General features: G+C 42.6%; 1 protein-coding gene and 1 pseudogene across 2 annotated transcripts; one reads left to right on the top strand and one right to left on the bottom strand.

Moving 5' to 3' along the window:
• Window positions 1-75919: 75919 nt before the first annotated feature.
• On the bottom strand, window positions 75920-217759 carry LOC124551545. 2 transcript variants are annotated; one of them, XM_047126450.1, is made up of 8 exons: window positions 217643-217759; window positions 182909-183183; window positions 181808-182158; window positions 168454-168669; window positions 162972-163238; window positions 144524-144703; window positions 126367-126544; window positions 75920-77213 (listed from the first exon to the last, which is right to left on the bottom strand). In XM_047126450.1, exons 2-8 carry the CDS (start codon window positions 183164-183166, stop codon window positions 77071-77073), a joined length of 1593 nt encoding a protein of 530 aa, XP_046982406.1. In that variant the 5' UTR covers window positions 183167-183183; window positions 217643-217759; the 3' UTR covers window positions 75920-77070. The 2 variants fall into 2 exon arrangements, with proteins under 2 accessions (XP_046982406.1, XP_046982407.1); XM_047126451.1 differs by lacking the exon at window positions 168454-168669.
• Window positions 217760-265946: 48187 nt separating this feature from the next.
• LOC124557912 lies at window positions 265947-266064 on the top strand (annotated as a pseudogene).
• The last annotated feature ends 22294 nt before the right edge of the window (window positions 266065-288358 follow it).

Genomic DNA, 288358 nt, shown 5'->3' with positions numbered 1-288358 from the left:
GTAGTTTGAATCTTTTATTTAGCTGGCAGTAGTGGCGCTTGCTGTATTGCAGTAGCTTGAGCAGCGAAGATTTTTGTGAGGTAAGTGATTTGTGAAAGGTATAGTTTAATGTTAGTCAGGGCCATTCTTTTGTAGAGAATTCTGAAAGTCAGATTGCGTTGCGCTAAAAATATTGTGTGTCAGGTTAAGGACAGTCGTGTATAATTGTTCAAAGGGGACGTTTCATATGGCGACCCTGCCAGGATACCTCACTGGAATCTTCTGATTTTTTGTTGTAGTTTGTGTAATTAGTGTAGATTTTGTTTATTGCTAGCGCGTAATTGTAGAGAAAATCTCCTTTGTAGTTGCAGACTTTCATTGAGTACAGTAAAACAGTTGTGGCATGCATGTAGATTTGCACCAAGTATTTCGCAGCTGCAATTAACTAGATATTATTTTCAGTGCTATGTTAATGTGTTCTCTTATTTTGATCTTCAAATTGTGTTTTTCTGTGTTGTCGTGTGAAATACTGTGACAATAATGGCGTGTGAAAAACGTAATACTAGGCTCCAAAGTAAACTGAGAAATGACAGTGAAAATGAAAGCAGTGTGTTAGCGCCGCAGAGTAATGAATTAACTAATGTTCAAAGTAGTAATTTGGTAATTGCGCATAGGGAAATGGAGCGGGCGGCAAACAATGGTGTAGACAGTGAAACAGGTAGTGAACAGGGAAGCGTTATCGATCGATTGGTCGGCAACAGCTCGCCTCAGGAATCGCGAATGACAGAACACAATATCGCAAATACTGTAGATTCAGGTTTTGGGTCATCACCGTTTTCTCAAATAAGTCAAGACACATTTTCTGCTTGTCAAAATGTGAATGTTGCCGGTGCAAATGCACTGCCGAAAAGCGTAGAGAAACAGATTCCAGACACTAATACATTATTATTGCAATTAATTCAACAAATGGAACAAAATCAGAGACAAATGGGACAAAATCTTAAAAAGTTAGACACAATGGAACAACACCAGAGACAAACACAGCAACAGTTAGACACAATGGAACAACACCAGAGACAAACACAGCAACAGTTAGACGCAATGGAACAAAATCTTCACACCACGCTTGAACAAACACGTGAAGATTTAACTACTGAGTTACATAACATTGAATCGAAATGTCAAAAAGTCTGTAATGACGTAAAAACACAAATTTGTGAGCATTTTCAACCTATTTTTTCGCGGCATGAAAATGTATTACAGAATCACGAAGCAGCCATAAAAGAACTGCAAACCATTGTTCATGAAAATCACGACACCTTGCAAGCTAAAATTGACTCAGTTGCATCTACCGATTCGGTTACGCAACTTGCAAAAACTCAGGAAAACTTAAAGGACACAGTAGATACTCTGAAACTTGGTTCAGAAAAACATAGAGAGGAAATGATTTCACTATCGGATAAAGTAGCCGAACTTTCAGATCAGTTCACTAACTTATCTACAAAGGTAGATGATGATCTGAATGACACAACACCTGTAGCTTTCATGGACACTGAAGAGTATGAACAAATTAGAAAATTCAAACAAAATCAAAATCAAATCAATACACAGTACAAAAGAGAAATCCGGGAAGTGCAAGATCAGTTGGCACAAGTAGTACAAGAATTACGTATTTCTGAGGACACTCGCGCCCCAATACGGGAAGAGGGACGTACAAATACGGAACAGACACAAAATAATAACACAGGGCATTTCGGAAGTTATGAAAGAAATTGGCAATGTGCACCGAATTTTGAGATGGAACGGCCGACACGACCTAACAATGACCGATATGCGACTCGCCGACATGATGATTTTGACTATAAGCTGTTCATTACTACACGTAAATTCAAAACATTTAAGAATTCTGGCAACGACATTCATCCACAAGCATGGCTCCATCAATTCTCTCATTGTTTTCCTCCCAACTGGTCGTTAGAACACAGATTAGAATTTATGTGTGGCTACTTAGAGAATGAACCAGCTGTAAGAATGCGATCGGTCATTCACGATTGCCACAGTGAGGGAGAATTTTACCATGCCTTCCTCTCAGCATATTGGTCTCAAGCTACACAAGACCGTGTAAAACATAACATCATAATGATGAAACACTTCGAACAATCTGAATTTTCCAGTCTTGTGAAATATTTTGAAGACATGTTGCACAAGAATCAATACCTGTCAAACCCATACAGCCCCTCAGAACTCATCCGCATTTGCTTAATCAAACTGCCTAAACATTTACGACATATTATTTTAGCAGGACGTTGCAAAGACGACATTGAAGCTTTTCAGGGACTGTTACAAGAATTAGAAATTGACACTGACAATCGCGGAACGCGAAACCAGGAACACAACAATTACAGGTCACATCCGTCACAATTCCGTGACGACAGAAACAATAACCGGACACGACTGGTCTATTCTTACAACGCAAATCGTGACCAAAATAGACACCACCCGTACGACAACCGTTGGCAGAGTAATAATAGTTACAGAGAAAGATCGCATTTCCGTAGTAATGACTATCACAGAGACAATCAGAGAAACAGACAATATGGGAACCAAAACAATTATTATTACGGGAGACAGAATAACTTTAGACGCAACGGTCCAACGCGCAGTTACGATTCAGGGAGAAATTCTCCACCACTTAACCGACAAGAAAGGAACTACAGGAACTACCGACATGACGACAGACGATGTGATCGTAACGACAGACCTGAATTGCATCAGAACTGGCGGGATTTAAACAGGGCAGGGCCCTCTCGTCACGGTGAATTTGTAGAAGTTAGGTCTCCAAACCCCAATAACGACGCGCGCCAACAAAGACACAGACAATGACTCGCACAGCAGGCAGCCGCTTGCGCCCGCTGGCTCCGAGAAAAATAACATAAGACGCTAGCCTTGAGAAAAATTTTAGCATTCTTTACCGACGTATACCACATGATAATTGCGTTGAAGTTGAAACTCTGCGTACTAGGAAGAGTAAAGGTTTACACCACATTTCACATGTGAAACCATTTATTGAAAGATAATCTGCTTTTTAACTTTGTCTTTGCCATCAAACTTTTCACTTCACATTTCTAGTATGCTTTGTCAGATTTAGAATCTGTTAACATGTAACAATGTTTGAAGTGAAATATCCAGTCAAGAACCAAGAGAACTTATTTAAACAGAAATTACGAATGCATTGTTATAGTGAACAGACGACACAGTGTTGTATTTGTACATTCTTGCTTGTTTGTTGCACGATTACGTAACGACTATAAGGCTCACATACTTAGAACATTTACCAGTACTGCTAATGAGATTTTAATGCAACATTTTGGTTTATTTGAAAATAAATTCTGAATTTAAAGTGCTTTCTGAGAGATACCAGATGACACAGAGGTTAGTGTATGTGACAGCTACACGATTTTTATCACGACACTACTAATGAGTGACAATTCACAATGTTGCTTTTGCAGTGTATCTGTTTTATATCTGCACAGTTTTCTGAATTCTTCTAGGAAGAAAAACATGTTTTAGTAGTAACTTTTGTGGTATAGCAACAATGAGACAGCCTTTTTCGTGGCATAACAATACGTTACTGTACAGTACTTTCTTCATTACAACAATAAGCGTAATAACTACGATATCTATACGCAAAGCATTTCACTTTTGTGTATTTTGAGGTAAGTACATTGACTTATGCAGAACTTAGCTTTCGGAGGACGATAACTACGACACTTCCACACAGATTATGTTGCAACAAGACGCACATTTAGCGCTACAGTACACGTATTTGAGTGATTAATTTTGTACTTAAAACATTTATTTTTAAAGATTTTTGAATTACAAAGAAAGTTTTCCGTGATACATTTCATTGCATTGCTGTAATCTGTAACACCTGAGGGTATAATTACATTAATCCTCAGGGGGGTACACGCTTGCTTTGTGTACCATGTGTTTGGCAAGCACAAGGAGCCCTAGCTAATATGGTATTTGCTTATACAACTTTACACATCGGTACCATATTTCTCTAACACAGAATTACACAGCTATCTGATTATTTGACAGAGAAACAAACATTCTTTTTACTATGTCAGTGACACATGTTTACGCAATTACACAGTTGGATAACTTCACACTTATGAAACTGTATTTTGTCTGTACTTTGTAAACTGTTCATATTTTTTCGGAACCATTGTGATACTATGAGAGATTTGAATGATATATTTGGTAAGGGAGCATGATTTTAAAGTACGTTTGAGGTAGATGACACTATTGAAATGAGCAGAGAATTTTTTTTACGTTTTGAAATTATTGGAGGAAGTTACGACGATTTTAAGATTTGACTGAAGTGTTATGATGTTATTATTACGACGACGATGTGTACTATGCTGTTGAGGTATGTTTATGATAAATAAGCTGATGCTATATGAGGAATCTGATTATGCTATGTAGCTATTATGATGAAATATTGAAGACATGTTGATGAATATGAATATGTATATGTGTAATAAGGTAAGGAGTAATGAATAGTGGGTAGGGACTCTTGACTTGTGAAAAAGGATGTTGGAAACCAAGAATCGTACTTTAAGAGTTATGACATGTGTGAATCATGTGTGAATGTATCACAATGCCACTGAACATTTTTTGGACACTGTTATATTCATAGGATTTTGTTTCTACAGATTTGCAACGCTAATTCTTGACCTGTGAAGTATTTTTATGTGAGACTGTCACTTTAGCGAAAATTGCTGTCGTAAATATTTCCGTACGAAAGTTAAGTGACCACCTGCACGTAATGCGTCGCGGGCACCCAGCTGTGTCAGACGCCTGGAGAAAAAGTCATTAGCGCGTGCCTTTCAGAGCACAGGAAGAAAGAAAAAAAAAGAAAGGGAAGGCCATTATCCTGGCCATTGTCATTCCTTTAGAGAAAGCATCGCAAAAAACGACACGGTCGAACTTGAAAACATATGATTACACTAGCTCTTAATTTACGATATTTACTGAAATGCCTAATAAAATGACAAGAAATATTTTTACATCTGCACACCTGATTATGACAAGCGTCTTTCTATGAGAGTTGAGAGAATTTCTACTAACTTACGAAATGCCACATGACTATTGAATGATATTTTTATGCTTTGCTTTTCATAGTTGCTTATTTCACTTGACATCTGTTTTCCAGCTGTGTTGCAGCATTGGTTTCATAAAATAAAATTAAATGCATTTGCTAATGTGAACACTTTCTGTCAACAGATTTATTAAATAATTATTTTCTGATCCACATTCTTCGAAAAAGGAGCTCTTGGAATGGAGAGAACAATAAGAAGGGACTAATACCAGTAACTGCATCTATAATTTTCTTTTCAAGTACTTGGTAATTTCTTTTGTAGAATAATTTGTGGTGCACCACTTTAATTACATAGACATTAAGATGTGAATATACATTTCCCTTATCTGCATTGTTATCTTTAGTGTACTATTTTTTCTGCTTGAGCTATGTCATGTTTTGATATAAGTTATTACATTTGCTGCTGCTAGCTTTGCCAATCTGTATTTTTTGTCATTGCTGCTTGTGTTAATTGTTTTGTGCTGCTGCATTGCCTCGTTCCTTAGTTTAGCATCTGAGCTCAGTAGATTTAAGTTAGCTTAAGAGGGGGTAGCCTCTAAGAGAATGAGTTGCGATGAATTGGAAGAAATGCATTTAGAAAACAGGTTTAGGTAGGATTTTCTTGGAAATAAATGATGAGGTAAGATAATGGAAAATAAAAATGAGGTAAGAAATGTGTGAACATATGAACACAGAAAGCATGCTTAGTTAGAATTTTTTTTGGTGGAAACAAAGGATGAAATAAGAGGAAAGATATATGAAGTTTTGGGTTGGACTGCAGTACGAAATGTTACACTGAAAACGAACCCTGTCCTTTCCTATTGGTGTTATCCCAGTACGTGTTTGTGTACCCTTGTGTATTTGTTTTCTTCCTGTCTCTGTGTAGTTTCATAGAATTTTTTCTTCTTTTAATATTAAGCTACATTCACTATGATGAGGAATCCTGTTATCCTCAAATATAATTGGCATTAATAATATGTTATTTACTTTGTAAAGATGTTAGACATTATTCATTCTGTTTAAATGCTCATGTGTGAAGTTGATGTTTCAAAAGTTATTGTGATCTTTTATGTATGTACTCATGTCATAATTCCTGTAACACTGACGTATATGTCTATTTCTATTCTTTTGTAACGCCTGTTTTACTACAAATGTTATCTGTATTGTTATGTTCTTTAATGATGTATTTTGTACCTTCGTTATTGTATTCTTCTGTTATAAAATTGTAATTGTCACCAGTTCATGATATTATTAACTTGTAAGTTCCATTTCACTGCACACGTTTCTGTTGGTCATAGTATATGGACAATATGTGAGAAGTAGGGACTGATAGTGTTTGCACGTGTGTTGGTAATTCAGCAAGGGACTGGATAACAGCATTGCTGGTTCTAAGGACAATTAAAAGAAAAACTTTCTGAGTGCACAAGTGGTGGTTTATGGACTTGCTATATTCTCTGCAAGAATCTTCGATGGTGATTGTGCACCTGCACAGTCGCAACGGATGGCTGCTGGCCGTCTCTACCAGGACTACAGTGGGTCTGCACCTCTGGTGGCCCACCAATACCATTATCTCTACAAGGACTACAGTGGGTCTGCATCTATGATGACCTACCAACGCCATTATTTCTACAAGGACTGCAGTGGGTCTGCACCTCTGGTGGCCCACCAATACCACAATCTCTACCAGGACTCCAGTGGGTCTGCTCTGTGATGACCTACCTACCAATATTCTTCCAAACTTCGAATGACTCTGCTGTGGGTTTGCTCTGTTGTGGCCCATTACCTGTCTGCATGTCGAGAGTCAGCACTGTCTTTCCGTTGGAAGGTCAACACTACTTCTTCAAGACTGCATGGAAATCCACTACTTCTATGTGCATTTTCTTTTACTGCTTGGACTTTGAGAAAAACTCTGCATTTTTACTGTGATGAACAATGTGGACTGTCTTTATGGACTGTGAGAAATTTTGATCTTTTGACCAACATAATATTAATAAGTGTGTGCATTTTATATCTTTGTTACTGTAATTGTGAAAAATTTTTGTCAAATCTGTATTGGCCAGTGCCCAACACCATTTGTAAAAATTTTTGTGGGGAGCATGGGGGCTATGTAAGTAGGCTGTTTATGTTTTCTCTATGTAAGTAGGCTGTTTATGTTTTCTCTATGTAAGTAGGCTGTTTATGTTTTCTCTATGTAAGTAGGCTGTTTAGGTTTTTTATTGGTAACGCCACCTCTGTATGACAATCACTGGCTGTGCTGTGGGCAGTCTGTGTCTGCTTTGCATTGTTGTAATACTCGCCATTGTAGTGTTAGGCAGCTGGCTGTGAACAGCGCGTAGCGTTGCGCAGTTGGAGGTGAGCCGCCAGCAGTGGTGGATGTGGGGAGAGAGATGGCGGAGGTTTGCAATTTGTCATGAACTGATATATATATTATGACTTGTGATGATATTAAGGTAAATACATTGTTTGTTCTCTATTAATATCTTTCATTTGCTAACTATCCCTATCAGTAGTTAGTGCCTTTAGTAGTTTGAATCTTTTATTTAGCTGGCAGTAGTGGCGCTTGCTGTATTGCAGTAGCTTGAGCAGCGAAGATTTTTGTGAGGTAAGTGATTTGTGAAAGGTATAGTTTAATGTTAGTCAGGGCCATTCTTTTGTAGAGAATTCTGAAAGTCAGATTGCGTTGCGCTAAAAATATTGTGTGTCAGGTTAAGGACAGTTGTGTATAATTGTTCAAAGGGGACGTTTCAATCTGTCCCCCTCTCCTCCCACACATCGGCAGAGTTCTCTCTTTACAATCTGTTCTCTCCTACCAGCCACACTCACTTCCATTTCAGTCTTCTCCTCTTCCTTTATCCATTGCGCTTCCGGTAATACTAAACGTGGCTTCAAATGTGCTAAGCTAATCTATATCGTTCTAAATGCCCTTTACTATTATTATTGGTAGTGTCAATTACTATTACCATCATCACCATTATCAGTATTGATATTATTGTTACTGAGAAGTTTTTGGTATGCTTTGCTGCTGGACCTTAAGGTCAAGCTGAATACGCAATAAATAAATAAAGCAACTAAACTCTCTGTCAGGGACGCAATCATAAATGGATCATGGTGAGACAAGTATATTAGCGCAAACGCAAAATTTCTGGGAGTTCGTAATGCAAGTTTCTATGTCTGGGTCGTCTGTCGACATATTATATGAAAATGGAAATGCAAACCCGTCTGAACATCCAGACGGTGTGTGGCGGAGGGTACCCTAAGTACCTCTATCGGTTCTCCCTTCTATTCCAGTCTCGTATTGTTCGTGGAAAGAAGGATTGTGGGGGCTCTAATCTCTCTGATTTTATGCTCATGGTCTCTTCGCGAGATATACGTAGGAGGGAGCAATATACTGCTGGACTCTTCGGTGAAGGTATGTTCTCGAAACTTTAACAAAAGCCCGTACCGAGCTACTGAGCGTCTCTCCTGCAGAGTCTTCCACTGGAGTTTATCTATCATCTCCGTAACGCTTTGGCGGTTACTAAATGATCCTGTAACGAAGCGCGCTGCTCTCCGTTGGATCTTCTCTATCTCTTCTATCAACCCTATCTGGTACGGATCCCACACCGCTGAGCAGTATTCAAGCAATGGGCGAACAAGCGTACTGTAACATACTTCCTTTGTTTTCGGATTGCATTTCCTTAGGATTCTTCCAATGAATCTCAGTCTGGCATCTGCTTTACCGACGATCAACTTTATATGATCATTCCATTTCAAGTCACTCCTAATGCGTCCTCCCAGATAATTTATGGAATTAACTGCTTCCAGTTGCTGACTTGCTATTTTGTAGCTAAATGATGAGGGATCTATCTTTCTGTGTATTCGCAGCACATTACACTTGTCTACATTGAGATTCAATTGCCATTCCCTGCACCATGCGTCAATTCGCTGCAGATCCTCCTGCATTTCAGTACAATTTTCCATTGTTACAACCTCTCGATACACCACAGCATCATCTGCAAAAAGCCTCAGTGAACTTCCGATGTCATCCACAAGGTCATTCATGTATATTGTGAACAGCAACGGTCCCATGACACTCCTATGTGGCACACCTGAAATCACTCTTACTTCGGAAGGCTTCTCTCCATTGAGAATGACATGCTGCGTTCTGCTATCTAGGAACTCCTCAATCTAATCACACAATTGGTCTGATAGTCCATATGCTCTTACTTTGTTCATTAAACGACTGTGGGGAACTGTATCGAACGCCTTGCGGAAGTAAGAAACACGGCATCTATCTGGGAACCCGTGTCTATGGCCCTCTGAGTCTCGTGGACGAATAGCGCGAGCTGGGTTTCACACGACCGTCTTTTTCGAAACCCATGCTGATTCCTACAGAGTAAATTTCTAGTCTCAAGGAAAGTCATTATACTCGAACATAATACGTGTTCCAAAATTCTACAACTGATCGACGTTAGAGATATAGGTCTATAGTTCTGCACATCTCTTCGACGTCCCTTCTTGAAAACGGGTATGACCTGTGCCCTTTTCCAATCCTTTGGAACGCTACGCTCTTCTAGAGACCTTCGGTACACCGCTGCAAGAAGGGGGGCAAGTTTCTTCACGTACTCTGTGTAAAATAGAACTGGTATCCCATCAGGTCCAGCGGCCTTTCCTCTTTTGAGCGATTTTAATTGTTTCTCTATCCCTCTGTCGTCTATTTCGATATCTACCATTTTGTCATCTGTGCGACAATCTAGAGACGGAACTACAGTGCAGTCTTCCTCTGTGAAACAGCTTTGGAAAAAGACATTTAGTATTTCGGCCTTTAGTCTGTCATCCTCTGTTTCAGTACCATTTTGGTCACAGAGTGTCTGGACATTTTGTTTTGATCCACCTACCGCTTTGACATAAGACCAGAATATCTTAAGATTTTCTGCCAAGTCAGTACATAGAACTTTACTTTCGAATTCATTGAACGCCTCTCGCATAGCCCTCCTCACACTACATTTCGCTTCGCGTAATTTTTGTTTGTCTGCAAGGCTTTGGCTATGTTTATGTTTGCTGTGACGTTCCCTTTCCTTCCGCAGCAGTTTTCTAACTCGGTTGTTGTACCACGGTAGCTCATTTCCATCTCTTACGGTCTTGCTTGGCACATACTCATCTAACGCATATTGTACGATGGTTTTGAACTTTGTCCACCGTGGTGACTACAGAGCAGGTAATCAGCGATCATAAAGCGGTTACGGCATCGATGATTTTAGCCATAAATAGAAATATTAAAAAAGGTAGGAAGATTTTTCTGTTTAGCAAAAGTGACAAAAAGCAGATTACAGAGTACCTGATGTCTCAACACAAAAGTGTTGTCTCAAGTACAGATAGTGTTGAGGATCAGTGGACAAAGTTCAAAACCACCGTACAATATGCGTTAGATGAGTATGTGCCAAGCAAGACCGTAAGAGATGGAAATGAGCCACCGTGGTGACTGCTGTGTGCGGACGCAGGAGGAGCTGGCCACCATTCGCGAACAGCTGAACGTGTTGATGGCCGCGGTCAGCCGTCTTCAGGCTGCTGCCTCGGAGTGTAGCGGCAGTGGGGAGTCTGGTGCGTCGCAAGGTACACCCCAGGTGTTACATGCTTCACCCACTGTCCCTGCTGTCGAGACATCTTCACGGGTACCGGGCGCGGTTGGGCCACCCTCTCCCCAAGGGGAGTGGCGGGTTCAGCGGCGTTCGCGGCGCACGAGGCGGAGGGTAAATGTGGAGGCTGGCCGTGTGGCATCGCCCGCTCTGCTTGTGAGTGGACATGCGGCTGCTCCTTCAGCAAGGTCCGAGCAGGCACACAGGGGGAGGGGTTTATTAGTTATTGGGAGCTCCAACGTTAGGCGGGTGATGGAGCCCCTTAGGGAAATAGCGAAAAGGTCGGGGAAGAAGGCCAGTGTTCACTCTGTCTGCTTGCCGGGGGGTCTCATCCGAGATGTGTGAGGAGGCCCTACCGGCGGCGATAGAGAGCACTGGGTGCACCCGACTGCAAATTGTTGCTCATGCCGGCACCAATGACTCCTGCCTCCACAGTGTCTCAATGCTGATATCGCTCCAAAGTAGCAGGAGATGGCATCCTTGTGTTTTTCGATAAGAGCAGCTGGGTCAACTCCACAGGGTGTTCATAAAGTCTGGGTACATAGGAAAGTATAATAAATAATAATAAAGCACTTATTAGTCACTTGAATGTTGTTGTTGTTGTTGTGGTCTTCAGACCAAAGAATGGTTCATCTCCGAGTAACTACTGCAATCTTCTTCCTTCTGAATCTGCCTACTGCTTCATCTCTGGGCCTCCGTCAGTGATTTTTATCCCCCCCCCCCCCCCCATACCGCTTCCTACCAGTATAAACTGGTGATCCCTTGATGCCTCAGAATGTGTCCTACCATCCTTGTACCACACATCTGTCTTTTCCACAATTCTGTTCATTATCTCCTCGTTATTTAAGTCATCTACCCATCTAGTCTTCAGCATTCTTCTCTAGCACTGCATCTCAAAAGCTTCTATTCTCTTCTTATCCAAATTGTTTGTCGCCCATGTTTCACTTCCATACATGGCTACACTCCATACAAATACTTACAGAAAGGACTTCCTGACACACAAATCTATACTCGAAGTTAACAAATTTCTCTTCTTCAAAAACGCTTTCCTTACCATTGCCAGTCTTCATTTTATATCCTCTCTACTCCGGCCATCATCAGTTATTTGGTGCCCCAAATAGCAAAACTCATTTACTACTTTAACCATCTCATTTCCTAATCTAATTCCCTCAGCATCACCTGACTTAAATCTATTACATCTCATTATCCTCGTTTTGCTTTTGTTGATGTTCATCTTACATGCTCCTTTCAAGACACGTCCATTTCATTCAACTATACCTGCAACTCCTTTGCTGTCTCTGACAGAATTACCATCTCGTCCTCAAACCTCAAAGATTTTATTTGTTCTTCCTGAACTTTGACTCCTGCTCCAAATTTTTCTTTTGTTTCCTTTACTGCTTGCTCAATATACAGACTGAATAACATCAGGGATAGGCTATAACTCTGTCTCACTCCCATCTCAACCACTGCTTCCCTTTCGTACCCCTCGACTCTTACAATTGTCATCTGATTCCTGTAGACATTGTAAATAGCCCTTCGCACCCTGCATTTTACCCCTGCCGCCTTCAAAGTTTGAAAGAGAGTATTCCAGTCAACATTGTCAAAAGCTTTCTCAAAGTCTACAAAAGCTATAAACATTGCATTGCCTTCCCTTAACTTATCTTCTATGAGAAGTCGTAGGGTCAGTACTGCTTCGCGTATTGCAACAGTTCTACGGAATCCAAACTGATCTTCCCAGAGGTCAGCTTCTACCAGTTTTTCCATTCTTCTGTAAAGGATGCATGTCAATATTTTGCAACTGTGACTTATTGAACTGCTAGTAAGGGTAATTTTCACAACCGTCAGCACCTGCTTTGTTTGGAATAGGAATTTTCACCTGCCTCGTACATCTTACTCACCAGATGGAAAAGTTTTTTTTTTTAAGTTTTGTCATTGCTGGCGCTCCTAAGGCTATCAATAGACCTAACGAAATTTTCTCTACTCCGGGATCCTTATTTCGGCGTAAGTCTTTTAGTACTTTGCCAAATTCTTCATGCAGTACCATATCTCCCTTCTCATCTTCATCTACGTTCTCTTCCATTTCTGTATATTGCCCTGTAGTACATCTCCCTTGTATAGACATTACATGTACTCCTTCCACCTTTCTGCTTTCCCTTCTTTGCTTAGGAATGGTTTGCTATCTGAGTTCGTGATATTCATACAGCTACTTTCTTTTTCTCAAAGGCCTCTTTAATTTTCCTGTAGGCAGTATGTATCTTACCCCTAGTGGTATATATTTCTACATCTACATCTATCTACATCTACATGGATACTCTGCAAATCACATTTAAGTACCTGGCAGAGCGTTCATCGAACCATCTTCACAATTCTCTATTATTCTAATCTCGTATAGCGCGCGGAAAGAACGAACACCTATATCTTTCCGTACCAGCTCTGATTTCACTTATTTTATCATGGTGATCGTTTCTCCTTATTTAGGTCGGCGTCAACAAAATATTTTCGCATTCGGAGGAGAAAGTTGTTGATCGAAATTTCGTGAGAAGATTCTCCGCAACGAAAAACGCCTTTGTTTTAATAATGTCCACCGTAAATCCTGTATCATTTCAGTGACACTCTCTCCTATATTTCGCGATAATACACGACGTGCTGCCCTTCTTTGAACTTTCTCGATGTACTCCGTCAAGCCCATCTGGTAAGGATCCCACACCGCGCAGCAGTATTCTAAAAGAGGACGGACAAGCGTAGTGTAGGCAGTCTCCTTAGTAGATGTGTTACACTGTGTCCTGCCAATATAATGCAGTCTCTGGTTAGCATTCCCCACAATATATATGAATGACCTAGTAGATGGTGTCGGGAGTTCCATGCGGATGATGCTGCAGTATACAGAGAAGTTGCAGCATTAGAAAATTGCACCGAAATGCAGGAAGATCTGCAGCGGATAGGCACTTGGTGCAAGGAGTGGCAACTGGCCCTTAACATAGACAAATGTAATGTATTGCGAATACATAGAAAGAAGGATCCTTCATTGTGTGATTATATGATAGCGGAACAAACACTGGTAGCAGTTACTTCTGTAAAATGTCAGGGAGTATGCGTATGGAACGATTTGAAGTGGAATGGTCATATAAAATTAATTGTTGGTAAGGCGGGTACCAGGTTGAGATTCATTGGGAGAGTCCTTAGAAAATGTAGTCCATCAACAATGGAGGTGGCTTACAAAACACTCTTTCGACCTATGCTTGAGTATTGCTCATCAGTGTGGGATCCGGACCACGTCGGGTCGACAGAGGAGATAGAGAAGATCCAAAGAGCGGCACGTTTCGTCACAGGGTTATTTGGTAAGCGTGATAGCGTTACGGAGATGTTTAGCAAACTCAAGTGGCAGACTCTGCAAGAGAGGCGCTCTGCATCGTGGTGTAGCTTGCTGTCCAGGTTTAGAGAGGGTGCGTTTCTGGATGAGAGGTATCGAATATATTGCTTCCCTCTACTTATACCTCCCGAGGAGATCACGAATGTAAAATTAGAGAGATTAGAGCGCGCACGGAGGCTTTCCGGCAGTCTTTCTTCCCACGAACCATACGCGACTGGAACAGGAAAGGGAGGTAATGACAGTGGCACGTAAAGTGCCCTCCGCCACACACCGTCGGGTGGCTTGCGGAGTATGAATGTAGACGTAGATGTAAAATTTTCTGTGTGTTCCTTCCAATTAAGTTGTTCGTAGTTGTAATTCCTAGGTATTTAGTTGAATTTACGGCCTTTAAATTTGACTGATTTTCGTGTAACCGAAGTTTTAGCACTCATGTGAATGACCTCACACTTTTCGTTATTTAGGGTCAATTGTCAGTTTTAGCACCATACCGAAATCTTTTCTAAACCGTTTTGCGATTTGTTTTGATCTTCTAATGACTTTACTAATCGATAAACGACAGTGTCATCTGCAAACAACCTAAGGAGGGTGCTCAGACTGTCTCCTAAATCATTTATGTAGATAAGGAACAGCAAAGGGCCTATAACACTGCCTTGGGGAACGCTAGAAATCACTTCTGTTTTACTCGATGACTTTCCGTCAATGACCACGAACTGTGACCTCTCTGACAAGAAATCACGAATCCAATTATATAACTGAGAAGATATTCCATAAGCACGCAATTTCACTACAAGCCGCTTGTGTGGTACAGTGTCAAAAGGCTTCCCGGAATCCAGAAATGCGGAATCGATCTGAAATCCCTTGTATTAGCACCACTCAACACTTCATACGAGTAAAGGGCTAGTTGTGTTTCACAAGAACCATGTTTCCTAAATCCATGTTGAATCTGTGTCAATAGACCGTTTTCTTAGAGGTAATTCATAATGTTCGAACACAATGTATGTTCCAAAATCCAGCTGCATATCGATATTAATGTTATGGGCCTGAAATTTAGAGGATAACTCCTACTAGCTTTCTTGAATGTTGGTGTGACCTGTGCAACTTTCCAGTCTTTGGGTACGGATATTTCGTCGAACGAACTGTTGTAAATGATTGTTAAGTATGGAGCTATTGCATCTGTATACTCTGAAAGGAAGGTAACTGGTATACAGCCTGGACCAGAAGGCTTGCTTTTATTAGTTATTTAAGTTGCTTCACTACTCCGAGGATATTTACTTCTACGTCACCCTTGTTGGCAGCTGTTGTTGATTCAAATTATGGCATATTTACTTCGTCTTCTTTTGTGAAGGCATTTCGGAAAGCTGTGTTTAGTAACTCTGCTTTGGCAGCACTGTCTTCCATAGTATCTTCATTGTTATCGCGCAGAGAAGACATTAATTATGTCTTGCCGCTAGCACATTTCACATACTACCAGGATCTCTTTGGATTTTCTGGCAGGTTTCGAGAGAAGTTTCATTGTGGGAACTATTATAAGCATCTCGCATTAGAGGCCGCACTAACTTTATAGCTTCTGTAAAATATCGCTTATCTTGGGGACTTTGCTTCTGTTTCAATTTGGCATGTTTGTTTCTGCAACAGTGTTCTGACCCTTTTGTGTACCAAGGAGGATCAGCTCCGTCGTTCGTTAATTTATTTGGTATAAATCTCTCATTTGCTGCCGATACTATTTATTTGATTTCAAGTCACATCTGGTCTACAATGATACTGTTAATTTGGAAGGAGTGGATAGTGTTTCTCAGGAAGGCGCCAAGTGAATTTTTATCTGCTTTTTTGAATGGGTATTTTTTCGTTTATTTTTGGAGCATTTAGGGGTTACAATATAATGTCTCGTTACGACAACCCTGTGTTCACTAATCCTTGTATCCGTTTTGATGCTCGTTATTAACTGAAGATTATTTGTTGCTGAGCGGTCATGTGTATTTTCACAACCGTTTATTATTCGCGTGAGCTCGTGAACTAACTGCTCATAATAATTTTCAGAGAATGCGTTTAGCACAATTTCGGATGATGTTTTATGCGTACCTCCGGAATTAAACTTGCCTTTTCACCAACATATCGAGGGTACATTAAAGTCACGACCATCTATAATCGTATGAGTAGGGCACGAGTTTCAAACTCCAGTTTTCTTTGAACCTTTCAACAATTGTATTACCATACTAGCCGGCCGGTGTGGCCGTGCGGTTCTGGGCGCTTCAGTCTGGAACCGCGTGACCGCTACGGTCGCAGGTTCGAATCATGCCTCGGGCATGGATGTCCTTAGGTTAGTTAGGTTTAAGTAGTTCTAAGTTCTAGGGGACTGATGACCACAGATGTGAAGTCCCATGGTGCTTAGAGCCATTTGAACCATTTTTTGCCCATACTAGCTCACAGCAACTATGTACTTCAACTTCGGCCGCCTGCTGTGGCTGAGCGGTTGTAGCTGCTTCTGTCCGGAACTGGGCTGCTGCTACGGTCGCAGTTTCGAATCCTGACTCTGGCATGGATGTGTGTGATGTCCTCAGGGTAGTTAGGTTTCAAGTACTTTTAAGTCTAGGGGACTGATGACCTCAGATGTTAAGTTCCATAGTGCTTAGAGCCATTGGACCATTGGACCATCAATTTCGCGCCAAGGTAAGCTACTTCCAACGGCAAAAAATACGCCACCGCCAACCATGTTTAGCCTATCCTTTTGGAACACCGTTCTACATCTACATTTATACTCCGCAAGCCACCCGACGGTGTGTGGCGGAGGGCACTTAACGTGCCACTGTCATTACCTCCCTTTCCTGTTCCAGTCGCGTATGGTTCGCGGGAAGAAAGACTGCCGGAAAGCCTCCGTGCGCGCTCTAATCTCTCTAATTTTACATTCGTGATCTCCTCGGGAGGTATAAGTAGGGGGAAGCAATATATTCGATACCTCATCCAGAAACGCACCCTCTCGAAACCTGGCGAGCAAGCTACACCGCGATGCAGAGCGCCTCTCTTGCAGAGTCTGCCACTTGATTTATTAAACATCTCCGTAACGCTATCACGCTTACCAAATAACCCTGTGACGAAACGCGCCGCTCTTCTTTGGATCTTCTCTATCTCTTCCGTCAACCCGATCTGGTACGGATCCCACACTGATGAGCAATACTCAAGTATAGGTCGAACGAGTGTTTTGTAAGCCACCTCCTTTGATGATGAACTACATTTTCTAAGCACTCTCCCAATGAATCTCAACCTGGTACCCGCTTTACCAACAATTAATTTTATATGATCGTTCCACTTCAAATCGTTCCGCACGCATACTCCCAGATATTTTAAAGAAGTAACTGCTACCATTGTTTGTTCCGCTATCATATAATCATACAATAAAGGATCCTTCTTTCTACGTATTCGCAATACATTACATTTGTCTATGTTAAGGGACAGTTGCCACTCCCTGCACCAAGTGTCTATCCGCTGCAGATCTTCCTGCATTTCGCTACAATTTTCTAATGCTGCAACTTCTCTGTATACTACAGCATCATCCTCAAAAAGCCGCATGGAACTTCCGACACTATCTACTAGGTCATTTATATGTATTGTGAAAAGCAATGGCCCCATAACACCCCCCTGTGGCACGCCAGAGGTTACTTTAACGTCTGTAGACGTCTCTCCATTGATGACAACATGCTGTGTTCTGTTTGCTAAAAACTCTTCAATCCAGCCACACAGCTGGTCTGATATTCCGTAGGCTCTTTTGTTTATCAGGCGACAGTGCGGAACTGTATCGAACGCCTTCCGGAAGTCAAGAAAAATAGCATCTACCTGGGAGCCTGTATCTAATATTTTCTGGGTCTCATGAGCAAATAAAGCGAGTTTGGCCTCACACGATCGCTGTTTCCGGAATCCATGTTGATTCCTACATAGTAGATTCTGGGTTTCCAAAAACGACATGATACTCGAGCAAAAAACATGTTCTAAAATTCTACAACAGATCGACGTCAGAGATATAGGCCTATAGTTTTGCGCATCTGCTCGACGACCTTTCTTGAAGACTGGGACTACCTGTGCTCTTTTCCAATCATTTGGAACCTTCCGTTCCTCTAGAGACAGGCGGTACACGGCTGTTAGAAGGGGGGCAAGTTCTTTCGCGTACTCTGTGTAGAATCGAATTGGTATCCCGTCAGGTCCAGTGGACTTTCCTCTGTTGAGTGATTCCAGTTGCTTTTCTATTCCTTGGACACTTATTTCGATGTCAGCCATTTTTTCGTTTGTGCGAGGATTTAGAGAAGGAACTGCAGTGCGGTCTTCCTCTGTGAAACAGCTTTGGAAAAAGGTGTTTAGTATTTCAGCTTTACGCGTGTCATCCTCTGTTTCAATGCCATTATCATCCCGGAGTGTCTGGATATGCTGTTTCGAGCCACTTACTGATTTAACGTAAGACCATAACTTCCTAGGATTTTCTGTCAAGTCGGTACATAGAATTTTACTTTCGAATTCATTGAACGCTTCACGCATAGCCCTCCTTACGCTAACTTTGACATCGTTTAGCTTCTGTTTGTCTGAGAGGTTTTGGGTGCGTTTAAACTTGGAGTGAAGCTCTCTTTGCTTTCGCAGTATTTTCCTAACTTTGTTGTTGTACCACGGTGGGTTTTTCCCGTCCCTCACAGTTTTACTCGGCACGTACCTGTCTAAAACGCATTTTACGATTGCCTTGAACTTTTTCCATAAACACTCAACATTGTCAGTGTCGGAACAGAAATTTTCGTTTTGATCTGTTAGGTAGTCTGAAATCTGCCTTCTATTACTCTTGCTAAACAGATAAACCTTCCTCCCTTTTTTTATATTCCTATTAACTTCCATATTCAGGGATGCTGCAACGGCCTTATGATCACTGATTCCCTGTTCTGCACATACAGAGTCGAAAAGTTCGGGTCTGTTTGTTATCAGTAGGTCCAAGATGTTATCTCCACGAGTCGGTTCTCTGTTTAATTGCTCGAGGTAATTTTCGGATAATGCACTCAGTATAATGTCACTCGATGCTCTGTCCCTACCACCCGTCCTAAACATCTGAGTGTCCCAGTCTATATCTGGTAAATTGAAATCTCCACCTAAGGCTATAACATGCAGAGAAAATTTATGTGAAATGTATTCCAAATTTTCTCTCAGTTGTTCTGCCACTAATGCTGCTGAGTCTGGAGGTCGGTAAAAGGAGCCAATTATATTTTAATAATTCACAGGAACTATCCACTTCTACTTCACTACAGGATAAACTACTACTAACAGCGACGAACACTCCACCAACGGTTGCATGCAATCTATCCTTTCTAAACACCGTCTGTACCTTTGTAAAAATTTCGGCAGAATTTATCTCTGGCTTCAGCCAGCTTTCTGTACCTATAACGATTTCAGATTCGGTGCTTTCTATCAGCGCTTGAAGTTCCGGTACTTTACCAACGCAGCTTCGACAGTTGACAATTACAATACCGATTGCCGCTTGGCCCCCGCATGTCCTGACTTTGCCCCGCACCCGTTGAAGCTGTTGCCCTTTCTGTACTTGCCCAAGACCATCCAACCAAAAAAACCGCCCAGCCCACGTCACACAACCCCTGCTACCCGTGTAGCCGCTTGTTGCGTGTAGTGGACTCCTGAGCTATCCAGCGGAACCCGAAAAATTACGGCTGAGCTTATCTCCGGTTTTAGCTAGCTTTCAGTGCCCACAACGATTTGAGCGTCGGTGCTTTCAATTAGCGCTTGGAGTTCTGGTACCTTCACAACACAGCTACGACAATTTACAACTGTTATACCGATGATTTCTGTATCTACGTTCTTACTGTATTCGGCCTGCACCATTTTTGACTGAACACATTTTTGTGTTTTCCCGAGATCCTCTATCCTAGAAAACCTTACATTTGTCCTCTAGACAACCGTTCTTAGCCATTTTGCAGTTCCTGTCTACATCTACATCTACATTTATACTCCGCAAGCCACCCAAAGGTGTGTGGCGGAGGGCATTTTACGTGCCACTGTCATTACCTCCCTTTCCTGTTCCAGTCGCGTATGGTTCGCGGGAAGAACGACTGTCTGAAACCCTCCGTGCGCGCTCGAATCTCTCTAATTTTACATTCGTGATCTCCTCGGGAGGTATAAGTAGGGGGAAGCAATATATTCGATACCTCATCCAGAAACGCACCCTCTCGAAACCTGGTGAGCAATCTGCACCGCGATGCAGAGCGCCTCTCTTGCAGAGTCTGCCACTTGAGTTTATTAAACATCTCCGTAACGCTATCACGGTTACCAAATAACCCTGTGACGAAACGCGCCGCTCTTCTTTGGATCTTCTCTATCTCCTCCGTCAAACCGATCTGGTACGGATCCCACACTGATGAGCAATACTCAAGTATAGGTCGAACGAGAGTTTTGTAAGCCACCTCCTTTGTTGATGGACTACATTTTCTGAGCACTCTCCCAATGAATCTCAACCTGGTACCCGCCTTACCAACAATTAATTTTATATTATCATTCCACTTCAAATCGTTCCGCACGCATACTCCCAGATATTTTACAGAAGTAACTGCTACCAGTGTTTGTTCCGCTATCATATAATCATACAATAAAGGATCCTTCTTTCTATGTATTCGCAATACATTACATTTGTCTATGTTAAGGGACAGTTGCCACTCCCTGCACCAAGTACCTATCCGCTGCAGATCTTCCTGCATTCCGCTACAATTTTCTAATGCTGCAACTTCTCTGTATACTACAGCATCATCCGCGAAAAGCCGCATGGAACTTCCGACACTATCTACTAGGTCATTTATATATATTGTGAAAAGCAATGGTCCCATAACGCTCCCCTGTGGCACGCCAGAGGTTACTTTAACGTCTGTAGACGTCTTTCCATTGATAACAACATGCTGTGTTCTGTTTGCTAAAAACTCTTCAATCCAGCCACACAGCTGGTCAGATATTCCGTAGGCTCTTACTTTGTTTATCAGGCTACAGTGCGGAACTGTATCGAACGCCTTCCGGAAGTCAAGAAAAATAGCATCTACCTGGGAGCCTGTATCTAATATTTTCTGGGTCTCATAAACAAACAAAGCGAGTTGGGTCTCACACGATCGCTGTTTCCGGAATCCATGTTGATTCCTACATAGTAGATTCTGGGTTTCCAGAAACGACATGATCCTCGAGCATGTCTTTGGTGTTTGCATTTCCTTTCGCCTGCCTCATTTATTAAATTTTTTATATTTTCTCCTTTCATCGATTAAATTCAATATCTCTTGTGTTATCCAAGGATTTGTACTAGCCTTCGTCTTTTTACTTACTTTGTCCTTCGTGGCCTTCACTATTTCGTCTCTCAAAGCTACTCATTCTTCTTTTACTGTATACCTTTCCTCTGTTCTTGTCACTCGTTCTGCTCTCTCTGAAACTCTCTAAAATCTCTGGTTCTTTCAGTTTATCCACGTCCCATCTCCTTAAATTTCTACGTTTTTGCAGTTTCTTCAGTTTTAATCTCCTGTTCATAACCAATAAATTGTGGCCAGAGTCCACATCTGTTTAAAACCTTGTTCCGAAATCTCTGTCTTACCATTATATAATCAACCTGAAACATTCAAGTGTCTCCAAGTATCTTCCACGTACACAAGCTTCTTTCATGATTCCTAAACCAAGTGTTAGCGATGATTAAATTATGTTTTGTGCAAAATTCTATCAGAGGCTTCCTCTTTCGTTCCTTTGCGGCAGTCCATATTCAGCTCCTATTTTTTCCTCGCTTCCTTTTCCTACTATCGAATTCCAGTTTCCCATAACTATTACATTTTCGTCTCCCTTAACTATCTGAATAATTACTTTCATCTTATCAAGTATTTCCTCTATCTCCTTCTCATCTGTTGAGCTACTTCGAATATAAAGTTGCACTGCTGTGGTGGGTGTGGGCTTCGTGTCTACCTTCGATACAATAATGTGTTCACTAAGCTGTTCACAGTAGCTTACCCGCACTGCTATTTTGTTATTTGTTATTAAACCTACACCTGCATTAGGCCTATTTGATTTTGTATTTATATACTCTGTATTCACCTGACCAGAAATCCTTTTCCTTCTGCCACCGAACTTCACTGATTCCCACTATATCTAACTTTAACCTATCCATTTCCCTTTCTAAATTTTCTAACCTACCTGCCCGACTAAGGGATCTGACATTCCATGCTCCGATCCGTAGAACGCCAGTTTTACTTTTCTTGATAACGACGTCCTCCTGAGTAGTCCCCGTCTGAATGGGGGACTATTTTACCCAAGAGGATATCATCATCATTTAACCATACAGTAGAGCTGCATGCCCTAGGGAAAAATTACGGCTGTAGTTTCCCCTTGCTTTCAGCCGTTCGCGGTACCAGCACAGCAAGGCCGTTTTGGTTGGTGCTACAGGGCCAGATCAGTCAATCATCCAGAGTGTTGCCCTTAGAATTGCTGAAAAGGCTGCTGCCCCTCTTCAGGAACGACATGTTTGTCTGGCTTTTCAACAGACACGCCTCCGTTGTGGTTGCACCTAGGCTACGGCTATCTATATCGCTGAGGCACACAAGCCTCCCCGCCAGTGGCAAGATCCATGGTTCATGGGGGAGGACTTGAATGTTGAATGTTAATAAATAATATTTTCGACATGATCTCTGTGCTTTTCAATGCATAATTTGGTGCGCTTTGCAAGATTAAAGTGAACTCGATGGAATAGATCTGAATTGCAGTAGATTTTAGCACACTGACTGGTGACGTATTCTGTCAGGTGGTTTAAATTTGTAATCTTCACCGAGAAAAGTTTTTCTTTCAGCATACTGCAGAAAAAGAAATCAAGGGCAGAAAGGTCTAGCGAACCAGGGGACCACTCCACATGACCTCTTCTCCCAGTCCAGTGAGATAAATTGCATTCAACCAATTTCTAACAGCTGCAGTAAAATGGGTGGGGGCACCATCCCCTTGAAACCAGTCTGGAAGTCCCTCACGCAAACACTGAATTTGAGGCATCAATTGCTCTCTCAGCATGTTCAGAGAAGTCTAACTCTTTACATGTTCACCAGAGAAGCAAGGTTCTAGCACATGAACTATCCACAAATCACACCTTCTGATAGCCGTGCTGTTTGGATGGACTCACCCAGTATGGAGTACCTCGAGACCAGTGTAAAATATTTTGACTGTTCACTTCACCATTGACATAAAAACCAGATTCATCACAGTCTTTAGTAAAATTGATATATTCATCCACCTTATCTGTAAACCATTCACACATCTGCATGCATCTATCGGGGTCATCTTCCTTTAAGTGATGCAATATCTGTAACTTGTACAGATGAAACGTCTCCTCTGCCAGGATTTTATGGAGGGTTGACCTTGGATTTCCGACGAAGCAATTTCTTTGGGTTAGCATAAACCTTCACCAAGACATGCTCTTTCGTTTCGTCTGAAGTCTTTGGTCGACCAGAACGCTTCTTGTCCAACATACTGCCTGTTTCTTTAAACTTGGTGATTAATTTCCCGACGGCAGGAAAACAAACAGGTTGACAATGAGAGTGTCGAAGGTTAAATTCTTCCGAAATTCTGCGATACGACCATCCTTCTCTTCCACTTAGGAGTATGAACGCCATTTGTTCTTCTTTTCACAGAGCCATCATTCAATCTGAAAAGAACAAAATTTATTAACATTATTAGAATTTATTTTATTATTATTTATTTATAAATATTTATGGAATATAGAATATTTATTAGATTTCCCTATGTACCCAGACTGTGTGCATGTTTTTCTGAAGTTGGTCTTCACAGAAGGCAGACCGGGCGGCAGTAGAGATGCCACGTCGTGCAAACTCTAGCATCCCAAGAAATGCAAACCATTCCTAATTATCTGTTTTTGATTAGTTACATTATGACGCCTGTTGCAATTTTAAATTGATATCTTCGTGGAGCAACCAGTTTTGGGCTAAGTGGAAACGGGGAGGCATTTTGTGAGTAGCTTTCGTTATCGAAAATGGCAGAGCCGACCAAGAAAACTTAGGGCCGACATGAGTTTGGTGTCCCCAAGTCTTTTTCTGAAGGTCCACGTGGGGAAGACAAGAAAACGATACTGCATAACCAAAACATCATCAGAAGAAGAAATAGGATACTTCCAAGAAAATAAAGAAACCATTGGTAACAACAAAGTGATAAAGAAAATGGAAAAAAGAAGAAAATATTAATTCGAAGGAGATGTGAATAGTCAGACAATGCAAAAAAGACTACATGCAGGGTGGTCCACTGATCATGACCGGGCTAAATATCTCACGAAATAAGCGTCAAACGCAAGATGGCGCTATGGTTGGCCCGCTAGATGGTGCTGCCATAGGTCAAACGGATGTCAACTGCGATTTTTAAAATAAGAATCCCCATCTTTATTACATATTCGTGTAGTACGTAAGGAAATATGAATGTTTTACTTCGACCACTTTTTTAGGTTTGTTACAGATGGCGCTGTGATAGTTAGAAACACATGGCTCACAATTTTAGACGAACGGTTGGTAACAGGTAGCTTTTTTAAATTAAAATACAGAACGTAGGTACGTTTGAACATTTTATTTCGGTTGTTCAAATGTGATACATGTACCTTTGTGAGCTTATCATTTCTGAGAACGCATGCTGTTACAGCGTCATTACCTCTAAATACCACATTAATGCAATACATGATCAAAATGATGTTCGTCAACCTCACTGCATTTAGCAATGCGTGTAACGACATTCCTCTCAACAGCGAGTAGTTCGCCTTCCGTAATGTTCGCACATGCATTGACAATGCGATGACGCATGTTATCAGGCGTTGTCGCTGGATCACGATAGCGAATATCCTTCAACTTTCCCCACAGAAGGAAATCTGGGGACGTCAGATCCGGTGCACGTGCTGGCCATGGTATGGTGCTTCGACGACCAATCCACCTGTCATGAAATACGCTATTCAATACCGCTTCAGCCGCAAGCGAGCTATGTGCCGGATATCCATCATGTCGGGAGTACATCGCCATTGTGTCATGCAGTGAAACATGTTGTAGTAACATCGGTAGAACATTACGTAGGAAATCAGCATACATTGCACCATTTAGATTGCCATCCATAAAATGGAGGCCAATTATCCTTCCTCCCATAATGCTGCACCATAATTAACCCACCAAGGTCGCTGATGTTCCACTTGTCGCAGCCATCGTGGATTTTCCGTAGCTCAATAGTGCATATTATACCGCTGTTGGTGAATGACGCTTCGTCGCTAAATAGAACGCGTGCAAAAAATCTGTCATCGTCCAGTAATTTCTCTTGTGCCCAGTAGGAGAACTGTACACGACGTTCAGAGCCGTCGCAATGCATTTCCTGGTGCATAGAAATATGGTACGGGTGCAATCGATGTTGATGTAGAATTTTCAGCATCGATGTTTTCGAGATATCCGATTCTCGCGCAATTTGTCTGCTACTGATGTGCGGATTAGCCGCGACAGCAGCTAAAACACCTACTTGGGCATCATCTTTTGTTGCAGGTCGTGGTTGACGTTTCACATGTCTCTGAACACTTCCTGTTTCCTTGAATAATGTAACTATCCGACGAACGGTCCGGACACTTGGATGATGTCGTCCAGGATACCAAGCAGCATGCATAGCACACGCCCGTTGGGCATTTAGGTCACAATAGCCGTACATCAACACGATATTGACCCCTTTCCGCAATTGGTAAACGGTCAATTTTAACATGGGTAATGTATCACGAAGCAAATACCGTCCGCACTGGCGGAATGCTACGTGATACCACGTACTTACATGTTTGTGACTATTACAGCACCATCTATCACAAAGCGAAAAAAGTGGTCCAACAAAACATTCATATTTATTTACGTACTACACGAATATGTAATAAAAATGGAGGTTCCTATTTTAAAAAAACGCAGTTGATATCCGTTTGACCTATGGCAGCGCCATCTAGTGGGCCAACCACAGCACCATCGGGTTTCCCCTTTCAAGCTAGACAAGTTTTGTTCTTTGTAGTTTTTTCGTTTGACGCTTATTTCGTGAGATATTTGGCCCGCTCACTATCAATGGACCACCCTGTATACATTTAGAAAGGACGCAGAAAAGTGAACAGTGTGATGATTGGAGGACCTAGTGACTAAAGGGCAATTTTACAGGATATTGCAGAGGGTTAGTTTTGTCCGTATATACCACCTGTGGACGTGACTATATTTAATGCCGGGGCGTTAAACACTAATATTCCTTGCCTTCTTTCTTTGTATTCATTACACACGAAGTATGAGTAATAACGCCTCCAACCATAATCTTTTTCGTATTTTATTGAATTCCGAACGTGTGCGTCTGTCACTGGTGCAAATCGTTTTCATACGTCATTCATCCCTTGAGTGAGGTGATGCGAACTGTATGTTCCAGTTCTGAGCAGGTAAGATGTTCAGTTTCGAAATTCGAGAATCATATAACGGAAAATATGATAAACAATGAAAAACATACCGAGAAATCCTGGAAGAACCTTTTTAACGTTTTATTGTCAGCAAACGTTGCTTTATCCGTTATGTGATTATAGACATCACTACACTAAAGTGGCACATTTATTTATACATGTCAAAACACTCCACAGATGTAGTAGTTCAATATGAGATGACCGAAAATGATGTTTATTATGTAGCGTCAGAGGTACCAGCAGAATTTTAAATAAATTGACATGTGCAAGGAAATAAATTTAAAATTAGTCTTTAAAATTACAATGAGGATGACACGGCAGTCGGATGGTCCCGATGGGCCACTTGTGGCCTGAAGGCGGAGTGCTTTAAAATTGCTATAAAACGTAAAGCTAGCGAAATCTATCTTTTCATTTAAGATAGATTCAGGCTTTGTGGCTTTATGGAGTTGTCCTAACAAATCTAGGTTCTTATCACTGGCTTCATTGTGTAGTGTTAGCAAATTGTTTTCTTTCTTACCGCTAATGTGTTTATTTTCCAGCATATGCTACACAATGATTTTTCATAGTGGTAATATCTGAAGGCATTCATGTGACCTTGGAAATGGATTTTGATACTTCTGCCTGTTTTCCCTGGATATTAGACAGGACAACAGCGGCTTGATACTTTACACACCCCTCTATTGTTGAATTTTTTTGAATCTGTTTTTATTTTGTGGACCAATGAATGTCCTATCTTATTATTAGAGGAGAATGCAATTGTTATATACATTTTTAAAATACATTTGCAATTTTTTTGTAAAACGGGGCCTAGGTATGGGATACTAGCAAATATTTTTTCTTCTTTCTTAGTAAGGCAATTTTGTCGTATAGTTGTTTTGGCAGTGTAGCCATTGTTTATAGTAATACCTTCTATTGTGTCCAACTCTGCCTTAAAGCTGTTTGTTCTACTTTAAATAAATGTGTTCTGTGTAGCATTACTGTGTTTGTGTGCTTTGGCATAGCATAATGAATGCTGAACTTACGTTTTTGTTGGACGTTAGTGAATGTAAGATCCACGAAGTTTATGCTTTCGTTGTCCTCATGTTATTCAGTGAATGTTATGTTTTTGTAGAAACAGTTGAATAATGTAAGCAATTCTTTAATCTCCTCTTTTCCACCATCATATTAGCAGCAGGCTGTCAACATATCACCAGTAAAATAGTAATGATTATAAAGAATCCGCCTCGACTGCAAATTGAAACCTAGGTCAACATCCGGTTTCAATTTGCAATCGAAGCGGATTCTTTATAATCATTAAATTATTCACGATTGCTCACGCGCTGCGATGTTAAAAGTTCTCAGTAATATAGTACTTCACTTTTAGGCTTATTGTTTTCTTTACAAAAATTATTTTCCAAATAACTGAGAAATTTATCTGTCTGGAATCTTCATATACTACTGTCCACGGTAAGATCGTCTTTCTCTTCCCAAACTTTCCCATTATAGTTAAATTAATTAGTTGATATTTTTAGTTGCAACTTATCAGTGGCTTCTGATATTGCTGAAATGGACAACATTTTATGTTTTACTAAGTTAAACAGGTTAACTACGTCAACAGAAGCAAAACCCAGAATCTACAGAAATTTTTGTATCTTTAATTTTAGTTCCTAAATCATTTGTGTTCTTTACTCAGTATGACTTATCGGAAGTGTAGAAATTTTTCCGAATTTTATTCAGTAGATGGAAATTTTGTGCTTCATAGATCCAGACTGGTTTCAAATTGGACATTTGTGTTCTTTACTCTATATGACTTATCGGAAGTGTAGAACTTTTTCCGAATTTTATTCAGTAGATGGAAATTTTGTGCTTCATAGATCCAGACTGGTTTCAAATTGGAAGAGGTGTAAAACGGGGTTGTTGTCTTTCACAAATTTGTTAATCATATACTGGGTAATTCAACTGCTCTTACTAATGGGTTTTATGCAACTTACAATGCCTTCTAATACCACATGCGAGATTTTTCATATTCCCTAGCTCGCTACGAACAAACTATTAGTCCTACAGAAAAAAGTACATTTTTGTAGTACAATGAATGAGGTTGAATTTTGTACTGGGATACATTCTCTCTAGACACAGTACTTTTTGAGCTATTAAAAAAAAACATACAAAATTCACCTTGAAGCTCACCATCACTGCCACACCCAGGCCCCACCAGTCAGGGTTTGTAGTATGTTGCTCACGGCATCCTCCTACCGCTGCACAAAAATTTGCGACTACGCGAATTAATTCACACATTCGACCTTTTTTGGTTTCGTTAACCGACCGTATTACGCTACCGGCTTTTTAGACCACTTACAAATGGTAAATTTGACGTTTGTGTAAATTTTACATAACAATTTTGTGTATTTTAGTGGTATAAAATAAACAGTTACATCGTTCTATTCGTCATGTCTTCTCACTACGAAACTACTGTGCTTGTGAGGTTATGTTTGTATCGAATTGTCAGCGTGATTAGTTTTAGTGTAACGTTAATAAATGCAGTTTTTCGTTCATTATCTTCACAGGCACATTTAAATTAATAATGTTAACGAAATAGCCGACTATGTTGGTGGCGTAACAGGCCAATCAATAGGTATCAAAATAGGACGAGTATCAGAAATAAGTCGTGTATCGGAAATTTTTGTACAGTGACAGGAGGGAATGCCACGAACAACATATTAAAAATCCTAACTGGTGAGGGATGAGTGTTTTAGTGAGAAAAAAAATATTTATTACGTAAAAATGAATGGATGAAAATGGGGAAGAAATGGCTTTAAATATTTTTGCTATTTACTCTTTCAGTACGAACTTTGTTGTAGAACCCCTTTTTTTTTACGTGTGGTAATAAAAATTCATTTAGACAGACTTAAGCACATTTAAAATTACGTGAACTTTAGCAACCCTCTCATGCTGATAAATTCAAACTAACTGATTAATAACATTTATGACTTTGAAAATTATTTAAATTAAATTTTTCACATATTTCGGTCTTGGCACATATTTTCTAGATGCAGTGGGTTTTTTAAATATTTACTGAATTCTTCTCGGCGTTAGCTATGGAACACAAGACTGTCTCTGTTAGCATAAAATGGTTAAATATTGCCAAGATGACCTGAACGTTTAATTATCATTGACAAAACACACTTCACTATACGTTTAAGTTATTTGCTTTAGAAATTGAAAGAACCAACAGATTAACAACTTCAACGTTAATTATCCGCCTATGAATGCACAAATGTAAAACCAGTAATAAATTCAGTCAGCCTCAGGATCGCTGTAAAAGAAAAATATTTCGTAATTCACTGCTAATTTTACCTGCTCCCGATTTACGGGTTTGGTTAATTTTATAGCGGAACAATTTTTTAAATGTGCCGCTTCTCCAAATCTTTCGGTCGCGGCACAGCCCAGCAACACCAACGATAATCGCTAAAAGTGCTGAAAATTCTTTAAAGAAATATTATAGATGACATGGGCAAGCTAATTTACATCAGTAATACACAATTTTGATAAATTATAATGTATTAGACCATAACAATAATTAAAATTACACACCTTTATAATTTCTCCTCTAATGGTACTAAAGATAGATACAGACAAAAGAAGTCTACTCATTCATATAATGCTAAGTCACAGGTTCCTCTCTCTCTCAGCTCTCGAGGAAGACGACAAAGAATGCACATTATGTAGTGCTTTTTATAGTATTGCTGATAATAAATATCTCTTTGTAATCTTACAACATTATTTTCCTCTGTGGCTATATTTTACATTTTTTCATCGCAGATATTAACATATTTCGTAATTACATTATGAGTAAAGAAATATTACAATCATAAATACATCGAGAATATTATTACAGAAAATATTACAATAATAACCAACGTCCTTTATACAAAATTAAATAATATTTTTTGTTGAACAATTACAGTACATACGAATTGATTTTTGTTGGTATGAACTGTACGTAGTGTTCTCATTACCGTACACGTTCCTAACAGTCATGCCACAGTTGTTGTTAAGCATTTGCAAATGTGCACGCTCGAGTTCAGCAATTCTGTGTGTCATTTCATTTTATTAATAGTGTGTGTGCTGCCAGGGAACGTTACAGCGTGGGGGTAGAGATGTATTTGAAGATCCCTTTTGTGTGTGTTTCTTAAATAATTCGAAAACCGTGACGGCCAACGTAAACGTATCCCAGTACAAAATTTAATTAAATTAAATTTTCTAGTAAAAGGTCCTGTCCTTCTTTCTATAGGACTAAAAGTTTTGTGTAGAGAGCGACAGAATATGAAAATCTAGCGCATAGTTTTGTAGACGTTGCCGGTTGCACAAAACCCCTTTCGGTAAGGGCAGCTGAATCAACCTGTGTGTAGAAGACCTCATAATGAAGAGTCTAAAAGTGTAAAAGGACGGAGTAGGAATAGGAGGCCAGACAATCAGCTGCAGATTTGCTGATGACATGGAACTGGTCGTAGATAAAACATATCTTCAAATAAGATTACTGACACTTGAAGGAGGACTGCAAGGGCACAGAATGAAACTAAACAAAAAAATATATCTAATATGATGAGAGTACATGAGAAAGAAGAGATGATAAAGAAAACTACGAAATGTCAAACTGAACACTTTATTATAGCACAGACTTTTCGGGAGTATGATAATCATAACTAGAAAGGTGAAAGAGAAATAAGCAAGAACTGCATTCACAAAACAAGCTTTAAATAAGCAAGAACTGCATTCACAGAGCAAGCTTTCCAAAATAGAAACGCTTTTTATGCAGCACATTGGGGTAGGACTCAAGAGAATGGTTGGTTAAAGTTTCATTTGGAGTCTTTTCTGTACAGCTGTGAAAGTTGGACGCTGAAGAACGGAGAACGTGACAGAACTGAAGCATGTATGATGTGGGTTTGAAGGAGAATGGAGAAAATAAAATGGGTGGATAAAGTGAAGAACTGTGAATTAGTGGAAGGATAAAGGAACAAACTGGTTAGGAAAAGGTTAGCAGGCGAGGAAAGGGTATTCTGACGGCAGCTACTGAATGTACAGTAGAACGATAGGAGAAAATAGAAAGAAAAAGAATAAAAATTCTGGATGGATTGAAAAGAGGAAGATACCAGACAACGAAGCTCTTGGCCTCGGACAGCGGCAGATGGAGACAGCAAACGTGTCAGGAATCTGCCAATAGGCAGTCTGATTTACAAAATAGCTTTTTAGATACAGGGTAATAAGATATTCAGTTTTCTTAGACGTCATCAAAAACAACGAACTAATAGGAAGCAACTGTGCCGGTTATCTGCCTCCTGATGAAGTAATTATCAGGGCGAAACGTGTACTACAACGCTTCTCATTTCACCACACGACGTGACATGCTGATCAACGTGCACAGTGTATTTTTCTAAAACGGCGAATGAGGATGCATTGTACCTGCAAGTGGCGCTGACTTGGAGACCTTGCGAATAACCAGGACAGCAGCCCATTTTCCAGAGACCCTGGCGGGCAGACCAGGAAATGAACAGCTGCAGCTGCCGCTCCAGCAGCTGTCTTGCACCTGCAATTACGTGCCAGCTGCGAGGAGAGACAGTGTTCCTGTCTCGCCGTTTGCCACTTGTAAATACACTACTGGCCATTAAAATTGCTACACCACGAAGATGAGGTGCTACATACGCAAAATTTAACAGACAGGAAGAAGATGCTATGATATGCAAATGATTAGCTTTTCAGAGCATTCACAAAAGGTTGGCGCCGATGGCGACACCTACAACGTGCTGACATGAGGAAAGTTTCCAACCGATTTATCATACACAAACAGCAGTTGACAGGCGTTGCCTGGTGAAACGTTGTTGTGATGCCTCGTGTAAGGATAGAAAATGCGTACCATCACCTTTCCGACTTTGATAAAGGTCGGATTGTAGCCTGTCGCGATTGTGGTTTATCGTATCGCGACATTGCTGCTCGCGTTGGTCGAGATCCAATGACTGTTAGCAGAATATGGAATCGGTGAGTTCAGGAGGGTAATACGGAACTCCTTGGTGGATCCCAACGGCCTCGTATCACTAGCAGTCGAGATGACAGGCATCTTAACCACATGGCTGTAACGGATCGTACAGCCACGTCTCGATCTCTGAGTCAACAGATGGAGACGTTTGCAAGACAACAACCATCTGCACGAACAGTTCGACGACGTTTACAGCCGCATGGACTATCAGCTCGGAGACTATGGCTGCGGTTGCCCTTAACACTGCTTCACAGACAGGAGCGCCGGCGATGGCGTACTCAACGACGAACCTGGGTGCACGAATCGCAAAATGTCATTTTTTCGGATGAATCCAGGTTCTGTTTACAGCATCATGATGGTCGCATCCGTGTTTGGCGACATCGCTGTGAACGCACATTGGAAGCGCGTATTCGTCATCGCCATACTGGCGTATCACCCGGCGTGATGGTATGGGGTGCCATTGGTTACACCTCTCGGTCACCTCTTGTTCGCATTGACGACACTTTGAACAATGGACGTTACATTTCAGATGTGTTACGACACGTGGCTCTACCCTTCATTCGATCCCTGCGAAACCCGACATTTGAGCAGGATAATGCACGACCGCATGTTGCAGGTCCTGTACGGGCCTTTCTGGATAGAGAAAATGTTCGACTGCTGCCCTGGGCAGCACATTCTCCAGATCTCTCACCAATTGAAAACGTCTGGCCAATGGTGGCCGAGCAACTGGCTCGTCACAATACGCCAGTCACTACTCTTGATGAAGTGTGGTATCGTATTGAAGCTACGTGGGCAGCTGTACCTGTGCACGCCATCCAAGCTCTGTTTGACTCAATGCCCAGGCGTATCAAGGCCGTTATTACGGCCAGAGGTGGTTGTTCAGGGTACTGATTTCTCAGGATCTATGCACCCAAATTGCGCGAAAATGCAATCACATGTCAGTTCTAGTATAATATATTTGTCCAATGAATACCCGTTTATCATCTGCATTTGTTCTTGGTGTAGCAATTTTAATGGCCAGTAGTGTAGGTGGAGACGGGATACCAGAAAAAAGTGCAGTCTGAGGCACCAGATGGACAAGGCGCAACATGATTATGTGCGTGCTTAGATACGTTTCACATACATTATGCTAAAAACGACGATGTCCCATCTCACGCTCGTCAAGTTGTAAGTAGCAGGTGCTGCAATTGAAGGATGAGGAATGGCGGGAATTCTTAGGCTACAGTTATTCTTGATGTCTGACAGTGAAACAGACTGACAGGAATTGCGTACTTTCTGCATCACTCTCTTTGAAAGAGCTTCATCGGTCGCTTGAGAAGAATGATGTGAGCCGCCCGTTCAACGTACTCCTCATGCACGGTCAGTTTGTACACATCAAAATAAGTGAGAAAGGCATCCTAGTCAACTAGCGTCCGACATCTTTACTTAATAGTTTTCAAAGGTATTTGAGGAGAACATTAAGAAAATACTGCTAACACTTCGCAGAGTTTCAGTTTTGGAGTGCTCATTTTGCGCAAGTTTTGGATTTTGTGGTCAATTACCTGCTAGCCTAAGATAGTATCTGCATGCAGTAATTCAGGGTTCCGTGCTGCTCGCCAGCATAGAAGGGGAAAAATTTGTGCTTCGAGACGGTTGAAAAAGATTGACTTCATGGCTACCTTTGGATCTCAATTCTGATCGGACAATAGCCGACATCTGATAAGTCTGCACATTTCTCTTGAAAAGTATTTGTGTTGGTATTTGTCGCCAGGCGAACTGTAAAACGTATATTCAATGAGTAATAAATGTAGAGCAAAAGTAATTCCTCACGTATGTGTACCTGATTGCATAAAATTCTGATACCTCATTTCAAACCACATCATGTTTTCATATTTAACGGAATATTGATTTACATATCCTTAAAAGCTTTAACGGCAGATTTTATAATGAGCTACGCTGTCAGTGCTATCGGGTGAAATTAATTTTCAGAAAAATTTTCGGTTATTAGCTTCTCTTACACTATGGAACCTGCACTTTGTCGACGAAACCTTATTTTCAAAGATTAAATTTATCGGCCATATCAGTATAAATGAAATTTTTTTTTAAATTGTTACCATCTAAAAATTCAAGAAGTGTTAATCGTACTAGAGTATCCTGCTGAATAAATGAGTGATCTATTACAACTTCTCAATACACAGAACTCATTGTTACCATTTGACTTCAAGGAACGAACATGGACGTGAAATACAGTTTATTCTTTTGTTTGTGAGGGACTTACAGAACTAAATGAGATGTTTGGAGCAGTAGGTGTGGTCTTGAACAACACGAATGTGGCTGTTTGGATCCTACTGCAGCCTTGTGTTAGATGTGTAATGCATTCATTCGATCTAATTTTTTTTATCTAAAATGCACATAAATCGTTTTATACTTTTCGTTACTTACAGTGGAACAGGTTCTGTCAAAGTGGCAAACTGTGTGTAGTTACCGCTGGTAGAATCATTTTTCAGCTGTTAATCAATGTGAACTGTAGTGAAGGTAGAAAATCGTCTTTTGCTGTAGAACACAACACAATTTCATACGAAGAAGGGGGATATCAGGAGATTCGCTTGCAAAAATTGTCGCACAAGAGTAGTGTATCGCCGCGCGGGATTAGCCGAGCGGTCGCAGGCGCTGCAGTCATGGACTGTGCGGCTGGTCCTGACGGAGGTTTGAGTCCCCCCTCGGGCATGGGTGTGTGTGTTTGTCCTTAGGATAATTTAGGTTAAGTAGTGTGTAAGCTTAGGGACTGATGACCTTAGCAGTTAAGTCCCATAAGATTTCACACGCATTTGAACAATAGTATCTCATATTACCACACATATAATTCTCTAACTTTTGTGCATCTCTTATCGTCAGCGTTCTGGTAAATAAAATTAAACTGGTGAATTTTGGTTCTGTTTGGATACATATTTTGAAAGAAGCTGTCCGCAGCTCTTGGTCGTACGGTAGCGTTCTCGCTTCCCGCGCCCGGGTTCCCGGGTTCGATTCCAGGCGGGGTCAGGGATTTTCTCTGCCTCGTGATGACTGGGTGTTGTGTGATGTCCTTAGGTTAGTTAGGTTTAAGTAGTTCTAAGTTCTAGGGGACTGATGACCATAGATGTTAAGTCTCATAGTGCTCAGAGCCATTTGAACCATTCTGAAAGAAGCTAACAGCGCATCTGAAATGATGGTAAACAGAAATGTCGAAAAATTTAGAAATACTTGATCTCACCATCTAAATAATTTTGTTGAAAGTCGTGTAACGTCATTTTGTTAACCTAGTTACAAAACAAGAAGTGGATGATTTTTACACCTAAAAGTGGCGTAGTCTGATCAGTATTATGACACAAAAAATTTTGGAATTTGTGGTAAGGTCTTATGGGACCAAACTGCTGAGGTCATCGGTCCCTAAGCCTACACGCTACGTAATCTAAATTAAACTAACTTACACTAAGGACATCACACACACCCATGGCGGAGGGAGGACTCGAACCTCGGACGGAGGGAGCCGCCTGAACCTTGGCAAGATGCCTTGGACCGCACGGCTACTCCGCGCAGCCTGACACACTATGGAGTCAAATAACACAATAAAAGAAAATATAAACCAAATAACAGCTGGTAATACACTTCACAGATGTTTAGAACAAACTTTACAAGGCTGTCCCATGCCAGCAGTGATATTGAAAATATACATAAATATTAGTCTGAGAAAATTGTCTCATAAATCTAAGAGAGTGGCGTTAGAGCTTGCAGGTGCAACATATCTGCACCACTTACTATTTGCTGAATACCAAGTCATCATAGAACAACATCTGAAGGACGTAACTATCAATGCAATATAAAAACTGGTGATTTTAGATCAATTATCAAACATTAGAGTATCTTACTACTGATCTCGATGATCTGTACATGTAGGGGGAAAATTCAAAAAGGGCAACAATTTTTAATGCCTGAGGTTCATTTTGGGAAAAGAGAGAAATTCAAATTTAGAAAGTAATAAAACTCATTAGGCTGCTCAGTTCACTCTTATGGGACAGAAATGAGATGAGTAGAACAAAAAGACTCAGATTCAAGTCGAGACTAAAGAGTATAGTCCTGTATGGAGCAGAGTCCCGGACAACTAATCAGACATACTGGGTGGTTACAATTAAATTGTTGGTGATCTGAATGCAGCCGTGCGGGCTGTATACATCGCAGGATGCTGAAGTATCGTTTAAGTATGTTCATTAATCGGCGCGCTCGTGGAGTGAGCTTAAGTCCAGGGAGTATGGTGGATGGTACAGTACTTCCTAGTCCCATCGACCGAACAGAGCAGCCGCAGCTTGCGCCGTATGCGCCCGCGCATTGTCGTGCACAATGATGGGTGGGTTGCGCAGAAGTGTCGCCGCTTCTTACGCAAAGCTGGTGGCAGGTGATGCTCCAAAAACGAACAATAGTATGACTTAAGTCCTTGTGACTTTGATTTGATGCCGAAGATGAAGGAACCACTTCGTCACATTCGCTTCAGAACTGTTCCAGAGATTCGACAGGCAGTAGACCACTCCATTCGCACCATCAACAGAACAGGCTCTGCTAACGGTATACGACGCCTTCCACATCGCTGGCAACGGGTTCTACACAACGCTGGTGACTACTTTGAAGTACAGTAACAGGTGCAGACATGTAACTCTTTTGTATCGGTTGTGAATAAATAGTTGCCACTATTTAAGTTCCATCCCTCGTAATTAAAATTCTTCAGACTGAGAGCCTTATGTCCATGTATCAGGATGGTTTTAAAGAGCATCGCCATTGCGGAATACAGCTTCCCTTTTCTCACGTGTTCTACTGCGAACTACTGATGAAGGGCAACGGGCAGATGTCATATTTCCAGATTTCCGGAAGGTGTTTGACGCGGTGCCCCATTGTAGGATGTTAACGAAGGTGCGAGCGTATGGAACAAATTCGCAGATATGTGAGCGGCTCGAAGACTTCTTAAGTAATGCAGTGCATTGCCCTCGACGGCGAGCGTTTATCAGAGACAAGAGAATCGCCAGGAGTGTCCCAGAGAAGTGTGATACGATCGCTATTACTTCCTATATACATACATGATTTGGCAGGCAGGATGGGCAGGAATCTACTGTTGTTTACTGATGATGTTGTGGTATATGGTAAGGTGTCGAAACTGAGTGACTGTAGGAAGATACAAGACGATTTAGACAAAATTTCTAGTTGGTGAGGTGAATGGCAGTTAGCCCTAAACGTGGAAAAATACAGGGTGATTCAAAAAGAATACCACAACTTTAGGAATTTAAAACTCTGCAACGACAAAAGGCAGAGCTAAGCACTATCTGTCGGCGAATTAAGGGAGCTATAAAGTTTCATTTAGTTGTACATTTGTTCGCTTGAGGCGCTGTTGACTAGGCGTCAGCGTCAGTTGATGCTAAGATGGCGACCCCTCATCAGAAAGCTTTTTGTGTTATTGAGTACGGCAGAAGTGAATCGACGACAGTTGTTCAGCGTGCATTTCGAACGAAGTATGGTGTTAAACCTCCTGATAGGTGGTGTATTAAACGTTGGTATAAACAGTTTACAGAAATGGGTGTTTGTGCAAAGGGAAAAGTTCTGGACGGCCGAGAACAAGTGATGAAAATGTAGCACGCATCCAGCAAGCATTTGTTCGCAGCCCAGGAAAATCGACTCGCAGAGCTAGCAGAGAGCTGCAAATTCCACAATCAACTGTATGGAGAGTCCACATTGGCACTTATCTGTCCGTAACTACCTGAACGTCAACTACCCGAGGCGATGGATCGGCCGCCAGGCAGCCCGTGACAGAGCACTTCATCACTGGCCTCCAAGAAGCCCTGATCTTACCCCCTGCGATTTTTTCTTATGGGGGTATGTTAAGGATATGGTGTTTCGGCCACCTCTCCCAGCCACCATTGATGATTTGAAACGAGAAATAACAGCAGCTATCCAAACTGTTACGCCTGATATGCTACAGAGAGTGTGGAACGAGTTGGAGTATCGGGTTGATATTGCTCGAGTGTCTGGAGGGGGCCATATTGAACATCTCTGAACTTGTTTTTGAGTGAAAAAAAACCTTTTTAAATACTCTTTGTAATGATGTATAACAGAAGGTTATATTATGTTTCTTTCATCAAATACACATTTTTAAAGTTGTGGTATTCTTTTTGAATCACCCTGTATAAGTTAATATGGATGAGTGAGAAGAACAAACCCGTAACATTCGGATACAGTGTTACTAGTGTCGTTTAAACATCTGGTCACAACGTTGCAAAGCGATATGAAATAGACCGAACACGTGAGAGTTGTGGTGGGAAAGGCGGATGATCGACCTCGGTTTATTGGGAAAATTTTACGAAAGAATAGTTCGCCTGTAAAGGAGACCGTTTACGGGACGCAGGTGCGACCTATTCTTGATTGCTGGTCGAGTGTTTGCGATCCGTACCAGGTCGGACTGAAAGAATACATTGAAGCAATTCAGAGGTGGGCTGCTAGATTTGTTACCGGTAGGTTCGAACAACACGTAAGTACTGTGGAGATGCTTCGGGAACTCAAATGAGAATCCTTGGGAAACACTATTGAGAAAATTCAGAGAAAACGCATTTGAAGCTGACTCCCGTACGACTGATTCTACTGCTGCAAACATAAATTGCGCATAAGGACCAAGAAGGTAAGATACGAAAAATTAGGGCTCATACGACCATAGAGGCTGTTCTTTTCCCTCCCTCTATTTGCGAGTGGAACATGAAAGGAAATGACTAACAGTGGTACGCACCGTGCGGTGGCTGACGGAGTATCTATGTACATGTAGATGTAGATCTCGCGGCGCATTTTACACAGATATACCTACAATGTTCAGAATTTGCACCAAATGAAGCCCAAAGATATGCTACAACGCCGGTTTTTTTTTTTTTTTTTTTTTTTTTTTTTTTTTTTTTTTTTTTTTTTTTTTTTTTTTTTTCACGCGTGATGGAAATGGATGCCATGTGGACGGGGAATATTTTTCGGCTGGATGAGACACATTTTACTCTGCACCATACCGTGAACCCACAGAACTGTCTTATATGGGGTTCTGTTTCACCACACGTTGTGCAGGAACATCTACTGTCCTCAGCTTATGTGACTGTGTGGTGTGGTTTCACAAGCTCCTTCATTCCCTGTCCGTTTTTCTTCAAGGAGATGGCGCCTAGCGGGCCTGTTGGGTGTACGGTAGCACCTACACGTTATAAGGGTCTGCTTGTGCGACACGTGATACCAGCTTTGCAAGAACTCAACTGTGTGCACGCCACGATTTTCATTCATTTTGGAACATATACTGTTTCAACATTATGGAATACCTCGACGGAAACGGTCTACTGACGCACAGTCAGCTCGGATTCAGAAAACATCATTATAGTGAAACCGCAACTGGCGCTTTATTCGCACGAAATATTGACTACTGTCGAGAGGGGATGTGAAGGTGATTCAATTTTTCTAGGTATTCAAGGCTATCAACACAGTTCCTCAAAAGAGACTTCTAATGAAATTAAGTGACTATGGAGTACCGTCTCAAATGTGCGACTGGATTTGTTATTTCCTGTCAGAAAGGTCACAGTTCGCAGCAATTGGCGAAAAGTTGTCGAGTGAAACAGAAGTGACATCTGACGTTCCTAATCTATGTAAACGGTTTAAGAGATAATCTGAGCAGCTCTCTTCGATTGTTTGCAGATGATGCTGTCGTTTAACGTCTAGTAAAGGCATCTTAATATCAAAATAAATTGCAAAATAATTTAGACAAGATATTTGTATGTTGGCGATGGTGGCAATTGACTGTAAATAACGAAAAGTGTGTGGTGCTCCGCAAGAGTACTAAAGGGAATCTGTGAAATTTCGGTTACACAGTAAATTATACAAATTTAAAGGTTGTCGGTTGTGGAAGAACCTATCGCTGGATACCTAAAATCAATCAAAATCTGAGTCCCTATAATGTAACGACACAACAAATGGATCTTATCGGTTAAAACGATGATTTATGTTGGCTGCAGTCCAGTCTAGGAGATTGATTCCTGGGTTCAGTTGTGCCAAAGGTGCTATGTTTTACATATTAATAAATTCAGAGCATGTGCTTTATTAATAAACACAATTCACATAAATCACAATTCACAATATCCGCAATAACAAGCTTTGGTCATTTAGTTTTACTGTTGCCAACTTAATTTTGATAGTCACGAAAAATACACGAATTTTAGATCACAGGACCCACCCCAATGGTATCTGCTCTGCAAGCGCATTTGGAATCTTTGAAAAATAAGGGTGTTAGGAGAATAAGTGCAGATATGTTTACTGGTGACTAAGGACAGTGTACTGAACAATATTATATATGAATTTGCCTCATTTGCAGACTGGTAATTTGTAACTGTTAGGAGTAGTATGTCTTTCTTTAGGCTAGTTAACACCTCCGCATACATGTGGCGAGAGCAAGCCATTAATGTTGATTTTCCCCTGGGCAGCAGATCAGGTATTGAAATGTGGACACATGAACGCAAAGTGGTTAGTCTATACTGACACGTGTAGACCACTTAGCGATGCGGTTACGACTGTGCAGAAAACATCAGGTAGTAAATTATGTGACTTGTTTGCCAGAAGACTGTTAGGTGGAGAGAAAACGCAACTAACATACTGAAGTGTGTACATGTTATGGCACCAATTATCACAATATCTGCACCTATACCCTAACATTCTGTGTATTTACAGAGCTGCCTCTCCCCACCAGGTGAGAGGACATGAAACCACAAGAATAAAGTAAAAATACTACTTTGTAGTAGAAGTTAGCTGTCTGGTGGCAAGCAATATGTCGATTTATTATACTTTTAGCACAAAACAGGCTGTCACTTACATATTAAACGAGGTAACACATACAAATGTGGTAGCATTTATCCTCTTGTCAAATCTTTCTGCCATTGCAGCAAAATAAAATAAATGTAATTTTTATGAAATATAAAAGACTGCAAAATGCTGCTTGAAATGTCTCGTTTTAAAGCTTTTCTTATGCTGATTTCGAAACTAGTCTTAGATTTTGCCTGACAGCCATATTTTAAAAGTTATGGTAATTTAATATTGAGGTTAATATTTTGTTAATATTAATTCACCTGGTGTGTTTGGGATCAAGTCGCATTATCCTTTGCCCTCTAAGATTAGTTGAATGATCTACACTTTTGAAAACATCGTTTAATTAGATTTCGGTGTCACATCGCGGATTCCTTTGTCGCTACGTGATACAATTTTGTAATTAGACAAATAATAGGTCCCCCATGTAACCTGTAACCCTGTCGTGGTCTTTAGTTGTTATAAATCCTTAATTTAGGCTAGCAAAATATGAGGTAATGCATTTAACTGATTTCAACATTCGAGCATGGATTTCTTACAGGGGTCAGAAAGTACAATTTCGGAAGGTTTGTTCGATATCTACAGAATCAGCAAGCAATCAGCGATGATGTGTTGCCGTCAAAATCATGTCCTGTGTATAACAAAAATATAATTTACCCAATATCAAGTTAAGTTAGCATCAAAGAGTCTTTTGCAAGGTCTTGCTATCGTCTTTACTACTACAATCGGTAATCAGTTACATAATTATATCTCTAAATACCTAGGGGTCACAATTACAAACAACTTAAACTGAAACAGCTACAATGAAACTGTTTTAGGGAATGCGAACCAAAGACTGCCTTCTTGTGGCAGAACACTTACAAGATGCAACAAGTCTGCTAATGAGACTGCGTACACTATGCTTGCCCAGCCTGTTCTGGAGTACTGGTGCACGTTATAGGTTCCTTGCCAGATACGATTGTCGGAGGACATCCAAAAGTTCAAGAAGTGGGGCTCGTTTCATATTAAACTGAAAAAGGGCAGAGAATTCACGTATGTGCTACCTAGTTGGCGTGGCAATGAAAAAAGCAAAGGCGTTTTTCGACGCGGCGAGATCATTTACGAAATTTCAAATACCAACACTCATCTTTTGTATTTTCAGCTCTTGTATTTTTTCCGTGTTTGCAGGTAAAATTATTGTATGTAGGTTCCACCTTTTACGCAAAACACTGTTTTTTCTTGTTACCCAAACACGTTATGGTACCTCTGGCGCGTCATCAGTGTGGTTAGGATGCACAACAACAACATGCACACTGCGTTTGGCGAGGCGAAAAAGCGTCTGTAAAAGCGAAATTACACAACGTACATAAAAATGTGTGTGTGCCCCCTCAGACACTATAGAAGAAGGATCAAACATACACAACAAATTTGATAGCTAACAGTAAAGGACACTAAACAGATGGTCCTGCAAAGCCATGTAATGTAAAAGCAAGTTTTTCAATAAACAAAACCTACTGATGATGGCCCAGAGGTGCCGGAACATGTTTGGGTAAGAAGAAAAAACAGTGCTTTGCATAACAGGCGGAACATTTGTCCAATAATTCAAATACCAAGTTCCTTCTCCGAAAGTGAAACCATTTTGTTGAATCCCACGTATATAGGTAGTAATGACAATCGTAATAAAATAAGAGAAATGAGAGCTCGCGCGGAAAGATTTAGGTGTTCGTTTTGCCACGTGCTATTCCATAGTGGAGAAATAGTCCAGAAGTGGTTCGATGAAATCTCTGCCAAGCACTTCAGTGTGAGTTGCGAAGTAGTCGTGTAGATGCAGATGTAGGTATTAATCAAAGCCGAGTGCTCTCTGAAAAATTTTAAACGAGTGGTCGTAGACATCTACTTCCTGAATATCTCAGATTTAACACGAGACAGCTATTGTTTACCTCTTTTCGCAGAAATTAGCATAGTCAGATGATTACTTTCCGATACGTCTTGTGATCCTAGTACTAGCCTACTGAGGGAGAAAAGGTTCCAAAAGACGCAAGCAACGAAAGAAAATTTTAGACGTTTCTATACACAACCACAGATCGCTAAATCTAATAGAGAAGATATTGTGACGTACTCGGTGGCTGACGTCGCTCAATCCGCAAACGGCTGTCGCTGTTCCCTCGTACCTGACCAGAACATCTGCTTTGAACAGATGGCATCGATGCTTCTATCCAGTTGTGACCTGTTTGTCACGCAGCTGCGCCACACCTGTGTCGCAGATGTCGACAAAGTAATGCTGCGCATCACGGAACAGACAACAGAAATCTAGAACTGCGCAACTGGTAAGCTCTACTTGAGGAAACGGTGTCACCGTAAATCCTCCATAATCACTCCTGGACTCCTACATCTAATTATGTACCTCATGCTTAAAACTATTTCAACAAATCAATATTTTCGTGTGTTTTTCTCATATTAAAGTTGACATTCATATCGAAGCGATATCATTAAAACAACCCTCACTGTCTGACAGTGACACCTACAGAATTTTTTAGTTAGCTTGATTCTATCAATGTGTTACGTCCCTGATTTTGTGATTCAATTTATGTGCGGATACAAACATATAGCATTGTAATAAAATAGGACCCATATCTTTGGTAAAGCGTCATTTCTGATCGTAATGTAATTTCATTAAATGTGTAAAGGAAAAAAAAATCCTTCTCTAATCTGTTTTCACATGCTACGTATCTTTAGGTCTCCCATTAACTTATCCAGACACAGATGTATCAAATTTATCTGGGAAAGAGTTTTAATGTGCAAGAACAAATGACACGCTGCTGAATTACAATCATGAAAAGCTCATGCTAAACAGCGTTTTCGGAAAAAATTGCAGTTATTTGTGGCACAGCTATTGCGTGGAGAATAACTCGCCGACTTTACTCTCCTATACACACGTACAGATGTATCCAAACATGCACCTAACTTTCATATTTTTAGCGGAGGCTTGTTGTCAGGAATAAATTCAACATAGCTTACATTACCCGTTCAGAGCAATGCTTTCAGGAGGTTTTCGTTGGTCGTAAGGCAAATGCGGAAACTGGGAAGTTCCTCACGGACAGTCGCAAAGGGATTCACACTGCGGGCATGTCTGATATTTGCCTGAGGAGAACAGAACCCTGTAACGAACCGAATCTCAAACAAATAGAAAAACGATATATTATTATGTCCATTGTGAAAACGGAATATTTTCAGTCATAAAAAAACCTTGGACACTCGTACCACCTCACCGTGGCGTTAAGAGTGGTTTTTTTGCTACGCAGTTGTTTTCATAAAGCACAGTGGTTGGTTCAGCAACGTGTTGCTGGCAGGTTGCCGTGTAGAGGTTGGGCCTAGTGAGTGAGCGGCCGTTGACCAGCGTTCAGAACCAGTGCAGCGAGCTGTGGCAAGAGATGGACCAGCTGTTTGGCTGGCCACAGTCCGCTCGCTACTCGTAAATCCAGTGGCGGTTGCGTTAAACTGTGCCGCCGCACTCAAAGAAAGTTGACGTGGATCTGACTGCTCTAGAATTGAAACTTCAAATATTCGGTATGAGGCATGGCGCCTTGGAACGAGTCTATGTAACGAGAAGACAGCAGCGGGCAGCCACCTTCACACATGAGTCATGTCTCGCATGACAGATGCGCTCGAATCAGCATCTGCATCTCCGTAACACTTACGTGTTGTTCGAACCCACCGGTAACAAATCTAGCAGCCCGACTCTGAACTGCTTCGGTGCCTTCCTTCAGTCCGACCGGGTAAGGGTGTAGTATTACTTTTTAATTAGTATTATTTGTTCTGTTTTTAAAATTATTTCCGACGTTTACGGAGTTAGAGATTCCATATTACATCCTGTCTTATAGTTTCATCTGTGTGTACTTATCGATGTATCTGCTGACGTACAACCTCTGTTTAATTTCGTCAGTAATTTTTATGTCTAATTATTTTATCTAGCGTCCGCTGATTTTTGTTCTGTTCTGTTCCTGCTCTGATTAGTACGTTGTACTTCTAACTTCCCACGCCAGATGGTGGGTATTATGTTTTTTAAAAACCTGTGTTATACCTCATTTCATGTTATTCATATATTATTCTTTTTCATTGTCTTTTTCTCTTTTACCTGTCCTGCACTCTGACAACTTATTATCGATCTGTTTTATGTTTTGTAAGTTTGTTTTAAAAACAATACGCCAATGTATTTTAGATGTTTCCTTCCCGTTTCGTCTGCTATGTGTTGTACGTACGTTTTAAATTTGAATTACTTCATGATTCACAAAGGCACATGAGTTATTTTATGTTAATATCTCCCAAACCCAGTAATATTAAGTCTTCACGTGACACATGTCACATAGAGGGCGTTCCAAGCCCTGTCACACCGAGGTCTGCTCAACAGGTGCATGTAAACAGCGGCCTCAGTTTATGTGATCGCTCTAAGCTTGTTGATACCAGTGCCTACCAATTTTAATTGTATATTACAGTTGCCGGCCGGTGTGGCCGTGCGGTTAAAGGCGCTTCAGTCTGGAACCGCGTGACCGCTACGGTCGCAGGTTCGAATCCTGCCTCGGGCATGGATGTGTGTGATGTCCTTAGGTTAGTTAGGTTTAAGTAGTTCTAAGTTCTAGGGGACTGATGACCACAGCAGTTAAGTCCCATAGTGCTCAGAGCCATTTTTTGTATATTACAGTTATGTTCCTACCAACTGTTATGTTCATACGCAGGTGTAGTTGTGATTTTCTGTTTTATACTCTGATCGTTATGTGAAAAAATTTTAACTTCTAGCACTGAGGATGGTCACTAAGTGACCGAAAACCGATTTTGCGGATAATAAAACAAAAAAATACGACCAATGCTGTTTCTCCTTGCAATTATATCCATTATCTGATCGTGGTGCACACAACACTCCATGGAGTCGCCAATCAATAACTTCTCAGTATGTTACAAATGGTTAACAGACCATTCTAAAATAAATCTCTGCATTTTCGGCGAAATTCTTTTTAGATGCTAACCAAAGAAGAGGAGACATATTTTGGAATGGTCACCTTGTAATTGTGGGAGTGAAGGGGCCCTCCTTAATACTTACAGAAAAATGTGAGTGTAGGCTTTATTTTAGACGGCACTTCCCCTCCAGCGCCTCGACACTTCCCCTACAGCGCCTGCCCACAGCCCCCACCAATACTGTTCTCCCCACTCTACCAGCCATGTATTCTGCGAGCACTATAAACGTCCCTTAACATCAAGAGATCTGAATGGCAGGTGAGCTTGTCGAAAACGTATGATACATGTGAGAAATAGCAAGACCACACTACAGCTTGCTAAGAAGTACACGTTATGGACCACTGAAGACTGGTCAAAAACTCTGTGGAATGATGAAAGCAAGTATAAGCTCTTCTGCTCAGTGGGATATTGTACAGTCAATGACCGAAAGAGAAGAGGAATGACAAGAAGTACAAAGTACCCACCAAGAAGCACGTACGAGGAAGTGCCATGGTGGGGGCTATTTCTCACAAAGTGTTATAGGCCCTCTCATCGAAATTAATGTGCTACTGTAGAGTCTGAAGTATGGTGAAACGTTAACAGGCCACATGATACCGCTTGGAAGACGAAATGTGCCTCGTAACTGCCAACAGCAGTATAACAACGATCCAAAGCACACTTCTAGCCACATGTAGACAGTTCTGAAGCAGCGCAAAGTAAAGATATTGGAATGGCCAATCCAAACTCCAAACTTAAACCGCCTAAAACATCTTTAGGGCGAGCTGGGTAGAAGCGATCGACAACAAAACCGGACCAACAAGGAGGCTTTCTACAAAGAATTGTGAGAGCAATGGAAAAAGGTTTCTCAGGTGAGGTTTTTGTATGTCCATCTTTCTGACTGAAGGTTTGTGGGACTTCGGCCGTTTACTTACGTAATAAAATAAAACACCAGCATCCATCCTTTCGATGGTATTTATTACATAGCAACCTATTTCGGTGACTCAATACGCCATCTTCAGCCTTAACTGACGCTGAGGTGTTGAACTACAATCGTACACACGATCACATCGCGTATACGATTGGTGTTCAGCCCTCAGCGTCAGTTAAGGCCTGAGGATGGTGTACTGAGTCACTGAAACTGGTTGCTGTATAATAAATACCATCGAAAGAACGGATGCAAGCGTTTCATTTTATTACTTCAGGCGAGACTGGCCAAACCTGTGGATTCCATGCCATCCAAGTGTGCTACCGTAATAAGCGCAAAGGGCTATGAAAGCAAGTAGTAAGCCAAGAACATCACGGGTCAAGACTTCGTTGTTTGTTTTTAACAAAATTCTTTTGAGTCTATTTAATTTGTTTATTTGTGTTTTACTATTGATGTAAATATTGGAAATGTCTAATATGTGTAAGAAAAGAAAGTACACATTGTAAATCGTTCGTAATTAAGATATTCCATTTGATGTTTCTCCTAAAGAATCACTTTTGAGTGATACTGTATGTAAATGTGCCTGTGTCTACGGCTATCACTTGGCACTTGTCGTGTACTGTCCGTGCATCATTTGTTTACTGTGTCAATTGTTGACTTGGGTGTGTGCATGATAACTGCAGATTGGAACTGTTGCTAACGAACTCATCAGCCAGAAATTCTGCGAAATTGAAACTGCGCGAACGTGTCCGTGCGTCTCCGTTTACCTGCGATCAGTGGAATTATCCCCATCTGCGCTCCACTTTGCGGAAGAGGAATGTAGTCCAGTTGTCAGCGCTCTATGTGGAGGCTGACGTCACTAGCAGCGGACGGATCTGACGCTCTGAAGGACCTGCGGCGGAAGCATAAATTAGTTCCAGTCTGAGGGCGCCATCCGAGTGGCGACAGATCAGGACTCACCGGCACCTGCTGTGAAGAGCGTCATCATGATGACGCCGTCTCGTGATACTCCTGTGTACACAGCAGACACATTGCGACTGCATTTACCCGGTGCATACTCTGATGTCACACAAAAAATAGTCAGTGTAATGTGTTGTGACTGACAATTCGCAATTTTTCACAAAAACAAATTTTATTGATGTAAGTTCACAAGGTTGATGACTGAACAACAAACGAAAGGTAACAATAACGATGCCAGTAAGAGTCACCTAATTGAGGCAAACAAAAGTTCACTTCCAATTTTCCGCTAAGGTTCGTGGTAACACAAACACACACACACACTAGTAACAGTCCAATGCAGAGACGAAGACGTAATCTTCAACGGTTGCAGTACATGGGGTCGGCATCCGGCATGAACTGAACTTCGGGGCTGGTTCTAGCCCCTAAATAGCTGTCTCCAGCCAATCAGGTTTTGGCGTATTGATACTTCCTGCTGGCCGTGGTTCGTGCACCCCCAGCAGGAAGTAGTGCTCAGAATGTCTGTTTCCATTATCTTGTATGTAAATAGCTATTGTTTACCATGGTGCTTTTGGTACACCCTGGGCATAGACAGCCTCGTCCTCTGTGGTGTAATATGGGTTTCTAGCTCTCAGGGGCTACCTTGGCTCCGGTATAACATAGTGTATGATGAATTCTGAACAGAAAATAAATTCCCAACAGACACATCTCCAGAATTTCTGTCTGGGCTGGGTCAATCTTTTCAACCATGCATCTCACAAATAGAGCTTGCCATCATCCTCACTTTTAACATACCGCTTTTCCATAAATTCAATATAATAATAACAATATATGTATGGACAAAAGTTCAGATCCATACATATTATATAAATGAAATTGTGTATGTATGTTCCACATCGCCTCCTAAGCCACTGAACCGCTTTCAACCAATCTCGGTCCACATATTACTTGCTGTCTGGAAGTAATCGCTGCGGAGACAGGACTCAACCTTAGCAAACTTTTTCTCATTGGCAACCGCCACAAGAAAAGGAAAAAATTCATCGTTTACTAAATTTTCACAGTTTGTGCAGAAAAAAATGACTCATCAGGCATGACGATTGCTTCCTGACTACTAACTCTTTGCTATACGTTTTGCAGATAGTATCCACATACAGTACTGAATGTACCTGTAAAATATGCTATCAAACATTGAAATGTGTAAAAATGAAACTATAGGGTGAGATTCGCTAGAGATGAAGTGTCTGTGCAAATATGTGTGAAATAGCATAAACATATGAAGGGCTTATTTCAATAGTGGTACAAGTCCATTATTTATTTATTTATCGTATGGCAATACAGACACATAAGAAAGAAACAGACAAATCACTAATATAACAAACGTTAATAATTGCAAACAAACATTACTAATATCACAAAGTTTAAGGATTACAAACAAACATCAAGTCTATTAATATTACCTATCGACTCTGGAGTTGCGAGCAGGAAGTCGTCGAGGCTCCCATTATAGGCTCTTCTGGAACACTCTTCAACAATGTGGCTGATGGTCTGACTTTCTCCGCAATCACACTGAGGGGATAGTATTTGCCCCATTTATACAGGGAGTCCATTACCTCCACTTTTCTGTCTATAATGCTTCTGAAATTGAGCCAAACAAACAGACAGAAAGATTCATGAATGAGATTTTCACTCTGCAGCGGAGTGTGCGCTGATATGAAACTTCCTGGCAGATTAAAACTGTGTGCCCGACCGAGACTCGAACTCGGGACCTTTGCCTTTCGCGGGCAAGTGCTTTACCAGGAAGTTTCATATCAGCGCACACTCCGCTGCAGAGTGAAAATCTCATTCTGGAAACATCCCCCAGGCTGTGGCTAAGCCATGTCTCCGCAGTATCCTTTCTTTCAGGAGTGCTAGTTCTGCAAGGTTCGCAGGAGAGCTTCTGTAAAGTTTGGAAGGTAGGAGACGAGGTACTGGCAGAAGTAAAGCTGTGAGTACCGGGCGTGAGTCGTGCTTCGGTAGCTCAGTTGGTAGAGCACTTGCCCGCGAAAGGCAAAGGTCCCGAGTTCGAGTCTCGGTCGGGCACACAGTTTTAATCTGCCAGGAAGTTTCAGAAAGGTTCATCTCTAGCAAGAAGCCATATGCGTGAATATTTCTGGTATCTCAACTGCAGATTTTTCAGCGCTCATTTAACTTTAGGACTCTGTATCTCAACATGAACAAAAATGGACTTGTACCACTATTGAAATACGTCCTTCATATGAGAACTATACGTAACCACTGTGTATGTTCGCACAGCTGTGGGTACAAAACTCCGCCTGAACTTCTGGATAGATGTCAGCAAAAATTGGTACAAATATTACTTACTATCTGGAAATAAATATTGTGAGGATAAAAACTGGCAATTTTGTATTAGGGTGGGGGGAGGGGGGAGTGATAAAAGGGAGAGAGGAAAGGAAAGGAAGAAATGAGTTGACAGAGAGAATGAAGGAGGAGATGTGCACAGATATGGTGGCGGAGGAAACTGCCAGAGAGAGAGGTGGGGGGGGGGGGGGAGGAGAAGATGGCGGGCCGCAGTGGCCGAGTGGTTCTAGGCGCTTCAGTCTGGAACCGCGCAACCGCTACGGTCGCAGGTTCGAATCCTGCCTCGGGCATGGGTGTGTGTGATGCCCTTAGTTAGGTTTAAGTAGTTCTAAGTTCTAGAGGACTGATGACCTCAGATGTTATGTCCCATAGTGCTCAGAGCCATTTGAACCATTTTTTAACTGAAATATATTAACGCGCAGATGAATCCGACAGAGTTTGATGGGCTACGAGTTTTTAACAAAAGTCCTGCAGCGATGGAGTACTGACGGTGAGGCAAGAGTCTGGTGTGCCCGAACCTTAGTTGGTGCTCTGTACGTTCGGCGGTCAGACGGTGAGGGTTGTTCTGGAACTCGACAGGGACGGGAGGACTGGTTCGGCAGCTCGTCAGACGATAGAACAACCTTGTTTAGGATCGCTCTGCTTTCTCTAATCCAGGGAGGGGCCTAGAAAAGGTGGCCTAAACATAGCCCAACTCAACTCAGTACCAGTGGTAAACCGCGGTCACTTGTTCACCAAAATCTGCGGTCGAAAAAATAATAAAGGAAATACTCGCATTAAACACTTTATGTCTGGAACATGGAACGTCCGTACTTTACTGGATAGTGATCATAATCAATGTCAAGAGAGAAAGACGGCACTTATTACTAGAGAGTTGGCTAGATATAATATCGACATCGCCGCCCAAAGTGAAACACATCTTGGTGACTCCGGAGAGCTGTGTGAACAGCTCGCAGGTTACACCTACTACTGGAGTGGGAAACCATCTTCCGAAAGGGCGGAAAGTAGCGTAGGCTTTGCCACACGCAGTAAACTGGCGTGTTCATTGACGGAACTTCCAAAAGGCATCAGCGACAGAATCATAACGCTCAGACTTCAACTAACATCTAAGAAATACATTCACCTGATCAGTGTCTACGCACCTATACTGCCATCTCCCGATGAAGAGAAGTACAAGTTCTACCAAGATCTCCGATACGTACTTCAGGGCATTCCTTCTGCGGATAAAGTCCTGTTGCTCGGAGATTTCAATGCTAGGGTTGGGAGTGATTTCAATGTCTGAAATGGAATCATTTGTCGCCATGGAATTGGAAAATGCAACTGAAATGGTCTTGATCTTTTAACTTTAAGTGCCGAATTTGAACTCTGTTTGACAAATACATATTTTCGGATGCCCGATAAATATAAAACGACGTGCATGCACCCAAGATCTAAGCACTGGCACCTTCTAGATTATGTGATAGTACAGAAAAAAATGAGAGGCGCTCATCCGGCCGGGGTGGCCGAGCGGTTCTAGGCGCTTCAGTCTGGAGCCGCGTGACCGCTACGGTCGCAGGTTCGAATCCTGCCTCGGGCATGGATGTGTGTGATGTCCTTAGGTTAGTTAGGTTTAAGTAGTTCTAAGTTCTAGGGGACTGATGATCACAGATGTTAAGTCCCATAGTGCTCAGAGCCATTTGAACCATTTGAACCAATCATTTGAAGAGGCGCTCAGGGTTGGACAAACCATCGACTTGTGAGGCCCAAATTAAACAAAACTTTGAAAGCACTGCGCCGAGTGTCACACAAAATACCATCAAAATTATCCTGCAAAATCTTGGTCCACAATCAGACTATGAGAGCAAAACTGGACGATGCATTCGGTTCTGATGGGCTTTTGATACCCGAGTCTGCCTCTGTAGATGAGCACTGGAATGTATATGCTACCAAACTGCGCAGATGTGCCACAGAAGTTTTGGGAAAACCTCAGAAAAAGAACCAAAATTGGTTTGACGATTCAGATGCAGAGATCAAAAAGCTTGTTAATGATTTCAGAGCACCTCTTCGCAGTCCTTATCTTGACAAGAGTGAAGTAGCACATTACAATCTGAAAGTGAAGGCGCGCGCCGTCAAAGACAAATGGTGGCTGAATAGAGGCAATGAAATGCAATCATACGCTGACACTAACCAAACAGGCAGATTCTTCGAGTGCCTGAAAACTATCTTTGGTCCAAAATCAAGGAAGATAGCACCTGTTTATGACAAAGATAAAACCTGTCGGCTGAGCAACAGATTGATATCCTTGCTCGGTGGGCAGAACATTTTGATGACGTTCTTAATCCCAACCATCAGACGATTTATATTCCATACATAGAATCACTTGAAGGCCTGCCTGTCGCTGAACAACTTGTTGATGCCCCTTCGTTCAGTGAATTCATTTCAGCATTGGCTAAACTGAAAATAACAAATCAGCAGGATTAGACAACTTACCATCAGATCTTTATAAATATGGTGGACCAAACATTACAAACCCACTGTTTGTTCTAATTTCAAAGATTTGGGAGTGCGAAATAATTTCATTAGGTTGGAAAGATGCCTGCATTTGCAAGATTTTCAAAGGCAAAGGCGACATTTCTAACTGTAGTTCTCACAGGGGAATCTCTCTTCTCTCAGCAGCAGGGAAAGTTCTGGCTCACATACTCAACAACCGGCTAGCGCACCTTGCAGAAAAAGTGCTACCAGAGACCCAGTGTCGCTTTCGCCCGAACAGAGGCACAGTGGATGCCATATCTGTGGTCAAACAAATGCTTAGAGCAACATCAGCCTCTGTTCGTGTGCTTTGTAGAGCTGGAAAAGCATTCGACCGAGTCCCACGGGAAGCTCTCTGGATTATAGTAAAGAAAACCGGCTGCCCTGACAAAATTATTAACTTGATTAGACAGTTTCATGACAACATGATGGCAAAAATTCGCTATGAAAACGAGCTTTCAAACCAGTTTCCCGAGACATGCGGTGTAAAACAAGGCTGTGTACTGGCTCCCACACCCTTCTCACTTTGTTTTACAGCTGTTATGAGAGACGCGACCAAAGCCTGCAGTGGTCAAATGGGTCTTGACTCGAGAACAGACGAAAGTGTCTTCAACATCTCTCGCCTCAGAACAAAAAGTCGGGTGAATAAAATATCTATCTTAGAAATTCTCTACGCAGACGACGTATGCATGATGGCTAATTCTCCTGATCTCTCCAAACATACATGAACCTGCTAAATGACTCCTGCAGAAGATTTGGTTTAGTCATAAGCATCACCAAGACGCAAGTCCTTCAACAACCACTTAGGGGTTCCAATACAGACGATTGCAGTACTAAGTTGGACAACAAACATTTGTAAAACGTCATCATATAAATGATCCAGGTGATAATCTGAGCAGCCCCCTTACATTGTTTGTAGATGATGCTGTAATTTACCGTCTAGTAAAATCAACAGATGATCAATTCCAATTACAAAATGATCTAAAGAGTATTTCTGTATGGTGCGAAAAGTGGCAAGTAGCACTAAACAAAGAAAAGTGCGAGGTCATCCACATGGCTACGAAAAGAAATCCGATAAATTTTGGGTATACGATAAATCGAACAAATCTAAGGGCTGTCAGTTCGACTAAATACCTAGGAATTACTATTACGAGCAACTTAAATTGGTAAGACCACATAGATAATATTGTGGGGAAGACGAAACGCCGGCCGGTGTGGCCGAGGGGTTCTAGGTGCTTCAGTCTGGAACCGCGCGACCGCTACGGTCGCAGGTTCTAATCCTGCCTCGGGCATGGATGTGTATGATGTCCTTAGGTTAGATGGGTTTAAGTAGTTCTAGAGGACTGATGACCTCAGGTGTTAAGTCCCATAGTGCTCACAGCCATTTTTTTTTCTTTGAAGGCGAAACAAAGACTGCACTTTGTTGGCAGAACACTTATAAAATGCGACAAACCCACTAAAGAGACATCCTACATTACACTTGTCCGTCCTCTGCTGGAATATTGCAGGTAGGATTGACGGAGGACATCGAAAAAGTGCAAAGAAGGGTAGCTCGTTTCGTGTTATCGCGCAATAGGGATGAGAGTGTCACTGATATGATACGCGAGTTGGGGTGGCAGTCACTGAAACAAAGGCTGTTTTCTTCGCGGCGAAATCTATTACGAAATTTCAATCACCAACTTTCTCTTCCGAATGTGTAAAGATTTTGTTGACACTCACCTACGTAGAGAGAAATGATCATCATAATGAAATGAGTGAAATCAGAAAGGAAAGATTTATGTGTTCCTTTTTCCCACGCGCCATTCGAGAGTGGAATGGCAGAGAAGTAGTATCAAAATGGTTCGATGAACCCTCTGCCAGGCACTTAAGTGTGAATTGCATAGTAACCATGTAGATGTAGATATAGATGTAGAACTACCCAAACTATATTCATCCAGTATTTGAGAGTGCGAGCAGTTAAGACACTTCCAAAAACTTTACACATAATCGCAAACATTTTCGAAACTTTTTGTCGCTGGCAGCCCCGATAAAGTAATGAAATGAAAAAGATTTGTCTCTTACTATAATTTTGCTATTCTTGCAGTGAAACTTAAGTGTAAGGAATGAGCTTTAATTTATTACTGCTTTACTTCTAACTGTATTGGCAAAACATTTTGCAGGCAGTCTCCACATGTACCACTGAATGTACCTGCAAAATTGTATCATTGTATTCGGGGTACATAACTACATAATCTTAAGATATGTGAGAACTGTCTTAACACAGTAACTCGTCTGTGAAATAATCAGTCGTGGTAGTAAACAATTGTGGGCGGAGGGAGTTGGGTACTTGGTTTGGAAAGAATTCGTCAGAAAATTTGAGAAGTATGAGTATGTTATGCAACTGATTTAAGACCCATGACACTCCCCCTACCCCAACCCCTTCGAATCTGCACAAATTTCTAAAAATTTGGTTTTCTAAAAGTGTGTCTGAAATGTTCCATCATACAGCCGAGGAAGTTCCTCAGTATTCCACTGTCTTTCCGTGAACGCCGATGAAATTGTAGCAATTGTAGCAATTGTGGCACTCCGAGCCACAGAAACACACTCTGTGTATAAACTTCTGAACAAGCTTACACAGGCGTCACTCACGTTTAACGAAGCCTTGCGCTATGCAAACTAGCCCAGCCTTTTCTCTTTTCACGTGCAGACATGCCGACAGTCTACATTGTTTGTTGTCACTCTTCCATACCAACTGTCGTCTCAGAGTACGACTACGTGGTCCTCTCAGTTGCCTGACGAATTTTTGAATCCAATGACTCTAAGCACTATGGGACTTAGACATCTGAGGTCAGCCGGCCGAAGTGGCCGTGCGGTTAAAGGCGCTGCAGTCTGGAACCGCAAGACCGCTACGGTCGCAGGTTCGAATCCTGCCTCGGGTATGGATGTTTGTGATGTCCTTAGGTTAGTTAGGTTTAACTAGTTCTAAGTTCTAGGGGACTAATGACCTCAGCAGTTGAGCCCCATAGTGCTCAGAGCCATTTGAACATCTGAGGTCATCAGTCCCCTAGACTTAGAACTGCCTAAACCTAACTAATCTAACGACATCACACACATCCATACCCGAGGCACGATTCGAACCTGCGACCGTAGTAGCAGCGCAGTTCTGGACTGAAGCGCCCAGAACCGACCGGCCACAGCGGCCTGCCGAATCTTTGAATGTAATTTGTTTACATACACTGAGGAACCAAAGAAACTGGTACACCAGGCTAAAATCGTGTACGTCCACCACGAGACGCAGTATGCCCCCAAAACGACGTGACATGGACTCAACTAATGTTTGAAGTAATGCTAGAGGGAACTGACACTATGAATCCTGCAGGGCTGTCCATAAATCCGCCGGAGTACGAGGGAGTGGAGCCCTCTTCTGAACAGCACGTTCCAAGGCATCCCAGCTATGCTCAATAATGTTCATGTCTGGGGAGTTTGATGGCCAGTGGAAGTGTCACTCAGTAGCAATTCTGGACGTGTGGAGTGTCGCATTGTACTGCTGGAATTTCCCAAGTCCGTCGGAATGCACAATGGACATGAATCGATACAGGTGATCAGACATGATGCTTACGTACGTGTCACCTGTCAGAGTAGGGTTTAGATGTACCATAGCTCCTATATCACTCCAAATACCTCTCGGATCAATTTGGAACTAGACTCGTCCGACCAGGCAAAATGTTCCCAGTCATCAACAGCCCAATGTCGGTGTAGGTGGGCCCAGGCGAGGCGTAAAGCTTTGTGTCGTGCAGTCATCAAGGGCACACAAGTGAGTCTTTGGTTCCGAATGCCGATATTGATGATGTTTCGTTGAATGGTTCATACGCTGACACTTGTTGATGGCCCAGCATTGAAATCCGTAGCAATTTTCGGAACGTCTGCACTTCTGTCACGTTGAACGATTCTCTTCAGCCGTTGTTCGTCCCGTTATTGCAGGATCTTTTTCCGGCCGCAGTGATGTCGGAGATTTGATGTTTTACCGGATTCCTGATATTCTCGGTACACTTGTGAAATGGTCATACGGGAAAATCCCCACTTCATCGCTACATCGGAGATGCTGTGTCCCACCTCTCGTGCGCCGACTATTATACCAAGTTCAAACTCATTTAAATCTTGATAACCTGCAATTGTAGCAGCAATAACCGATCTAACAACTGCGCCAGTTACTTGTCTTATATAGAAGTTGCCTAGCGTAGCGCCTGTGGCGCTTCAGTGTATAGTGCCCGTTCAAATTTTTTTGCTTTTCAATATTCCTCATGTAAATAACCTCGACAGTTTATCTGCAACGATTTTATGTATGCTGGATCGTTCGTCCTCCTTGCCGTCCCGTTATCTCCATTCGGTATTGAGCAGTTCATTTCCCTCCTCGCAGTAGAACTCTCTTAACGGCATCTGAGGGACTCATGAATTAGCTACACTACTGCCTCCTCTTGTCAGGGTTAATGCGGACATATCCTCTTCCAACAGACAGCGACTAATGCCGAACCCATGAAGGAAGCATGACTTCTTAAGTGTAGTTAAATTTAACCAGATACTAGGGAAATGAACAATGGAAGGCAGAAGGATGAGATGTAATTTCCATTGAAAATGATCAAGTAATAGATAACAATAACATCAACAGTTATTTTAAGTAACAACATTAATAATGTAAGTGGTATGTTAATTTCACAAGAATGTTATGACTCAGTTCCAAAGAAAAGTATAGCTAAATATATCTTTCAAATGCAGTTCTGTCAATCTGTCACAGCTATCCAGACAGTAGCAACTGTAATGATATAAGAAAAGTATTAAAGTAGTTAATGCAGTTCCATTAGGAAAGTCTTCAAACCTTTGTGTTATACATGTACAGGGTGGTCCATTGATCGTAACTGGCCGGCCGGGGTGGCCGAGCGGTTCTAGGTGCTACAGTCTGGAACCGCGCGACCGCTACGGTCGCAGGTTCGAATCCTGCCTCGGGCATGGATGTGTGTGCCGTCCTTACGTTAGTTAGGTTTAAGTAGTTCTAAGTTCTAGGGGACTAATGACCTCAGCGGTTAAGTCCCATAGTGCTCAGAGCCATTTGATCGTAACTGGGCCAAATATCTCACGAAATAAGCGTCAAACGAAAAAACTACAAGAACAAAACTTGTGTAGCTTGAAGGGGGAAACAAGATGGCGCTATGGTTGGCCCGCTGGATAGCGCTGCCATAGGTCAAATGGATATCAACTGCGTTTTTTTATATAGGAAACCCCATTTTTTATTACATATTCCTTGTAGTACGTAAAGAAATATGAATGTTTTAGTTGGACCACTTTTTTCACTTTGTAATAGATGGCACTGTAATAGTCACAAACATATGGCTCACAATTTTAGACGAACAGTTGGTAACAGGTAGGTTTTTTAAATTAAAATACAGTACGTAGGTACGTTTGGACATTTTATTTCGGTTGTTCCAAAGTGATACATGTGCCTTTGTGAACTTATCATTTCTGAAAACGCATGCTGTTACAGCGTGATTACCTGTAAATACCACATTTATGCAACAAATGCTCAAAATGATGTCTGTCAACCTCAATGCATTTCGCAATACGTGTAACGACATTCCTCTCAACGGCGAGTAGTTCGCCTTCCGTAATGTGCATATAAATATGGTACGGGTGCAATCGATGTTGATGTAGCATTCTCAACACCAACGTTTTTGAGATTCCCGATTCTCGCGCAATTTGTCTGCTACTGATGTGCGGATTAGCTACTTGGGCATCATCATTTGTTCCAGGTCCTGGTTGACGTTTCACATGTGGCTGAATACTTCCTGTTTCCTTAAATAACGTAACTATCCGGCGAACGGTCCAGACACTTGGATGATGTCGTCCAGGATAGCGAACAGCATACATAGCACACGCCCGTTGGGCATTTTGATCACAATAGCCCTACATCAACACGATATCTAGCTTTTCCGCAATTAGTAAACGGTCCATTTTAACACGGGTAATGTATCACAAAGCAAATGCCGTCCGCACTGGCGGAATGTTACGTGATACTACGTACTTATACATTTGTGACTATTACAGCGCCATCTATCACAAAGCGAAAAAAGTGCTCCAACTAAAACATTCATATTTCTTTACGTACTACAAGAGTATGTAATAAAAAATGGGGATTTCTACTTAAAAAAACGCAGTTGATATCTGTTTGACCTATGGCAGCTCCATCTAGCGGGCCAAACATAGCACCATCTGGTTTCCCCCTTAAAGCCAGACAAGCTTCATTGTAAGATGGCAAGAACTATGCCCCTTACATGAAGTCATCAAAGATCACCGAACTCACATTGAGCTAACAGTAGGGCTGAACAAAAATGACTGACAAGGCACAGTGCATCTTGTAGAGCGCATAGTATGAACGTATTGGAATAATTTATGTTTGGAGATGGTTTTAAAGTAATTCAAGCGACGTGAAAACTTTGTGGAAACGCGTCGATTTACTGGAGGCTAGTTTATCCCAGAGAAGTATTCAGAGTTGATTGGCGGCGCGCGGCTGGGGAGCAGCGAAGGGAAGCGACAATAGGCAGCTTAGGGCATTGGTCGGCGCTGGGAAGCGGCGCATAATTAACGCGACTTGCGCTGCAATTGGCGTAAGTGATTTTGCTGGAGGGGAAACCGAGGCGAAGAGCGGACTGGCAGAAGTCTTCGTAGAGGTTTTTTCCGTTCCCAGCTTGCCTAGAGTGCGGACGTGACATTCTTTACTTAGCTTGCCTGAGAGAGAGTGAGCATCTCTGCAGTTTAGGACTTAGCAAACGGAACGATTGAGCTTGGAGATAGAAAGTGTTCGTTCAGCTATGTACTGAGCAAGATAGCTAGGAGTGAATAGACGAGTACAGCCTTGCAGTACCATGAGGCCGGCCGAAGTCCGCACAACGACGCCGCCACGCCATGCTGAATTTGAATTAGGCCACTGATTAATTTGTTGGATCACGTCGGCAAAGTTTCCATAAGGGTTTCATGGGCCGTGTATTGCATAATTCTTCTCGCACTTCGCATTACACCTGGGTTAGTCGATAGGAATTAGTTATGATTTTTCGCGCTTTACTCCACGTAAACGCAATTTATTACCACTGCCTGTTAGGAGAGTCATGTAATGTGATGATTGAAGTTCGTGAGTTAAAATAAATTTGTGCTAATCGACTGCATCTGTTTTCAATCAAGTAGTTGAAATCCCAAATCACTTTCTTAATTAATTTTATGTTCAACATTTGCATCTAGTGTTCAATAGTTGAATATAACATCAATGTGCACCCCTTTTTTGATTAACATAGATCAATTCTGAACCAATTAATGTCAACACTGCCACTGCAGTTCAATTAGGAGTCACAGGGCCTTATTACTTTCTTGCGTTATCCGATATTGCGGCAGTTTTGCACTCACTGTTGATCTGTTAGTCAACTAGCTGGGGTGAACACACACCAAAACCAGATAAGTGACGGGTGGGGTGTTACATATGGCTGACCCATGCCAGGATACGATACTTCGCGATTTGCTAGGAGGTAGTCTTGAAAAAGGAAATGTTTCCATGTGATCCATTGCTTAGCCATTTTTAACTGAAAAACAGGAAGCATTAATTACAGTAAGTTACATTGTCTTCTTCCTGTGCTGTCCTTTCAAACTGACATTTATAGGTGCCTATGCATTGTATTTGTGATTTGTTGGAGTACTTATGATGTGCAGTGCCGTAATCAGCCGATGCTGAACACACAGAACACAATCATTGGTACTAGCCTTTTTGCCTTTTTGGAGGAATTCTTCATGAACTGTTTGTCGGGTCACTGCTCACACCCAGTGTATCAGTTTGTGTCCTGATATATGTTTTGTGTTATCTAATTATTGAGTGTAAGGGGTACCTGGGTTTTGAGTTTTCGTGTAACATAAAAGTGCAAATGATAACAAGGGGAAAAGCCAAGACAGCAGCAGAATATAATCAGATTGTTACTCGGGAGAACATGGGTGACAGTAGGGAAAGCTCTACTGATGAGCGTGACGAACGCGAGTTGCAACTTCCTGAAACTGGGTCTCACGACCGGTTTAGTTCGCTGAATAGCAAGGACGTTGATTCAGGCAGTGATACTGAGGGCTCGGGGGACGCAGGGAGTACAGGATTAATCCATAAGTATGAACGATCCAGCCTAAGAAGCCAGAGTGTGTTGGAACAAAACGGTGTCCGACCATTATCAAACGATTCATTCACAAGTGATCCGACGGGGGCGCAGAGACGGAACTTGTCTAGATATCGAAGGGTTCCTCAGAACAGAGGAGAAGAGTCCCATTTTCAACCACGAAAGAACGAGGATAAAATGCGGCTACTCTCAAAAATATTGCGGACCTGTTGCAACAGATGCAATCGGTGAACTTAGAGCAGAGCGCCAACCTTAATGCCGAAATTCAAAAGGCGAATTCGGAACTGAAAGACAACCTTAATGCCGAAATTAAAAAGGCGAATTCGGAGCTGAACGCCTCACAGAAGTTCAAAGGGAAGTAAAAGAGGAGGTAAAGAATCTCGACGTCAAAATAGAGAAAGAGATTGCCATCATCAAACGAACAGCAATTGAAGCCAAATTAATTGCGAAAGGTGCAAGGAAAATAGCGAGAGGAACTCGGGACTCAACGCAAAGCACGGCAAAGGTAGGAAAGGCTGCAAAGCCGGATAAAACGTGTCGAAGAAAAGCAACAAGAGCAACCGGACATAGGGCCTAACGAGATGTTGAAAGAGGAGGTGGCGATATTAAAAAGAAATTTAGAGGACGAAGTAAAACGTCTCATTACAGAGACATCAGGAAAGGAGAAGGGTGTAATTACTGCGTCGACTGAACCGTCACTTGCCGGAACGCAGATAACTGCTTCACGGTGTGACAAAGTTGACACTATAAGCTACGGGAGCCACGCCTTGATTCACAGCTCTGAGGCAACGACCGAAGTAAACACGAACGGCGTGCAGCAGTCCAGTGAACACAACTGCTGTCGGCTGATTAGATGTACCGAACAACTGTCGAACATACAGAGGGGGAGAGATGACGATAGCGTGTCGGAACGAATTAGTCCACGACCCGCAGTTCATACGAATCGTAAGAACGGTCGTAATGATAACTGGAATGATGACCGGTTTGACTACAAGCATTTTCTATCAGTCCGAAAGTTCCATCACTACAAGGACGAAGGTAATAGCTTGCATCCAAAAGCTTTTATGGGACAATTCGAGTTTTCTTTGTCCCCACACTGGCCATTGATGTAATAGCTGGTTTTTGTGTGCTCCCATATGGAGGGCGCGACCGCTGAGTACATGAGAAATGTAGCGAAGACGAGCGTCTCGTTGGAAGAATTCAAAAATGCCTTCTTGGGCAAATATTGGTCTAAAGAATGTTACGTGATACCACGTACTTATACGCCTCTGACTATTACAGCGCCATCTATCACAAAGCGAAAAAGCGGTCCAACTAAAACATTCATATTTCCTTACGTACTACACGAACATGTAATAAAAAATGGGGGTTCCTACTTTAAAACACGCAGTTGATATCCGTTTGACCTATGGCAGTGCCATCTAGCGGGCTGACCATAGCGCCATCTTGTTTCCCCCTTCAAGCTAGACAAGTTTCGTTCTTTGCAGTTTTTTCGTTTGACGCTTATTTCGTGAGATATTTGGCCCGGTCACGATCAGTGGACCACACTGTAAATATATATATATATATATATATATATATATATATATATATATATATATATATATGTGTGTGTGTGTGTGTGTGTGTGTGTGTGTGTGTGTGTTTTCCACTTCTCTCCATGTGGAAAGAAGTACTGTGGGGGTAATAACCATCTGGCTCCCATAAGTATGAAGAGTGGAGGTAAAAGAGTGCTGGTAATCTCTGAAATCTAGGCTGCCCTGTTTGACAGGCATCTTGTGCAGGTAGAATTGGAATGTGTTCCAGGGCCTATATATGCAGTTAGACGTGGCTGATGAGAGACATGGGGGACAAGGAGATGGACTCTGAGAGGGATGAGTATGAGATCGAAATAGAAAGGAGCATGAGGACACTCAGAGGAGGGAGAAGGAAACAGAAAGAGAGAGATGAAGGAGGAGATGGACAGACGTATAGGGAGGAGAAGGAGCTGAACAGATAGATTTGGGAGGCTGAGATAGGCAACTATAGGGAGGAGGAGTATAAGGACATAGTGAGAGAAAAGGAGGAGGTGACAAAGAGAGGGAGGTGGAAGATGAGATGGACAGAGATGGAATGGATAAGAACATGGACAGAGTGGGGGGGGGGGGGGGAGAACGAAAAGAAAGGGGGAGGGGGAGGTGTTGTGCAATACATGGGACATGCACATCTGAGAGTAAAAGGTTAGTTTATCACATATCTTAGCATATTGACAAGTTCCATACGCTTCAGAATCTGCCACCTGGGAGTTTTGGAACCCAAGACGGAAAGAACTTGTGGTTCCATCATTTTTCAGTCACGATCTCAAACAAAACAAATAGCTGGCTCTGAGCACTCTGCGACTTAAAATCTGAGGTCATCAGTCCCCTAGAACTCAGAACTACTTAAACCTAACTAACCTAAGGACATCACACATATCCATGTCTGAGGCAGGATTCGAACCTGCGACCGTAGCAATCGCGCGGTTCCGGACTGAAGCACCTAGAACCGCTCGGCCACCGCGGCCGGCTCAAGCAAAACACCCCGAACAACCTAAGGGAAGTCGCCCAACAGTTGCGATATCATAAAACTCCGGTTTTTACGGATTTTTTCATAAGCTTTCTGCATCTGTCTCGCTTCTGACTATAAAACCATCACGAAGTTTTTCGCTCTTTTACTCTTAAGCAAACGACAACATAAACGTGCAAGACCTTGATTCAGCACATTCGGTCCATACTTAGCAGAAATTTCGCGATCACTGTCAATAGCTATCCAGCTTCCACCACTAAAAACTGTTACGGAACGGATTTAACGTTCGTCGGGATTTTCATGTGTAACGCCAATTTTGAACAGCTAGTGTAGGCGAATGAGGAGCAATATCGTTTACCGCTATCGCAGCTCTGAGCACGTTGACCTACTGCGTGTGTTTGCCGAGTGACTTTTCGTCCTCTCCAAAACTTCCCATACTACCTGAAAATGGCCGACTTTCCAAATAGCCCTCGTAACAAACGTAAAGCAGTGCTAGGAATCGTCTGTGGACGTATATAGGTAAAATACTGGAAAACAACTGGCGTCATAATAGTTTACATAAAAAAGGCTCATTTTGTTTCCTAAGATGGAGTGCTAAAGCTGAGAAAGTCTTGACTGTGTGAATAATACACTGGAAAGTTATCGATTCCACATGCGCTCTGATTCTTCATCTCATTCAGCCCCGTTTTTAAATCTGTTTCCGAGAAGCTGCACCCCTTTCATCTTCCATGACATATTCCTCTGCAAGCTTGATTTCACTTGGCATTTGAACCATCTTATGTAGACATTCTATGTATTCTTGCCATCTTCTCGAATCCTCCAGTGGTTCTTCAGCTAATATACCGGCTGTTCTTTTTATTTCCATGTTAGATTTCCTTCTTTTACTTTCAACGTCTTTAAATTACTTCATACTTCTCCCCTCTTTCTATATTCTCTATTTCTTCACATTTCTCATTCATGTACCTCTCTCTTGCTTTTCTTGCTTCTCTTCTTAATTCATTGTTCAGTGTCTTGTAGCTCTTTGTGACTTCCTTATTTTTCACACTTCTCCACTTTCTCCACTCTTCCCACTTTGTTTTCGTTACTCATTCTTTCGCGATACTTGTGGATGCTGTAACTCCTAGTATATCTTTGGCGGAATCCATGAGCCCTTCCCTCATGTTTATCCATCTGTCATTTACACCTTCTTTATTTCTGCCTACTTCCCATTTTGATAAAGCTGTATTCCAAATCTAAAGCTTTACCTACCTCCTTGAGTATCTCCATGCTTAATCAGTCTTTTCCTTCACCTCTCCACACTTTCTTCAATTTCACTTGTATTTCCCCAACAATGAGGTTGTGGACTGAATTTATGTCTACTCCTTAACATGCTTTGGTATTCCTCAGACACTGCGCGAGGAGTGGCGGCGCTGTTTGAGATGCCATGTAACGGACTGCGCGGCTTCTCCTGCCGGAGATTCGAGACCACTCCCTCAGGCAGGGGTGTGTGTTGTTCTTAGCATCAGTTAGTTTAAGTTAGTTTAGGTAGTGTGTAAGTCTAGGGACTGATGAGCTCAGCAATTTGGTCCCTTAGGAATTTACACACTTTTTTTTCCCTCAGACAGTTACAGTTTCTTAACCTCTTCTGTAATCCAACTGATAACTTTCTCTATTCCAATTTGGGTTCCATGTGTAAGTCCTTCTTTCAAAAAACGTAGTACCCACTGAAAGTGATATCTAGCTACATAGTTTTGCGTTTACCATCGCCTTAGGGATACTTAGGATAAGTTCCAATCCAACAAATGGACTCTACGAAACTGGACTGGCCTACCTATCAGCTTGTTCATTGCCACTGATTCCTGAGTGAGCAGCGACCCACAGCAGGTTGCTGATGCTGTCCCATAGCCTCAACACGGCTTCAGGACATTCTGCAACGACATCTGACCTTACTGCAGGGGCTGATACAGAGCCACTTGGCTGTCTGATGACTGTAGGTACCACAATCCTTGTAGCACCTACACAGATTGTCTTCCTCACATACTCTGATAGCAGATATTTCCGCTTGAAAGACCACAACCAGCTTCCCTTGAAAAACTGCTCTTTGTATCTATGCTGGACCTCATATGTCCTGGACCTGGCTCCTTCATCTGGTTTTGATCCATCAGTAAACCAGAGCAGTACTGAGGTTCGCTCTTTCACTGCTGCCCACTTTCAATTACACTACTGGCCATTAAAATTGCTACACCAAGAAGAAATGCAGATGATAAATGGGTATTCTTTGGACAAATATATTATACTAGAACTCACATGTGATTACATTTTCACGCAATTTGGGTGCATAGATCCTGAGAAATCAGTACCCAGAACGATCACCTCTGGCCATAATAACGGCCTTGATACGCCTGGCGTGTACAGGTACAGCTGCCCATGCAGCTTCAACACGATACCACAGTTCATCAAGAGTAGTGACTGGCGTATTGTGACGGGCCAGTTGCTCGGCCACCGTTTTCCGTTGGTGAGATATCTGGAGAATGTGCTGACCAGGGCAGGAGTCTGACATTTTCTGTATCCAGAAAGGCCCATACAGGACCTGCAACATGCGGTCATGCATTATCCTGCTGAAATGTAGGGTTTCGAAGATGTCAAATGAAGGGTAGAGCGACCGGCCGCGGTGGCCGTGCGGTTCTAGGCGCTGCAGTCCGGAACCGCGTGACTGCTACGGTCGCAGGTTCGAATCCTGCCTCGGGCATGGATGTGTGTGATGTCCTTAGGTTAGTTAGGTTTAATTAGTTCTCAGTTCTAGGGGACTGATGACCTAAGATGTTAAGTCCCATAGTGCTCAGAGCCATTTGAACCATTTTTGAAGGGTAGAGCCACGGGTCGTAACACATCTGAAATGTAACGTCCACTGTTCGAAGTGCCGTCAATGCGAACAAGAGGTCACCGAGACGTTTAACCAATGGCACACCATACCATCACGCCGGGTTATACGCCAGTATGGCGATGACGAATACACGCTTCCAATGTGCGTTCACCGCGATGTCGCCAAACACGGATGCGACTATCATGATGCTATAAACAGAACCTGGATTCATCCGAAAAAATGAGGTTTGGCCGTTCGTGCACCCAGGTTCGTCGTTGAGTACACCATCGCAGGCAGCGTCAAGGGTAACTGCAGCCATGGTCTCCGAGTTGATAGTCCATGCTGCTTCAAACGTCATGGAACTGTTCGTACAGATGGTTGTTGTCTTGCAAACGTCCCCATCTGTTGCCTCAGGGATCGAGACGTGGCTGCACGATCCGTTGCAGCCATGCGGATAAGATGCTTGTCATCTCGACTGCTAGTGATACGAGGCCGTTGGGATCCAGCACGGCGTTCCGTATTACCCTCCTGAACGCACCGATTCCATATTCTGCTAACAGTCATTGTATCTCGATCAACGCGAGCAGCTATGTCGCGATACGATAAACCGCAATCGCGATAGGCTACAATCCGACCTTTATCAAAGTCGGAGACGTGATGTTACGCATTTCTCCTCCTTACACGAGGCATCATAACAACGTTTCAGCAGGAAACGCCGGTCAACTGCTGTTTGTGTGTGAGAAATCGGTTAGAAACTTTCCTCATGTCAGCACGTTGCAGGTGTCGCCACCGGCGCCAACCTTGTGTGAATGTTCTGCAAAGCTAATCATTTGCATATCACAGCATCTTTTTCCTGTCGGTTAAATTTCGCATCTGTAGCACGTCATCTTCGTGGTGTAGCAATTTTAATGGCCAGTAGTGTAGATATTAGTGCAGTACTGTGTACCCAAATATGCTCCTGGAGCATAGGCCCTCGTTATAACAAAAGGCTCTTCTAGGCAACTCTCGCCTTGGAATATATACTCTATGTGCCGAGTCCAAGATAGTTCCGTATAGAGGAGTACCGCTACAGACTTCGCAACCCCTCTTCCGGTAGAGTTTTATCAAAGAGCTTGAGATTCCAATATGTGTCTTGGACATGCTTCCTCATGAGCGATAATATAACAGTCTTCTTGGGACTGACTCTTAAGAGTCTGTCTCCTGCACCAGTTCTGAACAATGTTCGATTGCATTAGCTGTTGTTAAACGATAATAGCAAGTTTGCCACGTGTTACTATGACTAAGTCATCTCTGTATCCTTGGCAAAAGTAACTTCCAGTACTGAACTGTTCGATAAATTCGTTCCACAGTAGTGGGGACAAAACCCCTACTTGCGGACACGCTCTGGTGGTGTTTATCACCTTTCCTCATTCAAATGGTATCTTTTTCCACCGTCCTAACAAGTTGATGAAGTGTTCTTCCATATGATTTGTCTGGTTTTCATGTAGAGGAACCTCGGTTAACCTCCACTCCCTAGCATGCATATTAAGCAATTTTTCTAATGATTTTAGGAGAAAGGAGAACAGACTGAATAGCTTCAAATCCTTAGCTTTGGTGTGGTCATTTCTCCCTGGCTTTGGAATGATAACAACATTCACTGTCTCCCTAGCGCTGGGAATGACTCTTGATTCTACGCTCGCTCTTAGTAGTCTGCATAGCAATCTAGTTAATCCCTCTCCTGCTTGTTGCAATAGAGGCAAAACATTTCCATCAAGGTCAAGTGACTTAAACACTTGAGACGTTCCCAATGCCCACTACATTTTTTTGAAATCAACACGTTATCTGACAGATTACGAATTCTCCCTTTGATTACCTCTAAATCAGTGCCTCTCAGGGACTGAATCTTGGTCTAAGTTATGTGCCAGAGTGCATTGAGAGAAGTGAGTCTTGAGGGGGCACGTCCAGTGTCTCACATTCTGACCTTATGTATTCACCATCCTTCGACTGCCTCCTGAATTGGATGGTATTCCAGCGAGGATCTAATGAATTATGGGGCATGTGGCTGTACTTTCCACCTTCTCACAGAATACCTTTCAGGATGATAGTTTCGCTTTCGTAATCGTAAGGTTGTGTCTAGCAAAGGTTTCCCGTTTTTCGCCCATTGCCCTTCCCTTCTTAGAGCATTATGCAGTCTTCTTACCTGTTTCCTTTGCAATTCCAGGTTATTGTTCCTCCAAGCTACATTCGTGTTTGTGCACTTATTGGTGACAGGCCAGTTTGCTAATTAAAGGGTCATAATAGCAGACATCACTTCGTTTGACATTTCTCCCATGATCTATTTGATTCCTTATTGATGATCTGCCTTCAGAAATGCATGAGCGTACATCTTCCCTATACCAGCACCAGTCTTTCTTAAGATTCCTATAGGCCATAGCCTGTTTAGCACTCATTTCAACCTCAAACGTGTTATACATGCGGTTAGGTAAGGGTGACTCCACCGCCACTTGCCATTGTTTGACATAACAACCCATTAAGATAGACCCAAAAGTTATGCCGATTACATCTTCCTTTCTTATGTTCCTGAAGGTAGGTTCTTTGCCTCTGTTCACGATCTCCAGGTTACACCTTTTCTCTCTGTCTTCTTTCATCACTGCCTTTCATTGTGAATTGACGTATATAAACATAACAGAAGTTCTGCTGGTGGATTGTGAAAACACACAGTTTAAGTGACACATCGAAATAAAATTTCATCAAAACACGTCCTTCTTTCCTCCCTAAAATAGTGTATCGCCAGGTTGTTTGTCTGTTGTCTATGTTATTATTAGACGCTGGTGTTATTTAGTAGCTGATTATAAAAATACAGCCTTGGTACCATAGTTCATATTGGTAAATATTGCAGCATTCTTCGAACTTGTTTTTGTACATAACCCCCACTAGGCCCAATTAATTCTAATGAAAAGCAGTAACTGCCGATCAGTATCATCAGTTATATTGATCTAGTGCAGAAAACGATATATGATCCACTTCAGCAATAGACTGGTACTTGAGAAGGTGATTCGTTCTATGAACCATCAATAACATACCACACATTGAAAGGACAACACGCGTTACGTATTTTAAGTGTGGACAGACCACTGTACCACTTTGCAAGCATCGCGGAACAGTTTAGAATGGAAATATTTAATTTGAAGGCCCACTGCGGCTTACGCCAAGCGTAGTCATATGTATTACCTGCTTAGGATGTTATTTTGTACCCCCGTGTGTTTCATTACTATTTTAGGCGTGAAAACAGAACTGAGAGTTCATAATCACATTAGCAATTTGACAGGTGTGTGTGTGTGTGTGTGTGTGTGTGTGTGTGTGTGTGTGTGTGTGTTTAGACTTTGAATTAACACTGTAACACTTGACAAGTATCATAGAACAATTTATATGTGGAAATTTTAGGTACAGTTGTATCTTACATCAAGTGTCAGTCTAAAGAATGGGATTAAATACGTTGTTCCACTAGCTGCCAGTAATTCAGATCGTCTATTTGTATGTTTGTCTGCTTAGTATATTATTTTAACCAAAATGTTTTTTCTGTAGTTATAAGACTGGTCAGGTTAGCTTTGCTACATTTTTCTTTTGGGCATAACTTCGAATGTCATCTGCCTGTAACAAGTTATTTCTAACTAAACATGGAAGTATCAATAGTGTGTGTGTGTGTGGGGGGGGGGGGGGGGGGTTGTGTGTGTGTGTGTGTGTTTGTGTTTTGCTGACGTATTTTAGTTGTAGAACAACTACAAGATATATGTTGTTGTTGTTGTGGTCTTCAGTCCTGAGACTGGTTTGATGCAGCTCTCCATGCTACTCTATCCTGTACAAGATATATACTTTTTGTAATTTTTTGTATAAATATTTTTGAACATGGTGCAAAAATTCAGATCATTCAAATACTTTTAACCACAACCATAAAGCCTCCGATAGGACTACATTGTGATTTCATTTTAATTGTCACTAAAATACTGCACTGAGATTGTTCACATTAATACTACACCGTTATTGGGTAAATAGGGTAGGGGAGAGGATGGGGATAACGAGGGGAAGGCTTGCAAACCACAGCTAGCTTAGTTCCGCCATCTTGGATTTCTGAAGTTTTTTCTAACTTTACTTTTTAAATTTGTTTCTCAGTTTACCGCCACCTTGAATTTTCAAATTTCCCTCAAGGCCAACTTGGTGACATTATGCACACAATTTCATTACCACTACCTCTGCATATGGGCAACTGGCGCTAACACTTGCACTATTCAACGACATTGAGTTTAAAATATGTCAGAGTCCTCATACATACACTACTCATAATGCCACTTGATATTATATTCCTTATAAATAAAACCGTTTCGTAACAAATTAAACGCACTCTTTCTTTGTTTAATTCAGTAAATAAATACTGATTTGTTCATCAGACTTGAAATGATGTGCCTTGCGTCGAAACTATTCTTTTCTTCTTACTATATTCAGAAGTCGTAATCACTTCAGTTTTACCCAGACTCGAAGAGAGCTGGAAAACCAAACAATACATAGCTTATCACTATTAGACGGTAATCATAGACTGAAAGCTACTTTGTCAGTATTGTTGTTGTGGTCTTCAGCTCAAAGACTGATCTCATAGTGCTATCCACACCAGTCTATCCTCTGCATGCTTCTTCATATCTGAATATCTACTGCAGACTACAGCCATTTCACACAGCTTACTTTATGCATGCCCAGTCTCAGCCCTCAATATTTACCCCCCACGCCCCCCTCTAACACACACACACACACACACACACACACACACACACACACATTCATACACACGCTTCCTTCGTCGCCAAATTGACTATTCCTTGATATCTCAGGACGTGTTCTATCGATGAATCCCACCTTTCAGTCAAATTGTGCCATAAAATTATCTTTCCAACAATTCGCTTTAGTACTTCCTCATTAGTTAATCTATCTATCCATCTAATCTTCAGCATTCTTATGTAGCGACAAGTGATGTTATTCAGTAGGTGATAAAAATTTTGTGAAAATTGGTCAGTCTAAATATTTGTAAGAAGAAGCAAGTATTTATCAGAGCAACATAACTGTGCTTTTATTCAACAAACACAGTATAATCATTGAAAATGTCATAAATCATTACTAGAAGGAAAAAGTGATTCCTTACGATCATTTTTTGTTACCTTTCCGAAATGGTTCTCTTCTCTTGTTCTGACGAAACGGGTGCGAGCTGTGCAAACCTCTTGATTTGTACGAGAAAACGGAACAGTATTTTGTACAGTTCACATGCAAAATATAAAGTACGAAATATACAACTGTTTGTGAGTTAGTTAGTCGCCGAGTGTTTCAGTCCAAGGCAGTTCCAAACCAAGAAGACTTACCAACATTAATGTCCTACTCTTCTCCATTACGGCTAATACAGGAACCACTATTGAAAGGAATGGCGACATAAGAGACTTCACAGGGATCACAGAAAACCAAAAGGTAAAAAGTCGAGCTTTTAGACTGTGTGAGTGCGTCAACGAATTAATATACAGTGCCTCTCAAAATAGACGATTCATAATAGCTCCGTAGTGTTACGTAAACTTGACACTCCAGTTTTTTTCCTTGTAATGCTGTCCATCAACCTTTTTATTATTTCATTAATTTGTTATAACCACAATTCAAATTTTCTACCCTCTTCTCTTCTGAACTGCTTATCATTTCAGAAGAAACTGCCTTACCCTCAAATTTATAGTAGATGTTAACAAATTCATCTTTTTCAGAAACTCTTTTCTTGCTGTTTTCCGTCTATATTTTGCATCACCTTTACATCGGCCACCATCAGTTATTTTACTGCCCAAATATCAAAACGAATCTACTAGCTTTAGTATTTCTTTTCCTAGTATAATTCCCTCAGCATCGATTGATTTAATTTCATTAAAATAGATGCCCTTTTATTTTTATTGATATTCATCTTACAGTCTCTTTCAAGACAGTATCTATTACATTCAATTGCTGTTTAAAACCGTTTGCTGACTCTAACTGAATTACAATGACATCTGCAAACCTCAATATTTTAATTTATTCATCCTGAACTTTATTTAATTCCCTATACAATTTTTCCTTTGCTGTATTAATGTACAGATTGAATAACATCAAGAAGAAGCTACAACCCTGTCTCACGTCCCTCTCAATCATTGCTTCCCCGTCATGTCCTTCGACTTTTATAACTGCATTCTGGTTTCTGTATATGTTATAAATGACCTTTCGATCCCTGTATTTTACACCGACTTCTTCAAAATTTCTCAGAATGTAGCTGAGTCAACATTATAAAAAACTTTTAGTAAACTAACACATGCTAGAAATGTACTTTTGCCTTCCTTCAACCTCTCTCTAAGATAACACACAGGGGTCAGTATTGTCTCATGTGCTCCTAAATTTCTCCAGTACCCAAATCTCGTCTTCCTCAAGGTCACCTTATACCAGATATTTCCATTCTTCTGTAAGTAACTTGCGTCAGTATTTCGCAAAAATGACTTCTTAAATTGATGGTTCGGTAATATTCACTCCTGTCAGCATCTGTCTTCTTTGTAATTGGAATTATTATATTCTTCTTGATGTCTGAGGGTATTCTCCCTGTCTCATATGTCTTGCACATCATGTGGAATAGTCCTGTTATGATTGACTCTCGCATGGATTCTGTGGGAGTGTCGTCTGCCCCACGGACCTTGTTTCTTCTAAGGTGTTTGAGTACTTTGTCAAAATCTTCTCAGAGCATCAAATCTCCAATCTCATATTTATCTGCTTCCTCTTTTCTGTCGGCACTATTGCCCTGAAATTTGTTTCCCTCATACAGATTTCCCTTACACAGCCTCTTGACAATGGTCGTCAAACTGTGGTCCGTATCAAGTATTTGTGCGGCCCACAGTTCTCAGCCATATTTTATAGCAATAAGCGTCTAGCAATAAAAGCCGAATCCAAAAGGTAAACTAAAATTACGAGATTCTGCTGAGTAGTAAAAAAAAAAAAAAAAAGCACTTACAGAGATAGTTATATTTTCAATATGTGCTTAATTTGACTTCGGCCGCCGGCCGGTGTGGCCGAGTAGTTATAGGCGCTTCAGTCTGGAACTGCGCGACCGCTACGGTTACAGGTTCGAATCCTGCCTCGGGCATGGATGTGTGTGATGTCCTTAGGTTAGTTAGGTTTAAGTAGTTCTAAGTTCTAGGGGACTAATGACCTCAGAAGTTAAGTCCCATAGTGTTCAGAGCCATTTGAACTATTTTTTTTTTTTTTTTACTTCGGCCCTGGGCTAAGGAACACTGACTGCTTCCATCAGGGGCCACTGTGCAGTTTAGCAAGGCCACTGTGTGTTTAGCGGATGTGGGGGGTGGAGGGGATGTTTTAATTTTCTTCTGCTAGTACTAAAAACTCACGGGCGTTTGCGACTCGTGCCTATGAGCTGCTATGGTATAAATTTTGACACGGAAAGAAGACGAATTGCTTGTCCTGGATTTGTCCTCTAGCCATTTTCCATTAACTATATTTTCTGTCACACTCAGTTTTTGGCGATTATATTCGTTTTCGCCTGGTTCATTTGCTTCATTTTTATATTCCCTCTTTTCGTCGGTAAAAATTCAGCATTTCCTGAGTTATCCAAGGATTTCTACTAGACCTTGTCTTTTCGTCTATGTTTTGCTGCCTTCACTATTTCATCTCTCGGAGCTACCCATTCGTCTTTTTATTGTATTCATTTCCCCTGTTTCTGTCCAACGTTGTATAATGCTCGTTCTGAAACTCTCAACAACCACTGATTCCTTTTCTTAGTTTCCAAACTTTGTGCGATTTTTTCAGTTTTAATCTGCAGTTCATAACAAATAAATTATGGTCCGAGTTCGTATCTGCCGTTGGAAATGTCTTACAGCTTAAAATCTTCTTTAGACATCTCTATTTTATCACCATTATACAATCTGCCTGAAACCTTTTGGTTTCCCCGAGTCTCTTCCACATATACAAGCTTCTTTCATGATTCATAACCTAAATGTTGGAGATATTTAAATTATGCTTGTGCAAAATTCCACTAGGTGGCTTCCTCTTTCGTTCCTTTCCCCTCAGCCTATGTTCTACAACTATTTTTCGTTCTCTTCCATTTCCTGCTGTCGAATTCCAGTATCCCTTCACAATCAAATTTTCGTCTCCCTTAACGACCTGAATAACTTCCTTTAACTCATCATATATTTTTTCACTCTCTTCATCACCTTGTGGGACTATAGTGGGTGTAGGATTCCTATCTATCTTGACAACGATGAAGCATTTATTATGCTGTCCATAGTAGTTTACCTGCATTCCTCCGGCCCGTAGAACGGAAGTTTTGTTTTTTCCTTATGAAAACATCGTCCTGGGTAGTCTCGGCGTGGAGGCCTATTTTACCTCGGGAATATTTCACTCAAGAGGATGGCATCATCATTAAGTCATACAGTAGAGCTGCATATCCTCGGGAGGAGAAGCAAAACAGCTGCAGTTTCCCCTTGCTTTCAACTGTTTCCACCACCATCCCAGCAAGATCATGTTGACTAATGATAAAATGTCTGATTACTGAGTTGTCCAGACTGTTGCCCCCGCAAGTACTGAAGAATTTGCAGCCCCTCTGCAGGTTTGGTCAGGCTTCTTCACAGCTACCCCTCCGTTATCTTGCTTCTATGGCATGAAACATCCAAACATTATTTAAGATTGAGAAACCAGACCACTTTATGTTCAAAAGCTATCGAGCATTCAACAGTGAACGAAAATATGAAGAACTAGCGACTTTTACTGAACATGTCGGTGCTTTGCAAATTCAAAGCAGGTCCTATAAGCACCTAGTTTTCCTTTGTTCATAATTTAAAGTTCTTAAACCTTTTGGTTAGACGCAGTTTTGGATTTATGGAAAAATCCTCTGTGTTACATTTTATGATCCTGGAAACTTCTGATGGCCTCAAATGACCTTTATGCAAGCCACATGTGGGCTATGTATTGGACATGCCTGCTGTGCAATGTACAAATCGTTTAGTATGCGATTGAAACATGGTTTATGTGTGATAATGGCTTCAGGGGTTTTCATTTGTGTTCCTTGCATTACTGGTATAAGAGGGGAATGGAAATGGAGTTTGTTTTCTTTTTAATCTCATGTTCTATAAGACACACGGACATACGTACAATAAAAACACAACATTCAAAAATAGTATTTTTTACTTTAAAATATGTTTACGATGACATTTCGCTACTACACTTTGTACAAACACTATTGAAATACAAAGTTTGGCTGCACTGTGACTAAAAGCTCCTAGGACATCATCTTAGGATACAAGAATGTTTACAATCTTTTACTGGTTACTTTAGTGTCTTTTTTGTTACTTTTCCCATATTGAAAATCAACGTGCTTTAATAATTATCTGATTACGGAAGTCTTTGGCACTTAATGGACAAACAGAATGTTGCCTATTCATCTTTAACCATTTTTTTCTTAGTTTTAAGAAGTACCGACACTTTCACCACTTAATCCGAATCAGCTTTACCTTTTCACAATCATTGTCTCAAGTGAGACAAAAACTGATCATACGATTCAACACGGGTAACTACTTCCCCACATCTCCTACATAAAACACACTAAATTATCAGTTATTGTGCGAGGTATGAAGAACGGACGTTCAGATTCTCAGCCACTGCATTCCGTAGTTCACAGTCAATTTCCATGGCACTTTAGCTTTAGCAGCACCAAATGTGACGTAAGACGAATCTCGTCAAAAACTGTCGAATTACGCATGATTACCACTCAGCATAAAAATATATTCCTTTGCGAAAGTTACACGAACAATATGTTCATTATGTCAAATACTGACTTGCTAGAACTCAATATAATTTGGTTCCAAGATATCACATATGTAACAGTCACCTGGTCATTAATCAGGTACAGCGTATAAAAAACTAGCTCTTTGGTATAAGGCACAGTAATGCCAATGTCCTTCGTTGATCGAAGGCAGTCGAGTAACACACGCTATTTGCACAGTCCTCCCACGTTCTGGGGTCAGACGTTCTACTGCTGATGATGACAATGACGTCTCCGGCAGCAGGATACTTTTAAATTTGACAGCAAAAATAACACCGGCGTGAGTGCATCGAAGTGACTGTCCAAACCGAAAAATGTCCACAGGAACGAGCCGATGAACTCGTCGACTCTGTCTGCCTACTTCCAATGGCACGGTAGCGATTCGAGCGATCACAGCAAGAACTGTCCACAAGATCGATCCACTAGACACGCCCTGAAACTGATCGATTGGAGTCGACGGCGAGGATGCCGCCTACGTAGGAGAAACAGCGACAGGTCAGCGAGCGATCACTAGGCTGGTAACGGCGTCAGTGATGGCGGAGAAGGCCGCGGTGGCAGCGGTCGTGACCGCCTCCTCGTGCTCCTCGTCGTGGTCGTGGTCGTGGCCGTGGCTGTGTCCGTGGTCGTGCTCTTCAGAAGCTGCAACACAAGACAGGGAAGAAAGCTATTTAGTCCAAGTCCGTACAAATGGCAACTTCATACATCACACCGCATTCTTCCCAATGTGCAGTTTTTGTCACGAAATTATCATGAATTTACCAAGAGAGAGGCTGTGGCTGTCATGAAAACTCTCCATTTCGTCGGGTCACTACGACTGAACGACGTCTTGGTCGCATCTAACACGGTGCTCAGCGCCTCAGCAACACCGAAAGGCGACAACGTTCGTCTTGTTAACATAAGGCAGAAGTTGGATGAGCAACAGCAGAGTGATTTTCGGTGCTGGCTACTTGCGCACCAAAGTGTTCAACAAAATTAGCATGTGAACCTCCTCACAAATAGTGCATTGTATTATCCACGATTTCACCGCAATTGTCCACATCCCACATATTAAAGTTAAAGCGAGGGCAAATCCACCTTCGCAACTATGCGGTCACCTTATCCTGGCGGTCAGGCAGGGAACCCGGGTTCAAGCCACAGCACCGTCACAAACATTTTAGTTGGTGGAAATAGTATAATGTGGTTCAGTCAGCTTACCGAATCCACCAGAGGAGTTACGTTCCAAGGTATGGAAAGAAGAGAAAGGCCGGAATTGCTCTGTGTTGACACGACGCCCCTCGATACTGCATCCACATTATGCCATATGGCAGGGGATGACACGGCGGCCGGTCGGCCCTGCCTTGTCCTCTGAGTCTCATCTGGCCCAACCAGCCAATCGGGGCCATCAACCGCCATGTTACCCTCTGCCAGTGGCGTTATTCAGATGCAGTATGGAGGGTCGTGGGGTCAGCAAACGGCGCTCCAGCCCGTTGTCTACTTTCACGACGCTGGAGCCACTACTTCTCACTGAAGCGGCTCCTCATTTGGCATCATGAGGCCCAGTGCTCCCCGATCCATTCCTCCCACCTAGGAAAAATCGTTGGCAGTAGCAGGAATCGCTCTCGGGTCCTTCGTATAACAGCCAGACAAGCTGACCACCAACCTCTATCCATCTCCCTTTTCTTCTCCCCTCCCCGTAAACGCCCTCCCCACCACCACCACCACCACCTCTCTTCTCTCCTCACTTATTCATTCGCCAGAAAATCGTGGTTTACTGAGATTTGGTACATGAAACCTGACATCCATCATAATGATGCCCACCCACAACGGCAACTAATAACTGAATCACTTCCACAAGATGTCTCAGATACTTCCCCCCCCCCCCCCGTTTGGACCAGTAAATCACCTTTTGCAAGACACCGAGCATGACGAAACACTAATTTCCCACTAGTGTCACCCCTACCCTCGCAAGGAAATAGACAAGTTACAGAGTCATCATGGACTAAAGATATAAAAAAGGGCACATATAACTGAGTGTCTGTTCCCACAGAGAGCTTCTAATTGTGAGGCGCTAGCGCTATATGAGGGGCTTATTTTAACAGTGGTACAAGTCCAATTATGCTCATTCTGAGATATAGAGTCCTAAAGGTAAATGAGCACTGAAAAATCTGCAGTTGAGATACCAGAAATATTCAATTATATATATACTCAATATTTTTGGTATCTCAACTGCAGATTTTTCAGCGCTCATTTAACTTTAGGACTCTGTATCTCAGAATAAACAAAAATGGACTTGTACCACTATTGAAATAAGCCCTTCATATGCAAGTTGCGGTAATCCTGTCGTCTAGGGCGTAACACGAATCCTCGTATAAAGTCCAGTCATACCATCCGATATCCTCCATTGTCTGTAACATAATATAGATGAAACAGCTACAGGCGGACACAGCTAGTAAATCACAGACGAGTGCTAGCTTCTGATTTTAAACACTCGTTTATTCACATTCAAAAATCATTTTTAATTTATCATCGGTTGGAACATCCCTCAAAGCTTTCAAACTCGTGCAGCCACTACATAACAACAACGCTGAAGTCCACCCGTGTGTTAACAGTTTAAACGACACCTTCCACAAACACTGAGTTATTGAACAAACACTCCATTAAAATGTCAGCCGTTCTAACCGCAAGCATTCACGTCGGAACGTATTCTTTAATCTTTATCTCGAGAAATCCATCGCGCAACCAAAGAATTATATGTTAATATCATATCACTACATATGCATATTTATACTATTCTTCACTTCTTTTCCTCAATAATTAAACACCTGTATTTTTTGCCAGTTACCACCATGTTAGCTGTTTAGCTATTATGTGCTCCGTATGCACACAGTTTCTTTATTCATCCGCATTCGGGAGGACGACGGTTCAATCCCGCGTCCGGCCATCCTGATTTAGGTTTCCCGTGATTTCCCTAAATCACTCCAGGCAAATGCCGGGATGGTTCCTTTGAAAGGGCACGGCCGACTTCCTTCCCCTTCTTTGCCTAATCCAATGAGACCAATGACCTCGCTGTCTAGTCTCCTTCCCCAAACAACCCAACCCAACCCTTTATTCATCAGATGTACCATCTATGTCACAAACTGTAGGCAACACGGTGTATATACCAGCAGCTAATCAACCAAAAAAGTTAAATAACGTTATAACTTGTCATTCTCGGTTGTTACCGACTGATATTTAAGTACGGTACATTCAACAAATCTCGGGAAACCTTAAACCTGTAAGTCGATTAAAATAACTTTCTAACTGGCGTTCCAGCAAGCGCAGTGAAAGGGTCGGACGTCACCCATCCGCAGTTCTTTCTCGAATGCCACGTGCTCGCCGTGTCGGCGCTTCTCCAGGTTCGTGTAGACCACTGGCAGGTGTGGTGGTCTGAATGCCGGCAAAACTGCCAACCACAAAGTGGTTGTATTCGAGCCACTGCGAGGCAGTACTTGCAACAAAAATATAAGTAAGTGAGATACTTCCAAAAGCATACAATTTATCTAACAGATTTGAAAGAAAAGTTACGAAACAAACATATTTTGAAAACCAGAAAAAGTTACTGGGGATTATAAAGATAATGCTATGAATAAAAATGGCCACCATTCTAAATAACTTAATCTGGCACAAGGAGGTTGTGACAGGCCGCAGTCATATTTCTCTCTCTCTCTCTCGGTCTCTCTCTCTCTCTCAATTTTTAGCATTCAGCGGGGCGTACTGCTAAAGGAGTTTCGTCGGAGGATGGGCTGTAAGCTTGAGGCCCTTGGTGGAAGAAGAGTTTACCGGAACTCTTCGGCCTAGCTTGCTCATAATACCATAAAGTGTAGCACCGAACCAAACGGTTACACGTTAAGACAATTCACATTAATTCTTAAACCAAGATGCTAATAAAAATCTGCAGAAGAAGTGGATTGCTGTAATACTTAGCGTAGTACTTAATAGTAGTTAGTGGAAGGCAACCAAAGCTTTAAAGAAACGTGACAGTTCTAACAGGTGGGGATTGCACGTTACATGAATATATACTTTCACTGGGGAAATACATCATTTACGAAAACTGTTTTCCACGTTCCACATCGCAGCGACTTGAACACAATCCATTAACACTATTACAGCTAACTAACTAATATTAACGATCAGTCGACGTCAAGAACGATAGGGACGGAGGATGGTGGGAAAGGTCTTTTATGAGAAACCATGCCGACATACTCTTGCAAATATTTTATGGTGATCATAAAAAACCTATGTGAGAGTGGTCGAATGAGGATATGGATCTTGTCCTGACAAATACGTGTCCTGTGCTTTAAATATTGACCTCTTTCGGCCGACAGTATAGCGGTAAATACTTCAGATTTTTTATTACTTCTCCACGAAGCCCCAATCCAATGAAAACGACGAATTACATTTTCCAGAGTCCAAAAATTATCCCGCTGAACTTACTTGCCGCCAACAAGCACTTTTCTAGTCTTCCAGTGCCGCAGAACTAACAGTAAACTTCCAGTCCTAAAGGTGAACTAAGGTTTCTCATTGAAGCGGCACGGCAGCTCAGCGTGTTCGGTCAGGGGACTGGCCACCTTCTGCAATTAAAATAAATAAATAAAATATAAAAAATCCTGAGTAAAATTCCTCATCGATGTAATTGGAAAGATGTCATGTGACTTCTGTGCACCACAGCTGACTGAAAAAGACAAAAGATAGATAAAATAAATACGCGGGTGATTGCCGATTGGGGGACCAGGGTTCGATTCCTTGTGCTACTAACGATTGTTCCTTCGTAGGAAGATTTGATCGGGGGCGCATTCAGCCTCGTGATGCCAATTTTTGGATCTATATGAGCGAGTCATAGCAGCACCAGGTCTGCTAGACGGACATCGGCTGGGAATGCTGTGGGCTGACCCCCACCGCTCCATTACCCCATCCAAATGAGGCCACTGACGGTGGTCGGTCGGGCCCGATTGGTTCGTCGGTTGCCATTGCTCCAAAGATAGCTAGAAAGGCAATAATATACTTTTTCCTGCAAATATTTTTAGAGATTAAAATAGCCAAGATCTATCTTTTCGCGTTGCTGCCATTTAAAACGGTAACCGACCTTACGATAACGGTTCTTGAATGAACATTAGAAATTATTTACTATCAAAATAACATGCTTCAAAAGGGTTTATAATTTTCCAGTAAATTAGGTGATTTATATCTCGTAACGTATCTTCTAATGTCATAACCAACCTTCCTGGTGAATACGAAACCCATCGAAGCGTCGTAAAATACTGACGAATGTTGCTACTAGATTTGGGAAGGAAGAACATACTGATAGTTCCTCGCAATGTTCAGATGCTTATAGGTTACGCGAAATACACAAACAAGCATTATCAGAAACTTGCTCTCCATTCACCGCCACGATGCTAATCAGTCTCAATCCTCGGCGATAACAAGTACTGAGCCAGAGAGGCTATGACGTAGCAACGACGTCCTGCTCCGTCCGTGGCCAATCCGCAGGAAGGCCCTCCTTGTCCGGAAGAGCTGAGGCAGACCGGTACAAGCGAAGGCACTCCGCTTGCGCCAAGGACCGAGTCGCCCACGAGGATCCTCCAAGTCGTGTTCCGCCGGCTTTGTGTACCTGAGGTGTCTCAAGCACTTGCGAGGACCTGACCTCGGCGGTGATCCTGTACACTCTGCGTTTCGCTTGTACAACTGCTTCTTACCAGCTCACAGAAGAGAGTATGGTGGCACTACGTCCTTTTTCTTTTTTTTTTTTTTTTTGTCATGGCTGACTGGTTTGATGCGGCCCGCCACGAATTCCTTTCCTGTGCCAACCTCTTCATCTCAGAGTAGCACATGCAACCTACGTCCTCAATTATTTGCTTGACCTATTCCAATCTCTGTCTTCCTCTACAGTTTTTGCCCGCTACAGCTCCCTCTAGTACCATGGAAGTCATTCCCTCATGTCTTAGCAGATGTCCTATCATCCTGTCCCTTCTCCTTATCAGTGTTTTCCACATGTTCCTTTCCTCTCCGATTCTGCGTAGAACCTCCTCACTCCTTACCTTATCAGTTCACCTAATTTTCAACATTCGTCTATAGCACCACATCTCAAATGCTTCGATTCTCTTCTGTTCCGGTTTTCCCAAAGTCCATGTTTCACTACCATACAATGCTGTACTCCAGACGTACATCCTCAGAAATTTCTCCCTCAATTTAAGGCCGGTATTTAATATTAGTAGACTTCTCTTGGCCAGAAATGCCTTTTTTGCCATAGCGAGTCTGCTTTTGATGTCCTCCTTGCTCCGTCCGTCATTGGTTATTTTACTGCCTAGGTAGCAGAATTCTTAACTTCATTGACTTCGTGACCATCAATCCTGATGTTATGTTAAGTTTCTCGCTGTTCTCATTTCTACTACTTCTCATTACCTTCGTCTTTCTCCGATTTACTCTCAAACCATACTGTGTACTCATTAGACTGTTCATTCCGTTTAGCAGATCATTTAATTCTTCTTCACTTTCACTCAGGATAGCAATGTCATCAGCGAATCGTATCATTGATATCCTTTCACCTTGTATTTTAATTCCACTCCTGAACCTTTCCTTTATTTCCATCATTGCTTCCTCGATGTACAGATTGAAGAGTAGGGGTGAAAGGCTACAGCCTTGTCTTACACCCTTCTTAATACGAGCACTTCGTTCTTGGTCATCCACTCTTATTATTCCCTCTTGCTTGTTTTACATATTGTATATGACCGGTCTCTCCCTATAGCTTACCCCTACTTTTTTCAGAATCTCGAACAGCTTGCACCATTTTATATTGTCGAACGCTTTCTCCAGGTCGACAAATCCTATGAAAGTGTCTTGATCTTTCTTTAGCCTTGCTTCCATTATTAGCCGTAACGTCAGAATTGCCTCTCTCGTCCCTTTACTTCTCCTAAAGCCAAACTGATCGTCACCTAGCGCATTCTCAATTTTCTTTTCCATTCTTCTGTATATTATTCTTGTAAGCAGCTTCGATGCATGAGCTGTTAAGCTGATTGTGCGATAATTCTCGCACTTGTCAGCTTTTGCCGTCTTCGTAATTGTGTGGATGATGCTTTTCCGAAAGTCAGATGGTATATCGCCAGACTCATATATTCTACACACCAACGTGAATAGTCGTTTTGTTGCCACTTCCCCCAAAGATTTTAGAAATTCTGATGGAATGTTATCTATCCCTTCTGCCTTATTTGACGTCCTCTTGCTTACAGTATAAAAAACTGTTGGCTGTACACCAGAATCTGTTACTACTTAATTTACTGATCTACGAGAGCAAGTAAAACATAATTAAAACACACTTTTTATTGGGAAAATAACATTCTAGTTTACATCATTCCTCTACATAATCCCCCTCAACCCTACGCGCTTAGTCCAACTCTTTTCAAGCTCCCTAATTCCGTACTAGAAGAATCTTTGAGGCACCAGGCGCATCTACTGTTGCACTGCCTCCAGAATCTCGTCATCCGACAAAAACTCGAGTTCACGCAGTGTTCCCGCCTCCGCAACGAAAAGGTAAAAACGATTCGGAGGTAGATCTGTGCTGCGCGGTAGGTGCTTCAGCGGGTCAGAGCCAAGATTTTGAACGCGTTAGATAGCTTTCCCAGCTGCGTGAGAGCGAGCATTATCTGAAGCAAAGTCCCACTTTTCAAAAGTTCCCTTCTATTCTTCATTTATACGAGGGTGTGTCAAATGAAAACCTTATATATTTTTTAAATATTATTTATTGTGCAGAAGTGGTACAAAGCTGTATCACTTTTCAACACAATCTCTCCCACGCTCAATGCAAGTCCTCGAGTGCTTACGAAGTGCATTAATTCCTTTAGAAAAAAATTATTTTGGTAGTCCGCGCAACCACTCATGCACCGCGTGGCGTACCTCTTCATCAGAACGGAATTTCTTTCCTCCCATTGCGTCTTTGAGTGGTCCAAACATATGGAAATCACTTGGGGCAAGGTCTAGTGAGTATGGTGGATGAGGAAGACACTCAAAATGCAGGTCTGTGATTGTTGCACCTGTTGTACGGGCAGTGTGGGGCCTTGCATTGTCATGTTGCAAAAGGACACCTGCTGACAACAATTCACGTCGCTTTGATTTGATTGCAGGCCGCAGACGATTTTTTAGGGGATCTGTGTATGATGCACTGGTGACAGTGGTCCGTCTAGGCATGTAATGCTCCAAAATGACGCCTTTTTCGTCCCAAAAGAGAGTCAGCATAACCTTCCCAGCTGATGGTTCTGTTCGAAACTTCTTTGGTTTTGGTGATGAGGAATGGCGCCATTCCTTACTCGCTCTCTTCGTTTCCGGTTGGTGGAAGTGAACCAAGGTTTCGTCCCCAGTAACGATTCCTGCAAGGAAGCCATCACCTTCTCGTTCAAAGCGCCGAAGAAGTTCTTCACAAGCATCAACACGTCGTTCTCTCATTTCATGAATCAGCTGCCGTGGCACCCATCTTGCAGACACTTTGTGAAACTGGAGCACATCATGCACAATGTGGTGTGCTGACCCATGACTAATCTGTAAACATGCTGCAACGTCATTCAGTGTCACTCGGCGGTTTTCCTTCACTATGGCTTCAACTGCTGCAATGTTCTGTGTAGTCACAACTCGTTGTGCCTGACCTGGACGAGGAGCATCCTCCACTGAAGTCACACCATTTGAGAACTTCCTACTCCACTTGTAGACTTGCTGCTGTGACAAACATGCATCACCGTACTGAACCTTCATTCGTCGTTGAATTTCAATAGGTTTCACACCTTTACAACGTAAAAACCGAATAACAGAACTCTGTTCTTCCCTGGTGCAAGTCGCAAGTGGGACGGCCATCTTTATACTGATGCTGCGAGGCTATGTGTGCATCTGCACTATGCTGCCAGCTACAGGCCATTCTGCACGCTATTTGTAGCACGCTTAACAATTTACAGGATAACGGCACGAAATTTCGATTTGTTATTACAAATTTAAGGTTTTCGTTTGACTCACCCTCGTATTTTGTGTTTCAGCTTCCGCAGCAGCTCCCAGCAGCTGTCACTGTTGGCTTTAGCAGTGTAACAAATCACTAGTGGACTTTCACATCCCGGAATACTGTGATTATCAACAGTCATTCAGCTCAGCGTTCGACCTTTTTGTGCAGTAGGCGCGAATGTATGTTTCCAAACTATGCTCTGTCGTTTACTCTGTGGTGCATAGTGATGGACTCACATCTCATCAACTGTTATGAGACAGAGAAAATATTTTATTCCCTTTGGTCTTCCACACACCTGAAATGTAATTTCGAAATTTCCAAACGTCCTTGTTCTTGTTTGTCAGTCTGCGTTACTTCAGAAATTCGTGGACAACTGCAGATACTTAACTGCTACAATGTCGGGCCCATGAGCATCACGAATCATTCGCTAAGTTGTCTCGCTGTCCCGGTCCGTTTTCGAAATGGATATCCTACTCCAGTGCTCTGCGACACAGACAGACTCCCCTCCTTCTTTTTTAAAGCGATTTGTTCACTCGTAAATATTTCGTTCATTGAGGCAGTTATCACCATTCTGCAGCTGCAGTCTGCGAATAACCTTCGCAGTTTTAGACCATTAAGACACAGAAAATGATTCACCTCTACCGTTTCCTCCTTGGCGCTTACAGAGAGCAGGTCACTCATAGTAAAATGCTATGAAATCACAATGAATAGAGTTGCTCACTGAATCATCACACCTAACGCACAGGAACAACAGTGAGATTAAGTAGTGTCATTGTGCTATAAGTGCTGCTAACCTGTTGAGCAGGAAAAATTCCGTGTACTTATTGCCTTGCCTTCTTACATCTGTACTTTGCTTGTCGTGCTTCCGGTACGACTATCGCTTGTCCCCTTTCCTGTTCGATTCACGAATGGTGCATGGGAAAGCGTCCGTACGAGCTCTATGCTCTCTTATCTTCTCGTCGCAATGATTTATGTGGGAGGAACCGATACGTTGTCCGAATCTTCTTGACACGAACGCCCCCGGGCGCTTTACGCCATGTCTTCCAGTTACAGGGTGCCCCAGGGAAAAGGGAACTGATATTGGGAATGCTGCAGCGACAGCAGAAGAGGAGGAAAATGCGTCAAACTGTGAAGCAGTAGCGAACACGTTGTCTCTGAGCTGTGGACCGCAGCGCAAAATGCTGGTGCAGATCCTGCCCTCCGATGGAACTCCTTCGTTACACGCAGACTAAAAGTGTGTTCAGAATTTCGAAAAAACGCGTTTAGCTTCGAAGAGAAATAATAATGGCCGTGTACGATGTTTAGGTACTCCTGAATACACTAACGCTGCGTGAGCTGCCGTCTTAAGGGAGGCTTCGTCATAAGGTGCAAATAATTTCTGCACCGCTGCAACATCCAATCGCGTCGTTATTAATAAATTTTAATTTTATTGACTAATTATGGAGTGGTTTTTTATTCATTTATGAGGAAACATGTATTAACTCTTTATAATGAACGTCAGAAACTCTGTTGATAGAGTACGTAATTTTCTTATATTGGTGGTACAGATCAGACAATGTTACACAAGAACCTTGGTTCAAGTATTGCAACCTCGAAATTCTGCTGCTAACGGAATTCATCACACTAACGTAACTATCTGTGAGCCGGGGAATGCCACGAAAATATAGATAGAACGAGGTGGTGCAGTGATTCAGCTACCAGACCCGCATAAAAGAGGATCAGGCTTCAAATCAATGTGGTTTCCATAAATCGATGAAATAAAGACTGAGATGTTTTCTTTGTAAAGGACATAGGCCATTTCCTTCCTCAGCTTTGTTCTAGTCGAGCTTGTGCTCCGTCTCTAATTGCCTCGTTGTCATCGAAATGTTAAACCCTGACCTGCCTTCCCTTTGCTTTCAATACTACATTCATATGGAGGGAAACTGGCTATGACTAATATGTGGGTCGCATGACCAATAGACACACGCAGAGTGTGTGATTGCATTCTGTACCCTTTAAGCCATTGCATAAACAAGTGCTTGCTTGAGGGATATTTTCCTGATGAGTTAAAACTGTCTAGGATCGTCCCAGTATACAAAAAGGGAGATAAAGACTCTCCATCTAGTTACAGACCTATTTCAATAGTACCCGCATTCTCCATGGTAATATAATGCATCACATACCAACAATTATCATCTCACTTTGAGAATCTAGGAATAATTAATGCTACACAATACGGGTTTAGGAAGAATCTGTCGACCATTGATGCAATCAACACGGTAGTCAGTTACATCCTCAAAGTTTTTGAGAACAAAGGCTTTGCTCAGGTCTCATTCTGTGACCTAAGCAAGGCCTTCGACTGTGTTGAGCACACGCCACTACTAGAGAAACTAGAATTCAACGGCATCAAAGGAAACAGTCTCAGACTATTAAAAGCTTATCTCAACAACCGTTAACAGGTAGTTTGCGTTGGTAAGGAAATGTCAAACATAGAAAATATTAAAATAGGTGTGCCTCAGGGATCTGTACTGGGCCCCTTCCTGTTTCTCACAATGATCAATGACCTCCCCTCGTTTATTAGATCCACCACTGTACTGTATGCAGATGATACGACTTTTCTTCATAGCACTAACAATCCTAATGATCTTAAAACCTGTGCTGAAAATACACTCAATGGTTCAGAGCTAATGGTTTCCTGCTAAATGAAAATAAAACTCAGCAGATAATCTTCACTCTAAGAGACAAGCCATTATCTGATGACCCTAGTTCTGTTAAATTCCTGGGAGTTTATTTAGACGAAAAGTTGTCCTCGGGCCAACATGTAAATTATATCAGTAGTAAGCTATCTAGAGTAATTTATTTATTAAGACAACTCAGAAATTGTGTATCTGAAACATACATCAGATCATCTTATTTTGCATTTTTCCAAAGTATAATATCCTATGGCATTATCTTGTGGGCTAACTGTAGTCACAAACATGACATCTTATTATTGCAGAAGAAAGCCATTAAGATAATTACAAATCCTTATTTACTAAACCCTTATTTACTAAACAAAAAATTATGACAGTAATAAACCTCTATATACACAATGTCTCAATCTTTACGAAGAAGAACCTACAAGATGTGAAACGTATAGAAAATGTACATTGTTACAACACAAGAAGCATCAAACACATATACACGCCTTACCACAGATTATCAAAATCAATAAATAGCCATGAAGTCACTATTTAATAAGCTGCCACATGCTATACAGGATCTTCCTGAACATACATTCAAAGAAAGACTGCATGAATGGTTTATTGCCCACCCGTTCTATGATATCAATGAATTCTTCAACTGTAAAATGCAGTAATCCAACAGATGACCCACTGTACATTTATTGTAATATAAGCTAAAATATTTCAGTAGTTAGTACCTTATCACACTGTATTACAAATTGTATCTTCATTTGACGTTGTCAATTGCTGTAATGGCCTAAAGACAATAAAATCTTTATTATTATTACCACTTACGCCCACTTCGTATCTGGTACCAGTTATTACTGTGCATGCAAACCTATCATAAATATAATATTGTGAGGTACGGTCAATCGGCGCTATATGCGAGAGGTAAGGTAAGACTAATACAACCTCAATGAGGAACCGTTAAACAATCTGCTTGGGATGGCTTATTCGAACTATACGGCGTGAGTCTCGGCCATTGTTGGTCTCTTGCCATGAGGCTTCCTTGCGAGTGGGCTAATTATTTGTGCCGCCTTTCGAGGATACAGCAAGCATATCACCTGCTGAACTGGGACTGCAGACGCACTGGTGGGAACGCTGCGTCAGCCAACAGGCAGCTCCGCTCCAAGGACGCCCGCACGCATCGAGCGAACATGCGGGTCAGGCGAACGTCACTCTCTCACACACACACGCACTTACACACGTCCTCCAGATATCTCTCGCTACGAGAGGCCACAGGCGTGCGTCACGTGTTTTGTTGTACTCCTGGGAACGGGGGAATGTCCTAGCTTTGTTCCACGCGGTGTCGCAATTCACTTTGTCGGGAGCGTGGAGAAAAATAACTTCAGAGTGAATCCCTCGCCGGTAAAAGGGCATCGCCCCACTTGGCAACTGAGTTTCCTGCAGGCCAGTCTCTACAGCGGATATTACGAGGACGTCAACGGAACTAACAAGGGAACCTCCCCATCGCACCCCCCTCAGATTTAGTTACAAGTTGGCACAGTGGATAGGCCTTGAGAAACTGAACACAGATCAATCGAGAAAACAGGAAGAAGTTGTGTGGAACTATGAAAAAAATAAGCAAAATATACAAACTGAGTAGTCCATGCGCAAGATAGGCAACATCAAGGACAATGTGAGCTCAGGAGCGCCGTGGCCCCGTGGTCAGCGTGAGCAGCTGCCGAACGAGAAGTCTTTGGTTCACGTCTTCCCTCGAGTGAAAAGTTTTATTTTTTATTTTCAGACAATCATCAAAGTTCAGGCACTCACACATAAACAACTTCGCTCTCCAAAATTCCAGAACATGTTCACATTTGCTTGGACATACGCAGGATTTGACGGTCTACACACGGAAAAAATTGAAAACGTTAAAAACATATGTTTTGACAGAGCACAGGGAAAAATGTGCGACTGTGAATCTGTTGCATTCATTTTTTGCAGTTTATGTGACAAACTCTTATGTTTTCATCACATTTTTGGGAGTGATTATCACATCCAAAACAAAACCTAAACCGGGCAAGGTAGAAGAATCTTTTTACCCATTCGCCAAGTGTACAAGTTAGGTGGGTCGACGACATATTCCTGTCATGTGACGCACATGCCGTCACCAGTGTCGTATAGAATATATCAGACGTGTTTTCCTGTGGAGGAATCGGTTGACCTATGACCTTGCGGTCAAATGTTTTCGGTTCCCATTGGAGAGGCACGTCCTTTCGTCTACTAATCGAACGGTTTTGCGGTGCGGTCGCAAAACAGAGACACTAAACTTATTACAGTGAACAGAGACGTCAATGAACGAACGGACAGATTATAACTTTGCGAAAATGAAGAAAGTAAACTTTTCACTCGAGGGAAGACCTCTCGTTCCGCAGCTGCTCACGCTAACCACGAGACCACGGCGCAGCTGAGCGCAGATTGGCCTTGATGTTGCCTATCTTGCGCATGGATTACTCAGTTTGTATATTTTGCTTATTTATTTCATAGTTACACACAACTTCTTCCCGTTTTCTCGATTGATCTGTGTTCAGTTTTTCAAGGCCTGTCCACTGTGCCAACTTATAACTAAATCTGAGGGGGGTGCGATGGGGAGGTTCCCTTGTAAGCAGCACGGAAAACCTTCTTGTCCCTTCCCCCCCTGACCACACCGACACCACTTTCCGCGTTCCCACAGCATCACCGCCCTAGTCCCGCGGTAGCTAATTTCTAATTAAACGCTGGCAAGAACTCATTTCGCAGGGACATATCACGCGGGAGTCGTGAGAGCATTCGAAATGAGAATTTTTTTTTCCTGCGTCAGGTCTCTCAAGCTTCAGATGTAGAAGGTATCCATCACGTTTCTCCAACCTAAATTCTTGCTCTTTTACCACAACTCAGGCGCTGTTTTAGCCCAGGAAGATTTTTCAAAGAAAGGACGCCAGTTTAAAACTTGAAAATCACGCTTCATTTGTGAATTATTTTGCGGCTGTAACACACTTATTTTTACATCAACGTCACCATGCTGCGAACCGGTGCCGACTGCATGCCCGGTCGCACATTTTTACTCTGCTATTAAAGATTCCCTCTATACTTCAATAAAAGTGACTGTTTATGTGCCGTAACGCACTACAGTAATTAATCTTACTTTTGCACACAATGTACCGGGTGACTATAATTAAAGTATAGCGGAGGTGCAGTGTGGACTGTAACAATTGTATGTCAGCGAAACTTGGCAATCATATATAACAGCACTTGACGAAAGGTCTGTTCCTAAAGACTGGAAAGTAGCACAGGTCAAACCAATATTCAAGAAAGGAAATAGGAGCAACCCATTGAATTACAGGCCCATATCACTGACTTCAATTTGCAGTAGGATTTTGGAGCATATACTGTACTCCATTATGAATCACCTTGGAGAAAATGACTTATTCATACATAACCAACACGGATTCAGAAAATATCGTTCTTGTGCAACACAGCTAGCTCCTTATTCGCATGAAGTAATGAGTGCTGTCGACAAGGGATCTCAGATCCATTCTATATTCCTAGATTTCCATAAGGCCTTTCATACCGTTCCTCATAAGCGATTATTAATCAAATTTCGTGCATATGGAGTATCGTCTCAGTTGTGTGGCTGTATTCGTGATTTCATCCCAGAGAGGTCACAGTTCGTAGTGATAGACGGTAAATCATCGAGTAGAACGGAAGTGATATCTATCGTTCCGCAAGGTAGTGTCATAGGCCCTCTGCTGTTCCTGATTTACATAAATGATCTAGGTGATAATCTGAGCAGCCCCCTTGGATTGTTTGCAGATGACGCTGTAATTTACGGTCTAGTAAAATCATCAGACGATCAATTCCAATTATAAAATGATCTAGAAAGAATGTCTGTATGGTGCGAAAAGTGGCAATTAGCGCTAAACAAAGAAAAGTGCGAGGTCATCCACATGGGTACTAAAAGAAGTCCGATAAATTTTGGGTATACAATAAATCGTACAAATCTAAGGGCTGTCAATTCAACTAAATACGTAGGAATTACAATTACGAGCAACTTAACTGGAAAGACCACGTAGATAATATTGTGGGGAAGGCGAAACAAAGACTGCGCTTTGTTGGCAGAACACTTAGAAGACGCGACAAACCCACTAAAGAGACAGCCTACATTACACTTGTCCCTCCTCTGCTGGAATATTGCTGCGCGGTATGGGATCCTTACCAGGTAGGATTGACGGAGGACATCGAAAAAGTGCAAAGAAGGGCAGTCGTTTCGTGTTATCGCGCAATAGGGGTGAGAGTGTCACTGATATGATACGCGAGTTGGGGTGGCAGTCACTGAAACGAAGGCGGCTGTCTTTGCGGCGAGAGCTGTTTACCAAATTTCAATCACCAACTTTCTCTTCCGAATGTGAAAGTATTTTGTTGACACCTGTTGTGGATTGGCAGGAGCCAACCCACGGGGTTTGGAGGAAGCCGAAAGGCACGCGCTTAAGCTCACGCAGACTGGCGTGAGGTCTGGAACAGGACAAGGTATTTAGACTTCAGAAAAATGGTGGTACTTGGTGGAATATTTAACTTTAATCCATTAATGTTGAACGTAGATCTTGTCTGTACATTATTTACAATATCAATAGCAACTGATAATGGCGCCTTGCTAGGTCGTAGCAAATGACGTAGCTGAAGGCTATGCTAACTATCGTCTCGGCAAATGAGAACGTATTTTGTCAGTGAACCATCGCTAGCAAAGTCGGTTGTACAACTGGGGCGAGTGCTAGGAAGTCTCTCTAGACCTGCCGTGTGGGGGCGCTCGGTCTGTAATCACTGATAGTGGCGACACGCGGGTCCGACGTATACTAACGGACCGCGGCCGATTTAAAGGCTACCACCTAGCAAGTGTGGTGTCTGGCGGTGATACCACAACACCCACCTACGTCGGGACAAAAGATCATCATAATAAAATAAGAGAAATCAGAGCTCGAACGGAAAGATTTAGGTGTTTCTTTTTCCCAAGCGCCGTTGGAGAGTGGAATGGTAGAGAAGTAGTAAGAAAATGGTTCGATGAACCCTCTGCCAGGCATTTAAGTGTGAATTGCAGGGTAACCATGTAGACGTACATGTAGAACTGCAAAACCGATTTACGCTGGAAAAATTGGCCCCAATCTGCAAATCTGGCGCTATGCAGCATCTCGTCGATGTCCTCGCTGCTCATATTGAACAAATTGTGTAAGCGGCAGTTAACAATAAACTTTATACTTTTCGCAATTGTTTGATCTTTTCTGCCCACGTCCCGTTCCTAATTCATTACATATGTAAACGTTTCTATACGCCTTTTTTGCATACATAGCGTCACTTTTGCCCTTGATGGCCAAAACTGGAACCAATTGTTTTACATCGCAAACCGGTTCCGCATTAACGCACTATAATATCTACCAAGCTTCGCTGCCATACGAAAATTACAGCCCAACTTGGACCTCTGTGAGAAGCTACACTTAAACTATAACCACCCGCTACAAATGGCATACGGGAATTCGTGATATATAACCAGACAAGTATCTGAAATAGTCTAACTTGACTCATAGCAGATTGGGTAATAGCAGGAGCTTACGCCTTGCTGCTGAATTTATTGCGTGAAACAAAGATTGCTTTCAGCTGTATTCTTTATTTCGTTGTTCAGTATAAAACGACTCTTACCACAGCCTTCTGCCACAATCGTAAAACCGCTTCAACCTATCATGGGTTCAACTGCGCAAGCACAGATAAATATGCCTACAAGAAACTTAAAACTTCAGCCTTGTCGAATCGAACCACCCAAGAGGCTTCTATGCCGTAATAGGCACCTTGTTTCTAGTGCCTATCATTTCAGATTTTTCAACATTTCTGACCACTATACTCTCCAGTTAGTTTTCTTTCATAGTCTCTAAGTCCAGTCAGAGGTCCAGAGGTACACGACGTCACGTCAGCAGTAACCCAGTATCCCAAAAACGAATAGTGACTGCTGCTTCCTTCATCACAACCTACTTGATCGCTCCATTTTGGTTCCACAGTTACTGTAAATTATTATCATAAATTTATATGGTGCCTTGAACTACAAGTACAACGCATTAGACGTGAAGATAAAAGTTACTTCAGTTGGACGATTCGTAGGGGACATAGCGTCCATTAATCTTCTTTTAGGAGAACTGTTGTGACTAGATTGAGAGCCTGTTAGGATGGTTCAAGTGGCTCTGAGCACTATGGGACTCAACATCTGAGGTCATCAGTCCCCTAGAACTTAGAACTACTTAAACCTAACTAACCTACGGACATCACACACATCCATGCCCAAGGCAGGATTCGAACCTGCGACCGTAGTGATCGCGCGGTTCCAAACTAAAGCGCCTAGAACCGCTCGGCCACGCCGGCCGGCGCCTGTTAGCATCTAGTTATATTTTGGAGATGTTTTCCGAATAATACAACCGTGTCAAATATGAACAGGTTGACGTGACATGTAATTTAGACTGCGTCTAAATACAGATCTTCGACCTACGCCGGCCGCGGTGGTCTAGCGGTTCTAGGCGCTCAGTCCGGAACCGCGCGACTGCTACGGTCGCAGGTTCGAATCCTGCCTCGGGCATGGATGTGTGTGATGTCCTTAGGTTAGTTAGGTTTAAGTAGTTCTAAGTTCTAGGGGACTGATGACCACAGCAGTTAAGTCCCATAGTGCTCAGAGCCATTTGAACCATTTGAACCTACGGTCGTTTTGACTTTTTTTCTGACGTTTTGCCAGCACGAGTGCCTAGCACTGTCAAGATTCACACTATCGACTGGTGTCGTGTCGGCGGCCGGGGCTCATATGTAGTCTGACGGCTTTTCACTGCTTATTACCTCGGTAATTTCCCTCTTATTACCTGCGACGGTCGTTTGCTGCTGCGGGGGAATCCAGGTTTCGTTTGTCTTCAGACTTTCCTCTTTCCTGCTTACTCAGTTGTATTTGTGAATTCCGTAGAGTTCCCTGAACAAACGGACGTGGCAGTTCTTTTCCACAGTGAGAACGTGTCTCGGCAAATTTTATAAGGTGGTTGGTCTCACACAGGGCGTGTTACGCCATGGCCGATTTCTTCGTCTGTCCCAGTCTGTAAGGCCGTTTATGTTCAGTGATCCTGGTTTTGATGGGTCGTCCGGTTGTTCCATCATGTACTTATGTGGTTTTACTCGGTATGTGGTACACTCCCAACACTGCGACGTGATGCTCGGCCGGTCAGAGACACACTGTGATCTTCTTGGTCCGTTTGAATACAGTGTTTTCGTCATGTTTGTATGATGTACGCCCGATTCTCTCTATCGCTCTGGGGATATACGCCAGAAACACCGTGCTCGACAGTACTCCTTTTCAAGTGTCTCTTCGCCAGGTCACAGGTTTTTAATACTAGCCGCTCTTGCTGGCAAAGCGTCAGAGAAATCACCAAACGGCTGTCCGCTGAAGATCCCGACACGATCACGAACAGGCAACACGTCAAGAGGACCGTACAATCTTTTGCAACTAAATTGCTTAGTCTCTGAATGGAAACTCATAAAAATCAGCGCCTACGCATAGAGAGACACACAGAGAAGCTCGGTGTAGCCCCGAATACGTGAAGCAGACTTATTTACTGCAGCCATTCGAGAGTAGTGATCGTGAAGGCAAGCCAGTCTCATACTACAACAGACCATATTACGAAAAACGACGAATTAGACCGATGCAGTGTTGGTGCAAATATACTGCCTGACAAAAAACTTGAGTCCCCCAGACGGAGAGGAGAAATGTTTCAATCAGCCAATAAATATTCCAAAGGACGACTGATAGCTGAAACCCATTATTTAGAAAAGATGTTGCTGGTGAAACTAATTCAGTCGCTGCTGACTGCTCCTCCTGGAGACGCAATGCTAGAATGCTGCTTCCTCGCGTGGGTCAGCGGCGTGGCGTGCAGACGCGGGCGGGCGATTGCGACACAAAGGCAGGCGCGTCCTTCACCCGGTGAACCGGCCGCAGGCCGCGGTCCTCTCTGCGCCTCGTATTGTCCTTGGACGCCGATGCCGCCCCCCCTCCCCCCCCCCCCCCCCCCAGGAATGCGGCTCCCGGCAGAATCTCCTCCGCAGACTGGTTCTGCCCCCTCCGCTGCGAGCGCCAGTAGCTCCTTCCACAATATACTGCAGCGCGCCCAATGCGCCAAGAGCGGTACTCCAACCCAATAAAACGTCACCGCAATACAACGACCCCATTTTCTTACAGCGGCAAGTCCATATTTGGACTCTACCCTGAAGCGCCAAAGGCATGCATATTTAAATGCAGAGATATATGAACAAACAGAATACGGTGCAGCGGTCGGCAACACCTCTGTAAGACAAGTGTCTGGCGCAGTTGTTCGATTAGTTACTGCTGCTACAATGACACATTATTAAGATTTAAGTGAGTTTGAACTTTGTGTTATAGTCGGCGCACGAGCTACGGGACGCAGCACCTCAGAGGTAGCGATGAAGTGGCGATTTTCCCGTACGAGTGTACCGTGAATATCAAGAATCCTGTAAAACATCAAATTTTCAACCTCATTGCGGCCCGAAAAAGATCCTGCAAGAACGAGGCAAACGACGACTGAAGAGACGGTTCAAAATGGCTCTGAGCACCAAGGCACTTAACATCTGAGGTCATCAGACCCCTAGAACTTTGACCGTAGCGGTCGCGCGGTTCCTGACTGAAGCGCCTAGAACCGCTCGGCCACTCCGGCCGGCCGACTGAAGAGAATCGTTCAGCGTGACAGAAGTGCAATGCTTACGCAAACTGTTGCAGATTTCAATGCTGGGGTATCAACAAGTGTCAGCGTGCGAACCATTCAACGAAACATCATCAGTATGGGCTTTCGGATCCGAAGGCCTACTCGTGTACCCTTGATGACTGCACGACACAAAGCTTTACGCCTCGCCTGGGCCCGTCAACATAGACACTGGATTGCTGATGGTTGGAAACATGTTGCCTGGTCGGACGAGTCTTATTTCAAATTGCATCGAGCGGATGGACGTGTATGCGTATGTAGACAACCTGATGAATCCATGGACCCTGCATGTCAGCAGGCGACTGTTCAAACTGGTAGAGGCTCTGTAATGGGGTGTATTGATGGTGACGACGAACGGATCGTCGCCAATGTGAATGACTGGTGGCCAATGCTAAATAGAAACATACAAATCTCTTCTTGGCAAATACAGCAGGTTTGTCAGTGAAATCGATAAGGAGCTGGCTGCGTGGTCTGGGTCTGCAACGACTAAAATAATTACAAGTCGTTGGTAAAAAATAATGCATTGTACTTAACTGGTGGTACAGGAGTCATTATAGTCTGGAGGAATATAATTACAAACAGAGAGCTATAGAGGCATCACATAGGCCATAGCAGTGGTTAGCACACTGGACTCGCATTAGGGAGGACGACGGTTCAATTCCGTCTCCAACCATCCTGATTTAGGTTTCCCGTGATTTCCCTAAATCGTTTCAGGCAAATGCCGGGATGGTTCCTTTGAAAGGGCACGGCCGATTTCCTTCCCCATCCTTCCCTCACCAGAGCTTGCGCTCCGTCTCTAATGACCTCGTTGTCGACGGGACGTTAAACTAACCACCACCACATAGGCCATACTTTAACTAAGCGCCTTGTTAGATGTTACTTCCTATCAGCTGAAGGCTATACTACTTTCTTACTTGACGTCCCAAACAAGAGTGGCCGAGCGCACGCTAGAGACTTGTTGCAAGCCGCGGGGCGGCGCTAGGATTGCGGGTCCAGCGATACTAGCACGGACCGCGGTCGATAACTGCAACCTCTAACAAGTGTGGTATCGAACGTTGATACCACATGGGGCATGTGCAGTTGGAGTGATGGGGGACCCCTTAAACGTCTAGATACAACTCTGACGGACGACACGTCGAGACGTACGTAAGCGTCCTGTCTAATCACCTGCATCCATTCATGTCTACTGTGCATTCCGACGGACTTCGGCAATTCCAGCAGGACAATGTAACACCCCACACGCCCTGAATTGCTACAGAGTGGCTCCAGGAACATTCTTCGAGTTTAAACACTTCCACTGACCATCATACTCCCCAGATATGAACATTATTGATCATATCTGGGATGCCTTGCAAGCTATTCAGAAGAGGTATCCACCCTCTCGTACTTTACGGATTTATGGACAGCTCTGCAGGATTCATGGTGTCAGTTCCCTCCAGCGCTACTTCAAGCACTAGTCGAGCCCATGTCGTGTTGTGGCACTTGTGTGTGGTCGCGGGGGCCCTATACGTTATTAGGTAGGTATACTAGTTTCTTTGGCTCTTCAGTGTATACTGTGCAAATTATGACACTGCCAAAGCAGTGAAAGTGTTGTGCTAGTATAGTTACGCGAGAACGACGTCTTTCGTGACGGCACTGTTTTATAAAACATTCTGGGACTTCTTGCCGCGTCAATTCAGGGTGAAACCTCGAGCTTTCGACAATTACTACCATCGTCTTCGTCAGGAGCAACTGACTGTCAAAATCGCTCATGTGGTGGCCTTACGTACCCCATAGACGCCTTCTGATTTGTCGATAATTAAGCAGTGTTGTCGCAGATTGTGCCAACGTCTGCGTTGGTGGTGCCATGGACGTTATGACAAGCGATGGACAGTGTACTAACGTAAAAAATATAATTATATTAAAACATGTATATTCCATTGTAATTATTATTAAAAACGTAGGCACCAGTAACACATTAAAAGTGGGAAACGGTAAGTTACGTCTAGAGGTGGGAGTGAGCGCTGATCAATACACTGTGATCAAGTTACCTTCCATTAGGAACGTGGAATGCACTCAACGACTGTGACATGACTTTCAAAACGATGGAGCAGAGCAATCAGTCGTCCTTTCCTTTCAGGCTTTATTAAAGCAAATCTACATTTCGACTTCTACCTTGCCATTGCCAGTGCACTACTTCGTGTTTTCAATACATGTCCTAGTACTTCAGTCCCCTAGTTTTTGGGCTTCTGTCACAGTTCATTCACGACCACTCTTGGATGAACTTTGACAGAAGCTCGAAAAACAGGGGACTGGCGTACTAGGGCATCATTGAAAACATGTAATAGTGCACTGATAATGGCTAGGCACTAGCCGAAATCTAGATTAGCTTTAATAAAGCCTGAAAGGGAAGGACGACGGATTGCTGTGCTCCATCATCTTGGATTAACTGTGACTTAATTTCAACAAACGCTGTTTTAACTGCCATTGAGACACAGTGCATTCATTCAACTTACGTTGGCGTACTGAAGAGTATATACATCAGTACTATAACTTCCACAAGAAACCAACAAGACAGCAAGATATTCAGAATTGAAGAAGTCAGAGTCGTAATTAGCAGTGCTAGACAAAGTTTTGGTGCCCCTGAAGGGGGAACACGAGGAAAAAATACGTATTAGCTAGCTTGCTCTTGCAGATGACGTTGTAATATCTACGTCTGGTGCTGAAAACTTCGACAACTTAACGGAACACATTTGAAAGTAGTCCTGAAAATCACTTACAACGGGGCTAAAATAATGAACACCCAACATATCAAAAACAAAACAGCACAAATTAACAATGAAAGTGTACAATCTGTTGGGGAGTTTTTAAGTTTTGGATATTTATATACAGTATAAATATAACAGTTTTGAGAATGAGTTTCATAACAGTTTTGACTTACAGCACTGAGATATGGGCTGTTAAAGTGAAATCCTGTGGAAAGCTATGGTTTCTCGGTGAAGAATGCAGAGATGAATATTGAAGATTAGTAGTAGTAGTTTTATTCGATCGCGGATCACTTTTATAAGGATTCTGGGCGTGTCCTGCCATTGCCGGTCTATCCGCCTTTCCGCCTTCCCGGAGACGACCGTTCCAGGGCGGGTTGCAGCCCAGTCATTTGTCAGGGTTAAACAGCTGACGCACGCGTGACGCACACACGGCTCCGTTGCGGCCGGCAGCCGGCGTGTGTCAGGATGGAAATCTCGCTTTCTACCGCGGCCGACTCATTCATAAGGGAGGCCGTTGCTGTGAGCCACGGAGAGACTCATGTCTCCGCCTAGTGAGGCTGCTGTGGTTAGGAAACGTCCAGGTAACGGTGGGAAAGACCAGCCGGTGGAATTCGGATACTTAACACTCGCCAGTTTGGGAATACTTAACTCAAAATTCCGCAAGTAAGTCGTAACAAAGATACAGGCGAGACGAATGCGCCATCAGCTAACCCCTCAGTGCGTATGTGTTTACGATGGTAGGATTTCACAACTACATCTGCTTGCAGCGAGTTTCAAGAGGGAATGGACATACATAACAGTGGATAGTATGAGCAATTTTAAAATTGTCCATACCATCCACTGTTATGTATGTCCGTCAAATACACATTTCCTCTATTCTTTTTATTGTTTTCAAAGATTTCATCATTGAAAATTTCAGGTATAAAGACAGTTCAGGTGTTTTTAAATTAACTGGTTGTTGTTTTTCTTTTTCTTTTGATTTTAAAAATAACGAGCCCGCTATAACCTATTTTGTAGATCGTGGTCAACATATGTTCCTTTTTCCGCTTGTGCAAAAGCATTTTGTATAACGTTTTCCTTTTATAATGTCCTGCACTATTTTCCTATTAAAAGAACCTTTCTACACATTGCAAGCGCTATGGAGTGTGCTCCTTTGCACCATTAATCTCTCCCTTTCCTCTTTCATTCGCGAACAGAGCGAGCAGAAAACCATCTACGTTGCCTTTGTCCGCACTTTAATATCTGTTATCTCGTCCTCATTGCGCGGATGCGAAATAAATGAAGAAAGCTGTTTTGCTATCTACACGAAACAACGGTTCTCTAAATTTATCCAACAGTGTTGCTCGAGAGGACTGTCGCCTTTCACATTGCAATTCTTAGTTATGTTTAGAGCATGTATTAACTTGCCTTGGAATGTAGTGAATTAGCAGCATCTCTCCGCATTTTTCTACCTTTTCTTTCTGTCTCACATGGTGAGGATCTCAAACACTTCAGAAGAACTTAAAAATATGTCAAACGTCTTACACTTTTCTAGAGTTCACCGAACAATCTAAGTCATCATTTCATCTTTCTCATAGTTTTAGTACTTGCTCCACGTAATATCTCCCCCAAATGGTATCTATGTCAAAACACATATTCCGCAAGCCGATACATAGTGCACTGGGGAGGCGCAGTCATTTCATTCACATATGGAACAAGGGAAAATCTACTGTCTGTATGTCTCTGTACTAGCCCTAATCTGTCATTTTTTAATCGTACAATCTCTTCCCAAAATACAAAAACGGAGGCTACGTAATTGATAAATTGTCCACCTCGGAGAGCGGCCCTCTAAATTTACGTAAAAGAGTTTGAGGAGAATAATGTTTTCTTTCCCCCGAAGATACCCATAGCACCATTTTTACAGCGCTGTATGAGTTATGTCGACATAACGATCGCAGGAGCTCGTTATGAATTTCGTCGATGTTTGCTGACATGTGTACAGGATAATGAATCGAAAAGCTAGAGCAAACTCCAGCATCGATTGTATTAGTGTCTCGTAGGCTATTTTCGTAAGTGACACACTGCACTTTTCTAGAATTCTTCCAAATAAAGCTAAGACTTCCATTCGCCTTCCCTAATACCGAATTTACAGATTCGTTCTTTTACTCTGCAGTATTATGCATAAGAGTTTAAACGACAAGACAAACTCCAGAAGTTCATCTCCATTTTTGCCATCAGATACTACTGATTTCATAACTTCACAGCAGAATGTTCACCGAATTCATTTCTCCACCTCGTCGGGGAAAAAACTTAGTGGTACTTCGAGGTGGCATTGGTGTCGTAGCTCCAATAGAGCCATTGCTAGGGAACACTAACGCACTGAGTGCAAAGGACATTTGCAAGTGATTTGTCTGTGGAAAAGAAGTGACACAGTACACTGTTTAAATCTTGGACGCATGCGACATTTTCGCTCAAGTGCTCAGGGAGGAAGGCTATACGCTCTGTTAAAGCACAAGGTCAATGTGATATGTATTTGACTCTGTAGGATCAAGGAAATGTGTGGAAGGAGACATATGACGGCATATTTTGGAACCATTCGCTACTCAGTCAACCAGGTACAAGTTTTCCATGATTTCGGTAAGCACTTGAGGTACTTTGTTCTTTACCGTGGTACAAGGTGCCGCTGCGCCAAGTTCGGGACTGTGCGACAGTTGTTTGGTGAAACGCACAGATAAAGATATCGAACGCATACAACCGTTATAAAATCAAGCTCTTAAACTCGGTTTTCACCCGTCCTCGTTGGAGGAACTTCATCAGGTAGCCGGAATATCTTATCACTGGTTGAGCGATAGGCAATTGATGAATGAATTTTGCGAGAATTATCGAACGTAGCAGAATAGACACATTAGGAACCGGAGCACCAGGGTTCACTAGCATAACGATATTACCCTGGCGCGCCTGCTGGCGAGCTAGACTCATTTTCCACCATACCAATACCAGACTATCTTTCTCTTTGTTTCAAATTAAATATAGAAAGGTTCACTTAGAGAAAACAAGCAGCGACACGTGAACTAGCTGTTCTGAAAAGTAAATACATCGAGTTAAGCCTTCACAGAATAACAAGAGATAGTGATTCTGGCAAACATATATCTCCAAACGCGGACAAGGGGTGGTATCCAGAATGAGATATTCACTCTGCAGCGGAGAGTGCGCCGATATGAAACTTCCTGGCAGATTAAAACTGTGTGCCGGACCGAGACTCGAACTCGGGACCGTTGCCTTTCGCTGGCAAGTGCTCTACCATCTGAGCTACCCAAGCACGACTCACACCCCGTCCTCACAGCCCGCGAAAGGCAAAGGTCCCGAGTTTGAGTCTCGGTCCGGCACACAGTTTTAATCTGCCAGGAAGTTTCAAGGGCTGGTATCATTGCTTGAACAGAACCTCCGCGAACTAGCTCTCCGACTCGAAGGGCTTCTTTTGAATGATTTGATCTCGCCTGCAGCGGTCGTTTTTTTCTTTGTTTGTGTACTACTGCAAAATTCCGGCCTTAGACAGTTTTCCAGTATCCCGATAACGGAAGCACAGGACTTCCGTGTATTAACAACCGGTTAAAAGGTAGTAACAAATAGATGTCAAAATGTGTTAACGCACAGTACAAAAATTCTGGGGCGGCATATTATACCACAATGGTCTCTCCAAATGTTGCTTTTGAATACGGCCCACTGTTATTGTGCTTGTGAGTGCAAACGGCGTCATTGTCATAAAGGCTGGAGCACCGTTAATACAGGTCCACGTCGTACATTTAAAATTATATTTATTTGCAGGTACTATCGCTCTCGACTTTCCCGTTATGACCACTTATTGGCTACGATAGGCATGGCACTATGGAAAATGCTGTTTCAAAGAGCTTATGCTAAACTACACAGCAGACGTGCAGAGATCATGTACTCGATATACAGAGTGGATGTACGTAGGTGTCATATTAGTCTAGTCTATCAACTCCCCTTAATGTAGAGTTAGGAGTGATGGGATACGTTAAAAAAATGGTCAAGGAGTATAATTTACCAGTCGAGTATAGTACACTACTGGCCATTAAAATTGCTACACCACGAAGATGAAGTGCTTCAGACGCGAAATTTAACAGACAGGAAGACGATGCTGTGTTATGCAAATGCTGAGCTTTTCAGACCATTCACACAAGATTGGCGCCGGTGGCGACACTTACAACGTGCTGACATGAGGAAAGTTTCCAACCGATTTCTCATACACAAACAGCAGTTGACCGGCGTTGCCTGGTGAAACGTTGTTGTGATGCCTCATGTAAGGAGGAGAAATGCATACCATCACGTTTTCGACTTTGATAAAGGTCGGATTGTAGCCTATCGCGATTGCGGTTTATCGTATCGCGACATTGCTGCTCCGGTTGGTCGAGATCCAATGACTGTTAGCAGAATATGGAATCGGTGGGTTCAGAAGAGTAATACAGAACGCCATGCTGGATCCCAACGACCTCATATCACAAGCAGTCGAGATGACAGGCGTCTTATCCGCATGGCTGTAACGGATCGTGCAGCCACGTCTCGATCCCTAAAGAGTCAACAGATGGGGACGTTTGCAAGACAACAACCATCTGCACGAACAGTTCGACGACGTTTGCGGCAGCATGGACTATCAGCTAGGAGACCATGGCTGCGGTTACTCTTGACGCTGCATCACAGACAGGAGCGCCTGCGATGGTGTACTCAACGACGATCCTGGGTGCACGAATGGCAAAACGTCATTTTTTCGGATGAATCCAGATTCTGCTTACAGCATCATGATGGTCGCGTCCGTGTTTGGTGACATCGCAGTGAACGCACATTGGAAGCGTGTATTCGTCGTCGCCATACTGGCGTATCACCCGGCATGATGGTATGGAGTGCCATTGGTTACACGTCTCGGTCACCTCTTGTTCGCATTGACGGCACTTTGAACATTGGACGTTACATTTCAGATGTGTTACGACCGGTGGCTCTACCCGTCATTCGATCCCTGCGAAAACCTACATTTCAGCAGGATAACGGACGATCGCATGTTGCAGGTCCTGTGCGGGCCTTTCTGGATATAGAAAAGTACGACTGCTGCCCAGGCCAGCACATTCTCCTGATCTCTCACCAATTGAAAATGTCTGGTCAATGGTGGCCCAGCAACTGGCTCGCCACAATACGCCAGTCACTAACTCTTGATGAACTGTGGTATCGTGTTGAAGCTGCATGGGCTGCTGTACCTGTACACGCCATCCAAGCTCTGTTGGACTCAATGCCCAGGCGTATCAAGGCCGTTATTACGGCCAGAGGTGGTTATTCTGGCTACTGGTTTATCAGGATCTATGCACCCAAATTGCGTGAATCACATGTCAGTTCTAGTATAATATATTTGTCCAATGAATACCCGTTTATCATCTGTATTTCTTCTTGGTGTAGCAATTTTAATGGCCAATAGTGTACAATGCAATTAAGATTACTGTTACAGCTTTACAATAAAATAGAACGCCCGCAACTTATTATTACACAGCTATATCTTTCCCCCGTACTGGGACCGCGTATTTCTGTCGCCATAGCGGTCACTAAGCGCCCTGTGAACCTGCACGGCCACGGCATAGAATACGCGCAAAACTATCGCAACTGTGGACCCGAGCTTAGTGCTAAGGACTTCTTTCTCTCTCTCTCCACCCACAACATATGTGGACTTCTTTCTCTCTCTCTCCACCCACAACATATGTGACATCTTTTAATGTCATTTAACGCAACATGGTGCAATGTAGGTTTTTTCTCAGGTGGCTCATCCAAGCTGACGTATTTTTCTGAGTCATGTACAGCTGACGGTATTCACAAAGCGCAAAGACGCTTCAGCGCAATATGTGACCCGGAGGGGAGTCCCCGAACAGGACTGCACGACGGGTGAGGGAAGTCCCGGCGCGGCGCGACCTCCACGTGCTACGGAAGGTGAGTGCCAAGGCGGCGCGCCGGCGTGGGCGGTGGGCGGCTGCAGCGGCCTGCACTGCACCGGCTGCCAGGAGCACGCGGCCCCGATCCGCGGAGAACGCTGGCGATACCGCGCCCGTTAATCAGGCGGCCATTCCGCTTTCACAGCTTTGTGTCTCGCAGTAAAGACGGTGACCGCAAATACCGAGACGTACTTCTTCCATTTTATGAACTTCTTCCTATCAACAGAGGCATCAAGTCCTCTGGCAATCTTCACGACTATTTTCCGTAGCGCAGCCTTTGAGAAATGAGTGCAGCTATCAAATAAATAGGTAACAAATACCCACAGAGCTTTAAGGGGGGTAGGACGTCAAACGGGCCGACTTGGAGCAGGAGAGGCACCACAGGACATTTTAATTTCCACCCTCTATACTTTTACAAGTAAATTCATAAAACTTTGTCAGCATGACCAGGAAGGATTCAGGATTCACACTCGTAGCAGCGGAAGTTCAAAAACATAACAAAATAATTTTTTTACATGTGAAGTTTCATCACTTTTTCACCTACTTTTGGCTGCATTTGTTGCTATAGGTACACTTTTCTTCGTAAGTAAGAGAGACTGTTCGGTGAATTTTGCACAGCATACGAACCATACTGACAGGTGTCTGAAACTCTAGAATCTATTTAGTTTATGAAAAAATGAATGAGCTGTTACTTTTTAAACTTTATGTTTAGAAAAAAATCAAATTTTGTAGTTCATTATCTCAATTTTTACCACAGTTTTTAATAGATTTGGAAAATTCTAGAGTTTCATACACCTGTAAGTATGGTTTGTATGCTGTGCAAAATTCATCTCTCTTACTTGTGAAGAAAAATGTACCTATAGCAACAAATGCAGCCAACAGTAAGTGAAAAAATGATGAAATTTCATATCTAAAAAAAATTTATTTTGTTATGTTTTTGCATTTCCACTGCTATGAGTGTGAATCCTGAATCCTTCCTGGTCATGCTGACAAAGTTTTGTGAATTTATTTGTAAAAGTATAGACAGTAGAAAATAAAATGTCTTGTGGTGCCTCTCCTGCTCCAAGTCGGCCCGTTTGACGTCCTATACCCCGTAAGAATCATGGAATTAAAGAGATGACTTCATACACAAACAACAACTCTGAGATTTAATATGAGATTGAATTAACAAATGGTTCAAATGGCTCTGAGCACTATGGGACTTAACATCTGAGGTCATCAGTCCACTAGAACTTAGAACTACTTAAACCTAACTAACCTAAGTACATCACACACATCCATGCCCGAGGCAGCATTCGAACCTGCGACCGTAGCGGTCGTGCGGTTCCAGACTGAAGCGCCTTTAACCGCGTGGCCACACTGGCCGGCGATTGAATTAACAAAAAAGGAAATATTTTTAACGTTGTTTATTGAGCATAGGCAGATCATAGCTGTATCGCTTTCCGACATAATCTCTCCTATCCTGAATGAAAATTAGCCATCGTTCACAAAGTTCCTAAATTCTGAGAGAAAAAAATTCGTTTGGGAGCCTCCGTATCCGCTCTTCTGCCCCGGAAGTACCTCTTCCCCATACCGGAACAGCTTGCCATGCAGCTTTCGGTGCCCTAAAGACCTGAAACACTCTCGGGGAAATGTCTGGTGCGTATGATGGATGCGGAAGACAACCAACGCTACTTCTAGCACTCCGTCTTCAGGCCACAATTGGCCCATCGGGCCCATCCGACCGCCGTGTCATTCTCAGCTGAGGATTCGGATAGGAGGGGATTCTGGTCAACACACCGCTCTCCCAGTCGTTTGACCGGAGTCGCTACTATTCGGTCGAGTAGCTCCTCAATTGGCATCACGAGGCTGAGTGCACCCCAAAAACTGGCAACAATGCATGGCGGCTGGATGGTCACCCATACAAGTGCCGGACACGCCCGACAGCGCTTCACTTCGGTGATCTGACGGGAACCGTTGTATGCACTGCGGCAAGACCGTTGCCGCTACTTCTAGGCCATCCTCTTTTTCATGTCTCAACTATTTGCTTTAGGAATCTGTTATTAAGGAGTACATCCTCCAACATTTTTATTGTATGACTAACCTGGCTGAGGCTTCTCTTTCGTAGACCGAGTTCCCACAAGTTTCTGTGAGCCCGTTCACAAATGCTGCTATTCTACATAGAGTGATCGCGACGCTACAGCATCGTGGTGAAATGTAGGAAGACTCGAAAAGGTAGACGCTTGCTGCATAGATTGCCAGTTGACACTCGGCATAAATAAATATAACGTACTGCACATAAATAAGCGGATATATTCGTCATGGTATAATAAGACGATCACCGAACAGTCACTGGAAGCAGTGGAATCCATTAAGCAGACGTACGGACCGATCTGAAGTGGAACGACCACATAAAAATAATCGTAGTAATGGTGGTGGTGGTTAGTGTCTAACGTCCCGTCGACAACTAGGTCATTAGAGATAGGGAAGGATTGGGAAGGAAATCGGCCGTGCCCTTTCAAAGGAACCATCCCGGCTTTTGCCTGAAACGATTTAGGGAAATCACGGAAAACCTAAATCAGGATGGCTGGAGACAGGATTGAACCGTCGTCCTCCCGAATGCGAGTCCAGTGTGAATCGTAGTAGTGGCAGACTGAGATTCATTGGAGCAATTCTCAGGGCGTCTAGTCTGTCTATGAAGGAGGTAGCTTACGAAAACCTCGTTCGTTCCAAAGAAGAGCTGCGCGATTCGTCACACGCTCGTGTAGTTAGCGTGAAAGCGTCAAGATCAGCCGAGTCCAATGGCAGACGCTAAGTCACGCGTACGTCGCTAGAAGACTGAACCGATATATTGATACCCCCTCGGTGTATTCGCGAAAAGACAAGATGAGATCAGAGAGGCTCACCAGTAATCAGTTTTCCTACGCACTCGCGACTGTATGACGTTTAACAGACGGACGAAGGGAAGTGATGACAGTGGTACAGCCACAAGGTGCTTTGCAGAGTATGGATGTAGTCCTATATTTTTAATTTCGAATCCTCCGTTAACTGCTATCTAAGTCTATTACACGTACAAACATTTCTCTTAATATTTTCTTTTGGAATGTTAGTCTTTCCCCATATTCTTTTACTAAATGTTAAAGCTTCACGTCCACAGAATATTTCTAAAATTAGACTAACACTGAGGCAAGGAATGATATTTCCTTTACCATTTAAATATAACAGTAAAGTGTTTCTTTGGCTGCAGCTATATGTAATTAATATCAGTATACATTGAGCTTACATACAGCAGCTCATAGCACATACGTATTACCCCAACAAGACAATACATAACCGACGTACATGAAGTAGGTAGGACCATATTACGTAATTAACTAACACTCAAGGTGAAAGCAGTCAATGGCAATGGCAAACCACCTCCGCTAGAACTTTATTTACACGCAGAGCGGGCTATTACGTTTTCTCAACACTCTCGGTCACTCAGGACTTCAGCCATCTTTTCTATTACTTGAAGATATACTTGACGTAATTCCTACAACCGTTCGGTGAATCAAATGCCTAAACGTGCCTGTTAACTCTGTTCGTGGAGACGCAGAGTGTCAGCGGGAAGTTGGCCCTGCCGGCGGCCGGCATCACGCCCAGCGCTGAGTTAATTGGGACGGGCCCGTTCTTTGTAGTGCCACCCGATCGCGAATGCCCCACAGCGAAAGGCTGAATCCGGATTTCGCCCGTCCTGGCACGAGCTAATTACGATTTTTGTCTTCCGATGGTCTGCCGTGAACACCTGCAGCGCTATACGCAGGCCAGAGCGCCAGGAAATCGCCATCCACAGGAGACCATAAAGTCAGCCGTCTCCATTGCTGCTCGTAGTGCTGTGGCAGTCTATATTATGCAGCAGCGCTAGTCTAAAGGTATTTTTCTATATTCACTTCTGTACCACATTATTCTGTACAATATCGTACAAATCACTGCGAAGTGCTTAAAGCGTAGCGACAAATATTCATTGTCAACCTGGCGCGGCTGTAGTATACCCTTGATTCTCGCTTGTAAAGAGATATCCAAATTCTGTAAATAACTTTTCGTAAGATGCCTGCCGCTTTCTCCTCGACCGAGCGAGGTGGCGCAGTGGTTAGCGCACTGGACTCGCATTCGGGAGGACGACGGTTCAATCCCGCGTCCGGCCATCCTGATTTAGGTTTTCCGTGATTTCCCTAAATCGCTCCAGGCAAATGCCGGGATGGTTCCTTTGAAAGGGCACGGTCGACTTCCTTCCCCGTCCTTCCCTAAACCGATGAGATCGATGACCTCGCAGTTTGGTCTCTTCCCTCAAAACAGCCCAGCCCAGCTTTCTCCTCGTATCTACCAAATTCGATTGATCACTAGTTCGGAAACTCTATCTTCGGATTGTCTCCGTAAGCGAAAAGTTGCCATCTCTGTTTGTTAATCTGATAAGTCTGACCCCAGCCACTATAAAGATTTTGAGTGCCAGTGCCGACACGTATTGCTAAAAAATTATTTGTCATGAACAGTGAGCTCTTTTAACGCAGTAAGTAATATTTAGTCCATTGAGCTTATCTCCTACATAAACAGCCCTTTGCATTGTACCAGTGGGCTTGTACGAGTAAATACAGGGCGGAGAAATGGATGGAAGTTTAGTGCGCTCTCTAGTCCATAGATGAAATAATTCTCGTAAGAATCGAAGAACTAGTACTGGCCAAACCAACGCAAATGGAATTATCAAACCAGTCGTAAGACCGAGAACACCGTCCTTGTACTGGATCGAGAAACACGATCCTCGTACTAAGAATGGTGTAAACTGTTAACGTTCACATCTTGATTTGGTAAGTCTGGAAGGAACAGTAATTAGTTCAATGCTATTGTTTGGTAATTACCCACGTCACTGATGGTAACCTACAATAGACCTGGAGAAAATTAGAGGTGACTGAACCAAACGTCGCAAAAACTTATATCTATGACAACAACTAGAGTTTTGATTCTTCTAACATTATAAAAAAGACAGTACTGATAATAAGAGAGAAATAAGGAAGCATAAGTGAGTAATCAGTTCCCAAACAGGAAGATGCTCTTAGCTCGAATACATTTCATATCTTTGTGTTTAAGAGAACGTGGAGATAACTGAGCTTTTATGTTAAAGCCTATAATGATGCAAGAAATATGGAACATTAAAGTATGAAAAAAGAGCTGCCATACGAAAACAACCCACAAATGCTGTCACTAACACTGATCATGGTGTCTATGTGAGATATATGATAAAACGTTGTGTTGCCGCAGAACGCACTGAAACTTACGAAATATTAGTGGAAATCTGCAAATACGTACTACAGCCGAAACTGAAGTACACAGATGCCATAGACTAACTGCAGGCAAGAACTACCACTGGATTATGGTTAAAGCCTTTAATCGCGTTGCACTATATTATCGAAGCCATTTGTGATTAATTATGAACGACTATTTATTTTGCACAATTATAGGCCAAACCTAAAAATATCTGCTTTCAAAAGTATTCTATAGTTGAAAGATACTAATAAAGTCTTCATAATTTTAGTAGTTCATTGGTATATAAGTCATCATCTGTCAACGGCATAACTAACAAATTTACTGAAGCTAAATGCAGTTTGCGAAGAACTTTGAGTCTATATAACTGCACAGAATAAATACAGGCAGCGAATTAAGTGCCGTATAGTGTTTACGTCGGTGTGGATGCATCAGGAAAGACAAGTAAAGGGAGAAGTGGAATGCGCTGCTGGCATGCGAGCCAACAGCTGAGGGCAGCAACGCGGCTGCTGCCAGGTCTGATATCTTCACTCCACGACGAGACAGTTTGTACTTTTAGTCGCTCCACAGCATTCCTGACCTGATGGTAAAACAGGAATCATGAAAATACTTTTTTACTGCCGGCATTCGAACTGGACTGCTTCATAGTATTAGGTAATTACGAAAGCTTCGTATCAACCGTGAAAACACGCACACGAGCACACCAGAGGTGTACGACCTCCGTTTTGCACATACACTCGCTTGGACGCCGAGAGCGTGGATGTCTAACGCGACGGTGTAGAAAGTAATACGCTTCTCTGTTCGCTACGGGTGTGTGACCTAGAAACAGAAGGCTTTTGATTTTAATGACCTATTGTGATCGACCGCTGCGCGTTCACACGCTTCAGGGAACGGGCTGTCGTGGTCTTCATTCCGATAGCTGAGCAGGTGCTTAAACCCAGGGAAAGTCTTCCATGTAGGTCGTGGCCATCCAGTTCCTTGACTCCTCAGCCGATCCCGGCACCGCTACATTCTTCAACCGGCAACGGAGTTGCCCAACGGCAGGCAGATTTTGCCCGAATGGACTTCGGGCCTCCAGTTAACTAGGAGGACGGCTGCCCGTGCCGTCCCCGGCAGCTGATTCGCTCTTCGGGCGGCTCGGTGGCGCGGTCGCGCTTCACTGGTGTCTGTGAACTTTGCTGTCGCTCAGGATGACCAGAGGAACCAGTCACGACGCAAGGAACTACTGTGCCACATCGCGAGAGGCTATGGGCGACCACTTTTCCTCAGCTGCTCCGCGTTTTTAACGCCTCTGGTCTGTTCTGTCTTCAGTGAGTATCAGGCCTTTTGTCTAAGGCACGTTCTGTGTCTAAAGTTTCGTCTCGTAATGCTGGAGACATCCTCAGAGGCAATAAAAAGTCATCAGCTGATTTCCGAACTCAAACAAGTTCAGCAGCCGAACTATTTACACACTCCTGGAAATTGAAATAAGAACACCGTGAATTCATTGTCCCAGGAATGGGAAACTTTATTGACACATTCCTGGGGTCAGATACAACACATGATCACACTGACAGAACCACAGGCACATAGACACAGGCAACAGAGCATACACAATGTCGGCACTAGTACAGTGTATATCCACCTTTCGCAGCAATGCACGCTGCTATTCTCCCATGGAGACGATCGTAGAGATGCTGGATGTAGTCCTGTGGAACGGCTTGCCATGCCATTTCCTCCTGGCGCCTCAGTTGGACCAGCGTTCGTGCTGGACGTGCAGACCGCGTGAGACGACGCTTCATCCAGTCCCAAACATGCTCAATGGGGGACAGATCCGGAGATCTTGCTGGCCGGGGTAGTTGACATACACCTTCTAGAGCACGTTGGGTGGCACGGGATACATGCGGACGTGCATTGTCCTGTTGGAACAGCAAGTTCCCTTGCCGGTCTAGGAATGGTAGAACGTTGGGTTCGATGACGGTTTGGATGTACCGTGCACTATTCAGTGTCCCCTCGACGATCACCAGTGGTGTACGGCCAGTATAGGAGATCGCTCCCCACACCATGATGCGGGGTGTTGGCCCTGTGTGCCTCGGTCGTATGCAGTCCTGATTGTGGCGCTCACCTGCACGGCGCCAAACACGCATACGACCATCATTGGCACCAAGGCAGAAGCGACTCTCATCGCTGAAGATGACACGTCTCCATTCGTCCCTCCATTCACGCCTGTCGCGACACCACTGGAGGCGGGCTGCACGATGTTGGGGCGTGAGCGGAAGACGGCCTAACGGTGTGCGGGACCGTAGCCCAGCTTCATGGAGACGGTTGCGAATGGTCCTCGCCGATACCCCAGGAGCAACAGTGTCCCTAATTTGCTGGGAAGTGGCGGTGCGGTCCCCTACGTCACTGCGTAGGATCCTACGGTCTTGGCGTGCATCCGTGCGTCGCTGCGGTCCGGTCCCAGGTCGACGGGCACGTGCACCTTCCGCCGACCACTGGCGACAACATCGATGTACTGTGGAGACCTCACGCCCCACGTGTTGAGCAATTCGGCGGTACGTCCATCCGGCCTCCCGCATGCCCACTATACGCCCTCGCTCAAAGTCCGTCAACTGCACATACGGTTCACGTCCACGCTGTCGCGGCATGCTACCAGTGTTAAAGACTGCGATGGAGCTCCGTATGCCACGGCAAACTGGCTGACACTGACGGCGGCGGTGCACAAATGCTGCGCAGCTAGCGCCATTCGACGGCCAACACCGCGGTTCCTGGTGTGTCCGCTGTGCCGTGCGTGTGATCACTGCTTGTACAGCCCTCCCGCAGTGTCCGGAGCAAGTATGGTGGGTCTGACACACCGGTGTCAATGTGTTCTTTTTTCCATTTCCAGGAGTGTATATGATCATGCAACGGTTGGGTCATGACGTCACCCGACGACCGATTACCATTGTGGAGTCGCGCCGGCTTGTTATGGAGCTTGTACAACTCACGAGTTCGTGCTATTTACTTGATTTAGTACTCAGACTCACAACTTGGCTAATTTCACTCCTTCCTCTTTTCTGATATAGTTCATTTTGTGCTTCTGAATTCCTACGGCCTCTTGCACATTCTACCATAGTAATGATTGGACCTTGATAAGACAAGATAGCACATAATCGAACTTGCTGGTTCACTGGACCTAATGTACCTCGTACGATTTGCTGTTACCGAATTATCCGTGTTGCCCAGACGGCAATGTCTCTTATTTAAAAAACGCCATAGTTCAACGACAACTACTGGTAATAAATACCTCTTTGTTATAACCGATTTCAGTCCTGAGACGATCATTAGGTACCTCAAGATATTTAAAACAGCTTTATGGCGGCGATATAAAACTTACGACATCTAATAGCATAAAATCCATTATAACTCACTGTTACCTAGTAGTAAAATACATTACACAGTATATTGATTTAGCCTATCGAGACTATACGTACATAAAACGAAAATTTACAGTGTCTGGTACATTGCATTATTGACCATGTAATATATTTTGCAACTTGAGAACACTGACTTGCGATGAATTTTACGCTATGTTTCATACTGCCTTGCAGGCTGTTGCAAATAATTTAAGATGAGCACTGAAACCGATTAGGATAATGAAGTACTTATCAGCGTCTCTGGCGGTGGAACTATAACGCTTTTCTAAATATTTACGAGCATCATCTCCACAAAATACGACTCCTCGTGTGTTCTTTAAGACGGGTGACACGTTTTAGTAGTTCCTTAATTGTTTTTGTAGACTCCTGCAGTGACAAGCGGTGGACTTAAGTCCTTCGCAGCAGTCAATACCGTAAATTCTTAGCACTCTGCTGCTACGATCTGCGAGTCATTTTACGAATGGAAGGAAAACTTTCGCTTTACCTGATTCTTTTCCGCATGAAGCTCCAGATTTTTTTAGCATTTATTGTTCTATTTATCTCTTCGTCAAAGTAGTCATTTTTTCTTAAAGTAATTCTTAAATGACTGAGCTTGTCCCCCAAGTTCTGTGACTCACACATTCTTCTGTCCCGGTCCTCCAATGCCTTAGACCACAGCCTAATGCGCATATAACTAAAATCACTAGGGATGTAAACATCGAACCTGAAAGCGTGTGTTGTATACTGTATATTCTGTATGGTTGTACTCTGGCTATTCTGCATATGCTGATACTCCGCCGCCAACAAACCAGACCCACAGCGCGAAATGCCCCAATGTCGATCTACTCGACTGTTGAATCTACATAGATGTTCAATACTTTTGTCTCAACTGAAACAAATAAGGAATAAGCTGTATCTCGTGTGCTTTGCAGGCGTTTTAATTTATAGTTATTGGTGAAAGCGTCCGTATGCGACAAATGTATGGAAGGAACAACAAAGCAGATGATAAAAAACTGCCCCATATTCCCGTGATGAGTATCAAAATACAGAAGCCTTTTTGCTCACAGCACCTACGTAACAGATTTACACTCTAAAAGCTATAAAGACCAAACAACTTAATGGGAAGTTAGAATGCGGAGAACCAAGCCTGCGTATACGAAGTAGCTGTGTCGCTCTTCCGTATAGAATTCTTCTGATGAAACGAGAATCGTCGTCAGAATTTATAAGGCAAGAGGAGGAAATGTGATGGTTTCGGTAAATTTCTTCAGAATGGCGAGATGGTTCCTTCAAGAAAACCACTGTAGATTACTTCCCTATTGTTGTTTAACGTAGCTGTTAGCATACTCAAGCTAATGGCTTCCTCGTATTCTTTCTTGTTTACCTTGTGTAAAGATGACGCAAATACACTAGCTTCACAAAAAAAGAAGAAAAAAACAGATCTTGAATGACTAGAGATAGGACGTTCATATTCACAGGACTTGTACATTAATATGGTCTGCGGCAATGATTAGCATTTTAGTCAGCTTGGTTCAGCATGCTTCCTGTTGCCTATTAGGCACAGGGCCCACCATGGGCCTGATAACTTGTTCCATGCGTGATGGCATCGACGCGTACAAGGAGGGAATAGCGTACTGTGTCGTACAGCCGTCCATTCTACATTCACCTGGTTCCAAAGTTCATCTGTGGCGGTTGGCATTGAATCAGAGCGCTGCAGCCATCGTTTCCCCATATTCCACACATTTTCGATTGGTGACAAATCTGGTGACCTGGCGGGTTACGGCAAAAGGCTGACATCCTGTGACACCAAGGAGGCACGTGTTCGTGCAGCAACATGTGGTCGTGCATTGTCTTGCTGAAAAATGGCGTCTGGTGTGCTGTGCAGAAAGGGTATGGCTACGGGTCGCTGGATCACATTGGTCACAGTGCCCTGGAAACACACCAACTGTGATTTGTGATTGCACCAAATAGCACCTCAGATAATGAGGCCTTGAGTCGACGCGGTACGTCTAGTGCGAATGCAGTCACTGTGATGCCGCTCCCCCTGTCTGCGGCGAAACAAAATGCGGGCATCATTTTCAAACAAACAGAACTTGGATTCTTTTAAAACACTGACTGATGCTATTCTCGACCCCAGTGATGTAGTTCCATACACCATAACCATCTAGAATGTTTCCGCACATTCGTCAAAGCTAGGCGGAGAAGTGGACGACGCGCACGTTCAAATGGCTCTGAGCACTATGGGACTTAACATCTATGGTCATTAGTCCCCTAGAACTTAGAACTACTTAAACCTAACTAACCTAAGGACAGCACACAACACCCAGCCATCACGAGGCAGAGAAAATCCCTGACCCCGCCGGGAATCGAACCCGGGAACCCGGGCGTGGGAAGCGAGAACGCTACCGCACGACCACGAGATGCGGGCGACGCGCACGTAATCCATGCCATAACGAAAGGCGACCATCACCCCTGGTAGTGTACGATGAGTTACACTGTTTCACTGTTGTGTTCTGCTTCTTCCGAATATGACAGCACATTGAAATTCCATGACTTTCTATTTATGAGCACGGAAAACCGACAGTATACCGTGCCAGCAAGACATCGGGACAAGTGATAAGACAGTTCCAAACAACCGGCCCAGAACAATTTCTATGGCCTATCCATCAAGTCGGATCCAGTTTTGAGCTCTGACAGGAAGTCATTAAAGTCTGCAGAAAATATGAAGCATGTTGTCCTACGATATCTACAATTGCTAAAACTCTAAATACGGCAGTAATCGCGTTAGATACGCCATCTGCATTTAACTTTCACGTATGTGTCGGTGATGTCGCTGCCAGCCAATCCGACACACGGCAGTGAACTACCATAGTCACTAAGAGTGGTTTAGTATTTTCCATATAGAGCATACACTTGAAAGCAGATATTAGATGAATTAGCCTACCGTGAGTGTATAACTGTGCAAAGCCAAAGCATACAACTAACTGAGTCCGTAAGCAGTCACGAATGACTTGATTAATACTGTACGACGCGTTGAAGGTTTTAACTCTCGTCTGCAGATACTTCTGGACTGCAGTTGTCGTACAGATGCAGTTATTATAATTTAACTTAAACCACAATTTCGACTCTATTTATAATTACAGTCAGGTATCCATTTACATTTCGTAATATTTAGCGCATTCTACGTGAACAGCGCAATGAAATCCCCCACGTAAACACTATCGTACCGCACTGATTACACCATTTGTAGCTCGTTTCCGTGTGTCAGGTCATTTTATTCTCCGATTGTACATTTTCTAGAATCATAGATTTTAACATAAAAGCTCAGTTATCTCCAGGCTCCGTTATGAATAAATTAAACATCTGCACTAGCATGTATTTTACTTCGCATTTAAAATTCAAAATTCGTGACATTTACTCCAGCATAGTGCCCATCTGATAGTAACATATCAAGAAGTATTTCAAAGGAGTCGTTTATTTAAGGTCTTAGGGTCTGCCAACGTTGAAGGGAAAGCAGATGCGATACTTCACACATTTGACAAATATGTGGAAGAGGATTTAACGCGTACACCCACACAAGGAAGCATTTCTTCTTTCTATTGAGACTTTCAGGAGAAATGAGGAAAACAAATCTCTGTGGATGCTGCGCACTTCGGAGCGATGTTCTCCGAAATACTACGTCAGCGCCTCGAATATAAGTCGGTTGTATATTCCACTGCTGAATATAGAAGAAAAATGATATCAGAGAAGTTCCGATTTCAAAACATCCATTCTTAGAAACGTTAGTACGAAAGGTTACGACGCATCTGACATTGGCTCGTGGGTGGAACGATGTGATTTATGCTACATGCAAGGTCAAGATCGCTGCAAGCTTGAATGACAATAGGTGTTCGAAGAAACTGCGAGAACCGTCCGAGCAGCGTACAGTGTGCAGGCCGTCACTGTCCATAACCAACCACACATCACACTGCACGTCGTGTCTGGCCTTGAATGAAAGAAGCGGCAGCATGAGCACGACTGAAGAAAATAGGAACGCAACAGGAAGTGCGCGTTTCCACTCACTCATTTGCTATGCAATATAACTGGTTGTAATAGGTTTTACGAAGACAGATACTGTGAGCTATACAGGGAAAACTGGCAGCTTAAAAATAACTGACTGACGATACGGTGCGGTGCCCATATCTTCTGTAGGCACACGGGGCAAATTATCTTCCCATTATCGCAGCTGAGTAACTCAAAGAATTCACGGAGAAGCCTGCGACTTAATAATACTTTGAGGTTTGCCGATCACATTGTAATTCTGTCAGAGATAGCAAAGGCCCTGGAAGAGCAGTTGAATGGAATGGACAGTGTCTTGAAAGAAGGATATAAGATGAACATCAACAAAAGCAAAACGAGGATAATGGAATGCAGTCGAGTTAACTCGAGTGATGCTGAGGGAATTAGATTAGGAAATGAGACACTTAAAGTAGTAAATGAGTTTTGCTATTTGGGGAGCAAAAATCTAATGATGGTCGAAGTAGAGACGATATAAAAGGTACACTGGCAATGGCAAGGAAAGCGTTTCTGAAGAAGAGAAATTTGTTAACATCGAGTATAGATTTAAGTGTCAGGAAGTCATTTATGAAAGTATTTTTTGTGGAGTGTGGCCATGCATGGAAGTGAAACGTGGACGATAAATAGTTTGGACAAGAAGAGAATAGAAGCTTTCGAAATGTGGTGCTACAGAAGAATGCTGAATATTACATGGGTAGATCACATAACTAATGAGGAGGTATTGAATAGAATTAGGGAGAAGAGAAATTTGTGGCACACCTTGACTAGATGAAGGGATCGGTTGGTAGGACATGTTCTGAGGCATCAAGGGATCACCAATTTAGTATTGGAGGGCAGCGTGGAGGGAGACCAAGAGATGAATACACTAAGCAGATTCAGAAGTATGTAGGTTGCGGTAGGTACTGGGAGATGAAGGATCGTGCACAGGATAGAGTAGCATGGAGAGCTGCATCAAACCAGTCTCTGGACTGAAGACCAGAACAACAGCAACAGAATGGATTATATAAGGCCAGAGAATCAAAATCCTTGGTACAGGAGTATATAAGGCCAGAGAAGCAATTCCTTGGTACATTTTGGACTAGAAAATGTACTGGACTTTAGTTGTTAATAATTGAAAATTGTGCTGCTCAAACACCCGAACCAAAGGAGGTACCTCAGTGAATAAGTTGCTGGAATCACATTCTAAAACTAAAACTTAACTCTGCCCGAACAGTCCATGAAGGGCCAACGGCACCGTCCGGCCGCCGTGTTATCCTCAGCACACAGATGTCATTTGATGCGGATTTGGAAGGCCATTTGGTTAGGACATCGCTTTCCCTGTTGTATGTCAGTTTACGAGACCAGAGCCGCTATTTCTCACTCAAGTAGCGTCTCAGTTCGCCTCACAAAGGCTGAGTGCACCCCGACGTCCAAAACAGCGCTCGGCAGACCGGATGGTCACCCAGCCGACAGCGTTTAAACTTCGGTGATCTGACGGGAACCGGTGTTACCATTCCATTGAGGCCGATGGCTGTACTCACATTCGGTCGACCTAATTCGGGTTTATCGCGAAACGCTTAAATCACTTACAGAAAATGCCAGATTGGCTCTGCTGAAAAGGATACCAGCCCATCTTGATGTAGGATTTAAGTCATATCCGCAAATTTCGTTACGCCAGTGTTGGAATTGTTTCTCTGTGAAGATTAAAACCGATTTCTTGCCAGGTACTTTATGTGGACGGGACGTAGAACCGTAAGTAAGTAACGTACCACGGGCGTCACTATAATCATCAGGCAAACTCAGCAAGACTTCTACTTATCAGCCAAAACACGATCACAGACCTCCGCGAGACTGAATAGCTCCCTGTTGCGTTGTGGACACTTGATAAGCAGAGCAGAGACGAATGGGTAACCATACTAGTGACGATACGGGCCGCAAGCAAATCGGGAAATCCATTAACATAACTGACCTTGACAAAGGATAGACCGTTATGGCTAGGTGCCGGGGAACAAGCATCTTGGAAACGTCTAAGCTGGTTACCTGTTCGAGTGAGCCGCTACTGAACATAGTTGAAGATCGGCGAAACCATGATACGCGACAAGGTATTAGACATCCACGCACCATCACAGGAAGTGGATGTCGGATGCTTTTCCGCTCTGGAAAGCAGGATAGGTGAACATTTGTGACTGATATGACGACACAGTTCAACAGTGCTGGTGCTGGCACAAGTTCTGGATCGCGCCGACCCTACGAGCTCCAATGTTGACCGAACGACATAGACAATTATGGCTGCAGTGAGCACGGGATGATCGAGACTGGAGCATGGATAAACGGAAACGTGTCGCATGGCTGGATGAATCTCCAGGTCCGACTGTCGTCACGTCCAGGTACGCCGTCATCGAGACGAACTGCTGCTCGAAACAAATACTGCGCCACAGACGCAGGTCGGTGAGTGCAATACTATGATACGACAACATTCGCTCTCGGCTCCATGGGACCTGCGGTAGTAATCGATAGCACAACGATAGCTGTTGGCTACGTGAACATTACTGCAGGCCGGCCGAGGTGGCCGAGAGGTTCTAGGCGCTACAGTCTGGAACCGCGCGACCGCTACTGTCGCAGGTTCGAATCCTGCCTCGGGCATGGATGTGTGTGATGTCTTTAGGTTAGTTAGGTTTAAGTAGTTCTAAGTTCTAGGGGACTGATGACCTCAGAAGTTAAGTCCCGTAGTGCTCAGAGCCATTTGAACCATTACTGCAGACTACTTGCATTCTGTGATACTTGATGTCTTCCTCGACCCGGATGGCGTCTTCCAGAAAATAATTATCGTGTCACAAGGCCAGAACCGTTCTACAGCGGTTTAAGGAGCATGATAGTGAGTTCAGGTTGATGTACTGGCTACCTACCGAATGTGGCTGACTTGAACCGAGTGGAATATATTTAGAACACTACACGCCAAATCCACGCCCACAAACTACCAGTCCGTAATTTACAGGAATTACGCGACCTGGTACCGCATACTTCCGTGAACCTACCAAATACTTCTCGAATCCCTGCCACGCAGTCACAGTTGTATTGCGTTCCAAATGTGGACCAACACGCTATGAAGAAGATGCTTATAATGTTTCAAGCCTGCCCCGTTACTCGGTGCGTATTGAATTTTTCTGCTCACAAAAACGACTCATACATTTGCAGGAAACCTGGGAACACTCTAAAAATGATACTTTTCAGTGCACCGTAAACAAGAAATGCTATACTTAAGTGCAGACTCTAAGCTAGTGCATACTGCTGATGTAAATCTTCAGCGTTGGCGGAAAAAAATGCAAATTACCGTAACTGCGCACATTATTCACTCGCCTAAATGTGAAGGCCAGTCGAAATAAAGTGCGGCAAGTGGACGCGCATTTTACTTTATATTTCTTGCTTTACATGTTGTAAACTTAATTACTCCCGTAAATAGCAGCGGTGTTTCATTTTCTTTTTAACCTTCATTTCCTACTCTTGTAAATATGGACCACCCAAAACGTTCTGGGCATGTCTTCGTGTTCTAGAAGGAGAGCAAGGGGCGTTCCCAATCCAGAGTATTTGGGTGTGGATTCAGAGTTCCGGCATTTGTCTTATGACCAAGAGAAGCCACCCGAAAGCCTTGATCGCTGTTGTTGGGACATCCCAAGTCAAAAACACGCTTGTCCGCCTTGTAAAGCAGGATACGTGGACATCTGTGGCAGATACGTGCATGTAGCTGTTTGTATACGTTCTCGAGTGTGAGGCTGACGAATTGTATTACAAGTAGGGACGTTTACCTGACCGATGATTCAATTTCATTTCTTATTTCTACTGTAATCCGCAGTCAAGGCTTATTCTTGGCGGTGCGATCCATTTCAAGGCACAAATCTGTACAGCCATATCCTAAGCAGCTGGGAGTTAGGCAGAGAATTTCCCCGCTGAGAAAATTTGGAAGCGTCTTTCCAAACACGGTCGAAACTAAGTGATTGGAATTTTTTAACCGTGTTTCCCGACTAGTATGGGCCAAAGAAGCAGATTACCGCCTGATACATGTATACGTGTCTAAAGGGGTGAAGTCAGGGAGCAGTTCGACATGTATGGCAGTGTACCTCGAACCACTAGATTTGCGTGCGGCTGAAAATGTAAGTAAATATACGAGGATTCATTTGTGAGTTCCGGGTTCCCGGGTTCGATTCCCGGCGGGGTCAGGGATTTTCTCTGCCTCGTGATGACTGGGTGTTCTGTGATGTCCTTAGGTTAGTTAGGTTTAAGTAGTTCTAAGTTCTAGGGGACTGATGACCATAGATGTTAAGTCCAATAGTGCTCAGAGCCATTTGTGAGTTTCCGATTCATCAACATAACAATAAACGCCATAAAAAAGCCAACAGGAAAGGCACTTCGTTAATTTCTCGATGGTAAAGGGCAGACAGAGGAACATTTCACTATAACGATGCACAATCGCAGCTTCTCTCACCTTTTACTTAGGAAATAAATTAGTACAACGCGCTCGGAGGCACTCTGCTGACAGCTGCGTACGCAGAGAAGCACTTGCTATCGTATATATCTACGAAAGAAAACAAAAGTTAAATATCTAATTAAATCTTCACTTCTTCCTTCAACGTGACTCATGATCTAAAAACTGTGTTCGAATTTAGTGATATGCCCAGGTGATAAAATAAGCCCATATTGACAATAGAGGAGGGCAAAGTGTCGGTGAAACGAAGGTGACAATTCGTTTGGTTAACACCACACGATAGAACTTCTATGGCATATTAACGATAATATAAAGTATAACCACGGACGTATTCTTACGGAGTATGGCAACTTGGTGGTTTCTTTGCCTATATTTTGCTTGGCTGCGAAGAAAGTGGGCTAGAGGAGGGGAGGAGGATTAACGGGCCTATTATCACGGAGAAAACAATACATGAAAAAGTAGTTAGCTTAGAAATGGTGGGTGTCTCGGCTCGATTTTTCTAATGCCGTGGGACTTGCTAGCCTCGTTCCATTTGCTTGGTGCCGTCCTTCTGCTTCTGTTGACATCCTAAAAGGCATCAAGGATATCCGGATTCATGTTTGCGAGGTGCCAAAACAAAACCTTTTGTGTGTGTGTGTGTGTGTGTGTGTGTGTGTGTTTGACGTGCTCCTTACGGCAGGCACTTTTTTGGAACGATGCTCTGGAGCAAGGAAAATCCGGTGTTGTTTAATGAAGAATGAAAGGCTTTTCACTGAGTAATTGTAATTACCAGTACAACACACAGTGTCACTATAATAGCTTCGTGCGTAGGGACGTCACGTCGCAGCACACGAGCTGCAAGCCCCAAAGCATAGGATAAGACTCTTCTGGAGATATTATACTTTCGATTCAAAGTGAAATTTTGCAATCTTGGGTAATCCAGAGCCGTAGAATCTGGCGTTTCATACGTAAAATGCAGCGATGAAAAGAGAAGCAAACGGAAAATAACGTTAAGATGAGGAGATGGTTGTTACCAATCCTATGTGAAAAGCGAGCGACCATACAAATGTGTGGAGAGACAGTTTCAAAGAGAATAAAGAGACGATCTATTATTGTCATTAAATTCTTCGTTTGTGGGCCAAATTGTCGGTAGTTACTTTATAATTCTTGAGAGTGTTTTTGTTCTGTCATTGCAACTACAAAAATGGATTTTTATCTCACCACACGCGTTTCTCTTTATTGAGGTAAAGCATCATCAGTGGTCTGTAACTGAGTTATTTAGATTTTGATTTGTTGTAGGATCGAAAAACAGTTCGTAAACAATATGTTGGTTTGTACTTACGGTGATTTTCGCTTGATTTCTCGCTTACATTGGGAAATGCCGGCTGCTAGCATATGTTTTTCTTCTTTGGACACTGATTCTCCAATGTAAGCGAGACAGCAAGCGAAAAGCACCGTAAGTACAAATCAACAGCCGGCCGCGGTGGCCAAGCGGTTAAAGGCGCTACAGTCGCAGGTTCGAAGCCTGCCTCGGGCATGGATGTGTGTGATGTCCTTAGGTTAGTTAGGTTTAAGTAGTTGTAAGTTCTAGGGGACTGATGACCTTAGAAGTTAAGTCCCATAGTGCTCCGAGCCATTTGAACCATTTGAACAAATGAACATATTGTTAACTAATTGTTTTTCGACACAAAAGCAAATCAAAATGTAAATAACTTTATTACAGATCTCTAATGATGCTTTACCTCAATAAAGCGAAACGCGTCTGGTGAAAAAGAAGAAACACGCATTATTGTATTTGCAATGACAGGACAAAACTACCCTCAAGAAAAGATGTACTATCGATTCGTTCTTGTCTAACAAATTTTGTTGTTCGATCTCTTCCATCCAAATTTACTCTCATGCGTAAATCAAATACAAACATATATTCATCATTTGGATTTGCAGCTCCTTGTGGTGACCGTGTTTGCAGTTAAAATTGTAGGATGTGATATCCGCCAGTTATGCAAAACACCGTCTTTTCTCAGTACCCAAACATCTTTCAGCATCACTGTGCCATCATCCCTGGCTTTCCGTTTTATTTATTCTTTACACTTGGTGTTGTACAACAACCACAATCAAACTGTGTTTTGGTGAAGTGAAAAGTGCTTTTACGACCTTATTTGTGGAAAATACGTGTTACATTTACGTGTGCATCACCACACCTCACCATGATGCGGAGAATAAAAGGGTCTGCCACACTAAAACATGACAAGCTACCTGTAGTAAATAATACACAAGTGGTCCGGAAAAATAATGCACACCAAGTGTAAAGAACTAATAAAACGGGAACCCACTGATGATGGCACAGTGGTGCTGAAACATGTTTGGGTACTGAGCAAAAATTGTGTTTTGAGTAACTGGCGGACCTTACATACTACAAATTCAAACACAAACAGTTTGCGTAACAAGCTTTCAGCAAAAGTACTCGCGCGGTAAGTGTATCGGCAACTGGAGGACGCTACGGACGTTGAAGATAATACGGATATATGAACTGCTGGTGAAGTACCTTCAGAAAATACTAAGACACGTATCTCATGATGTTGTTGTGGTCTTCAGTCCAGAGACTGGTTTGATGCAGCTCTCCATGCTACTCTATCCTGTGCAATCTTCTTCATCTCCCAGTACCTACTCCAACCTACATCCTTCTGAATCTGTTTAGTGTAATCATCTCTTGGTCTCCCTCCACGCTGCCCTCCAATACTAAATTGGTGATCCCTTGATGCCTCAGAATATGCCCTACCAGCCGGTCCCTTCTTCTAGTCAAGTCGTGCCACAAACTCCTCTTCTCCCCAACTCTACTCAATACCTCTCATTAGTAATGTGATCTATCCATCTAATCTTCAGCATTCTTCTGTAGCACCACATTTCGAAAGCTTCTATTCTCTTCTAGTCTAAACTATTTTTCGTCTACGTTTCACTTCCATACATGGCTACACTCCATACAACTCCTTTCAGAAACGACTTCCTGACACTTAAATCTATACTCGATGTTAACAAATTTTTCTTCTCCAGAAACGCTTTCTTTGTCATTGCCAGTCTACATTTTATATCCTCTCTACTTCGACCATCATCAGTTATTTTTCTCCCCAAATAGTAAAACTCATTTACTAATTTAAGCGTCTGATACATCAAGGGATCACCAATTTAGTATTGGAGGGCAGCGTGGAGGGTAAAAATCGTAGAGGGAGACCAAGAGATGAATACACTAAGCAGATTCAGAAGGATGTAGGCTGCAGTAGGTACTGGGAGATGAAGAAGTTTGCACAGGATAGAGTAGCATGGAGAGCTGCATCAAATCAGTCTCAGGACTGAAAACCACACACACACACACACACACACACACACACACACACACAACCAAAGGTGTTGGAGGAGACTGAGAGTGGAGATACTGCTGTACGAATACTGGTGGCGCAGTCGGAGACAGACGTGGTGGGGCACTCACTTGTGATGAGTACGGCGAACATGATGAGGAAGCCGGCCGCCGTGGCGAAGTACTGGCGGATGCCCTTGGCCTCCCGCTGGAGGATCTCGAAGAAGACGACGTAGAGCAGCGTGCCGCACGCCAGGCCTTGCAGCGTCGCCGTCGCCGCCGACGAGCCCACGCTGGAGCCCTCCTCCGTCTGAAACAGGCACATGCCGTGGTCGAGACACGCCGTTCACCCACCAGAAATAAAAGTAAAACTGTGTGGCACTGCTCTCTGGAGGGCTCCAAGTGATAAGACTCTGCCGCCCTAACGTGAAAAGTTGTGTTAAATTCTTGGGATTACAGCTTGATAATAAATTCAACTGGGAAAAGCACACCAAAGAACAGCTGAAGCGTCTTAACAAATCTCTATTTGCAATGCGAATTGTGTCAGACATGATGATGATGATGATGAGTCCCAAACTCCTTTAGAGAGCGTAGGGGAGCGACGCGGGAGACCCGCGCCGCCATACTAGGCAAGGTCCTAGTGGAGGTGGTTCGCCATTGCCTTCGGGATATAAAAATGAAAAAACTGCCATACTATGCTTACTTTCATTCCATAATGTCATATGGGATTATTTTTTGGGGTAATTCATCAAGCCAAGCTAAAGTTTTCCGGGCACAAAAACGTGCAGTAAGAGTTACATGTGGTGTGAACTCAAGAACATCCTGCAGAAGCCTTTTTAGGGAACTAGGGATACTAACTACTACTTCCCAATATATTTATTCTTTAATGAAATTTGTCATTAAAGATATATCACTTTTTCAAACCAACAGCTCAACTCTTGGAATCCATACTAGAAATAAGAATAATCTTCACAAGGATTTAAAGTCACTTAGTCTTGTACAAAAAGGTGTGCATTATTCAGGAATACACATTTTCAATTACTTGCCAGCAGCCATAAAAAGCTTAACAACCAATGAAATTCAGTTTAAGAGAAGCCTAAAGGATTTATTTGTGGCCAACTCCTTCTACTCCACTGATGAATTTCTCAGTAGAACCAACTGATTTGTGTGTGTGTGTATATATATATACAGTGTGTTACAAAAAGGTACGGCCAAACTTTCAGGAAACATTCCTCACACACAAAGAAAGAAAATATGTTATGTGGAGATGTGTCCGGAAACGCTTACTTTCCATGTTAAAGCTCATTTTATTACTTCTCTTCAAATCACATTAATCATGGAATGGAAACACTCAGCAACAGAACGTACCAGGGTGACTTCAAACACTTTGTTACAGCAAATGTTCAAAATGTCCTCCGTCAGCGAGGATACATGCATCCACCCTCCGTCACATGGAATCCCTGATGCGCTAATGCAGCCCTGGGAAATGGCGTATTGTATCACAGCCGTCCACAATACGAGCACGAAGAGTCTCTGCATTTGTTACCGGGGTTGCGTAGACAAGAGCTTTCAAATGCCCCCACAAATGGAAGTCAAGAGGTTTGAGGTCAGGAGAGCGTGGAGGCCATGAAATTGGTCCGCCCCTACCAATCCATCGGTCGCCGAATCTGTTGTTGAGAAGCGTACGAACACTTCGACTGAAATGTGCAGGAGCTCCATCGCGCATGAACCACATGTTGTGTCGTACTTGTAAACGCACATGTTCTAGCAGCACAGGTAGAGTATCCCGTATGTGTGTGTTTGTCCCTAGGATAATTTAGGTTAAGTAGTGTGTAAGCTTAGGGACTGGTGACCTTAGCAATTAAGTCCCATAAAATTTCACACACATTTGAACTTTGTTGACAGTCAATGGCATGATGTTCATCGTCTTCTCCATCTACCAAAAAAATTCGCCTGACAAAATTCTAGATTAATAAGATGTTGATAGCCTTTTTCGATAGCAATGGCTCGATCCACCACGAATTTCTATCTGTGGGTGGAGTGGGGGAGGGGGGCGGGGGGGGGGGGGAGAAGTGGGGAGGCAATGCACACATGCCACTGACAGTCGCCTGGTCATAGGATCGTATTTGTAGCACCAGATATCATCTCCTGTAATGATGCGAATATCCAACAACGCATGACCACGGTGTTTCGAGCGATTCCCCAAGAACATTTTGCTGACACTTTCCAACAGCTTTACAACCGCAGCTGATAGTGATTAGTTTGAAGTTCAGTAAAGGCACTTTGTTTGTAACTCTTGTTTCTTTTATTTTCTAATTCTTTCTAATTCTATATACCAAACTTTTCCGACGCTCCTCGTATGAGAAGAAACTGTGATTTATATCTCTTATACTATTACATTCAAGTAATGTGTAAGGGATGGTGGTGTAAAGTGGCCACTCTAAGGGAAACTGAATTTTCACCAAAGTCGTCCTCTGCATATTCTGAATTTATACATCATAAGGATCACTCTAAATATTTGCAAGTAAAAAAATACATAGTGAACAGAATGAACATTACGTAGGCGCCAGTTTTCCGAAACCAAAAGCGCAAAGTGGCCATTGCAGACATACATACTCCGAAAGTGGACATCAATCCTCTTTCAGCTGAAGTAATGCCATATCAGCTGGGCGTCTTCCTGTAAGTGGAAACACTCTGGTGTTCTTGACCTTCTTATTCTTGTTCTTTATCGAACACGCTTCATAAGTTTCACGCAATCTTTTTTACCACCTACAGCATCTCTATTTTTCCCAGAGCTCTTCTTCTCAGCGTATTACATGGAACCTGAAATTGCTTTCCTGCTATAGAAAAACGCATCTAATCATTATTTAGCGACCCAGTCGCATTTTCCATCGCAACGCGGTCACATGTTTGTTGCTTCGGTTTCTGGACGTATTTTCTACGCACCATGATGCTCTAGTATCTCAAAGAATACCAAGTAGCTAAATCAGACCGTTTTCAATCAGTTTTTTTGTGTTACGGGAAATATAAGAGGACAGAGGTGGTTTTGTAGTTTTAAATAACATTAATTTATTCATTCAAAATCGCCACAAAGGGGTGCAACGATGGGTAATTTGAATGTAATAGGATTTAGAAATCGGTCTGTAGTATTATGTGTGATGCATTTAAGTAACAAACTCTCAAAGGGGTAAAGAAATTGAAAATAAACTTTTGCAAAAAATGCCTGACTCGGCCACTTTACCCAACGAGTAGCGTGGCCATTTTTTCCCGATAGGATGCCATGTCAGCCATTAATGGTTCATAAATGAAACTATCAAAGCGAAAGAAACAACAAGGAACCACATTTTCACACCGAAAACAGTGTTTACACACTGATATTGCAAACAAGTGTTGCTCTAAGTTTAAATGAGGTAACAAGAATAATACAAATGACTTGCCTGAAAATATTTACTTGAAAATAACGGAACAAGCTTCCTCTGTGAAACTCACTGACAACGATACTGGTGTATACAAGAACTGATGTGATCCCTTCTGGGCAGGCAGCAACGCTGTTTAGGGCAAAACATAGGCAGTGGCCACTTCCGCCCCCTCGCATCCTCTCTGACCACTTACCTCACCTTCCCCGTTTCATAGTGTGGTTGGTGAAGATGGTTAGGGAACGTTCAATTAATACGTCTTATGCTGACGATTATTCGCATTAAATGTGTGGAACCAGGACTTCGAGAAAATGTTCATCTCTGAAAGGCTCGAATTTCAGTAGCGTTATTCTCCATCTACATCCACACTCCGCAATCCACCTGACGGTGTGTGGCGGAGGGTACTTTGAGTACCTCTTTCAGTTCTCCCTTCTATTCCAGTCTCGTATTGTTCGTGGAAAGAAAGATTGTCGGTATGCCTCTGTGTGGGCTCTAATCTCTCTTATTTTATCCTCGTGGTCTCTTCGCGAGATATACGTAGGAGGGAGCAATATACTGCTTGACTCCTCGGTGAAGGTATGTTCTCGAAACTTCAACAAAAGCCCGTACCGAGCTACTAAGCGTCTCTCCTGCAGAGTCTTCCATTGAAGTTTATCTATCATTTCCGTAACGCTTTCGCGATTACTAAATGATCCTGTAACGAAGCGCGCCGCTCTCCGTTGGATCTTCTGTATCTCTTCTATCAACCCTATCTGGTACGGATCCCAAGCTGATGAGCAATATTCAAGCAGTGGGCGAACAAGTGTACTGTAACCTACTTCCTTTGTTTTCGGATTGCATTTCCTTAGGATGTAATGAACAACGAGAGGGACTCCCGCATCATTTCTCACGAATATTATCTGTATTAGTTGGAACAGGGCCGAAATTTCGAACGAATACGAGAAAACCGCCCAGTAGAGTTCCCTGCTCCCAGAAAGTACCAAATACAGTTGGCATTGATAGATGGCGCAGAGTGAGGGCCGCGCTCATAAACCAGCGTTTGCGTCGTAACGGGAGCGCTGGCGGCTGTAAAACGGACGGGTAAGCAAAGGAAATGGGGGGCGTCGACCGTAAAGGCTGGTATGAAGCGCCAGCGTGCTTACTCAGCGATTACACTCGCGTAGCCAGCCGACGGACCCGGACTAATCCAGAGGAGCGGGTTAGGGCTTAGCTCATTCTATACCCGATTGCCATGAAATGGTGAGCACGAGGAAAGAGGCAGGGGGCGGAAGGCGCGGGAGATTTGGAGGTTGGTTCTCGAATCCTTGACGCATATCAAAGTGGCTCCGAATCCCTTCTCAGCGGGTCTCACTGGCACCAGTTTCCAGACTTTTTCCATTTACGTAGAACTACAGCACGATCAGTCAGCCTTGTGACGATAACTGAGGAGTTTCTCGAAGGTGAAACAGCGGCTCTGGCTTGAAAAATCCGGCATAAACGGACGGGTAGTTGACATGCTAACATTCCTCTCAAAAAGCATACAATGACGTCATTATACACTGGTTTGTTCGATACCGTGGATCCTGGGCCTGATCTGGGATATTAATTTATAACGACTTGAATAATAGCGTCGTATGTCTGTGGTTGTAGTGGTTCTTCATTGCAAAGTGTCTTGGTCTCATCTCTCAAATTTCCCCCTCCGCCCCCCCCCAAAAAAAAATCACATACACCTCCCTTCAGTACCAAACTGACGGTTCCTTGCTCCGTCATGATATGTCCTATCAACCGATTTCTCATTTAATCATGTTTTGCCACGAATTTCTTTTCTCCCCAGTTCGATTGAGCACCCTGACATTAGTTATCCGATTACGCCGCTTATCTTAACCACATTTCAAAACCTCCACTTCTCTTCTTGTCTGTACTGTTTATCGCCCATGTTTCATTTCCATACAAGGGCTACATTACAGACATTACAGACTACCACCTTCAGAAAAGACTTCGCAAGATTTAAATTTATACTTTGGGTCCTTTGGTTAAGGAGCTCCGATATAACGGTTTCACAACCACACAGAACACTGTTCTGACCGCGACTGACACATGCATCGTATTGACGACTTTGGTTCAAAAAAATGGTTCAATGGCTCTGAGTACTATGGGACTTAACTTCTGAGGTAATCAGTCCCCTAGAACTTAGAACTACTTAAACCTAACTAACCTAAGGACATCACACACATCAATGCCCGAGGTAGGATTCCAACTTGCGACCGTAGCGGTCGCCCGGTTCCGCACTGAAGTGCCTAGAACCGCTCGGCCACACCGGCCGGCTTGACGACTTTGCGCAGGGGCCGTTCGTAATCAAATATGACAGCCCAGCCTGCAGGCTTCCCTGGCACCTGCATTTATTTTCAAGCGTACATTTCTCACAGTGTTTCCATATTTTTGTCCACCCCCTGTATATGAGTGTGTGTGTTTTCCAAGATAGCTCTGGAACATCTACATCTACATCCATACTCCGCAAGCCACCTGACGGTGTGTGGCGGAGGGCATCTTGAGCACCTCAATCGGTTCTTCCTTCTATTCCAGTCTCGTATTATTCGTGGAAAGAAAGATTGTCGGTATGCCTCTGTGTGGGCTCTAATCTCTCTGATTTTATCCTCATGGTCTCTTCGCGCGATATACGTGGGAGGGAGCAATATACTGCTTGACTCCTCGGTGAAAGTATGTTCTCGAAACCTTAACAAAAGCCCGTACCGAGCTACTGAGCGTCTCTCCTGCAGAGTCTTCCACTGAAGTTTATCTATCATTTCCGTAACGCTTTCGCGATTACTAAATGATCCTGTAACGAAGCGCGCCGCTCTCCGTTGGATCTTATGTATCTCTTCTATCAACCCTATCTGGTACGGATCCCAAGCTGGTGAGCAATATTCAAGCAGTGGGCGAACAAGTCTACTTTAACCTACTTCCTTTGTTTTCGGATTGCATTTCCTTAGTATTCTTCCAATGAATCTCAGTCTGGCATCTGCTTTACCGACGATCAACTTTATATGACTATTCCATTTTAAATGACTCCTAATGCCTACTCCCAGATAATTTATGGAGTTAACTGCTTCCAGTTGTTGACCTGCTATATTGTAGCTAAATGATAAAGAATCTTTCTTTCTACGTATTTGCAGCACATTACACTTGCCTAAATTGAGCAATTCCAGACAAAACTCATATGTACAGGGTTATTACAAATGATTGAAGCGATTTCACAGCTCTACAATAAGTTTATTATTTGAGATATTTTCACAATGCTTTGCACACACATACAAAAACTCAAAAAGTTTTTTTAGGCATTCACAAATGTTCGATATGTGCCCCTTTAGTGACTCGGCAGACATCAAGCCGATAATCAAGTTCCTCCCACACTCGGCGCAGCATGTCCCCATCAATGAGTTCGAAAGCATCGTTGATGCGAGCTCGCAGTTCTGGCACGTTTCTTGGTAGAGGAGGTTTAAACACTGAATCTTTCACATAACCCCACAGAAAGAAATCGCATGGGGTTAAGTCGGGAGAGCGTGGAGGCCATGACATGAATTGCTGATCATGATCTCCAGCACGACCGATCCATCGGTTTTCCAATCTCCTGTTTAAGAAATGCCGAACATCATGATGGAAGTGCGGTGGAGCACCATCCTGTTGAAAGATGAAGTCGGCGCTGTCGGTCTCCAGTTGTGGCATGAGCCAATTTTCCAGCATGTCCAGATACACGTGTCCTGTAACGTTTTTTTCGCAGAAGAAAAAGGGGCCGTAAACTTTAAACCGTGAGATTGCACAAAACACGTTAACTTTTGATGAATTGCGAATTTGCTGCACGAATGCGTGAGGATTCTCTACCGCCCAGATTCGCACATTGTGTCTGTTCACTTCACCATTAAGAAAAAATGTTGCTTCATCACTGAAAACAAGTTTCGCACTGAACGCATCCTCTTCCATGAGCTGTTGCAACCGCGCCGAAAATTCAAAGCGTTTGACTTTGTCATCGGGTGTCAGGGCTTGTAGCAATTGTAAACGGTAAGGCTTCTGCTTTAGCCTTTTCCGTAAGATTTTCCAAACCGTCGGCTGTGGTACGTTTAGCTCCCTGCTTGCTTTATTCGTCGACTTCCGCGGCCTACGCGTGAAACTTGCCAGCACGCGTTCAACCGTTTCTTCGCTCACTGCAGGCCGGCCCGTTGATTTCCCCTTACAGAGGCATCCAGAAGCTTTAAACTGTGTCACATTTTAAAGTCTCTTATGCAAGAGAAGACGACGATCGAATTCGAGCTTCTGACAATGGTGTTATCACGACAGAATCAGCTCTTATATCTTTTAAGATAGCGTCAAAATCCGCCAGTTAAATGTCCAGATTTCTGTGCAGTCGCTGTGATTTGCAGCTCTTTACTGCCCACCTCAAGTGTTACATTTAGATACAGTATCTCCCCACATTGTGAATTTATATTTATGGCGTCAGAGATGCGTAGCTTGTGACCGTAACGCCGCTGATAAAGACGGCGCCTCAACTTGAGAACGGGCCCTGCCTCCGCAGAAGCCCTTGCCCCAGTTTTATTTCAGGTTGCTGTTAAAGAACGGGGACCAGCTCAACAGTTAATAAATCCAGTGGAGGAATGTGGCAGAAAAGGAGCATCTTGCCAATACCGAAGTGGAACGCAAAACCTTTTGTTTTTTAGTCAATCATAAAAGAAATGTAACGAATATGTCCGAAGGAAAAACTTTGCGTCGTACCGCAAGGAATTGTACGCATAAAATAATATCGGAGGCAACAAGAACTGAAAACGACCAAGAAATTAAGAGAGCAGCATAAAATAGAGAAGGATGGTAGCACTGACAAGGCACAGCCTCTAAAGTTGAGGACCTTTCCCGAAGAATAGAGGTATCAAAGGATGAAAGTGTACATAAATTAAGTAGGCATCGTCGTTAGCCATTTGATATGGATAAAAAACTGGATTTCGACATGCTTTACGTTCAACAGCTTTACGCATCCGCGAGTATCATGCAAGTTCCATAGTATCATCAGCCCTCTTCCATTACGCCGTCGTCTCCGTGTTGCGTTTTCTTTTATTATCTTATGTTTTACAATACACACAGAACCGTCTTCGTTCATCAACCGTTCATCCACCTGGCTGCATGCCTCCGTCACCCACACTTCGTTTTCACTGCGGGAATAATTACGCCTTCCAATTTAGTCTGTTAGCTGATATATTTGTCTCTCCTAATACTTACTAGCCTGAATCTTTTTACTGTTCGCGAATAGCCCTCACTTTTTCACAATGGTTATATATATATATATATATATATATATATATATATATATATATATATATATATATATATATATATATATACGCAGCGGAGTGTGCGCTGATCTGAAACATCGTAGCAGATTAAGACTGTGTACCAGACCGGCAGACCGGGAAACGAACCCGCTACTTTTGCCTTTCGCGGGGCAAATGCTGTACCGACTGAACTATCTAGACAGGAATGACGACCCACTCTCACACGTAGAATTCAGCCAGTATCTGCTACCCTCAGCTACTCCACAAACTGCACGAAAGTTCTCCGGCATTTCTTTCGGGACTAGCACGCTTGGAAAAAAATATGTAGCCGAGAACTGGCTTATCCACAGCCTAGGGGATTCGTTCGAGGATGAACCTTTCTCTCTGCAGCGGAGTATGCCATGGTCTGTCCCGGTCTGGCACGCAGTGTTAATCTGCCCGGAAGTTTTAGTGCATCAACGTGTTAAATGACTTCACTGTCAGTCGGTGCCTTTTCCTCGCTATGTTAGATACAGAAGTCGCCTTTCAATCCTTCCGTTCGTTAGCTCGTTTGCTCTAGAGACTGTGTCGCCTGGCCACCAAGAGTTGTTGCAGGACGATTGATTCACGGATCCAGTTATATGGCTCCCTCCGTGTATAGCGATTTTACGACTATGACGAGGGGGGTCTGAAGATGGCAACAATGTAATGCCGAAACTGGTAGCACATAGAAGTTAATAAAATAAAATAAACTTCTGTAAATCATACGGCTGTTGGTAAATTATTGCATCAAGAAGTTGATGCTAGCCGTCGTCCCACGTTCCGTAATGGTTCAACGAAGATACAGCAGAAAGGTCTAACAACACACGCAGCCCGCATCTCGTGGTCGTGCGGTAGCGTTCTGGCTTCCCACGCTCGGGTTCGATTCCCGGCGGCGTCAGGGATTTTCTCTGCCTCGTGATGGCTGGGTGTTGTGTTTTTTATTTCTTCTCCATGGATTTTAATACCTACTCCGAATTTTTCTTTTGTTTCCTTTACTGCTTTCTCAGTATACAGATTGGAACCGCACGACCGCTACGGTCGCAGGTTCGAATCCTGCCTCGGGCATGGATGCGTGTGATGTCCTTAGGTTAGTTAGGTTTAAGTAGTTCTAAGTTCTAGGGGACTGATGACCATAGATGTTAAGTCCCATAGTGCTCAGAGCCAGTTGAACCATTTTTGAACACACGCAGTTTTGTCGCTGGTATGTAAACTCGTATCGTGCGAGACTCGGCACAGAAATGAAACGCCAGGGACGCTGCGGTAGACGACCTTGCCACAAGCACTCTACAGTAGCTCGCGTGAAAGTGGCTTTAATAGTACAGTGCCTGCTATTTGAGTTGGCGGATCGTGGGCGCGGGCAGGGCGTCCAAGTACGGGCGTTAAGTAGCCGCGGCTTGCACCACTTTGCTCAACAGCCAGCTGGCTCCTTTGTAAACACAACGGTAGTCTCAGGGTTGCCGAGTCAGCGCAGCTGCAGCCGGAACGGGAGAAAGGCGACCACGAGTTCCCGTCCAGGCGTGTACTGGGAACGCCCTGTCACCGGGGCAGGCGCTGCCCGCTCCGAGGAACAATTGGCGGGAGCACCACGGGGTTGGCGCCAACAACTCAATCTTAAAAACAAGGAACTGCGGCCTGTGGCACTAACCGCCAGCGTTACTTGTCCGCAACGCTCTGCTCTTCTGTACACTCGACGATTGAAGGTTAACGATTCCAGAGAGTGCCAGTAGCATATGTCGGTGAACAAACAATACAATGTATTTACATTTACATTTATAGTCCGCAAGCCACCCAACGGTGTGTGGCGGAGGGCACTTTACGTGCCACTGTCATTACCTCCCTTTCCTGTTCCAGTCGCGTATGGTTCGCGGGAAGAACGACTGTCTGAAAGCCTCCGTGCGCGCTCTAATCTCTCTAATTTTACATTCGTGATCTCCTCGGGAGGTATAAGTAAGGGGAAGTAATATATTCGATACCTCATCCAGAAACGCACCCTCTCGAAACCTGGCGAGCAAGCTACACCGCGATGCAGAGCGCCTCTCTTGCAGAGTCTGCCACTCGAGTTTGTTAAACATCTCCGTAACGCTATCACGGTTACCAAATAACCCTGTGACGAAACGCGCCGCTCTTCTTTGGATCTTCTCTATCTCCTCCGTCAACCCGATCTCGTACGGATCCCACACTGATGAGCAATACTCAAGTATAGGTCGAACGAGTGTTTTGTAAGCCACCTCCTTTGTTGATGGGCTACATTTTCTAAGGACTCTCCCAATGAATCTCAACCTGGTACCCGCTTTACCAACAATTAATTTTCTATGATCATTCCACTTCAAATCGTTCCGCACGCATACTCCCAGATATTTTACAGAAGTAACTGCTACCAGTGTTTGTTCCGCTATCATATAATCATACAATAAAGGATCCTTCTTTCTATGTATTCGCAATACATTACATTTGTCTATGTTAAGGGTCAGTTGCCACTCCCTGCAACAAGTGCCTATCCGCTGCAGATCTTCCTGCATTTCGCTACAATTTTCTAATGCTGCAACTTCTCTGTATACTACAGCATCATCCGCGAAAAGCCGCATGAACTTCCGACACTATCTAATAGGTCATTTACATATATTGTGAAAACCAATGGTTCCATAACACTCCCCTGTGGCACGCCAGAGGTTACTTTAACGTCTGTAGACGTCTCTCCATTGATAAGAACATGCTGTGATCTGTTTGCTAAAAACCACGTAACTATGGCCAGCTGATTCAGCAGAGTCGTAAATCAGTTATTATTTGGCAAAAAGCTTAGCGTCTGCTTGAGACAATGTGTGTTAACTGGTGCAGCACATCTTCTTTTTCGGTGTACGTATCTTACAACCCTGAATACAAAAAAAGTGCGAAGTTATTCACATAAGTACAAAAAGAAATCAGCTAAATTTCGATAACGCGATAAGTCACACAAATCTGAGGGCTGTAAATTCAACTAAATACTTAGGGATTACAATTACAAATACGCTACATTGGAACGATCACATAGATAATACTGTGGGTAGAGCAAACCAAAGACTGCGATTCATTGGCAGAACACTTAGAAGGTGCAACAGGTCTACTCAAGAGACTGCTTACACCACGCTTGTCCGCCCTATTCTGGAGTACTGCTGTGCGGTGTGGGATCCGCATTTGGTGGGACTGATGGATGACATCGAAAAAGTATAAAGAAGGGCAGCTCGTTTTGTATTATCGCGGAATAGGGGAGATAGTGTCACTGACATGATACGTGAAATGGAGTGGCAATCATTAAAACAAAGGCGTTTTTCGTTGCGACGGAATTTTCTCATGAGATTTCAATCACCAGTTTTCTCCTCCGATTGCGAAAACATTCTGTTGGCACCCACCTACATAGGGAGAAATGATCATCACGATAAAATAAGAGAAATCAGGGCTCGCACGGAAAAATGTAAGCGCTCGTTTTTCTCGCGTGCCGTTCGATAGTGGAACGGTAGAGAGACAGCATGAAGGTGGTTCATTGAATCCTCTGCCAGCACTTTATTGTGTAGAGTAATCACGTAGATGTAGATGTATCAGTGGACCCCCTCCACTTGCCACTGTCCTGGTATTCTTCCTTACTCTGCCGCCAATTTCGTCCAACGTTGAAGTCATCTTCGTCTCCTGTTTCTTGTAATCGTTCCCTCGATGACATTCCGCTACAAGCAAATTCTTTGCAATACACGTCTGAGACGAGAAGTTTTCTTCATCCTCATCATTGCCACTAGTTGTCTTTCCTCTCTTATTCCTAGAAGTCTTTCTGTAAGTCCACTTTGATTTCAACTTTTTCCCCACAACCTCATTTCAAAACTGTCCAAGTATTTTTCCTCTTTCTGTTTAAATATCCATGGCTCGCTGTCATACAATACTAAACATCAGACAGAACGCTTAGCGAATCTGTTTGTAAATTTCATTACAATTCTCTTTTTACTGACAACGAACTATAAACCTCTGACTCTTCCGCATTGCATCATCTACACGCGGAGAGGCCTCGTAAGCTGCGTCGTCTAGTCCCTTACAAAAGACGAACACCTAAGTAACTGAATATTAATATTACCTACCATGGACTCATAACGGGAGCAAAATTACAAATCCAATTATAATAATCACTGGCCGATTACGTGGATTTTTAACTAGTCGGAAACCGTAAAAGCAAATGACAGTGTAATATCTTTTTTTTTCGACCTTCGGAACCAACCGATGTATTGCCTTAGATGCAGGACCTTCAGATGGCCAGGATGAAACAGTTTTCAGGCTTTGACTGCCATGGGCGCATGTGTCCCACGATAGGTTATCGGAGAACTGCTGCATGTTATTGTTACGTATCACTGTCCCATTGGTAAAGGGAGGCCTACTAATGGTTAGCAAAATTCTTACAATTACATACTGCACCTGTAGGTTGTGCTGTCCTCAAGTTTCATTGTTAGTCTTTGTCTCCGTATTGTCATATCGAACTAGTTCGCACTTGCATATAGGCAACCTAATTAACAGATTCGCAGAGCGGCCGGTCTTCGCGCGTTCCCAGACAATGACACTTGCGACAGTACAAACGAAGCCCATATTGAGCACTTTGGGTGTGAATTTCAGACTTGTAGAGATACCCTGTCCACTGATGTGTGTCTGTTCTCAGTATATCTTGTAGTTTTTGTGCAGCCATTCTCTGAAACCCTGGGGGTACTTTCGTCTTGCACCCCGCCCCTCCTTCCAACCCCCTTGGAGAACGATTCAGGGGCAAACGTTCTTCTCATGTTGTTACTTCCAAGACATTAATTAAACTAACCAACCGTTAATGTTTTGAAATAAAATTGGTAGTTAGAGTGTTAATATCATCCAAAGCTCGTTTCAGAAAGGCACAAGATTGGGTAAACTGATAAAAGGCACAGCCATTGCATTACTTTTTTCCCTCAGTTCCCACCCCCGCGGAAAGGATGGCTATAGGAACTGTTTTTGTCCAGAGTAGGCAGGCGCTCTACTGTGTTAACTCTGAGACAATAAAACTACAGAGAACTGTTCTGCGACCTCAGTCTTATGCAGACTTCAAACGGAGCCCAGTCAGCGGCAGATTCACGCCAATGTTGTTCAGTAGCCGCCATCTTTGATTAACATTAACTGGTTTCCATTATTTTGCAATCAGTCTAGTGTAAAATCACACCTGTAGAATTCTGCTCGTGCCCCAAGAGTACGAACAAGGTTCCTTCGCCTGCTGCAATGATGTGGACTCTGCAAACTGCTTGCACATCATTCACAGATGCAAATGGGCTAAAAGTTGCTGTGTTTACTGCCCGTTGTATTCAAATCTCTTGTCTCTCATGGTCAACGACAACACCTTGCATACATTTCTTCACATTCCACCAGTTAGGAATGTCTAGGTAATGGGCAAACAATTATTTTTTGTTTGATTCTATGTCCTTTGTCACTTTTATTCCCTACGGATGATTTGCTATCCAATGAGTAAACCCGAATTTTGTATTAGTATCACCCCATGCTGTAGCAAGCTACCTCGCATTAAAATTGTTTTTGCGTAAAGGTCATTCACTACATGAATATTCCACTGATTTAATGCTTGTCTGAGTTCTTGGCCTTCCCATTGTCCCTTATTACATATAACACATTTCTGGCTGGGTTACCTGCTGTCAGGTAAAAACTCTAGCACTGCCACGATCAGGTGACACAAGATCTATAGGTGAGACAGCTTTTGTCTTGCGATTGGGCAGTATAACAAATAAGATGACCAAGTCTGTGTAACTTGTCTCCACTTTGACTTCATCAATGATTTGTACACACTACAAAACTTTGCACCTTGTGATAAGTTTCATTTTCTGACACTAAACTTCCACAGTACCAAAAGATTTTACTTATTTCAAAGTCTTCCCTTCCAATGATATTTTGACACAGCCTTCACATTTGCTGACTGTCATCATTTTGGCCTTTCCCATATTTATTCGCATTCACTACTCTTTTACAATCCTGTCCACCACAAACTGTAGTTCCTTCCCTCATACAGGCAACACTGATTAATCATGTGCACCTTTAATTGTCTTTCCTCTCCCTCCTCCAATAATTATGCCTCTTGTTTTCACATTAATGGCTTACGTGTTGAACTCTTGCTGATTCTGTGAGAGAACACTAGTTCTTTGAATGCTGTCTCATGCAGAGACCAAGAACACTACATGTCTGGTCCACAGGACACGGCAGTCATCTCGTTAGCCCTGCCCATCCACTGACTGACTGCCAACAACATGTACAGATCTGAATGCATCACGGTTACACACTACCTCAGATGGATCTTCTCTCCTGATGATGTTCTGAACTGAAGCAATAGGGGCAGTACCTTATCGACATGGACACACCTGTGATTCAATTGATTAATCCTGTATCTCACTAAGCCATTTTGCAAGAAAGAATTTGAGAAAAAATTCTAGCTTGCAACCTGTCTCAGCAAAAACTTGGTTTTTGTATCCATTCCCTATTTTAATTCCAAGCCTGAATGACAATACTATTGCTTTTTTATTTTTGTAAATGTGAAGTTCCATCTGCTAACATCTACAATGAATTACAGTATTATAAAAGTAAGATTATAAGTTCATTCAGACTTCATGTGATCCAGCAAATGACCGATAACAGAGTTATGTGAAAAATATAGACTTACTAGTCATGTTATCTGTTACAGTATCAATACACAACTAAAGGAATGACAGCTATTGAGGCTACTGTTAACAGAAGTTGTAATCTCTCTGACAGCTATTGCCATAAATCTGAGAGAGAATTATACTTGACATCTCAAAACATATTATTACTTGTTAGTGGATCAAGCACAGTGGAGAGAAAAAGAGAATGGAGTGAAGGTGAATATCAAATGATATGGTAACCAGCAGGAAAGTTCAGTTGAGAACTCAGTAAAACAGGTTGCACAGTGTGAAATACCGCAACATTGAAACTTTCTGAAAGATTGGCTATTGACATTTCTGGAAGAGAGTAAGCATGGTTCACCATTCAGTACATACTGTAGGAAAAGTAGTTCCACACTAATAGTCAAAATTATTTGAACTCCCTGAAAGACTTAACAAAAACAATAAATTTATGGCTCACATTACTCATGGTGTTACTAATTAATGATAGAGGGTGAAGCTAACACATATGGTGATTTTTTGAGTAATGGGATGAGATATGAGTAAGAACATGTAGCAGCCACAGACTACATGAAATATTGTGGCAGATTAAAATTGTGTACCAGATTTGCAGCCATTCGTCCTACCAAATGAGCAACCCTAATATGGCACATGTTCAGCCTTCACAGCTTCAGCTCTGGTGTAGTACCTGTCTTCTGCTTTCCAATCTACAAAATCTTTCCTGCATACCTCTGGGAGAAAGAATACTGCAGAAAGGAGGTTTAGCTATCGCATAGGGGTTGTTCCTAAAGTGAATATTTCATTATACACAGAAATGTGCACTGTTTTGCAGTTCTGTGACAGATAAAATGTGTGTGCTAGACAAGGACCAGAACCTGGAACAAAATCCAGTAGTGTCACATCAAGTTATCAAATTCTAAAATAATTGGGCATAAAAGAAAAAAAGGCCAATTCCAGTCAAAAAGAGATGCTGCAAAGGAAGTGTGTTTATAGACTACCTTCCAAAAGGAGACAAACAAGGTGAGTAGAATACGCACTCTCTCAATTTCGATACTGAAAACTGACGTGAGAATGTGTTAACAAAATACATAAGTAGTGATAAAATAAAATTGTTTTCTGTTACACTAATGTAATTGTGTGTTTTATATCTGACATAAAATTTTGTAAAGGAATAAAAAGAAAAAAATAAACAGAGGCAGATGACTGGTGAAATACCAAGTGGAAAATAATTCAAAACGTTTTTGTTTTTACAGGCATATGAGGAGTGAAAACGTCAAAGAATGGCAAATCCAGGATGGGAGAATGACAATATTATGAAAAGTATAGTGGAGATGCTGAGTCACAGACGGCACAACAAAAAGATTGTCAAACAAGTCAACTTTTGGCCAAAAAGGCCTTCATCGGAATTAAACAACAAACACACACACACACACACACACACACACACACACACACACACACACACACACACACACAAATGCAATGCAACTCACACATGTGACAGCAGTCTCTAGCTGTCAAGGCCAGACTCAAGCCTGTATAAGTGTGTATGTTGACTAATTCTGAGGAAGACTTTTTTGGCCAAAAGTTTAGTTGTTTTACAGTTTCTAGTTTTGCCTACCTGCGACTCAGCATTTCCGCTATATGGTGAGTGGAAATGTCAAATATTTTAAGTGCCATATGTCACATTTGTACAGAGAACCAAAACACATCACAGAAATATGCTGCTAACCTCATCACTGAAATAAATAATGAGTCAAATCAGAAAATAAATAATTTATTAAGAATTTTCTAGGTGCATACCAGGGAATTGACTGGTTCTAAGTGCCATTAACATCGAGGCACAAGGTTTTATTTGTGGTAACATGAGTGCAGTACAGAAATACGGCAGTATTGTTGTAAGTGGTAAAAGTGTAGTCAACAGAGGATCAGATGTTGAACTCCCTGTATTGTTGAGGGAGAAATGGCTTTTACACAAAATTTTCTAGACACAAGTTGTTTTGGTACTTGACTTCTACACATAGTTTTACTGTTTTTGAAATGCAAATTATCCTTTTCCATTATAAAGATGTTTTTTTGAAACAAATATTACCTCACATGCACTCTGTGTACCACACAAACTGTGAACCAACTAAGTAGAGAAGACCTTGATGCAGGGTATTTGGAACTCATGAGCGAAGCAGTGGCTGCCATGACGACCAATGAACACCCGACAATGGCCATGTTTTGGCACTTGGAAGAAGTCTAGGGACATGCAACCAAGAAAACAACTGCACTGAAAATGGTGTTTGTAGAAAGAATGGCACTTAGAACATATGATATTTCCATCACTCTTCATGTCTTAGACGGTTGTTTGTTTTAACTTTTGATCAACACTATCTGCTGTAAAAGTATGGGACCTATATTTTTATCAGATCTCAAATAATGGCACGACCAGTCTAGCGTGTTCGCATGCCGGCAGCCAGGAGTCATCGACAAACAGGATAGATCATCAAGAGAGGAAACACCATCACACACCCAGCAAGGAACAGGAGGCAAGGCTGTAACAAGCTAGAACACCACCATCCTCGGGCCAAGGATAAGGCCCGTCAGTACAGCGTCAGTGTCGGCGTCAGACCAGTGGCAATGACTCAGAAAATTCTGCACAACAATGAAATCATCTAACTGACCAGACGCGTGGAAGTATTTGGCCATTGGAGCTCCTGAACGTACTTATCAGTTAGAATCAAGAGCAAAGCAATCTGGGCAGTAATAAATCAGTATGTGCTGGACGTTATTTCAGCTACAATGCTTCCGTCTTGCAGTAGACCGTATGCTGGTGCCTTGAGATGGGGCAAACCGAGATGTTCGTTGCCCAGGCCACAGCGCGCAGCAGGCGCCAGCTGTTACTCACCCCCAGAGCGAGCCCGACGCCGATGCCGATGGGCGAGACGAGCGCGAACGTGAGCACGTAGCAGACGATGTAGCGCGGCCGCGTGCCCGCCGCGATCAGCTGCACGCCCACGCAGAAGGCCAGCACCAGCTTGTGCGCCGCCACCGCCCCCATCATGTAGTACACCAGGTTCGCGGTCTCCTGCAAAACGCCGGCACGCCGATTGGTGTGGGGCACACTCCCAGGGCACAGGCAAACACCTACCAAAGCTCGCATAACACGAAGCATAACAAGTGAGCGACCGCCTAGCCATGGCGCCAAGGCGGGCCTACAGCCGCCCTGAGTCCTAGCAAGGCTGGTTGACACACTAAGCATACTCCCTACCTTCATTCCCTCGTTTAAAGCAACACAACAGACATCATTAGCGTACCACAAAAACGATGGGATTCAATCTAAGCTGCAACTTGTCCATTCTGTATTCTACAACTACACTACTGGCCATCAAAATTGCTACACCACGAAGATGACGTGCTACACACGCGAGATTTAACCGACAGGAAGAAGATGCTGTGAGATGCAAATGATTTACTTTTCAGAGCATTCACACAAGGTTGGCGCCGGTGGCGACACGTACAACTTGCTGACATAAGAAAAGTTTCCAACCGATTTCTCATACACAAACAGCAGTTGACCGGCGTTTCCTGGCGAATCGCGTTGATCGAGATCCAATGACTGTTAGCAGAATATGGAATCGGTAATACGGAACGCCGTGCTGGATCCCAACGGCCTCGTATCACTAGCAGTCGGGATGACAGGCATCTTATCCGCATGGCTGTAACGGATCGTGCAGCCACGTCTCGATCCCTGAGTCAACAGATGGAGACGTTTGCAAGACAACAACCATCTGCCAAACAGTTCGACGACGTTTTGCAGCAGCACGGACTATCAGCTCGGAGACCATGACTGCGGTTACCCTTGACGCTGCATCACAGACAGGAGCGCCTACGATGGTGTACTCAACGACGAACCTGGGTGCACGAATGGCGAAACGTCATTTTTTCGGATGAATCAAGGTTCTGTTTACAGCATCATGATGGTCGCATCCGTGTTTTGCGACATCGCGCGGAACGCACATTGGAAGCGTGTATTCGTCATCGCCATACTGGCGTATCACCCGGCGTGATGATATGGGGTGCCATTGGTTACACGTCTCGGTGACCTCTTGTTCGCATTGGCGGCACTTTGAACAGTGGACGTTACATTTCAGAGGTGTTACGACCCGTGGCTCTACCCTTTATTCGATCCGTGCCAAACCCTACATTTCAGCAGGATAATGCACGACCGCAAGTTGTAGGTCCTATACGGGTCTCTCTGGATACATAAAATGTTCGACTGCTGCCCTGGCCATCACATTCTCCAGATCTCTCACCAACTGAAAACGTCTGGTCAATGGTGGCCGAGCAACTGGCTCGTCACAATATGCCAGTCACTACTCTTGATGAACTGTGGAATCGTGTTGAAGCTGCATGGGCAGCTGTACTTGTACGCGCCATCCAAGCTCTGTTTGACTCAATGCCCAGGCCTATCAAGGCCGTTATTACGGCCAGAGGTGGTTGTTCTGGGTACTGATTTCTCAGGAGCTTTGCACCCAAATTGCGTGAAAATGTAATCACATGTCAGGTCTAGTATAATATATTTGTCCAATGAATACCCGTTTATCATCTATATTTCTTCTCGGTGTAGCAATTATAATGGCCAGTAGTGTAGATCCACAAGGTGTTGAATATTTTCAGAGGTGGCAGTACTAATCCAAACAAGATTAAGAAGCTCAGTAAACATGGGTCCAGAAATGTATGCTTCCTGACATATGAGGATACTTACTCACAGAGAGGAACAATGCCGGCCGGAGTGGCCGTGCGGTTCTAGGCACTACAGTCTGGAGCCGAGCGACCGCTACGGTCGCATGTTCAAATCCTGCCTCGGGCTTGGATGTGTGTGATGTCCTTAGATTAGTTAGGTTTAATTAGTTCTAAGTTCTAGGCGACTAATGACCTCAGAAGTTAAGTCGCATAGTGCTCAGAGCCATTTGAACCATTTGAGAGGAACAAAAAACGTTTGGCTGCGGATGAAAGCACTGTCAACAGCGTCAGCAGAGTTTTTTCATGTCTCTCTGTGTCAAAGTACTCTCGATACACATTAATCTGTGCGTTAGCTGGTCTGTACATAGTTGTGTGGGTACAGCTGTGTTGTGCTCAAAGCAGTAATAATTGCGGGCGGCTCGAGGATTGGGTGCAAGTCTGGACTTGACGCCATTCCGGCGGCTTGCGTGTCCTTAACACCCCAATTATCTAACCGGAATTCGAACCACGTGTCATTCCTGACGAATCTCTGCACCGATCAGACGTGACCGCTCCCCAACCATCTTCCCCAACTACATTATGAAACACGGTAAGGTGGGGTAAAGTGGCCAATGCGTTTTTTTCCCCTGAACAGCGCCTCTGCCTGGCGAGAAGTGGTCAAAATAGGTCTGACACACACCATCGCTGTTGCCAATGAATGTGTCGGAGGAATCTTGTTCCGTTATTTTTTAGTGTAGAAACTCTTCTAGTTTTCAGTAGTCTGACATATATTTTCCAATATCAATGTTTAAAAAACGTCTTTGGGAGGGGGGGGGGGGAATGTTGTTTCTTTACCCAGTTAGGCCGGCCGCGGTGGCCGAGCAGTTCTAGGCGCTTCAGTCCGGAACCGTGCGTCTGCTAAGGTCGCAGATTCGAATCCTGCCTCGGGTATGGATGTATGTGATGTCCTTAGGTTAGTTAGGTTTAAGTTGTTCTAAGTTCTAGGGGACTGATGATCTCAGATGTTAAATCCCATAGTGCTCAGAGCCATTTGAACCCGTTAGGGTGGAGAAAGTAACCATTGGTTATGGCTTCGGAAAAATGTGTTTAGGTCCTTTTGATTATACTGTACATTTTTAGTTGCAAATATATAGTGTGATTCGTTATGACATGTAGATTCAACATATGTAAGCAAACATGCTGAGCGTCAGTCAAACGTTTCCTCCTAACACTCAGAAAGTGCACTTTCCCAGACGAAACATTCCTTCTTGCCACATACACCTTGTGGAATAATTCTGACGCTAAAAACTAGATAACTTCTTGCTGATGATGAAGCGAATCGAAAGTTTGTCTTGTTACACGGCATCTTTGAACACATCAGGAAGGAGGTAAAATGATATTTAGACATTATATATATATTCCGCCACGCACATGTACTACGACTGGCAAAGATGTAAAAACAGGAGTCCTTGAATTCTCCAGATTTGTGAAAATGCGCAGTCTCACAATGACTGACCGACTTACAGTGCAATCGTTGAACTCCGACCATTTGGGTAAGCTGCGTTTGACATACTGACTGGTCTGATCGAGGTGAAAACCGTATTACGTGCCACGAGGAACCCTCTATACTTTCCAGTGGATCGAATCGCAAGCAGCTGGGTTTCTATTCCGACAGTCACGCCAGCCGCCCACGCCTTGCATATGGACGCATCATGCGAAAAACGACCGAGTGGACCATCATCTAGAGCTTATTTGAGTGGCATGCCTGCCGTGTGTGTTGTCGGCTGGTAAATTGGCAACTGTCGAATTACAAACGGCTCGGTAGCTAACTGCATACGTGTCGAACTGAAAATGGTTTGGTAGCCAAGTGTACGAATGTCAAACTACAAATGGCTCAGTAGATAAGTGGGTAAGTGTAAAACTACACATTTGGAGTTCAATCATCAGTCACTCCTAAAATACTTTGTTGTTCACTTACAACTTCTTTTACCTCCACCAAAGATCTGCATATGTGAAAAATGTCAAACTGCGTTATGGTTTGATGGCCACATTTCACCTAGGACGGAGGAAGGTAACGGCATACTGCCTCCACAAGGTTCACGACTAGTGACGTAATTTTGGTGTTCAAAGCAACTTTCAGATTAAAGATTCAATTTGGCGTGTAAACTGTCCAACAGATGCAAAGCATCTTCCACGTATCTATTTTTGCAATGGTCAATGCATTCTTAAACCAAACAAATACAACAACGCAGTTCCTCGCTCATCGCTTATGCACTATTTGCTCGCACGCACAAGCAATGGAAGATTACCATTCTGTGTCGGATGGAGTTGGCTAGAGGAGGGGGAGAGGGGAGGAGGTTATCAGGTATTTTGCTCACAACACATCAGCCAACGACGAGTGCTCTCACAGAATACGGAGGAGCGGCCAAGATGGACAGATAAGAATTACACAGTAGCGAGGTGCGCTGTTACTTCATCGGCGTCAAGTGTGCCGCTCACACGTTGCGTCTTTTCTTTTTGGGTGTGTGTGTGTCTCCTGCACCTCGATCACTTGCAGTCCGTCTCGTGCAGTGCGGGGAGCCTTCGGCGTCAACATGCACACAGATGCAAATGAGAGGGAAATGAGCAACAGGTGCGGCAAGGTCGCGGATCGCGCGAGACCAGCCGCGCCGCCACGCGGCCCGGCCTTGTACTTCCGCGGTGACGTCACTCACTGCCGCCATGGCGAGGTCCCCCTCACCTGCAGCGCGGAACTGCATCGGAAGTCGTGCCTACTCACCTTGTGACGTGCGCCACCGCTACTCTATTGCTCCCCAGGCTATGTGTACGTCTATAATCGGCAACCCGTTGTACGGTGAGTTGCGGACGGTAAACACTTCCATCATCGACACCCCCCCCCCCCCAATTGTGGTCACTTGTTCATCGAATGCCGGCCGGTGTGGCCGTGCGGCTCTAAGCGCTTCAGTTTGGAACCGCGTGACCGCTACGGTCGTAGGTTCGAATCCTGCCTCGGGCATGGATGTGTGTGATGTCCTTAGGTTAGTTAGGTTTAAGTAGTTCTAAGTTCTAGGGGACTGATGACCTCAGAAGTTAAGTCCCATAGTGCTCAGAGCCATTTGAACCATTTTTGTTCATCGAATGAACGGGAAACAGTGCGGAAAGAACGTCTCGGGGCCTTAAAGGTGTCATTATAAGCTCTACCTCTGCAGATCATCTCGTAGAGGTAAACCACCACCCAAATACCACTGAAACTGATTTGGAGGTCTTCAAAGAAAGCCTTAGACTCTAATGAAAACACGCGATGACTTTCACAAACAAAAAAGTAATAATACAAGGAAACAAAATTTTCAACGAATACCGAATACCATTCGGTCTCGTAAACTGACAACTGTCGGAAGAGCGGTGAATTGATCACATGCCTCTCCATATCCGCATCCAGTGACTCTTATGAGCTGAGGATGACACGGCGGACGGCCGGCTCCGTCGAGCTTTCAAGGAGTATTCGGAAGGAGTTTACAGGATATCATACAATAAAACACTGCCTCCCAAACTTAATCAATTATACAAAGACACATGTTTTTAGGCAAGATAATACCTTTAAATATAATTAATATTATTTACGCAAGATAGGACTTTTAAATATAATTAATATTTAAAAGTCCTATATTGCCTAAAAACAGGTGCTTTTCGACCTTACTTTCTCATTCTCTCCCTACGTTCACGCACACAATACACACTCAAATGGCTCAAATGGCTCTGAGCACTATGGGACTCAACTTCTGAGGTCATCAGTCCCCCAGAACTTAGAACTACTTAAACCTAACTAACCCATGGACATCACACACATCCTTGCCCGAGGCAGGATTCGAACCTGCGACCGTAGCGGTCGCGGGGTTCCAGACTGGAGCGCCTAGAACCGCTCGGCCACACCGGCAGGCAATACACACTCACATCAAATATGTTTACATTAGCTCTCGCACCATAAAAACTCCCACCAGCCATTCAAAACTAACGCCACATTGGATAAAAATAATAAGATGAACAATAGAGTAGCGACAGTAACCTAATATCTCTCGAAGAGTATGGTGACCACACGTTTCCCTAAATTTCGTTTTCTGTATGAAAACTTACGGTACAAGGTGAGAATGAAATGAAAAAGGTGAAAAAAAACAGTGCGTACATTTACAAGCACAAAGACAATATATCAAGAAGTACAGTAAGATGGAAAATCTAAGTTGCTCTTGGGAAAACAATATAAAAAGAGATTACTCTTTGGCATTTTTTTTCTGCCTACTTTGCTGATGACATGCTGTCAAGCCATATAAGGCATGAAAGCAAGAAAATGCCATCTTTTAAAATTCATGCGGAGACTAGTGAGCAATCACAACAAAATAAAATGCGCGTTTTTTGGCCTAAAATAGAGAACCAACATATTTTGTAAGATGACTTTAAGTTTGGAATATGATAAAAAAAATGGCAACACTGGCAAGAAAAGCCCTCCGCTATGCTCTGTACAGACGTCTGAGGATATAGAAGTGAATACATATTCCTTATTCGTTTTTGCAAAGAACCTTTTCGCAAATTGAGAGGCGGAGGACGGTGAATGTCCTAAATGTAAAGTCCAAATTTGCTGGCGCAGCGCAATTTGCACGATGTGGCACGTAAACGTCGCATAACGAGGCGGATCATGCACTGTCCTGGCGGTCATGAGATTAATATTTAGGTAGCGCGGTTTACTCCGGTCCTTTCAACACTAATTAGTTTTATATCACTAAAATCACGGTAGCAAGAGATACCGAATGCCGCTTGCAAAATGCCGTTCCATTAAAATAACTCCCAGCTACCCATCAACTCTGTATTCATTACCTATTGCCGAACAGTTACTGGAAGCGTTCACATCCACTAAATATTTAGTAGTATCAGTAGGGGCGATATTAAGTGGAAAACCACAGTGTAGTTTGCTGTTAAAATTCCAAGAGCGTATGCTCCACAAAGAATCGACCACTATATTGCTTCCACCTATGTACAGTGTGGTCCATTGATCGTGACAGGGCCAAATATCTCACGAAATAAGCGTCAAATAAAAAAATTACAAAGAATGAAACTTGTCTAGCTTGAAGGTGGAAACTAGATGGCGTTATGGTTGGCCCGCTAGATGGCGCTGTCATGGGTCAAACGGATATCAACTGCGTTTTTTTAAAAATAGGATCCCCCATTTTTTATTACATATTCGTGTAGTACGTAAAGAAATATGAATGTTTTAGTTGGACCACTTTTTTCGCTTTTTGATAGATGGCGCTGTAATACAAACATATGGCTCACAATTTTAGGCGAACAGTTGGTAATAGGTAGGTTCTTTAAATTAAAATACAGAACGTAGGTGCGTTTGAACATTTTATTTCGGTTGTTCCAATGTGATACATGTACCTTTGTAAACTTATTTCTGAGAATGCATGCTGTTACGTGTGATTACCTGTAAATACCACATTAATGCAATAAATCCTGAAAATGATGTCCGTCAACCTCAATGCATTTGGCATTACGTGTAACGACATTCCTCTCAACACCTAGTAGTTCGCGTTCTGTAATGTTCGCACATGCATTGACAATGCGCTGACGCATGTTGTCAGGCGTTGTCGGTGGATCACGATAGCAAATATCCTTCAACTTTCCCCACACAAAGAAATCCAGGGACGTCAGATCCGGTGAACGACCAATCCACCTGTCACGAAATACGCTATTCAATACCGCTTCAACCGCACGCGAGCTATGTGCCGGACATCCATCATGCTGGAAGTACATCGCCATTCTGTCATGCAGTGAAACATCTTGTAGTAACATCGGTAGAACATTACGTAGCAAATCAGCATACGTTGCACCATTTAGACTGCCATCGATAAAATGGGGGCCAAGTATCCTTCCTCCCACAATGCCGCACCGTACATTAACCCGCCAAGGTCGCTGATGTTTCACTTGTCGCAGCCATCGTGGATTTTCCGTTGCCCAGTAGTGCATATTATACCGGTTTACGTTACCACTGTTGGTGGATAACGCTTCGTCGCTAAATAGAACTCGTGCAAGAAATGTGTCACCGTCGCGTAATTTCTCTTGTGCCCAGTGCCAGAACTGTACACGACGTTCAAACTCGTCGCCATGCAATTCCTGTTGCATATAAATATGGTACGGGTGCAATCGATGTTGATGTAGCATTCTCAACACCAACGTTTTTGAGATTCCCGATTCTCGCGCTATTTGTCTGCTACTGATGTGCGGATTAGCCGCGACAGCAGCTAAAACACCTACTTGGGCATCATCATTTGTTGCAGCTCGTAGAAGACGTTTCACTTTTGACTGAACACTTCCTGTTTCCTTAAATAGGGTGATTATCCAGCGAACGGTCCGGACACTTGGATGATGTCGTCCAGGATAGCGAGCAGCATACATAGAACACGCCCATTTGGCATTTTGATCACAATAGCCATACATCAACACGATATTGACCTTTTCCGCAATTGGTAAACGGTCCATTTTCACACGGGTAATGTATCACGAAGCAAATACCGTCCGCACTGGCGGAATGGCTCTGAGCACTATGGGACTTAACATCGGTGGTCATCAGTCCCCTAGAACTTAGAACTACTTAAACCTAACTAACCGAAGAACATCACATATATCCATGCCCGAGGCAGGATTCGAACCTGCGACCGTAGCAGTCGCGCGGTTCCGGACTGAGCGCCTAGAACCGCTAGACCACCGCGGCCGGCGCACTGGCTGAATGTTACGTAATACCACGTAGTTATACATTTGTGATTATTACAGCGCCATCTGTCACAAAGTGAAGAAAATGGTACAACTAAAACATTCATATTTCTCTAATAAAAAAGGGGGTTCCTATTTTTTAAAAAAACGCAGTTGATATCCGTTTGACCTATGGCAGCGCCATCTAGTGGGCCAACCATAGCGCCATCTGGTTTCCCCCTTCAAGCTAGACGAGTTCCGTTCTTTGTAGTTTTCTCGTTTGATGCTTATTTCGTGAGATATTTTGCCCGGTCGCTATCAATGGACCACCCTGTACGTCCCACAAAAAGACGGAGAAGGTAAAATCAGAGAGATTCGAGTTCACACGAGGCGCTTTCGGCTTACAGGAGAGGGGGGAGAATGACTGGTACAGAAAGTACCCTTCTCCAGACTCCATAAGGCAACTTGCGAAGTGCAGAAGTAGGGTTAGAAGTTGCCTTCTCTGTACGTTCGCGGTGGTAAAGTGCGCGTCATTTACGGCTGCGGCCGAGTTTAGGTTCGTTCTGCGCATCTGACGTCACAAAAGACAGTCAGCCAATGAACAGAGAACGACGTGGCCAGAGCTCGACTGCAGTGTAGAGCACGGACGAGTGTCTTCCGTTTTAGAAACGTTTAGTCATAAATAAAGCAACTGAACAAAAGCAATGTCTTGATAACAGAATTTCTTTTATAGAAAGTTTGGAAAAAACGTTCCTTACACCAATTGCTTCATATTCTAATAATTAATTATACCAAACAAGCAATAAGCCTCCTAATTCTGGCGATAGCAAGGAAAGGTGTTTGTATCATTCTCACTAACCGATTTTTCGCAATAAAGAACAGCGGTAATTGTTATTTCTTATTGTACTTCGGACGAAACGTGAGTAATTCATAGTCATACCAACAGTGTTTATCGATATTTTGCGTCATATTTTAAAATCCTCCAGGAAGTGTATTGGACGACGAGCTGTGTTAGCTTAATGGTTAAAGTGGTTGGCTGCTAAGTGAAAGGTTGTGAGTTCAAGCCTTGTTTGGGGTTTAATTTAAAACAATATCGAAGTGTCTTACTTTCTGAATTTTATTCGTTTGAATGTAATTTTTTAACATTTCTAGTGGCAACTAAAATCCATCATGTGGAAAGTATACGCTATGGACTTTTTTTACCTCTGCAAACTCTTCAAAATTTCGTGTAATGGTTTACTACATTTAATGCTGCACAATAACAGCGTTGAACATCGAAACAAAATTAAGTCATTTATGGGGGGAAGGTATCAGTCAAGAAGATGTGTAAAAATAAAATTTTTGGATCAAATAATTTTTGTGTAATCGAATGATAAGCGTGTCAAAGCAGTCGGAACACCACGTGTCTGCACAGGCGAGCAGCGCAGTGATGTCAAAATCGCGCACATGGCGGAATGCAGGGAGCACGTCTCTGTAGCAGCGAAAGGGTTAATGCGGCCGTGGTGGCTTTACTTCATAAACTACGCTGTCCCCCCTAAACGTAAGTTTGCTTGGTGCGTGCAACTGGCAACGCAGCAATCTCCCGCGTCTGGGTGGGCATGTGCGAACCACCAAGATAAAGGAATTGAACTATAGTAGACCCACAAGCGCTGTAGGGCTCCCACATAGGCGGACGGCGCCAGAAGCAAGTCTCCCCTCGTTTACGGACGCCAAGCGTGGCCCAGTGACCCACACTTTCTACTGCCGACATTCACAGCACAAAGAGCAAGCGTCGGGCACGCACCGTGGGAATGAAGCCCAACTGCAGGAAGAGGTCGCCAAGTTCATTATAGACGGGTTGTAAATAAAGCCGCGACCTCCGCCGGACCGGCAACGGCTCTGAAATAGCTGCGTGGTCAGGTGGTCAACTGGACACTTGATCCCTAACTGCCGGAGTGGAGCGTCCGTTGCACAATGCGTGCTTCTGGCTGGACAGCTGCACTGGCGGGCAGCAACTAACACTGGCGCCAGTTGTGTTGCAAGCGACAGTCAGCTTGTCTTACTGCTCTAGCAGCCATGGAAAAGAGACACTGTGACCAATTTATTTGATTAAAAAGCGCAATAAGTAGAAACCTAAAATCAGTGGGAGATCGGTGGCCGGATTAATCTGAAAGGGCGGGTTGACCGATGGCCTCATTAGAAGAACAACAGTGGCATGAGCTGCTACGCCCAAACAGTGATGAGAGAGACACGCAGTAAAAAAAAGTAACAGTGTCTTAGAAAAGCGGCCGCGAGAATATATAGAGGGATGGGAAAGGGTAGCAACGAGATCGGTGGACAATCTCAAGATAAGCTGCTTTATTTAGGCTGCTGCTCTTCAAGATAGGAAAACTCGGAGGCGTTTCGATGAGGGCTGTTTTCAACAGGGCACTCGAATGTGTGAGTGGTGAAGCTGCTGCGGAGGATGATAATGACTGGTTAACTTACTCGCATAGTCGCCTTCGCGAGGAGATCTCAGCTTCAGACAAGTGAAAGTGCTACAGCATAGGTGAACTCAGTGCATTTTTTCTAAAAAAAGTTTGAGGGTATTCCGACATGGGATATATTGCAGCGAAAATTAGTTATAACTGAAACATGGGATACCACCCGTCTGCTTTTAGCCATGACGTCATCAACATGTCGAACTAAAAATAAATGGTATCAGACTCTTCAGTTGACTTTGTTCAAATGAAGCAAGCGATACCGAGAAAAACAAACATACAAGAGAATGTGGTTTCGAACACTTCAGTTTACATCACCTCAAATGAAGCATGCAATTTGAGCGTACGCATATCCGTTTAAATGGTTCAAATGGCTTTGAGCACTATGGGACTTAACATCTGAGGTCATCAGTGCTATAGAACTTAGAACTACTTAAACCTAACTAACCTAAGGACATCACACACATCCATGCTTGAGGCAGGAGTCGAACCTGCGCCGTAGCGGTCGCGCGGTCCAGACTGAAACACCTAGAACCGCTCGGCCACTCCAGCCGGCTATATCCGTTTAGCACTACCATCGCCCACAACTAGTGGGCGAGGGTACTACATTCTTGTCGAACTGGTTGCCACTGATTCAATTGTCGAGAACGGTTGCCGCAGCTTCGAAATGCTTGAAACAGTCAATGACATCGATTTTCCCACCAAAAACTGCACTCGTATTATTCGTATTGCAATTACCAACACGAAAAAAATGAAATAAAAAAATTACGTCCGTGAAATAAATCTTTTGCACTCTTCCATGTTCTCAACATCGTAAAAAAATCACTTTGTCGACGAAAAAGTTTAGGGGTACGCATCCCAGCGTTCCCCCAGAAAAACAGCACTGGGTGAACTGGATTTCATGTTGTAAGACATATGGAGGAGGACATGAAGATGATTTACCGTCGTTTTTCCCTGACCACTGTTTAAACATGTCACCTGTGAAGACTAGACTGTTGTGGTGAGTGCAAAATGATAGAAACAAAGAGAATGAAAAGTGATAGCTGTATGATTCCTGCTTCTGTCTAAAAGTGGTTACAGGGACCTTGAGCGTGATGTTCCCTTGCAACAAACGGACCACCCAGAACATCGACTTATCTACCTCGATAGATAACCAACTCAAGGCGCTGGAGTCTAATATGGGGGCCATCAACTGTACGCCAATATCTGCGCTCCCACTGTTGGTCAAATTCACGTTAATTTATTAATGTTTTATTGTTTACAATTTCGACAGCCGGCACCTGGAACCTAATGCGAGTAGTATTTTCATATAACTACAGAAAGTTGTATACAACTGTTACTAAACATTCGCTTCAAGATTTGTAATGGAGTTTAAGCATTTGCAATAATTGGTGGAATTCACTATTAAACAAAAAAGGAAAAACACCATGAACCATTAAACAATAGCGCTGTATTTGTTGTCATCTACACTACCATCGCAGCAGGTGGCTTACTGGCCTTTCCTAATGTTAACGCCGGCCCTTGTGACCGAGCGGTTCTAGGCGCTTCAGTCCGGAACCGCGCTACTGCTACGGTCGCAGGTTCGAAGACTGCCTCGGGCATGTATGTGTGTGATGTCCATAGGTTAGTTAGGTTTAAGTAGTTCTAAGTTCTAGGGGACTGAGACCTCAGATGTTAAGTCCCATAGTGTTCAGAACCATTTGTACCTAATTTTAACCAGTGGGATAGCTCAGGATTAAGGAACATACATTAGTCAGGAAGTGCCTGTTGCAGAATTCTGCATCTACGACCCATGTTAACATGTTGTTGTTGTTGTGGTCTTCAGTCCTGAGACTGGTTTGATGCAGCTCTCCATGCTACTCTATCCTGTGCAAGCTTTTTCATCTCCCAGTACCTACTGCAACCTACATCCTTCTGAATCTGCTTAGTGTATTCATCTCTTGGTCTCCCTCTACGATTTTTACCCTCCACGCTGCCCTCCAATACTAAATTGGTGATCCCTTGATGCCTCAGAACATGTCCTACCAACCGATCCCTTCTTCTGGTCAAGTTGTGCCACAAACTTCTCTTCTCCCCAATCCTATTCAATACTTCCTCATTAGTTACGTGATCTACCCATCTAATCTTCAGCATTCTTCTGTAGCACCACATTTCGAAAGCTTCTATTCTCTTCTTGTCCAAACTATTTATCGTCCATGTTTCACTTCCATACATGGCTACACTCCATACGAATACTTTCAGAAATGACGTCCTGACACTTAAATCAATACTGGATGTTAACAAATTTCTCTTCTTCAGAAACGCTTTCCTTGCCATTGCCAGCCTACATTTTATATCCTCTCTACTTCGACCATCATCAGTTATTTTGCTCCCCAAATAGCAAAACTCCTTTACTACTTTAAGTGCCTCATTTCCTAATCTAATTCCCTCAGCATCACCCGACTTAATTAGACTACATTCCATTATCCTTGTTTTGCTTTTGTTGATGTTCATCTTATATCCTCCTTTCAAGACACTGTCCATTCCATTCAACTGCTCTTCCAAGTCCTTTGCTGTCTCTGACAGAATTACAATGTCATCGGCGAACCTCAAGGTTTTTATTTCTTCTCCATGAATTTTAATACCTACTCCGAATTTTTCTTTTGTTTCCTTTACTGCTTGCTCAATATACAGATTGAACAACATCGGGGAGAGGCTACAACCCTGTCTTACTCCCTTCCCAACCACTGCTTCCCTTTCATGTCCCTCGACTCTTATAACTGCCATCTGGTTTCTGTACAAATTGTAAATAGATTGAACAACATCGGGGAGAGGCTACAACCCTGTCTTACTCCCTTCCCAACCACTGCTTCCCTTTCATGTCCCTCGACTCTTATAACTGCCATCTGGTTTCTGTACAAATTGTAAATAGCCTTTCGCTCCCTGTATTTTACCCCTGCCACCTTTAGAATTTGAAAGAGAGTATTCCAGTCAACATTGTCAAAAGCTTTCTGTAAGTCTACAAATGCTAGAAACGTAGGTTTGCCTTTCCTTAATCTTTCTTCTAAGATAAGTCGTAAGGTCAGTATTGCCTCACGTGTTCCAGTGTTTCTACGGAATCCAAACTGATCTTCCCCGAGGTTGGCTTCTACTAGTTTTTCCATTCGTCTGTAAAGAATTCGTGTTAGTATTTTGCAGCTGTGACTTATTAAGCTGATAGTTCGGTAATTTTCACATCTGTCAACACCTGCTTTCTTTGGGATTGGAATTATTATATTCTTCTTGAAGTCTGAGGGTATTTCGCCTGTTTCATACATCTTGCTCACCAGATGGTAGAGTTTTGTCAGGACTGGCTCTCCTATGGCCGTCAGTAGTTCCAATGGAATATTGTCTACTCCAGGGGCCTTGTTTCGACTCAGGTCCTTCAGTGCTCTGTCAAACTCTTCACGCAGTATCGTATCTCCCATTTCATCTTCATCTACATCCTCTTCCATTTCCATAATATTGTCCTCAAGTACATCGCCCTTGTATAGACCCTCTATATACTCCTTCCACCTTTCTGCTTTCCCTTCTTTGCTTAGCACTGGGTTTCCATCTGAGCTCTTGATATTCATACAAGTCGTTCTCTTATCTCCAAAGGTCTCTTTAATTTTCCTGTAGGCGGTATCTATCTTACCCCTAGTGAGATAGGCCTCTACATCCTTACATTTGTCCTCTAGCCATCCCTGCTTAGCCATTTTGCACTTCCTGTCGATCTCATTTTTGAGACGTTTGTATTCCTTTTTGCCTGTTTCACTTACTGCATTTTTATATTTTCTCCTTTCATCAATTAAATTCAATATTTCTTCTGTTACCCAAGGGTTTCTACTAGCCCTCGTCTTTTTACCTACTTGATCCTCTGCTGCCTTCACTACTTCATCCCTCAAAGCTATCCATTCTTCTTCTACTGTATTTATTTCCCCCATTCCTGTCAATTGCTCCCTTATGCTCTCCCTGAAATTCTGTACAACCTCTGGTTCTTTCAGTTTATCCAGGTCCCATCTCCTTAAATTCCTAACTTTTTGCAGTTTCTTCAGTTTTAATCTACAGGTCATAACCAATAGATTGTGGTCAGAGTCCACATCTGCCCCTGGAAATGTCTTACAATTTAAAACCTGGTTCCTAAATCTCTGTCTTACCATTATATAATCTATCTGATACCTTTTAGTATCTCCAGGGTTCTTCCATGTATACAACCTTCTTTCATGATTCTTAAACCAAGTGTTCGTTATGATTATGTTGTGCTCTGTGCAAAATTCTACCAGGCGGCTTCCTCTTTCATTTCTGTCCCCCAATCCATATTCACCTACTATGTTTCCTTCTCTCCCTTTTCCTACACTCGAATTCCAGTCACCCATGACTATTAAATTTTCATCTCCCTTCACAATCTGAATAATTTCTTTTATTTCATCATACATTTCTTCAATTTCTTCGTCATCTGCAGAGCTAGTTGGCATATAAACTTGTACTACTGTAGTAGGTGTGGGCTTCGTATCTATCTTGGCCACAATAATGCGTTCACTATGCTGTTTGTAGTAGCTTACCCGCATTCCTATTTTCCTATTCATTATTAAACCTACTCCTGCATTCCCCCTATTTGATTTTGTGTTTATAACCCTGTAGTCACCTGACCAGAAGTCTTGTTCCTCCTGCCACCGAACTTCACTAATTCCCACTATATCTAACTTCAACCTATCCATTTCCCTTTTTAAATTTTCTAACCTACCTGCCCGATTAAGGGATCTGACATTCCACGCTCCGATCCGTAGAACGCCAGTTTTCTTTCTCCTGATAACGACATCCTCTTGAGTAGTCCCCGCCCGGAGATCCGAATGGGGGACTATTTTACCTCCGGAATATTTTACCCAAGAGGACGCCATCATCATGTAATCATACAGTAAAGCTGCATGCCCTCGGGAAAAATTACGGCTGTAGTTTCCCCTTGCTTTCAGCCGTTCGCAGTACCAGCACAGCAAGGCCGTTTTGGTTATTGTTACAAGGCCAGATCAGTCCATCATCCAGACTGTTGCCCTTGCAACTACTGAAAAGGCTGCTGCCCCTCTTCAGGAACCACACGTTTGTCTGGCCTCTCAACAGATACCCCTCCGTTGTGGTTGCACCTACGGTACGGCTATCTGTATCGCTGAGGCACGCAAGCCTCCCCACCAACGGCAAGGTCCATGGTTCATGGGGAGGCATGTTAACATTGCGCGAATAAATCGCCGACTTCTGACGACAAAATCCTAAATCTCAAGAACCAGAGTTCCAGGAACCCGTACCATATCCAAACAATCCTGAACCCGCCGCACGTCAGCCTTGAGATAGGGCCACAGTTGAGCTAGCGCCGTCGACCATAGTCCCAGTGTGCTCAAAAAGATCTACCACTCCATTGTCCGCAGCCTGCTCTTGCTGGGAGACCCATGTACGTTACGTAGAAGTTCTCATTCAATCTGCTGTTTCTGTGTTTTGGCCACACATCCACAGCCCTTGATCATCATCTGTGTAGAAATTAATTCCGGGGTCAGTGAACGCCCAGTGATTCACAACACAACACATTTTTGTCCCCTCATGAGCTGAACTACTTACTTCATGGTCGACTACTGGAGCGAGGCTGCAATTCAGCGATGTCGCCAGAGATGTCAGGTTTCCTAACTGCAGATATTACGGTTACAGACTTCGTACAAACTACACCTGCTGTACTGGATGAAACAGCTCTGTGGTTACGAGACTAAGTTGTATTTGGAAGGGGTAGGGTACAAACCAACTGACTATCATTAGCATTTACGTTTTCTGTTCAGGCGAAAGGTGTGATTGTTCCTTTGAAGAACCTAATCCATAGCCAATATCCTTCGCATCTGTATCCAACATGGGGAAGTCATTCACTGGTTACTGCCATCCAGCCATAAATATGACCCATCTACAAGATTTCATAGCAATCCGTGTCACCAACAGGTTGTTGCTCATGGCAGTTGCCTCTGGCAGAGAAGGTTTACCCCAAATCGAGGTATACACGATAGGGCCACTCCCTTGACGTACTGGCAGATGAAAAGCTGAATGCCTCCACTACATCGAACACGGAGGGTCCCATACGTTAGGGACTCACAATATGATGATACCGTAGATATCCTGTGTACGACTTCCACTCCGATGTCTGACTACATCCAAGAGTAAAGACGTGCGCCCTCTCACATACAGGTGATCAAAAGTCAGTATAAATTTGAAAACTTAATAAACCACGGAATAATGTAGATAGAGAGGTAAAAATTGACACACATGCTTGGAATGACATGGGGTTTTATTAGAACAAACAAAAAAAAAACAAAGTTCACAAAATGTCCGACAGATGGCGCGTGAAAAATCTCTTGCGCGCGTCGTTTGGTGATGATCGTGTGCTCAGCCGCCACTTTCGTCATGCTTGGCCTCCCAGGTCCCCAGACCTCAGTCCGTGCGATTATTGGCTTGGGGTTACCTGAAGTCGCAAGTGTATCGTGATCGACCGACATCTCTAGGGATGCTGAAAGACAACATCCGACGCCAGTGCCTCACCATAACTCCGGACATGCTTTACAATGCTGTTCACAACATTATTCCTCGACTACAGCTATTGTTGAGGAATGATGGTGGACATATTGAACATTTCCTGTAAAGAACATCATCTTTGCTTTGTCTTACTTTGTTATGCTAATTATTGCTATTCTGATCAGATGAAGCGCCATTTGTCGGACATTGTTTATAACTTTTGTATTTTTTTGGTTCTAATAAAACCCCGTGTCATTCCAATCATGTGTGTCAATTTGTACCTCTCTATCTACATTATTCCGTGATTTACTCAGTTTTCAAATTTATACTGACTTTTTGATCACCCACTACACGAGATAACTCTGATTCAGTTGCTACAGAATACAGAAGGACGGGAAAAAGGTAGTTTCAAGTGAGGAAGTAACTGTGTCGCCTTCAGCTTGATGCTGTCTTAAATGCACGTGATGGTAATGTCCAATGCTTGTCACGGTTTCTCCTCTTTTTCTATGAAGTGCAGTCAGCGTGCACAAAGTGTGCAACCAGTTCTAGTTGACGAGACGAACAGAGGAGGGAACTTATGTCCACCTTCGCTACCTGAGCGGCACGCCAGCTCAGAGCTGGCAGACTGCAGTGACTCACTGACCTGCAAATGGAAATGGAAATGCCGTGTGGCTAGGGCCTCCCGTCGGGCAAACCGTTCGCCTGGTGCAAGTCTTTCGAGTTGACGTCACTTCGGCGACTTGCGTGTCGATGGGGACAAAATGATGATGATAAGGACAACACAACACCCAGTCCCTGAGCGGAGAAACTCTCCGACCCAGCCGGGAATCGAACCCGGGCCGTTATGTATGACATTCCGTCGCGCTGACCACTCAGCTACCAGGGGCGGACACTCACCTGCAGGCCGACGGCCAGCCCCTCGAACAGCTCGTGGACAGAGAGCGCCAGGACGATCAGCAGGCCACGCAGCGACGACAGCACAGAGTCGTCCCCGTCGACGTCATCGACGTCCAGGTGTACGTGCACGTGCGCCTGCCCGTGGTGCACGTGCTTGGCCGGGTGATGCACCGGCTTGGATGGATGGTTGCTGTTGGTGTCTGCCCACGTGTTGGTACCGTTTGATAATTTCTTCTCGTCCGCACTGTTCAGCCCGACTGGCGACACCTAATAAGGAGGGAAGGAAAAATATTGTAAAAAACACTTTCTTTACTTTTAAGTGCTGCAAAGAGTGAATATGATTTATTATTTTCGCTGTGGCAAAAAGACCAGAGGAAGATTAAAAATCAACGCTCACAAAGACAAAACAAGAACATGGACACTGATACAGGATATTGTTAATGGGACATTGTCTGCTCAGATCTGATTACCGACGAGTCCCTTGGCCAATTGGTAAACTGGAACACTATCTCCGAAGACTGCATCCAGCACCTCACTATGTTTCGTTGCTGGATTCCACTCTAGCTAGAGGAAGCTATCAAGATAATGAAATTGTTGCCCAAGACAATCATTCTATCACAGGTGCCGACCTGCAATTATATATACGGTGTAATCTATGAATAAAATTTCGTTTCTGCGGGGCTACAAGGGTATTGTTCAAAATGTTCAAATGTGTGTGAAATCTTATGGGACTTAACTGCCAAGGTCATCAGTCCCTAAGCTTACACACTACTTAACCTAAATTATCCTAAGTACAAACACACACACCCATGCCCGAGGGAGGATTCGAACCTCCGCCGGGACCAGCCGCACAGTCCATGACTGCAGCCCCTTCGACCGATCGGTTAATCCTGCACGGCTACAAGGGCATTCATTTATAATGTTGCAATACTGTGTGGTCTCTTTAAACGGTCAGGTAAGTTAATCTTGACTTCACTATTATAGAATCCGTTCACTTTTACGAACAGTAGTGTAAGACATCAAAATAACGTAACTAACGAAAGACTCGCAAATAAATAATGTGACACAGATTCAGGTTTAGGAAAATCACCATGATTGAAGCAACCTACTGTCCTATACACACACATCAAAAAGAGTTTTGCATCGCCCAGGTCCCCAGAACTCTTGAAGATAGACGTTGGCTGTGGACATTGTATCACAGACACAGTCCTTTGACTGTTCAGAGATGTCACTAAACCCGCCCAAAAGATGTAAACAACCATGCATGAGCAGCGCCTATTAGACGGAAGGGGTCCGACAGCCGATCACTTCCAGTCATTCCACCAGGAAGGAGGTACACGGCTCGTGTTGTCCGTAGTTCAACCATGCCTAGACTGTCAATTCCGCGGTTCCATCGTGTCCGCATTGTTACTTTGTGCCAGGAAGGGCTCTCAACAAGGGAAGTGTCCAGGCGTCTCGGAGTGAACGAAAGCGATGTTGTTCGGACATGGAGGAGATACACAGAGAAAGGAACTGTCGATGACATTCCACGCTCAGGCTGCCCGAGGGCTACTACTGCAGTGGATGACCGCTACCTACGCATTATGGCTCGGAGGAACCCTGACAGCAACGCCGCCATGTTGAATAATGCTTTTCTTGCAGCCACAGGACGTCGTGTTACGACCAAACTGTGGCAATAGGCTGCATGATGCGCGACTTCACTCCCGACGTCCATGTCAGGTCCATCTTTGTAACCACGACACCATGCAGCGCGGTGCAGATGGACCCAACAACACGCCGAATGGACCGCTGAGGATTGGCATCACGTTCTCTTCACCAATGAGTGTCGCATATGCCTTCAACCAGACAATCGACGGAGACGTGTTTGGAGGCAACCCGATCAGGTTGAACGCCTTAGAAACACTATCCAGCGAGTGCAGCAAGATGGAGGTTCCCTGCTGTTTGGGGGTGGCATTATGTTGGGCCGACGTATGCCGCTGGTGGTCACGGAAGACGACGCAACGGCTGTACGATACGTGAATTCCATCCTCCGACCGATAGTGCAACCATATCGACAGCACATTGGCGAGGCATTCGTCTTCATGGACGACAATTCGCGCCCCAATCGTGCACATCTTGTGAATGACTTCCTTCACGATAACGACATCGCTCGACTAGAGTGACCGGCATGTTCTCCAGACATGAACCCTATCGAACATGCCTGGGACAGATTGAAAAGGGCTGTTTATGGACTACGTGACCCACCAACCACTCTGAGGGATCTACGCCGAATCGCCGTTGAGGAGTGTCTTGAAGAACTTGCGGATAGGATGCCAGGACGAATACAGGCATGCATCAATGCAAGAGGATGTGCTATTGGGTTTTATTGGTAACGGTGTGTACAGGAATCTGGACCACCATCTCTGAAGGTCTCGCTGTATGGTGGTACAACATGCTATGTGTGGTTTCCATGAGCAATAAAAAGGGAAGAAATGGTGTTTATGGTGATCTCTATTCCAAGTTTCTGTACAGGTTCCGGAACTCTCGGAATCGAGGTGGTGCAAAACTTTTTTTGATGTGTGTAATTGCGGTAGCGTGGTTCTGTCCTTCCCACAATTATTAAGTCACAGTCACCCAGATAGAGGGTGGCTCTTAAGGGCTACTTACGCTTCGGTTAACCAGGTATATAGCCTTGAGTTGTTGATCGACCCCTCCCCAAACCCTTACTTTTCCAACTCCGAGCCTACACATTCTGTGAAGGCTTGTAGGGCTACTCTCTACCTCTACCAGAGGGTGTGTGTGGGAGAGTGCCAGAGTGCCAGAGGCTGGAGAGGGCATGGTGGGGGGGGGGGGGGGCGGGGATTAGTGAAATCGCACGCACTCCTTTCCACTGTAGGAGATATCAGATTCAGATAAATTGTTGCTTCATTCACAAATGCTTTCGTTTTGCAATGACATTAAGGAACAGCGAGTGCTACTCATGCAGATTAACCTGTCTATTTAATCTGCACGCGGTTTTGGAATCCTTTTGAAATAATCTCACAGGTGAAGATAAAATGGCTCTGAGCACTACGGTACTTAACTGCTGAGGTCATCAGTACCCTAGAACTTAGAACTACTTAAACCTAACTAACCTAAGGACATCACACACATCCAAGCCCGAGGCAGGATTCGAACCTGCGACCGTAGCGGTCGCGCGGTTCCAGACTGTTGCGCGTAGAACGCTCGGCCACCCCAGTCGGCACGGATGAAGATAATTCTGCGCAAAACACTGCCGGAGATTCGATAACTCTTGACATCAGTGACGTCAAGAAGCCAGCAAAATGCCATTCAAGGAAAAACCACGGGAAATTGCACGAAACAGGTTGCAATTCAAAGTAAAATTTTGTGTAACAGCAAGGATCTGAAAGCGATTGTTGTACACTGATCTGCCGAGCCAGTAGCAAAAGCAAAATCGGTATGGCGCACATAAAAAAAATGGTCAAAGCCTTGTATGTATATATCAACTTGTTACCACTGCCAGTCCTGTATCTTATATAATCTAAAAGGAGGAACTTACGAATGGCACGTGTCGAAGGGGTTGGTCCAGTGACGTTTAGCTTGAGGGTACAAGAACTGAAAGGGTGAGGAGCGTCCATGATACAATGAAGGCATATACCGAGAAAGATAAAGCACTGTCTGGACAATTCGGTACGGTGAATCTCGAATTCAGTTGGAATACCTGCTAATATACATCAAATAATCGGATTTTTCCGAGATGTCAGTGCATCTTCTGCTTCAGGCAAGATGGTACGCAACTGATGTGAAGAGAAATTTGAGATCAAATAGAGCAGAAAACTTAAGACATGAACTCCAGTCGTCACCAAGGCACCGTGTAAAACTGCAATGACTCGGTTATGATAAGATAAATAAGGAATAATTGCCATCACCCGCAGGGCATCTCGGCATTTTTCACATTTACAAATTTGGCAGAAGCGAGAGAAGTCGTAGGCGACACTCGTTAATCCTCGGGCAGCCAGGGGACCGAACTTCAGAATTTTCAATTCATAGTCCGCAACGAATCACGAGGGTCTAATTCCAATTTATGAACTCCGTCATCTCGCGGAAGTGAAGTAGTCACTGGGAGAAAGTAGTATGTGTGGCTGCCTAGATAAATGGCTGCTATACTTTATGGATTTCACGTCTGCAACTAAGACGGGCATTTTCCCAGGACCACAATTCGCAATTATAGGAATCTGCAACAGTTTCACCAAATGATTTGGCCATCAAAGTCGAATTGACTACCTGGAGCATACAGTGTGGGAGATTAGTTGAAGCCCAAAATAATTATCATATATGATACATATATTCAGTTTGAAGCGACAAATGAAATTTTTACCAATGGCGGGATTCGAACCCACGTCTCCCGCTCACTAGGCAGATGCGTTAACCACTACGCTTTGTATACGTGCTTTGCATAAGTGCTAGCACGTCTCCCTCCTTAGTTCAAATTCTCATTCACACCGTCGCCTAAACTCCAACCACATTACAGAGACTCACCAAATGTATTGGAGTAGCACCTCAGCATCGAACGAAATGGGGGATCCTGCCTGAAACCCTGGCGTAGGTGTTTTAATCAAATGAAATTATGTGGTCCCAGAGCCCTTTCAAGTCTCAAACATCTATGATCTATACACGCTGACTGAAGCAAAGAATGAAAGTCTGTGCCAAGGCCAGGATTCGAACCTGGGTCTCCAGCTGACTAACCATATGCGCCAACCACTACGCCATCCTGCACAGTAGCCATGCACAACTGCACGTACTGGCCAGTCTCTGGAACCACATAGGTTCATTTAATTAGCTTTTAGTTAACTAGCTCTTCCGTCGCTTCTTCGTAGAACAAATTCATAATTGTATACTAAGAAATTCCACAATTGTATACCGTTAATTTCTAATTATTATTGAGGCTATCAAGCCTTCTCGTCTGACCACCGCCGGCCGCTGTGGCCGAGCGGTTCTAGGCACTTCAGTCCAGAACCGCACTGCTGCTACGGTCGCAGGTTCGAATCCCGCCTCGGGCATGGATGTGTGTGATGTCCTCAGTTTAGTTAGGCTTAAGTAGTTCTAAGTCTAGAGGACTGATGACCTCAGATGTTTAGTCCCGTAGTGCTGGGAGCCATTTGAACGTCTGGCCATTTGCTAGTCGTAGGCTGTTCCAGCTCGCTTGCCTAATGCCGGGCAGCCAGACGCCCACAGACACAAGTGGGCAAGGGTGGTCAAAAGGCTGACGGGGGCAACCAGACAGCTGGACCGGAGCACGGAGCCTGCGCCACAGTTCTGTCTGGCACAGTGTACGCGGCAAGCTCGGCCAAGTGAGTGTACTGGCTCCGCCTGCCCGTGAGATAGTTGAGGAGTGCCCTGCAGTGCTGGAGCAGCTTTTGTTAGTGAATGGGGTGGCGACAGAAGCTGCTACGTTAACAGAGGTCCTCTAAGACAGCCGAGGCAGAGTACGTGTTATGCACACCTTCGGGTCGCTGCCGCTGGAGCCGCCCAGCATGGCGGGCTGCGGCTTGGGCACCTCCCTGATCAGCTGCTGGCTGCTGCTAGACAGCAGGTAGGGGTCGTCCTCCTGCAAGGACGGCCTCTTCGTCTCCCCTGCCTGCTGCGGCGCGCTCAGCTTCTTCTCCAGGTCGACCGCCACCACGTGCAGGCCCTCCAGGACCAGCACACGTTCACTCTCCTGCGCAACATCCAGACCTACGCTGTGACGCGTCGCACCTCACCAGACTATTTGTTTCGCTACGAAGACTGAGAGGTGGCATGAGCCCCCTCTCATATTTCTATCTTACTCTGAGTAATTCGATTTTCCTCTCTAATTGCATGCGGTGAAAAGTTGCTATTCCTTCACACACGGACTTCCCACGCAGCGTCTCTCGTCACCCGGGTGGTCCGGTGACAGGCGGGTTCTGCTGAGCTTGAAAGGGTTAAGCCGATGGGTGCGAGGAAGTCGAGTGGATACTTTCCAGACGCCGACATTGTCGTAAGAGCGGCGGCGACACGTGCACAGGGGCCTGACGGAGCGGCTGGGCTAGAGATTCTGTTACTTCACAGAAACTTAGTGAAAACACTTTCTGGCGGGCTACCAGCGACGCGTGGGAATGACTTGTGTTCCCAGGCAGTCTTGGCGGGCAAATTCCCGCGTTTTCTGCAAAATCATAACTGTTCAAATGCCTCTGAGCACTATGGGACTCAACTGCTGTGGTCATAAGTCCCCTAGAACTTAGAACTACTTAAACCTAACTAACCTAAGGACAGCTCACAACACCCAGCCATCACGAGGCAGAGAAAATCCCTGACCCCGCCGGGAATCGAACCCGGGAACCCGGGCGTGGGGAGCGAGAACGCTACCGCACGACCACGAGATGCGGGCAATCATAACTGTGATTGGCTTGCTCAGGGAATAGCTCCGTGACGTAGCAAAATCGGCGCAGAAATTGGCGTCATGTATCTCCATTGGTGGACTAGTAGTGCGTCGGCAATAGAGTGGAATTTTCCGCCGGTTTTCGAGTTGCTGATTGGAACGTTTAACCACGGCCACTGTCGTGGGGGCGGGAATGTTCTGTGTTTGGCTTGTACAGGGGCTCTTGAGAGAGTCGGCTCTCGCCTTTCGGTCAAAGTAGGTTACAAGACTGAGCTCTCGCTGCTCTGGACAGCCTGCCTTCCGTTGGCTGTCTAATATACTTTCATTTAATTGTAACTGTTTGACGAAGGTGCTGAAGTTTCGACTTCAACGTAACTTTCCGAGTACAGTTGGCAACTGAGCGTTCTGCATACAAGCGGCCTATGTTGTATGTCTTTGGCACTTTTGGCTAAAGTTGGTTGTATCGGAGTTACTGTGTAACTTCGCTTGCTAAAATCAATCACTGTACCGTCAGTGATTGTATGGCGGGCCTTCTTCGTCTCCATCAGAGGCGTATTTGTGTTGCTAGGAAGTCTTAGTCTGGAATAACCAGACCAGGAGAATTTGTTTCGGGCTATACTCACGACATTATCATCACCACGACGGGACGTCAAAGCAACCAGCCATCGCCTCTGGTATGCCAGATCGTATCCTTGCAGTTAAGAAGACAGCTTGGTAATGTATGTCCGCAGCACCGGCAAAGCAGGCAATTTTGCTAGGTGATAATCAGAGCTCAGCAGAGCGCGCCTGTTCGTCTTTTCTAACTTTGTTCTGTCTTGGGTGTTCATTGTCTGAGTTATCACTACTGTAGCAGCAATTAATGTTGGGTTGGCTGGGTGTGTCTCTTAAGATTTGAGTTGCAACGAATTGGCTCCACATACCACTTGGTCATAAATGTCACAGTCTAGTTTATGGACAACTTCACCTTCACAGCCTTTATTTGAGTATCCAATTTGTTGTATTGTAAATGTTTTGTGTGTTTTGTTTATTATTTTGAGTTTAGTCATAGTAAATCAAATTGTTATTTTGGACAGAACTTTCATTCTGTTAATCGGTAGAGCAACCCTTTCATTTCTCACTACGTTAACGAGACTTTCATTAATTTCTATCAAATTAAATTATTGCAGGTGCCAAACTCTTTTCTACCCCACTTGCAGGGTCGATTAGAGTCAGTTTGGGTTCCTTCTTAATCCATGTGCAACAGCAAAAGTCGGAGTTAGAAAAGGGGGGGGGGGGCTTAGAGCATCATTTCCATATGAAGATTCTAGAAGAATTTAGTGTTAAATACACTGCTAGCCCCGGCACCTCGCAAGACTACAGGAGCGACCAGGGCTACAGTGCTCGAATACTGTGTTGAGGAATGTTTCGTGGCAGGCAGGCATCAGCCACGTCTAGTAGGGGCACGCCATAAAATGGCCTGCTGTTCAGAGGGACGAAAGGCAATGTGCGCAGCCGCAACGCGAGTATCGAAGTCCTACCAGCAAACCTACAGGGGACAGGCAAAATAATGTGAACAGTAGTGGTAATGGGAAGGTTGTTTTTGATAGTCAACAACGCAGGTAAGGTACGTGTCGAGCTCGACCGCACTTCATTCACCATTCAGTGCTCGTATTTCATATTTCTAATCCCAGCATTCTGGTATTCGGTAATACACTCCTGGAAATGGAAAAAAGAACACATTGACACCGGTGTGTCAGACCCACCATACTTGCTCCGGACACTGCGAGAGGGCTGTACAAGCAATGATCACACGCACGGCACAGCGGACACACCAGGAACCGCGGTGTTGGCCGTCGAATGGCGCTAGCTGCGCAGCATTTGTGCACCGCCGCCGTCAGTGTCAGCCAGTTTGCCGTGGCATACGGAGCTCCATCGCAGTCTTTAACACTGGTAGCATGCCGCGACAGCGTGGACGTGAACCGTATGTGCAGTTGACGGACTTTGAGCGAGGGCGTATAGTGGGCATGCGGGAGGCCGGGTGGACGTACCGCCGAATTGCTCAACACGTGGGGCGTGAGGTCTCCACAGTACATCGATGTTGTCGCCAGTGGTCGGCGGAAGGTGCACGTGCCCGTCGACCTGGGACCGGACCGCAGCGACGCACGGATGCACGCCAAGACCGTAGGATCCTACGCAGTGCCGTAGGGGACCGCACCGCCACTTCCCAGCAAATTAGGGACACTGTTGCTCCTGGGGTATCGGCGAGGACCATTCGCAACCGTCTCCATGAAGCTGGGCTACGGTCCCGCACACCGTTAGGCCGTCTTCCGCTCACGCCCCAACATCGTGCAGCCCGCCTCCAGTGGTGTCGCGACAGGCGTGAATGGAGGGACGAATGGAGACGTGTCGTCTTCAGCGATGAGAGTCGCTTCTGCCTTGGTGCCAATGATGGTCGTATGCGTGTTTGGCGCCGTGCAGGTGAGCGCCACAATCAGGACTGCATACGACCGAGGCACACAGGGCCAACACCCGGCATCATGGTGTGGGGAGCGATCTCCTACACTGGCCGTACACCACTGGTGATGGTCGAGGGGACACTGAATAGTGCACGGTACATCCAAACCGTCATCGAACCCATCGTTCTACCATTCCTAGACCGGCAAGGGAACTTGCTGTTCCAACAGGACAATGCACGTCCGCATGTATCCCGTCCCACCCAACGTGCTCTAGAAGGTGTAAGTCAACTGCCCTGGCCAGCAAGATCTCCGGATCTGTCCCCCATTGAGCATGTTTGGGACTGGATGAAGCGTCGTCTCACGCGGTCTGCACGTCCAGCACGAACGCTGGTCCAACTGAGGCGCCAGATGGAAATGGCATGGCAAGCCGTTCCACAGGACTACATCCAGCGTCTCTACGATCGTCTCCATGGGAGAATAGCAGCCTGCATTGCTGCGAAAGGTGGATATACACTGTACTAGTGCCGACATTGTGCATGCTCTGTTGCCTGTGTCTATGTGCCTGTGGTTCTGTCAGTGTGATCATGTGATGTATCTGACCCCAGGAAAGTGTCAATAAAGTTTCCCCTTCCTGGGACAATGAATTCACGGTGTTCTTATTTCAATTTCCAGTAGTGTATAATAATTCAGGCCCTGTTAATAATTTCTATGGGTTGTCTAATTTATTTGACGATGTTTGCAGTTTGTCTCACACTGATCTGTGAGAGGAGCTTGGCGCTAGGAATTTTCTTTATTGACGGGCGAGGGCAGCAGTCTACCTAGCAGCCATGATAGCTTCCCGTTTCCCATCCCTTTTCCGATCGCCAGGGTAGCACGTGGCGTCGTTTGAACGTTCAGTAGTGGCCCAAGTTTCTCCTGTTCTCTATTCCCCAACCTGCCTTACCAACCTTGTAACTGCTATTTCCGCTCGATTTTAACGTCGCGAGGTCGCCTCCCTGTGCGATTCCGGCCCTCTGATTAGCCAGTTCAGGTGCGCGCCCGTTTTTCGCGGGTGGGCGCAAACCGCCCTTCGCGGGTGGATAGTGGACAAAGAGGCATTGGGCTAGTTTGACCGTGCCTACGACTGGAGGTACTGCTTCCAGAAGATGAAGTTCGGTAAGCATCACCGCCGACGTGCACTGTAGCTTCCTGCCTTGCGGCCCAGAGGGAATCTTATAGGTCATTTTACTGATGTGCGTTCCTTAAATTACGGTCTATGCAATTTTTCTGGGTTATAAGACTGTAGCCGGCCGGTGTGGCCGTGCGGTTCTAGGCGCTACAGTCTGGAACCGCGTGACCGCTACGGTCGCAGGTTCGAATCCTGCCTCGGGCATGGATGTGTGTGATGTCCTTAGGTTAGTTAGGTTTAAGTATTTCTAAGATCTAGGGGACTGATGACCACAGATGTTGAGTCCCATAGTGCTCAGAGCCATTTAAACCATTTATAAGACGGTAGGTTTGCCTTGTACAGTTGGTCAAAATGTGCGCGATGTGTTGGTTAGTCACAGTAGCTTGCAGTTCGGCACTAAAGTGTATACTTTCATGCTCACTTTTCCGCTTCGTCAGGCAGTAGCTCTTTCAGTTCTCCCGTGCAAAATTTGACTCAGAATTTAGGTCTTCCTAGTTTGAAACCTTGTGCCCTTTGTCCTACGCCACATGGTGAGTGTCTGGCGCCCCTTCACGTTTCGTTAACGTAGTCGGACCGCGAGCCAAAGTCATCTAGTATCCCCTGTATGAATAATTTCGCGTCTTGCTGGTTTTATTCCTTTAGTACCAGAGGCTACCGTTAACTCACGCGCAAGAGTAAATTCGAGAGGGTACAGATGCAGGACCTTTTTGGCACTGTTCGACAAGAAATCTCTTAGTTCCCACTTGGACAGATAAACGACCTCGAGATTTCGTCGTACTTTGCACCAGGTTCTCTTTCATTTGAGTAATATTTTCCAGTGTTGGAACGGCTTTGGGATAGTTAACCTCTTTTATTCGCTACGAAGTCCGTTTCGCGCCATTTTGCCACAAAGTTTTGCGTTGCAGACTTTTATGGCTGTTCTTCAAGACACTTTCAATCTGAAACTCTTGCTCAGACTGTTTCGCACAGTTTTCCACGAATTGTGGTTTGTAAACACTCGACAATCAATACGCATTGTTTTATAATGAGCACCGTTTTGCGTTGCATTCAAGTGCCGATTAAACACGTCCCCTTCTAGAATGAGATTTTCAGTCTGCAGCGGAGTGTGCGCTGATATGAAACTTCCTGGCATATTAAAATTGTGTGCCGGACCGAGACTCGCACTCGGGACTTTTGACTTTCTCGGGCAAGTGCTCTGCAGAGTGAAAATCTCATTCTGGAAACATCCCCCAGGCTGTGTCTAAGCCATGTCTCCGCAATATCCTTTCTTGCAGGTTCGAAGAAGAGCTTCTGCCAAGTTTGGAAGGTAGGAGACGAGGTACTGGCAGAATTGAAGCTGTGAGGACGGGTCGTGAGTCGTGCTTGTGTAGCTCAGATGGTAGAGCACTTGCCCGCGAAAGGCAAAGGTCCCGAGTTCGAGTCTCCGTCCGGCACACAGTTTACATCTGCCAGGAAGTTTCACGTCTCCTTCTCTCACACAGTGAAAAGTAATGACACATCGAAATAATCTGGACACAGCACGCGTGAGATGCGCACGCGTGAACGTGTGCCTCTAAATCACCGTTTCCATTATATTCTGATGTGTGCAGTTCTCTTGTTCAGTAACGAGAGTCACTTCCACGCCAATCTTACAAATATCTTACAAGCCAGTTTTGTCTCGCCCAACCTGCATAATGGGATTCTCCTGTGGTGTGCTGCCCGCTTCTTATCTGCCTATTTTCTCTGTGACTGCGTGTCGTCACTCACTACCTTGACACAGTATTAGCGGACAAGAGCTCGCTGTTTCCTCTTGCATCGCGTTTGCTGATTCAGCTATCAGCTGCACGAGAATGGGACTATCTTATCAGACGAGTCCGTAATCGAATTCTGCGCAAAGCGTCGGTGCAAAGTACTTGTGTACGAAAAAGGGGTTTATTTAATCTCTTGTAATCTGGAAACGCGGCCATAATGATAAACCTGTGTTCCAAAGCTCTCAAAATCAGAGATGAAATGGCAGCACAATATTGATAACACTGAATGGGACTAAACTTAAACGTTTTCAGCTGCAGCGATGTCATTTCTAACTGAATTAAAGAGCGGTTGGAATATTCGATTTTTACCTCGAGTAAAGTAAAATCATCATCAAGTAAAGGCTGATTTAGATATACAGTGGTATTATGTCTCAAGTTACAATCTAGTTACCTCTGACTGGAATTTCTTCTCGGAATATCGACCGTGGAAACTGACTAAAGTCCAGGCAAGTTTCCTTCTAAGCATTTTCTGGTGAAAAAGATGTTAGGAATGGAATTGGGCGAAACTTCGCTACACATCGGTCTGTTTACTCGGCTGATATTACGAGAAGCACTCATCAGTATATTCTTCTGAGAAAGCATACATTCACGTGCGTGAAGTGTATTAAATCTTTATTTACGCTTCTTTTACGCATCTAATTCTTTATTTTAACCCCTCTTGTGGCATTTAAGTGTATTCTGCAGGTGGTTTCTGAGGGAAATGGAATCGGACCGTTTGGATCCTCTGTTTTTCGGTTTCTTCAGATGAGATCTGGTTCAACTTGCGAGGGCTTTGAACTCACAGGATGTGCGCCATTATGCATCAGAAAATCACTGTAAATACTTTGACGAACCGTTGCACAATCTCAAGACTGGCGTTCAGTGTGCAATGTCCGTGTCCGCATCGTAACACGATTGTTTCACTAAACTGTTAATGCTGAGGGGTATATCCAGAACCGTTTAATCCATGTGTGTGTCAGCTCAAAGATGATGAAAGACTGTATGAATATTTTAAGCAAGACGGAACAGCAACACGCACTGCCTTGACAGTGTTCTGTCACGAGTTCGTGAGGTATTCCGTGAGGAGAGGACAATCAGCAGAGGCAGTGCAATTTCTGTCCACCTCGAGTGCCTGATCTCTCCCCCTCTGGTTTTCACATCTCATAGAAAGTTTGAAGTGGGACACACTTGCAGACAAAAATGTTCAAATGTGTGTGAAATCTTATGGGACTTAACTGCGAAGGTCATCAGTCCCTAAGCTTAGACACTACTTAACCTAAATTATCCTAAGGACAAAAACACACACCCATGCCCGAGGGAGGACTCGAACCTCCGCCGGGACCAGCCGCACAGTCAATGACTGTAGCGCCTTAGAGCGCTCGGCTAATCCCGCGCGGCTACTTGCAGACAGATGACGCGCTAAATGGAAAGGGCTGTTCAGTAAATTCCAAAATCCGATATTCGCCGAGGATGTAGAGCATATACGAGGGTAATTCCGAAAGTAAGGTCTCCCATTTTTTTATAAGTACAGAACTCTGTTTGTGTGGCAGTTGGTCACACTGTTATGAAGAGTGCTTCACGCGCTGTGTGTAAACATGCGCACGCCGCGCTGAGGCTCTCAGTCTAGGCTTGGCAGCCGTTGTGAATGGAGTTCCCCTTGGATGCTACCGCCTAGTGCGAATTGCTCGCAGTTATTCGGTTTTTGAAACCAAAGAGCACTGCGCCGATTGAAATCCACCGCCAATTGACGGAACTGTATGGTGAGTCGTGCATGGATATCAAAAATGTTCGTAAGTGGTGTAGACAGTTTGCAGCTGGTCGGTCCGAAATTCACGACGAACAAAGGAGCGGGAGACCGTCAATTTCTGAGGAGACAGTGTTGAAGGCTGAGGAAAGCATGCGTGAAGATCGGCGGATCACCCTGGATGTCCTCTGCACGTTGGTTCTTGAGGTTTCCCGAAGCACCGCTCACAGAATTTTAACGGAAACATTGAACTACTGGAAGGTGTGCGCAAGATATGTGCCACGCATGCTGGCTGAGGACCACATGCGGCAACGAGCTGATGCTTCCCGCACATTTCTTCACCGCCTTGCAGCCGAACAGGACGACTTTCTGGTCTCAACTGTCACGGGTGACCAAAATTGAGCATACCACTTTACACCTGTGACCAAGCAACAATCACGCCAGTGGCGGTTAATAACCTTCTGAACAGCATGGCGGCGAGCTGGTATGACATGGACACACAAAAACTGTCACTGCGTCTACAAAAATGCATCGACAGAAATGGTGATTATGTCGAAAAATAGCTAAACGTTCAAGCTGTAAACCGATGTAAACCACTGTAGAAATAAACAGGTCTATGTACTCATAAAAAAAATAGGAGACCTTACTTTTGGGATTACCCTCGTATCATTACCACCAACTTTCAAATCGCGCAATGATCACCATTCAAAGCTAAGGGAAATCAGAGAGCTCATACTGAGGTGTTCAGACAGTTTTTCCCACGCGCGAAACGCGAATGGAACAGAGTGGTGGAAATATGACTTTGGCGCGAATAGTGCCCTAGGCTGCACACCGCTTGGTGTCTAGCTTAGTATATATGTAGATGCAGATGTTGTTGTTGGGTCTTCAATCTTGAGACTGGTTTGATGCAGCTCTCCATCCTACTCTATCCTGTGCAAGCTTCTTCATCTCCCAGTACTTACTGCAACCTACATCCTTCTGAATCTGCTTAGTGTGTTCATATCTTGGTCTCCCTCTACGATTTTTACCCTCCATGCTGCCCTCCAATGCTAAATTTGTGATCCCTTGATGCTTCAGAACATGTCATACCAACCGGTCCCTTCTTCTTGTCAAGTTGTTCCACAAACTCTTCTATTCTCTTCTTGCCCAAACTGTTTATCGTCCATATTTCACTTCCATACATGGCTACACTCCATACAAATACTTTCACAAATGACATCGTGACACTTAAATCTATACTCGATGTTAACAAATTTCTCTTCTTCAGAAACTCTTTCCTTGCCATTGCCAGTCTACATTTTATATCCTCTCTACTTCGACCATCATCAGTTATTTTGCTCCCCAAATTCATTTCATTTATATTTCATTTTATCTGTTCCTAATATCGTGTTATAATTTCATGTATTGACTCGTTCCATGACCGTGGAGACTTCTCCTTACTTTGGTGCCACGGAACAATAAATAAATAAATAAATAAAATAGCAAAACTCCTTTACTACTTTGAGTGTCTCATTTCCTAATCTAATTCTCTCAGCATCGCCCGACTTAATTCGACTACATTCCATTATCCTCGTTTTGCTTTTGTTGATGTTCATCTTATACCCTCCTTTCAAACCACTGTCCATTCCGTTCAACTGCTCTTCCAAGTCCTTTGCTGTCTCTGACAGAATTACAATGTCATCGGCGAACCTCAAAGTTTTTTATTTCTTCTCCATGGATTTTAATACCTACTCCGAATTTTTCTTTTGTTTCCTTTACTGCTTTCTCAGTATACAGATTGAATAACATCGGGGAGAGGCTACAACCCTGTCTCACTCCCTTCCCAACCACTGCTTCCCTTTCATGCCCCTCGACTCTTATAACTGTCATCTGGTTTCTGTACAAATTGTAAATACCCTTTCGCTCCCTGTATTTTACCGCTGCCACCATTAGAATTTGAAAGAGAGTATTCCAGTCAACATTGTCAAAAGCTTTCTCTAAGTCTACAAATACTAGAAAAGTAGGTTTGCCTTTCCTTAATCTATTTTCTAAGATATGTCGTAGAGTCAGTATTGCCCCACGTGTTCCAGTATTTCTACGGTATCCAAACTGATCTTCCCCAAGGTCGGCTTCTACCAGTTTTTCCATTCGTCTGTAAAGAATTCGCTTTAGTATTTTGCAGCTGTGACTTATTAAACTGAGTGGCCGAGTGGTTCTAGGCGCTTCAGTCTGGAACAGCGTGACCGCTACGGTCGCAGGCTCGAGTCCTGCCTCGGGCATGGATGTGTGTGATGTCCTTAGGTTAGTTAGGTTTAAGTAGTTCTAAGTTCTAGGGGACTGATGACCTCAGATGTTAAGTCCCATAGTGCTCAGAGCCATTTTTTTTTATTAAACTGATAGTTCGATAATTTTCACATCTGTCAACACCTGCTTTCTTTGGGATTGCAATTATTATATTCTTCTTGAAGTGTGAGGGTATTTCGCCTGTCTCATACATCTTGCTCACCAGATGGTAGAGTTTTGTCAGGACTGGCTCTCGCAAGGCCGTCAGTAGTTCCAATGGAATTACTGATGCAGATGTTATACATATCAAAAGAAACTTATACCTATGAAATGACTCAAATTGTTGTCACACAGAGTAGAAGAAACCTACAAAACGACATTAATTCATTCGCTCCCGCCTTAAGTGAAAGTGGCGCAACCCCACAACGGATTTTGAAAGATTAACAAAGGTCTGCTAAATCATTTTCGAGTGCCGAAATTTCATTCTGAAACATCCTGGCAGATTAAAACTGTGTGCCGGACTGAGACTCGAACTCGAGACCTTTGCCTTTCGCGGGCAAGTGCTCTATCATCTGAGCTACCCAAGCACGACTCATGCCCCGTCCTCAAAGCTTTACTCCTGCCAGTATCTCGTCTCCTACCTTCCAAACTTTACAGAAGCTCTCCTGTGAATCTTGCAGAACTAGCTCTCCTGAAAGTAAGGATATTGCGGAGACATGGCTTAGCCACAGCCTGGGGGATGTTTCCAGAATGAGATTTTCACTCTGCAGCAGAGTGTGTGCTGATATGAAACTTCCTGGCAGATTACAACTGTGTGCCGGACCGAGACTCGAACTCGGGACCTTTGCCTTTCGCGGGCAAGTGCTCTACCAACTGAGCTACCCAAGCACAACTCACGCCCGGTACTCACAGCTTTACTCCTGCCAGTATCTCGTCTCCTACTTTCCAAACTTTACAGAAGCTCTCCTGCGAACCTTGCAGTACTAGCACTTCTGAAAGAAAGGATATTGCGGAGACATGGCTTAGCCACAGCCTGTGGGATGTTTCCAGAATGAGATTTTCACTCTGCAGCAGAGTGTGTGCTGATATGAAACTTCCTGGCAGATTACAACTGTGTGCCGGACCGAGACTCGAACTCGGGACCTTTGCCTTTCGCGGGCAAGTGCCCTACCAACTGAGCTACCCAAGCACGACTCACGCCCGGTACTCACAGCTTTACTCCTGCCAGTATCTCGTCTCCTACTTTCCAAACTTTACAGAAGCTCTCCTGCGAACCTTGCAGTACTAGCACTCCTGAAAGAAAGGATATTGCGGAGACATGGCTTAGCCACAGCCTGTGGGATGTTTCCAGAGTGAGATTTTCACTCTGCAGCAGAGTGTGTGCTGATATGAAACTTCCTGGCAGATTACAACTGTGTGCCGGACCGAGACTCGAACTCGGGACCTTTGCCTTTCGCGGGCAAGTGCTCTACCAACTGAGCTACCGAAGCACAACTCACGCCCGGTACTCACAGCTTTACTCCTGCCAGTATCTCGTCTCCTACTTTCCAAACTTTACAGAAGCTCTCCTGCGAACCTTGCAGTACTAGCACTCCTGAAAGAAAGGATATTGCGGAGACATGGCTTAGCCACAGCCTGGGGGATGTTTCCAGAATGAGATTTTCACTCTGCAGCAGAGTGTGTGCTGATATGAAACTTCCTGGCAGATTACAACTGTGTGCCGGACCGAGACTCGAACTCAGGACCTTTGCCTTTCGCGGGCAAGTGCTCTACCAACTGAGCTACCCAAGCACGACTCACGCCCGGTACTCACAGCTTTACTCCTGCCAGTATCTCGTCTCCTACTTTCCAAACTTTACAGAAGCTCTCCTGCGAACCTTGCCGAACTAGCACTCCTGAAAGAAAGGATATGCGGAGACATGGCTTAGCCACAGCCTGGGGGATGTTTCCAGAATGAGATTTTCACTCTGCAGCAGAGTGTGTGCTGATATGAAACTTCCTGGCAGATTACAACTGTGTGCCGGACCGAGACTCGAACTCGGGACCTTTGCCTTTCGCGGGCAAGTGCTCTACCAACTGAGCTACCCAAGCACGACTCACGCCCGGTACTCACAGCTTTACTCCTGCCAGTATCTCGTCTCCTACTTTCCAAACTTTACAGAAGCTCTCCTGCGAACCTTGCAGTACTAGCACTCCTGAAAGAAAGGATATTGCGGAGACATGGCTTAGCCACAGCCTGTGGGATGTTTCCAGAGTGAGATTTTCACTCTGCAGCAGAGTGTGTGCTGATATGAAACTTCCTGGCAGATTACAACTGTGTGCCGGACCGAGACTCGAACTCGGGACCTTTGCCTTTCGCGGGCAAGTGCTCTACCAACTGAGCTACCCAAGCACAACTCACGCCCGGTACTCACAGCTTTACTCCTGCCAGTATCTCGTCTCCTACTTTCCAAACTTTACAGAAGCTCTCCTGCGAACCTTGCAGTACTAGCACTCCTGAAAGAAAGGATATTGCGGAGACATGGCTTAGCCACAGCCTGGGGGATGTTTCCAGAATGAGATTTTCACTCTGCAGCAGAGTGTGTGCTGATATGAAACTTCCTGGCAGATTACAACTGTGTGCCGGACCGAGACTCGAACTCGGGACCTTTGCCTTTCGCGGGCAAGTGCTCTACCAACTGAGCTACCCAAGCACGACTCACGCCCGGTACTCACAGCTTTACTCCTGCCAGTATCTCGTCTCCTACTTTCCAAACTTTACAGAAGCTCTCCTGCGAACCTTGCAGAACTAGCACTCCTGAAAGAAAGGATATTGCGGAGACATTGCTTAGCCACAGCCTGGGGGATGTTTCCAGAATGAGATTTTCACTCTGCAGCGGAGTGTGCGCTGATATGAAACTTCCTGGCAGATTAAAACTGTGTGCCGTACCGAGAGTTTCTTATCTAAGTAAGATTATTTTGAAACATTTTATCATTATAGCAGATCTGTTACGTATGTCCAAGCCAGGCCACCGAGAACGAGATGCTAGAAACCACGTAGACCCTGCCTAGTAACCCAGTCAGTGGCGGTCCCACTTACGGCGGGCAGTCCGGCCGCGGCGCCGTTGGAGACGGTGGCGCCGGCGCCCTGTGCGGGGGCGTCGCAGGCGTCGGGCTGGTCTGCGAGCGACGGCGGGCAGGAGGCGTCGGCGCGCGAGCAGCGCCGCTTGCTGAGCGACCGGTGTAGCGCAGAGTCGGCCGTCTGGGCGCCGGGCCCGCACTGCAGGCGGTGGGGCGAGGCGCGGCGGCGCCGGTGGTGCAGGTACAGGTGCACCAGCTCCTCCACCAGGTACATCGCGAAGAAGCCCGAGCACATCAGCAGCTCCGGCAGGTGGAACTTGGTCTCCACCAGCGTGCCCGACTCCTGCAGCTCCTCCACCGCCTCGCGGACCTGTGCCAGGGGCCACCAGTCAGCGATCTGGGAGATTAAAAACTCTTTGCCTGACAGGGAGTCCGACCCGGAACCTCGTCTTACAAGTTTAGTTCAGCCATCACCTACGAGTATCTCCTGCTCCGTGAACTATAGTTACTGGCAGAACTGAAGACGATTAGTGTTTCATACACCTGTAAGTATGGTTTGTATGCTGTGCAAAATTCGTCAAAGAATCTCTCTTACTTTTGAAGAAAAATGTACCTACAGCAACAAATGCAGCCAACAGTAAGTGAAAAAAATCATGAAATTTCATATCTAAAAAAAATTTATTTTGTTACATTTTTGCACTTCGACTGCTATGAGTGTGAATCCTGAATCCTTCCTGGTCATGCTGACGAAGTTTTATGAATTTATTTGTAAAAGTATAGAGAGTAGAAAATAAAATGTCCTGTGGTGCCTCTCCTGCTCCAAGTCGGCCCGTTTGACGTCCTACTCCCCTTAAATAAACTAGCATCTTGTTGTACTGGGGATAGAAAACGTCCTGTGGCCAGTTAATAGTTTAGGATTGCTGCAGATGAGTTACTCTAAGATGTCCTAGATCTGAACGTCTGGAATAGGCTGTACTATCTGATAACACGTTGGACAATTTAATTTAAATTGGGTCCCCGGTCTAGAAACAAGCAAGATTTTTAGCTACGAGACAATAGGCGTTTGATGCCAGGCCACCTAGTGCGGATACGGTGGCAGTGGCTTCGCTGTGGGGCTCACCTCGGGCAGCAGGTGGAGGAAGGTGGTGCAGAGCAGCGCGCCGCCCCCGAAGGCGAGCAGCAGCGAGATCAAGAGCGCGGCGCAGGGGCTGGAGCCCAGCTGGTACCGGCCGCCCCCGCCACCCCCGCCGCCGCCCCCGGCGCGCCGCCTGTGCAGCCGGCTGAATATGAGCGGCGTGAGGCCCAGCAGCGTGGAGGCGCCGCCCAGCACCACCATCGCCACCACCTTGGCTGTCACGATTCCCGTGTCCTGCGACATCTCGGCGCGCTCGCTTCCTGTAAACCGAACAGGCAGAATCGCTTTGAGTCTCGCTGGACACACCAGAAACGATATTAAACGTGAAACTTCCTGGCAGATTAAAACTGTGTGCACGACCGAGACTCGAACTCGGGACCTTTGCCTTTCGCGGGCAAGTGCTCTACCATCTGAGCTACCGAAGCACGACTCACGCCCGGTACTCACAGCTTCTGGAAACATCCCCCAGGCCAGCCATGTCTCCGCAATATCCTTTCTTTCAGGAGTGCTAGTTCTGCAACGTTCGCAGGAGAGCTTCTGTAAAGTTTGGAAGGTAGGAGACGAGGTACTGGCAGAAGTAAAGCTGTGAGTACCGGGCGTGAGTCGTGCTTCGGTAGCTCAGTTGGTAGAGCACTTGCCCGCGAAAGGCAAAGGTCCCGAGTTCGAGTCTCGGTCGGGCACACAGTTTTAATCTGCCAGGAAGTTTCATATCAGCGCACACTCCGCTGCAGAGTGAAAATCTCATTCTGGATATTAAACGTGTTTCGGTGGAGGAACAGATGATGCGTCGCAGAAATGTTCAACAAACTGCTGTGTGAGACCCTACAACAGAGGCGTCAGACTGTGAGAAGAGCCGAACTCCCAAAATTCAAAAAGATCACGTTCCCAGAGTAATTCTCGTTTATTGTTGCCCAGTACAAGAACATCAACACATGTGAAATGCACTAAAATACCTTGATGCGTCAGTGTTACCACCTTACATTAAGCAAAAACAATACAGCTATATGGTGGCTTGTGACGTCATTCTGTCAGAAGCAGACAAATCCTATCTCAGAATTACGACGTATCTTATTAATCAAATTAAGTTGCATAAAATTCTGTAATGCTGATGGCCAGCTATTCGAATAATTCAATCATTTAAATGACATTGTGAGTCCCTCACAATTTACCGGTTCTGTACTCATGCAAATAGTCTTTATAGTATATTAACCTAACTTTGTTGAAAGGGAGTGCAAGAGCTAAAAAAATACGAAAACAAGAATCGCTAGAAAACTGCCAAAATAAAAATCAAACAGAATATTATTGTGGCATACATCAAACGACTGCGTTTGATAACAGTAATACGAAACTGAAATTTTTTCCTGACCAAATATTATGAGAGTTACCGATTTATATTTAACGGTGTTTCAGTTAATTAATAATAGAAACTAATTAAATAATCATCTTTTAAGTGAGACTGGTTATCAGAATCAAGGTAGTTTGACCTCACGATTCGATTGAAATACGTCAGTTTGCTTCAAAAGGGGTTTTCAAAAAAATAAGAGGAGCAGTTTTCTCACATCAGGCTTCGCGAGACTTGTTGATGGAAGCCATTCCCCACAAGCCCTATTACGTCAATGTCAATAAGAGGTGGTTTTAATTTCCAATACATACTAGTAAAGTTGAGTATAATTTCTAAAAGAGAAACTAAGTATGAAAACTTGAACCACACCAAGAAAGCTAACAAAAGAAATATAGTTAAAAATTTCTGGAAGGGTAATCCAATGCAATTTTATGTAGTCGCTGAAAGTGTGTTATGTTATATTAGAACCACCTTTTATAACGCAAAACTTTAGGTTATACTTTAAAAAGAAGTTTTTAACTGGAGCACTTTATTCGGAATAGATCATATGTTCCCAATCGAACGCGGATTTCTGATAAACACAGCGAGTGCAATACAATTATATCATAAAAAGTGCAGATGTAGCACTCCACTGTCCTCACGACCGCATGTACATCCAGTACTGAAGAAGTAAATTTTGTTATTTTACTACGATCTTAACGAAAATTATAATATTATCAGCTCCGTCTTCCAAAATTGAAATTCTCGCATGCATTGGATAACTGCATGACGTGTCTAGGAGGAATGACACTCGTTGACTGGTTACCAAAGTCCCGTGATTTGATTCCACTCAGGATGTGGGTTGTGGGAGGAATGATTTCGATCTTGAGTCCCGTAGACGTAGAACTTTGTTGAGTCTTTGCCACAGCGATTCTCTACTTTTTACCAACTATCGTGAATATACACTCCTGGAAATTGAAATAAGAACACCGTGAATTCATTGTCCCAGGAAGGGGAAACTTTATTGACACATTCCTGGTGTCAGATACATCACATGATCACACTGACAGAACCACAGGCACATAGACACAGGCAACAGAGCATGCACAATGTCGGCACTAGTACAGTGTATATCCACCTTTCGCAGCAATGCAGGCTGCTATTCTCCCATGGAGACGATCGTAGAGATGCTGGATGTAGTCCTGTGGAACGGCTTGCCATGCCATTTCCACCTGGCGCCTCAGTTGGACCAGCGTTCGTGCTGGACGTGCAGACCGCGTGAGACGACGCTTCATCCAGTCCCAAACATGCTCAATGGGGGACAGATCCGGAGATCTTGCTGGCCAGGGTAGTTGACTTACACCTTCTAGAGCACGTTGGGTGGCACGGGATACATGCGGACGTGCATTGTCCTGTTGGAACAGCAAGTTCCCTTGCCGGTCTAGGAATGGTAGAACGATGGGTTCGATGACGGTTTGGATGTACCGTGCACTATTCAGTGTCCCCTCGACCATCACCAGTGGTGTACGGCCAGTGTAGGAGATCGCTCCCCACACCATGATGCCGGGTGTTGGCCCTGTGTGCCTCGGTCGTATGCAGTCCTGATTGTGGCGCTCACCTGCACGGCGCCAAACACGCATACGACCATCATTGGCACCAAGGCAGAAGCGACTCTCATCGCTGAAGACGACACGTCTCCATTCGTCCCTCCATTCACGCCTGTCGCGACACCACTGGAGGCGGGCTGCACGGTGTTGGGGCGTGAGCGGAAGACGGCCTAACGGTGTGCGGGAACGTAGCCCAGCTTCATGGAGACGGTTGCGAATGGTCCTCGCCGATACCCCAGGAGCAACAGTGTCCCTAATTTGCTGGGAAGTGGCGGTGCGGTCCCCTACGGCACTGCGTGGGATCCTACGGTCTTGGCGTGCATCCGTGCGTCGCTGCGGTCCGGTCCCAGGTCGACGGGCACGTGCACCTTCCGCCGACCACTGGCGACAACATGGATGTACTGTGGAGACCTCACGCCCCACGTGTTGAGAAATTCGGCGGTACGTCCACCCGGCCTCCCGCATGCCCACTATACGCCCTCGCTCAAAGTCCGTCAACTGCACATACGGTTCACGTCCACGCTGTCGCGGCATGCTACCAGTGTTAAAGACTGCGATGGAGCTCCGTATGCCACGGCAAACTGGCTGACACTGACGGCGGCGGTGCACAAATGCTGCGCAGCTAGCGCCATTCGACGGCCAACACCGCGGTTCCTGGTGTGTCCGCTGTGCCGTGCGTGTGATCATTGCTTGTACAGCCCTCTCGCAGTGTCCGGAGCAAGTATGGTGGGTCTGACACACCGGTGTCAATGTGTTCTTTTTTCCATTTCCAGGAGTGTAGTTTGTTCCATGTCCGGGGCCGAATTTCCTTGTTGGGAAAGGGGGTAGGGGGGGGGGGGGGGGGGGAAGAAGGTACGGGTATTTCAGGAGGCAAGCTCCGACTACGCACGTGCTTACTGGTTTGACACAGCACGATCATCGCTTTGTAACGGCTCGGTATAAACGGGTACTGTATTGTTAAATCGGTAGCGGCTGGCCTCAGAACACTCGTGGCAGAAAGTCGACGACTTCCAGCTTCAACTGATTCAGAACTAGGGAGACCTCGTTAGTGATGTTGTGAACAACCTATATGCGTTAGTCCGTCAGTAGAGAGGTATGTAAAGTTTTGTCCAGTTAGCTTACTACCGACTGATGACCAAAGTATAACCTCTTGTGCTTGAAAACAAATGGGTGGTCGTCTGCAGAATGCGTGACTGCTCAGCGCGGTGAATTCGCGCCTACTTCGCAGTTATATTTTCGCTTGCAGCTGCAACAGACGGCGGTGTCTCAGGAAGTGCGTCAGTATTATTAACATTTGGCTCGGGGAACACATCATTGCATGACGTGTTCATGCACATTGTCTTGCACTGCTTATGGGTGGAGGGAATACCTCCGCAGACAGCACATGCAGAAAGAGTATGGCGAAATCCTGTGTAGAGTTCCGTCTAGGCAAGTCAAAGGCGTCCACTAGAGAAAAGGCTACTCTCCACGAAAAAAAGTCCATTACTTGACTCATTTCTCTTTTTTTAACATTTAATGCCCTCAGGTATTACGTATTTTTGTGTACATGCCTTCGAAATATTATATGATATTCACAAAATTTTCTGGTTGCATCTACCAATCATCTAAACTTGCACTCTCGGCAGTTTTATGCTATCCTGCAATTAATTGCATCTGCTACTTTTGCAAGAGGCGTGTTCCTACTCTGCTGAGAAAACTGCCCTTCTGCCTCCTCCTCCTCCTCCCCCCCCCCCCCAACACACACACACACACACACACACACACACACAAAACACACACCTATCTCTAGTTTTGCTGACCTAAGATGATATAAAAAAAGGTATGTAAACAGTTTTTACGCCCAGTCGACACCGAGGTCGTTAAGAGAGAGAAGCACTAGCTCAGAATAGACAAAGAACTCAGCCGTGGTCTTTTAGCAACCATCTCAGCATTTACCTCAGGTGATACAAGGAAATCACGGAAAGCATAAATTTGAAAGGCCGGGCGAGGATTTCACACCTGCTTCTCCTGAGTATGAGTGTACAGTCTTAACTAATCGGCAATAAAATTAAACATCTGGTTCAAATGGCTCTGAGCACTATGAGACTTAACTTCTGAGGTCATCAGTCCCCTAGAACTTAGAACTACTTAAACCTAACTAACCTAAGGACATCACACACATCCATGCCCGAGGCAGGATTCGAACCTGCGACCGTAGCGGTCGCGCGGTTCCAGGCTGAAGCGCCTAAAACCGCTCGGCCACACTGGCCGGCTTAAATATCTGATTGTTTGTGGTTGAGAAAAATACAAGTAATGTGTGTCCTATAAGAATGCACAGAAACCGAACATAATTTCCCGTTCTTTGCCTGTGGGATCATCACGCATCGATTTGGACTCGTATCTGATACGTCTTTCTTCTTGGTGGATTTAGCATCTGTGTCTGTGCTCACACGCTCTTCTTCTGAAATCATGTCACAACAGTCCAATTAAATCATCTGTGTCTCCCCGAAAGCTGGAAACGCGTTAGAGCGGAAGAATAATAAACGTCACCGAAGTTCGTAAATTAATTGAATTCAGGCTATCATCAGCTACAGAACCAAAAAGAATGCCTCCGTTATCAACAGATTTCATACCATACGTGCAGTCTTTCGTACATAACTCCGGTAGTGCGGGCCACGAAAGTGGAGTAAGCGTGATCCAGTTATTTTTCTATTAGCGCCATTAAGAACAGCTCCATAACCAAGTGCAGAAGACACGCTAAGTGGGACGGCGCCATTGAGTTAGGATGGCACTGTAATGCACGTTGGGCTCTCCTAGGAACAGAGTACTCACCCTACAGTCGCGTTTCAAAAGTTCAGTATTTACAACCTAGTCTAAAAATAAAAATTTCTGCAGCCACAAATTTTCGACAGAAAAATTAATCAGTATATTCATCAATCCGTTGCCTAACAGCATACAGAGAACGGGTGGCAGCGATTTCCCCCAGAAAATTTTAGCATCTCAGGTCTCTGAATCACGCTATTGTAGTGGTGTCAGATCGGGAGGTAGTTGCTTCGAACCCTGGCGGTAAAATACAAATCCATTGACAGTAATTAGCCGAAAAGGAGAGAACTATTGGTGATGTACACCTGAAGATCACCAGTCTGTATACATTCGTCAGATATGCACATTGCTTTACAAAGAAAGTGAAGCAGATATCAGTAGAGGAAGAAGCGAAATAAAACTTTATGGGTTCAGAGGTTCAAATGGTTCAAATGGCTCTGAGCACTATGGGACTTAACTTCTAAGGTCATCAGTCCCCTAGAACTTAGAACTACTTAAACCTAACTAACCTAAGGACATCACACACATCCATGCCCGAGGCAGGATTCGAACCTGCGACCGTAGCGGTCGCGCGGTTCCAGACTGTAGCGCCTTTAACCGCTTGGCCACCACGGCCGGCTGGGTTCAGAGGGTACGTGATGTTATTTAAAGGATTACAAAGTCGAGTCAAATTTATAAAGAACTTGGCAGTATGAACCTATTAATTAGTAAGATGTTGCACCTTCTATAGTCTGGGTGTATGCGCTAATTCCGTTGGGAAGGCTGTTATGAAACCGTTGTATTGTCTCGTATGGAAAGCAAGTCCACAACTGCTGCAACTGGTCCCTGATATCCTTGAGATGGAGATGACGTCGGAGCTGGTACCACATATGTACACATCGTGTAAAACGGGCTTGACAGTGGACGTGAAAAGGCAGTTGATGAAGATAGCAGTGTATAACCATGAATGTGCACAAATTCAGATTGCATGTAGAATATGAGCCAGATTCCTAATTGAAAACAAGGATCTCAACGACGGATAAGTAGCGAAGCAAATACGTAGTGAGAGACAACACTGTTGTGAGCGATGTGCGAAACTGGTCACTTCGAGTGCCCGAGTAGGTTCTCTGCGAAGAGGGGGGAGCCAGCTGCCCGCGTGCCCGACGAGGGACAAAGGACTGTCGGTAACGGTCGGTTCCTGTGTGCTGCGGCCAGTCGGACAAAAAGACAGAGGTGTGCTGGGGGAAATGAAGGTACGTGACGGAATTTTGCAGGACAACAGAACGAAGAAAAGCAGTGCACCTCTCTATAACAGCAACACCAAGCAAATCAAAAGAGACAAAACCGTAACATGAACTAGGAGAATGGATCGCAGATGATCTCAGTGAAACTGTAGCTCCCGAACAAATGAAAATCAAACTAGATAGGACATACTATCCTTGCCAGGAAAATGCTCAGCTAGAAACCTTTATCGATGAAGTAGGAGACCGTCAGTCCTCGATCCTTAGCCAAGAAGGCTCCAATAAGACAACTCGAATCACAAGAAAGGAAATTCCTGCGAAAACGGAGGGAACAAGGATTGTACCAGATGGGAAACGATAGTACAAACGTCACACTGAACTCCACTAACGCCAAGAAAAAAAATGGTTCAAATGGCTCTGAGCACTATGGGACTTAACTTCTGTGGTCATCAGTCCCCTAGAACTTGGAACTACTTAAACCTAACTAACCTAAGGACATCACACACATCCATGCCCGAGGCAGGATTCGATACTGCGACCGTAGCAGTCGCGCGGTTCCGGACTGAGCGCCTTAACCGCGAGACCACCGCGGCCGGCTAACGCCAAGAAAACCTCACTGATGCCACCAGAAGAAGCTTCCTAGCCACTTATACAGAAGGCATCCCATAGGTTTTCACATCAGATCTTCTAAGTACCCAACTACGGTAAGGCCATTGTTTCCATATGGAACAGGCAAACAGAAATAAATCTTGCAGAACTTAATGTTAGGCAAGTCATAGTAACTAACATGGATGACTTATCACTTAGCTATTTTAAACAGACCCTTCCTTACCAATCCTGACAGAGAGAGGCCAGGAAAAGGTCCAAGGATTTGAAGGTAGAGTTCAGCAAGAAAATGAAGGAAGACATGGCTAAAAGAAAAGCTCAGTGTACTAACTAGAAAGCTGTTACTAAAATTCATCAAGAACACCAGAAGTGGCGGACGACAACAGCACATCACCGTGATCTTCTGGTGAACCGAACGAAATAAAAAAAATAGGCCTTAAGAAATGACAATCTAAATGCACAGAATATGTGCAGAGAAAAGCAAGGAAGACGTTAAATTATGATATATCGTCACCTGAAAGGAAGCTCAAGTTTCTGATTTATTCACAAGCGTAAATAAAAAAAGAACAGCGGAAAAAATTTACGAAAAAATTATGACAACTCGACAAAAATATATGAAATGAAGAAGACGAGATCAGTGCAACACATAAGAGAGTACAATTTAAAGGCCTTGTATTAATTAACGAAATCTTTGTTGCGATCTTCCATCAGAAGACTGGTTTGACCTAACTCTACATGCTACCCTATCCTGTGCAAGCTACTTAATCTCTACACAACTTTTGCTACCTACGTCCATTTCAAACTGCTTACTGTATTCATCTCTTGGCCTCTCTCTACAAATTTTAGCCTCCACACTTCCCTCCAGTACTTAACTGGTAACCATTTGATATCTCAAAATGTGTCCTACAAACCGATCTCATCTTTTAGTCAAATCCTATTCAACACCTCAACATTAGTTACGGATCGACCCATCTAATCTTCGGCATTCTTCTGTAGCACCACATTGCACGAGCTTCTACTGTCTTCTTGTCTAAACTGTTTATCGTCCATCTTTCACTTCCATACAAGGCTACACTGCATACAAATACTTTCAGGAAAGACTTCCTGAAACTTAAATCCATATTCCAATGTTAACGAGTTTCTCTTCTTCAGAAACGCTTTTCTTCCTATTGCCAGTCTATATTTTATTTCCTTTCTACTTCGGCCATCATCATTTATTTTTCTGTCCAAACGGCAAAACTCATCAACTACTTTTAGTGTCTCATATTCTAATCTAATTCCCTCAGCATCACCTAACTACATTCCATTGCCTTTCTTTTACGTTTTTTAATGATCATCTGATAATCTCTTTTCAAGGCACTATTTGTTCCGTTCGTTTGTTGTTCAAGGTTCTTTACTGTCTGACAGAATTACAGTTCAGTTAACTTTTGTTAATGATCATCTGATAATCTCTTTTCAAGACACTATTTGTTCCATTAGTTTTGTTATTCAAGGTTCTTTACTGTCTGACAGAATTACAATGTCATTGGTAAATCTCAAAGTTTTTATTTCTTCTCCCTTATCTTTGACTCCTTCTCTAAGGCCTTCTTCGGTTTCCTATACTGGTTGTTCAACGTAAAGATTGGGTATAGGCAAAAATTTTCTTTCACTCTCTTTCCATCTGCTTTCTTTCATGTCCTTCGACTATTATAATTGCTGTCTCGTTTCTGTACAAGCTGTAAATGGCCTTAGACTCCCATCATTTTATCCGTACCACCTTCAAAATTTCAGAGCGTATTTCAGTTAGCATAATTAAAAGCTGTTCACAATTAAATGCAGAAAAAGAAAACAATAACAGAGGAAAAGTTTATACATAAATCAGTGAATAATAAATGAGAGAAACTGTTGAAAACAAAGTGAACAATAATTTTGAATATTTTAATGCTAATTAATGAAAAAAATTGGACAGCTGTGTTTGTCTAACATATTTGATGTGACCGATGAAGCTGGTGTTTTTCTTGTGACCAGACACTCATTAATTCAGACAGAGAGACCTCCAAGTTAAATATCTGTAGTCACACGAAAGAAGCTGTTAATCTGCCTGGGGTTCATTGCCATCTCTGACATTAGAAAATGGATGGAATATGAAAATCGCTCTTCCCGTCTCAATGATAACACATCAATTATGGATCATTTGAGGACAGGTATGCCTTGCGTGAGTGAGCGTGTGTGTTTGAAGCAAGGCAGGACTGTAAAGCACGTCAAAAAGAAAAATAGAAAAGGTTTAACTCAATCACATTTGAAACATCCTATGCGAGTTCTGGGCATCTGTCGCCAAGGAGGAAATGCAGCTACCTACTCCTTCCTACTCTGAAGTGGTTCTAGTGATTCCGGTCCTATACACTTTCTTATAGAAATTTTCAGATGCTCAAAATGGACAGACTTCTAGGCGAACACTTCCTTCTGAAAGAGAAAGACTAAACATGGATCGTAGGCCGACAGACACATCGAACGTGGACAAAGAAATAAACACTGTCAAGGACAGTTTTACTTACAGAATATACAAGCGAGAAGCAAGAGAATGTGAAATCGCCTCGGCAGTTGGCCCCAGATGTTTTGCAGGACAGCAGCGATCCTTTTAGCACCTGAACAGCAGCAGAGGCTGGTGAACAATGAACCGCAGTCACACGTGAAAGCGTGTAAGGAAGCCTGACGTGAATGGGAACACCTTGTAGCCCATGCTTCCTGGATACGTACGGGGTGACGCGCGCACACGACCGGAAAACACGAATGATTTGTCACGCTTCCGAAAACGAGAGGCTGGTGTCGCAGAAGAGTCAAGGACGTTTTTACGTGCCTTGTAGTGAGTAAGGGTGGGAGAGGAGGTAGTGGGGTGGGGGAGAGAGACCGGATTGCCGGAAGGGGGGGGGGGGGGGACGCAGACGAGGAGAAAGGAAGGAGAGCGGCCTTGCGACGTCTCGGAGTCGGCACACATGGCGTGTCTGTTCTGCTCTCGGTGCACAACGCCGCGCGCGCTGCGCTCGACAGCGAATGGCCGTGTTTCACGCCCGCACGTCTCTCCAGGGAAAGTAAAAAACTGAGCAGTCGCGCCGCAACGATAAAGTCACCTGCCCCACGGCAGTATGTCGCTCTAGGAAGACTTGTGCAAAACAACATTCTTGCCTGGCCAAAGACATTCTTTTTCAGCTATTATTTCGTAGCGTAGCTCGGCAGCCGAACTAATAAAACGTCATAAATACAAAAAAGCAGACTTCCATCTTCGCTTCAGCCTAAGACAATTTGCTTAAGTGAAATCCTTCGATCGTACCACATCGCAGAAAACACGTCTGTTGTTTCCAGAATGAGATTTTCACTCTGCAGCGGAGTGTGCGCTGATATGAAACAGAAGTGAAGCTGTGAGGACGGGGCGTGAGTCGTGCTTGGGTAGCTCAGTTGGTAGAGCACTTGCCTGCGAAAGGTGCGAGTCTCGGTCCGGCACACAGTTTTAATCTTCCAGGAAGTTTCACGTCTGTTGTTGTTCAACAATGGACACATTTATTCCTTCGGTCCACTTTATGCGCAGCTTGTTGCGCCAGCAATATATCTCAAAAGCGTCAATATGCTGCTTGTATCTGGCCTTATGTGTCAATGTTATGCCACCATAAAATAAGGCGGAAGATACGAGTGTTTACTTCCCGTGTTGCAGATGGTTAACCCAACATAGATGAAAGAATGTACGACTTCCAATAGCTTTAATCAGTATCTCCAGGCGCCTTTCTCCTCGAGTCAGCCTAAAAAGTCTCCAGTTCTTGTGAGAAGAGATGGAGAAAATCTAGAGAAAGTAATCATGGAAGATCGAGGGCAAGAGCCTGGGGGGAAGAGCAACAAGCAGGTGGATAGATCAAGTCAACATCTCCGGTCTGCCTCTTCAGCAGGCTATAAGAGTAGCTGATAACCGACTGAGGTGGAAATGCTTTGTTCATGGGATCACGGTGCCCAGCAATGAGCACAATAACTTGTGATGATGGCAATGATGATGATGACGATGCCGATGATGATGATAGTGATGATGATGACGCTTGTTGTTGCTCGCTAACTCAGAGGATAAGCATCAGAAAACAGGTACTTGATTCAGTCCTCAGTAGGTCTCAGATTTTTTGTCACTTGCCTACATCTAAATGCACACTCTGCAAACCACAATGAAGTACGTAGCAGACGATACCTAGCATTGTACCACATGACGCCTTCTTATCGTTCCAAACACGTATCGAGAGGGGAAAAGGCTTTGTGCAAGCTGTAATTAGTCTAAACTTGTCCTTGTGCTCCCTGCGGCAGGTTCCAGTACATTTCTAGATTATTCACTAATACTGGTTCTTGAACCATTGTAAGTAGGCTGTCGTAAGATAGGTGGCGTCTCAAAATTTTCGTTTTTCATCATTTCCACTGGGGGCCGAACCGCACAATAAACCTGGGTTCTGTGTGGGGTGGAGGTGACGTAAGTGAACTGCTGTAGCTTGTTGTGGGGTTGTGAACCATTGAGGACTACGGTGGGGACGAAGCCTCTCCGTCGTTTCTAGGTCCCCAATACCACACAATACAATAGAATACAAAAGCTACAATTGACTACAAGTACTTGTTCTGTTCCGATCGTACTATAAAGCTTACGTGGTCTGCATATGCTGTACTTTTCATTATGCTTCAGCACAGCTTTAATGAAAGACTCTTGAAGATAGACGTAAACTATCCCGAAAAGTGCATTAACAAAATTTCAGAAACCGTATTCAAATGATTATTGTAGGAATATACTACAACCCCTTACGTATCGCTCACATAGGGATCGTGAGGATAAGTAAGAACAATTACTGCACGCACAGAGGTATTCAAAAAATCATTTACCCCGCGCTCCAGATTCGAATGGAACACGAAGAAACCCTAATAATTGGTACAATGGGACGTACCCTCTACCATGCACCTCACGGTGGTTTGGAGAGTACAGATGCAGCTGTAGATGTAGAATGTTTGAAATTTGTAATTCATCATCCCGCCTAGTGGCTCAATACCTATAATAAACAGCGGAAGTGAAGTGGGGCAGCGCTATTGAACCGACCTGTTATATGTCGGGTAAATTGTCTATTGATGATAAACCTGGAACTCGTGCTGTTACACATAATTTTAATCATTTCACTGAAGTTTCTACCGAATTCGAGATGGTTCAGTACTCGGAACAAGAAGTGGTGAGAAATCAAATCGAAGGTCTTTCACTAGTCTATAGTGAAAATTGCTGCTTCTGGTCGTGATATTGCACTATAATAAAAATTAGGGTTGTTAAAACTCGCATCTACGTCTATGTTCCGCAAGCCACCTTACGGTATGTGGCGGAGGGTACTTCCAGCATCGTTGATTCCTTTACTCAGATTTTTTTACTACAGAGAGCGAGCAGCCCTCTGACCGAACACGCTGAACTACTGTGCCGGCAAATATGATGATGGACACACAATATCCAGTCCCCTGCCGGGAATCGAACCCGGGCCCCTCGCGTCTCATTAGGCTATCCGAGGACGACTCAGCCGGACCCAAACTTCCATATGGCGTCAGCCACGTGTTTACAACTTGCACTAATACATTCATTATGTACTGTATATTCCAGTACAGGGGAAGCACTTTAATTGAAAGTCGCTTGCCTGTTGTCGGCAGATAAATACGATATTCCAGTGTGCTGTTCAGAAGTGCGACGCAATATTCATTCGGACATGCTTCGTTCTTTTTAACAACACAGGCGCTGCGATACACTAATAGTATAACGATACACTAGTGGATTCTTAGTCCATTTATGTGCACCACGTTACATTTATTTTCGTTCAAGATCAATTTCCAATCTCTGCACTAATCATTCATCCTCAGGAGGTGTTCCTGCAGTTCGTTATGGTCTCCTGACGTTGCTACCTTCCCATGGACAACCGCATCATCTACGACAACCTCCTGGAACTTCCGACGATATCCAGTAGATGATGTTCATACAGGATGAACCAGAACTGCACCGACAAACTGTCATAGATGACAGCATGGACGTAAACAAGGAAAAGACGTGTAGTAAAAATGGGTTTCAAAACGCACACCTTAAGAGCTACGAGAAGTTGTTCATCTTCACTACTGTGAGATGCAGCTCTTCTACTGAATGCTCTTAGCTTTCGGTATTATGAGAGGTGGTAAAATTAATCGAAAACACAAAACAAATGAGTGGTACACACGGACCCTAAAGCGCGCAATTTAAGAACTGTGGGCACTTATGCGTCGTCGCTACCATTAAAAGCATCTATTCTACTACTCACAGCTCTTAAGGTGTGCATTTTTGAGCCCACTTTTACCACTTTTTTTCTTGCTTCGGTCCATACTACCGCCTCTAAAAGTTTGACAGTGGAGTTCTGGTTCACCTTATATGACGTAAGCAGTAATGGTCCTATGACACTTCTTTGGGGTACTCCTAAAATTACCTTTACGTTTGTCGATTTTGTTCCGCTAAGAGCGACCTGCTGAGTTCTTTCTGCAAGTAAGTCAGCCTGAATCGTCTAACAAGTCTGGTCTGATGCTCGCTAAACTCAATGTGGAGCTGTACCACACATCTTCCTGAAGTCAAGGAACACGGGATCAACCTGGGTGTCCTTGCCTTTCGCATCTCAGTTACTACATTTATACGGGCCTACCAAATCCGGTTTTCATAAATAGGTTTTCCGATACTGCTTCTGGCTGTCATGTAACACACACACACACACACACACACACACACACACACACACACACACACATACACATACATTCACACAATCAAACACACCTCATGCACACATGGTCACCATCTCCGGCAGCTCGGCCCATCATGTGTGCGTGAGGTGTGCTTGATTGTGTGAATGAATGTGTGTGTGTTTTCTTTTCTGCCGAAGGCTATGGCCGAAAGCTAATGTCTAAGTGTCTTTCAGTTGTGCATGTCTTCAACTTACCGTGTCGTCTTTACTAAAGTAGCAACGTTAACTTTTCTTTATAGCCGAGCGGTCTCAGGCACCTTGTTACGTGCCGTGGGGCTGTCCCCGTCGGAGGTTCGAGTCCTCCCTCGGGCATCGGTGTGTGTGTGTTGTCCTTAGCGTAAGTTAGTTTAAGTTAGATTAAGTAGTGCGTAAGCTTAGGGACCGATGACCTCATCAGTTTGGTCCCATAAGACCTCACCACAAATATCCAAAATTTTCTTTATATTGTTGTTATCCCAACCAGAAGTTTCCATTGTATAATTTTGTAAGCTGCCATATTCTATCTATATTTTACTGAAGAAGGCCCTCGCACGCAACCGGTGGCTAGTGACTGAACATTTGCCAAATCTGTGCGCAGAAATCTGACTGCGTCTTTCCTCGTCATGAAGTCTTCTAACCATTCTAAATCTCTAGTACCCCGAAGCAGAATAATACTTGAAGAGTGATAACTTGGCATTTCCTCAACACCATTAATGTCGGCGAGTCAATAAAAGTCTCGAATGCATTAATCGGCGTGGATATGACATTCAGACACCTTTTCTTGTACAATCTTATCGTCCTTACGAGTTCTTTCACGTCCGTGGTACTCTTGCCTTATTAAAAACTTTGCGAAGGTACTGATAACATTAATTCATTGCGCTGACGTAATAGGAATTGCTGGTTTCCGGACTCCATCCGAGTAGAATAATTGACGCACGTGACCCAGATATTCGATTACGCTACCAAAATCAATTAATGTAAATGCGACACCAAATAATTGGCTCCAAAATTCTGTTTTCGTCATACACGTCACATGTAGCACGTAAAAGAGTCGAGTCTTTTATTGATAAGGCACATTACACTATTTCGCGCTGCAAGACGAGCACCGTACTTCATCGCGGTGGGCTGCAAGATCATTTTGCGGACAGGGCGGCTGATGTGGCCCTGTGGTCTGGTGTCTCCCCATAGCGAGCGCCCCTGGAGGAGGTTACAGAAAAACAACTGCCAGAAAAAGACGGTTTCCCCACGGCTGGAAAATCCAGCCGGCCGCGACCACTGGCACGTATCCGGTGTCCGCCCTGAAGATTGCAGCCACGCAGGGAAGTACCGCATCACACGGGGGGTCTTGCCAGTGGATGGTATGATCATTTCTGTCACCCCAGCAGACGTTTCCGTTTGGAGTCCTTATTAATTACGGCGGTGGCTCAATCGTACAAAGGCGGAAATGTTGTTCTTGGTTAATAGGACACACTGTGTACTACATCCTCCTAAGTACACAAGACAAAAAAAGGATGTATATGTTATTTACGTGACAGTGCAGCACCACATGATCGAACGGGCTCCTACATGGGAACTTTTGCCAATTTCTTGAGTAAAACCCGTATGTAAAACGTATAAATCTTAATCCAGCAGCAGTTATCAACGCCAGGAAAGACATACACGCCCGGTAATATGTAACACTGTTGAATTTTACTCATTTATTTTTATATTTATTTTAAACAGACCTTTAGAAGAAACACTGGAACGCCGACGACGACAGCGATTAACACTAGTACCTACGCGCGAATATTTTGCGATTTTACATTCTTGACTTATATTTGCAGTTATGAGAAAGCATGTTTTAGTCTCCTTTCAAGCAGATTAATGCTAAAGGCGAAGAGGCGTTTACGTTAGGTGCTGTATGTAAAATGTTGCCAATTCAATTTTCTTCCAATCCTTTACTCATTTTAACGGACATACTTTAATTAGGGATACATAAAAAGCGAAAACCATGCATAAGAGCGTATGAAAACAATTTATTTATTTATTTATTTCTTCCGTTGTATTTCCGTGATGCCAACCTCAAGAAGAATAAAGATTTTCATTCCCATCGAAGATGAATGCACATGAACAAGGACGACGACAAAAACTGCATCGAAGAAAAAAAAAAAAGACAAGAAGAATTAGTTGTAAAATGTTTCAGGATGTTTCGGGACTGCAGCCGTATTACATAGACTTCTTGCCACGATATTTCGGCTAACAATCAATCAGTCATCTTCGGGTCTTCAGGTGAGTGTTCTGTACTGGTTCTCATCGCAAACTTTATACCAAAAGTTGGCGCGGCGGCATATGAGCAAAGGCAACCGCTACATGAGAGATTTCTGTCGAGTTTTGCGCGCTGTGAAGACATTCTATGGCTTATTCTGCCTTGGAAATATTAGCCTCGACGAGATCCTTCTGCGAATCAATTATTAATGAATCGCTGAAAATAACTTTGGCGGAAGATCTTATTAATCATGGTGGCGGCTTTCAAGTGTATAACACGTGGACCTGCTGATTTCTTTAATTTCTTCAGAAAGAACACTATTTATCACTAACGTCCATCTAGCCACAGTTGATTTAATCAATTTTGACATCTGAATTTTAACTCGGCGAGCCCGCATTCCGACAGAGAGCGCGCATTTAGTATGACCATCACGCATGCGCCTGCGTGCCATAGATGAAGCAGTATCGGGTGTGGGCGCGAAACTCTACAGAGGTCGATAATGTAGCGGCTGCCTTTGCGCATGCGTCTCCGCGCCAATTTTTAGTATAGAGTTAGCGATGCGAACTAGCAATCTCCAGTGCTAATCACTCATCTGAGGATGGCGGAATGCCTGTGACCCCAAAAGCCGTGGGAAGAGGTCGACGAAATCCGGCTGCAATCCCGAAACTTCATGGAATGCTCTTTACGCGGGGAAAACTTCAAAATATACGAAGTTAATGTATTTCTATATTCTTAGGATTTGCATCAATCACTTATCTTTTCTTTCACCTCTGGCAATGTTTGTGGGAGTGAATAATTCCGAGAGTTGCACCGTGGCTCGGAGTCCCCATCAAACTGTTTCTTCCCCCTATAACTGGCTGGGCAAGTTAGTTGAAAAGTCGGATGAAGGCAACAGCATACAACGTCCAACAGGATCATGCCCAGCAAAGCATTGCAGTGTTCAAACCTTGACGCCAGGTTCACGTTACTATCAAAAAATGGTTCAAATGGCTCTGAGCACTATGGGACTTAACATCTATGGTCATCAGTCCACTAGAACTACTTAAACCTAACTAACCTATGGACAGCACACAACACCCAGCCATCACGAGGCAGAGAAAACCCTGACCCCGCCGGAAGTCGAACCCGGGAACCCGGGCGTGGGAAGCGAGAACGCTACCGCACGACCACGAGACGCGGGCACATTACTATCAAGTATGCGAGACATCAGACATGGTACAAATTCATAGGCGCGCTGCTAGGATCGTAACAGGCCGGTGTGGCCCATATAGTGGTGTAAGAGAGATGCTTGGGAAATTTAAATGGGAATCGTTGGAAGAAAGACGACACAATTCCCGCGGAACCTTTTTGTGTAGAGAACCCGCATTCGAGGCACATAGTGTGACGATTCTGCTGCCAACGTCGCATACCTCGCGTAAGGATCATGGGAATGAGATGAGAGACATTAAGGCCCGGACAGAGCCATATAGTCAGCCATTTTCCGCCGTTCAGCACGCCGATACAATGGAACGTAAAAATCTCTAATATTGATACGATATACCCTCCGCCACGCACTGCACTGTGGCTTGCGAAGTATACAGGATGAGCAAGAACTCTACTGACAAACTTCTGAGATACGGACGAAAACAAGGAAAGAATGTCTAGTAAACACTGGATTCAAAGGGCGTATCTTACGAGCTGAGTGCACTTGGTCATCTTCGCTGCTGTAAAATACCGGCTGCATCAAAATGAATATCGGGCTTCTAAGGCTTTATAGCATTTATTACATTCAACTTACGCATGCGCATGCATTGTATCCTGTGTCTTCCGTCAAGCCGTCGGCACACGGACCGTGCTGTCGAACGTTAACGTTGAGCGTGCCAAGTTCAACATGCTGCTGAACGCTCAGGAACGATGCGACTTGTGCATACGGTACTTGGGCCCCAACGTGGCATACGCGATCGCAACGCGCTCCACCGGCAGTTGAGGGATGTTTCTAGTTCGTAAATCACACTGTTTACTCAAGGGGTGCGCGTAAAATTCTTACGTTAGCTCTATTAAAACGCACATTTCCTCCATCGTCCACGAAAAGGGAAGTACCATGTCCAATCAATAAGGACACAGGCTTATAAAAGTTCCATTACAAACAGTGCGGTACAAACTTGGAATACGTCTCCGCATAAGATAAACACTATTTCATCATTCCCACATTTTAGTAAAACCCCAAGGTCAGTCTTACTTGATCACTGTTCCTACCCAGTAGCAGAATCGTTGCAACATGTGAATTACTAGGCATAAAAGAAAAAGCTTTATACAAGTAGCTGTCCTGTAGATTAAGCCAATCGAACAGTCACTCCTCAAAAAAAAAAAACGGAACTTATATTTACATAATATCAAACATTATAGTATATATTTATATTAAGCTAATAATAAAGTACCAGAACCTAATAAAAACGCGAACGTTAGGAAAAAAAAATCGGTAGTGGGAAAACGCGAACCACCGTCCTAACACATATCGCAATAGCGGACCGTGACGCTAGTCATTACACTACACCAACAAATGCCAAGCTATATATAACAATAGTATCTTCCCCCTTACTGAAACCCTTAATCGTAGATTTGTTACTAATTGAAGTTTAATTATAACAAATTGCACCAAGAACACTGCGTTTTGGGTCGATCTTCAGTGTGTCGCTGCGTTCAAATAGCTTACTCTCATAATACGAAAGTTACAATAATTCTTTTTCTACGAAAATATTTCTCATTATTTTATTGGAACGAATCACACAGTTAACAACGGGTTTTCCAGTGATTCTCAATTTGCTTGTGCTCAGAAACGAGATATATACATATAGGCTTGAAATGAATGCCAATATGGCGCCTCACGACTCTGTACTGAAGGGAGACGGCGTGCGTGTGACGTAGGTGGCGTTGTGCCATCTCATTGATCAACGCTCAGAGGCACGCTCAGAATATCTGATATGGCAGATATTGCTCTGCACGTTCGGAAAGACTCCCGAACGTGCTATTCCACTCTATGACGTCAGAAACTCGGCACGCTCAACGCTCAACGTTCGGATGCACGGTCCGTGTGCCGACGGCTTTAGAAAGCGCTAGTAGCAAAGATGGCGACTAGTGATGATGGGGTCCCATACTGCGAGGAGCGTAGGGGACGATACGGGACACCCGCACCGCTGTACTAGTCAAGGTCCTAGCGTAGGTGGTTTGCCTCCGACCGTAATTGGGATGAATGATGATAATGAAGACGACACACAACAGCACCCAATCATCTCGAGGCAGGAAAAATCCCTGACCCCGCCGGGAATCAAACCCGGGACCCCGTGCTCGGGAAGCGAGAACGCTACCGCAAGACCAGCTGCGGACGCCACTAGTGAATAGAAAGCTATTTATGTTTTATAGTTTGCAAGGACTGAGTCTGTTCTTATAGAGCAACGTCCTTTCCGTATTAAGTTCCACTGCAATCCTCCAAGTGATAATAACATCCGTAGATAGTATTATCAGTCTGGAAACACCGGCTGTTTTTGGAAAGAGAAGACTATGGGATGAGTGTTCAGCGAGTGGGATAGTCTTTCATGCGTAGCCCCAAGAAATCAGTTCGAAAGGCTAGTAGTGAATTAGCAGTTCCAGTGACGTCTGTGTGGAGACTTAAGGAGACGCTAACAACTACGTCATTATCGTTTGCAATTGTTACAAGCTCTAAAGCCTAGAGACTACGGTTTACTTGTGCGAACGAAACGTTGCTGCATTAACACGAAATTTTCTGGAGCGCGTCATCTTCAGTGATGAATCCACATCTCACGTAAGTGGGAGTGTGAACACACATAAGCACGTGAAGTCAGCAAATACGCACGAGATGGTACAGTTGCATCTAGACTCCCCTAAATTCAATGCTTTTCGTGCTATATCTCGGCGGAAAGTTTATGGGCCTTTCTTTTTCGGTGAAGCAACTACAACTGGCGTTTCTTGTCTTGACACACTACAGCTATCGCTCTTTCCTCAGTTGGAAGAAACTGAACTACAGTACTTTGCCAACAAGATGTGTGCCGCCTCGCTGGCATACCTCAGTACGCGAATGGTTAAACGACGTCATACCCAACCGCTGGATCGGCCGCAAGGGGCTGAATGACAAGAGCTTCATTTGCATGGCCTCCACGTTCACCGATCTGACGCCATGCAATTTTTACCTTTGGGATTCACAAAGGATTAGGTGTACGTGCCTCAACAACCAGCTGATCTGGCCCTCTTAAGAAACAGAACTGAACCAAATGTTGCAACAGTTACTCCAGACACACTGATCAAAGTTTGGGAAGAATTCGCCTATCGATTCGGTGTGTGCTGTATGACGAATAGCGCTCACACTGGACACTTGTAAAAAAACTCTTTGAGTTGGTCTTTCATTTGCTGTGTTATTAATAATTGTAAGTTGAATGTAACAAATGCTACAAAGCCTTAAAATCATTTTTTCGGTTTTTCGGTCCACCGTACCTCCTCCCAAAATGTGGGAAATGAAGAGCTTAGATTAAAAGAAATGTGTTTCACACTATCCAACATGAACAAGTGCTCATAGCTCTTGACTTTGACTACACATTTTACGGCCTATATTTACTGTGCTTTTTTCCTTGTTTTGGCCAATATTACCATCTCCGAAAATTTGTCGTTGGAGTTCTGGTTTACTGTATATAACTAATCTTTTATCACAGTAAATATGGTCATTAACGATGAACCAGTAGAGAGAGAAAGTGATATTCCATTTTCGAGAACTGGTGCCGTAGGCCCGCTGTGTTAGAGGGTTGGGTTGGGTTGTTTGGAGGAAGAGACCAAGCAGCTAGGTCATCGGTCTCATCGGATTAGGGAAGGAAGTCGGCCGTGCCTTTCAGAGGAACCATCCCAGCATTTGCCTGAAGCGATTTAGGGAAATCAAGGAAAACCTAAATCAGGATGGCCGGACGCGGGATTGAACCGTGGTCCTCCCGAATGCGAGTCCAGTGTGCTACCACTGCGCCACCTCGCTCGGTGCTGTGTTAGAGAATACTCACGCTATCACGAATGTGTACCTAGTAGGCCACCTAATTTATTTCCGTTGACGAACACTAATCATAAAAACATTATTCCAAGGCCATCGCACGCAGCTGTTGATCATTAACTGATAGGAGCCCAAATGCCTCGCGATAAGCTCTCTCCTGCGTATCGTAGTGCTCGCGCCCGCTGCTAGCTGGATGGCTGGCTGAAAGATTCATCACTTTCCTCATCGACGCGGAGAAGCACGTTGGCTTGCGATCCGCGTGACCAGAGTTTGTAAAACAGCGAGAGCCGAGAGCTTGCGCAAACACGTATCCCGAACAGGGTAAGGGCATTAAGAATAGGACAGTCAGCAGATCCCCCTTACCAGTCTATGTCCTGACGGTGATAATGAATTGTTACTCGTAGCGTAGCGGTATAACAGAAGGCGAAGACTTTTATAGGATTTCAGAAATCGACTTCGTAAGCGGCAACTGTGTCTTTTGGCATAGTGATGTGCAGAAAATATTCCCTTGGAAGATGTGAAAATGACGCAAGCCAATGGAAAATAATATTTTTAGATTGCTTTTTGTTTCGTATATGGTTTTTTTTGCCACTGAATAGATACCTAAATTCAGATGTCTTCTATTATGTACAGTTTTGTCTCTATTGGACTTCGTTATTAACTAAAATTTTGACAATAAACTTGTAAATGGCAATACATGGAAATCAAAACAGTCTTTGATCGCAAATTTGTTTATTCAATTCAGTAACCGGTTTTGATCGTTACGATCATCACCAGATTAATTTTTCTCCTTAAACTTAGTAAAACAATCAAATAAAATATTTTTCTATAATTTTCATCGTCACAAAATGTAAAAAACACAATAAAAACTGTGATGAACACTCATGGCGGTGATGTAGGGCCGCCGTTAGCACATTTATCATTCTGATGATCATCATATGGATGGAGACAGGTTACTGAATTGAATAAACAACGTTAATTTTATCAATATTTTGCAGCTTGAACGTGACTGTATTCAAAAGAAAGTAAGTATAAAGAAAAATGTCTTGAGTCTTCATTCACAATTGTTTCGTGTTTTATTAAATTACAACAGTGTAATTTAATAAAACACGAAAAAATTGTGAATGAAGGCGTTTCATTAAATTACACTGATCTGATTTAATAAAACACGATCAAACTGTGAATGAAGGCGATTTTATTCACATTTCCCGTGTATTGATTAAACTGACTTTCGATCAAAGAATGTTTTGGTTTCCACTTACTCTCAAACAATGTAATGCGGTTACCTTCAAAGTGATCATGTCACTTCCTCCCCCCCCCCCCCCCCCACAAGTCTTGTGATTGGAACGTAAAGTGATCTAATTTTTCATTATAAACTGAAGTTATATTGAAGCATAAACATGAAACTGCCTCTTTATTACATAATGATGGTGTATCAATTGGCCTTTCTCTCTTCTATTTAAATCATCAGAACGTTATTGCTCCCTGTGCTCAAGTGACCAACAGTAGTCTCCCATCACACCACCGGCCATGATCAAGTCATTCCATCCCTTTTGAGTCCTGATGACTAGATAAAAGCGCGCACCTCGTTCTTCATAGATATCACCCAAATTTGCAAGGTAAAGATGCAAGTTAACCGATCAAAAAGTTAATCTTGGGGTTTACCAAACAACAAAACTTCTAGAATTTTCCAGCATGTTGTCTACAAAAGATATATAATGTGGGTCCATTTTGTCGCCCCAAAAACCTTGAATAATATCTAAGCTTCCGTCTCACTCACAGTCATATTTTATTCGCAGGTGGATTCCGACATCATTTTTCGAATGTAGAGTCCAATAAACATGCATCCTTTCAATTTCGTTTCTTATAGATGAGTAAACTCCTCGCAGAATTACTAGAAATTTCCTCCATCTTTGGGTAAAGATTTCACAAACTGTTTCATTAGGCCCACCTTAACAAATGGAGACGCTAGCAATTTTTTTTCCGTGGATCCATAAGGCTCCTGCACAAAACACTCTTCTCTCTACGCTGCATAGATTTTCTCGTAGGCCAATTTATTTTGAATCGATGTTGAAAGGTTTGCTATCGCGTTAAGACTTGTCAACTAAACAATTAAGAAAAGCTTTATGAATCATACATATTAGATCACGAAACGAAGATTTGGATATTTAAAACTATCGTAGAAAGTGTAGCAAGGCATGGAGCAGAAATGTGAGGAATAACTAAAAAAATTAAGAGAAACATATCGTCATTGGAGATGATATTTTGTAGGTGTTGCTGTAGGCTGACATTGAGGGGTAAAATTAAAAATGAAGACTTACTTATGAGACTGAACCTGGGTTGGGAATGGGTTGGGTTGTTTGGGGGAAGAGACCAAACTGCGAGGTCATCGGTCTCATCGGATTAGGGAAGGAAGTCAGCCGTGCCCTTTCAAAGGAACCATCCCGGCATTTGCCTGGAGCGATGTAGGGAAATCACGGAAAACCTAAATGAGGATGGCCGGACGCGGGATTGAACCGTCGTCCTCCCGAATGCGGGTCCAGTGTGCTAACCACTGCGCCACCTCGCTCGGTGACTGAACCTGGGCACCGCTGCCGTGAATGCAATTGAATGAAAATAACTGAGATTGCATGGGCATGTACGTCAACTGAGTGAGGACAGATGGCCTAAGATGATGAAGGAGTGGATTCCAACTGATAGAAGAAGAAGAAGAAGAAGAAGAAGAAGACGTCCGATAATAACACAGGAAGAGGGAGTCAGAAGAACTATGTCAGTGAGGAATTTGCAGAGGGAAGATTGGGAAGGCAGAAGGCTATGATTGAAGAAACAACTATAATGATGTATTAAATCGCAATAAAACAACAATAAAAACCATAAGAATAAATTTTTCGTCGTTGGCGTATGTAAATACGTGACTGAATGATCAAATATTTCGTAGACATCACTGTAATCCAAAATCCCCACTACATGCATTGGTAGCATATGCAAAGAGAAGTCCAGCGCTCCCAAGAAAGGAGCGAGTAGGTGAATCAGCAGCAATATAAAAGAAGGCATCTGCAAAAATCACGGATGTTGATTCTTTTTAAATATAGTCAAAGAACCGCGTTTACGTAATATATACACTGAAAATGTCAGTCGAATAGCAGACGATAACAGAGTTCAGTGCGTCATTACTGAGGACCAAGCCGAGCAGAAATACTTGAAAGCATAGCTTGACATGTCACCAGCAAGCTGACGCCCGATAGCGGATAAGGGCTTCCTGCATGAATTACATGGTGATGGGAGGGGGAGGAGGGGAGGGGAAACTGTGGAGGATCTCGTGCAACTTCAGTCAACCTTCGTTCATATTACTTGCAATATGGAAAAAAATTCTCTGAACATCGTTTGTATCCACGAATAATACACACTTGACCATTTGACGTTAAAGTATCTGGAGTAGAAACCCGGCGACCTAATATTCCATTCTATCAATTTGAACTTTAATCTCTTCGAAACTGTAGTCAAGTAGAGTGGAGGCGCGGTTGTTAGGGGGTTGTATGTGAAAATGAGCATAACTCGGGAAAGTGCAGATCATTTTCAACCCACGTCCATTAAAATATTACACACTGTGAGGAAAGATACGTAGGATAGCAGAAAGGTTGGGAAAGAACTGAAGCTTCAAAGCAAGTGTAGTTCTGTAAGACTTTGAGCATTTGTAACCTAACTTAATTCAAATAATTACGACACTGGTATATTGAAACACACTTTACCACTCCTAAGGATGCTGTTTGGGCGGGAGAAGGGAGGTGGCGAGAACGTAGAAACATGTGAAGATCGTGGTCGGTGCAGTAACACTCTGAAGCTACAACGTTGTGGATTGATGGGCTGCTTGACGACAATTTCCATGATATTTAAGAGAAATTCATTCAAGTTGAAAGAATATCATGGAAAGTTAGGTCTCCGCGTTTCTCCTACAGGTAGCTTAAAGTTAAATGCTCAGGAGTGTGTTAGTCTTGGATACAAACGAGTTTATTGATAAGATGTTAAATGTGACTTCATGATTTTTTTTAAACATTTATTATACTCGACGGGTCGTTCTGTTTCCTTTTTCTGTCTGTCAATACGCTAGGACAGATAAGAAACTGCCGGCCACTGTGGCCGAGTGGTTCTAGGCGCTTCAGTCTGGAACCGCCCGAACGCTACGATCGCAGGTTCGAATCCTGCCTCGGGCATGGATGTGTGTGATGTCCTTAGGTTAGTTAAGTTTAAGTAGTCCTAAGTTCATAGTGCTCAGAGCCATTTGAACCATTTAGATAAGAAACTAGACAACACAGGAGTCGCTAACCGCCAACAAAGACGGGTACCACAGTGCGGGGTGCAGCGGTAATATAAAAGCTGTTCAGGAGACTTCCACAAGGAACTCTGATCGAATATAGTGAAATGCATTTCAAATCAAAGATCGCGATGTGGTGAGGCGCGAATTCTAGCATATTCATACTGTTTGTGCTTAAATTCAGTGGTTATTTACTGTAAATGAGTGCTAAACCAGGTGTAGCTAAATAGCGTGTACGTGTGAATAAGCTGGAAAAGTACACTGTCAGAGTGACTTTCTCGTGGATATCAAGAAGAAGTGCAATGTAACTAATATCATAAATGTAACGATGCTTTCGTTTCATAAACTTTTCATTAAATACATTTCCGTTATTTTCGCTAGTACCACGACGCCTGCACTTGGTCCAGATATTGTTCTAATAACACCTGCATCTGATGAAAAGACTGCAGTGGCTCGGAAACTAGTTAATGGTAGAATAAACCATACCAAACTAAAAAAGAAAAAGCGATTGGTTGCATATTCTACCCACATGAATTGTCAAGCAAAAGAAGGAGTTTTGACGATGCTGCGTTGATATAATACGGTTCCCAAAAGATTTTCGTACGTCATCGTTCTCGCACCAAACACACACTACAACAGCTCCACTTCAGATTCCTGCTGGCTTAATAAATGTCGCTCTACTGACCATAACAAGAGGCACCACTTACGTCAGGGACGAGACGTCATCCTGCCCTGTAGTGGGAACAGCTGCTGTAGTATTGCCGGGACCCTGTGTACCGTACTGGTCAGGTGTAGCCACGGACAGGCCCTAAACACAACTAACTTCTCACAGCTCCCAGGACGATTTGCAGTCGCCATTAGCTCGCCTTAATGGCCTGTGATGGTGTTTGTGATGCATGACGCACAGTGATCAGAAGACGACCAGAGAAAGATTTTCCGCGTTTTTTTTGGAAACGACGTCATCTGTAAGGGACGTCTGCTTGCGGGTCTTCCGTTTTCGACCTCGTACTTACTTGTGCTATTATTCCAGTGCGGGTGAAGAGTATCCTATACATTACCTAGAGACTAAAAGTTATTAACAACATTTTTCCGTAGTCCTACAAGCAATCGTTTTTCCCATATTTCCCTTCCGTGAACGGGAAGCATTAACACGTGTAAGTCAATTACAACCAACCAATGTACTTTTCACCTTCAAAGAATGTATCTATAGATATTCTACGAAAAACGTAAGGCTGCACGTGTCATCTACATCCATTCTCCGCAAGCCACCTTATGGTATGTGGTGAAGGGTACTTTGCGTACGCCGGCCGAAGTGGCCGTGCGGTTAAAGGCGCTGCAGTCTGGAACCGCAAGACCGCTACAGTCGCAGGTTCGAATCCTGCCTCGGGCATGGATGTTTGTGATGTCCTTAGGTTAGTTAGGTTTAACTAGTTCTAAGTTCTAGGGGACTAATGACCTCAGCAGTGGAGTCCCATAGTGCTCAGAGCCATTTGAGGTTACTTTGCGTACGACTCTTACTTCCCTCCTGGCCTGTTCCTGTTCTCCGTTTGAATTTGAATCTCTCTAATTTTAATTTTCACGATCTTTTAGCGAGATATACACGTGACTCTTTCAATAGCGTATGCTCTCCAAATTTTAACGGTAAACCACACCGTGGTGCAGAATGCCTCTCTTGCAGCCGGTGCAGTTGGCTGCATCTCCGTCACGTTTCAACTTGAGCTTCGTTTCATCTACGTAATTTACGATCTACGAGGGCAATCCGAAAAGAAAAGTGCATACACCTGTTTATTTCTACAATGGTTTACATCAGTTTACAGCTTGAACATTTAGATATTTTTCGACATAATCACAATTTCTGTCGATACATTTTTGTAGACGTTGTGGCAGTTTTTGTATGCCCACGTCCTACCACCTCGCCGCCATGCTGTTAAGAAAGTTATGAACTTCTTCTTTCGCCTCGTCGTCGCTGGCCGTGGTGGCCGAGCGGTTCTAGGCGCTACAGTCTGGAACCGCGCGACCGCTACGGTCGCAGGTTCGAATCCTGCCTCCGGCATGGATGTGTATGATGTCCTTAGGTTAGTTAGGTTTAAGTAGTTCTAAGTTCTAGGGGACTGATGACTACAGAAGTTAAGTCCCATAGTGCTCAGAGCCATTTTTTTCAACTCGTCGTCGGAGCTGAATCGCTTTCCGGCCAAATGTTCTTTTAACCTAGGGAACAGGTGATAGTCACTGGGAGCCGAGTCAGGAATATAGGGTGGATGGGATGAGAATGTTCCACTGAAACTGTTGCAGGAGAGCAACGGTTTGCCGAGCGATGTGTGGGCGAGCGTTGTCATGGAGAACGTGTACGCCCTTGCTCAACATTCCTCTACTCCGGTTCTGAATTGCCCGTTTGAGAGACTCTGAAAAAACTGTTCCGTAAGTTAAAAGAACATTTGGCCAGAAAGCGATTCAGCTCCGACGACGAGGTGAAAGAAGAGGTTCATAGCTTTCTGAACAGCATGGCGGCGAGCTGGTATGACATGGGCATACAAAAACTCCCACAGCATCTACAAAAATGCATCAACAAAAATGGTGATTATGTCGAAAAATAGGTAAATGTTCAAGCTGTAAACTGATGTAAACCATTGTAGAAATAAATAGGTCTATGTACTTAAAAAAAAGTGGGAGACCTTACTTTTGGGATTAACCTCGTACATTTACATTCACACTACGCGAATCACTGTGAAGTACGTGGCAGCGGGTGCATTTTGTATCACACATTTTCTCCCTTTGCATTCACGGATGGAAAATGAAAAGAAAGACCGCTTGTATTTCTTTGTGCGAGCTGCTACGAGTATTTACCTAATATTATCCACACGATATCTCCGGGATAGATATGTAGGGTGCTGAGGAATATTGTGGTTTCTGTCCTCGAAAGTAGTTCTTGACGTTTTCTAAACACTTTCTCGAGAGCTGTTTGATGTATTTCATCGAGATTTTCGACATATTGAGTTACATTCCATCGTTAGTCGAATAAACCTTTGATCATTCGGATCGTTATTCTTTTCATACACTCGACGTTCTACATCTACGTGACTGCTCTGCAGTTCACACGTAAGTGGTTGGCAGAAGGTTCATCGAACAACTTTGAGACTATTTCTGTAACGTTGCACTTTCGTACAGCACTTGGGAAAAGCAAATACTTTTAAATTTTCCCGTGCGAACTCTGATTTCTCTTACTTCATTACGATGGTCCTTTCGTCGGTCCTATGTAGACAGGAGTCATCAAATATTCCCGCATTCTAAGGAGAAAGTTGGTGATTGAAATTTCGTCAAAACATCTTGCCGCAACGAGAAATGCTTTTGTTTTAATGATTGCCATCCCGACTCACGTATCACATCCGTAACACCCTCCCCCCCCCCCCTCCCCCTTTTACCGTGATAATACAAAACGAGTTGCTCTTCTCTGAACTTTTTCGATGTCCTCCGTCAGTTCTGTCTGATGCGGATCCCAACACGCGCACGAACACACCAGAAGAGGACGGACAAGCGTAGTGTAGGCAATCTCCTTAGTAAATGGTTCAAATGGCTCTGAGCACTATGGGACTTAACATCTGTGGTCATCAGTCCCCTAGAACTTAGAACTACTTAAACCTAACTAACCTAAGGACATCACACACATCCATGCCCGCGGCAGGATTCGAACCTGCGACCGTAGCGGTCACGCGGTTCCAGACTGAAGCGCCTAGAACCGCACGGCCACACCGGCCGGCATCTCCTTAGTAGTCTGTTGTGTCTTCTAAGTGTTCTGCCAATAAAACGCAGTCTTTGGTTCGCATTCCCCACCACTTTTTCTGTGTGGTGGTACCAATTTAAGTTGTTCGTAATTGTAAGGCCTAGGTATTTAGTTGAACCAATAGCCTTTGAATTTGAGATATTCATCGTGTAACCGAAATTTAACGATTTTTTTTTTTTTTTAGTTTTCATGAAAAGGACCTCAGGCTTTTTTTTAACTGTTTAAAGCCAATTGCTCCTTTTCGCTCCATACAGACATTTTGTTTAAATCGTTTTGCAACTGGTTTTAATCTTCTGATGACTTTACTAGACGGTACATGAAAGCGTAATCTGCAAACAACCTAAGTAGAGTGCTCGGAGTCCCTCCTAAATCGCTTTTAGAGATTAGAAACAGCAGGTTACCCATAACACTACCTTGCGGGACGCCAGATATAACTTCTGACTTACTCGATGACTTTGCGTCATTTAGTACGAAGTGTGACATTCCTGACAGGAAATCACGAGTGCAGTCGCACAACTGAGACGATATTTCTTACGCATGCAATTTGATTATAAGCTGCTTGTGATGTAAGCGTCGAAAGCCTTCCGGAAATCTAAAAATATGGAATCTTCGTGTGAATAAAGAACTAGTTATGTTTCACAAGAACGATATTTTCTGAATGCGTGCCGACTACGTGTCGGTCGATCATTTCTTCGAGGTATTTCATAATGTCCCTAAACAATATATGTTCCAATACCGTACCGCAAACTGACGTCGGTGATCTGAGACTGTAATTCGTTGGGTTACTGCTAGACCGACCTGATACGCATCCCATACACTTGAGAAGAATTCAGGTACGGACCATTCATTTGTTTTGTACGCAGTTTCATCTGCAGATATCTGCACCCCCTCAGTATCTTACCAATGAATCGTAACCTGCCATTCTTCTACCAACAGCTGTGGCACTTCGTTTCATACCTCTACATGTTGTTACTTCCCAACGTTTCTATGGTATCACTTGGTTTAATTGTCACTTATTAATCCTGTAGTAAAAGGATATCACGCGTTAACGTTTCGTGAAATGCAAAACTTTGCAGTTCTGTGAAATGAGAGCTATGAAAAATAGTTGCCAGTCTTTGCGCCTTTCTGATATTTAGTTAAGATGATTTTCAGTCGAGATACAGGATATTACTTATAAGTTTTCTATGTGGGCAACCGCAGCTTAATCTATGCATAGTTAAAAATCTTTTTTAAAAATTTTGTGGTAAAATCTTCTTTAAAAATTTGCAAGTCCGCTTGTAGCTGCTAATCCTCGGTTATTGTGGAATCAAGGTACAACCATTTTCGCAATAACGAATCTAAGCTTCAGGTTAAATTTGGGTGGATTACACTAATCCATTAAACCAATACGATCTCCCACCGTTCTATAAGGCACCCATCCTGGCATCATGGATCTTACAACATCCATCAATAATCTTAGATTAATAACGGATCGTCACTGAGGGACATTCTAATTTGGACCAGTGTTGGAACTTCATAAATTTAGATAACACTGTTAGTGGGGCGCAGTGATCTGGTGCTATACTTAGGTTAAACCAACAGTCGAGATCCCAATAAAATTTGTTTATTACAACCGGTTTCGGTTTATATTAAAGAAATCCTCAGATTTTTTTGGGTGCCCCATCGCTGGTGTTGGTGGCTCCTCGCTTTTTCACCTGATACCACGATCGTACCGTATTGAGTGTACGATCGTGGTATCACGTGAAAAAGCGAGTAGCCGCCAGCACCAATCAAAGTGGGGCCCAAAAAGTCTGATGACGGCTTTAACGTAAACCGAAACCGGTCGTAATAAACATATGTTATCGCCATCTCGACTGTTGTTTTAACCTAAATAATATTGGAACTCCTGATAGTACTTAGAAAAACAGCTATCACGGCTGCGATGAAGAAATGATGGTAACGTGTGCAGAGGCAGTCGCTAGTAAATCAATGGGCACCATAGTGGTCAGTTTCCGTTATGGCTTACTATTACTAGCTGCTGCTTCGGCACACGACGTTACCATTTCTTCGTCGCAGCCGTGATAGCTGTTTTTCTAAGTACTATCAGGAGTTCATCTTTGGTCCAAATTAGAATGTCCTTTAGTGACGATGCGTAATTACCTATGTTTTAATTACTTATGGTCTTTTCAACATCCATTGAATATTGCATTTGACGATGCAAGGATATGTGTCTGATAGAACGTTGGTAGATCGCACTGGTGTAATGGCTTTATATAATCCCGCCAAATGGTACGATGATTATCGCGAAACCGGTTGTACCTTGATTCCACAATAAACGAGCATTAACAGCTACAAAAAGACTCCAGAAATTTTTTGGAAGATTTTACCACAAAAAATTTTAAAAAGTTTTTTAACTATAGGTATTACTTAACGTTTTACCGGATAGACTTTCCTCTCAGTTATCATCTACGAAATAGAGAGATTGCAACTAATACTACACGCGAAAGCATTAAGTTTCGATGCAATTTTGTTTTTCCAAGGGAATGTATTTTCGTTAGAAGGCGTCGATGTGGAGTTGAATCAAAAGATTCATATTACAAGGGAGGATAGGATTAACTGAACAATGTTATGATTGCAAGAGAAACGATCTTAACTGATTAACAGTTGTTAAACTGCGATGAGATCCTAGGAAAATTTCGTTTCTAATACACTAAATTTTGTAGAGCTGAAATACTTGAGTACAACACTGCGACCATCTGTAGCAATATTTGAGCGAAGGTAGCACCAAAAAAATGATTTAAGAGCATAACTTTCCAACCAAAGAAGCCATTTTCGTAGCGCTGCTAGTTGTTTGGCAAAAAAAAAAGAGCTGTCAATGAATTATGGAAGGGGAACACCAGAACTCGACAAGAACCTTAATGGCAGGGGGCAGGAGGGGGGGGGGGGGGACATACGTGGAGGGGACACACATATGGTGGTGCATGGTCGTCATTTCTTTCTGCTATGCAGCAGTGTTGCACTGTAAGATACAATCTGAACTGCTGCAAAAAATATTAGCGCCCAGGCAGATAACATTGAACTGTTTCTCACAGGCAAATAGCATACTAATGCACATGATGGTAATCGCTTGCAAGTAATCTCTTTCTCAAATCTGAAGGATGAGCACATGCAGTAAACGTAAAACCGATCTGGATCTACGCGTACAAACACTGAGCACAGTCGCAGGTAATTCTGACTCTTACTTTCAATCAACAATAAAGAAAAAACTAAACTTTTGAAGCGCGAGAAAAAGTACATTTTGTCTTATCTACGATCAGATTCTACTAAATGCTCTAACTTCATATTCTAACCACAACTTGAAGCCTCTCCACTTTGCGTGGCAGCGTTCTATGTCACTCGTGTCCGACATTCAGAAGATGCTTCGCGACAAAAAAGTCTGTATGACATGAAGAATGTGGTTCTCTTAGCCTCTGATGAGTATTTTCCTGCGAAAGTGAGCTGCCCGGCGCGTCAGTATTTCACTAGTATAATAATATCTCAATAACAAACAAGAAAAACAGAACACTTCTCTTAAACGACCAAAACGCTGTGACACTGGGATGGTACAATCTTTAAAAAGAAAATCATCTCTATTAGGGGCCAAAAATATAGTTCAGTGAGTGTGACGGAAAAATAATTACTAAGTAAAGAAGGGAAAGTCGTTCTGATGTTTCCTCGAGTTACATACATTCGACACTAGATTTACCGAAACTGATTATTGGACAACACATTTCGAAAGTATCGTGTCGATGGCTAATCAGCGCGCTACTGAAGAAATGCCGAATACATTTAGTCGTAATTTGTTCACCAGCGACAAGATGAAAAAAAAAAAGAAATATAACCCCCCGCCCCCGCTTGTCACCTCCTTCCTCCTATATTATATCCTACACATTAGTATTGCGTCAGAAGTGACTTCAACATTCCTGCATACGTCAGCTGTAGTCAAAATGTTTTCCCTCAGAAAGGGGAATGCGTAACAACCTCCCTACCAACACTTCTGGATAATCGATCTCTGGTACGAATTACCTCAAATGGCTTCAACAGGTACTCAGATTCACTGTAACTCTGAAACGCAGAGCCATGCAGACTGACACATTGTCGTTGATACAACAATCGATGGTGACATCTCAGACGCTGCCTGCATCCCTCTAGAGCACAGGTTTCCAAACTTGAGGTAAAGGCACTGAAAATACTGTTACTTTGAGGGAACACATTGTTTATTTTGAAGTTTAGTAAACTTATAAAAAATGATAAAAACTAGTTTCATTCAGTGAACACCAATGTTCCACGGAACACAGTTTGGACAACACTGCTGTAAGAGTCTAGACAATATTAACAGAAACTAATATGCAAGAAAAACTACGTAATACAATATTATTAAGAAAAAATACTAGCAATTGTGGACAGAAAAGTTCGTAAAAATCAAGTAGGCCTACCATAATTTTAATTTATCGTGTAATATTTAAAAATTGTCTAGTTTCTAACGTTGATGGAATATATTAACTTGTTTCCTCAACATGTTTATGCATGACCACATATTTTGTCATACAAGATCTAAACATCGCCCGTATCGGTTTATGAACGTTGATGACAATGCAGGAGTCCATCACAGATCGGTACGATCCCGTGCACAATAAACCGTTCTTCACGAACATAATTAAGATTGACGATTATAAGAGACAAGCAGATAAATCGCTAAAATCATTTTTCCTCCCAGTATTCGACACTGGAAGCTAATCTGGAATCTAACCCGGCACTGTGGAATTTACCGTGGTAATAAAACACACCATGCGGTACTTTTTCCTCCCCTTACCAGCGGAAACTGGCGACGAAAATTCTCCTCATTATATGAGTTCGAACAACCCACCTGCCGTTTCCGCCCCCATCACACGTTTTTAAGTACCTCTTTTCCGTTCAACACAAAAAACGCAAAGTATGAGAAGTAGGAGCCGCCTGAGAGAGGAGCTGACCCTTGCCGCCGCATAATGTGATCAATTCGGACAACTTGCGTGAAGAAGTGCACACTTACTTGAAAATGTGCTGTTGCAGAAACGAAGACACTGACAGTCTTCCCTATGTTTCTTCTCGAATTAGCGCGCCACTATTGTGTGGTGCCGTGCGCAGCGCGAGTGAGGCGCCTTGCCGCGGCGAACTTTTATAAGTAACTGAAAACTGACGCGGAGGAAGTCCCTCGGTCGTCGCTCATTGGCTGACGGTTCCGCCGCCAGGTGGCACCACGGTCGTTGCGTAACAGCTAGGCGCCAAGAAAAGCTCGCACTTGATCAGTGGCAGAGTGACCGTTAACATCGCGCTTCCCGAGAGATACCGTGTAAGCCTCCGGTGCGTTCAGTGAACCCTGCTCACAGCGAGCTTAAGAAACTAGAGTCTTTCTGTGAGGTTCAGTGCATAGCGATGCCACACAATATTCCGAAAGAACAGTGTGTTGTACATGTTTAAAAAGAGTTAAGAAAAGACTACTTAGTTTTATTCTTGAGAAAAAGTGTGCCAAAAACTTTTTTTCCCGTGCTAGGTGCTATTACTGTTGTTACGATACATACGGACACTGTACGCTGTGACGAAAACATTGTACCGGTATTCTACTCGACCACGTTGTGAAGCTCGGTGTAAGCCGATCCGCAAGCACGAAGGCCATGGCTTTACGGAAAAATGATCCTGATGTGTAACGTAGTGTTTTTCATCGCTCGGTTGTATTTAAACAAAGGAAATGACCTTTGCACTTTTTATATTACGTTATATGCTTGAACCCACAATATCATTCATTAAAAACAACCCCCATTTGACTCAGTTTTGTGTGATGCATGATCCGATTTTACATATTAATAATTATTTATGTTCGATTATTCCAAACCTTTACGAAAGGAGATATTCGTGCATAAGCCGAACACGCTTTCGAGTATGTAATTTGTTTTCGTTGTGTGTTTAAAAATACTTGGACCCATGTATCTCCTACGCGAGGTCATTGATCAGTGATAATTTAAAATTCTGCAAGTGACAGGGGGCTTCCGCCACACACCGTTGGGTGGCTTGCGGAGTATAAATGTAGAATGTAGATTATAGGAAGACCTTTTCCGCCGTTAAGGCCGGTATTAAACTGGCATATTTCTTTGTCAAAGTTGATATGTCAAATATTTATGTCAAAGAAATTTGATGGTGTAATAGGGAACTTTGTCAAAACTCGCCTGTCGTCAAATAAATATGATCAAATCTAGGGCCTCGCCGTAGATTTGATCTTAAAAGTCGTTCGTCTTCTGTTCACCGCAATGTGAAATGTAACCGCTTGGAGCGCTGGCATCACTACAGTTATTTGACGTCTCGTGTTTGTAAACATGGCTCAAAAGTTTGTGTGTTGCTTAGACTATGGGGGGGGGGGGGGTGAGCAAGAGGTACAGTGCATGCTATTAATTGTGTGTTGATGGACAAGTGGAATATGCTGCAGGCGACATATGTCTACAGTCACTTAAGAGATTATGGTGCAAGGTCTGCATTAAGCGTTGTGCTTTAATAGCTATTATTGACATCATCCAGAAAATGTTTTATAAAAGTGCACATTAAAGACCGGTCGTTGTGTTTACCTGCTTACCAACGCACTAGGAGAAACGGGCACACTTAGCTATGAGGCTAAATGATTCTAATGCAGCAACAATTCATCGTAACGTGGTTCACACCATCATCTCTTAACTCAGATGGCAGTCTAACATACAGAAAATCAAGGAAGAACTTCAAGACGCACGTACAGACCACTAGGATCCATCCAACTTGTCCATTACTTAATACCTATGCCAATTTCGACAAATTTCTACATTTTTTTCTGAAAAAAGTTTAATTATGAGGTGAGCATGAATGTCTGTCTGGGAAAACTGCTGGTTAGTGTCAGTATTTCGTATAATTATTGACCAAAAGTAAAACTTTAAAATGGTGTCCTAATTTACTCATTAAGAGGTAGAATCTAGGGTTAAAGGTTTTGCACAGTTAGAACAGTTATTACAGGTTAAAACTGTAAATATGTTTTGAGGCAGCGTAATTCACAGAGCACATACTGCATAAACTATATTTGTCCTGTATTCGAGAATGAGAGTACTCAGCGAACACAACAAACTTTTCACACGGTTTTGTATTTGTTTTACACAGGAGAGTTCGATTCTTTAAAGAATCCTTGGGAGGGGGGAGGATTTACTGCTTATGTCTCCATTACTTCAAGTGCGTTAACGCCGTGATCTATCTGTGGTGGAAATGGTTCCCACCCGATTTAACACGGACACCGCCCTGCTATCAGAGGTAGAAGAAAACTAAATTGACCAGTTCATTACATCTAGTTAATAAAACTGTAACCACAGGAAAATAAATAAGAAAATACGGTACACGAAGAAATAAACTGACGACTTCATTGAGTTTACTCAGACGTAACAAGCTGCTGTTAAAAGAAATATTCTGCCACAAGAATTCAATGACTAAAGAATGAAACTGTATTACAAAAAAAGAGTACTAAAAATTAAACTGAAGACTACAGTGAGTTCTCTAAAGCTTCAAAATATAAAATTCTGGTGTAAACATACAGGGCAGTAGTGATCCTTGCAAGAATTAATCTACAACTTTGATCTCAGAAGAAAAGCATAGGCCATAGATGTGAAGCTGATGAGAATTTGGATGTTTCCCCGCCAAACATAAAGACGTATCAGCTCGATATACTTTGAAGAAAGCCAGGAAATGTAATGGATACTGACTAGTACTCCTTGTACCATGAAATCTCAAAATTATTTCGTCGTTCACACTTAAGCTTCCCCCCCCCCCATCCCCACTAGCCGCGCTGTTCTGTAGGTCTCTCCTGGCGTCCCCTCGTGGTGATTGTCTTAATACGATAGATATCACAAAGGTGGACCAGAGGTAATCACACATGCATGTGTTCTCCAAACAGTATATGGGACTATTATGTTAGACCTACTACCTTTAGCAGTTGTCTGCTTCTTTAATACACTTTTTTGAAGGTTAACTCTGTTTTACCAATTTCGGCTGTTTAAAATTGATAATCGAATGATTCTTTATTTCATCATTCACTTGTGCACTATCAACTGGTACTCGAGTGCACTTGATAATGGCCATGTGCTGGAAGTAGTCGATAGTGCACAAGTGAATGATGAAACAAAGAAACTTACTTTCTCGAACTTTTAATCAGGTGAGGCTGACAAAATTTTTTTAACCTTCAAGAAGTTTAATGTGTTTGTGGACCGATGACAAGAAAATTAATGATATCAGGTTTGTTTCATTTGCAGTGCCGTATAGAAGCCTTTGGAAAGTTTATTATTGTATCTTCGTACTATTTATATACCCCTTTTACAAGGCCAGCCACATTAACGTACCGTCGGACAAAGTTCGTACAGATTTAAACTAGTTCCATAATTTTACTCGCTTTATGTCAAGAATAATAGTGTGCCTTTCAATGTGAAATCTGTCTCAGTTACGAAATGGAACACTTTTAAATCCTGTCCATACCCATTCGTTCGTTTATTTTCGTACGATCCTGAGACAGACCAGAGCAGAATAATTGTGACAATTATAAGAAATATCGTAAGTGAAATAATTAATATTTTAAATCAGGATAACATAAGCGACAAAAATATTTACAACCCAAAACGGAACCTAAATTCCAAATTCAAAAGTAAAAAAGTTTTTAAAATAATGACAAATACCAGTTATGAATTACAGGCCACTGACAATGCTTCGAAAACAAGTGAAGTATAACTCGTCTACTTAACTCTTAAAGGTCTTTATTTAATCACAAGAAGAGCCCTTGGGGTAAATGCAAAACCTGAAGGATTTGCTTGATGGACTGATTTTATTTCATGGAAATGTTGTTCCCGACTACCACCCAGAAAATTAGCTAACAAACAGATTACAAGTTCGCGAGCAATTTAAAATCCTGTGCCTTGAAGATTAGCAAAATATGTAAACAGCTAAACGGAAAGCAGTTTGTTACCTCGGGAACAACGAGATCCTCACACAGAACTCTTGAAAAGTCCTGGTTTCTTCTAAGGCATTAAAATTGTTGCTAGAATCTATTACTAAATACTATTGTTTGAGGAGTAGGTGCATAGCTTTTATTCAGGAAAATATTTTCTCACAGCACACTATAGCTCTGAGGGAGGGCCATTGCGAGTCCTATCTGGATTTCTCAGTCGACTAAGGCAGCTTTCGTGAAAGCTAAGGTTCCGGCTTCGAGTCCCCGTCTGACATGCAAGTTTAACTTGCCTGGAATTTTCACACCGCTGTATAGTTTCATTTATGCGTCACAATTTTACAAAGACTATCTAAATTTCATTTATGCGTCACAATTTTACAAAGACTATCTAATATTCAGTTCAATTAATTACATATTTAAACTGTAGTCTAATTGAACAGTAAATGACTGGGTCTAACGGAAAACTAGGAAAAGTTAAAACTCATGTCGGTTCCCAAAGTCAGACCTGTCGTGTTCGTCGCTAACAGTAACACAATAGCGACAGTTTATACAGTTCCCTACATTTGTACCTACACGCTTACCAACCGAACAGATTTTAGCACTGCTCGAGAAATCACATATTTTTGATCGTTTTAGCTGTGTTCTTCACTATGAAGACCGGTTTGATGCATCTCTCCATACAAGTGTATCTTGTGCAAGTCTCTTCATCTCCACGTCATGGCTGCAACCTTCGCTTGAACCTGCGTGGTGGGATCAACATTTGGTCGATCTCCATAATTTCTACCCACTCACTTTCCTCCATTATCAAATTGACGATTTCTTGATCCCCCGGAATCTGTCCTGTGAACTGGTTCTCATTTTAGTCAATTTGAGGCATAAATTTCCTTTCTCCCAAATTCTATTCAACACACCCTAATGAGTTACCCAATCGAACCGCCTAATTGTTCAGGAATCCCTGAAGCTGTACATCTGAAAAGCCTCTGTTCTCTGTTTGAAACAGAGAAAATGCAAGATTCCCTTTTTGTATGAGGCTACACTCCAGGCAAACGCCTTCAGAAAAAGACTTTCTAAAGCTTAAATTTTTATTCGATGTTAAGAAATTTCTAGGCTAGAGGTAAGTTTATTATATAAGTTATTAGGTGCTTGCTGGCGTGTTTTCGTAAGTACGTTGTATCTCAAATATTTATTATACTCTACCAACCTTTTACATTTTTGTACTTTATATTGCTTTAGAAATAATATAGAAATGCCGAATGTAATGCAAGCAAGTCGAAACAAAAACTTTGTATACTTTTTTGGCCAAAAAGTAAGTGACAAAGAAATTCTATAGATTCTGTATGACAACGGTGACATGTTACCTAAGGCAGAAAGTGACAATGATGACGATGACTTCATTGATTATCACAGTTTTCAGTCTGTGAATCGTCTGATAGAAAGGTTGAGGACCAAGTGCCATTTTTCAGAGGTCGATATTTCCGTACAGAAACCGGGTTATTACCAATACGTTGTGAATCAAAGAGTAGCTAAGTCAGAGAGAAATTGCAAACCTGGGTCTCAAGAAACATCGACCACTCCAGCGCGGAACTTGATAACACAGATGGAATTGTTGAAGAGATGGAAACGGATATCGAAAAAAAGTTGATACGATTTGCTTTTTAAAGGAAAAATGTGGGTTGGATTCTGAGTTCTGTTTGCAAAGAGAGAAAACGCTGAGCCAGTGAGAAAGGAAAATTATGGTAAGATGTCACCACGCTAGGACAGTGAGCACTTGTTGCGATTCTGAGCACGTATGAAACAACCACATTCAGTGGATGGGATCATACACTGGAAGGAAGAAAGGAGGGCAAATAGAAAAGGACCTCTGCAGAAAAGTTGTTCTATTACATACTGCACGCATTCAGGAAGAAATTAACGTTAAATAGATGAGTAGATTACATAACTAATGAGGAGGTATTGAATAGAATTAGAGAGAAATTTGTGGCACACCTTGACTAGAAGAAGGGATCGGTTGGTAGGACATGTTCTGAAGCATCAAGGGATCACCAACTTAGTATTGGAGGGCAGCGTGGAGGGTAAAAATCGTAGAGGGAGACCAAGAGAAAACACTAAGCGGGTTCAGAAGGATGTAGGTTGCAGTAGGTACTGGGAGATGAAGAAGCTTGCACAGGATAGAGTAGCATGGAGAGCTGCATCAAACCAGTCTCTGGAGTGAAGACCACAACAACAACAACTACTTTAGTGGTGTTCTTCTTTCTGAGGGACTATTACAAAAGACGAATAGCATCAGTTACAACAATAAAGCACAACATGCCAGAACCATTGATCCTGCGAGGTTTTGTTCACAGAGCATGTGTGACAGGATGCCTAACGAAGGTCAAAAGTGCATAAGGACTACTTATATAGAAAACTGAAAGTGGTTTGACTAGGTGCCAAAAATAAAGTTCTAAAGATCATAGTTTTCTTTGCGATGCGAGAGCGTGAAGGGCCGCAGTTTCAAAAACTTGTTATGTAATGTGCACTGTGCTGGTTAGGATTACAGTAAATCAAAAATTATACAATTAAGAAGAATACAATTCAATACAAAATGCTTTTATTACTGAAAATGTAGTTCGTTACTGATTTGGTGTCAACATTTCCCCTGCAACACTAAACACTAACATGGGCAGTGTTTAGTAAACAAGCCTTATACACTCACTGTTTAATCACACTTCAGTCCCCTTCCCCTGTCTCTTAATAGAATTACCTCTTATCATAGATTTTCCTTTTTCCTGATAATGGATTTCATAACGTGATTTAATGAGTCGCAAAATTCCATTTGGAAAAAACGAACATGGTCATCTCTTACGTCCTGCTCGAACATTCGACGTCGTAGTCAGACGCTTCGTATTTTACCAGACTTTTTTCGTTAAACATTAACCTGACAATGGCAATGTCACCTAAAATAAAAACCCAGAAGAAGAAACTTCGCCTTTTGCATCAATGTACTATCATTTTGCTGGAATTAAGAAATGGGTGAAGTAATAACTCATCTTAAATTGACTGCTGGAATAAATAAAAAAGAATAAGAATAAATAATTGGAAAGAAAACAGAAGCTAATTCCGGTACTACTACCGACACAAGTCAGCCATGAAAGATGCGAGTCCACAGAAATCAAAATTCTGCCTTATTGTCAGTGGTTTCTAAAGTTAACATGGAATGAAATAAAAATTTCTGCAGTATATATTCCAGCATGCAAAGGGGAGTTTCATCTGTTTTCACATATAGGTCAGTGGATTTCAATAACAATCGATATTCCACTGCCTACCAGCTGTCAAGTCAGGGAAGGATTTTTATTTGTTGAACACTGAAGAGTGCGTGGACACTGATTACTTTGCTTGGCCGTCGCCCCGTTTTAATGTGCCGCATATTCAGGGTGCGGCGCGGGAACTTCCCTTATTTGAAACGCGGGTCACACAGAGGCTGTTTACTCATTGTTGCGTGGGTTTCAGTGCAATCAAAACTGCGAGACATGACTTTTTTAAGGTTAAGTAGCCATCATGCAGTGAGCAAGAGAGGAGCGCGCGTTCGCCGTTGCGGCTTACTTTTCGAATGGACGTTCGGTCATGAGAACTCAGCGGGCATTCAGGAAACAGTTCAACATCGCGCCTGGAGGTCGTGTTCCTGATAGGAAATCATTTGTTATGTGGGTAGACACCTTTATGGATACTGGAAGTGTGCAGAAAAAGTAACCAGGACCTTCCAGAACCACCAGAACACCTGAAAACATCGAGAGGGTAAGGATGTCGATTTTGAATCCCCCCAAGCGATCTGACGCAAACATGCTGCTGCCCTTGTAATTTCTGACGTAGAGTGAGACTAATTCTTCATGAAGAGTTGATATTTCAACCGTATAAACTGTCAGTGGTGCACACATTTCATCCACGGCATTCTGATTCACGAAAAAATGGGTGTGAAGCGTTGATCGATGAGCTGTCTCATCACGCACTTCTGTTCTTCAGCGATGAGGCACATTTTCATTTGTGTGGCTGCCTGAATAAACAAAATATACGGTATTGGAGTGGCACGAACCCCCGAGAACTTCATGAGCAGCCCCTGCATACAGAACGTGTGACTGTTTGGTGTGCACTATCTAAAGTTGGCCTTATTGGCCCATGGTTTTTCGAGGCAGTGACGGTCACTTCTGAGCGTTATGTTCAGATGATTGAACAGTTTTTTCTTCCAGAACTTAAGAAACGGATGTGAGTAACGTCCGGTTCCAACAAGATGGCGCCACAGCTCACACGGCACGAAAATCGATGACCCTGTTGCGCGAACACTTCCCCGATCGTCTCATCTCTTCGAGGAGCGATCTCCAGTGGCCAGCACGCTCGCCAGATTTAGCGTCGTGCGACTTTTTCTTATGGGGCTATCTCAAATCGTTGGTGTATACGAATCGTCTGCCGATCCTGGCATGGCTACGGAACAATATTCGTGTCGCAGTAGCCAACATCGATAGAGACATGTTGGAAAAAGTGGACCGAAACTTCAGACTACTACTCTCCAAATGCATTGAGCAGAACGGAGGCCACCTTCAAGATATCACTTTCAAAACTTAATGGAACAAAAGTTTAGATATTACTCTTTGTAAAATTGATGTCATTTTTTCCAGTGAATCCAGGTTCTGTTTACAGCATCATGATAGTCGCATCCGTGTTTGGCGACATCGCGGTGAACGCACATTGGAAGCGTGTTTTCGTCATCGCCATACTGGCGTATCACCCGGCGTGATGGTATGGGGTGCCATTGGTTACACGTCTCGGTCACCTCTTGTTCGCGTTGACGGCACTTTGAACTGTGGACGTTATATTTCAGACGTGTTACGAGCCGTGGCTCTACCCTTCATTCGATCCTTGCGAAACCCTACATTTCAGCAGGATAATGCACGACCGCATGTTGCAGGTCCTGTACGGGCCTTTCTGGATACAGAAAATGTTCCACTGCTGCCCTGGCCAGCCCACTCTCCAGATCTCTCACCAATTGAAAACGTCTGGGCAATGGTGGCCGAGCAACTGGCTCGTCACAATACGCCAGTCACTACTCTTGATGAACTGTGGTATCGTGTTGAAGCTGCGTGGGCAGCTGTACCTGTACACGTCATCCAGTCTCTGTTTGACTCAATGCCCAGGCGTATCAAGGCCAAAATGTAATCTCATGTCAGTTCTAGTGTAATATATTTGTCCAATGACTATCCTTTATGATCTGCGTTTCTTCTTGGTGTAGCAATTTTAATGGCCAGTAGTGTACATGAACGTGTGGTTCAAATGGCTCTGAGCACTATGGGACTTAACATCTGTGGTCATCAGTCCCCTAGCACTTAGAACTACTTAAACCTAACTAACCTAAGGACATCACACACATCCATGCCCGAAGCAGGATTCGAACCTGCGACCGTAGCATGCGCGCGGTTCCGGACTGCGCGCCTAGAACCGCTAGACCAGTACGTGTGGTGTCTGTTCTTTTGGACTCATTAAATGATTCGCATAGATGGGCAATGAATCCACGTTCTTCAGTGTGGATGCGCAAGTACGTCCGACCTCCTGAGGGAACCTCAGAGTAGCAAGCGTGGAGGAAATGGACGGACAGGGACTGGGGATAGGTGGCGCTCGGTGGGAATGTGAGTCGGCCGTGAAGCGTGCTGAGGCAGTTTGCGCAGTTGCAATGACAGTGTGTTCCAAATGGTGAAGTGCTTAACGTACCTGCCTAGTGAGCAGAAGATTCCAGGTTCGAATTCTGCTCTGGCAAGCATTTTCACTCGTCACCGCTGATTCCGCGTAATATCCCGGTGCAGCTGAGATAGGTAATACTTTTCCTTTCCCTTCTCCCCCCCCCCCCCCCCCCCCCCCCGCCACCTTTGATTTACATATGATGTATAAAATGTCCGAAAGGATAGACACCATCCATTCACATAAGGGAAATAGATTAGCGTATTGTGGCAGTTCTTCTAGATTATTTCGAAAGCATGCTCGGATGGTTTCTTCGCCCAATCGCTGTTGATTTCCTTCTCATCTGTGGCAAACCGACTTCGTTCTCCGCCTTTAATGAACTCTCTCACGACTGGACGTTAAACTTTCCGTTCTACCAGTAAACATATCAGTACATAGCGATTATGGCTAAATGACGGAAAGCAAATTTATATTCCGTTGTGATATGTCGATTAAAACAAACTCACCTGATGGATCAAATGTGGCACAAAGTTTAGGCTATCGATGAGCCATTGTGTGCCAAACACATCTCGTCGCGGTGCCATTTCTTCGTACTCGGACAGGGAGAGTTTGTCGAATCTGGAACGGTAGAACATAGAAAGGTAACTGTTTTGGTATAGCTGAAGGTAGAGGTAATAGTTCGAAACTCTGCCAAACACATTGTTCCCCATAGTACTTCGGTTCACATTAAAATTAACCATCGCTTAGCACTGATTGCGTACTGAAAACGAATACAGATAGGTCGCACTGCTTATGAAAATGGAAGCTGTAGTTTGAATTTTAACAAGCAAATTATTTTAGATTCATTACAATTTTATGGTCAAATTTTAAAAGTTTAATTACGCTGGACTGAGCAAGGAGAGCTATCAATAACATAATCAGTTACAGGAATCACCGCACCGTAAGTTTCAGCTATCCCTGCCAAAGGTGGACATAGCGGCTATTAGGTAGGTGGTCATAATGTTCCGACTGATCAGCATATGTCGAGAGTTGAGTTCTTCATCAAAGGTCTCATTCTTGCTAGCCTCCTTTGCTCTTTCCAACCATTTATCAAGTCAAGTATTAGTCTTACAGAGCGGTAAAATGTCTTCTTCATGTCGTAGAAGATTAGGAACGGAAGCTACGATTCTTCGGTCACTACTTAACTTGCGATATGGACAGGCCCTATTTTAAATTATTGATTAGACTTTCTGTTAACGATTCCCATGAACCATTACAATGTAATACGTGTTTTGTGCAGGACAGTAGGGGAGAGTGTTGTAATTTGGTACACTTTTCAGAGTTTCACCTCTAGCCAGCACTGTACTAGAATTTTGATACATTTTCGTATTCCATTTTTAAATGATGTCATGCACTTTTCATGTGATACAGTATTCTTCCGGAATTAAAAAAATTACTCCGAAAGATTATGGTTTTTCTAAATCCTAAAACATGTTTCAAGGTACAACGTAATTCTGTAGCTAGGAACAAATGTTCTATTGACATTTTAAAACATCGCAGTCGAGAAAATCTTGTCATTATGTATTTAGTGGTCTGTCTGTTACATTATTACCCTACTACACACTAATAATCAGTAATTGAAATCAAACTACGCAGAAGTATTATCAGAAACCAGTTACAAGCTAAACACATTTTGAAATTGAAGCTACTGCAAACTTACAAAATTTTAAATTTTCAAGACAGGCTAAAATGATAAAACATTAACGAAACTCAGTTCATTAACAAATATCAGATTTGCTAGTTTAAAAAACCTTCTTTTGTTGCAAGGTACAAGATGGTGCACGACTAGCGAAGTACGGCTTAACCGACCACATGCTATATAACTGTTTTCAAAACATAGGGTTTTACTTGCCATACAATTCTGTAACTGAACAATTACCAACATATTCCAAATAGCATTAATACATTATATTCGTTACAGGTTGGTTTAATATACTGCATATGTAGAACTCGAAATATTTACAGATGCTAAACAAAACCCAACTTCATGTCTAGCAACAACAAAACCTTTAGAAAACGGTGGAACTGCTTATGGTGGTCTCCAGTTGTCATTCCTTCATATGTTTTCAAAATCTGTCACTACACTGAAGTGCCGACCAAATAAGATCATGTGTTTCTGTGTACATTATTCTCTGGGTACAACACTATCCCCTTATACATTTTGTCACTGTATAAATGTAACCGTTTATTGAACAACAAAACCGCGTTAATTCCATATGTCTGTCTCCTTATCCTATTAATTTGTTGAACCTGCTATCCTGGTGTTCGCATATTTCCTACAACCACATATGAAAATAAATTACGGATCCGATTGTAACTTGCGAGCAGTTTTTACAAATAGCTGCCGCTGCCAGCCGGCCTAGCACGTTGGCAATAACAGCGTTATCCATTCAAGCAATGCCAGTTCAATATTCTCTGTAGAATCATTCTACAACAAAGATCGCATTAAATATTTCTTATTAAAGACAACCTGTTTCAACAAACTTTGTGTCATTCGGAAGCCTGGAACTTTTCGTTGTATAACATATTAACTTTACGTTGAAACTCGCGCACAAGGCATAATGTGGATAAAACCCAGCACATTATAAAGGTTTGTCATCGCTGAACTATTTAAAAACGTAAAGCACTTAGTGCAAAAGGCCATGTCCATATATATAATGCTCACAGATGCCTATTACATCATACAAATACCGTACACAATAGCACATCTGTTAACGTATGCTGGACATATTATAAATAGTGCTAATCAACTTTAAATGGCGTACAAGGAACAACTGCTTTTTATCGACTTGAGGTCTTGTGCCAAGGTTCACCGTAAAACGAAAACGTTTTACAACAAAAACTTTCAGCACTGAAGATGGCAGCAAAGTCTGTCGAAACCGGTTGTCTTTCATAAAGAAATATTTTATGCCTTCAGTACTCTCAACGCCAGAAGATCCAATTCTCTGCATGATGTTATAGAAGTTGCCAGTAACAGAGTTTGAATAAATAACAGATCCACTTGTACCGGTTTCGAGAATAAATACGTTTTAGTCAACTGCAGCTGCTATTTATCCAAATGGATAGCAACAATAGCAAATACCACTCATGTCTCATTGCATGTATTCACCTGATTTGTCGCCTAAAAGTTTCTTTTTCGTCACAAAAAAAAAAAAATGCTTGGACGTCGGTTTTCGTCACCACATGAAGGTTTTGAAGCCAACCAAAGCCTTGTTTTCGAGATACCAACATCAAAACGTGTGATTTTCAGTCTTCATATCTAGATTCAAGATTCTTTCCTCAGAGCAGTAGAAATTGCAGCATCATACATACACTATGTGATCAAAAGTATCCAGTCACCTGGCTGAAAATGACTTATCAACTTCGTGGCCCCATCCATCGGTAATGTTGGAATTCAATGCGGTGTCGCATTGATGAAAGCTTCCACTCTCGCAGACATACGTTCAGTCAGGTGCTGGAAGGTGTCTTGGGGAATGGCAGCTCATTCTTCACGGAGTGCTGCACTGAGGAGAGGTATCGATGTCGGTCGCTGGGGCCTGGCACGAAGTCGGCGATCCAAAACATCCCGAAGGTATGCTATAGGATTCAGGCCAGGACTCTGTGCAGGCCAGTCCATTACAGGGATGTTACTGTCGTGTAACCACTCCGCCACTAGGTCTGCGTATAGCACGGGAAGAACAGTTCGAAGTGAGAAAGACGGAAGTTATTTAACATCATAGGTAGAATGTGAAATCACTAGTAAGTGCAAAGGAAAGAGCAGGCGGATGGCAAGAATACCCAGCAAAAGCCGTGCCAGGGAAACACTATCGGAGAAAGAAGACCAAGAGCTTAACACGGAAATCGAACCACGTGTCGTTCTGGGTAAATCTTAATCTTCACATTGTTGACAAGCGAAGTCTAAGTTACTTTGTTGCCCGAATATGTATGACAAGAGAATTGTCATCATTTTACCCAAGAACTGTAGTCGTCACACTGTTGAGATTACAATATTAGCGAACGCTTTGAGATGAAAACTCTGAAATCACATTGTTCGGAGTCGTTAAAGAACTGACAATTCTGAGATCAGAAAAACCAGTGGTATCAGCGAAATAATGTAGGAAGAACTGATTTAAACCAAGTAACAATACAGTAATTTTGTGTCGAACTACGGCCAGGCTTGAGTCATCAGTTGGACGCCATTTCGCTGAGTTACTTTTCACTAACCAGCACGCTAATGCTACCGGAGAAACGGGACCTAGAGTTTAACGCAGAATTCGAGCCACATCTCGTTCCTGGGGAACCTTGACATACTTGAGAAGTATGGGCTAGTTTAAAGGCAAACTGAAATATTCCGTGGTACGACCGGGATTCGATCTCGTGACCTATAGATTTCCATGCATACACCCCACTAGCAGACCCGACGACGTAAACCGAAAAGCGTACGTAAGAAGTGGAGGTCGATGGAAAATCTTCGACAACGCACAGTGGAATAAAATATTCAAACTACTGTAGTGAAAATGGCATGAACTATGGAGATGTGCGAGTAATATGCAGTACCCGTGAAAATGATGAAAACTGAGAGACAACAGATAAAAATTATGTGGGAGAAATACATGTAGATACGACAAAAGACGAATGTATTGAAAACAGAAAGTAATTGAAAAAAGAGAGTAACAGCACTTTTTACACTCACGGGAATTTATGAAGGAAGTGAGTAATATCACTCACATTACTCCTCAGGTATCTCGTCGCCGTGCACAGCATGCAACGGGCATCATTCCCTTTTCCCCGTACTCCGGGTACACTTTTGACATATCTTTTAGGAAAATCTGGAGAGTCTCACAGGAAAGAGTCGTAAGGTGTGAAAATATAAAAACTGAAATATTTACTCGAATGCGGTGTTCCGGTGTCAAAGCAAAAAACGATATCCGTATTGCCCGCTTCGTGAGTCGAGCGTTCGTTGTACATCGCTCGCAGTGAGGCCGCGATTTCGATATGTACCGTTTCTTGGAAATTATCGAGGATTGCTCAGCGCAATGTTAAGTTTCAAAAAAATAAACACAGGAGTAATAATGGCTAGACAGGAGAAACAATGGCAACCATCTCTGCAATATACAAATTATAAGCTTACAAGATATTATAAAAGACGCGCGGTGTAAAAGATAGCGGAAGAAAATGTGACTGTAATAACTAATAGTACAAAAACACTATGCCTTTTTGGTGATTTGTTGACGTAAAATGCAACTGTAAACATTCATACTGCTTTGAAAGTGATCGATAGTGATATCATTGAAAAGCAATATCGGCAGGAAATTGCTAATTCACACACGCAGAATATCTGATAAAAACATCATGCAGGAAAAAAATTAAAATGTCAGATAATGGTCACTGCTCAAATGATGCAACTCACTTGGCGGTAAGTGAGAAGGGTGACGCAATTACACTGCTGCACAAAAAATTGCTATTCCATTGCTAAACAGGGCCTTCTGAGAATGGCTAATAATAGCATTTGTACATGCTTAATAAGTGCTAGAAAATCAGTACTTCTGAAGCCACCACTAGCCAGAATGTAATGTACTGGTAACAACACGGAAGTTATTGTTTCCGTAATGAAGCGATAGTTTCCATAATGTACTTCAAACGTATAGGTTACCAGAACTGTTTCCAGCTTTCGAGAATTATATTTTACTTACGCATACATCTTGCATGCAAATCATCACAATATAATTAAAGCATATGGATTTACAAGTACGCGTTAGAATAGTTCTTCTGGCCACGCATCATTTACGAATGAAATATAAAGGGGGTGAAAAATAGTGGTATTTTTGTACCCTCGATATGCACCTTACGGTGATGAGAATGAATCTATTCATTCTACAGGGACGAGTGCCTTGTTTTGAAATCCCATGGCAGATTGAAACTGTGTTCCGTTCCCGAACTAGAACTCAAAGCCTTCCTTTTCGCCAGCACTGCTGCGAATGATTGCGCTGGTACGGCACAAGACCCACCCTCACACCTTTAGTTTTTCCAGTGACCGTAAGGTGATTCACAGAGTACATATCTATGTGTATATACCGATATAAAACAACTGGAGCAAATAACACGAACAATATGGATTCCGAAAAGCATGAGAAATGCTGGAAATCGATTCACATAAAACAAATTGTGGTAAATTGGAATTAATACTTCTCACAAAATGGATCTAAGTCAATAATAGATGATGGGGAAGATGGTAGGTCAGACGTTCCACTGTGCCGACTAAATAGTTCGACAATATCCAGACTTCGCGATTTTCATATCCACGTAAGACATTTTATTTAATTTACATGCTCGTCAAAATAGCGTTTGATGTTTTCAGCCTTGGGGGTTTATTTGCAGTAATATATCTGAGGATGTAATCCCATGCTGGCAACTATGCCGTGATTGAAATTAATGCATGCTGTCAACTAAATTACTGTAATAGACCTTGCCACTTACCTGTTCTTTCGGTGTCACCTTACGAGTGAATGAAAAACCACGATGTAACTATCGAAACCACTATAGAATCTCAATTGGTCTTCACAATTGGAAGAAAACAGTCTGGATCTAGGCCTACTTTCCGTTGTGTTATCTATATGTAAACATTTCCTGTCGTGAGAAACACCGTAACAATAGACTTATCGGAACACACAAGGAATGTTTCGTTACATGCTTGTCGTCAGTCGAGTTTTTGTGCTTCTTCCATCATTGAAATCCGTTCTTTGCATGTCTCTCGCTTACAAGAGAACTTGGAACAGATATACCTTGATTGTTAGGTTTAGACAGTTCCAATGGGACTGTCGTTGTTCATACTGTGCTCTTGCGCTCTGTAGATACATATTAATCTCAGCAATCACTTTCATTGTCTTCTTGTGACAGATAAAAATCTTCCTTAATGGCTTCTGCCTCCATTTGTTTCTTTAGTTTAACTTTAACTTCGGCTAGGCTGACGACCTTTTTTCGTAAAATATGTACAATTTCATGGAACTATATAAAGTAGCTTTGACTACATAGCTGATAAAGACCAAGTAAAAATAAACAAATAATAAAAAATACACAATACAATTTGTTCAAACTCACAACGGTCACAGATATACTACTACATCAGAAATCTTCCACAGACGTAACGGTACAAAGTGAAAACAAGTGATGACTGGGAGCTGTAGAATAGACCAAAGATGCATATAGACCGCCAACATCACTACCTTTGCCTTGTAGAGGTTTGAAACGATCTTTTGTCGCGCAATACGTGGGAAATCTGTTGTGTCACTACGCCTTATGCGAACTGGGGCTGATACTAATTATTTTCTCTCTTATAATTGAAATCAAGCTTTGATTGTAACAAGTGAATGATTTATTCTACTACTACTACGCATGTAGTACTACAATTACCGCACTTCCTGCGGAGTACGCAATGATCATCATTTTATTAATCGGCCACGGGAAAATGTAGTAAAGTTTGTAACATTACAGTTACAGTTCTTTCTGTATAATTTTTATAAGCACCAGAATTACATTTCTTCATCTGATTCCCTTTTTTCTACGCTGTGCGTCATTTAATACACAGGACTGGAAGATAACGTATCAGTTTTGATAGTAAACATATACAGGATGTACATAAAGTCCGGGAACACTTTCAATTATTTGTTGTACAAGGACCAAACATTGTACAGATATCATACATATGTCATTTTGAAGAGAAACCCTGAAAGTTTTTGTTTTTTTTCGCGTATACTGCCGCAGCGTAGTTTGGTAATTTGCCGATAGTCAGTGCTAGTCGCAAACATGGCGAGTTCAGGCGCGGAGCGAGCTTTCTGTGTGTTAAGAGTTCAACAAAAACAAATGTGCTACAGCTGTTCAACGGTAAGAAGCCACCAACAAGGGAGGCCATTTACCACTGGCACAACAAATTCGTTACGACGGTTTACTTATGCCCGGCAAAGAGAAGCAGGCGTCCCAGTGTGAGTGAAGTGAATGTGGAGTGCGTACGAGAGACATTCATGAGTCCAAAGAAATCGGAGCGTCGTGCATCCGGTGAACTCGAAATGGCTCCAATGACAGTGTGGAAAGTTCTGCGACAGAAGCTGCACCCCATTTTCATCGTGAAGTTCGTGGGTACCTGAACACGGAGATGCCGCATCGATGGATCGGCCGTGCTACAGAAGGGGACAGATATTTTATGAAATGGCCTCCCCGACAACCAGATCTCCGTGTGACTTTTTTCTGTGGAGACACATTAAAGATCTGGTGTATGCACCGCCCCTACCACGTGATGTAGCAGAGCTCCGGGAGAAAATACGGGAAGCGACAGCCACAGTCGACGATGCCATTCTGGGACGGATATGGCAAGAATTCGATTACCGTATTGACGTCTGCCGTGTCACTCTTGGTTCGCATATCGAATGTTTGCAAAAAAACTTTCAGAGTTTCACTTCAAAATGCAATATGTATGATATCTGCACAATGCAATAAATAATTCAAGGTGTTCCTGGACTTTATGTACACCCTGTACTTTCAAACGATTCCTTAAAAATACAACTGAAAGTTTATATGCCGTTCTAAGAAGGACATTCAATCCGATAGGGAATGTTTAACTTTTATGACGTTTACGAAAGTCACAATATCACATTACGTAGCAGAGTATTACAGAACACTGATTGTTAAGGGAAGTTGTAGTAAGACACATTACCTTACCGGTAAGCTATGTAATCTGCGTAAGAGAATAAGGGCTGTGGCTTTATTTGGTGAAAAGTAACAGAGAAGTGCATGTCGTATGTCTGGAAAATGTGACTTCTAGGCTCGGAACCAAGAGTTCAGCAGATCTCTTGATTAGCGGCAATGAACACAACACAACGTGATTTTGAAAACAAATTAACAAATTCTGCTAGTCATTTCTAAGTCGCTTTCAAATACTGAAGTTTTGATCTTAGTATTAACGTTCTGATAATAGTATACCTTATTCAACAGTACTAGTCATAGTGTACAAATTTTCATACAAATTAAATCAAACTTCAACTACTTTTTGTTGTAGACTAAATGGAACAGTAAGTTTAAGGTATTGTAAATTCTAAACAACTATTTTCTTTATAGTCATATTGATAAAAGTACAAATAGAACACATTTTATACCAAATTTTATGATGGAGAAGATGTTTTCTGTGTATTTCTACGAAAAATGTAATTTCTCTTTTTTATACAGGCACTAAATGCGGGGGAAAAATAAAAAATTGACAGCACAGCATCAGGTTTAAGTTTCTTCCAACACTAAAAGCTGCAATCTCAAAACAGTGGGTGAAATTTTGCTGTGTAACTTTATGTGGGTTTTTAATTAAAATTCTTTCATAACATGGTGAGAGTTCAGGCATCTCGTCGTCCTTCACCGATGGAAAAATTGTTATCAGTATTGAGATAACGTAAAAAGAAATATAAAGTTCGCAACATGAGCAGAAAACAATAAAAATCATGCAATTAACATTTGATAAATTTCCGAATGAATTTTTACGAGACTGATATGTAACGGCACTTATAATGAAATTCATAATATGCAAATAAATATTCTCATAGAGTAGGCCATTAATATCTGTCCAGTAATGAATCACTTATTAGCTTCAGCCCATAACTCATTGAGTTGATTTCGAAAAACGTGTTTGCAAAATTTTAGCATTTTTAAAACAGTCTTACCAATGGAACGAAATAATACTTCTCTGATACTTTCTTCGGAGCAACCAGTGGTTGTACAAGACTTCACCACTGCAATGAAAAAAACCTTCACTGAAGCTACCACAATAAAAAATTAACGTTTACTTCAGAAGCTGTCTACATCTGGAGTTCTCTCGTCAGCTGATGTAAATACTATTTTCAAAATAATGACGTCATGCGCAGAGTATATTATCTATGGTCTAAGATTAGGATGCGCCATGGAGGTAGAAGAAGATGGGAGGAAGCACTACAAACTGACGCTGTACGTTGTTTTGAAGCCAGAGTGGACGGGGCCTGCCGCCATTTTAAGTAGACCAAAACATTAGCAGACTACTGTTTACGATTGCTTCTTGTTCAATATTTCTGTCGTGTGCGCGCAACAACTGTTTTAAGTACTAAAAATTATAGAACTTACACGAATAATATAGTGTCCAGAAGGCAAATTCCAACGTTTTTTCTGTTTATGAATGCGTATTTGCTCTAGTAGTACGACAAGTTTGGCCTCGTTAACGCAACTTACTTTTTGCTGCTATATTTAAGATAACCAGAAACAAGTGGACTTGGTGTAAAAAGCATGCTTTCGTAATCATTTGATTCCACTTTCATTGCATTTGTATCGATAGCAAATGAAATTGGAACTCAGAAAGCAATGCTTCTTTGGTTAATGGTATCGCTACTGCTTGCTTTTCGTTACACTTTCAGCTTTAAACTCGTATGCACAACATTTTTAGTGTTCACGTTTGCAAAAAATTTACCTACATGTTTTTTGGTAGCCCATAAACGTGTGCAATGAGGAAAGAAGAAGGCATGCTATCGTGCCTTGTGCATGTCAACAAAGTGAATGATTACTGAAATGTCAAAGAAACAGAAATGCGTAGAGGTATACATCCATGCAGAATAGAGTAATTGTATCAGATCGTCAGTCTCACTGTTGTTTACCTATCTTCTCACTTTGAAATCTTACCTATGATGTGTCATTCAGAGTGTGGCCAATCATAGCAACTTACAGAGTAAAAAAAATTGACATAATTTTTTAAACATCTTTCAGCATTGTGGAATGCTATAAATGCGTGTACGAGGATGGTCTCAAACGCTTAAAATACCTTAATTTTGATACTTTGCTTTAATAAGTACGTGAGCAACTTTTTAGTAATGGCAGCATGACATGTGCAATATGTAGGCCTACCTATCCAACAGGAACATAATAGCTTCTTTTCTCGTAAGATTTCTCGTCAGTAACTCTGTCAGCTTTTCAGGAATAACCAAACAGCACAGCTGGAATGTACATCTACTTTGATCATTTGCTTCATTTTACTTTTGAATTTCATTTTGAGGTTTACAGAGTACATAAATGTACACCATGCTTTGTGATATACCAATAGGTAGTTACTTAGTTTCACGTTCCACGTATCATTTGCGTGATAAATCGTAATGATATGGAATGATTCATTGTACACCGACATAAATTTTTTATGTAAATATGCCCCCATGTTAATCATTTATTAGTTTCTTGGTTAAAAGCAGACAGTTGTTGGCCAGTAATTCCTAACTGTCACCATTTACAAATTCAGTAATACATAATCTTCTGTGGAATAGGAGAGTTGTCAAAGAGGAACGTTTTCAGTTTAGTTTCAAAGTTTACTTTTCTGTGTGTCAGGCATTTTATGTCAATGGGTAAGTGATCAAAACTTTTGGTTGCAGCATTGTGAACTTCTGTTTGTGCTACAGACAACCTTAATGTGGCGTAATGAATTTCATTTTTTTTTCTTCTGATATAGTAATTATGTACATCATTGCTCTTGTTGAAGTGCAGTGGATTATTTACAACAAACTTCATGAGGGATTAACTGTACTGTGAAACGGATAGATTGCCACCTATACGCCGAGCACGAGGCGAGCATGAAGAAAAGCGTGTTTTTCAGCCAGTCCTCTTCAGAGAGGAAGCACAGCACACATACAAATTCATGCAGTCATACACACAAAACTCACACATACATGTCTGCCGGCTCTGACTGTTCTAGCCACGATCTTTTTTAAAGTGGGAGGAAATGCGTACAATGAATAATAATGATCGCCGAGAGGAATTTAGGGTATCAGATGCTACTCCAACAATTAGCGCGGTTACGTAGCCGTGTGTTTTGCGGGGACGAGACCATTGATAAAGTGTGGCGTTTGCGACTTGGAAAGCAGTGAAAAACAAAGGTAAGAAGAGGAAGAACGGACACTGAGCAAAGTCAAATCACAGAAATAAACTCATTGCAATAAAAGCAAACAGTGGAACAATAATTCATCTATACAAAAGAAAATATTGCTCGAATTGCTCCACACACGAACGAAATGTGATTCCTTTGAACTTTAGGTTACCATCGGCTCGATCAGTACACCCGTAAACAGTGCAAGATGGCATTATTGATGAAGCAACTACGTTTCCACACAATCAAAGTACCCAACACGGTAGAAACTGGGGAACGGCACGTCAGAGTGACGTCACGGGAAAGTATCAAAGCGGTGAACTATGGATGTACGATTACGGTGAACCTAATGTTTTCGGCTAGTTAAGGTGGCGGACATCGGCTTCAAGTTTGACAACTCACTTTTTTTACCTCCATAGGTTGCGCAGACTATGTTATCTATGTTCCAAGATTAGGTTACACAAAACAATCTCCGCATCATAGAGCGGAATTCTGCGCTCCGCATGTGCGATGTTATTATCTGGATGTTCATATAACTTTATCAAACAAGTGTATAGTTTTAAAAGATGTACCATTTGTTGCACAGAGAATGTATTACGAAAGGTTGAATCATATTACGTCGTCGAGAAAACTTTGCAGCACAAAAACAATGATCGTATATACCTGGTAGTCTAATCTGTTATTTAACCATGTGCGGTAAAGACCAACAGCATTCTGTTTTCAATTTCACGAAACAGTGTGTGTTTGCTGAAACCAGTCGCAAAAGTGACACAAGTAGTAACAATATCTGAATCTAGCCTATTAACAGTTGTTTGTTGTGGTCTTCAGTCCAGAGACTGGTTTGATGCAGCTCTCCATGCTGCTGGAAAGAACACATAGAACATGTTGTGGGTAAGGCTAATCAAAGGCTGCGTTTTATTGGCAGGACACTTAGAAAATGCAACAGACCTACTAAGAAGACTCCCTACACTACTCTTGTCCGTCCTCTTTTAGAATACTGCTGCGCGGTGTGGGATCCTTACCAGATAGGACTGACGGAGTACATCGAAAAATTTTAAAGAAAGGCAGCGCGTTTTGTACTATCGCCAAATATGGCAGACTGTCACAGAAATGATACAGGATTTGCGCTGGAAATCATTAAAAGAAAGGCGTTTTTCGTTGCGACCGAATCTTCTCACGAAATTCTAATACCTACTATCTCCTCCGAATGCGAAAATATTTTGTTGACACCGACCTACATATGGCGGAACGATAACCACGATAAAATAAGGGAAATCAGAGCTCGTACGGAAAGATATAGGTGTGCATTCTTTTCACGCGCTATACGAGATTGGAATAATAGAGAAAGGTGGTTCATTGAACCCTTTGCCAGGCACTTAAATGTGATTTGCAGAATATCTATGTAGATGTAGACGTACTCTATCCTGTGCAAGCTTCTTCATCTCCCAATACCTACTGCAACCTAAATCCTTCTGAATCTGTTTGGTGTATACATCTCTTGGTCTCCCTCTACGATTTCTACCCTCCACGCTCCCCTCCAGTACTAAATTGGTGATCCCTTGGTGCCTCAGAATATCTCCGATCAACCGATTCCTTCTTCTGGTCAAGTTGTGCCACAAATTTCTCTTCTCCCTAATTCTATTCAATACCTCCTCATTAGTTATGTGATCTACCCATCTAATCTTCAGCATTCTCTGGTGTGAAAGTTATTACCGTTTGGCGATATTAGCGCTCCAAGCGGTGAGAAAGCAGATAGCCACATATGTCATTAGGATAATGAAAATTTTATGTATTTTTCTACTTAATTAATGAAATAATTGTTATATTTTTGCGTTCCATACATTAATTGATTACCAAGAGATATTAATTACATCGAAATAAATATAAAAACCTCCGAATTTCACTTATTCAGTGACATAAGATACAACTTATTCATGAAAAAATGCTTTGGAATATGTTCACAACTGCGGATTACTTCGCTAACAACAAGAGAAAATGAGTCATATTTCATGCATGAACAGCATACATATCTGTTGTTGTCTCTTATTGTGCTGGCACTTTCCTTGAGAGGTAAAAAAAATTTATGGAGCGAAATGATTCGCCTATTCTTACACTTCACGCGACTTTCTGTGAGACGAATATTTTTGTAAATGTAATTACTTTTTTTTCAAAAGCGAATATATTGAAGAGTCTCGTCGTTTGTGGCTCAGATGTAGAAACAACTGTGGAATTGGTTTCTTCCCTGTTACGAAACATTTTTATTGTTTTTTTTCACGTTTCATTATGACGTCCATGCGGTTTTCCCTTCAGCTACATGTGTGGTGACTTATGTGGTACTTTCAACGATATACGCATTACATTGCATGTAGGGTTCGTACGTTCCACATTCAGTGAATTCGGCTGGATGTGTAGCGAGCAAAACTTCGCGTTCTTGGGTAGATATATGACGTCTTTCTGCAAAATATCAGGTCTTCTGGGATTTACTGGCAGTTTTTTTGTTGTTAAAGGAAAAGTCATTCTTCATCAAGCAGCCGTATGTTACATGAGCGTAGTACATAAATTAGCATGTAAACTACCGTTTTGAACCTCCCATGGTCGTTAGGAAACTAGATAATGACAAATTTGGTGTCATGCTTGAGTTACTGTCGATTTTTATGGCAGTACACACGCTCCTTATTGTTAAACCTACGTTAAGAATCAATATAAACGATAGTATTCGCAACCATCCGATATCGTACTCATAAACGTCACTTGCTGGGCGCTTGGCGCGATGCTATCGTTGGCTAACAAAAACCCAGCGGCGTTTCGCGACTGTTATATTCCAAAATACCGCAACATCAGAGGGTTCTCCGTTTTAGATGATTTATTGACAACAGAAATTTATAGAAGGTTGAAGAAGGTTTCTAAGGAGTAACCGCCGTATTTTTCAACAATTAAGACATGGGTGACTCAATTCAAACCGGCCATGGTTCTGTTAGAGACTGTCCACGCTCAAGGCGTCCAGAAATTGAGGTCACAGATGAAATTAACGATATATTGCAAAATTTTTTATCCTTGCTTCGTCTTTAATTTGTTATTTTGTCTTCAAGGCAGCGGAGTTCCTTCACTTCATCTACTTCGTGGTCAGCAATTTTGATGTTAAGTTTATCATTAATTTCATTTCCGCTACTCTCATTACTTTCGTCTTTCTTGGTCTACTCCCAAAACCATAAAGTGTGGTTATTAGATTCTCCAGTCCATTCAATAAGTATTCTAGTTCTGCCTTACTTTTACTGAGGACAGCAATGTCATTATCGAATCTTATCATTGATATTCAAAGGTCTCTGTTGGATTCCTTTCATGTTAATTTCTTAAATCTGTTGTCATTTACGGCATAAATTCCTCTTCTAAATTTACTGTGGTGTTTCTGACTATCTGGGAGGAGACTGAGCAGTGGAGCGTGTAATGTCTCTTGCAGCGGTCTCTCCACGATATTTTCAGAAATTTTATAAATTATATAACTCAGTACATATCTCGAAATATCTCTTCTTATCTTACCGATTATCAATGCAAAGTAGTTTCAAGCCCAATTATTCCTTGGAGCGTCCATTTACTCCATGGAATAGCTTCTCTTCTATCTATGTTTTCTCTTAAAAAAAAGAATAGGGGACTTCTTGCCGATTAGTCGTGAAAGAGGGATGTATATGTATGTATTGTTGAGCTAGTCGCCATCTTGATGAGATTCTGTATGAGAAGGAATTTAATACATGAACTAAACTAAAGTAAGTGTGTTCGCGTATTATTTAACGGATTATTATTATTGACAGTGTCTGCTTACTACGCTGTGTTGCACGGGATCAGTGGGGAACGTCTGATTTACACTGGACGAACCTGCTGTTTTGTAGGCTCAAGATATCCAGTTACTTCAAATAAATAGGCTAACACGGTCTTACCAGCAGATCTCCGGTCTTCCCCATGTGATCACCGAAAGTTAATAATTATTACAAATGTTTCCAGGAGATCGACTGACAATTTTCGTCGCACCGAGACTTCGAAATTGCTTCACTGCCTTATGGAATTTAAGTTAAGCTTAATTTAATCAGGATAGAACAGTATTGAACTGTGTGAATGTGATAAGCCTGCTTTGTCAATGAAAATTCCCTTAATATACGCATGTTTTTTACTGTCCTGATCAGTGAAGCTAAATCAGGCCGGTGTGAGAGAGGTTTTTAAATTTTAGATCCCATACAAAATATATTAAATTTGGCTTCACTGTGACAGGACACATTTTTGAGCATTACTTAAACATTGTGTGAATTTTATGTTGCATGTGCACGAGAGAAAAGAAGACGAGGCCAGTTCCAGAAGTCACAATTTCGCCACAACCTACGAGAACGTCGTTCAGGCCAAACAATATACAATTAAATTTTTGTAGATAGAAATTTAGAATAACTATTTAAATGTCTATCGGTTTGAATCAGATTCATTAAGTGAATGTTGAGTTGAACTTTAGACAGGAAGTGTTTATTATAAGTGAGTATTATGCAAAATTTAGGTCAGTGACACTATTAACTCAGATGCGAGTGACTTTATATGTTTGTTGTTCGGTGTATTAATGGTTCTTACTAGGGCGGCTTATAAAATGGCAATGCAACAGCAGAGAGAATCACAACAGCCCTCAGCTGTTTCTGAGGTTAGTGAAACATTAGACGCTAGCTTAACTGAAGTAGTGCCTCGCGGCAGCATTAGTCAGGCCCCACAACAAAGCTTAAGTGTTTCGATGTCATCTGAGCAGGACGAAATAAACCCATTGACTGTAATCATGCAACAGTTAACACTGTTAGCCAAAAATGTAACAGACTTAATTAAAGCGCAAATAGAGACTAAAAGGGAAATAAATGAACAATTAGCAGCCAATAAAGTGGAATTAAATAATAAATTAGTAGAGAGTTTCCAGAAACTTGATGATAAATTAAATAAAACTGCGGAAGAATTGAAAATTCAGAATGAAAAGACAGAATTAAAATTAGCTGCTCAAATTGAGCAAGTCACTCAGCAGTGTAATGAAAATGCGAAGAAGTTACGCCTAGAGCTAACTGAGTATGTTGCTACTGAGCTTGATACTATTAAAGAGCAGGTCGAGTCAATCCCACAGATAGTTCAAGCACAAGAACAGATGCAATGTTCTATCGCAGTAATTCCGGTATTAGTTGAAGTTCAAGATGAGTTAAAGCAACAAGTAAACGAGATGTCAGCAGATATGCAGGATTTGAGACAATCACAAGACAAGATCCCGAAGGACATCCAAAATTTGGATAAATCCATAAATAACATAAAGGAGAGACAAGACGAGGTTGATGATAAGGTAAACATTCTCGCGGGAAAATTCTCGCAGTTAAGTTTAGAAAGGAAAAGCATTTCTTCAGACAATATTGAACATACGGTCAGCACAAGTCCCACCGCCACACCTTCACCCGCCCATGTTAGGCAAAATTCTTCTGCCTGACTCATGCAGTACCATCACCGTCAGAGGGCGGTACGGGACCACAAGTCCCACCGCCACTCCTCCAAAGTGACTTGCAGTGACGCAGTCACTGCCCTGTGGAAATTTACTGCCTCACCAACACAGCTAGACCGCAATAGACCGGTGATGCTGTATTGTAACATATCACCCCGGACTACAAGTCCATAAAAATAAAAAAAAAAAAACATACGGTCAGAGCAGCTATACAATCTATGACCGAGAGTTCTGAAGAAAATTTATTTAATAAAAGTTTTCTAGAAGCCAATGAACAACTAGGCGAAGAACTTATACAATGGAAAGAAAACATTGAGAGATTTTTAAATCTATCTATCTCGAGAAGACTCGTGCTCCACGCAAGGAAACGAACCCATGACAAGATCTATCAATGAAGCTACATTATTTACCCGATCAAGCACAGACAGGGACATTAGTGCACACGCTCGTCTTTGCAATCAACATCAATCACAACACTATGAGGGTAGTCATAATGCCTGTAATTGTAAAAGCAATACTGAGGAGAAAATGCTGAAACAACGTCAATTCCAGATCTACAACCCAGACAAGAAAAATGTTCATCCCGTAGTGTTTATAAGAAGTTTTAGGGGAGTATTGCCAAAAAATTGGAGTGAGTGGCAAAAGGTTAGTTTCGCGACCGGTTATATTCAGGGGTCAGGAGCTATATGGGCATCTGATATGATATCAACTTGGGACACATATGAAGATTTTGAACGAGCATTTTTATCCAAGTACTGGTCTGAAGGAGTACAAGAACGTTTAAGGCAGGAGGTATTATACCCGGAACCTTTTTCCTTTTCACGTGGGTCCTTAAAGAAATACTTTGAGAAATATATAAACAAATCGCGGTATTGGGATAAGCTTATGCCTCTACAAGACGTGATTGGCATATTAAAATCTCGACTTCCGGCCAGCATCAGAAATAGAATGCTGTATATTAATGAGCATGACCTTGACTCTTTCAAGACTACACTTGACACTATAGATATGATCGAGGAAGATGAAAATCGGCCAAGACAACCGGTTATGCAGAGGAGAGCGATTGAGGCGCCAAATGCAAACCGAAACGGAAACGGATTTAATGATTATTATACTAGGAATAGTCAGAGATTCAACGGAAACAATTGCAACGGAAATGGAAATTTCAATAACAGTGCTGCGAGGGGCAGATTCAGAGACAATCGAACAGGTCGCAGATACAACCCAATGTTTTGAAATGCAAGAGATTATCAGAACCAGCAGTTTTCAAATAATAATAATGCGTACAGAAATTCTGACACTCGATTTGAAGCAAATAACACAACCAGTCATCAACAACAACCGGTAGTAGTAGATGATTCAAGAGGAAATAATAATCGACATTTAAACTGAAGAGGGCCGCTTTATGCTCCGTAAAGTCGGCCGGGGAATACAAAAGGGGCAAACCTGTTTTAAACGAAATTAATTCCGTGGCAATGTTGAGATATAATGAAGGCGAATTAATGACAGATGAACTGACAAGAGACTTAGAGGCCTGTGTAGTCGAAGATAAAAGGGTTCCTGTGTCTGAGATCATCACAGAAGTGGGAGGAATTTTAACCAATGTTGTATTGGACACAGCTTCATCTACAGACGTAGTATCCGGAACTTTGTTTCGCAGAATTAGTAAAATTAAGAAAATCCCTGCCCTACCAGTACAAAATTGCCGAGTTATAGGTGCAGTGGGAGCAAAATTCAGGAACGTCAAGATACAAACGCTTATAGAGATAAAATTGGGAAATGTAGCTAAACAATGCACATTCCTTGTAGTGGAAAAGTTGTTAGTAGATTGTATTCTTGGCATTGGAACTTTGCAAGCCTGCAAGTGCAAGTTGGACTTGGTAGAAGGAAAGGTGCATTTTAAAATCGAAGATCAATTTGTTACACTGATCTTACTGAGAAAGGAGGCAGTGTATGAGCGATCTTTCCGTGGTGCTGCTGTGCAGTTGATTTGTGCTGAAAATAATAATATGTGCCGACTACCGATCAAGTCAATTCAAGAAGAGGATTTCAGACAAACAGTCGAACAGAAGATTGCTGAGTCAGATTGCCTAACGGATAGTCAGAGGGAACAATTATTCAATATATTAACAGAATATGAGTCAGTTTTCGATGAAAAGCCCGGAATTATTAGAGGATATGTTAGTACATTTCAGATTAAGCCCCATAAGACATTTTGCCGCACACACTATCCCATTCCCTGGCGATTAAAACAACCAGTTCAGGAAGAGATACAAAAAATGTTAAACTGGAATCTTATTGAACCGTCGAACAGCCCATATTGTTCTCCGTTGCTTGTTGTACCAAAGCCAGGAGGAAAAGTTCGATTGGTATTAGATGCAAGGGAAATTAACAAAATTATAGTACCTGTGCGCACACATCCGGAGAACATCGATGAGTTAATACAGAAATTTCAAGATGTATCCTATTTAACCAGTATTGATTTGAGAAGTTCGTTCTGGCAAGTCCAGTTAGACAAGGACTCAAGAAAATATACTGCTTTTATATATGGAGGGAGATGCAATCAGTTCAAGGTCGTTCCGTTTGGTCTCAATATCAGCTCTGGAGTTTTTATTTCTGCGTTGGACTATGCCCTAGGACCAGAAGTACGTAGTCGAATAACAATTTTTGTGAACGATCTATTAATTGCCTCTAAAACTTGGGAGGAACATGTACAACTTATTAGGAGGATTTTTGCTGTGTTCAAACAAACTGGTATAACTGCAAATCTAAAAAAATCCCAATTTTCTCTACAGAGAATTAAATTCTTAGGACATATGATTAATGCAAAAGGTATTCTTCCAACAGAAGCGAAGATTAGTGCGATAAAAAATTTTCCAACTCCAAGAAACAGAAGACAACTGAAAGGCTTTATAGGCTTGGCTTCAATTTTTCGTCGATTTATCAAAACTCAAGCAATGAACTCTGAAGCACTAAACCGGCTCCTGAGGAAAGATGTACCATGGCAATGGTCTAATGATTGTGAAAAGGCTTTTTGTGAAATTAAGGATCAACTGATAAATGCTCCGTTATTATACCACCCTGATATGAATGTCGGATTCTTTTTAGCCACTGATTCATCAGATGTGGGATTAGGATCTTGTTTATTTCAAATTAGGTACATCGATGGTGTAAAAACCTTTTGTCCAATTGCATTTGCTAGCAGAGTTTTATCCACCTGTGAAAGAGCATATACCACTACGGAATTGGAAGCTTTAGCAGTTATTTGGTCTTTGAAAAGGTTTAATTATTATGTATATGGCTCAAGGATAGCCGTTTATTGTGACCACCAATCACTAACCTTTTTACAAACTTGTAAGTTGCTGCATCCTCGCTTGTCAAGGTAGACAAGGTGTAGCCGGAAAAGAAAATATTATAGCTGACGCGTTGTCAAGATCTCCAGAAGGAATAACACCTGAACTGGATGTAAATAATAAGGCACAATTTCCAGTGCTTCTTCTTCAAGAAAATAATTACAAGTTATATTATATTCATTTATGTAAGACAATGGCTCAGCTTCAGAAGAAGGATCGACGATGGAATACTATAATACGACAATTCAATCAACAAAATCGTATGGTCAGTTTGGAATACTACCGGCTTGTGAATAATATTTTATTTTTTAAATCTGGGAAGGCTGAGAATCCAAAGCGGTGTGTCTGCATACCCGAAGAATATGAAGAACGATTAATTTGGTTTACACATTTGACCTGGGGTCATGTTGGTGTTGTAAAGTGTGCTAATAAGATTAGATATTATTGTTACTTCGCAAATATAAGGCGAAAAGTGCACAAAGTCATCCAGAAATGTATTCTCTGTCAAAAGGCTAAGCCGGACAACAAGGAAAATAAAATTGCGCTTCACTCAATAATACCTGAAGCACCAAGATCACTTATATCATGTGATATTTGTGGACCACTTCCTAGATCTAGAGGTGGTGTTAAGTACATTATTGGATTCTGTGATGTATTTACAAAATATGTTAAACTATATCCTATAAAATCAGCAACTGCAAGAGCTGCCGCAGTAAAGTTTGTAAATGACTACATTCCTCATGCAGGGATTCCAAAATCAATAATCTCCGACAATGCGAAGATATTTACTGGATATTTATGGAGAAAATTAGTATCACAACTAGGAATAAAACAGATATTTACATCTTGCTATCATCCACAAGGGAATTTAATTGAATGGGTTTTTCGAGAACTAAACAGATTCATGAGAACGTACTGTCATGATAAACAAAGTACCTGGATAAACTATTTGACCGAGTTTGAGCAGATTTATAATAATTTACCTCATAGTTCTACAAACTTTACCCCGAATGAACTGATGTTCAGGGATAACGAAAGAAACTTTTGGGTAGATAACTTGCCTAAACTCGAGGACACCAAAATGTCATGGGAAGAAAAAATTCGCAATGCTCTCATTAATATTACGGAGAAAGCAAGACAGCGAAAGGAAATCCATGACAGAAACATCAAACGGATTTAGACTTTCAATATCGGATAAAAAATTCTTTTAAGAAGACACATCAAGTCATCAAGGTTGAATAAGACCATCAGAAAATGGAATCTAATTTATACAGGTCCACATATAATAGTTGATATACCGAATCCTGGTGCGTATTTATTAGCATATCCGGATTCTGGAAGAGTAAAAGGATTATTTCCCCATGTAGACCTAAAGAGGTACTTTTGAGAAAAGTGTTTCAAATTAAATGAAAAGTCTGTATGAAGTATTTGGGTGTTAAAAAATGAAGTGCGAAGGACAGTATGCCTCAGCTACTGTGATAGGTTAAATGACAGCATGCCAAGCATCTGTGATAGTTCAATGAACAGCAAGCGATTGCTTCTGTGATAGTATAGGAACATTTAGAAAAGTAAGTGGAACTGTAGCTATTGCTGCTATGAAGGCTTACGGTTTATCTGTCTACACGATGATCACCAAAGAAGCTTGTGCGTGTGAAATAATATACATTCAGGGAGTGTTAATCTCCAGTGAGAATAAGTTTACTGAAACTATATGGTCGAATACGGCGCTTGCGTGTGAAGTTAGTGTTTGTAAACTGACAGTTCACAGGAGAACAAATGAACTGCGTTAGGAAATTAGAATCGATTGCTACTGTCCACAGATATAAAGACTCGCTGTTTTTTTTTTTTTTTTTTTTTTTTTTTTTTTTTTTTTTTTTTTTTGGCGCGAGCTAAATTCTATTCAAGAGAATTTAATTAACCAGCTTAATGTGTGTTTATAAAATTAGAGTTAATGAGAAAGTTCTTCATTGAATTTATAATAATGTGTCATTTTCCAGTTGGATTTGTTTATTGTTATATTGCATTCATATATGTTCATGAGAAAATGCGGCTTTTGGAGTATAAAAGAGAAAAATTAATTTCAGCTGGAGAGGTCATGCAGCAAGACTTAATCAAATGTTCTCTTTCAGCAAAATTTCATTTTAATCATGTATGAGTAAGATATAATTTTTTTTGGAAATTGTCTCCAATAATAAAGTTTTTAACATTCTGACATGCTATCCACATTCATACTTGAAACCAAATTAGGAAAGATTCAGATCTACTTCCACCTTAACATTCTGACATGCTATCCACATTCGTACTTGAAACCAAATTAGGAAAGATTCAGGTCTACTTCCACCTGGAAAAGCCAACGAAAAATAAATAAATAAATAAATAATTAAAACCAGGATTAGAACCTTTCGGCTTACTCAAGAAGATGGATGAAATTATCCATGTTTTCAAAATTGTTTTCCGATCTGGAGTTGTGATATGGTGCAACTACAGTATCGATTAAGACACCTAAGTGTGGAAAGTATAAGACGAATGGATTTTCCCATTCCTCAGATGGAAGATTGGATGGATCAGGTCCATATTTGAGTTCAAAATGAATCTGAAAAATTTCGACTAACCATTCTCTTCCAGGAATCTTTAATAGTTCACCATTCCTTAGACGAATTTCGATTGTTTCATGCCACAATCCTGAGTACCTGTTCCTGAGGTTCCTTCTGGTCTCTCAAATCCGTTACGTCTCCTGTGCGGTACGCCAATGCGACGCCTGTCCTCCGTGCCGTGTCCCAATGTTCCTGTTCAATCACTTTCACCGCAGTTCAGCAAGACATCGATGAAGATAATTTTTCAGAAGATTGTAAAAAATTTGCATGTGTAAAGATTATTTTTTTTTTGGCTATGAGGCAGATTTTATCTTTCCTATGAATTCTAGATAACTCTCAAATTTCTAAATTATTCTATCTTTCCTATCATCTGTGATACCTAGTTGGGGTCTAAGCCTCCAGGTTTTCCGGGGTTTCCCTGTGAAGGCCAGTTCCTGATAGGTAGACCTGATGAACAACTATGTAAGTCCATCTTCCCTGGTTGTGTACGTGGGATCCGGGTATGCCCCAGTACACGTGAAAGCAACAACTAGGTATCTAGGTAACGAAGATACCAAATCTCTTTCAATTCTTGTAATCAAAAAAATTCTTACTAACTTCTTAAAATTTATAGGAACGTATGTTCCACAAAATTCTAACGAGTTAGCTAAGCCAATAGTTAGCTCGCAAAGTGGATACATATCAACTTTGCTCGCTGCGAGGGGCGATGTAATGTCTCTTGCAGCGGTCTCTCCACGATATTTTCAGAAATTTTATAAATTATATAACTCAGTACATATCTCGAAATATCTCTTCTTATCTTACCGATTATCAATGCAAAGTAGTTTCAAGCCCAAATATTCCTTGGAGCGTCCATTTATTCCATGGAATAGCTTCTCTGCTATCTATGTTTTCTCTTAAAAAAAAGAATAGGGGACTTCTTGCCGATTAGTCGTGAAAGAGGGATGTATATGTATGTATTGTTGAGCTAGTCGCCATCTTGATGAGATTCTGTATGAGAAGGAATTTAATACATGAACTAAACTAAAGTAAGTGTGTTCGCGTATTATTTAACGGATTATTATTATTGACAGTGTCTGCTTACTACGCTGTGTTGCACGGGATCAGTGGGGAACGTCTGATTTACACTGGACGAACCTGCCGTTTTGTATGCTCAAGATATCCAGTTACTTCAAATAAACAGGCTAACACGGTCTTACCAGCAGATCTCCGGTCTTCCCCATGTGATCACCGAAAGTTAATAATTATTACAAATGTTTCCAGGAGATCGACTGACAATTTTCGTCGCACCGAGACTTCGAAATTGCTTCACTGCCTTATGGAATTTAAGTTAAGCTTAATTTAATCAGGATAGAACATTATTGAACTGTGTGAATTTGATAAGCCTGCTTTGTCAATGAAAATTCCCTTAATATACGCATGTTTTTTACTATCCTGATCAGTGAAGCTAAATCAGGCCGGTGTGAGAGAGGTTTTTAAATTTTAGATCCCATACAAAATATATTAAAAGCGTGTTACTTTTACACATAATCAAGAACGATCTGCACGTTACCACACTTTAAAACACAGTTTATATGTAATTCATGTCACACAGTCTCATACGGAACCTACATCCGCTTTCTTTTATATACTGTGTAAGAGGTCCGATGTATTGCTCATGTGCTGCCTGCGATATGCAAGGTCTCTGACCAGAGAGCAGAGTTGACTGCAGTAGGAACTGTGTAGCTGTAGCAGTAAGTTGCTGATAGTATGGAGTCTGCTCTGGTCTGGTATGGTGTATCGTGTTGGCTGGCCCGGTCGCGGTGCAGCGATGTCGGAGCCTGAATATTATTGTATAAGGTAAAAAGCAGCCTCGCGCATATGTATTAATGTTATCTCAAGTCGCATGTAAATTTTTTAAAACTCTCGTAATAATAATCGTCTTCATAAAAAATAACTTTTAACAACCATTCATTTCAATTTAAACAATTTACTAATTTCTCCCATCCATGATCATCCCGATTATTGCAACAGAAAAATCAGTTGCTTCCTTTCATAAATGACAGATAGGTCGGCGACTTCATTGAGGTAAGAATTTTTCCTTTTTTTATTCAGAATGATCTTTCAGGGCCATGACGCAGCACTGCTGTCGTCCAAAATTTACCAGGTTAAATTCACAGTGAATTATTGAAAAGTCATAAGTGAGCGACAATTTAATTGAGAGGTTAGTTACATTGTTTTATTACCAGGTTATTGATTTTTTTTTATTGGGACGTTACACTGAATGTGAACGACATAATTATAATTTTTACTGTTGAGAGGTTTAGGAATTTTTCTGTTTTGAGGTTACGCTAAATGTGAATTAATTTTGAGCTTAGATTAAATCAGAAAGAATTTTGTGGGGAGATTAAATGTAAACGAATTTTGTGGGGAGGTTACACTTGGCGACAACCGGCCAGGATCGTATTTCTTTGTGAATCTCTGAGAAGTAGTCATATATCCGCTCTTATTTACTTAAATGTAGTTTGCATCTGGCGCAACACATTTACTCATTTGACACTCTTTCTTTCACAGATCAATGGCAATTTATTGCTCTTTGTTGTAATTGTGTTTGTTCCATTTTTTTCTTTTTCTTTGTTTCATTTTGTGCTTAATTTTGATTAGTAAAAAATGCCGCGAAAAACTGTTAACACTACATCGCAATATGCAATGAGTGAAATAGCCGACTCGAATAATTTGACCGATAATACTAGCGACACTCAGTGCAATAGTGATAATCCTCTAATTACAGATAATCAGTGCGTACCGGCCACTAGTAATGACTTTAATCCTAATGATGAGCAAACACATTCAATTATGTCCACACTTAATTTAACGACAATTGATGACGCGGCACGTTCCTATACAATGAACGCTGCGCAGTTTGACGCACGCGGTTTGCAAAATTTGAACTGTGAACAGATAAATTTTTCTCACGAAGATGAACAATGTAGTCAAAATACGTCAGATTTATTTGATTCGGAGGTAGTGACTAACAATGCACATCCGATAAGCAAACATTTTCAAGAATCAGAGGATGACCTAATGGTTACGCAAAACGTGACAAACGCACATACACCATCACACAGCACAGAAAATACAGCAGCTAATTTTGGCATGGATCAAGTTATGGCATTATTACTACAACTCAATGAAAAATACGATAACCAGCACAAACAACTTAATGAAAATTATAAACAACTAAATGAAAAACTAGACAACAATTCCAAACAGTCGAATGATAAGCAAGATATAAATTTCAAACAACTTAATGAACAGAACAAACAACTTAGTGAACAGATTACAGCCGTTGCCGCGCAATGTCATGATACTAAAGAACAATTACGTGTGGAAATTAAGGCTTGTGCTAGGAACAGTAGTAAAGTAATTAGATCTGTTGCACAAGAATTAAGTAATACACATGCAGCCACAACTAAATTACTTAGAGATGAAATTAGTGCAGTCGCTAAACAATGCTCTGAAAACGCAACACAGTTACGCGACGAGTTTAAATTAATGTCAGCAGAACTTTCACGCACACTGGATGCGAAAGTACACGCGAAATTTGACCAACAGAACAGCCAAATTGACGAATGTTTTAATCACCACCTACAAAACAGTGAAACGCGTTACAGTAAATTTATACAGGAACAGAATAAAGTAAAGCAACAAGTCATGGAAACAATTACTGCACAGAGACGGGAAGATAAGCGTAAATTGTTTACGAAAGCAAAAACATACGTAGACAACAATATTGCTACAATATCGGACGAAATCAAACAGTTGAACACCGAATTGCATGATGAAATCTCCGATCTTAAAACAAAAACAGACACAAACACATTAGACTTTCAGACAATGACCAACAGACTTGAAAAGTTGGAACTAATACAGGATCCCGATGCCATCATAGCAGACGTTAAAAAATTGAACAAAACCACACGTAAAATACAAAAACAAATTAATGCTTGTGATACTAAAAACGATGATTATGTAAAAGTACTGACTGAAAAATATGATGAATTGGCCAGTCGTATTGACGTTATCGAAAGTAATAATGACACCAAATCAGACGATACGTCACCTGTTTCGTTTAATCAAACACCCGAATTCCAAAATTTACAGCAGACAGTCAGTGAGATGGGTTCGTCTAATAATACATTACGTAGAAAATTGTCATCTTTACAGAACAAAGTGACGGAGATGAAAAATATTTCAGCCTTTAACACATCACAGCATACGCCACTTTCCGAACATTTGTCAGACTCACACAACCAGTATAATTTAGGTAATTTACAGAGAGTACGTGAGTTAGATTCCGAACAGTCACAGACAAACAGATTATCATACAATCCTGAACCTGTTCAGACATTCAGAGACGATAATTTTGATTATAAGCACTTTCTATCCTTAAAAAAATCTACGGTATTTAATAATGACAGAACACAGATTCACTCTTTGTACTGGATACAACGATTTGCTTTTGCATTTTCACCAGCTTGGCCTGTAATGCAGAAACTAGAATTGGATTGGATACAACAACTTGCTTTTGAATTTTCACCGGCGTTTCCTGTAACGCAGAAACTAAAATGTATTTGCAGCGCGTAAGTGACCTCAGGGGATTCATTACACTTCGATGAATATGTGCCGTAGTGTGCACAGGGTCCCGAGCCGTAGTAGTGCTATTTCATCTTTAGTTTTCTGCACTGCTGGCTTCTCTTTTACTATCCTTTATATCTGTCAAAACCGATTTTCAGCTATCGATCTATCTAGGATTAAGAATGAATAACGAAAACCTGATATGACAAATTTGACCGAAAGTGACAGTTTTCTTTAGACACGCCCGAAATGACAACTACCGCCGTAATTTTAATAACAGATAAAATTGTAATCATCAGTACGTACAACATTTTCAGTAATCGTCAAAATTATCAGCAACAGCATTTTGGTAACAATAGAGATTTTTCCCAACAACAGCAACAAAACCAACAGGTTAGAATACCTAACCAACAATGTAATGTGCAAGGTCAACCAAGCTTTAATGTTTCGCCGCCTACACGTATAGCGTCGGCTCCGCCAAATAGTAACGTACAGAAAACACACCATTTCAACTCGTATCGCAATTTTCAGCGTACGTTTAATAACAGTCGGTCTTATCAGCAACAGAATCATCCGCAACAACAGATTATCATGAATGAACCAGACAGTAGATATCATCCCGAACGTAATACGTCAGGACGAAATAATAGAACAGTACAAATAGTTGAAATGCCACAGCATCCTCCCGCAAATAACGGCACGTCAGAAAGAATTTGAATAGATACAGTGCAGAATGAATCTTCCAGCAACGTAAGCAATACTTCAGATACACAGAATCTTGTTCACGAAAATGTTATTACTTTTGACGACATCCGAGACACTCTTTTGCAGGAAAAACCAGTTATTGAAAAAACCATTTCGCACCCTGTCGTTGAAGTAAAGATTGGATCATCCAAATTTTCAGCAGTAAACGATTCTGGATCACCTATTTCAGTTATAAATGAGGAAACTTTCAACGAATGTAACAAAGAGAATACCTATCCTACGTTACCATTAGGCAAAACTAAAGTAAAAGGAGCAGTATCTGGTAAAGGAGTAGATGTAAAATTACAGACACACTTATCGTTTTGTATTGCAGGTCATACGTTTCACTCAAATTTTTGGATTGTTCCTTTACTGACAACAGACGTTATTTTAGGTACGAATTTTCTGGTACAACACGACGCTGTCATTGACTTTCAAAATTCCTATTTAATGTTAAAGGATGAAAATGTACAACTGGCTTTAGAATTTCAGCACTCTTTATCTGCAGAAGAACAAACAATTAATCGGACAGAGGTCGTTTCTGCATCACGTAACATAGACTGTCATTCCACATTGTTCACAGATACGCACGTACACAACTATAATACTCCAGACGAAGCCGACTATGACGTTATACGGATGATTTCTGATAAAGTTAAACAGAGCAGTGCAAATACAGACGACGAACGCACGCAACTACGCAAAATTCTTTTACAGCAAGCTCCAGTTTTTGACAACATCCCTGGTACTGTGTCCGGCTTTATGTATGAATTTCAAGTTAAATAGCAAGACACATTTAAAGCCAAACATTATCCCATTCCTTATATTCACACAGAACAAGTTAAGAAAGAATTGCAAGCTATGCTTGACCAAGGAATTATTGAACCGGCAGTTAGTCCGTACATAAACCCGCTCCATATTGTTAAGAAAAAGGATGGTTCACTTCGCCTCGTACTTGATTCGCGTCACATCAATGACCTTATTATTAATGAAACAGATCGCCCTCAAACACTAGAAGAACTTCTACAGAAATTTCATGGTACTGCTATTTATTCCACATTAGATTTGAAATCGGGATTTTGGCAAATTCAGCTCCATCCGAACTGCAGACAGTACACAGCTTTTCTCTGTTTTGGTGAATGTTATAAATTTTGTAAATTACCGTTCGGTTTAACTATTTCTTCAGCAGCATTTATTCGCGGTTTGAATACTATACTTCCGACAGAATTAAAAGACAGAATCACAACGTATGTAGACGACCATCTTATTGCAGAAGCTAACTGGTCTGAACACATTTTGATTCTTGAACAACTGTTACGAACTTTTCGTGCACAAGGAGTCACAGTTAGTCTCAGTAAATCGCACTTTGGCAAAACTTCCATAAAATTTCTTGGACATGTAATTTCAGCAGAAGGCATTGCGCCTGACCCGGAAAAACTTCAAGCTTTACGTGACATTACTGTTCCTACGACGAAGAAACAACTACGCAGCTTTCTAGGTTTAATTAACTTTTTCCGTAAATGTATTCATTACTCTGCTTTAGACACCCCTAGATTATGTCAATTGACGGGTAAAAACACTATTTGGTCCTGGGATAGCCAAGCACATTCTGAATTTGTCAATCTGAAACAAGCTTTGTTGAATGCACCACTTTTATCACATCCAGATCTTACTAGAAATTTTTCAATTGCCGCCGACAGTTCTAACACCGCTTTAGGCGTACACATTTTTCAGGAAATCGAAGAAGATGGTTCTACAGTAATTAAAAACATCGCCTTTGCGAGTCGCATTCTGTCACCTGCTGAACGCAATTATTCTGTAACAGAACTTAAAACATTATGTGTTGTATGGGCATTTACGAGATTTCGGCATTTTCTTCATGGAAGACATACGACCGTTTACACAGATCATAGAGCTATCCAGTTTTTACTTTCAGCAAAATTTACACACGACAGGTTAAGCAGATGGAAACTCTATTTACAGGAATTTAATTTTACAATTGTTCACATTCCCGGTATACAAAATGTTCTAGCAGACGCACTATCCCGTTCTCTCAGCAACAATCAGCAAGACATCGCAACCAACTTCTGCCAAGCAAATTTTAGCGTCATGTATATCCAACAAGTTGAATTTGAAAATTTCGTTTCGTCATCATTACGAGACATAGCACAAGAGCAGAGTAATGACAATGTATGGAAAGAAATTAAACACCTTTGGTAAGATTGGAATAATGTTACCACCAGAAGCCATTACACTGTACGCAATAACATTCTGTTTCGCCGCTCTCACCCTGACAGCAACAACTGGTTACTATGCATTCCTGACGAACGAGTTAACAAATTAATTTGGTATACTCATTTAACTTACGCACATTATGGAGCCAGAAAATGTTTTCTTATACTGAGACAGAACTGTTACTTTGCCAACATGGAGAAACGTATTCGACGAGTTTTAGCGCCATGTAAAATCTGCCAGAAAGCTAAGTCTGACACGACTTCACATATTCCTCCGTTACATCCCATTGTACCTGTTAAATTGAGACACATGGCCGCTGTAGACATTTTTGGTCCGATTCCCAGAACTAATAGAGGTTTTTGCTACATCTTTGTCCCTGTTGAACTCACTTCAAAATTCGTTACCTTCACTCCGTTACGCAAAGGTACTGCTAAATCTGTTTCGAAAGCATTTGTAAAACATTTTCTATTTCATGTAGGGCATGTATTGAAAGTAATTTCCGACAATGTACCACAGTTTCGATCTGCTATATGGACACGTAAGTTACGTGCAAGAAACATTTCTCCGATCTATATGTCCAAGTACCATGCTTCTTCGAACCCTTGTGAACGACTAATGAAAGAAAATACTGCCATAAAAAACATATTGATTGGGATACACACATACTGTCACTCCAAGATGTAATTAACTCAATACCAAATGAATCTATGCTACCTCCGACTGTTATACTGAAAAATGTTGAACCACCTAACAAAATTAAAGAATTAGTATCCTTTCCTACATCTCGTCGACTACGACACCATGAAATAATTGACGTTGCGCTGAACAACATCAAACGTGCCGCAGAGTGCCGGAGAAGACAGCAAAAACAGGTTTGTACACACCGTGACTTTCACATTGGACAGAAGATATTAGTACGCACACACTATTTATCCAACAGAGGAACGAGTAGATGCAGTAAATTTGAGCTTCTATACGCAGGTCCATATCGAATTCGCAGCATTCCTCACCCCAATGTAGTACACGTCGAAACTTTGAGAAACAGAAAAAGCAAAGGCAATCACCATGTCTCCACTATTAAACCCTTTATTGAATGAACATACTTTATGATTTGTCGCACTGTAATGCCATTTGCAGATATTTATATGAACACTTACTGATGATTATCGTATTTTCTTGGCAGGTGCCCGGCAAGGTAAGGTTAGCAGGTCGCTTTTCTTGTCGTTACACATCAGACCGTGCACATTTTTCCAGATAAACTTGCATATTTTATGACCGATTATGCAATTCTATCTAGTGACATATTAATTTTATCAAATTCTTTCTCCATTAAAGTCTTCAACTCTCGCCTCTATCAACTACACAACATACAAGCTGAACCCAAAGAAAGTCATTTCTTGTCGTTATATATCAGACCGTGCACATTTTCCATTTTTCGTGTATGTATGATTGTTTTCCTGTTTTGTTTGTATGCACTACGAAATCTTTAAGATATAACAAACACCAGTTCACTTTGACATTTTTCCTTATGATATCTCAATATCTTGACTATTCTACACTTTTGGCTACTGCGTTATGAGACTGTGTGTACATTTTTGCACCTGAACACTGTTTATGTTTTTGACATAATACGTTATCTGTCATGCTATGCTGTATGCTTAATTATATCACTAGAAACCAGTTTTTATTTAATGGGTATATGATTTAAATGCAAGATATTAATCCTTATGCATCATTTTCAGAAAGCAATAACGTGTAAAAGAAATAAATTAAACAAACCACAGTGGATTACTACGAAATGGGAATTCCACCTTCGGAATGAACGAAAGAAAATGGAATACGTTGTGATGAAGAGTAAATGGATCAGAATTAACAAGCATTAACAAGAATATACTATACACATCGTATGGTAGCAGTCTCAACTAATTATTTTTCTTTCAGAATACGAGGCGATTGATGCAAGCTGTCAGACAGAACTACACATCTTAGTTTTAGTGATGAAATATGTTAGAAATAAGAAACTCTATACTATGAATAGTTGTATGAAGTAAATGGTAATATGAATAATGAATAATGAAGTGTCTTTTTTGCAGATGATAATGAATGATGATGAATAGTTATATGAAGAATAAGCTAATATGAATAATGAGGTTTTTCTTTGCAGGTGATGATAGTAATGAAGTTATGGTAATATGAATAATGAAGTTTTTCTTTGCAGATGAGGATAATGATGAAGTTTATATATTTACTGTTAGTTAAGAAATGCTATGTAGTTATTTAAGTATTTGTTGCAGTTCGTTTTGACAGTATGTCTTATGTCGCATGGTATAATGACCGAATGTTTTGGAAAGGACAACTAGAGCACATACATATTGAGTACACGTTTCATTACCTGTTAATTCGAAGTTCACGACTTTCAGCATAATATGCGTTTCTTCTTTCAGCTTAATAATCCATTTTGTATTTTTTCCAGGAGAAGCTATTCGTGAAATTAATGAGCTATAAGTTATTAAACCTGTTCTAGTACGTGCATTTTTTTAGCCATTTGTGTGTGTAATTCATGAATGTGATCACATATACTCTACTTGTTAATAACCTTGCTACAGCTGACTCATGACGAATGATGTTATTAATCGTTATTTACAGCAATAAGTCAAAAGCAAATATTTTCATGCCCTAGCAATTAATTATCGATCCCAACACAATGCATTGCTAGCACACAAAAAAAATGTATTACCAATCCCAAATAATGCTACTAGTTTAAGGGATATTTAAAGTACTAAATATAATGCAGATTTGTCAGATGTATTGAATCCATTATATCTATGTATTATTGGACCATGGACCTTGAGTAATAGTTTCAGTGTGTTGCTTTTTGGATGTGTCCTATATCACTCGAATGATGAGTTCTGAGTAATACTGAATGATGTTTTGTAATAATGCATAAAAGCTATGCCAGTGATTTCTGTAAATAATATTTTTGTTATACTCTATAAATGCTATGCCAATAATTAACTCTCATTTTGAATGATGACTTCTGCATAATACTGAATAATGTTTTATAAAAGTATATGAATACTTTGCAACTGACCAATGACTGCCACTGTTCTTTATATTTTAAATTTGTCTTATATCACTTACATGATATCATAAATGAATACCAGTAGCTTAATGCTACACTCATTAACTCCTGTTTTGAATGACGACTTCTGAACAATGCATAAAAATGGTTTGTAACTGGCCAATGAATGCCAATGATTGCTATAACTAGATGAATTATGTAAATGCTATGCCATTAATTAACTCTTGCTTTGAATGATCACTTCTGAATAATGCATAAAAATGGTTTGTAACTGGCAAATGGGTGCCAATATTTAGTGTAATCAGATGACTTATGAATAACGTTCTGTAATACTCCATACATAGTACAGAAATGTTTAGTAACTAGGCAATGAGTGCCAACAATTACTCAAATCGGTTAATAGACTAGTGTAATTTTCTATGATGACTAGCATAAGAATTAATGTCCTTCACCTTATTACTAGAAATTACTGCAATATCCGTTTGTCCTGTCTATCCTCATGATCATGGAGCACTATATTTGGTTTTTGCACTAATTCTATGTTGGTGTACCTTACAAGAATGTGGCGTTGACACATCATGCTGTCCACCACCTTGAACGATGGAGATGTTATTATGATCCCACTGTTTGGTGTACCTAATATACTACCAAAATGATAACATTGAATATTAATACAACATTTCAGTGTCTTGGCTACACTGATTAATACTTCAGGGAAGAGAACTTCAGATTGTCTCACTTGGTGTTGTGCTTCTGTAGAAAGATATGGACTTTCAGTGCAGCTACGTGCAACCTACTGTGCTACAACCATGATGCAATTCTTCCCTTTCCTTTCCTAGTTCTTATAAAATGGTAAAAAAATATATATATACAGTGCGTGTGCACTTTATGTCATTTATTAATGTTTTGTACTCATTGCGTATCCTAGTTCTTGTAAAATGGTAAAAAATGTATACAGTGCGTGTGCACTTTATGTCATTTGTTAATGTGTTTTGTACTCATTGTGTATACATTTTGTCGTTGCTTGATATGTTCTGTACTCAGTGCATGTGCACTCTATTTCATTTCATGTTCTGCACTTATATATATATGTATATGCTCTGTGTCTGTAAACTTAGTTAATTAAGTAGATTTTAGAAAAATTTGTTGCTCATGGCAAGTCCAGTTGACTCACCATCCCTGCCAAATTTTTGCCCCCCTGGTGGAGTGTTATGTAAGAGGTCCGAGCAGATGTAATTTCGATGTATTGCTCATGTGCTGCCTGCGATATGCAAGATCTCTGACCAGAGAGCAGTGTTGACTGCAGTAGGAACTGTGTAGCTGTAGCAGTAAGTTGTTGATAGTATGGAGTCTGCTCTGGTCTGGTATGGTGTATCGTGTTGGCTGGCCTGGTCGTGGTGCAGCGATGTCGGAGCCTGAGTATAATTGTATAAGGTAAAAAGCAGCCTCGCGCATATGTATTAATGTTGTCTCAAGTCGCATGAAAATGTTTTAAAACTCTCGTAATAATAATCTTCCTCATAAAAAATAACTTTTAACAACCATTCATTTCAATTTAAACAATTTACTAATTTCTCCCATCCATGATCATCTCGATTATTGCAATAGAAAAATCAGTTGCTTCCTTTCATAAATGACAGATAGGTCGGCCAGCATTGCACAGAGCTGTGCCGGAAAAATCTATTGTAAGGGCACATATACCCGGCGACTTCATTGAGGTAAGAATTTTCCCTTTTTTTATTCAGAATGATCTTTCAGGGCCATGACGCAGCAGTGCTGTCGTCCAAAATTTACCAGGTTAAATTCACAATGCATTATTGAAAAGTCAAAAGTGAGTGACAATTTAATTGAGAGGTTAGTTACAGTGTATTATTACCAGGTTGCTATTTTTTTTGTTGGGACGTTACACTGAATGTGAATGACATAATTATAATGTTTACTGTTGAGAGATTTAGGAATTTTTCTGTTTTGAGCTTACATTAAATGTGAATGAATTTTGTGGGCAGGTTACACTGTGAAAGAATTTTGTTTTGAGGTTACACTAAATTAGAATCATTATTCATAATATTTAAAATATTTTGTGGGGAGGTTACAACTGTATATGATAAGATACTGTCATCCCCCTTCCCTTCTGTGTGAAAGGATGAATGAGAAAATGTATTTCTAGTTGCATGCTTGATGGTAGCAGACAAGCCTGTCTGCTAGAGAACAGTAGGGCCAACGTTGGAACAGGTAGCTACACTTTCTAAAAGCAGAGAGGTTTCTATTCTTAGTATGGTCCTGTCCGTCCCTTGTCATGTTGCTATAGGAAGCTGCCTCTCTGGTCACTTCCGTTTGTATCTGTAGGGGCACAGGTCAGTCTGTCCTCGGCGAGCGTCTGAAGTGGTAAGATCTCACGGCTAAGCGCGTGTCTGCTAAGTGCGTAGGACAATGGATTTCTTAAGTTCAGCCTAACTGAAAATTTAATCACCTTTATTTCAGGTTTAGATTTAAAATATCTAATGTTATCTTAAATTGCGACACAGTGTAATTCGAGTGTGATGTTCAGAATATCTTCCAGTAGTTGCTTTGTCAATGCTTTGTGAGTAAAGTGGAACCACGTGTGGATGATCCGTAACTCTAACTAAGACCATCAATCTTAAATGCGAATGTGGGTGAGATTATAACGTCTCGTCTTGACAATATTTTTCGATATAGCAACTTTTCTTTATGTTCAACCCATGTGGGGTGTACTTTGTGAGACCACTACCACATGCTTATGCAATTGTTTGACCCATCAGGTCAATAGTAAGACAATAGTAACCAGTTCGAGGTTTTTTTTTTGTAATTTGTGTTTCGATGTAGTTTATTTTAATTATCAAAATTATTGTGGAGTTACTCTCTTCGTGTAAACCAAGTTGACCACGTGAAGCATGTAGTCTAACCATCAAAGTAGCTCTCAGCTATTCTTTTCGGGAAGATTTCACAGAGAGTTAGTATGAATTTAGTATACCAGTGTGTGGTAATTTGATGATGGACAGGATTGCGCTACGAACGTAACTTCTTTGGGTGAAAATAGAATCGGTTGGTTGTGGTTAATTTCCTCTTGCATATGTTTCAACGTTCTTCATGTGTTATTTTATGAATGCAGTGTTGTATGCAGTCTCCCAATCTTGGCTCCCTATTTGATGTGTTCCATAAGATTACAAACTCACATTTTCACAATCCTAAATAAGGCACCAGTTTAGTTATGAATCAAGTTTAATATGCTGAAATTTCAATGATCAATGTTAAAATAAATTTCCAAATATAAACTGATTTATTTCTTTTTATTTAAATTCTCTTTATATATATATATATATATATATATATATATATATATATATATATATATCACTGGTTGTCATATGACAATTAAAAGATTATAATTAATGTTAGTCTGGTTGGGAATTTGGTAAGCTAGACTGGATACCTGGTGAAACAGTTGCTCAGTAATGCAAGGTTAAGTTCCCCAGATAGCTCACAGCTTTTAACCCGTTTTTATTGTCTTGAATGTCAGCACCGCTTTCAGAACAAATTAATGCGTCAACATTACAATATCATTTCACCCACAATGCCATTTTTGAACTTTTTTCCGTCACAGCTTCTTTGATGTATTGACTGAACAGTTAAGAGGATTGTGTCCCTTTGTTACACACTTTTTTAATTCGAGTGCTACGTATTTGGTCTTCTATTCTTATTTTTCGCTCTTGGCTTGTCATGTGTATTAACCGCCTTTATCTATAGCAGACATCTGTTGTTCTGTGAATTCCGAACTTTACTCCATTTTACATTGTCGAACACTTTTTCTGTGTCAAAAAACACCAATAATACGTCTTTATTTTTCTTAAGGCTTGCTTCGATGAAATGAAATGTCATGTGGCTAGGGCCTCCGTGTGGTTGACCGGGTGCCTGGTGCAAATCTTTTTAGTTGACGCCACTTCAGCGACTTGCGCCTCGATGGGAATGAGATAATGATGATGATACCCATCTCAAAGCCAAACTGATCGTCACCTACGAGATCATCAATTTTCTTTTCCATTCTTCTGTGTATTATTATCGTCAGCAGTGTGGATGCATCAGCTGTTTAACTGATTTTAGGATGTTTCCAGAATGAGATTTTCACTCTGCAGCGGAGTGTGCGCTGATATGAAACTTCCTGGTAGATTAAAACTGTGTGCCGGACCGAGACTCGAACTCGGGACCTTTGCCTTTCGCGGGCAATATTTTAGGATAGTTCTCGCACATATCTATCCTTGCTATTTTCGGAATTGTGTGAATGACATTTTTTTGTAAACTTTGATGAGACATCTATAGCATCATAGGTTATACACACAAACTTGAATAGTTATTTAGTTGCCAGTTCTCCCAATATTTGTAAAAATTCCGAAGTGATGTTGCCTATTCCTTCCGCTATATTTAATTGCACGTCTTCTAAAGCTCTTTTCAGTTCTGACAGGACAGTCCCTTCTCCTCGTAGTGTCTTGAATATACTTCTTTCAATTATCCATTCTCTTCTCTGCATTTAACAGTGGAATTCTTCTTTTAATTTGACGCCTTGGCTTTTATTTTCACGGACTGTAGCTTTGGGCCAACGGCCTTTCCGCAGTGGTAACACCGGTTCCCGTCAGATCACCGAAGTTAATCACTGTCTGGCTGGGCTAGTACTTGGATGGGTGACCATCTGGTCTGCCGAGCGCTGTTGGCAAGCAGAGTGCACTCAGCCCTTGTGAGGCAAGCTGAGGAGCTACTTGATTGAAAAGTAGCGGCTGCGGTCTCGGAAACTGCCATACCGCCGGGAGAGCGGTGTGCTGACCATATGCTAGTCCATTTCCGCATCCAGTGACGCCTATGAGCTGAGGATGACACGACGGCCGGTCAGTACCGTTGGACCTTCATGGCCTTTTCGGGAGGAGTTTTAGTTTAGAAGCTTTGACTTTTCAAATGCTACATCTGCCCCTTAACCAATATTTCTTTTCTGATTTGTTCACATTTCTCCTGCAACCATTTCGCCCTAGCTACCCTTCACTTCCTATTTATTCCATTCCTAAGTAATTTTACACTGATGTGGGAAAAGTCATGGGATAGTATCACGGTATAAGTGTATATGCATATGTGCTTGTGTGTGGCCACTTATCACGGGATAATTATATATTTTAATTTTTATAATTATATATTTTATGATTTTGGTTGGGGTGGCTTTAATTATTGCGGGCTAGCATGAGACTTTTGATTAACTTATACCGCGATAACACTCGTACGGACATCGGCTACCCCGAAGTACGTACGATATAATATTTTGTAACACAACGCGCGACTCACCGCCTTCTAATAAATAGTTTGCGTGAGAGTTGCTATTTAGAAAAGAAAATATGCGTATTCTTACGCAAACTGTAATTATTAATATGGGTCTCATGGGATACTCGTTATTTATGTATCAAACTACACAAAGATTAACTGAGATATTGCGGAATGTGATGATTTTCAATATTTCTTGTTGATTATTTGCAAGGCAAAACTGGAGAGAATCTCATCTGCCGTTAGGCGGCCAAATTGAAACATACTGAACTCATTCAGTGCTGTGGATTTTAGTAAATGAAATTTATCACTACTGTCTTTAAATTTGAAATTAATGAAAGATCAAAATTGAGAAGTCTCTCGCATTTACATTTAACATTATGATATGAAATTTTAATTAAATAACACAGTCAGTGTAATGGCCGACTAAATCCTGCTAGGGGAGATGAGCTCTGCACTATGAAGTTCTGTAAAAATTTTGATAATTATAGTTAATGGTTGCGATAATGAGAAGTGACAACTAAATCAATAATACACACTTTCCAATAACAATTATAAGTATATTTCACTAAATTACAACCAAACTTACATTAAATATTATCCAGCGCTACAATGGCGACCTACCTCTAGACGAACCAAAAACAGGAGCACTTTCCATAAAGCAATAGTCTCTGGTCATGTTCATTTTCGTTTCACAGACAAAAAATGTTCCTTTTTTATATCACATCGCTGTTTGTGATTTTTGGTGGTATTATTTAACTTTTTGCTCTGAACACTATGGGAATTAACTTCTGAGTTTATCAGTCCCCTAGAACTTAGAACTACTTAAATCTAACTAAGGACATCACACACATCCATGCCCGAGGCAGGATTCGAACCTGCGATAGTAGTGGTCGCGGGGTTCCAGACTGTAGCGCCTAGAACCGCTCGGCTACATCGGCCGGCTTTAACTTTTTTTTTAAATATCTTTCTTACACATCGCGCACACGTACACAGTTTTGAAATAATTTATAATTCACATGTCGCGCAACAAAAACTTCCTTTCCCTTTCTCCAAATGTCCATTTATGTGACGTACCGTCACAACAGCGATTGCACATAAACAGATGGCGGGCAGTGCGTTGGCGAAGCCGTCTTTGTAGTCTGGTGATTCATGTGAAGAGGTTTCCGTCATGATTATGGGCGCACGACGGAAATCAACAGACTTTGAACGAGGAATGGCAGTTGGAGCTGGGCACATGGGAAAATCGTTAGGGAATTCAGTATTCCAAGATCCACAATGTCAAGAGAGTGCCGAGAATACCAAATTTCAGGCATTACCTCTCAACACGCAAAACAGTGGTCGATGGCCTTCACATAACAACCGAGAACCAAGAGCAGCGGCATTTGCGTAGAGTTGTCAGTGGTAACAGGCAAGCAAGACCGCGTGAAATGACTGTTGAAATAAGTGTGGGACGTGCGATGAACGTGTTGTTAGAACAGTGCGGCGAAATTTGGCGTTCATGTGCTGTGGCAGAAGACTACCGACGCGAGTACCTCTGCTAACAGCACGATATCGCCTGCAGCACCTCTCCTGTGCTCGTGAGCATATCGGTCGGAGCCTAGACGATTGGAAAACAGTGGCCTGGTCACATGAGTCCCTATTTCAGTTGGTAACAGTTGATCGTAGAGTTCGATTGTAACTTGTCAACAAGGCACTGAGCAAGCAGGTGGTGGTTCCATAATGGTGTAGGCCGTGTTTGCATGGAATGGACTGGGTCCTCTGGTCCAACTGAACCGATCATTGACTGGAAAAGGTTATTTTCGGCTTCTTGGAGACCACTTGCAGCCATTCATGCACCTCATGTTCCCAGATGACGATTTCACGTCACCGAGCCACAATTGTTTGCGATGGCTACTGGGGCAGTATGTCTCAATACTTCTACAGGGTACTTCCAACGACTTATTTAGTCCATTCTCCGTAGAGCTGCTGCACTACGCTTAGAAAATGGAGGTCCGACACGACTTTTGTCGCCTCAGTATATTGTTGTAATCTGGTGTTTTTCTAAATGTTTTTGTATTTCATTCTTCTGTAGATAATATGATGTGTTACAGTGTTACCCAAGGTTTTTACGCAGTTACCTTCCTTGTATCTATATTTATCCGTCCCGCTTCTGCGACTGTCCATTTTAAACATTTCTATTCCTTTTCAGTTGGACTGCCTATTTTAGAATTCATTACCTCAGCATCTAGAGCCTTAGAAAACTTAAAACACCAGTCATGAATCCTCAGTGCTTTAGTATTCAACATCTTTTGACACATTCTTTCAGACGATTCTCTTAATCTTCACTCTGCTCTTGATAATTACTAAATTGTGATTTGCGTCTACATCTCCTCCTGGGTACGCCTTACAATCCAATAACTGATTTCAGAATCTCTGTCTCACTGTGATATTGTCCAGCTGGAAACTTGTGGCGTCTCCAGGCGCATTCAATTTCCTCCTCTTGTCAATTTTTAAGTGTGTTCGCCATTACTAGGTGCCAGTTACTGCAAAACGCAATGGGCCTTTCTCGTCTCTCACTGGTAGTGTCGACCCCGGATTGTCCAGTAAATCTGTCTTCTGTCCATGTAAAACTACAGCGGCTCATTCACCTATAATTATTAGATTTTCATCTCCCTTTATATACTGAATTACACGTTCAATATCTACATATATTTTCTCTATCTCTTCATCTTCTGCTTATGACTTTAGGATATATACCTGATCCATTGTTGTTTGCGTAATTTTACTGTTATTCTGACTAGAATAATTGCATCACTAAACTGTTCACAGTAACTCACTCTCTGATGACGTCCCCATTCATTAATATTCCCGCTATACCATTTTCTTCTGCTGTCGATATCACCTTATATTCGCCTGACCAGAAATCCTTATCCTGTTTCCATTTCACTTCACTGTTCCCTACAACATGTAGATTGAGACGTTGCTTTTCGCCTTATATATTTTCTACTTTCCTAACACGTTCAAACTTCTGACATTTCAAGGGCCGACGAGCAGAATGTTGCCCTTTCGTTAGCTTTTGAATCTTCAGCTCACGGTCAACTCCCTCTTGGAAGTCCCTCGCGGAGATCAGTATGGGGTACTAATCCGGAATTTTTGCAATGAAGGGGACATCATAACACTTTTAAAATTACAGGCCACATGTGCTGTTGGTACAAATAGTGTGGCTTTAATGGAGTTTTTTTATTACCTTCTGCAACCTAGTGGCTATGATCGTTGTTAATTCCTCCAGCTTTCAGGGGCAGTTTCCCACCCCAAGGGCAAAAGGATGTCCCAAACTTCAGGCTTGCGCTCCAGCCTTTTTGACTCTGCGATTGGCCGAATGAAGGTGACTCCTTGTACAGAATGTCTTGGGCAGCCTTTTTGGTGATTTCAACTCAGAATATGAGCACTAATTGTGATTGAACCCGAGATCGAGAACTTTTTGATTATTGGTCAAAGACGCTAGCTCTAGACCACGGCCTCTTTGATACAACAAATGAATGAATTATCGACGTCTGCGGACAGCCTAGCGCTATCGAAGTCGCGCGATACTCAGTTAGCAGTTCTCAGCATGTTGAATCTGTTTAGTCGGCTTTTGGAGAAAGGAGAAGTCGTAACTCTGCAGCAGTGTACACCGAAAATACTGCTGTCTAGAACTTCGGAGTGCTACAGAACTGTGCTTTCCGTTCGGTCAGGGAATAATAACAAACTAATGTTTAGCTTAGATTATAGTCTGCCATTGAGCATAAAAGGCGTGAGTTGCATCTCAATTTTGTATTCGGAGCGCTACTACTTATTATCTACATCCTAGTACGACCATACTCATCAAACGGCTCCAGAATTATCTATTCTCTTCAAGGAAACATCGTATAATTTTGGTTTCTATAAGCAGCACGTGCTAACCTCAAGCAAGATGAGAGAACATTTCACAGAGGTGTCCTTTAATCTTCAATCAACTGCTCTCCACATGTGAATGTAAAAGGAAGAAACCGTAATAGCTGATACAATGGGACGTACCCTCTGCCATGCAGCTCTCGGTTGTTTGCAGAGTATAAATGTAGATGTAGCATCTGAAACTTTGAGCTCACACGTTAGAAGAAAGCAGTGGTGAATTATGCTCGACACAGCTTCACTATTTTTTTTTTATAGGAAAACAAAGGCGCGATAGTCACCTTCCTCACTTATTAAGATTACATATTCTCCCATTTACATAATTAGCTTCTGTAACGCCTCTTGCTGTTCAGCCACGTGCCCTTCTCATGATTGTCTTCCGTTAAGGTGTTCGTGTACGTCATGTGTGAGTTACGGCCATTAGAGCCCAACAATATGAATATGCAACATCGTTCAGTTACGTAACGTTAGATGAAGGAAGTAGTTGTAGTGCAGTTAATAATTAAAGCGTCTACATTTGAATGGGCGGGAAGAACGTGTAACAAAATAAAATGGCTTGTATTTAAATCGCACGTGCTGGGAGCAAATAGGAATTAAAGAAAAAATTAAAGACGTAGGGTTTGCAAGATTAGAGAGCAACAGCTCCTCGATTATGGTCCATATTGAGAAGAAAGAAGAAGGGAGGAAAATCAGGGCCCAGAAAATTATGTTCAAATGTTCAAATGTGTGTGAAGTCCTGTGGGACCAAACTGCTGAGGTCATCGGTCCCTAGTCTTACACACTACTGAAACTAACTTATGCTAAGAAAAACATACACACCCATGCCCGAGGGAGGACTTGAACCTCCGGCGGGAGGGGCCGCGCAGTCCGTGACATAGCGCTTCAAACCGCTTGGCCACTCCGCGTGGCAGAAAATTATGTACCGTCGGCATCAAGGTCATACGAAACAGAATGATAACATTCGTCAACAAGCACTTGTCTCCAGAACTTAAGTGAAACCATGCAAGAGGAGATGACCAGGCGGGTATCAAACACCTCGTCATTTCCGAATAGATGTCGAAAGTGTTCATGGCTTCACCATCTCACTTGATGACGCAAAAGGTAGCCGCCATATTTTCCAGATGCAGCACATGATGGTATGGTTGCTCCTGGCGTAGTTACAGGCAGGAGAAAGTTAGCGATCACACCTGAAGGGGAAAATATCTGTACATTAGTCGTGAGCGTCTGATTTTGTATAACAGATCTAACAAAGTTTTACAGTATTAATAGCATCAGTAATGAAATACAGCGCATTTAATACAAACGAAATTACAAAATTTAGTTTAAGATCAAGAGCAGAGCAAAACCACACCAGCCTAAAAGCGTCGTATTAACTTTTAGTCGACAACTTTGTGACTGAGGTATTTCTTTAAAATAACAGCGTGCTCCAGGTCTTTTTAAAATACGGTAATACTGCAATTCGGGTCAAAATTCAATATATAGCTCTGCTGCAGTCTGTTGTTGCTTAGCACTGCCATTAGCGATGTATGCTGCAACTACTTACATTAGACTTGTGGTGACCAAAAAGCCATTTTGTTGTAAGATGGGGAAACGTGTTTGTAGATTTCTTGGAAACTTTTGCTACTGCAGATAAGTTTGAAGATCTGACTAATTGAAGGTAGTAAGTTGATATAAGTAAGTTATATGTACAGGTTATTCTGTATAAGACTGAAATTCTACAAAAAATTTATTTAGCCATCGGAAAGTGAAAAAAGTTATTTACATAAATTACGGGATAACTTTGTGACAGCACACATACCTGCAGAACCAGTGTAGCACTTGACATTGCCGAAAACAAGTATCATTAATGAAATTAGGGACATTTCTGAATGGTTTAGCAAAAAGGACAAAGTTTTCTTTAGCATTTTAACTTTGTTTCAAAGTATAACACAAGTTGCTCAGAATGTTGTATTGAATCTGCCATGACTTAGGTTTTGCTCATACCACTGAACTTGTAAGTGTTAAAAGTTTGAATTAAGTACCTTGCTTGGATGTTTTTGGGTTAAATGTAATGCATGGTCAGAGTGGAGATGGCAGAGTGTAAACTTGACCATGACAGATTTTTGTATAATCGTCATTTGGCCAAGATCGCAATAGAGATAACACTGATTACTAGTTTCAACAGACTGAAGAGTCATCTTCAGAGCAGAATACAAATATGCGGTATCTAAATGGAGGGAATAATTAAGACACTATGTCATTACAGTGTTAACATACTTAAGGAAATGTCACTTACAGTCGTATTTACATTTCCGTAAGGATGTTAATACTATAATGACAAAATGTCTTACGAAGTCCATCGATTTAGATACCGCATGTCTGTATTCTGATCTGAAGATGACCTTTTAAGCGGTTGAAACTATTGATCAGTGTTCTTTGTAACGAGATTTGACTAAATAATTGTTTTAATAAAATCTGCAACAGTTTAATGTAAAAGTTGTAGAACATGTTTTTTGTCGTAGGGTTCCTGTGAACAAATACGTAAATAAGTGTTTAAAGGATTTGTCTTATTACTTTTCTTAGAGCAGTTTACTATTTTCTCTTATTTAGTTTCAGTGAGAATAGGCCTACAAATAGTTGGATTTCAAGCAAAATTAGAAAAATAAATCTTACTAAATCGGCAAACTTTCTAACAAAATGTTTTTGTATGTACAAGTAAAACAAAACTAATAAAGCACGGCTGATTTGTAAGAAAATTATAACCGGATGTTACAAAGAAACACCAGGTCGGTCCATCGTTGACACAGATGAATTTAGTTCTGCTTTCCCTGTCTGGGATTTCTTTCTCACAATGTTTCCCTGTGCTGGGAGATAACGCTGTGACAGTTTAAAATTCCACATTCCTCGTATCTCAAAGTTACAAAATTCAATGTACGTGAAAATTAGGGTCCCAGTTCATAATTGTACAAGTCATATTACAAGAAGTGCTTGAAGTGTCATAAAATTGCCGACTGTTACGGAATTAAATAGTTTTAAATTTGATTTAGAATGCTCCATTTAACTCTAGAGAAATCTGACTATATTGAAGAAGTACACAAATATCATCTTGTAACGACAAGAATTGTCATGCATTATAGGAAACACTTTCTTTAAATATTGAAAGAGAAGATACTAAATTTATAAGCAATTAGGAGATATACACAAAAATAGGTGGAACATGTGGTCATTAGACGGAATACATTTTATTCAGTCGGTTCAGTAAGTCGTAAGACAACTGTTGAATGGGAAAAAAGGGCCTTTGTTACAGGAGTAGATCGGCACTCTGTAAACTTAAGTTTCCTGTATAAACATTATTTTGTTCACATTATAAACGAAAACACGCACGATACTAGTGTAATATTCTGTAATATTTATTATTTTATTTTAATAATAGTCAAATTCTCCAATATTTATTATTTAATCTTAGTAATAGTAAAATAAAATAACAAATATTGTAGAATCGCCAATATCGTGTGTGATTTGATCCATAATGTTTAAAATAGTCTGTGAAGAACCGATGGAACGGTCAATCAATGCAGTTTCTTTTACGGTTGGTGACTGTTTATACTTTGTCATTATTTTCTGCCCCACAGTAGCGTTCTTGTACGTCAGTTTTTGTGTAATGGGGTGATAATAATCATCGAAAAGACCTGCCCGTTGTCCTGATTTGGCCTCAACAATCTGCGTCCTCTTCCTCAAACTTAAGTCTGCCATCCCGGTGGAGCAATTTACAGATATTGAATCGTTTCAACAGAATGTGATGGCAATTCTGAACAGATTGAACTGTTGTCGTTGTGTTCCATAGAATGTATTATCGGTGCTGCGGCTACATGGGAAGGGGATGAATTTACGCTGAACGTCAATACGATTGTTGCCTCTAACAACATTTTTATTTTATTTCGAGGTAGTTGCTAAGGCGCCACAAAAAGTATTAGCCCGCGGACAACAGAGTAAGCAGAAACAGCCTTCTCTTTTCATAAAAAAAGTATTGACGAAAATTAGCTGCGTCGGACTGGGGAAAAAGAAAATGAAAATTATTTAAGTTTTCCAGAAACGAATGTTCCTCACACAAGAGCTGTGTTATGAATGGCTGACGGTGAATAGAATTGCTGGACAACTGCTGCTCACGATTTACGTTAGATGGTTAAGAGACAAACAAATGAGATTTTCACTCTGCAGCGGAGTGTGCGCTGATATGAAACTTCCTGGCAAATTAAAACTGTGTGCCGGACCGAGACTCGAACTCGGGACCTTTGCCTTTCGCGGGCAACTGCTCTATCAACTGAGCTACCCAAGCACGACTCAGGGCCTGTCCTCAAAGCTTCACTTCCGCCAGTACCTCGTCTCCTACTTTCCAAACTTCACAGAAGCTCTCCTGCGAAACTTGCAGGACTAGCACTCCTGAAAGAAAGGGTATTGCGGAGACATGGCTTGGCCACAGGCATGGCGTTTCCAGAATGAGATTTTCACTCTGCAGCGGAGTGTGCGCTGATATGAAACTTCCTGGCAGATTAAAACCGTGTGCCAGACCGAGACTCGATCTCGGGAGTTTTGGCTTTCGCGGGCAAGTGCTCTACCATCTGAGCTACCCAAGCACGACTCACAGTTTTAATCTGCCAGGAAGTTTCAAGAGACAAACATGTTGGATTAATATCGAATGAACAGGAGAATGGTATGGCGGATGAGCCACAGAAACTTCCGCTGAGCGTGAAATGAGGAGCTGTGGGTTAAACTACGCAGTCGCATAGTTAAAATATGCGAGCAGACCGCCATGGTTGCAAAGGGGGTGTGTCTGACACAGGCTGGTTTTCCTACCACAAACCTACCGCCTGCCATGAGTAGACAGAGTAGAGATGAACCATTTGTCTAGTAGTACGCTGGCCTTCTGCATTACCCGTAGATGTCCTTGGAGTCGCCAGCGCAGAGATGTCTCAGCACATACTTCCTGGTTTACGTCGTTCACATCGCCCTTTATTCGCTGGCCATGAGGTCTCGAAAAAAATTCTCTGTAATTTTGTGACCTTCTATTGCGAAAAAGAACGGGTGGCGTGGCGCAGAGCGTAACACAGAACAGCATTGAGAAGCAGTATACAGGGTGGCCCATTGATCGTGACCGGGCCAAATATCTCACGAAATAAGCGTCAAACGAAAAAACTACAAAGAACGAAACTTGTCTAGCTTGAAGGGGGAAACCAGATGGCGCTATGGTTGGCCCGCTAGGTTAAACGGATATCAACTGCGTTTTTTTTTAAATAGGAACCCCCATTTTTTATTACATATTCGTGTAGTACGTAAAGAAATATGAATGTTTTAGTTGGACCCCTTTCTTCGCTTTGTGATAGATGGCGCTGTAATAGTCACAAACATATGGCTCACAATTTTAGATGGACAGTTGGTAACAGGTAGGTTTTTTAAATTAAAATACAGGACGTAGGTACGTTTTATTTCGGTTGTTCCAATGTGATACATGTACCTTTGTGAACTTATCATTTCTGAGAACGCATGCTGTTGCAGCGTGATGACCTGTAAAGACCACATTAATGCAATAAATGCTCAAAATGATGTCGGTCAACCTCAATGCATTTGGCAATACGTGTAACGACATTCCTCTCAACAGCGATTAGTCGGCCTTCCCTAATATTCGCACATGCATTGACAATGCGCTGACGCATGTTGTCAGGCGTTGACGGTGGATCGAGATAGCAAATATCCTTCAACTTTCCCCACAGAAAGAAATCCGGGGACGTCAGATCCGGTGAACGTGCGGGGCATGGTATGTTGCTTCGACGACCAATCCACCTGTCATGAAATACGCTGTTCAATACCGCTTCAACCGCACGGGAGCTATGGGCCGGACATCCATCATGTCATGCAGTGAAACATCTTGTAGTAACATAGGTAGAACATCACGTAGGAAATCAGCATACATTGCACCATTTAGATTGCCATCGATAAAATAGGGGCCAATTATACTTCCTCCCATAATGCCGCACCGTACATTAACCCGCCAAGGTCGCTGATGTTCCACTTGTCGCAGCCATCGTGGATTTTCCGTTGTCCAATAGTGCATATTATGCCGGTTTACGTTACCGCTGTTGCTGAATGACGCTTCGTCACTAAATAGAACGCGTGCAAAAAATCTGTCATCGTCCCGCAATTTCTCTTGTGCCCAGTGCCAGAACTGTACATGACGTTCAAAGTCGTCGCCATACAGTTCCTGGTGCGTAGAAATATGCTACGGGTGCAATCGATGTTGATGTAGGATTGTCAACACCGACGTTTTTGAGACTCCCGATTGTCGCGCAATTTGTCTGCTACTGATGTGCGGATTAGCCGCGACAGCAGCTAAAACACCTACTTGGCCATCATCATTTGTTGCAGGTCATAGTTGACGTTTCACATGCGACTGAACACTTCCTGTTTCCTTAAATAATGTAACAATGCGGCGAACGGTCCGGACACTTCGATGATGTCGTCCAGGATACCGAGCAGCGTACATAGCACACACCCGTTGCGCATTTTGATCACAATAGCCATACATCAACACGATGTCGACCTTTTCCGCAATTGGCAGCGGTCCATTTTAATATGGGTAAAGTGTCACGAAGCAAATACCGTCCGCACTGGCGGAATGTAACGTGATACCACGTATTTATACATTTGTGACTATTAGAGCGCCATCTATCACAAAGCGATAAAAGTGGTCCAACTAAAACATTCATATTCTTTACGTATTACACGAATATGTAATAAAAATGGGGGTTCCTGTTTTAAAAAACGCAGTTGATATCCGTTTGACCTATGGCAGCGCCATCTAGCGGGCCAACCATAATGCCATCTGGTTTCCCCCTTCAAGCTAGACGAGTATCGTTTTTTGTAGTTCTTTCGTTTGGCGCTTATTTCTGAGATATTTGGCCCGGTCACTATCAATGCACCACCCTGTATAAGCCACACATCTTGGGCTCTGCACGTAATTTGAAGATTTAACCAACTAACTGGATTTCCTGGATTGCGAACTGCCCTTTTCCTAAATTAATCCATTTGATGGTTCATATTCTTACGAAATCTTAGCATATCGTTTCTTTAGGAATACGCAGATGAAGAAAGTACACCCTTTTAGAGTTTTTCATTTCCGTCAAGATTTTATTTTTGCAACAGTGCATGTGGAGTGCATAAATTATTACATTTATAGATCGGTAGCACAAGCGATTCAGAGGTATCAATCATCGACACACGCTGAAATATCAATATTAGTTCGTGGTGTAGCCTCCAAGGACGGCCATGTGGGCACTGACTCTGGCATCTGGTCGATCAAACACATTACGAATACTTTTCTGAGATACGTTGTGCCACGCCTGCTCGATTTGTTCACGTAGTCCTACAATACTTGTTGATTGAAGATTCAGGCGAGTCACTTCTCGTCCCACCATACCCCTCACGTGCTCGACTGCAGACAAGACCGAAGATCGTACAGGCCAGGAACGTTGCTGCGCGTCTTGCAGAGCTCGTTGAGTTTCACTGGCAGCGTGTGGGCGAGCATTTTCCTGTTGGAACATCACATCTACATCTACATCCATACTCCGCAAGCCACCTGACGGTGTGTGGCGGAGGGTACTTTGAGTACCTCTATCGGTTCTCCCTTCTATTCCAGTCTTGTATTGTTCGTGGAAAGAAGGATTGTCGGTATGCTTCTGTGTGGGCTCTAATCTCTCTGATTTTATCCTCATGGTCTCTTCTCGAGACATACGTAGGAGGGAGCAATATACTGCTTGACTCCTCGGTGAAGGTATGTTCTCGAATCTTCAACAAAAGCCCGTACCGGGCTACTGAGCGTCTCTCCTGCAAAGTCTTCCACTGGAGTTTATCTACCATCTCCGTAACGCTTTCGCGATTACTAAATAATCCTGTTACGAAGCGCGCTGATCTCCGTTGGATCTTCTCTATCTCTTCTATAAACCTTACCTGGTTCGGATTCCACACTTGTGAGCAATATTCAAGCAGTGGGCGAACAAGTGTACTGTAACCTACTTCCTTCGTTTTCGAATTACATTTCCTTAGGATTCTGCTTTATCGACGATCAACTTTATATGATAATTCCATTTTAAATCACTCCTAATGCGTACTCCCAGATAATTTATGGAATTAACTGCTTCCAGTTGCTGACCTGCTATATTGTAGCTAAATGATAAAGCATCTTTCTTTCTATGTATTTGTATCACATTACACTTGTCTACATTAAGAATCAATTGCCATTCCCTGCACCATGCGTCAATTCGTTGCAGATCCTCCTGCATTTCAGTACAATTTTCCATTATTACAACCTCTCGATATACTACAGCATAATCCGCAAAAAGCCTCAGTGAACTTCCGATGTTATACACAAGATCATTTATCTATATTGACCCTCCTGTTGCGAGAACGGCAACAACATTATGCACTTACCGAGCGCTGGCTAGCGCCCCCTTCAGAAACACCAAAGGTGAACGAGAGTTGTAGCTTATCGATACCCAGTCCATAAGACCTGACGTGGGGACAGTGTGTCTTGGACTAATACACTCTGCGAAACGGCACTCATCAAGCCAACGACGTATGCGCCAACGATTATCAATCGCGCGCAGGCAGAATCTACTTTCATCGCTGAACCATGGCGTGCCAATCCGTCTTTCAAGCCTTCTTCTGACGGCACCAGTTGAGCCGTGCATGTTGACGCTCTAGCATGTGTGGAAAACGGGCTAGCAGTGTGTTTGCCGTTATTCCCACTGCTGCTAACCGTTTCGCAACAGGTTCTGTTGACACGTCTGAGCTCACGAACGCTCTCATGTGTCCTTTGGTAACTGTACGATCTGCCATTGCCCCCCTTTAAATACGACACTCCTGGCGGGTGTCTGTGCAGCGTGGACGTCCAGAATCTCGTCTACAGGTGTGGGAATGTTCACGTGACCACTGATACCAGCGTCGATGTTCAGCTGAGACAGCGCGTCCAACCTGTGTGGCGATTCTCCCAGAGTACAATCCCGCCAGTCGGAGGACCACAATTTGGCCCGTTTCATACTCACTGAGTTGGCTGTAAAAAGCATGAGTGCGTCTCCGTTGCACGGTTGTCTGCCTGCTTCACACGTTTGCACTACAATGACCATCTGGCTGTCAGTATTCCGTACTAAAGGGTAGACATAACTGGCGCTCTGGTGGCTATGCTACTACACTATCTGCTGGCGGACGACGCTCAAACCATTATCTGTACACCTACGAACCCCAGATGGCATATGTCGTCTTCGCAGGTGTACTGACTTTTTTTCGACAGTGTATAAATCATTATATTGTGATCTATTTATAATTACCAATAATGTAAATGTTTAAGACAATAAAGACAGGATCGCAGGTTACTTTGTTTCCAAATGTTTCCGCCAATTTGCCAAGTTGCCTCAATTGTAAAAATTAAACCATTATTTAACTGTTTAGTGTTGTTCACCACTATGTAGTTCCGGCACCGTAGCTATTCTCGGGTGTAAAGTACAACCCATTAAAGTCACATACTTGGCTTGCAGTCAACGTACTTGCCTGCGTCACACACTTTTAAAAATAGAGTGCGGTTGGCCAGAGATTATACACCTGGTGTTAGAAAAAACTGTAGCTACACAGCGTAGTCACTTGCAAGTGTGAGTATTGTGGACCCATTTCAACAAAAATTTTGGTTTGAGTGAAGCTGACCCCACTATTTTTGTGTGTGTTACGCAAAAGACTCAACCACGTCCATAATAGTACCTCTTACATGCAAATACACTGCAAGCCGCTATACAGGTCATGACGATGTTGTGTAATGTTATCTAAGGAAGATTTTTTTAACATTTTGTCATTATACCACATTCGTTACATTTGCCCACATTTGTTCACATCGTTATTCAAAGAATAAAAGACAGGAATATATTTAGGACTGGCAACTAATTTTGTGTCAAAAATTGTAAAAATGCAACCTTTAAATTCTTCTCATATTCTGCTTTTTTCATTCACTGTAGCTGCTTTAATTTCTGATAGAGACATTAAGCAAAACACGGAAGACGTGTTCAGAAACGTATGACAGTGTAACATTCACATAAACGTGACGTTATTAAAAACGTAATACAAAACTGTCTTTCTCTCCTGTAGGCCTAATAGTGTACATTGCAGGTACTTATTGAGTTTGCCGCCCGCGGTAGCCGAGCGGTTCCAGGCGCTTTAGGTTGGAACCGCGCGACTGCTGCGGTCGCAGGTTCGAATCCTGCCTCGGGCATGGATGTGTGTGCTGTCCTTAGGTTAGTTAGGTTTAAGTAGTTCTAAGTTCTAGGGGACTGATGACCTCAGATGTTAAGTCCAATAGTGCTTAGAGCCATTTGAACCATTTTTGAACTTATTGAGTTGACAGTAAACCAATGGAAACACAAAGTAAATGCACACCCTTCATTAAGTCAAGTGTCTTCAGGTCAATTTCTGTGTGAATACAATGCTTACCAACAACGAGAACGTAAAAATACAGGAGAATCATTGTCAGTTTTGTGTTAAACGTTTTTAGCAACCTTATGTTTAACTGAGTGGTACAATGTGGTACGTTTTTGAACAGGTCTTGTCGAGAGGAAGTGGATTAAAGAATAAAAATTGGCCGTTATTTAAAAGAAGACTTACTTATGATCATGTCTTCCTAATGAACAAAGTAACAACAAAGGCAATCATGCTGGTTAATGTTCTCATGGTAGCTAAACAACATTTTTTTGTTTTCTTGTACTGTTGTGTTGAATAGCCATCATAAATCTGTGATCTAGTATGGCTGTCGGTGATGCAAGATTTTTCACCGTCCTACCTTAGCAATCGGTACATTAAATCCACATTGACCTGTTGGCTCTACACCATCAGTAGCATTCCATCACCTGAATTGCAACGCAAAGAAACAACCAGTCGAGGGTAGGGGCACCTGCGTCACTCCGAATACCCCCAAGACCTTCCAGTTTATACAGTCTTAAATGACCCTCGTTCAGGTCGCTTGATATCATTCACTCTACTGTATCATAATGGAAGAAACAACAAGAAGTTTGACATAGTGGTGCCAGAGATGGAATGCTAAAACGATAAAGCATCGGGTTATTCAAGATCCGTCTGCCAGTCCACCACGATTTGATCTGAAGAGAAGAGAGTGGACAAGACTGAACAGGACACGAACCGGTCACGGCAGGTGCAATGCTATGATACATAAGTGGGGCCTCCGAATCTCTCCAGCCTGCGACTGTAGTGTCTAAGAAAGCCCGTTCAGAATATTGTCAGAGATAGCCCTCCGAGAAAGTACGCAGTATTATTCAGTGACTTTATTAAGGGTCCTCCCTCTGCTGTCAATAGGCTTTTTTCACTAAATGTTTAAATCTGAATTTTATCTGTTTTAATTAGCAGTCCTAATTTTGTAGTTTAAAAGTGTAAGTAGGCTGTTTAGGTTTTTATGTTGGTAAATCTCGCGTCCGTCGTAATTTAATATATTATTATTATTATTTTGATTGTTGCCGACTTACGTGGTGGGCCTTAATAAAAATGATATTTCAGTTAATTTTGATTTTACGATTGAATGCTTTCCTGAAGTTCTCCTTTTTACAATATTAATTTCAAATTATTTGTTACGTTAATGAATGTTAGACTCGCTGAATCTTAAAACATGAGCATATAAGCTGAACAATGTAATAAACTTTTCATATTAATTTCCTCGGCTAGTCAGCTCACTTTAAAGCAAAAGATCTTTAGTTATTAATTACAATTGCTGCCCACACACGCGCGAGAGTATTTTTTCTTACCTCCGTTAACCATTGCCACGTCGTCGGAGTCCTGGCTCTGGCTGTTGGCTATGGTACTGAAAATTAGAATCTTAAAGTTACGTATTTCTGCAACTTCGTGCGGCTGTGGAGAAAAATTAATATTATGTTAATAGCGGGCGAGTATTTCGCTTCCGCTAATTTTTCATAAGTTAATATCGCCACGTAATGGCGTCGTTGGCTGCATCGGCCGCTGCGATTGTTGAACTGTAAATTACTTGAATGCAGGTTAATTCAAGGAAGGTGGACATGAAATCGGGATCACCTCTTACAAATTAAAAGTGCACAATAATATTAAATTAATATATTATCTGATTAACTCATACAAATATGCTTGCATCTGCCAGCACTCCAAAGATGTCCGTCTACACGCAATCAAGACAAGAGAGGAAGTGAAAACGACTAAAAAATTAACAAAAGAGCGTGTCTTGTCATAAATTGTTTCTCTGCAATCGTAACCTACCCAGAGAAATTATTATGTTACGGCTACATGATAAAAATATATTATTCAATTTTTAAATGTCTCTTCTTTATAAATACTGTTTTTTAAGTCTTTTCGTAATATAGCACTGGGGACGCTATATTGCCCCCCCGAAATGTTTATGTCATAAAGAATGTTCTTGTTTTTTGACATAAATATTTCCTTTTTCATGTCCACAGTGTCCACACGCAGATTTTTCTTTCACAGTCTACATATGTCACATCGTATGTTTAAACCGTTGTAATTACTGAGGTGTGTTGCACACAAAGTGTAATACAGATGAAGTTATCTACATAACAATATAATATAAAATTGGTTACGTATACAGTCATGTACAAAAGGACATAGAATACAATTAGTTTCATTTTGGCTGCTTTTTTTTAGGGTTGCAACTTTTGCAGTGTTCAAAGATATACAATCACGAGTTAGTCCGTAAACTTGAAGTCCCAGGGGTGTCAACTGTTCGCTCCCCATTTGGCGCGGCCGTAGGGAAACCCTGGGGAAACCTCGGCGGAGCGACAGACTAACTGCTTTGGTCACTTTCACTTAATTAGTTCTGGGATGTCATTGGAGTACAGGAAGTGCATACATTACAAATATTTTTTTGTTGCACTATGCAAAGAAATGAGGTCATTATAACAATTGATTGTGGTGTCGTTGATGATCTACGCCGCGACGTTTAGCTCGCAACGGCGTCGGTTGGTGTGTTCGGTGCTCGGCGTTCGCGGCGGCTGCAGAGAGGTCAACGCCCGCCCGACGCCAGTGTGTCTCTCGCCGTCGCGGAACGTCAGAATCAGCTGATCGGCTGCACGGTTGGCGTTCCATTGTGGCGCTGTGTTTTGTTGCCACTGTGGTGTCGATTCATTACTACCACGCCACTGGTTTCGGTTGTTCCGCCATTGCGGATTGCCGTTACCATTATATCCATTAGTCATGCGTCCATCATGATGTCTCTTTCGATTTTGACGATTATAACCGTTGCCGTTATAACCATTGCCATTGTTTGTGCCTCGATTCTGTTGCTGGTGCTCTTGCCTATTCCCGTTACCATTTGGTACTAAGTTACTACCGTTACTGTGGCTGCCATTGTAATCGGCTTTTTGTTGATTACAGCCTGCATGGTTCCACTTGTTTTCGGTTTTCATATCTTCGATCAATAAGTCAACAGAATCCACTATTTCCATGAATTGTTTATATCGTATTCCGGCACATTGATGAAATATCTTTTAATTTCACTGGGCAACTTCATTTTTATTAATCTGATTATGTCACGATCGGACATTGGCTCGTCCCGGTACCTGGTTTTGTTTATATACTTTTCGAAATATTTGCGTAACGTTCCCATCTTAGGATTGTACATTTCTGGACTGTACAACTCCTTGCGTAGTCTTTCTTGGACGCTATCGGACCAGAATTTTTGCAAGAATGCACCTTCAAACTGTTGCATCGTTAGACATTTTTCGGACACGTCGGTGGCCCACAGTGCCGCGTCACCTTGAATAAAGGAGACCACGAACTGTATTCTTTGTCTTTCCGTCCATGTCCTGGAAAAACATTCCTGAAGCTCTTAATAAATACAACAGGGTGGACATTTCGTTTTTCGCTATTGAAGGGTTAGAATGTCCTGTGTTTTATTACATTGTCCTCTTTTTTTACACATCTGATTGCTACATTCTGTGACACTCATTACTTCGTGATGTGCGCTGCACGGTATCGCATGTTGTTCGTGCTCATAATTCGCATTAGGTTGCGATTGCGCACTCGCACCCTGCCTACCGTCAGCGTTATTATAGTAATCAGTACGCGGAGTCGGATTCATTATCTGTCCGCCACTGTTTACATTGCTTTCCAACACAGACAGCCTCCGCGCGACCTCCTGTTGCCAATTTGGCAACTCCGCTGTCACACGAGACTTGATCTGTGTTAATTCGGCATGTAGCGCGGCAGCGCTAGCGTCAATATTTACACTCGCGGCCGCAGTCGCTTGTTCTACAGCTGTTTTTACGTCGCTTTCAATCTTTGCAGATATCTCGCGATCCTTTACTTGTAGCCACTCCTTTAATTCTTTTTCTACTTTTTGAGCTTGCTCTTCCAAATATGCGTCAATACTTTTCCGTGCATCTATCTCCACATTATCCACGCGGTTGGTTAAAGTCTGGACATTGTCTTCAAGCCTAGCCTGCGATATCTGTAATTTTTGCATCTCGCCGGCTAAGCTTTGCACAAGATCGGGGATTTCTTTGCAAGCGTCCCGCATCTCGGCAAGTTCGCTTTGGATACTGTCTAGCTTCGCTTCACTGCGCTGTTCTTGCTCACTGAGCTTTTGCGTAAATTCTTTCCCTTGGTCACGTAGCATTTGCATTAATTTTTTCTCCTGCTCATGTAGCATCTTCGCCAGTTTTTGGTCTCTTTGTTTTTCCCTCTGTTCTGACATTCTTTCTTTTTCCCTTTCTTTCTGTTCTCTTTGTTGCTCTTGCTCATAGAGCATCTGAGCCAGTTTCTGATCTCTTTCCCTATCTCTTTCTTCTAACCTGCGCAGAAATTCTGCAAATGGGTCTGCAGTCGGTGAGCATACTGGTGCCCCGCTTAATCTAGCACTCGATTGGCCCCCCTGCCCAGGCAGTGGAGTTGTTATTCTATTCCCATTCTGCTGTGGAGCGTCATTCACCGTCCACAGATCCTCGCCCCCCGCCCCGGAAATTATGTTATCCGAGGCGGTGGCTTAGGATTCGTTTACGTTTTGCAACAAAATTTTGTTCGTCTGGTACGGATGCTTTAGCTTGTCCTATCTTACCCATAATAAATTCACTTTAAGCCACTGACGAATCTTTAACACTGATACACACACGATTAATTATCCCCCCCCCCCAAAATAAACACATAAATTCGCAAAACGAATAATTATCCCCTCCAAAAATAAACACATAAATACACAAAACACCGAAGGTATCTCATGTGCACATGGGTTCGATATTCCGCACAGAGCTACACAGGATGCTTGCACAATAGGCCTTACCTTTATTTTTCTTTCTCGTAATCCCTTTTCTTTTCTACACCTTTTTCTTCTCCAGATCCGCCGGCCGGAGTGGCCGTGCGGTTCTAGGCGCTACAGTCTGGAGCCGAACGACCGCTACGGTCGCAGGTTCGAATCCTGCCTCGGGCTTGGATGTGTGTGATGTCCTTAGGTTAGTTAGGTTTAAGTAGTTCTAAGTTCGAGGGGACTGATGACCTCAGATGTTAAGTCCCATAGTGCTCAGAGCCATTTGAACCATTTGAACCATTCTCCAGATCTCCTCAGGGTGTGGTTTTGTTGTTGTACATGTAAAAGAATTCATATAGGCATTAATATTTTACAACAATTAGACACATACATAATTACATTCAGTACAATAGAATCATATTGATCGGGCCCCAAAGTTGCGGCGCCAATCTCGCGTCCGTCGGCCGTCGTAATTTAATATATTATTATTATTATTATTTTGATTGTTGCCAACTTACGTGGTGGGCCTTAATAAAAATGATATTTCATTTAATTCTGATTTTACGATTAAATGCTTTCCTGAAGTTCTCCTTTTTACAATATTAATTTCAAATTATTTGTTACGTTAATGAATGTTAGACTCGCTGAATCTTAAAACATGAGCATACAAGCTGAACAATGTAATAAACTTTTCATATTAATTTCCTCGGCTAGTCAACTCACTTTAAAGCAAAAGATCTTTAGTTATTAATTACAATTGCGGCCCACACACGCGCGAGAGTATTTTTTCTTACCTCCGTTAACCATTGCCACGTCGTCGGAGTCCTGGCTCTGGCTGTCGGCTATGGTACTGAAAATTAGAATCTTAAAGTTACGTATTTCTGCAACTTCGTGCGGCTGTGGAGAAAAATTAATATTATGTTAATAGCGGGCGAGTATTTCGCTTCCGCTAATTTTTCATAAGTTAATATCGCCACGTAATGGCGTCGTTGGCTGCATCGGCCACTGCGATTGTTGAACTGTAAATTACTTGAATGCAGGTTAATTCAAGGAAGGCGGACATGAAATCGGGATCACCTCTTACAAATTAAAAGTGCACAATAATATTAAATTAATATACTATCTGGTTAATTCATACAAATACGCTTACATTTGCCAGCACTCGAAAGATGTCCGTCTACACGCAATCAAGACAAGAGAGGAAGTGAAGACGACTAAAAAATTAACAAAAGAGCGTATCTTGTCACCTCTTTAGATCATTTTGTCATAAATTGTTTCTCTGCAATCGAAACCTACCCAGAGAAATTATTATGTTACGGCTACATGATAAAAATATATTATTCAATTTTTAAATGGCTCTTCTTTATAAATACTGTTTTTTAAGTCTTTTCGTAATATAGCACTGGGGACGCTATATAACGCCACGTAGCGCTCTGTATGAAAATCACTGTCTGTGCTGTGTGCAGTCTGTGGCTGTTTGGCATTGTTGGAATATTCGCTGTTGTAGTGTTGGGCAGTTGGATGTGAACAGCGCGTAGCGTTGCGCAATTGGAGGTGAGCCGCCAGCCGTAGTGAATGTGGGGAGTGAGATGGCGGAGTTTTGAGAGCGGATGATCTGGACGTGTGTCCATCAGAGAGAGCAAATTTGTAAGATTGGATGTCATGAACTGATATATATATATATATATATATATATATATATATATATATATATATATATATATATATACTTACTTATCGCGAATGGACCCAGAAGGATCACGCAAAGCTTTCTGACGTCGTTTCTTCCATACTTCTTTCATTCGTTCTCCATGTTTTCTTTTTCTTTCTTCTGTCCATTTTGTTCCTGGTCTCTTTAGTGCTTCCTTCTCCGACAATACAATCCACTTTTCCACCTTATTTCTAAAAGTTTTTCTATCTTTGACATCTTTAAGTTCAATATTTGCTTTTTGTAAATCTAATTTTACTTGGCTAATCCATGGTGTTGTTGATTTGACTTTTTCTATGTAAGTGAGAATTCTGTTGGTGAGTCGTGTGGGGGGAAGTCTAGTGACATGTCCATAAAATTTTAATCTTCGCCTTCTTATGTCTGCTGCCAGGTTTGATATAGTTTCTGTGGTTCTTCTTGATTGTATCCGGTATCCTTCTTCTGTTAATTTTGGACCTAAAATCTTTCTCATAATTTTGCGTTCTTCTTTTAGTATTTTTTCTAAATCACATTTTGTGTGGAGTGTGAGCGTTTCACTAGCATATAGTGCTGCTGGCTTAATTACTGCGCAGTAGTGTCTGATTTTTGTGTTCGAGGAGATGCATTTTTTATTGTATATTTCATGTGTCATATCATATGCTCTCTTCATTTTCTGTTGTCTGATCTTCTGTGCAACTTTCTCTCCTCCGGTTGGCTCCAAAATTTCACCTAGGTATTTAAAATGTTTTACTCTATTTATTTTTCCATATTTTGTGTTCAAACTGTGTATATGGAATTTCGTAC

Source organism: Schistocerca americana, chromosome 1 (genome assembly GCF_021461395.2).
Source record: "Schistocerca americana isolate TAMUIC-IGC-003095 chromosome 1, iqSchAmer2.1, whole genome shotgun sequence".
Lineage (NCBI taxonomy): Eukaryota > Metazoa > Arthropoda > Insecta > Orthoptera > Acrididae > Schistocerca > Schistocerca americana.
Note: the sequence above shows the minus strand (reverse complement) of the source record. Positions and strands in the feature narration are given on the sequence as shown.

Coding starts and splice junctions, on each gene's coding strand:
- LOC124551545 (XM_047126450.1), bottom strand. CDS start 183,166: ATGTCGCAGGACACGGGAATCGTGACAGCCAAGGTGGTGGCGATGGTG. Junction 182,159..182,908: donor TCCTCCACCTGCTGCCCGAG/GTGAGCCCCACA, acceptor CCCCTGGCACAG/GTCCGCGAGGCGGTGGAGGA. Junction 126,545..144,523: donor GCGTCGGGCTCGCTCTGGGG/GTGAGTAACAGC, acceptor TGCCTGTTTCAG/ACGGAGGAGGGCTCCAGCGT.